This window comes from Bufo bufo, chromosome 2 (genome assembly GCF_905171765.1).
Source record: "Bufo bufo chromosome 2, aBufBuf1.1, whole genome shotgun sequence".
NCBI classification, from domain to species: Eukaryota; Metazoa; Chordata; class Amphibia; order Anura; family Bufonidae; genus Bufo; species Bufo bufo.
Window position 1 is genome coordinate 444,854,334 of NC_053390.1, and position 288,358 is coordinate 445,142,691.

Below are 288,358 nucleotides of genomic sequence, written 5' to 3' on the forward strand. Positions count from 1 at the left end.
TAATCGTTCCCTGCACTTGTAAATCACTTTCCTATCAATGTCCCCAGCGCCTTCTGACGTCTCTACCTGCACTAAGATGCTGTGAAATGATTCCTCCCTATCCTTTCCCTGCACTTATAAATCCTTTTTTTTTTTTTTTTTTTTTTTTTTAAACATAGAGGTTTTTCCAATTGCTGTCCCTAGCACCTTCACACGTTCCTGCACTCTGAACACTGGAAAATGGCAGAATCTAAAATGGCTGCCGTATTTATAGGGCTGTGACATCACAGGGCTGTCTGGCTGCTGATTGGCTGCATGCAGGCATGTCAATCTGGGTGATCCCACCTTCCCAGAGTTCCTTGCCCCATGTCCTCAGTCCTCACACGTGTAGCCGCCATTTTAGGAAAATTTGTGATTCGTTACCACGAAGCGCGAGCAAATTAGCATTCATTGCGAATCAAATTTGTCCTGAAATTCGGATCGAATTCCACTTCGTCAGCTTCGATTCACTCATTTCTATTCACAATCCATTCTAATTTCTGTAACGTGTCCACTATCATGTGGATGACGATCTGTGAGGCCAAGTAAGCAGGCTTGACCAATTACTCCCAAAAATAAATGCCAAAATGTACTGATCCCCTAGGGGACATATTTTTTAACAGGAAGAGCCTCTAGAACAAACAAACATAAGACAGCCCATTAGGGCCTAAACAAGACATACACAGTATGGTAACAAAAAAGAGATATAGCAAAACAGGAACGTTCTCACCCATGTATGCAGTAAACCTGGATGGTGGAGTCTCTTTCCTGTTGCAAATATCCAGCGGTAGACATTGTTGATGTGTCACCATACCGGATCAGTGCCAGCGTATAAACCACAGCATAGACAGGAATCGGGAGCAACAGGCCCTAGAACACCCTACTGGAGGGGCAGGGGCTATAACGCCCTACCTGTCTATACAAGGTACTTGTCCCGCAAGGAGCATCCCCGTCCGGATACCTATCCCTGTGTGGGGCGGAATCCCTAGTACACCCTATTCAGGTAACTCCCGACGTGTCACGTTTCATTCAGCGAACTCATCAGGGGAGATGTACATAAGCAATAACAAGGCTTGGATGGGGCTTGCATTACAAGACAAAAAAATAGTGAGGGGGGGATTATAAATACAAGCTAATGGTTAAGGATATTCAAGAAAAACACAGGGGGCTGGTCAGTAGAACTCAGACCACCTAGAATGACCAAAACAAACCAGTTAGCTTGAATACAGGCGCACCAGTGGGTGAAGCCTGCCAGAGTTCAGGTGTGACCCTAGGATAAGTGCTATCCAAATTGGCTGTCATGTGGACCTGGCTGGAAAGAGGAACAGGGTAAGATTGAATTACAGTATTAGAAGATCGTCTAGGTAAGGAACCAGCTTCACCCCTTCCAACCTTAGGTACACAGAAACTTCCACCATGATCCTTGTAAAGAGCCAAGGTGCTGAGAAGATCCCTAATGGTAGTCAAAAATTGGTAGTGGAGAATCTCCTGTCCGACTTTGATCGCAAAACAAAGGTATTTCCAGCAACTTTTATTCATGTGTACATGAAGGTATGCATCCTTCAAATCTATTGTGATCAACTCCGAATTTTTACCTATCAGGGGAATTGCTGTTTTCAAATAGTCCATTTTGAATTTTTTGTATACAATAAACTTGTTTAAATACTTCAGGTTTATAATTGTCCGAAAGGATCCGTTTGGCTTTCAGACAAGAAAAAGGGTTGATTAATGTCCAGAAAATTGTTCCTGAACCGGTTGAACTGCTCTCAACTGGAGAAGTTTCTGAACCCCCCTCTTCTGATTTTTTGTTCTGGAGGAAAGAGGAAGGCTTCGTTAATCTGAATATTTCTGAGGGAGAGGAAAAAAATAATATTTTCTACTATGTTTCTAATGTTTGAAGAATTCACTGATTGTGTGTAATTTTCTTCCAAGCTGGTACAAACTCCCTTAATCTTCCCCCTACACTGATGGCATCATTTGGAGGTGAATGGCTGAGAGGAGCCAAAAAGAGACGGTCTACTCTTACCACCTTTCCTGAAGTTCCATCTGCCTGTTTTACCTTTATCTGATCTATATTGAGGCTGAAATTTAAATCTCTTATTACGTTTATCTTTAAGACCCTTCTCTTCAGGAAATCCTCTTTTCTTATCGGAAGTCTTCTCTAGAATTTTATCTAGATCCCGTCCAAAAACATACTGACCATGGAAAGGGATAGTACTCTTCTTCAGTGGCGTGCCTAAGGAAGGGGGGGGGAGGTCTGCCCCGGGTGCCGGCTCTCAGGGGGGTGCCAGAAGCAATGAGCGCTTTCATCAATACAGATGGAAGCGCTCATTGCTGGAGCACTGAGGCCTATGCGGTAGTGAAATCCCGGTGCAGGCATGAGTAATGACGTCATAGCGCGTGCCTGTACCGGGACACAGCACAGTGAAGCGTGAGCGCCTGCCATCGTTCACCTGGACATAGGTGAGTATTTAGCTTTTAGTTTTTTCTTATTTTTTATTTTATGTGCCAAATTTGGGGGAACTGGGGGGGACACACAGGAGGACATGTGCATCGGGGGACATACAGAAGGACAGTACATCGGGGGGAAATTGCAGTATGGGGGCAAATTACTATGTGGGGAAAAAATATTATGGGAGGGATTACTATGTGGGGCAAATTACTATATGGGGTAATGTGGGGAAAACTACTGTGTGGCGGGGCAGCGTGGGGGAAACTACTGTGTGCGGGAAGTGTGGGGCAAATTACTATGTGGCCCACATCCACTCTCACCTCCTCCAGCTTCCCGGTGAGTGATGTTTGGCATGATGATATTGCCACTAGTAACTGCTCATAAGCTGCCTTGAGGGTAAGCTCCAGCTCAGCGCCTTCCTCTGCATCCGCCTGTTGGGCAGCCTGCCCGCGGGGAACAGCCGCACGTGTAGGAGTCGTGGCTCCACTTTGGGCCTCAGACCTGGCGAACTCTTTGAGCTTCTCCGCAGCCATTTGCGCTTTGCTGGGCCCCATAGTCGGTGTGCGGGGTCTCCTCCGTCTCCTACACACCGTCCACTCTGTGCCTGGAGTCGGCAGTTTGTCAGGATGGTGAAGGATTATCGAGGGTAAGTGGAGCTACTCACAGAAGCGTGCTCACATGCCGGCTGCTGGCCACGCCCCCCGGGGAGGGGTTTTTTAACCTCTCTGAGTGGTTTTCCTGTCCCTGGCAAGGTGGGGCCAAATATTTGGGCAGGTAAATGTCCCTGAACTGAACTGATCAAGGTGGTCTAAATTTCGCAGATATCCGAGGTTATAATTTAGCATGTTTGGGGAGACATGTCATTGATTGGGTACATTACTTGGAGTTTTATTGTAACACTTTTTTAGAATCGGAATTAGTAATCTTCCCTCCATTGTTTTATGGCACTGTTACAGCACTCTAATGCATCCTTACCAATGGTGGCCAAACAATCTATTTTAATTCATGACAAAGTTGTGGTGTGGCATAGCGAATTCCCAGCAGGGATGTCCAGTAAGATCTTCCTTCCATGGAAGCATAAAGGTATACTTACCCTTAAAGACATTTTACATGATATGGAGTCCCAACTTAAAACGCTGGAAGAACTGCATATCACGGTCGGCGTGACTATCACATACGTGACGCAGAGGGAGGGAACAAGGAAGGCCCTGCCCAAGTGAGAGGGAAGGTGGTGACCCCTGACTCACCTAGCGGCTAGCACCTGGCTGCCCTGACGTCCCTAGACGGGTTCCTCACCCGTACGCCGATCACGTGCCTAAAGCCCTGGCTTTCCCTAAGCTGGGCCCTAGATAGTGAACAGGGCGGTGGGAACACTAGTCCGCACCACTAGCTCTAAAGGAAAACACCAAGGGAAGGACAGACAATACAAACTCAACATATAATCCCAGGTGGGAGACAACAGGAGACAACAAGAAGCCCAACAGGGATCCGGAGGGTAGCACTCTGGAACGACAACCAGGATTCACAACTCCAGTGGGTCAGTATAGATGTCCAGGCAGGAAGCTCTATAACTGGCAACTAGAGAAGTGTGAGGGGAGAATATAAGGAGGTTGGGAGTGGCAGACAAGAAACAGCTGAGGAGGAGAAGCTACGGATCCCTGATTGAGACAAAAAGGATAGCAAGGCAAACACAGAAAACAATCACTAAGAAACAACGTAATCTTTAGATATAGAGCGCGCAGCCACCCGCTGCGACCTCCTGACCCCGGGTATAACGGAGTCAGACGTGGCTCTTGATACCCTCGTGACAGTACCCCCCCTTTCACGAAGGGCCTCCGGACACTCAGGACCAGGTCTCTCCGGATGAGAGGTATGGAAAGCCTGAATTAACCTGTTGGTGTTTACCTCTGACGCTGGAACCCACATTCTTTCCTCGGGACCGTAACCCCTCCAATGCACCAGATACTGAAGAGAGCGGCGGACCCGACGAGAATCAACAATTCTGGCTATTTGAAACTCCAGATTACCATCCACAATAACAGGAGGAGGTGGCAGTGGTGATGGTTTTAGAGGTGGAACATACTTCTTGAGTAACGATTTATGGAAGACGTTATGGATCTTAAAAGTCTGAGGTAGCTCCAGGCGAAAAGCCACAGGGTTAATGACGGCTACTATTTTATAAGGACCAATGAACCTAGGGCCCAGTTTCCAAGAGGGAACCATTCAACTTAATATTCCTAGTAGACAACCACACATAGTCATTCACTCCTAGGTCCGGACCTGGCGACCGTTTCTTATCGGCCATGCATTTATATTTACCACTCATCTTTTTCAAGTTAACTTGCACCTTCTGCCATACCGATAAAAGAGATGAAGCAAACCTTTCCTCTTCGGGAACCCCAGAAGACCCCCCCTCTTTGAAAGTACAAAATTGGGGATGAAAACCGTATGCACCAAGGAATGGTGACTTGCCAGTGGACTCCTGATAATGATTATTTATGGCAAACTCAGCTAACGGTAAATATGCTGACCACAACTCTTGGTTTTCAGACACAAAACACCTTAAATATGTTTCTAGGTTTTGGTTGGTACGCTCAGTCTGTCCATTCGACTGAGGATGGAAAGCTGAGGAAAAGGACAAGTGTACCCCCAAACGGGAACAAAAAGCTTTCCAAAACTTAGAAATAAACTGGGTTCCCCGATCTGAAACCACATCGGAAGGGACCCCGTGAAGCTTCACGATTTCACTGATAAACACCTGAGCAAGAGTTTTAGCATTAGGAAGTGCGGGTAGCGCAATAAAGTGTACCATTTTGCTAAACCTGTCTACTACTACCAAAATAACTGTTTTACCCGCAGACAACGGTAAGTCAGTGATGAAATCCATTGACAGATGTGTCCATGGCCTATTGGGGATAAAAAGTGGCAATAAAGACCCTGCTGGACGTGTATGAGAGACTTTCGCGTGTGCACAAGTAGAGCAAGTAGACACGAAATCCATTACATCCTGACGCAACCTTGGCCACCAAAAACGACGAGATAATAGCTCCAAGGTTGCTTTACTACCCGGGTGCCCAGCAAGTGCCGAATTATGATGTTCTTTTAATAATTCAAGACGCAGGTTTAACGGTACAAACAATTTCTCTGAGGGGCAAGAGGCCGGGGCGTCCCCCTGGGCCTCTAACACCTTTCCCTCTAGAACAGAGTGTACAGCAGAGACAACCACTCCGCTTTGTAAAATAGGTACCGGATTACTAACATTACCCCCTCCAGGGAAACTACGAGATAACGCGTCTGCCTTGGTATTTTTTGCCCCAGGACGATAGGTGATTACAAAGTTAAATCTGGTAAAGAATAGCGACCACCTAGCTTGTCTAGGGGTGAGACGCTTAGCCGATTCTAGGTACAGAAGGTTTTTGTGATCCGTAATCACCGTGACGGGGTGGATTGCTCCCTCTAAGAAGTGACGCCACTCTTCAAGCGCCAGTTTAATCGCCAACAGTTCCCTATTTCCAATATCATAGTTCTTCTCTGCAGAAGATAATTTTTTGGAAAAGAAAGCGCAAGGGCGCCATTTGCCAGGAGACGGACCCTGAGACAATACAGCCCCCACTCCCACCTCTGACGCATCTACCTCAACAATAAAAGGCTGGGAGACATCAGGTTGAATTAGAACAGGTGCCGAGGTAAACCTCTCTTTTAGAGAGGAAAATGCATTTTTAGCAGCGTCAGACCATTTGGAAAAATCAGTCCCCTTCCTAGTCATGTCGGTAAGGGGTTTAACGATCACTGAATAATTTTTAATGAACTTTCTATAGAAATTTGCGAAACCCAAAAACCGTTGTAGGGCTTTAAGGTTCTCAGGAAGATCCCAATCTAAAATTGCCTGGACCTTCCCAGGATCCATACGGAAACCTGAAGCAGATAATAGATATCCCAGGAACTGTATTTCCTGAACGGCGAAGACACATTTTTCAATTTTCGCATATAATTTATTCGTCCGTAGGACCTGCAGTACTTGCCTGACATGCACCTCATGTGTTTTCAGATCAGCCGAATAAATTAAGATATCATCTAGGTATATGACTACAAACCTGCCGATGAGATGACTAAAAATATCATTAACGAAATGTTGGAAGACAGCGGGGGCATTGGTCAGACCGAAAGGCATAACTAGATTTTCATAATGCCCCTCAGGGGTGTTAAAAGCTGTCTTCCACTCATCCCCTTCCCTGATACGAATCAGATTGTAGGCCCCCCTAAGATCAAGTTTGGAGAACCACCTAGCACCCGCAATCTGATTAAAAAGGTCAGGAATGAGAGGAAGAGGGTATGGGTCTCGGATGGTTATCTGGTTTAGCTCACGGAAATCTAGGCAAGGACGCAGGCCCCCATCTTTCTTTTTAACAAAGAAAAACCCTGCAGCCACGGGTGAAGAAGAGGGTCTGATGTGTCCCTTAGCCAGACTCTTGGAGATATAATCTTTCATGGCTTGTCTATCGGGACCCGAAAGATTATACAACCTGGACTTGGGTAATTTTGCACCGGGAATCAGGTTAACCGGGCAATCATAAGGACGATGAGGTGGTAGCTTCTGACAACCCTTTTCAGAAAAAACGTCCTCAAAGTCCGAAATAAATGTAGGTAGGGAAGCTATGGAGGCGATTAAGCAATTGTTATTTAAGCAATTCTCTCTGCAATGCTCACTCCACTCCAATATCTCCCTGGCCTGCCAATCCACCACTGGTTTGTGCGCTACCAACCAGGGAAGACCCAATACCACAGGAGAGGGAAGGCCCTCCAGAACGTAACATGAAAGACACTCATTATGGTGGTCCCCTACCCGAAGGTGTAAATTATGAACAATGTGGGTGAGGTTTCTCTGAGACAGAGGAGCCGAATCTATAGCGAATACGGGAATAGGTCTCTGCAGCGTGCAGAGAGACAAACCCATAGTGCGGCCAAAATGGGCATCTATCAAATTTACCCCTGCTCCACTGTCTAGAAAAAAAGAAATAGACTCCGTCTTAACACCAAAAACAATAACCGCTGGTAACACAAATTGAGATGTTCGTATGGAGGAAACGTATACCCCCCGGCTGACATCCTCCGCACAGCCTGGGGTTAGTAGTTTTCCGACGGTCTTTTGTTTTTGAGAAAGGAGGGACAGACATTAATGAAATGACCCTTCCCCCCACAGAAAAAACAAGCCCCCCCCCTGCGGCGAACCTCAAGAGGACGGACCTGACGAGAAGTTCCGCCTAGCTGCATAGGCTCATCTAAGTCAGTACAGACTAATTGTTGTTTGGGAGAGGTAACCAATTGCTCAGGAATTTTCAATCTCTCCCTAAGACGCCTATCTATTCTGATAGAGAGGGACATAACAGCATCAAGGGAAAGGGGGGTCTCATACAGCGCCAGTGCATCCTTAACCCTTTCAGATAACCCAGAGCAGAACTGACTCCTGAGAGCCGGGTCGTTCCACTGAGTATTCGTAGCCCACCTACGGAACTCTGAGCAATATTCCTCTGCTGACCGATCTCCCTGTAGGAGTCTCCGTAACTTCGACTCAGCCAGGGCGACTCGGTCAGGGTCATCATATATGAGACCCAAAGCCCCAAAAAATCCCTCCACTGACCGGAGAGCCTGGGAACCAGGGGGTAACGAGAACGCCCAGGATTGTGGGTCCCCCTGAAGCAGGGAAATGACAATCCCTACCCGCTGTTCTTCATTACCTGAGGAGTAAGGGCGCAACTTAAAGTATAATTTGCAGGCCTCACGGAACGTCGCAAATTTGTCCCTTCCCCCAGAAAATCTGTCAGGAAGAACAACCTTGGGTTCTGTAACAACCTGGTTACCCATAGCAACCGCTGGGGGTGCGGTCTGCTGCATTTGCTGCTGTTGTTGGAGGACAGACGACTTCAATCCTGCCACCTCCAAAGACAGGCCTTGAAGCTGTTTTGCCAAGGCAGCAATAGGATCCATATTGGATTCTAAGTAGAGAGAAAAAAAAAAATATATATATTTTTTTTTTTTTCTCAAAAAGTAAAGGCCAGTTATAATATCACGGTCGGCGTGACTATCACATACGTGACGCAGAGGGAGGGAACAAGGAAGGCCCTGCCAAAGTGAGAGGGAAGGTGGTGACCCCTGACTCACCTAGCGGCTGGCACCTGGCTGCCCTGACGTCCCTAGACGGGTTCCTCACCCGTACGCAGCTCACGTGCCTAAAGCCCTGGCTTTCCCTAAGCTGAGCCCTAGATAGTGAACAGGGCGGTGGGAACACTAGTCCGCACCACTAGCTCTAAAGGAAAACACCAAGGGAAGGACAGACAATACAAACTCAACATATAATCCCAGGTGGGAGACAACAGGAGACAACAAGAAGCCCAACAGGGATCCGGAGGGTAGCACTCTGGAACGACAACCAGGATTCACAACTCCAGTGGGTCAGTATAGATGTCCAGGCAGGAAGCTCTATAACTGGCAACTAGAGAAGTGTGAGGGGAGAATATAAGGAGGTTGGGAGTGGCAGACAAGAAACAGCTGAGGAGGAGAAGCTACGGATCCCTGATTGAGACAAAAAGGATAGCAAGGCAAACACAGAAAACAATCCCTAAGAAACAACGTGATCTTTAGATATAAAGCGCGCAGCCACCCGCTGCGACCTCCTGACCCCGGGTATAACGGAGTCAGACGTGGCTCTTGATACCCTCGTGACACTGCAACATGGTTTTATGAACTCCCAAGCTTGAATTACTTGCAGATATCCTATTTCTGCCATAGAAAGATACGTGATTATTAATCAGAGATCATCCAAAACCCTTTTGATAAACTAGTAGGCAGTACGCATGTTAGGAAAATGATCTAGGGATTGTATTAAAGACCTGAAAACTAGAGTTGTTAACTTGCTCAACCAATCAAATTTTCCTTTTCAGAACCGGCCTTAAGTATACTGATTATCTCAGCAGGACTACTAGAAGGGTGGCATTTAATACTCAAGCATATCGTTAATAAGGTATGAAGGGTGACCCAGTCCAGACTTATACACACAGCCATATATCCTTTTGACTTCTCCCTTTAGTCCTAACACTGATAGACTAAGAAAATGTGCCAATATAATAATGCAGATCTTTATCACTGTAATTAATCTTCATTAGATGTCTCTGGAACTAGCTGATCCAGTTGTCTCTTTTGCCCCTCATTTTCCATTCCATCCCACCAATTGAAGACACTGCAAGAGAATGGGCCAATTTCCTGACTCTGGTCTATATTATCCCCCAGCCACCACCCAAGCTCTGTTACAGCATTGCTTACCCCAAGAGTTCCTTGCATGCTTGAAGTTATCACACAATTAAAGCAATATATGTCCGTTGATAAATTGGAAACGGGACATGGAAAAATACAACGAAAAGTTTTTTTCTAAAAATGGTGCAAGTTTATTGTAGCTATTTTATCACAGGCTGAAATCAACACTTGTCTTTTGTTGTGCATACTACGTGGTATTATAATGATGATTTGAGAGGAACTTCAGAACTTCAGAACTTCAGGGCCTTTGCAACAATAAAATAATAGGGGGGGTTTGAATTAGTTCAAGGGAGGTAGGCATTGACGTTAGACATCTCTGTATACCTTATTTGACCTTGGTATCAATGGGATTTCTATTATATGTGGTTGCTTTTTCCTTACTTAGCAACTATGAGGGAGGAAATTGTCCTCCATTATTATTGCACTGAATTGTCTTCAAGCTGTATTACATTTCTCCTTGTATGACACACAATTTATGTGGATTTAACACAACTCTTGTGAGCATTACACATTTTGTTATATATCTATTTTGCATCAATAAAGGAAAATGTTAAAAAAATAAAAATCAATGGCAGACCTAGGGCAAGCTCAGTTCACAACGTTGGATTGTCATTTTAGTAGCCAGACAGCATTAACAACTTTGTTGCCATCATTACCATTAACTTTTCCTGCTCCTGCTTCATCATCAGTCACCCATAACAGAATGTGTTGCCATGAAGAAAAAATATGCGTCCACTGCACTACCATGTACTCAGCCTCAGTGAAGCATAGCTAGTCACCATATTTTCGCAAAGAAACTCAGTTATACTCTTGGAGTTGTTGGTTGCGGCAAGGTGCACACCACTACTGACACATGGAGCAGCAAGTATGGCCAGGGACAGGTGCTACTGACACCTTCACAGTTGTGCAGGTCTGGTTCCCACATCAGGCACTTATCCACCTCCTCCTCATCCTCCTCAATGGACATCTTACTGTCCCGAACAGGAACTAAAACAGGGCACAGCGTTGTTTACACTTCCCGTCGCTCCTTTCATTTGTGTAAACTGAAGCGTTGTTATGCTGTCTTGCAACTGATGACTTACAACTGGGCAAGAGAAGCCACACAGTTGCTATTGTGCATCAACCAGCAAATTTCCTATTGGATATCTCCCTGCCAACAACTGGGCAACATAGTCAGCAACAATGACAGGAACATTACGTTGCATTTGGGGAATATAACACATACTCTGTGTGTGGTGCATATCATAACTTGTGTGGTCTATTGTTTTTCAAAAACATATAAAGACTTTCAGAAAGGGCTGACCATATGCAGGAGAGACCATATGTGCGAATTTCTGCACTTCTGGACTTGGAGTGACAGAATGGTGTGTCTCTGCACCGCTTGATCTGCGACGTTCCAGTTTGCTGGAATTCCACATTGCATATGCTGTACCATCTGTATGAGCAGTGTAAAGCAGTCAATGAATACATCATGCACCAGATCACTACAGTAGGGAGCATGTGTATTTTGAGCTCAGGCAGAGGCAGCTCCTCAAGCACTTCAAAAAGGCCACCAGAATTTTGAGTAGGGACAACAGCAAATCCTCACAATGATACAAGGGATGGTGGAAGAAGAACAGTTGCTAAAGAACTGCACTGGCAAAAGGAAGTAGATGAGGGCGTGTTGGTGGTGGAGGGGGCCATGGAGTTTTCTTATGCACTGCTAGGGTACGAGGCTGAAACTGATTGTGGCAAATATGATGATGCCAACGACTCTGGCCACAAAGAAACATTGTGGTGCAGGAAAGAGAACAAAACAACTTGGTCCATGCTGGTGAGCATGGTAAGTTGCAGGCTTGGTTGCTTCCGCACTGATAAGCATATCATTAGCATCAAGCAAAAGGATGACTATTGGATTGCCATGCTTGCAGACCCTCACTGTAAAAGGAAAATGGGGGAATTTTTATCTGGTTGGACTATACTCTGTACCCAGCTTGCCGTAGCTTTTGCTGAGCAGAGGCCTGCTGGTCCCATCTCTGATCAGGAATCTCCTATCCACTTCCCACTAAGTTAAGGCTCCATCACCTCTGCCAGTGCTACCTCTACAACAAGTAGCAGAAACAGCACCAGCAAATACAGTTTGCTGAACATAATGGAACAGTTTTTTCAAATTCTGCTCCAACCTGATGAATATCAGCAGATGGATATGCACTGCCTGAACAACCAGGTTCAGTCATACCTGGACCGTGCCCTTTCTCTGGCAAATACCCTGATCCATGGACTTCTGGGTAAGCTGAACCAATTAGGGCAGAAACATGCCCAGTTTGTCATCAGTGTACCATCTTGTCCACCCTCCAGTGTACTGTCAGAGAGGGTATTCAGTGGAGCAAGTGGCATCATCAAACCAAAGCAGAAAAATTGTCCTCCACAAGTGTGAAAAACATTAAATTTGTGAAAATGAATCAAGCATATTACTATAAGAATTTTAAAACACCTTTTCCTGATGTCACTAAATAGTGAGGACTGGCTGTTTGTTAACGGCCCATCATATTCCATACTGTACTGCTGCTGCTGTCATTGCTGATACTACTACCCCTACAAAGTGGCATATTCTGTATCCTATCTCATCTATCATGTTTCATACTGTGCTGCCTCTAATACTACCCCTACACATTTACATATCTCCTGCCTTGTCCATAATGTTCCATACTGTGCTGCTGCCACAACTACTAGCACTGCACAGCCACATGTCTCCTGCCTTGTTCTATATTGTACAGCTGGATCAGACGCATAAAGTATGTAAGAAAACACTCAACTGTGTACCTCTTTAGAAACTTAACCATTATGCTTTTATAGTACCACCAGCAAGTAACAGTAATCACCAATATATCTGTGCCTTGTTGTGTGAAAAATAATTATTCATGTTTGCAACAAAAAATGTCTGCAACATTTAAGCGAAATGCAGTACACTTATGCATACCTATGTAGACCACCTGCCACTGACTCCAGATCAGTACTGTATTTTTCGCCCCATAAGACGCACCTAGGTTTAGAGGAGGAAAAATAAGAAAATAAATATTTTTTGCTAGATCTTAGATCAGACCACGAATCAGATCCCCAATGTTAATCAGACCTCAGCTCAGAGCCCCAATCAGACCTCCAATGTTAAAAAGATCCCCAATTAGATCTCAGCTCAGACCCCCCATGTTAATAAGACCCCCAATAAGACCTCAGCTCAGACCCCCAATGTTAATAAGACCTCATTCAGACCTCAGATCAGACCCCCAATGTTTATAAGACCCCCAATCGGACCTTAGATCAGACCCCATTCAGATCTCAGCTCAGACCCCCAATGTGAAAAAGATCCCCACTCAGAACTCAGATCAGACCCCAATGTGAATAAGACCCCATTCAGACTTGAGCTCAGACCGACAATGTAAATGACCCTAATAAGACCTCATATCAGAGTCCCAATGTAAATAAGATTCCCCATTCAGACCTCAGATCAAGCTCCCAATGTGAATAACCCCCATTCTGACCTCAGTTCAGACCTCCATGCTCAGAGCACACACACACAAAAATCGACTTACCTATCCTGCTCCGGATATCGCCGTTGATCCTAACATCCAGTGCTCTTCCTGGTCTTCCTGCCGCCCTGTGCTGTGACAGAACGTCACACAACGTGAGTTCATAGAGTGCACCATGTCCTCACGCTGTGTGCAGGTCACAGCAGTGCGTGAGGAGCCTGCAGGAGAAGAACAGGAAGCGATGAGTACAGGGCACACACAGGGAGTGTTGCATTCACCGCTCCCCAGTTCTCCTGTACTTATTAGCGCTTCCATAATGGTAGTATTTGACCCACAAGACACACTGGGGGTGCGTCTTATAGAGCAAAAAAATCAGGTAACTGTATGTGGATACTGACCCCCATTCTTCTGCTACAGTATGTCCCCACAAACTGGTCGTGGAGTGCATAGAGAGTCCTCTCCATTTTGTTTGCATGCACAGGAATCATCTCAGTGCATTCCATGGCTGGTTTGCAGGCGCACGGCGGGAGAATGGGGGTGCGTATCGACATACAGGTCCAATAAGGATGAAATTTTTTTCTCTTCTTTGGACTGTTAAGATATGGCCACATTGGTTAGAATTTCCACTGCAGATTTTGATAAGGATTTGACACAGATTTCATCCTCTGCAGCGCAAAGGATGATATCTATATTAGAAGGATGGATTTAAAATCTGCACCACAAATACATTTCCACTGCTGATTTATTAAATCTCATCCACTTGGCTGTTGCTGTAAAAGCTGTATATTTGCTGCACACAAAACCGCAAAATAAAATCCATAGCACATCTGTCCTGTATGAATGTACCCTTAGTGCTTCAAGAGATTTCTGAAGACATATCCTATTTGTTTATTATTCCTTCTAGGCAATATGAATTGCTAGCAGTTTGCAATTGCGTTAACCCAGTAGATCACTGCTAAAAGATAATTGTTGTCAAGAGTTAAATGTTGTGATTTAATGTTTAAAGCACATATTTCTTTATGCATTATGTATCCAAAATGGTTGTTTATGGACAACAAACAGTTAACAATGACAGTCTGCCTAGTTTCCAGGGTGATGGGCTGGTCCCGCCTCCTGATAAGTGTGAGTCTTAGTTGAGCAAAGAGAGAGACCAAATGAGTGAGTTCCGGGCAAGTGGGTCCAAAGAGAAACCCCATGCAGGAAACACCATTCCCCAGGCTGACAAGCTGCCAGAGAAATACATAACTGAGAGAGCACTTAAGAGGTCAAGAGAACAGACATTCATAGAAGGTCTAGAAAACCATCAAGGCCGTGGCGGATTCAGACAGTAAGGTACCGCAGATTTATGACTTTACTGTTTGTAGTATGGGTACTGTATATTGCTTCAGCGCCCACCACACTTTGAGACGGACAAGCCATCCAAATCTAAGATCTTCACTGTGCAACTGTCAGAAGACTTAATGAGAACAGAATTGTATGCCTCTGGTTATTTGGGACAATTGCAAAGTAAACTTAGAGTGAGGCTCATGGAGGATTACTTCAATCATTTCTACTGCCTATACAAAACTATTGGGAGAAGCCTACTCTGTAACATACTCCAGAACTGTGCCTATTGCTACTATGTGAACTACTACTCCCATTATCCATTCAGTAAAGAGAGACCAAACGGACCTGATCATTGACTCCATCAGCCTTCCCTAGGCCTGGCCACCTGCCCTCCTGCCTTGCAATTCATCACCACACACATTTACCATCAAGGGCACCCGAGCCACCATTAAGCAGAAGCCCCAATAGCAGGGTGTGCCCCGAGGGAAGAAAGTGTGCACCCTCCTTTCACTGCATGCGCTACAGGGAGAGGAGTTAGGCACAGAGAATGACTACACCCACCTTCATCCACCACCATTCACATCCTCTTCTTGCCTCCAGAAAGTCATGCAGCACTGATAAGGCTAGGGCTATATGGCAACATGTGTCGTGCGACAAAAAGGGTTCTACATTTATGTCGGAGCAATATCATGCAACATTTTTTGTAATGATAGTCAAATGTGTTGCACTGAGACATGCGACTATGTTGTGACAGTCGCATACAAATCCAACTTGGATGGATTTTTTGCAACTGTTGCGTCGCAGTTGTATGTGATGGTGATGTGGACAGTATAAGTGCTGGAAGGCGTGTATATCCCACCCAGATACCTCAGCTGGGTGAGATAAATAAAATCCAGAAAACTGCAGGGGTTTAAGCAAAGCGTAGGTTGCTGAGACAGTTTTGTTTACATTTTGTTCTGGGCTGGATTTCATGTGAACTATTGGGTAGGTTTGGTATTGGGATCTGCCAGTCTACAACCTTCCAGTACGGGTGTTGTCTTTTACCTGAGGTGGTCGCAGGTGAGGCCTGCTGTAATCAAGGAGGGATAAAAGCAACCCTCTGTGTGTCAGTCTGAGGAGAAAAAACTTGGAAACAGAGGCCTACAGAGGCTCTGTGTGGTCTCAGCCAGGAGGGCCGAGGGGCCACAAGGCTTTGTAAAGCCTGAAGTTTGAGGGGCCCAGCAACGCCTACGGAAAGAGGGTTGCACGGTCAGAATCGGGAGGACTTCTGGATAGGGATGAGCGAACCCGAACTGTATAGTTCGGGTTCGTACCGAATTTTGGGGTGTCCGTGACACGGACCCGAACCCGAACATTTTCGTAAAAGTCCGTGTTCGGGTTCGGTGTTCGGCGCTTTCTTGGCGCTTTTTGAAAGGCTGCAAAGCAGCCAATCAACAAGCGTCATACTACTTGCCCTAAGAGGCCATCACAGCCTTGCCTACTATTGGCATGGCTGTGATTGGCCAGTGCAGCATGTGACCCAGCCTCTATATAAGCTTGGGTCACGTTGCGCTGCACGTCACTCTGCTGATTCAAGCATAGGGAGAGGTTGCAGCTGCGACGTTAGGGCGAGATTAGGCAGTGATTAACTCCTCCAAAAGACTTCATTCTGTGATCGATCTGCAGCTGTGGATCATTGAAGTGCTAGTATTGACTTGCTCACTTTTTTGAGGTTGCCCAGAGCGTTTTTAGATCACTTTTTTTCTGGGGTGATCGGCGGCCATTTTGTGACTTGTGGTGCGCCAGCACAAGCTATCACCAAGTGTATTTAACCATCAATAGTGTGGTTATTTTGTGCTATATCCTACATCAGCTGCAGGCTGAGCCTGTGTCACCGAAGTGCATTTAACCATCAACAGTCTGGTTATTTTTTGGCCATATACTACATCAGCTGCAGGCTGAGCCTGTGTCACCGAAGTGCATTTAACCATCAATAGTCTGATTATTTTTTGCCCATATACTACATCTGGTGCAGGCTGAGCCTGTGTCACCCAAGTGCATTTAACCATCAACAGTGTGGTTATTTTTTGGCCATATACTACATCAGGGGCAAGTTGAGCCTGTCACCCAGCGCCTAAAAAATAGACCTGACATTTCTATTCAAGCAAATCTGTACTGTTTTAGCTGGTCAAGTTATTTGTAGTGACCGTAAAAGCACACTTTTTTTTCTGGGTTGAAAAACTATTCCCAAATTTGCCATTCTCCAAATAACTAGTTTCTGGTATTTGAGGCCTACTTGAAATCTATCCAAAAAGGATATCTTACATTGAAGGTACTGATAGTGTCATTCAGAAAAACCTAAGACACACGCTACCGTGAAGATAGAAGTCTGATTCTGAGATTAAACCTTAACCTGTCACACAGTGCAAAAAAAAACAGGTCTCACATTTCTATTCAAGCAAATCTGTACTGTTTTAGCTGCTCAAGTTATTTGTAGTGACCGTAAAAGCACACTTTTTTTTCTGGGTTGAAAAACTATTCCCAAATTTGCCATTCTCCAAATAACTAGTTTCTGGTATTTGAGGCCTACTTGAAATCTATCCCAAAAAGGATATCTTACATTGAAGGTACTGATAGTGTCATTCAGAAAAACCTAAGACACACGCTACCGTGCAGATAGAAGTCTGATTCTGAGATTAAACCTTAACCTGTCACACAGTGCAAAAAAAAACAGGTCTCACATTTCTATTCAAGCAAATCTGTACTGTTTTAGCTGCTCAAGTTATTTGTAGCGACCGTAAAAGCACACTTTTTTTTCTGGGTTGAAAAACTATTCCCAAATTTGCCATTCTCCAAATAACTAGTTTCTGGTATTTGAGGCCTACTTGAAATCTATCCCAAAAAGGATATCTTACATTGAAGGTACTGATAGTGTCATTCAGAAAAACCTAAGACACACGCTACCGTGCAGATAGAAGTCTGATTCTAAGATTAAACCTTAACCTGTCACACAGTGCAAAAAAAAACAGGTCTCACATTTCTATTCAAGCAAATCTGTACTGTTTTAGCTGGTCAAGTTATTTGTAGCGACCGTAAAAGCACACTTTTTTTTCTGGGTTGAAAAACTATTCCCAAATTTGCCATTTTCCAAATAACTAGTTTCTGGTATTTGAGGCCTACTTGAAATCTATCCCAAAAAGGATATCTTACATTGAAGGTACTGATAGTGTGATTCAGAAAAACCTAAGACACACGCTACCGTGCAGATAGAAGTCTGATTCTGAGATTAAACCTTAACCTGTCACACAGTGCAAAAAAAAACAGGTCTCACATTTCTATTCAAGCAAATCTGTACTGTTTTAGCTGCTCAAGTTATTTGTAGTGACCGTAAAAGCACACTTTTTTTTCTGGGTTGAAAAACTATTCCCAAATTTGCCATTCTCAAAATAACTAGTTTCTGGTATTTGAGGCCTACTTGAAATCTATCCCAAAAAGGATATCTTACATTGAAGGTACTGATAGTGTCATTCAGAAAAACCTAAGACACACGCTACCGTGCAGATAGAAGTCTGATTCTGAGATTAAACCTTAACCTGTCACACAGTGCAAAAAAAAACAGGTCTCACATTTCTATTCAAGCAAATCTGTACTGTTTTAGCTGCTCAAGTTATTTGTAGTGACCGTAAAAGCACACTTTTTTTTCTGGGTTGAAAAACTATTCCCAAATTTGCCATTCTCAAAATAACTAGTTTCTGGTATTTGAGGCCTACTTGAAATCTATCCCAAAAAGGATATCTTACATTGAAGGTACTGATAGTGTCATTCAGAAAAACCTAAGACACACGCTACCGTGCAGATAGAAGTCTGATTCTGAGATTAAACCTTAACCTGTCACACAGTGCAAAAAAAAACAGGTCTCACATTTCTATTCAAGCAAATCTGTACTGTTTTAGCTGCTCAAGTTATTTGTAGCGACCGTAAAAGCACACTTTTTTTTCTGGGTTAAAAAACTATTCCCAAATTTGCCATTTTCCAAATAACTAGTTTCTGGTATTTGAGGCCTACTTGAAATCTATCCCAAAAAGGATATCTTACATTGAAGGTACTGATAGTGTGATTCAGAAAAACCTAAGACACACGCTACCGTGCAGATAGAAGTCTGATTCTGAGATTAAACCTTAACCTGTCACACAGTGCAAAAAAAAACAGGTCTCACATTTCTATTCAAGCAAATCTGTACTGTTTTAGCTGCTCAAGTTATTTGTAGTGACCGTAAAAGCACACTTTTTTTTCTGGGTTGAAAAACTATTCCCAAATTTGCCATTCTCAAAATAACTAGTTTCTGGTATTTGAGGCCTACTTGAAATCTATCCCAAAAAGGATATCTTACATTGAAGGTACTGATAGTGTCATTCAGAAAAACCTAAGACACACGCTACCGTGCAGATAGAAGTCTGATTCTGAGATTAAACCTTAACCTGTCACACAGTGCAAAAAAAAAACTGGTCTCACATTTCTATTCAAGCAAATCTGTACTGTTTTAGCTGGTCAAGTTATTTGTAGCGACCGCAAAAGCACACTTTTTTTTCTGGGTTAAAAAACTATTCCCAAATTTGCCATTTTCCAAATAACTAGTTTCTGGTATTTGAGGCCTACTTGAAATCTATCCCAAAAAGGATATCTTACATTGAAGGTACTGATAGTGTGATTCAGAAAAACCTAAGACACACGCTACCGTGCAGATAGAAGTCTGATTCTGAGATTAAACCTTAACCTGTCACACAGTGCAAAAAAAAACAGGTCTCACATTTCTATTCAAGCAAATCTGTACTGTTTTAGCTGCTCAAGTTATTTGTAGTGACCGTAAAAGCACACTTTTTTTTCTGGGTTGAAAAACTATTCCCAAATTTGCCATTCTCAAAATAACTAGTTTCTGGTATTTGAGGCCTACTTGAAATCTATCCCAAAAAGGATATCTTACATTGAAGGTACTGATAGTGTCATTCAGAAAAACCTAAGACACACGCTACCGTGCAGATAGAAGTCTGATTCTGAGATTAAACCTTAACCTGTCACACAGTGCAAAAAAAAACAGGTCTTACATTTCTATTCAAGCAAATCTGTACTGTTTTAGCTGGTCAAGTTATTTGTAGCGACCGTAAAAGCACACTTTTTTTTCTGGGTTGAAAAACTATTCCCAAATTTGCCATTCTCCAAATAACTAGTTTCTGGTATTTGAGGCCTACTTGAAATCTATCCCAAAAAGGATATCTTACATTGAAGGTACTGATAGTGTCATTTAGAAAAACCTAAGACACACGCAACCGTGCAGATAGAAGTCTGATTCTGAGATTAAACCTTAACCTGTCACACAGTGCAAAAAAAAACAGGTCTCACATTTCTATTCAAGCAAATCTGTACTGTTTTAGCTGCTCAAGTTATTTGTAGTGACCGTAAAAGCACACTTTTTTTTCTGGGTTGAAAAACTATTCCCAAATTTGCCATTCTCAAAATAACTAGCTTCTGGTATTTGAGGCCTACTTGAAATCTATCCCAAAAAGGATATCTTACATTGAAGGTACTGATAGTGTCATTCAGAAAAACCTAAGACACACGCTACCGTGCAGATAGAAGTCTGATTCTGAGATTAAACCTTAACCTGTCACACAGTGCAAAAAAAAACAGGTCTCACATTTCTATTCAAGCAAATCTGTACTGTTTTAGCTGGTCAAGTTATTTGTAGCGACCGTAAAAGCACACTTTTTTTTCTGGGTTGAAAAACTATTCCCAAATTTGCCATTCTCCAAATAACTAGTTTCTGGTATTTGAGGCCTACTTGAAATCTATCCCAAAAAGGATATCTTACATTGAAGGTACTGATAGTGTCATTCAGAAAAACCTAAGACACACGCTACCGTGCAGATAGAAGTCTGATTCTGAGATTAAACCTTAACCTGTCACACAGTGCAAAAAAAAAAACAGGTCTCACATTTCTATTCAAGCAAATCTGTACTGTTTTAGCTGCTCAAGTTATTTGTAGCGACCGTAAAAGCACACTTTTTTTTCTGGGTTGAAAAACTATTCCCAAATTTGCCATTCTCAAAATAACTAGTTTCTGGTATTTGAGGCCTACTTGAAATCTATCCCAAAAAGGATATCTTACATTGAAGGTACTGATAGTGTCATTCAGAAAAACCTAAGACACACGCTACCGTGCAGATAGAAGTCTGATTCTGAGATTAAACCTTAACCTGTCACACAGTGCAAAAAAAAACAGGTCTCACATTTCTATTCAAGCAAAGCTGTACTGTTTTAGCTGGTCAAGTTATTTGTAGCGACCGTAAAAGCACACTTTTTTTTCTGGGTTGAAAAACTATTCCCAAATTTGCCATTCTCAAAATAACTAGTTTCTGGTATTTGAGGCCTACTTGAAATCTATCCCAAAAAGGATATCTTACATTGAAGGTACTGATAGTGTCATTCAGAAAAACCTAAGACACACGCTACCGTGCAGATAGAAGTCTGATTCTGAGATTAAACCTTAACCTGTCACACAGTGCAAAAAAAAAACAGGTCTCACATTTCTATTCAAGCAAATCTGTACTGTTTTAGCTGGTCAAGTTATTTGTAGCAACCGTAAAAGCACACTTTTTTTTCTGGGTTGAAAAACTATTCCCAAATTTGCCATTCTCAAAATAACTAGTTTCTGGTATTTGAGGCCTACTTGAAATCTATCCCAAAAAGGATATCTTACATTGAAGGTACTGATAGTGTCATTCAGAAAAACCTAAGACACACGCTACCGTGCAGATAGAAGTCTGATTCTGAGATTAAACCTTAACCTGTCACACAGTGCAAAAAAAAACAGGTCTCACATTTCTATTCAAGCAAATCTGTACTGTTTTAGCTGGTGAAGTTATTTGTAGCGACCGTAAAAGCACACTTTTTTTTCTGGGTTGAAAAACTATTCCCAAATTTGCCATTCTCCAAATAACTAGTTTCTGGTATTTGAGGCCTACTTGAAATCTATCCCAAAAAGGATATCTTACATTGAAGGTACTGATAGTGTCATTCAGAAAAACCTAAGACACACGCAACCGTGCAGATAGAAGTCTGATTCTGAGATTAAACCTTAACCTGTCACATAGTGCAAAAAAAAACAGGTCTCACATTTCTATTCAAGCAAATCTGTACTGTTTTAGCTGCTCAAGTTATTTGTAGTGACCGTAAAAGCACACTTTTTTTTCTGGGTTGAAAAACTATTCCCAAATTTGCCATTCTCAAAATAACTAGTTTCTGGTATTTGAGGCCTACTTGAAATCTATCCCAAAAAGGATATCTTACATTGAAGGTACTGATAGTGTCATTCAGAAAAACCTAAGACACACGCTACCGTGCAGATAGAAGTCTGATTCTGAGATTAAACCTTAACCTGTCACACAGTGCAAAAAAAAACAGGTCTCACATTTCTATTCAAGCAAATCTGTACTGTTTTAGCTGCTCAAGTTATTTGTAGCGACCGTAAAAGCACACTTTTTTTTCTGGGTTGAAAAACTATTCCCAAATTTGCCATTCTCAAAATTGTGGTGAACGGGAACAATGAGGAAAACATCTAATAAGGGACGCGGACGCGGACGTGGACATGGTCGTGGTGGTGTTAGTGGACCCTCTGGTGCTGGGAGAGGACGTGGCCGTTCTGCCACAGCCACACGTCCTAGTGTACCAACTACCTCAGGTCCCAGTAGCCGCCAGAATTTACAGGGATATTTGGTGGGGCCCAATGCCGTTCTAAGGATAGTAAGGCCTGAGCAGGTACAGGCATTAGTCAATTGGGTGGCCGACAGTGCATCCAGCACGTTCACATTATCTCCCACCCAGTCTTCTGCAGAAAGCGTACAGATGGCGCATGAAAACCAAGCCCATCAGTCTGTCACATTACCCCCATGCATATCAGGGAAACTGTCTGAGCCTCAAGTTATGCAGCAGTCTCTTATGCTGTTTGAAGACTCTGCTGCCAGGGTTTCCCAAGGGCATCCACCTAGCTCTTCACCAGGGGTGGAAGAGATAGAATGCACTAACGCACAACCACTTATGTTTCCTGATGATGAGGACATGGGAATACCACCTCAGCTCGTCTCTGATGATGACGAAACACAGGTGCCAACTGCTGCGTCTTTCTGCAGTGTGCAGACTGAACAGGAGGTCAGGGGTCAAGACTGGGTGGAAGACGATGCAGGGGACGATGAGGTCCTAGACCCCACATAGAATGAAGGTCGTGCCACTGATTTTCACAGTTCGGAGGAAGAGGCAGTGGTGAGACCGAGCCAACAGCGTAGCAAAAGAGGGAGCAGTGGGCAAAATCAGAACCCCCGCCGCCAAGAGACTCCGCCTGCTACTGACCGCCGCCATCTGGGACCGAGCACCCCAAAGGCAGCTTCAAGGAGTTCCCTGGCATGGCACTTCTTCAAACAATGTGCTGACGACAAGACCCGAGTGGTTTGCACGCAATGCCATCAGAGCCTGAAGCGAGGCATTAACGTTCTGAACCTTAGCACAACCTGCATGACCAGGCACCTGCATGCAAAGCATGAACTGCAGTGGAGTAAACACCTTAAAAACAAGGAAGTCACTCAGGCTCCCCCTGCTGCCTCTTCTGCTGCTGCCGCCTCGGCCTCTTCTGCTGCTGCCGCCGCCTCGGCCTCTTCTGCTGCTGCTGCCGCCGCCTCGGCCTCTTCCTCTGCCTCTGGAGGAACGTTGGCACCTGCCGCCCAGCAAACATGGGATGTACCACCAACACCACCACCTGCGTCACCAAGCATCTCAACCATGTCACACGGCAGCGTTCAGCTCTCCATCTCACAAACATTTGAGAGAAAGCGTAAATTCCCACCTAGCCACCCTCGATCCCTGGCCCTCAATGCCAGCATTTCTAAACTACTGGCCTATGAAATGCTGTCATTTAGGCTGGTGGACACACACAGCTTCAAACAGCTCATGTCACTTGCTGTCCCACAGTATGTTGTTCCCAGCCGCCACTACTTCTCCAAGAGAGCCGTGCCTTCCCTGCACAAACAAGTGTCCGATAAAATCAAGTGTGCACTGCGCAACGCCATCTGTGGCAAGGTCCACCTAACCACAGATACGTGGACCAGTAAGCACGGCCAGGGACGCTATATCTCCCTAACTGCACACTGGGTAAATGTAGTGGCGGCTGGGCCCCAGGCGGAGAGCTGTTTGGCGCACGTCCTTCCGCCGCCAAGGATCGCAGGGCAACATTCTTTGCCTCATGTCTCCTCCTCCTCCTACTCAGCTTCCTCCTCCTCTTCTTCCACCTGCTCATCCAGTCAGCCACACACCTTCACCACCAACTTCAGCACAGCACGGGGTAAACGTCAGCAGGCCATTCTGAAACTCATATGTTTGGGGGACAGGCCCCACACCGCACAGGAGTTGTGGCGGGGTATAGAACAACAGACCGACGAGTGGTTGCTGCCGGTGAGCCTCAAGCCCGGCCTGGTGGTGTGCGATAATGGGCGAAATCTCGTTGCAGCTCTGGGACTAGCCGGTTTGACGCACATCCCTTGCCTGGCGCATGTGCTGAATTTGGTGGTGCAGAAGTTCATTCGCAACTACCCCGACATGTCAGAGCTGCTGCATAAAGTGCGGGCCGTCTGTTCGCGCTTCCGGCGTTCACACCCTGCCGCTGCTCGCCTGTCTGCGCTACAGCATAACTTCCGCCTCCTCGCTCACCGCCTCATATGCGACGTACCCACCAGGTGGAACTCCACCTTGCATATGCTGGACAGACTGTGCGAGCAGCAGCAGGCCATAGTGGAGTTTCAGCTGCAGCACGCACGGGTCAGTCGCACTGTGGATCAGACATACTTCACCACCAATGACTGGGCCTCCATGCGAGACCTGTGTGCCCTGTTGCGCTGTTTCGAGTACTCCACCAACATGGCCAGTGGCGATGACGCCGTTATCAGCGTTACAATACCGCTTCTATGTCTCCTTGAGAAAACACTTAGGGCGATGATGGAAGAGGAGGTGGCCCAGGAGGAAGAGGTCATTTTTAGCACTTTCAGGCCAATCTCTTCGAAGTGACTCAGAGAGAGGTTTTTTGCAACACCAGAGGCCAGGTACAAATGTGGCCAGACAGGGCCCACTACTGGAGGACGAGGAGGACGAGGATGAGGAGGAGGTGGAGGAGGATGAGGATGAAGCATGTTCACAGCGGGGTGGCACCCAAAGCAGCTCGGGCCCATCACTGGTGCGTGGCTGGGGGGAAACACAGGACGATGACGATACGCCTCCCACAGAGGACAGCTTGTTCTTAACTCTGGGCAGCCTGGCACACATGAGCGACTACATGCTGCAGTGCCTGCGCAACGACAGCAGAGTTGCCCACATTTTAACGTGTGCGGACTACTGGGTTGCCACCCTGCTGGATCCCCGGTACAAAGACAATGTGCCCACCTTACTTCCTACACTGGAGCGTGATAGGAAGATGCGCGAGTACAAGCGCATGTTGGTAGACGCGCTACTGAGAGCATTCCCAAATGTCACAGGGGAACCAGTGGAAGCCCAAGGCGAAGGCAGAGGAGGAGCAAGAGGTCGCCAACACAGCTGTGTCACGCCCAGCTCCTCTGAGGGCAGGGTTAGCATGGCAGAGATGTGGAAAAGTTTTGTCAACACGCCACAGCTAAGTGCACCACCACCTGATACGGAACGTGTTAGCAGGAGGCAGCATTTCACTAACATGGTGGAACAGTACCTGTGCACACCCCTCCACGTACTGACTGATGGTTCGGCCCCATTCAACTTCTGGGTCTCCAAATTGCCCACGTGGCCAGAGCTAGCCTTTTATGCCTTGGAGGTGCTGGCCTGCCCGGCGGCCAGCGTTTTGTCTGAACGTGTATTCAGCACGGCAGGGGGCGTCATTACAGACAAACGCAGCTGCCTGTCTACAGCCAATGTGGACAAGCTGACGTTCATAAAAATGAACCAGGCATGGATCCCACAGGACCTGTCCATCCCTTGTGCAGATTAGATATTAACTACCTCCCCTTAACAATATATTATTCTACTCCAGGGCACTTCCTCATTCAACACTATTTTTAATTTCATTTTACCATTATATTGCGGGGCAACCCAAAGTTGAATGAACCTCTCCTCTGTCTGGGTGCCGGGGCCTAAATGTGTGACAGTGGCCTGTTCCAGTGGTGGGTGACGTGAAGCCTGATTCTCTGCTATGACATGAAGACTGATTCTGCGCTGACATAAGGCCAGATTCTCTGTTACGGGACCTCTCTCCTCTGCCTGGGTGCCTGGGCCTAAATGTGTGACAGTGGCCTGTTCCAGTGGTGGGTGACATGATGCCTGATTCTCTGCTATGACATGAAGACAGATTCTGTGCTGACATAAGGCCAGATTCTCTGTTACGGGACCTCTCTCCTCTGCCTGGGTGCCTGGGCCTAAATGTGTGACAGTGGCCTGTTCCAGTGGTTGGTGACGTGATGCCTGATTCTCTGCTATGACATGAAGACTGATTCTGCGCTGACATAAGGCCAGATTCTCTGTTACGGGACCTCTCTCCTCTGCCTGGGTGCCTGGGCCTAAATGTGTGACAGTGGCCTGTTCCAGTGGTGGGTGACGTGATGCCTGATTCTCTGCTATGACATGAAGACAGATTCTGTGCTGACATAAGGCCAGATTCTCTGTTACAGGACCTCTCTCCTCTGTCTGGGTGCCGGGGCCTAAATGTGTGACAGTGGCCTGTTCCAGTGGTGGGTGACGTGAAGCCTGATTCTCTGCTATGACATGAAGACAGATTCTGCGCTGACATAAGGCCAGATTCTCTGTTACGGGACCTCTCTCCTCTGCCTGGGTGCCTGGGCGTAAATGTGTGACAGTGGCCTGTTCCAGTGGTGGGTGACGTGATGCCTGATTCTCTGCTATGACATGAAGACAGATTCTGTGCTGACATAAGGCCAGATTCTCTGTTACAGGACCTCTCTCCTCTGTCTGGGTGCCGGGGCCTAAATGTGTGACAGTGGCCTGTTCCACTGGTGGGTGACGTGAAGCCTGATTCTCTGCTATGACATGAAGACTGATTCTGCGCTGACATAAGGCCAGATTCTCTGTTACGGGACCTCTCTCCTCTGCCTGGGCCTAAATGTGTGACAGTGGCCTGTTCCAGTGGTGGGTGACGTGAAGCCTGATTCTCTGCTATGACATGAAGACAGATTCTGTGCTGACATAAGGCCAGATTCTCTGTTACGGGACCTCTCTCCTCTGCCTGGGTGCCTGGGCCTAAATGTGTGACAGTGGCCTGTTCCAGTGGTGGGTGACGTGAAGCCTGATTCTCTGCTATGACATGAAGACTGATTCTGCGCTGACATAAGACCAGATTCTCTGTTACGGGACCTCTCTCCTCTGCCTGGGTGCCTGGGCCTAAATGTGTGACAGTGGCCTGTTCCAGTGGTGGGTGACGTGATGCCTGATTCTCTGCTATGACATGAAGACAGATTCTGTGCTGACATAAGGCCAGATTCTCTGTTACAGGACCTCTCTCCTCTGTCTGGGTGCCGGGGCCTAAATGTGTGACAGTGGCCTGTTCCAGTGGTGGGTGACGTGAAGCCTGATTCTCTGCTATGACATGAAGACTGATTCTGCGCTGACATAAGGCCAGATTCTCTGTTACGGGACCTTTCTCCTTTGCCTGGGTGCCTGGGCCTAAATGTGTGACAGTGGCCTGTTCCAGTGGTGGGTGACGTGAAGCCTGATTCTCTGCTATGACATGAAGACTTATTCTGTGCTGACATAAGGCCAGATTCTCTGTTACGGGACCTCTCTCCTCTGCCTGGGTGCCTGGGCCTAAATGTGTGACAGTGGCCTGTTCCAGTGGTGGGTGACGTGAAGCCTGATTCTCTGCTATGACATGAAGACTGATTCTGCGCTGACATAAGGCCAGATTCTCTGTTACGGGACCTCTCTCCTCTGCCTGGGTGCCTGGGCCTAAATGTGTGACAGTGGCCTGTTCCAGTGGTGGGTGACGTGAAGCCTGATTCTCTGCTATGACATGAAGACTTATTCTGTGCTGACATAAGGCCAGATTCTCTGTTACGGGACCTCTCTCCTCTGCCTGGGTGCCTGGGCCTAAATGTGTGACAGTGGCCTGTTCCAGTGGTGGGTGACGTGATGCCTGATCCTCTGCTATGACATGAAGACAGATTCTGTGCTGACATAAGGCCAGATTCTCTGTTACAGGACCTCTCTCCTCTGTCTGGGTGCCTGGGCCTAAATGTGTGACAGTGGCCTGTTCCAGTGGTGGGTGACGTGAAGCCTGATTCTCTGCTATGACATGAAGACTTATTCTGTGCTGACATAAGGCCAGATTCTCTGTTACGGGACCTCTCTCCTCTGCCTGGGTGCCTGGGCCTAAATGTGTGACAGTGGCCTGTTCCAGTGGTGGGTGACGTGAAGCCTGATTCTCTGCTATGACATGAAGACAGATTCTGCGCTGACATAAGGCCAGATTCTCTGTTACGGACCTCTCTCCTCTGCCTGGGTGCCTGGGCCTAAATGTGTGACAGTGGCCTGTTCCAGTGGTGGGTGACGTGAAGCCTGATTCTCTGCTATGACATGAAGACTGATTCTGCGCTGACATAAGGCCAGATTCTCTGTTACGGGACCTCTCTCCTCTGCCTGGGTGCCTGGGCCAAAATGTGTGACAGTGGCCTGTTCCAGTGGTGGGTGACGTGAAGCCTGATTCTCTGCTATGACATGAAGACAGATTCTGCGCTGACATAAGGCCAGATTCTCTGTTACGGGACCTCTCTCCTCTGCCTGGGTGCCTGGGCCTAAATGTGTGACAGTGGCCTGTTCCAGTGGTGGGTGACGTGAAGTCTGATTCTCTGCTATGACATGAAGACTGATTCTGTGCTGACATGAAGCCAGATTCTCTGCTATGGCATGAAGAGACTGATTCTGTGCTGACATAAGGCCAGATTCTTTGCTATGGCATGAAGAGACTGATTCTCTGCTGACGTGAAGCCAGATTCTCTGCTATGGGACCTCTGTCCAATTGATATTGGGTCATTTTTATTTTTTTTATTTTTATTTTAATTCATTTCCCTATCCACATTTGTTTGCAGGGGATTTACCTACACGTTGCTGCCTTTTGCAGCCCTCTAGCTCTTTCCTGGGCTGTTTTACAGCCTTTTTAGTGCCCAAAAGTTCGGGTCCCCATTGACTTCAATGGGGTTCGGGTTCGGGACGAAGTTCGGGCTTGGGATCGGTGTTCTGTAGATTGTATTATTTCCCCTTATAACATGGTTATAAGGGAAAATGATAGCATTCTGAATACAGAATGCATAGTAAAATAAGGCTGGAGGGGTTAAAAATAAATAAAAAATTATTTAACTCACCTTAATCCACTTGCTCGCGCAGCCCGGCATCTCTTCTGTCTTCATCTTAGCTGTGTGCAGGAAAAGGAACTGTGGTGACGTCACTCCGGTCATCACATGGTCCGTCACATGATCTTTTACCATGGTGATGGATTATGTGATGACTGGAGTGACGTCACCACAGGTACTTTTCCTGCACACAGCTAAGATGAAGACAGAAGACAGCGCTATTGTACTATGCATTCTGTATTCAGAATGCTATTATTTTCCCTTATAACCATGTTATAAGGGAAAATAATAATGATCAGGTCCCCATCCGAATCGTCTCCTAGCAACCGTGCGTGAAAATCGCACCGCGGATGCTTGCGATTTTCACGCAGCCCTATTCACTTCTATGGGGCCTGCGTTGCGTGAAAAACGCAGAATATAGAACATGCTGCGATTTTCACGCAACACACAAGTGATGCGTGAAAATCACTGCTCATGTGCACAGCCCCATAGAAATGAATGGGTCAGGATTCAGTGCGGGTGCAATGCGTTCAACTCACGCATCACATACGCGCGGAATACTCGCTCGTGTGAAAGGGGCCTTAGGGTGCTGGCACACAGCGCCATTGGGATGCAGTTGTGATTCAGTTACTGCATTCACAGTGCAGTTTTTGAATGTAGGCAGCTACAATTAATTAAACCATTTAGATGATTTCTTCAGTGAAGAACACCAGGATTTAATTAGATACTAAATTGTCTGAATTCTATAACTGCATTGTGAATGCATGTCTGATGATGCAGTCAACTGCATCACAACTGTGCTGTGTGCCAGCACCCTTAACCCCTTTAGGACACAGCCTTATTTCACCTTAAGGACCAGGCCATTTTTTGCAAATCTGACCAGTGTCACTTTAAGTAGTGATAACTTTAAAACTACACCCCTCAAGGTATTCAAAACTGATTTTACAAAACGTCGTTAACCCTTTAAAATTTCTGAATTTAGATTTAATCAATTTTTTCCAGTAACAAAGCAAGGGTTAACAGCCAAACAAAATGCTATATTTATTGCCCCGATTCTGTAGTTTGCAGAAACACCCCATATGTGGCCGTAAACTACTGTACGGGCACACAGTAGGGCGTAGAGGTAAAGGTGCGCCGTATGGTTTTTGGAAGGCAGATTTTGCTGGACTGGTTTATTTACACCATGTCCCATTTGAAGCCCCCCTGATGCACCCCTAGAGTAGAAACTCCATAAAAGTGACCCCATCAAAGAAACTACACCCCTCAAGGTATTCAAAATTGATTTTATAAACTTTGTTAACCCTTTAGGTGTTCCACAAGAATTAATGGAAAATAGAGATACAATTTAAAAATTTCACTTTTTTGGCAGATTTTCAATTTTAATAATTTTTTTCCAGTTGCAAAGCAAGGGTTAACAGCCAAACAAAACTCAATAGTTATGGCTCTGATTCTGTAGTTTACAGAAACACCCCATATGTGGTCATAAACTGCTGTACGTGCACACGGCAGGGCGCAGAAGGAAAGGAATGCCATACGGGTTTTGGAAGGCAGATTTTGCTGGATCGGTTTTATTACACCATGTCACATTTGAAGCCCCCCTGATGCACCCCTAGAGTAGAAACTCCCAAAAAGTTACCCCATTTTAGAAACTACGGGATAGGGTGGCAGTATTGTTGGTACTAGTTTAGGGTACATATGATTTTTGGTTGCTCTATATTACACTTTTTGTGAGGCAAGGTAACAAGAAATAGCTGTTTTGGCACCATTTTTATTTTTTGTTATTTACAACATTCATCTGACAGGTTAGATCATGTGGTATTTTTATAGAGCAGGTTGTCACGGACGCGGCGATACCTAATATGTATACTATTTTTTTATTTATGTAAGTTTTACACAATGATTTCATTTTTTAAACAAAAAAAATCATGTTTTAGTGTCTCCATAGTCTAAGAGCCAGGGTAGGGTATGATTTTTGCGGGATGAGATGACGGTTTGATTGGCACTATTTTGGGGTGCGCATGACTTTTTGTCGCTCGCTATTACACTTTTTGTGATGTAAGGTGACAAAAAATTTAATTTTTTACACCGTTTTTATTTTTTATTTTTTTTACGGTATTCACCTGAGGGGTTAGGTCATGTGATATTTTTATAGAGCAGGTTATTACCTAATATGTATACTTTTTTTTATTTATGTACGTTTTACACAATGATTTTTATTTTTGAAACAAAAAAAAAAATCATGTTTTAGTGTCTCCATATTCTGAGAGCCATAGGCAAAATTTCAATTTCATCATAGTTTTTATTTTTAGTTTTTTATGGCGTTCACCGTGTGGGTAAAGTAACATGACCGTTTTATAGATCAAGTCGTTACGGACGCGGTGATATCAAACATGTGTAGGGAATTTGATTTTTTTCATTTTTAATCAGTGATCAAGTGTTTTTTGATTTTTCCTTTTTTCTTGAAGATCCAGTGGGTCTGATGTCTGTATAATACAGTACAGTACACTATATAGTGTACTGTACTGTATTTTCACTTTACAAAGTCTGATTAGACTTCTGCCTTTAGCAGAAGTCTAATCAGCACCATGGACAGCCTCTGATCAGTACCATGGACAGCCGGACGCCTGGGAAGGCGTCCGGTTGCCATGGTAACCATCACTCGCTGCCACAGCAGAGCAGTGGGTGATGGGGAGGGAGGAAGGCCCCCTCCCTCTCCCATCGGGGGCTGAAAAGGCACAGCAGCCCCCGATGGGAGAGGGAGGGAGCTCCCTCCCTCTTAACCTCTTCCATACAGGGGTCCCTACGGACCACGGCATGGAAGGGGTTAAACGCCTGACATCTGTGCCAGCACAGATGTCAAGCGTTTCAAGCAGAGTGTCAGCAATGTGCTGACACTCTGCACACCGCTCGGCTGTCCTGAGAGAGGGGGCGGGAGGATGATTGCATACCTGCCCACCCCCAAGCACCGCCCGCTCCGCCTGCCCTCCCTGCCGCACTCTCTGCACCCCCCCTGCTGGGCTGCCCGCCGGCAGATAAAAAAGAGGGCAGCAAGGGGGGGTTAAACATTAAAATAAAGGTTATTTGAAGATCAGAAACCTCCGAAAGCGCTGCAAATTTGCTGTGATCGCCTACACGAGGGGTAACAGGACCCCCTGGCGCATTGTCCCCAGGTGCCTGCTCAATGATTTGAGCAGGCACCGGGTTCCGATCATCGCCTGCCGAGCGGCGGTGATCGGAAATTCATAGGACGTACCGGTACGTCCAGTGTCCTTAAGGATCGGGACATTAGGGCGTACCGGTACGCCCTATATGCTAAACGGGTTAAAGAGAACCTGTAACCTCTTCTGACTTATCTGTCTTAGTAACTACTCGCACACCCCATGTAATAATTCTGGAGCATCTATTACTAGAATTTGTCCCTACACAGTCCACCACTAGCAGCACTGACTGGATAGTGTCAGCCTGCCATGGCCTCCATGCTTCATTTAAATACACTGTACCTGCCTTCTGCTCTTGCACTGTTGGGAGTTTAGTGCAGGAGCAATGTGTTTGAATGCAGGAGACATCGCATGGAGGTGATTTCCCTGGTCAGATGACCCTCCATCAGCGTCCATCTTATAGACAGGAAGTCTATGTGGACTGTAACATTTGCCTAGGGGTATGGCTTATGAAAGTTGCCAACCCCTTGTATCTTCCTAAGATACCTTATGTTTCTGTGTTCCAAGGCTTGTTAAAAAGTTGAACATTGACTCATAGGGAGCTACTTCTCATAGGTGGCACAAGTGAGACATATCCTTTTCTCTGAGAGATACCTGTTTAGATATTATTTTTCCAAGTAGCAATGTCACTAAGTCTCCAAACACGCTGGGCTCCTGAAGAAGAGCCAGTACCTGGCGTAGGCTGCATCCAAGGCATCTCACTCACCCAACAAGAATCCCTTTCCACAATTAAAATGCCAACAGCTTTCCATTGACTTTATTTTTTTTCCACTAATTTGCAATCCATTACAGAAGTGGCATGTTAGTTTTTTTAAGCAGATTTTAGCTGTGTTCCTCATTTAAGTCAATAGCTATTGTTTTTGTGCATGTTTTTGGAAGTGTTTCCACCGCCAAAACACAATGCCTACTGATCTGCGCGTGTTTTATTTTTTTTACGTGACAAATTTTGGCAACGTAAACATACCCTTAGGGGCAAGTACTTTTTCACATAAGTTAGACTCTAATCATTGACCATTTACATGATTCAGATTTTATTTTAGTTATTTTAATTCTTATGTGCCAGTAAATAATAGGATCTTTGCAGGAGACATACACTATATGGAGAAAGTGTTAGGACACACCAATTAATCACTGAATTCAGGTGTTTAATTTAGTAACATTGCCACAGGTGTATAAAATCCAGCCCCTAGCCATGCATTTTGCCTTTACAAAAATTTGCAGAAGAATGGCTTGTTCTAAAGAGCTCACTAAATTCCCATGTGGTACTGTAATAGGAAGCCACTGTTGCAACCAGTCAGCACAAAACTTGGTCGCTGGGAACTTCATAGCATGAGTTTCTATGGAAACAGCTGCGTGCAAGCCTTACATCACCAAGCACAACGGCAAGAGTTGGATAGAGAGGTGTAAAGCACAATGCCACTGGACTCTGGAGCAGTGAAAATGTGTTCTGTGGAGTGAAGAATCATGCTTATCTATCTGGTAGCCTGATGCACAAGTCTGGATTTGGAGAATGCAAGGAGAACGTTACCTGCGCGACTGCATTGTGCCAACTGTAAAGTTTGGTGGAGGAGGGATAATGTAATGTGGTTGTATTTCTGGGGTTGTCCTAGGGACCTTAGTTCCCATGAAGGTAAATTTTAATTCTTTAGCATACCAAGACATTTTGGACAATTGCCTGCTTCCAACTTTTTGGGAACAGTTTGGGGAAGGCCCCCTTTCTATTCCAGCATTACTGTGCCCCATCTCTACAAAGCGGGGTCCATAAAGGCATGGTTGGATGAGTTTGGTGTGGAACAACTTGACTGGCCTGCGCATAGTGCTGACCTCAAGCCCATCAAACATTATTGGGATGAACAAGAATGGCATTTATGAGCCATACATCAGTGTTTGACCTCCCAAGTGCTCTTTTGAATGAATTAACAAAAATTCCCACAGACACACTCCAAAATATTGTAGAATGCTTTCCCACAAGAGTGGAAACTGTTTAGCTGCATAGGGTGGACCAACTCCATATTAACCCCTTCTGAACACAGCGATTTTTTTTTTTTTGTTTCTTCATTTTAATTTTTTACTTCATGTAAAAGACCTTTTTTTTTGCAGGAAAAGTTACAATTTCTAATGGCACCATTTAATATTGCATATAATGTAGTAGAAATCTGGAAAAACTTATAAATGGATCGAATTGGAAAAAAAACTCGACACATTTTTATAGTTTTAATACTTAAAATTTTTATTTTTATATGCATTACCATATTCTGCCAACCCACAACTTTTTTTTACACTTATGTCTATGGAGGTGTGTAATGACTTATTTTTTGCATAGCAATTTTTTATTTTTCAGTGATACCATTTTTGGGTGTGTATCACTTGGCTAAACAGGCCATTTAGATTTTTTTTTTCCTGCTATTCCGTACACAGTACGGCATAAATACTTTTATATTTTTAAAATACAGGTATTTTAGGATGAGGAGATACTAACTGATCTTTAGTTTTTTTATTGTTAAAGTGTAACTGCCATCCTATTTTTATTTGTGAAATGTATAGGGGCAGTGATACTGACCCTTTTTGTAATATACTTTCATTACTGAAATCGCACATTTCTATTAGAAAAATAGCTCTAAAGTGGCCCATTTTGAGCCTTAGCAACGCTCCTCTGTCTTCTGTTTACATAACAGTGGAGACTGTGTTATGTAAACAGAAGACAGAGGAGCATTTCTAAGGCTCAAAATGGGCCACTTTGGAGCTATTTTTCTAAGGCCCCATGCACACGGTCGGCCAATGCACGGGTAACATCCGTGTGGTGGCCGGGACTGATCGATACCCATTCAAATTGAATGGGTCCATGATCCGTCCACAACGTAAAAAAATAGAATAGGTCCGCATCCGTGATGCAACGGCCGTGTGCATGAGGCCTAATAGAAATGTGCGATTTCAGTAATTAAAGTATATTACAAAAATGGTCAGTATCACTGCCCCTATACATTTCACAAATAAAAAAAAGAATGACAGTTACACTTTAATTTATTTATATTTTTAAAATGGGGAAAGTGATTGGAATGTTCATACCTCTTGGGGTAGAATACTTTTATTCCTACTAGGGGACTTGAACATGCAATCATTTGTCCCATAGACTCAAATTATTTACCATTGCAGTCTATGGATGAATCAGTGTGTTCCCATCAAACCTTGGCCACAAGCAGGGCTTCAGGAACTTCACTATGGCAGGCTATAGGAGCTTTAAGAAGGTCGAAGGCTGCCGTAGCAACCAAACGGCTCATTCAATCTCGTCACGAGGGTTAAAAGTCTGTGGTCGACGTTACTGCGTTGTCTGCTGTGTAAAACAGCATGCACTTGGCAGCTATGGTGTCCAAGCTCGGACGCCATCTTTAAAGCAGATGTTGGAATGAGGTTAATTCTTATGGATTTGGGGTATGTTCTGTTTATGACCGTGGATGTACCCAATTTGGGTCTCTGTATATTTTGGCACATGAATCTTTGTCATCTTTGTTTCTGTATAAATGCTAAAGAAAATCAATAAAAAATGATTTGATTTAGAAAATTCCTATGGATTTTAAATCTGATGTCATAAGAGCTCTTGTTGGTGTAATGTGTAGGTATCCCACTTTCTAGATCTTAGAGGCCTGCTATCTCTAGCATACCAGAGATTTATTATACAGTACTTGTAAATTAACAGAAGTTACCATTTTTGTTTGTAAGTGATTTGGCAGAAACTACTCAATCTCATACTAAACAAACACCAGTTATATATTCTTAGAAATATCATTTATTGCACAGAAAAAAAATGCAAATTTTCATTATATATAAACATACAACACATTTTTGGGATATTCGTTTTTCTATGTTCTTGATTTCATTCAATATATATTTAATATACTGTATATTACATACAAACCCAAAGATTCTATGAAAGCTTAGAAAAAATGACAGTGACTTATTAGGAAGAAGATATACCCTCATCTGCTAGATGGATCCTGTATAAAGAGGTTAGAAACTACCTCTCTGGATACCCAAATAACACCAGGACAAAAGTGTCCGGTATTAATGAGGAGTCAATTAAGTGCATTAGTGAAAACATAGAGGGGCTGCTTTACCATCACAGAAAGTAGTTCAGCCATGTTCTCTATTGCTACGTCCTACGTCTTGCTGGGTTCAAAAGTATGAACAAAGGGGAAGATTTATCAAAAGTGATGTAAAGGAAACGGGTTTAGTGCAAATCGGATTCCACCATTCAATTTTCAGAGCTCCTTTGAAAATGAAAGGTGGAATTTGATTTGCTTTGGTCAGTTTTCCTTTAAACCAGTTTTGATAAATGTCCCCCAATGTCCCTTGTAAAGCCCTATTTAACTGGATAACGCAAACAGCATAAATGTGTCTTATGTTAAATTTCTAAGTAATTAAAGACCGATGCAAGAGCCGTAACAGAGCACCCATAGAGCTGCATGAGACCTTAGGGTACGACCACAGGATGCGGTTGTGAGGCGGCCATGATGCTGTCGAGTAACACTGCTGCCTGTAATTTAACTAATTAGACCTCACTGTTTAGTGGGTCTGCATTGTTAATGGCCACGTGGTACAGACCCACTGAACGGTACAGTCTCATTCGTTTATTTGGAGGAAGATGCAGCCCGTACGACCACAGAGGTACTTGACCACTGCCGTGTCACAACAGCGACACAACCGCGTCGTCTGGTTGTACCCTCACTATACCTCCACATGCCTCCGAGTTCAAATGTACACTTGCAGAGGGTTTCTTTTTAGGATTCTGTATGAAGTCTAGAGAAAAAACCATGGCACGCTTCATCTCTAGTGTTGAGTGAACTTGTGTTTTAAGTTCGGCGTCTAAAGTTCGGGTTATCGAAGAATCGCGTTATGGATTCTAAATTCTGTTATTGTCCGTGGTAGCGGAATCCATAACGCGATTCTTTGATAACCCGAACTTTAGACGCCGAACTTAAAACACAAGTTTGCTCAAAACTATTCATCTCCTGTCACATTACGGAGGTATTCTCCTCTAGAAGAATTTTTCTAGAGTAGTATATCTCTGACATACAGCCCTAGTAGTACAGAGCCATCTGGTAGTCTGTATGTCGCTATACCATGAGGACTTAGGGTATGCTCACGTGTGGCAGCTTTACTGTTGGAATTTATGTTTCTGCCCCATACATCTGAATGGAGTTTGTAATAATCTATACACCAGCTGCAGAAACAACTCCATTCACAAGCTTGGAAAGGATGTTCATCTGCAACAAATGTGCTGCGTGTGAATGTACCCTAATAAAAGACAATTAGGGAGATTTTAGAAAGCTAAAGAGGAGCAACTGGCCATGATGACCAATCAGATACTAGCTCTCATTTCCCAGTGGCCCTTTGGAAACTGAAATAAGAATCTGATTGGTTGCTAGGGGTGGCTATTCAAATTTTCTTTTGTAGTTGCTCTTCTAAAGAGCCCTGTATATTTACCTTTATAGAGCACCTATCAGCAGGATCAACCCTATTAAACCATACATCCTGACTGGTAGGGTTGAGCATAATGATTAAAATGATACCTGTCTTCTGAAAATCAGTTTCAGCATTTCCAAGAAAAAAGACACAGTTCAGGTGCACCAGAAGGATAAGATCCATTCTGTGGTGCACTAAAGCCCTAATTTGCATAAAGAATAATAGGGTTATTTTACTATGTCCCCTACTCCAGAAAGTGGCATAAAAAAGTCTCAAGTTTGCGACTTTTTAAACACCATTGCAATTCTTGTGCCATGGGGCACATTTATCATTATTTATTCCAGTTTTCTGGCATAAATGAAGACTGAAATCTAGGTGCATGAACTGCCGTAGGAGGCACTTAATTTATGACTAGATGCGTGCCTTGTCCGGTGGCACAGGGGATGTCAAGACCGGCATATCCTTTTTTCAAGAATGTCACAACAGGTTTTCACAAGGTAATATTTTAATCAGCAGGATAAACTCTAGCAGGCAATATGCCTGGTTAAATAGGGTTGATCCCTGCTGACAGGGGCTCTTAAAATGACAGCAAATATTGTCACTATGCTATAACACAAGTTTTTATGTTAGCTGGTAAATTCAATATACTGTACTTTAAACTATAAGGGTGCCTGCACACAGGTGCAGGGTAACTTGCAGAAAACCCGCACGAATTTCCGTGTGGATCTCTGTACATTTCCGCACACAAAAAAACACAATACATAATTGCGGCTTTTGGTGCGATTTTGATTCAGGTTTTTCACAGATCTCACCTTCCATTGAAAAGGGTGAAATCTGCACAAGAAAAACGTAACAACTGACACGCTGCAGATTGAAAAATTTTCCCCACCTAAAAAAAAGAAGAGGGTACACTTTGCTGGTACTGTACTACGCTGTGGTTTTCCACATGAAACTCCCTGCAGAAAAACCTCATGTAATCCGCATCATGTACAGGCACCCTGGGTATGGTCACACGTTCAAGTTCCCTGATACAGTTTTGGAGGCCAAAATTACTCCTGGTTTTGGCTTCCAAAACTGCCTCAGCAAAGAAAACAAGTGGCTGAGTAGATTTTCCTGCAGATTGTTCAACCAAGTCCAGAAATGAATTCAAAAGGAATCAGAAATATAAGAAAGCCTTCTCCTTCTCCATCCTGCTGATCTACTTCTGGCTTTGGCTGAAAAACCTTTTATCTGCCTAAAAATTGACTCCAAAAAACTCAGTGTGAACATACCCTAAAAGAGTAATATTTGAAAAAAAAAAGAGACAGAACCCCTGCCCAGAGCAGTTTGCCCCTTCAGCTTCCATCAGCTCTGCTTGACTTTTGGAGCACACAAGGAGAATACAAATCATTAGAAAATGCCCCTTCATTTTTTAAACAAAGGTTTAGTCTTGTTTCACATTTGCGTTAAAACAGATCCGTTAGGCTGTTCTGGCTGTGAACAGCCTGCCTTATTCCTGAATACCGGGCACTACCGTGAGCTGCCGAGGTTCCATCTGGACCCATTCACAATAAGGGGGAATGGCGGAGATCCGGCTGCAACTTGGCAAATATGCAGAGAGGCGGCCAGACAAAAACTGCTGCTTCATTATAGTGAATGAGGCTGGACAGAATCTTGGCAGCGCCCAGAATTCACGGATCCCACGGGCTGTTCCTGGCCGGAACAGCCTGCCAGATCTGTTTTAACGCAAATGTGAAACAAGCCTTAGTTATGTGTTATAAACTGAGATATGATATACAAAATCAGACAATTTCTTGGATAAGCACAGGCCTTTTTGTAGTTCATATGGTGACTCAGAGTCCAGGCCTGCACAGAATAGAGCAGGGATCAGCAACCTTCGGCACTCCAGCTGCTGTGAAACTACAGCTCCCAGCATACAAACATGCTTGGCTGTTCTTTGAACTCCCATGAAAGTGAATGAACCATTCTGGGAGTTGTAGTTTGTGAATAGCTGGAGTGCCGAAGGTTGCTGATCCCTGGAATAGAGGGTTTCAGAGTAGTTGAAGTTTGAATGTTTCATAGCCTTCTAATATCAGATTAATATACCAAGGTCTGGATCTCTGTAGGCGTTTCAGAAGATTATTCACTGCAATTACTTATTCCAAATGCTGTCCTGAATTAGGAATATTGCTATAAAAGTTTTACATAGTTTTTTATTAATGCAGGGTGTCTTTTTGACAGTAAGTGCAAATTTTAAGGTGACTTTGGTTCCAACACAGTCATACAGTCTGAAGTGTGGTTTCCAGAATTCTACTACAGTCATCTTTCTGTCAGCCACTAATCAGTGAAGGATTTATAAAGTCAAGATTATTACTGCTGGTTACTCCATTTATCTCAGTAGATAAAATAGAATATAAACTAGGATAACATACCCGTTCACATGAGATGGATATAAAGTTTTTAACTGTGTATGCTCATTTGATGAACCTTATAACTAGAAGGTACCATTACTATTTCAGGTTACAACAGGGATAATGCACATGCATGTATTACGGCTCCACATAACGTCCAATTTGTACGGGGCCACAATGGGACACTCAAAGAACAGTGGACAGCTGATCTGTGGAGGTGTGGGGCTTTGGACCCTCATCGATCAGATATTATTGACTTATCTTGAGGATAGGTCAGTATCAGTTGTCTGGAAAACCCTTTAATGGGTGAGATCACACAGTCTGGCTAGCTGTGACCAAGCAATGTCCACCCATAACGTTTTACCACAGAATTATGAGACCATTGGCTGCACCATGTGGTCTTACTCTAACCCTTCTTAATGAATGTGCCATTTTGATTTTCCTGCAAATTGTGTTCATTTTTTTTTTACTCCAATCAGTCCAATCAGAGTTAAGCGGGTGATATCACTTACGAGCCACAGTTGGTCATGCGTCGTATCTTTTAGCTTGGGTGAATCTACCTACCAAAATAAATTGACATCACATGTCTGGAACAGCAGGGACATGCACCACACTGTTCTGCAGGACAATGAAAGGAAGGATACATAATAAACACAAAAGTAATAGTTCTAGTAAATGGACTCATAAATCCAATAGGTTCATTTCCATAACACGTGTAACAGTATTTCACTAGATTTGCCATACAATTCATTATAAAGTTAACACAAAGCGCAGTGCACAGAAAATACTATAAAATGGTAGATTATAACAAAAAGTTGACATTGTATAACGACATGTAGCATCAGAAGAACGCAACCTCTCACTTTCCTCACTTCAGAAAACGATTAGCAGGATAACAACCTCATCCCTATATACAAATATGTCCAAGCCCCCACTCAAGGTCATGTTATGCTGTATAAATTAGGATTTATGTTGTGACTCTTGATATCTGCATAATCTGTACATAGTTGTATTTATATGCTGAGGACATTGAAATGGTTGCACTTTGTAAAGCTACGTTTCCACTAGAAAAGCAGTTATGTTTGCTAGATCCATAAACAGCATGTGCTGTTGTAATCAGCTGGAAAAAACACTCTCAATTTTGCCTCTACTGTTAATATTACATGTTTAGGCCGGGTTCACATAACCGTTTTGTTTTCCATTCTTCTAATCTGTCAGAAGAAAAGAAAAATAAATGTAAAAACCGGATTCTTTATTTTGAGCATTCTTTGCACTCATTTTGCTTTCGACTGCCTCCATTTTTGTCAGTTAGGTCAGAGATCATTATATTAGACGGCAGAAAAAGTCCTGCATGCCGGACTTTTTCTCCCGTCTTTCTGACCAAACTGAAAAAATGGATGCAACATGAGCACAACTGATGCTCAAAATAAAGGATCCGTTTTTTTTTTTTCTGTTCTTCTGAAGAATCAGAACTACAAAACGGTAACCTGGCCTTACTCGGTTGAAACTGATAAATCAGTAATATGCTTCCACTCATCTTTTTTCAAACATTACATAAGAAATATTTGTTTACAGCAAATCTTCATAAAGTTTAACGTTCACAGCTAACTGGTCATATCACACATAACTGTACATGCCTTACAGGCTAGGTCCACCTTGGCAACCATTTTTAGGTTGCTCCTGAGCATAAATTTAAAAAAATTTAAAAATTAGCAACTTTACAAATATTTTCAAACCAAAGTATCCTACGGTTTAGGCCTCTTTCACACTACAGTATGTCCATTTCAGTGTTTTGCGTTCCGTTTTTCACGGATCCGTTTTTCCGTTTTTTGTTTCCGTTGTGTTTCCGTTCCGTTTTTCCGTATGGCATATACAGTATACAGTAATTACATAGAGAAAATTGGGCTAAGCATAATATTTTCAATAGATGGTTCAGAAAAAAACGGAACGGAAACGGAAGACATACGGATGCATTTCCGTATGTGTTCCGTTTTTTTTTGCGGACCCATTGACTTTAATGGAGCCACGGAACGTGATTTGCGGCCAAATATAGGACATGTTCTATCTTTCAACGGAACGGAAAAACGGAAACGGAATGCATACGGAACACATTCCGTTTTTTTTGCGGAACCATTGAAATGAATGGTTCCGTATACGGACCGTATACGGAACGCAAGAAACGGACCGCAAAACGGAAAAAAAAAACGGTAGTGTGAAAGAGGCCTTAGTGTGTAAAGCTCCCGCTCTACATGGTTACAGACTACAAACAAACCCTGAGCAATCTTATCCTTCTATCCATCTGGCTCCCTACTACCTACTACCTACATAGGGACAAATGGAAGGATGTTTAACTACTTAATAAAATTTGATCTGCAAAGACACACAAAAATGTAGGAGATTTTTACGAAAGAATATTTGCAGAGTTGCTTCATTTTTTTTTTTTACTTTACACTTAAAGGAAATGTCCTCAAAATTCAATTTAAAGGGGTTATCCCAGGAAAGGTATTCCTATGCAATGCACAGGGCATTTCAAATTAAGCAAAATTACAATATACATGCAATAAAAATATTTTTCGTCTTCTTACATACATTTTCCCCTTTGATAGTGCCACCTGCAGTTTATCTTACTGGTCCACCTTCTCCACGGTGGACTGACATGTTCAGTAACTTCCTTGCTCTCTGTTAAGAGGCCTGTACACCTTTCACTGCTCCCTACTTCTAAATTCTTAGAAGAATATAGCCATATCTTTCTCTAGACTGTGGAGAAGGACATGACATTGCATAACATAGTGCTATTTATTGCTGGAACAAGTTTGTATGAAGGGAAGGAAGGGGTTAACAAGTTGACTACAATGCACTCGCATGTCGCAAGAGCTTGATTACTTGCTGCCCACCCGCAGAAAGGGAAGAGAAAAGTCCTCCAGATGATTTGAATAAAATTTAGAAAAAGCTGAAAATGACACTGAGGAATGGCATTTTTTGCATTGATACAGTTAAAGTAATGGTGTGCATTACTCGTTCATTTTTTATTTATGGGATAACCCCTTTAATAGCAAAAATAAAACAGGTTGTTCTGGAATTTTTTAAGCCCCCTTTAAGATGATATATGGATACTGCTATCTTGTATGTCTTCAAAACCCAGAACTGGATTATAGCTCAGAAGAGATAAAGCATTCCTTGTTATTTTAGTAGGGTATGTTTTAGGCCTTATTTTATCCACCATGATTTAAAGGCATATAGAGGAAAATGGATCAATATTGTATTGTACGTGCACTTGTGTTATATGTATGCTCCCACAGCAGTATATAAGTAACCCATTTATAGGACGATCATAGGCAAACATGAGTATCCACTATGAATAATAGTCTGTAATGAAATTAAGGGAAAGTAAATTTAGAAACATTCATGCAAACAGATATTTACAACCCCATTTATAGGTCTACATAATTGCATTAGATAGTGCTGCTAGGTTATCAGTGGGTACTCCCGCCAACTGCCAATAATAACTTCAACTTATAGATTAGATTGAAAGGGTGAAACTAACATACTCTACTGTCATTAAATAAAATGGGCTCCGAACTACTTTGGAGCATCAGAAACCATATTTGAACAGAAAAAAGGGAAGTACCCCTCCTCTGCATCCATAGATAATTATAGTGAGGTTTCTCCATGTAAAACCAACTTACAGATGGCACACTTAGATTGCACTTGAATTGACGTAATGCACCTGGCTTCAACTGATCGCATTCCAGATGTGACACCAGTTCCACCTTCATCTTACATCACCATAGGTGTCTACAGTATGGCACTTTAATTTGGTATCCAACACAAATTAATGAAATGTCCTAAAGACTCCCAACTATCAGTATGTACAGGGAGACAAAATCACCAAAGCACCCTTCATATATATTGAAATGTGAACAGAAAATAGGGGCTTAAACACCCCTATCTTCTGTACATACTTTAAGTTTGGTTCAGTAGTACTGCAGGAGGTTCAGGCAGAATAAAGACAGTTAAACATGGGTACAATAATGTCCCTCTAAAATGGGCCTAAAGCCACTTTCAAACTGTCTCTATTTGGTCAGTATACATCATCAGTATTTGTAAGCCAAAACCAGGATCGGGTCCAAAACATAGAAGTTTGCAAATATTTTCATACCTTTTCTCTGTAGGTTCCGGCGTACAAATACTGATAAAGAATATTCACGAAATACTATTAATGTCAAAGAGGCTTCACAGTGAGGTTCTTTAACCTACTTGAAGTTTTAATTGCACCCAACCACCATATAATTCAATTTGGTTACCACTGAGAACTATTAACTAGACTTTGCTCCTGGAATAAATGAACCACCACAAATTCCACTCTGCGTCAATTAACAATAATGTCTAATTACAGTGACTGAGCCTCTTGACATCCAGTCATTGGGTTTGAATGCGAAAAAATAAACATTGTGCCCTACAAGATTAGTTTATTTGGTCATTTTCACCTGTAAACTGGTCCCAGCTTAATATGTGCAATAATAACACTTTGGATACTGTGCGCTATGTACAAACTGGAAAAATGTAAAACTGCAGTCTTTTATATGACCAATGAACTATCTCTACTATGACATTTTACTCTACAATAGAGATACTAAACATCTACTAAGTCCCCACACAATAGATGCTAGCTATACTTACAATGGGTTATAGTTTACACTTACAGTCATACCTCAATAGGAAAGTGTATTTCTAAGGCAATGGTCACATCTGTAATGAAGGCTCCAATGTGAGCCACAGTCGCAGATTTTGTCACATATAACACAACAAATAGCATTGCACGCAGTTCTATTTCTTTCTACCATAACTATAGACACCATGACATAACCTGATGGACCCTATTGTAAGTCAGTTGGACCTCAATGAAATCTGTTACGTGAAATATCTGGTACTACATTGCGGATTGAGGTGAACACAGAAGTCAACAGAGCCTATGTGTAAATCAAACTCTAAAGTAATAAAGTTACTAATAAAAATCTAGGGCTGGTATACGGAATATTTCCAAGCCAACCATGATGGATTTGGTTGAAGATGAGTGAGTCAAATTTTAATTTTCTTCCCATGTCCCAATAACACCTTGAACTGTGAGCAACATATGCTGAAATGTGTGAGATAAGAAGTATATAATGCATGCATTTTAGTAGATCAAGATTGCTTTCATGATTATATTACAGTTCAGAAAGGGTTTAGTAAGGTGGTTGTGACAATTGTATAAAAGCAGCTATTGGCTCTCTGGAACTCCGCATGTACCTTTTCAGCTAGTGGCATCTATAAAGCTTTATTCACATTATCATAATGGGATCCATTGAGGTTTTTAGGCTTTCTGGTATTTTTTAAGGCAAGAGTAGTTCAGTCAGCAGTAGAATTCAACAGACCCCTAAAAAATCTATGAGGTCACAGGATTCACTGGAATCTTTTTGAAAACAGACTCAGCATTGCCCTCTTATATATGGAAGCCATGGTGACACTACTGTGAACAGAGCCTACAAAGTATTACTCCCAAGTGGCATCATAATGGTTCTGAAACTTGGCACTAGTGCCAAATCCATAACACTGAAAATTAACACTAGGGTAAGTCATACCTTTTAATATCCACTGTTTCAAGGTGGCTCGCAGTAAAGACAAGGTTGGGGACCTCTAGGCTCGCCGCTTTAGGCTCATGTGTGCTTAGGTGACTACTGTTTGAGCAGAAGCAATCCAAACAAATCCAAACCATTTTACAAAAATAACTGAAGATTATTCAAGCTTCAAGCTGGAAAAAAAAAAGCGCCTACGTATGCAGTTGTCTAAAGAACCTCAGAAAAAGGCACTAAAAGAGTATTCCAACTATATTCAGGTTTGGATTTCAGCATATGGCTGCTTGCATTTTGGTATGGACACTCAATGAGCATAGGGCACTTTCATGCAGACCATTCATTCCTGATCATTACCCCCTCAGTAATGAATGAATGAATGAATGAATGAATAAACAACCACTGATGCCCCTGAATAGAGACAGTATAATTTCTGGATGTTTAATATGTTTAGTCTATGCAAAATTTGTAGTAAGCCATCTGTTGGTCGGGACATTGAATAGCCTACATTACTCTGGATGGGAAATCTGGAATGATTTCAAGCAGTTTGCTCATCTGTATTTACTAGTCTGACTGATAGCAGCTGTCATCCACAAATACAGCTTTTTAGCCATAGTTCTTAGAAAGTATTTTACTGCAGACAACTGGGTTCATTGGAACTATCAATTACTAAAGGGAATGCAAAATATCAGATGTGACCAGCCTAACTCAAGATAATTGCAAGATATGCGAAACCTGTGCTCAATATATGACTTTCACAGATAAATCAAACAAGACAGCTACCCTTGAATTTTTGCATACTAACAATAATCATATTCACATATTATAGTAAAGTAGTTATAAAGGTTGAAAAAAGACACAGGTCTATCAAGCTCAGCCTTTTTCGGAGAATTATACAACATTAGGTTACTTAAAACCATCAAAGAAAAGCATCTCGTCCCGTAAAAGGTTAAATGCTGATATATCTGCCATTACTACCATGCACCACCAATGAGGCCAGGTGAGGCGATCGCCTTAGGCAGCACCAGGTAGGGGAAAGAGGGGGGGTAGCAGAGGGGGCATGGGCAATGAGTGCCTTCATTGTGGTGAAGAGGTTAGGTTAAGAAATTGGCATTGGGCGGGGCACCATATCAGTTTTTGCCTCAGGCAGCAGAAAGCCTAGGTGCAACCCCGCTACCATGGCAAGGCTACTCTAACTGTAAAGAATCCTTTCCTGTATTGATGTCTAATTCACCTTTTCTTCCCATGTAAAAAGAATGTCTGCTGGTCCTTTGTAATGTTACTGGAATGAATAAACATGGAAATGAGATGACCTCTAAGGTGTCTTTTCTCCAGAGTGAACAAGCATGATTTGTCTAGCCTCTTCTTATAAGAGAGACTTTCCATCTCATGTATTAATCTAGACATCCACCTTGGAACCCTCTCCAGCTCTCATATATCCCTTTTACAATGAAGAAAAAAAGTGTTTTACTCATGGCAATCCATCTTGCCATGAGTGAGACCACACACTGCAGTTGAAACATGTCGTCTCTGGAGTGTTAACAGTAGTATTATTGTAGCGGGACTTTAATACGTGGAAATAAAATATGTCGATTTTATTGAATGCTAAATTCAACACTTTTTTTTATAATGTTGAGCGCAAAACTGAATCCTATCCTTATGATGTGGCTTTACGAGGAATTAACAGAGAAGGTAGTAATATGCTTGTTTATCTCTCTTTTTATACACCATGGAATCTTATTTGCTTTTGCAGCTGCTGCCTGACATTGTGTGCAGCTGCTTAACCTACTTGTAAACAGAATGTCCAAGTTCTCCCAGGGTATCCCCAGTTTTAACCAATTTAACATATTTGAAGTAAAACTATTATTGGGGCCTAGGTGCACTACTTTACATTCATTAAAGGGCTTCTGTCACCCCATTAAACCGTTTTTTTTTTTTTCTTTACTAATAATCCCTACACTGCGATCTCATCATACATAGGCTAATTAATGATTTGAGTTCAGTAGAATTTGTTAAAAATCTATTTTTATAATATGTAAATTACCTTGCTACCAGCAAGTAGGGCGGCTACTTGCTGGTAGCAGCCGCATCCTCCGATGGTAATGACGCCCCCTCTGCTTGTTGATTGACAGGGCCAGGGAACGGAATCGTTCTGTGCTGGCCCTGCCTGTTTTGATTCAATATCTGGCGCCTGCGCCGCGGCCGTACCTCTCTTCAATCTGCGCAGGTGTAGCCACTCACTCGGCCGCTCGCTCCTCAATGCGCCTGCGCCGGGTGTAGATGTGACGTCATCTGCGCAGGCGCATTGAGGATGGATTGGCCGAGTGAGTGGCCGCCTCTCAGTGCGCCTGCGCAGATTGAAGAGAGGTACGGCCGCGGCGCAGGCGCCAGATATTGAATCAAAACAGGCAGGGCCAGCACAGAACGATTCCGTTCCCTGGCCCTGTCAATCAACAAGCAGAGGGGGCGTCATTACCATCGGAGGATGCGGCTGCTACCAGCAAGTAGCCGCCCTACTTGCTGGTAGCAAGGTAATTTACATATTATAAAAATAGATTTTTAACAAATTCTACTGAACGAAAATCATTAATTAGCTTATGTATGATGAGATCGCAGTGTAGGGATTATTAGTAAAGAAAAAAAAAAAAACGGTTTAATGGGGTGACAGAAGCCCTTTAACCTTAAAATTCATCTGCCACGTTCTTGCCCATGCTGCCAGCTAGGTCCTTCTGTAATATTTGACAATCAAGTTGAGGTTTAAGTATCCTACACAGTTATGTCATTGGCAAAAACTTACACTTAAAGGGGTATTACTATCTCAGACAATGGGGGAATATCGCTAGGATATGCCCCCATTGTGTGATAGGTGCGGGTCCCACCTCTGGGACCCACACATACATCGAGAACGGATCTCTGAAAGTTGTGGAGGGCGCACTGTGCATGTGCAGCCGCCCTCCACTCGTTTCTATAGGCCGCCAAAAATAGCCGAGCACTGGCTCGGCTATTTCCGTCGGCCCCATAGAAATGAATGGGAGCAGTGGCCGCGCAAGCACAGTGCGCTCCCATTCATTTCTATGGGGTGAGCACTTGGCGGTGGCCGGACCCCGGAAAACCCGAGATCCTCCAGCCACCACCTTTACCGCTCCATTCTCAGTGTAGGTGCGGGTCTCAGAGGTGGGACCCGCACCTATCAGACAATGGGGGCATATCCTAGCTATACGCACCCATTGTCTGAGATGGAAATACCCCTTTAAGGCTGGGTTCACATCACGCTTTTGCCTTAAGTTTAACATATACGTTGAAAAAAAAGTATACAAGAGCATAGCGTTTTTCTATCTTGCAGATTCCAGTAAAAAATATATAATTTAACATATACATTTAAAAAAATGTTTACACAGGAACTCTATGGTGAAGGATGCCACTGCATATCTTCTGTCAGAGGCATCCGTTTAATGTATACAATAAACATATGACAAAAACATGATGCCAACCCAGTCTTACTCTCAGTTCGATTCATAAGAACACTTATAAAGAGATTAAAGAGAATTGAGCCTAAGATAGATCCATGTGGTACACATTGCTGGCTTTAGGCCATTTTCAGTATGTACCATTTACGGCAATTTGTTATCTGTTTAGTAGAACATCTCAGGGGTTTGTAAATGACTAATTATTTATTACCGTCTATGATACAGATAAGGTAATATGTTCTATGACAATTGTTGCAACCATTTTAAAGGAGAGGTTTGAGTTTAATGTGCTTGTATAAAAAATCAGAAACCAGTAAAATACAGGGGGGGGGGGGAGAAGCAATTTATTTTCTATCAACAGTATCTTCCCCTCTACGACGCAGTGATGTTTTGTTGATACTGATATAATGTCACATGACTTTTTGATCCAATGATTACACTGTGGACAGAACATCACTGCATCCAAGTCATTAGTTCATCAGGAACCAACAGGGAATGATTCTCACATTAAGTCTAATTAAAAGGTTTTTACTATTTTCTACAATATCTGTTAAAACCAAGTCAACCCATTTGAGTCTGCCAACATTTTAAAGGTGACAAGCTATTTTAACATGTGATAGGCTTTGATCACATTATCATAATGGGCTCTGTTATACTGTTTTATGGTTGTCTATAAATTCACAGACAGTCCATATAAATAGGGCACTTTTGACCAGGGTCTGTAATAAAAAATAGATGCATCTGTGATTGTAGTTATTATCAATGGGGGTTGTCCAAGTGTTTAAAACTGATGACCTATCCTCAGGGTAGGTCATACAATATGTATCTGGTTGGTGGTGGTCCACCTCCCAGAACCCCTGTTGATCAACTGTTTGAAGAGGCTGCAGTGCTTTGGTGAGCACTGAGGCCTCTTCCTAGGACAGTGACGTCAAATTCATTGGTCACATGGCCTAGTCGAAGCTCCGTCCTATTCAAGTGAATGAAGCTGAGCTGTGATACAAAGCAGAGCCGCTATACATTGGACAGCGCTGTGCTTGGTAAGCTGAGAAGAGGCAGCAGGGCACACCGGAGCTAAGCAGCTTCTTCAAAAAGCTGATCAGCGGAGATCTCAGGTGTCAAAGCCCCGTAGATCAGATACTGAAGACCTATCCTGAGGAGACAGCAATAGTATTAAACACTTGGAAAACCCCTTTAAGTTACAGATGACACTAAGTACTATTCTAACCTAAAGAAATACATAATTCATTGTGTTACTAATTCATTATCTGCAACTGCCAAAAGCTAGGAAGGCTCAAGCAGGGGATCTGACAGTCACATGTTCCTCATGAGCCATAGGCTTGGGAACATTGAGCTAGATGATATTAGATAACATTCTGGACTGAAAATAGTCAACACACCAAAAATTAGCACCAAACACATGTATATATAAACATGAAAGAGTATTTAACATACATTAATTTAACATATATAAAAATATACTTTGTAAAAACAGCAGCAAGGAAGGGGGAAACCTTAAGTGAGGAAAAAACAACCCTAGAGGAGCAAATAACTACCCAAGAATGCGTGTGGAACCCGGAGGCGGCTGAGGGTTCCACACGCATTCTTAGGTAGTTATTTGCTTATCCTTTCCACACATAGGTATGTTTATGCCTTACTTAGGATTTTTATGTCTGATGGCTTCTATTGTCTTATTGGCCTGCTTGTGTGTGGCTTCTCTCTGCAATCTATATACCCTTGTGTGTTGACCCCTCAGCCTTCTCTAGGGTTGTTTTTTCCTCACTGAAGGTTTCCCCCTTCCTTGCTGCTGTTTTTACAAAGCATATTTTATATATGTTAAATTAATGTATGTTAGATAAAGACTCTTTCATGTTTATATATACATGTTTGGTGCTAATTTTTGGTGTGTTTAGTACATTGAATTGTTTGGGCTGCTCTCAGCACTATATATTCATTATAACCCGGTGATCAAATCGAGTGGGTACTGAAAATAGTCAGTTGAGTGGAAGCATGTTGGACATTTACTATTAGAATAATTTGGAGTCATTGAGAGAGCTCTTTTAAAAGCTGCAAAAATACATTTATTCACCAGAATAGATGTCAGGCCTCATACACGTTGCTGTATTGGGGATTTATAATACAACACAGATCCTGGCTATAGGGCTACATGAGTTCTGTTGGTCCCAACTGTACTCCCACTTGCCTTCAATTCAAGACATATGTTGTATTATGGTGGTATTCTCTCCTAGAAACACTGGGGAATAATGGTGCTTCATGGAGGCACCAGATGATGGCAAACAAAGGGGCTACCGGTCTGTGTTGTGGACCTATAGTGCAGTCTATCTACCATCATAGGGGTCTGTGCACACGGGAATAAGCTAATACAATATTTTTCTGCGGAACCTTGTTACTATAATAAGTAGCTTTCTGCTCTAATAACGAATAGAAATACACTTTCCCATTGAGAGAATGATAGTATTTAATTCCTTTGTGGTGAGAGGGAAAAAAAGACTATGGCAGAGTTATCAGAATTGGTGCAAAGTGAAACTGGCTTAGTTGTCCATTGCAACCAATCAAATTCCACCTTTTATTTTTCAGAGCTCTTTTGTAAAATGAAAGGATAACCAACTGGCTGCTAGGGGCGACTAAGTGAGTTTTCCTTTGCACCAGCTGTGACAAATCTTTCCCATGTGTTCAAACCAGAAGTTTGATAAATCAGTCAAATATCAACAAGGCTACTGCTGATTGCATACACCAGTGGTATAAAATAAATGATCTTACCCTACCAAAAAGTTATCAATTCTGGTACCTTTCATCTTTTATTCTTATTATTATTATAAGAGCATAAAAAGTGTTATACTTGCCCTAAGGGTGCTTTCACACATGTCGTTGTGATGCAGTTATGAAGCCAATATCACGAGTGAATCATAATGGGAGAAGAATGAAATAGAACAGATTCTACCTCTAGTATTAGCTTCAAAACCTGCACATGGGAGAGATGCATTTTTCCATGTTTGTACATGACCCCAGTAGAGGTAATTCTTCACTTCAGGGGACTTAGAACTTTAGTTTAATAAAAATAAGTTAAAGGCTGTGGTGCTGTATGTGTTAATATTCAGTCTTCACGAGTCTCATTTCGTATTCCTTTACCCATATGGGAATGTTTGACCTTTTCGAATCTACCATCTGCATGAGTGTGTATGCTGTAAATACTCACGCTGCATCTTCTTAAATTCTCGGTGTGAAAGAGAAACTACACGTTGGATCCAATATTTCTTGCTATGTGGGAGGGCCTGAAAAACAGCAGGATTTTCACAGGCAGGAGAATTGGTTAAAGGAAGAAAAGATTGCTGGGTCTTCATTCCATCCAGATGGTGAAAAGTACATTAGTCTGAGACACCTGGTGAATTTTTGGAAGCATCTAATATTTGTATGAGAAAATCATTATCCCATAATACTATATTCTGCATTACACATAGCAGAGAGCCAAGAATTGAGTCAGAGAACTGCCGTTCTATAGGTCCATAGTGAAAAGCTAAGAGAGAGATCCTGCCCTGTTGGATGCCACCTGATACAATGCCTGCTGCCTGCCAATGTCTGGTTAACTGATGATGCCTTGGTGTCTCTGCTACTGCATGTTAGTTACTGCTAAGATCCAAAATATAAAAATAACTAACATTATATAACCAGAGGCAAAGCTGCCAATTAATTCAGTTAAAGCCTGCTTCATATAAAGTACATGTAGTGTATGCCTACTGTTGCTATGCAAGCGCGCAGAATAATTGCGAACTCACGCAGCCATACAAGACATGGCTTTAATATGAGCACATATAGCGGCTATAACAAGAGGTTATATTTGCTATTCTCCTTTGTCTAAAAGATAATTGCCAGGTTTTATCCATGTGAACTTATTGTAAGTGTAAATTCTCTTTGCACAAGCTTAGATAATCTGAAGGCTCCTGATTTCTAGCAGTCAGGGCAATGTACAACGTTCTGTAGATACAATATTAATGTTTCTTCATTATCTGAGTTTACTTAGGTTAATTCTCTTTAGGCCTCTCTATGAAATGATGTTGATTTGTTAAAAGATGAAGATTAAAATTGCTGCTATAATGTACGGGGCTCTGCAGTTTCCTATTGCAGTGGAAGCTCAACACTCTTCCATTTTCTGATTGAAGGTGTGCAGGTTTTCTAGGTAGGAAGTACTACCCTCTGCATTCTAGCTGTCAAGTGCAACGCTTTGCAGTGCTTTGTGCGATCACGTGCAGGGTGTTATCTTGTTTGGTCGTTACTTTGTACGTAAATGCATTCACCACTGCAGAGCAAACAGCTCGCTCTCTCTCACACACCATGCACTCTATCATAGCTTCTTCGTTCTCAAAGAAAGGGCAAAAGTGAAGTCAGTGGAATCTCCTTCTCTCCAAGGAGAGTATCTCTTTTAAGGCTGCTTCCCTTGTTCAGCACCTTTAGTTTAAGTGACATCTTTTTAGCACTTCCAGCCACCAATCCATCAAAGAAAAAATCTTCATTAAACACTGGGTTTCGGCTGTTCTTGATAATAGTGCTTCTCTGACGGTGAACTTTACCAGGATTCAGATAGAGAACCACACAGCAGTTTACTCCTTTCAGATCACAAAGTTTGTCAAAGAGATGCTCTGCTGCTATTAACCTTACTCTTAGACGGGCATTAGATGGGTCATACTCTGCCGACAGTCTCATACTGCCTCCTTTACTGAGCACCACATTATGCTCCTTCTGTAGAAGGTCCAAAGGTAGCACACCTTGTTGTCCAGAACCTAAACCAGTTCCTTTAGCACCTCTTACTCTTCGTCTTGGCATGCTAGGACTAGTGTCAGCAGAACTGCACTCATCTGTGGACAGTGAACTGTTTCTAGCAACCGAGTGCTTGAGTTTGATGAATTTTGATTGTGTGTCTGGTGTGAATATTTTCAGCAGAGAAACTGAGCGAGAAAGTAATGGTGAACTGAATGGTGAGGACTCAGCTGAGGAGCAGGTATCACTTTCACCACCACTAAAATACCGGTATGGATTCATCAATGACATTCCAAAATCTGAAGTGTTTAACTGGGATCCTCCTTCTGTTCCACTTCTTCTCTGAGAACTAGGTGAACTAGATTGTGATGGACATGGGGAAAGAGACCCCTGGTCAGTGTGAAAGAGGGACTCTTTACGCCGAGTATGTGGACTTTCCATTAGGGTCACAAAACCATATGATGTCTGGGCCTTTGGGACATATGGAAGAGACATGGCAGATTGAGATTGTGGATCTGCATTGGTACCTAAGTCTTCCTCTGAAGCCCATTCATCTGCACTTTCAATCTGAATGATGTGGCGGTTTGCAGATTTCACAAGGTTTTTGCTCTCTGAAGTAGCTTTGGTTGGTAGACGAGGGCTGCGTAGTGGACGTCTGCCTGACAAGTTTTGCTCAGAAGCCGAAGTGCCTATATTAGGTTTGGACTGTACTCCCTCACCTGCTGTAGCACCTTCAGCTCCTCCTTCTGCTGGTACACTAGTAAGTTTTGGTGGGATAAAAAAGTCAGGAATCTTGTCTGGAGTCAACACATTACTGTATGATCCACCTTTTCCCTGTTTGTCACCAGATTCTCCTACTTGTCGACCACTGCTGTGATCCACTGTGCCTCGGATCCTCTCCAGCAGCCACATTCTGTGTCTTATATACGGTAGTGTGAAATTGTGTTGTCACTGGATATTGATTGAACTGCCTGCAAAAGAGAATAAATGAAATTTTTATTTTACAAAGTAGTTTACAGTCACACCACTATAATCCACTTCTGCTTAGTGATAATGATCTTATATCAAGTGAACCTAAAGGGGTTGTCCAAGTTAAATAAAAATATGGGCAATCCCTATACATGGCCTAAAACAACAAATGAATGTATACTCACCTGTTTTCTCTCCTGCTTCTTCCAGCACTGAGCTCCAGTCCTCCCGCTGCTGACGTCATCTTCCTGACTTAAGCAGTGATGTTCCGTGCACACAAGTCACCACTGCAGCCAATCTCTTGGCCTTAGCAGTGCACAGGACATCTCTGCTTAGGGAAATGACTGGCTGAAGCAGTGAATTGTGTTCAAAGAACATTAACGCTGCAGCCAGGAAAATAAAGAGCGCCAGCAAGGACCAGAACTCAGCACAGGAAGAAGCAGAGAAGAAAATTGCTGAGTATTCATTCATTTGTTATTTTAGGCAATTTACAGGGATTTGTCTGAGTTTTTAATATAACTTTTTATATAAATTGGAAGGTGACTCGTACCACTTCAGTTTCCTAATGACAGTATATTCTAGGCTACATTCACAATTTTTTCAGTACTAACCACTTTATTGAAGCATTTACAATTCAGTATGACACTTTGCTATGCTTACTGCTCCTTATATTATTTTAATACATTTTTTTGCATTTGTTATTGTGACGGTATCATCTGTGTCACCGTCTAGTATTCCCTTCTTCGCATGAAATCGCACAGCCAAATAATCAAGAGAGCAATAAATCGCTATTATCGCCAGTATCGCTGGTATCGCCAAATAAGTCCATACATGAGCCAAAGCTGAATGCTGGAACAAGACTTTACTGGAAGCAACAACGGGCCTTCAAAAATACACTCTCTTTTATCCCCTGCTCCCATGCCAGGGAGACACCCACAACAATTATACATTAACCAATAACACAAAGGTTACAACCCACATAAAATCCTCCCCTCTGCCTGTGATATAATTATGGTACACAATGGTTAACATAATTATCACAGGCAGGAGAAATACAGTTTTTACCCACATGCTGTAACTTTAAAAATATACATTCAATCTTTATACAAATACATATTCACAATCAATCCATTCAGGGGAACAACATATTAAAAAATGGCACGAATCAGACCAGGGGTTCAAAAGTTAGTAAAAGTCTCTTTGGCCTGGCTGTACTCATGGCTTTTCTGCCTAAAACCGGTTCTACACAGTCTTTTGTCCTGGAGACAATTGAGAAGTGATCCACTTATCTCCCAAGGACAGAGGCAAGACTCCATTAGCCACATGGTAGCAAAAGACAGCAAAATACATGAAACTATATAACTATGCAGCTATTGCATAAAACAGGTACATTCCACATATCCTCAGATAGCTTAGATCTGAGCGCACATTATTACTGAATGGCACTCAGATCACATACATACAGATTAACGGCAGGGGAAAAACAATTGTTTCAACATGGGACCATAATCACATGGTAAGAGGCTGGCAAGTAGTCCTCTCCAAGTACTCGTGGCAAACTCAAAAGAGGGGAGTTTGTCACAGTTATCTTTCTAAAAAATCCTTATTTTATTTAATGCAAACATACAATTACAGATATAAAACTTGTATAGATCAATCACATCCCTGACCCTCCACCCATTAGCTGCAGACACGACAGAGAGGAAAAGAAAAAAGAGGCAAAAAAAAACGTGAAAAAAAAATAGATGTAACCTTTAGGCCTCTTTCACACGGGCGTGTCCGGATTAGGTCCGGATGCGTCCCGATGCATTGCGGCAAACCCGCGCGAGTAGGAACGCAATTGCAGTCAGTTTTTTCTGCGATTGCGTTCCGATGTTCAGTTTTTATCGCGTGGGTGCAATGTGTTTTGCACGCACGTTATAAAAAACCGACTGTGGTACCCAGACCCGAACTTCTTCACAGAAGTTCAGGTTTGGGTTCAAGGTTGTATAGATTGTATTATTTCCCCTTATAACATGGTTATAAGGGAAAATAATAGCATTCTGAATACAGAATGCATAGTACAATAGGGCTGGAGGGGTTAATTTTTTTTTTTAAAAGAATTAACTCACCTTAATCCACTTGTTCGCGCAGCCGGCATCTCTTCTGTCTTTAACTGTGAGCAATAGGACCTTTGATGACATCATGTGATGAGCGTAGTGACATCATCAAAGGTCCTATTGCTCACAGTTAAAGACAGAAGAGATGCCGGCTGCGCAAACAAGTGGATTAAGGTGAGTTACATTTTTTTTTATTTTACTTAGCATTCTGTATTCTACATTAGCATGTAGACATGCTAATAATGATCGGGTCCCCATCCCGATAGTCTCCTAGCAACCGTGCGTGAAAATCACTTGCTTGCGGATGCTTGCGATTTTCACGCAACCCCATTCATTTCTATGGGGCCTGCGTTACGTGAAAAACGCACAAAGAGGAGCATGCTGCGATTTTCACGCAACGCACAAGTGATGCGTGAAAATCACCGCTTGTGTGCACAGCCCCATAGAAATGAATGGGTCAGGATTCAGTGCGGGTGCAATGCGTTCAACTCACGCATCGCATCCGCGCGGAATACTCGCCTGTGTGAAAGGGGCGTTAATCATCGATCCTAGACTTTATAAAATTATTGTGGTTATATTCACATGAGCAAAATCTACTGCTGATTCAGCAGTGGAAAACAGGCACATTCAAAATGCCATCAATAGCTTCCCAATGACTTCAAAGTAACAAACTCTATGCACATTTTTTCTGCAGCTGCTTTGAAAAATGGGACACTACTTTTTGAAGCAGATTTGATGGTGGTGTTCCATAGAAGTCAAAGGTAAGGGGGTAAATTACATTGATAGGTAGGAGATGTATCTAGACTGCATCTTGCGGTATTTCCACCATCAAAAGAGACATGTTTTGATTCTGTTATTGATATGCCAGTGATCTTTTTTGGCAAAAACAGAAACCTTTTTAAGAGAGATCTCATGTTCTACTTTTATGTTACGCATACAAGTATTGTCTAAAATTGACATTCCAGAGGAATGTATCTTGTATTGCTGTAAGAATTGCAGTCCAAAGCTTCTGGATTTCTACACAATCCAAATAATGTGCATGAAATTTGCATCCCACTGCCAACATCTAGGACAACACAAAACGGTACATACAGTGATTCACACTTTTATTGGAGCAAACCTTTCTGTCTTTTTCAATCAAATCAGGCAATAGATTCCAAACGTGGATCTCCCTAAAGTATTCCTTGGGAAATGTATTCCCTTATTATCTCTACTGAGATCCTTTTGTACTTTGGGTTAATGAAAAAGGAATTAGAAATTGATCTCTCCCTCCTAGTGTGAAAGTAGTCTTAAAGGGTTTTTCCATCTTCGGGGCATTTGAGGCAGACCCCCCACATGGCCGGCCTTGTGGAGGGAAGCTTACTTACCTACTCCCAACCGCTGAGTTCCAGCTCATTTGATTTCCCACTGGCTCTTTCTGGTTTCTGTGTATCAACATCCTGTTTGACATGGGTCATGTGGCAGCTGCATCCAATGGCTGGCCACAGGGATAACGTGTTCCCCATGCATCACGTGACCTAGTGACATGACACAAAGGGGACTTGTCAACTCTGTGGCCAGTATTTGGCTGCAGGGGACTGAAGCAAGGCAGCAACATTTGGGGAGCGAAGGAGCCAGAACCCAGAGGTGGTATGCTTCCCTCCGAAGGTTTGGCCACATGGAGGGTGAAAAGCCCCTTTAATAACAAATTCACTCTCCTGAAGTGGGAGAGGGGACTAAGACACCTCCGGCAGAAGCTTATCTCTCCTAACACCATGGGCATGTTGAAATCCAACAGTTTAATCTTTCTTTCCAACAACAACTGCTATCGGGGCAAAGCTATGAGGCCCCTATACACTTTAGATGGTCAGCCAATCTTGCTAGTCATTGGATGGTCATGACTCCTAATCCCACCTTTACTCCATAGACATTATAACATTTTTCCCATCCTTCCAATCTAGTCCATATCTGGAATCTTCCATAACTTTTCCTTGCTTCATTGGTGAAGTCTCCAGTATGACATACATGTGCCGTTTTAGGACTGTCTTGATGAGACAAAACCTTTAAGCCAACTCTTGTTTTATCACTTAAAAATAGGGTATACGCAGAAAAAACAGCACCTGTGCTCTAACTTTTTTTTTATTTGAAGATTGAAAATTGCTATTACTATTATATTATTACTATTGTCGTTACTATAATTTCAGTTCATTAAAGAAAATTGTTTCATTAGCTGTGTGGGAAAGGAACACAATGAAAGTCAAAAGATGTAAGTAGTATACATAAGCTAACATATAATCAGCGTGTCAAGTCGTTTGTAATTTCGTTGTTGTGTAAGGAGTTAAGAAGTGTACTGTTGTCAATTGGATTATTGAATGCCTTAGGTAATTTGGCACAAGCAGACCTCATACTGCTCCATTAGTCACATGCTTCCTGGCTTTTTATACAGTCTGTTAGACTGGCACACTCCTCCTTTCACCATATACATGGTTTATGTGCCTTTTAGCACCCAACAGCTCCAGATAGAAGGTGGCAAATTATTTTTATTATTTTTTATTGTTACTTATTAAGGCAATACAGAAAGTAAAAGCTTCTATATGTAGCAATAGCAAATCAACAAAACTTCCGCAGCAAGATCAATTTGTTAATTTTCATCCACATTTGGGGACTGCTTCTATGGCCAGAATGGGTCCTTCAAACAGAACGAAAAGCAAGCAGCGCTTGTGCGGCCATTCTCTGCTCACCGTTATGGGACTTCCGAAAATAGCTGAGCCAGCTGGCTTGGCTATTTTTGGAAGTCCCATAGCGGTGAATGGAAGGGTTTCTGCACTTGCGCAGCTTGCTCTCCATTCACTGGAGAAAGGATTGAGTCCCAATTTCCAAAGTTAGGACTCGTACCTATCTGACATTTATGGCATATCCTAAGGATATGCTATAAATGTCCCAGATGAAACAACCCCTCATTAATTAATGAAGGGATTGGGGCTTATGGCAGAAATTCATTGCAATGGACGATTTAAAATTCAAACCATAAAGGGGTTGTCCAGGATTATAAAAACATGGCTACTTTCTTCCCAAAAGAAAACAACACCACCACAACCACGCCTGTACAGAAGTGTGCTACAAAAGTGTTAAAAAACCATGGAGAAGATTTATCAAAACTGGTATAAAGGAAAACTGGCTTAGTTGCCCATAGCAACCAATCAGATTCCACCTTTCATTTTCCAGAGGAGCTCTGAAACATGAAAGGTGGAATCTGATTGGTTGCTATGGGCCAGCAAGACAACTTTTACACCAGGCTGCAGGGTTTTGAATGCTGCAAACTGTAGGGAATCAATTGCTCTCTCGCTAAACACTGAGGTACAGAAGGTGGTCAGAGGACATTTTTTACTTTCTATAAATGCTAAAGCAAATTGTAATATTGCTTTGAGTAAGGTAATGGGCTTGTTCTCTAGAGAACATACCAAGAACTGGAAAATGGCTATTTCGACATAGCTGAGTAATAGCTGGATATGCTGCAGCTTCCACAGGATGCTGGGAGGCTCTGAGTATGTTTTATACCCTCTTGCTCCAGGCTTATCAAGCACTAGATAGAAAGACTGATTGCATTTGAGATTGTTATGGCAGAACATTGAATGAGTTTCCTCTATGTTAGAAATTCTATCACAAAGAAGCGCCAGGTGATAAATATATGAGGGAACAGGTTAAGAGGCTTCCCTTTTAGTTCCAGTAATTTCTTGGAACCAGAGAATTACGTGGCATCCCATTGACGATGAGCACTATAGGACAAAAAGAACAGGATTCTGTGATGGCTAACCTTCGGCACTCCAGCTGTGGTGAAACTACGACTCCCAGCATTCTCCATTCATTTCTGTGGAGTTCTGAGAACAGCCAAGCAAGTGTGCATCTTGGGAGCTGTAGTTTTACCACAGTTGGAGTGCTGATGGTTAGCCATCACAGTAATGTCTTGGGTTGATGACATCTGTCACACAACACATTTAATTCCCAGCTCCTAAGGAACGGGAAGTGCAAGCAATGAGTTGGGACCACGCTAACATTTTCTGGCCTCTTATTGGAAATTTAGAGAACTCCTTAAAACGGTGTATCAAGTATAGCAAACCTTGAGATGGGGTCTCTCCCAATATTACCAGAATGCGACTTCAGGAGAATTAGGGTCATTATTGAGGTCACTCCACCTTTGGGCATTTTCAGTTCTGCTCTCTCCCAACAACAATAACCACAGCAATTCCTAGCCTGACCTCTGGGGTTCCATTAACGCTAGAAGCAGGCTTATTCTACTACTAAGCCTCAAAGTACCATCTACAGTATGCTCCTTACTTCAAAAGTTTTTTTTGTTTTTTTCGTACTCTGCAAAAGTTAAAAAAATCAGATTGCAAAAACCAAACAGCAAAAGATGTAACAAACATTTTATATATGCCGATCAAAAGCCTTATAGGCTGAGCTAGGCATCTCAGTTACTAGAATACCGTCATGAGAACATTATATCCCTTATGAATAATATGAGTTAAAAGAATTTCATGCCCAATCCTGCTGCGCTCCCACAGAAAAGCTCTGCAAACATGGCACAAAAATGGCTCTCATAATATTTTATTGTTATCTAGTTATAAACTGCTGACATTTTTCCATTGCAGTTTGCCAATGAACTGTATGTTTTATAGATTCGGTTCTCACCTCACAAGTAAATGACATCACTGACAGAGTTACTGTGCTTAATAAATACTCAATTTTGCACATAAAATGGTTTATAGGCATGTCATATACTATAAGTCAGACAGGTGGAGGTCCAGCAGAAGACTAAGGGTGCATTCACAAGACAGTGAAAAAAAAAGTCTGTTAAAAACAGATAAACTCACTTTTTCATAGCCATTTTGCATCCATTTCCTGGCCGTCTATCTGTTTTTAATGTCCATTTGCCACCCATTTTTTAATGGCTGTTAAAAACAGATAAATTTCATATATATATTTCACTGCTTGAAAAAGGTTCCAGTGTGCGAACCGAAACGTTGTATTTCTGGTTAATAAACACTTACGTTTTTACTGAAGGAAGTGCCGTGGATTTCCTGGGATTATTAGTTTTTGAAGCCTGGATTGCTTCATCAGACTAGTGTTGTGCTGTTCACAGTTGCTGAATACTTTCTATATATATATATATATATATATATATAATCCAGAAAAAGGACGGCACTCCAGTAAGATGAAAAAAATGATGATACCTTTATTCAACCATCCGGTGCAACGTTTCGGCCGGATGGTTGAATAAAGGTATCATCATTTTTTTCATCTTACTGGAGTGCCGTCCTTTTTCTGGATTCTATTTGTGGGGTGAGAAGTCTATTCCCTAGGATCGTGCACCCTATTTTTCACTTATTTATAGCCCGTGCCGCCATTTTTCCTTTGTATATATATATATATATATATATATATATATTAGGGTTGTTGCGGGTATCGAAATTTCAATACCCAATCAATACTTTTATCCCGGTATCGATACGATACCGGGATTTCCATTTTTTCGATACTGAGCTGCATTGCTGCGCAGTCTAGTATCACAGAACATGAGGGCGCTGCTGTCAGCGCGCTCATGTTCCCTGAGCAGCACAGAGGAGAAGGAGTCACTCTCTCCCTCCCCCCTGTGCCGCGCTGCCAATAAAGAGAGAGGGGCGGGCGCACTGCGCCACCAATGATAGGAAGACCTTTCATGGGTCCGGGCTTTGTTAAGCAGCAGACTACATAGAGCGGCGCCCAGGGATCTCCCTGCACTTACTATTAAATCCGTTCGCCCGCTCTGCCCCCGTTACCGTCTCCTTCTCTGTATGCTAATTACTACTATCGGAGCAATGGGGAGGAGACATCGGCTTCTCTCCTGGGCATTCTTTCTCCCTGGCTGTGACGTTCTGCACTGCGATTGGACAGCGCTACAGCAGGGAGAAGGAACGCCCAGGAGAGAAACTGATGTCTCCTCCCCATTGCTCCGATAATAGTAATTAGCATACGGAGCAGGAGACAGTAACTGGGCCACAGCGGGCGAACGGAGCGGCGCCCAGGAATAATAGTAAGCGCAGGGAGATCCCTGGGAGCCGCTCTATGTAGCCTGCTACTTAACAAAGTCCGAACCCATGAAAGGTCGTCTTTAACTTTTAATACAGGAGGCAGGTGTCGGCAGCAGAATCACATAGCTGGCACCCTGCCTCTGACAGGGAGCAGCGATCAGTGGCAGTTAACCCCTCAGGTGCGGCACCTGAGGGGTTAACTGCCGCTGATCTGCTACCGGCACCTGCCTCCTGTATTAAAGGTTAATTATCATTGGTGGCGCAGTGCGCCTGCCCCCCTCAACCCCCCCAGTATTAAAATCATTGGTGGCGCAGTGTGTCCTCCCCCTTCAACCCCCCCAGTATTAAAATCATTGGTGGCAGTGGCCACAGGGTCCCCTCCCCTTCTCATTGGTGGCAGTGGCAGCTTCTGATCGGAGCCCCAGCAGTGTAATCCTGGGGCTCTGATCGGTTACCATGGCAGCCAGGACGCTACTGAAGCCATGGCTGCCATGCTGCTGTTTGCACAAAGCACACGGCAGCAGGGACAGCGTAAAGTCTTATTCACCCTAATAGATCTCTATTAGGGTGAATAGGACAAGGGATTAAATGTTTCTAGCCCCTAAGGGAGAAAATAGTTATTAAATAAAAAATAATTATATAAAGTAAAAAAAAACACACCAAAATATTAAGTATAAATCACCCCCTTTCCCAATTTTACATTTAAAATATATAAACAATAAATAAACATATCACATATCGCCGAAAAGTCCAAACTATTAAAATATAAAAAAAATCTATGCAGTGAAAACTGGAACAGAAAATAAATAATAATAAAAACTGCGCGATTAGCCATTATTTAAAATGCGGAATGCACGTGGCTTTTTTGGTGTTTTATTTTTTTTCACATGGTATCGAATGGTATCGAGTATCACAATACTTTTTTATGGTATCGAAATCGAATCAAAAATTTGGTATCGCAAAAACTCTAATATATATATATACAAACCAGATTCCAAAAAAAGTTGGGACACTATACAAATTGTGAATAAAAACTGAATGCAATGATGTGGAGATGGCAAATGTCAATATTTTATTTGTAATAGAACATAGATGACAGATCAAACGTTTAATCCGAGTAAATGTATCATTTTAAAGGAAAAATACGTTGATTCCAATTTTCACGGTGTCACCAAATCCCCAAAAAGTTGGGACAAGTAGCAATAAGAGGCTGGAAAAAGTAAATTTGAGCATAACGAAGAGCTGGAAGACCAATTAACACTAATTAGGTCAATTGGCAACATGATTGGGTATAAAAAGAGCTTCTCAGAGTGGCAGTGTCTCTCAGAAGCCAAGATGGGTAGAGGATCACCAATTCCCACAATGTTGCGCAGAAAGTTAGTGGAGCAATATCAGAAAGGTGTTACCCAGCGAAAAATTGCAAAGACTTTGCATCTATCATCATCAACTGTGCATAACATCATCCGAAGATTCAGAGAATCTGGAACAATCTCTGTGCGTAAGGGTCAAGGCCGTAAAACCATACTGGATGCCTGTGATCTCCGGGCCCTTAAACGACACTGCACCACAAACAGGAATGCTACTGTAAAGGAAATCACAGAATGGGCTCAGGAATACTTCCAGAAACCATTGTCAGTGAACACAATCCACCGTGCCATCCGCCGTTGCCAGCTGAAACTCTACAGTGCAAAGAAGAAGCTATTTCTAAGCAAGATCCTCAAGCTCAGGCGTTTTCACTGGGCCAGGGATCATATAAAATGGAGTGTGGCAAAATGGAAGACTGTTCTGTGGTCAGACGAGTCACGATTCGAAGTTCTTTTTGGAAATCTGGGACGCCATGTCATCCGGACCAAAGAGGACAAGGACAACCCAAGTTGTTATCAACGCTCAGTTCAGAAGCCTGCATCTCTGATGGTATGGGGTTGCATGAGTGCGTGTGGCATGGGCAGCTTGCATGTCTGGAAAGGCACCATCAATGCAGAAAAATATATATTCAGGTTCTAGAACAACATATGCTCCCATCCAGACGTCATCTCTTTCAGGGAAGACCCTGCATTTTTCAACAAGATAATGCCAGACCACATTCTGCATCAATCACAACATCATGGCTGCGTAGGAGAAGGATCCGGGTACTGAAATGGCCAGTCTGCAGTCCAGATCTTTCACCTATAGAGAACATTTGGCGCATCATAAAGAGGAAGGTGCAACAAAGAAGGCCCAAGACGATTGAACAGTTAGAGGCCTGTATTAGACAAGAATGGGAGAGCATTCCTATTTCTAAACTTGAGAAACTGGTCTCCTCGGTCCCCAGACGTCTGTTGAGTGTTGTAAGAAGAAGGGGAGATGCCACACAGTGGTGAAAATGGCCTTGTCCCAACTTTTTGGGGATTTGTTGACACCATGAAATTCTGATTCAACATATTTTTCCCTTAAAATGGTACATTTTCTCAGTTTAAACTTTTGTTCCGTGATTTATGTTCTATTCTGAATAAAATATTAGAAGTTGGCACCTCCACATCATTGCATTCAGTTTTTATTCACGATTTGTATAGTGTCCCAACTTTTTTGGAATCCGGTTTGTGTATATATATATATATACAGTATATATATATATATATATCGCAAGAGAATTTAGACTAAAACCTTCAGGATCACAGGTGCATATCCATGAAGCAAACATAATTACAAAAAACAAAATGGCTGCACACTATTAAATATACAAACAATAGAGCTAAGAAATGGGGGTCATTCTAGATAAAAGTGGTACAATACCGACTATAAATGAGTATACATGAATAATGGAAGCTCTTAGCGCACATACGTGTTGGGCCCATCTACCAGGTGTCAAGGTGGTTTCTTGCAATTTATTGGGGATGGCACCCCTTTTAGACTGGACACACCCATCTACCTGGGACTTCTGAGCAGAGTATGTTTGTAGCTGGTTGCTACACTGCCCTGAATATTGTAGGCTTAAATAAGTGAGGCAGTTTCTTTAGTGATAGGGACCCATCTGCGGAAGCCACCTAAGTTTGTATATATAATGGTGTGCAGCCATTTTGTTTTCTGTAATTATATATATATATATATATACACTGCCTGTCCAAAAAAAAATTTGCCACTTTAACTAAGCAAATAGTTATGAACCTCCTAATGGATAATTACTGCATGGGCGATTATCTTTCAGCTGGCAACAAGTTATTTAATCCCAACTGGTGCAATGAGTTGCTTCTCATTTCTTAAACAACCATGTCGAAAGACACATCTCGTGGTCGTGGAAAAAATGTTAGTCTGTTTGAGAAGGGTCAAATCATTGGCATGCATCAAGCAGAGAAAACATCTAAGGAGATTGCAGAAACTACTAAAATTGGGTTAAGAACTGTCCAACGCATTATTAAAAACGGGAAAGATAGTGGGGACCCATCGTATTCGTGGAAGAAATGTGGCGGGAAAAAAATCCTAAATGATCGTGATCGGCGATCACTTAAACGTTTGGTGAAATCAAATCGAAGAAAAACAACAGTAGAACTCAGGGCTATGTTTAATAGTGAAAGTAAGAGCATTTCCACTCGCACAATTCGAAGGGAGCTCAAGGGATTGGGACTGAACAGCTGTGTAGCCGTAAGAAAACCACTAATCAGTAAGGCAAACCAGAAAAAAGGCTTCAATTTGCTAGGGAGCATAAAGATTGGACTCTAGAGCAATGGAAGAAGGTCATGTAGTCTGATGAGTCCAGATTTACCCTGTTCCAGAGTGATGGGCGCATTAGGGTAAGAAGAGAGGCAGATGAAGTGATGCACCCATCATGCCTAGTGCCTACTGTACAAGTCTGTGGGGGCAGTGCTATGATCTGGGGTTGCTGCAGTTGGTCAGGTCTAGGTTCAGCAACAGTATGTGCTCCAAGAATGAGGTCAGCTGACTACCTGAACATACTGAATGACCAGGTTATTCCATCAATGGATTTTTGATTCCCTGATGGCACGGGCATATTCCAAGATGACAATGCCAGGATTCATCGGGCTCAAATTGTGAAAGAGTGGTTCAGGGAGCATGATACATCATTTTCACACATGGATTGGCCACCACAGAGTCCAGACCTTAACCCCATTGAGAATCTTTGGGATGTGCTGGAGAAGGCTTTGTGCAGCAGTCAGACTCTACCATCATCAATGCAAGATCTTGGTGAAAAATTAATGCAACACTGGATGGAAATAAATCTTGTGACATTGCAGAAGGTTATCGAAACAATGCCACAGTGAATGCGTGCCGTAATCAAAGCAAAAGGCTTTTTTTTTGTGGCGACTTTTTTTTTGGGCCAGGCAGTGTATATAGATATATATACAGTACAGACCAAAAGTTTGGACACACCTTCTCATTCAAAGAGTTTTCTTTATTTTCATGACTATGAAAATTGTAGATTTACACTGAAGGCATCAAAACTATGAATTAACACATGTGGAATTATATACATAACAAACAAGTGTGAAACAACTGAAAATATGTCATATTCTAGGTTCTTCAAAGTAGCCACCTTTTGCTTTGATTACTGCTTTGCACACTCTTGGCATTCTCTTGATGAGCTTCAAGAGGTAGTCCCCTGAAATGGTTTTCACTTCACAGGTGTGCCCTGCCAGGTTTAATAAGTTGGATTTCTTGCCTTATAAATGGGGTTGGGACCATCAGTGGCGTTGAGGAGAAGTCAGGTGGATACACAGCTGATAGTCCTACTGAATAGACTGTTAGAATTTGTATTATGGCAAGAAAAAAGCAGCTAAGTAAAGAAAAACGAGTGGCCATCATTACTTTAAGAAATGAAGGTCAGTCAGTCAGCCGAAAAATTGGGAAAACTTTGAGAGTAAGGGCTATTTGACAATGAAGGAGAGTGATGGGGTGCTGCGCCAGATGACCTGGCCTCCACAGTCACCAGACCTGAACCCAATCGAGATGGTTTGGGGTGAGCTGGACCGCAGAGTGAAGGCAAAAGGGCCAACAAGTGCTAAGCATCTCTGGGAACTCCTTCAAGACTGTTGGAAGACCATTACAGGGGACTACCTCTTGAAGCTCATCAAGAGAACGCCAAGAGTGTGCAAAGCAGCAATCAAAGCAAAAGGTGGCTACTTTAAAGAACCTAGAATATGACATATTTTCAGTTGTTTAACACTTGTTTGTTACGTATATAATTCCACATGTGTTAATTCATAGTTTTGATGCCTTCATAGTCATGAAAATAAAGAAAACTCTTTGAATGAGAAGGTGTGTCCAAACTTTTGGTCTGTACTGTATATATATATATATATATATATATATATATATAAAATATATATATATATATATTATGCCCCCCACAGTTCCCCCAGATCCTATAAAGCCCTCTCTGTAGGGCTCCCAGTATAAATAATGCCCCCATAGTGCCCCTGTATAGAAAATAAGCCCCCTGTATAAAAATGCCCCCAGCTTATAAATGACCTTATGTATACCCCCAGTGTACAGTGTACAAACAAGTGTGAAACAACTGAAAATATATCATATTCTAGGTTCTTCAAAGTAGCCACCTTTTGCTTTGATTACTGCTTTGCACACTCTTGGCATTCTCTTGATGAGCTTCAAGAGGTAGTCCCCTGAAATGGTTTTCACTTCACAGGTGTGCCCTGTCAGGTTTAATAAGTGGGATTTCTTGCCTTATAAATGGGGTTGGGACCATCAGTTGCGTTGAGGAGAAGTCAGGTGGATACACAGCTGATAGTCCTACTGAATAGACTGTTAGAATTTGTATTATGGCAAGAAAAAAGCAGCTAAGTAAAGAAAAACGAGTGGCCATCATTACTTTAAGAAATGAAGGTCAGTCAGTCAGCCGAAAAATTGGGAAAACTTTGAAAGTAAGGGCTATTTGACCATGAAGGAGAGTGATGGGTGCTGCGCCAGATGACCTGGCCTGCACAGTCACCAGACCTGAACCCAATCGAGATGGTTTGGGGTGAGCTGGACCGCAGAGTGAAGGCAAAAGGGCCAACAAGTGCTAAGCATCTCTGGGAACTCCTTCAAGACTGTTGGAAGACCATTTCAGGGGACTACCTCTTGAAGCTCATCAAGAGAATGCCAAGAGTGTGCAAAGCAGTAATCAAAGCAAAAGGTGGCTACTTTGAAGAACCTAGAATATGACATATTTTCAGTTGTTTCACACTTGTTTGTTATGTATATAATTCCACATGTGTTAATTCATAGTTTTGATGCCTTCATAGTCATGAAAATAAAGAAAACTCTTTGAATGAGAAGGTGTGTCCAAACTTTTTGTCTGTACTGTATATATATATATAAAATGCCCCTCTCCTTCCACCCACGATAATGCCAAGAAATAAAATTTAAAAAAAACTCATCTCAACACAGGCACACACAGAAACACTCTCTCCACACTGGAAGCAGCAGGACCTGACCCTCCCCGGTTATCAGGTGTCAACCCAAAGCTGGGAGCATCAGGTCCTTCTGCCTCCAGTTCAGGTCAAGTGTTCCTGCGAGTGACTGTGGTGAGGTAAGTATCTTTTTTTGTACCCATAGACAGATTTTAATGGGGTGCATATGGCCATCAAAATGGCTAAAAACAGGGCACATTATTTTTTGTAACAGTGCCTACTCACTGGCTGTTAAAAAAAATGCATCGTGAATAGCCCAATAGACTGCAAAACAGTCAAAGCAAATATTGTATTTTTTGCCCTAAAAGATGCACTCCCCCCCCCCCAAAGTGGGAGGAAAGTGTCAGTGGATCTAAATACTAATGATCGCTTCCATTATGGAAATACTCTTTAGTACAGCCAGATCGGGAAGCGGTGAATACAGTGCTTCCTGTGCTGGCTCTGGGGGTCTGATCTGAGGTCTGATTGGGGGTCTTATTAACACAGTGGGCTGATCTGAGGTCTGATTGAGGGTCTGAGCTAGGGTCTAATTAACATTGGGGGTCTTATCTGAGGTCTGATTGGGGGTATTATTAACATTGGGGGTCTGATCTGAGGTCTGAGCTGGAGTCTAATTAAAATTTGGGGGTCTGATCTGAGGTCTGATTGGGGGTCTTATTAACATGGGGGTCTGATCTGAGGTCTGATTGGGCTCTTATTAACATTGGGGGTCTGAGCCAAGGTCTGATGAAAGATATATTTTTTTCTTATTTTCCTCCTCTAAAATCTAGGTGTGTCTTTATGATAAAAAATACAGTAAGTATTTCATTAATACATGTCATAATTGTGCATTTACCCGCGCCAACTGAGCAGGCACTGATTAGGAAGGAATCACTCCTTCCTGATAAATATCTGCTTGACAGAGGAGGTGAGAGCTTCATTGGCATGCAGCAATCACCTCCGACATTCAGCACTCAGTGGAACTGAAGACAGACTCTCCTTAGCAAGCAAAGAAACATGTTTCCCTAATAAAGTATATTACAAAAATGCTTAACATCCTCGTCCCTACATTATATAAACTGAAACGACAAGTACACCTTAAATGTGCAGTGATATAATTTATCTATGTAATAATGGTCTGCAGGTTGCAGCGAACAATGGATACAATGCAACACAGAAATCTGTCAAGTGTGAAGTCCTTGTATTATTGTGCTCACAAGTCTTTCTGTGTGAACCTGCAATATACTGCTGTACATAGTGCTTCCTATAAGAAGCAAATGATCTTGCGTCTCATTGTGCTCAGTAGCCTATACACAATGTTGAAAGAAGACCAAGTGTCAGTAACCTATACTCTGTAAATGCAATTTATAAGAGACACTGTTAATACCAGTCACACAAGTTACTGGAAGTTCTCACAACTGGAGATATGTGCGATCTTAAGGGCAGATATTTTTTTATGGGTTTGCTATTCTTTCCCATACAAGGCCCACGGATCGTTTTTTTTAGCTGATTGGATCTTTTATGCAGCATAAAAATGATCATAGAAGCATAGATCTTTGGTCAGAAACACATCCTCCTCTGTAAACAGGGAATGAAAACGAGCGATCCCATCAGACAATTAACTGCCCTTAAATGAGTGAATGGGCTTTCTATATTGTCGATTGGACCTCATTACTGGGCAGAAATCGGCCCCTGTAAAAGGACCCTTAAAGGGAAACTGTCGCCAGTGACTTCCCTATCCAGATGTTTCCATAGACACATAGCGGTGGTTCACCTGAATAAAACGCTGTTCTTGTTTTCTTGATCGGAGGCTCCATTCCCAAGTTATGTTACTTTTTCCAGATATGCAAATTAGGCCTTAGGTGTAATGCGGGTGTCACCATTGCTATTGTTGCACCCAAGCTCTGCTCCTTTCTGTGGCCAACCCCTCCCTGGGTGCTATCAATCAAAGCATAGAGGTGGGTTGGCCATAGAAAGAAGTAGCAATGGTGACATAACTCAGGAACAGAGTCTCCGATCAACAAAAGTAAAACAGTGTTTTAATCAGGTGAAGTACAGCTATGTGTCTATGTAAACAGCTGGATAGGGAGGTCACTGGTGACAGATTAACTTTAAGCTGGCCATACACATTTGATGAATGCCAGCTGAACCCACCTATTTCGTTGGGACCATCAGACCATCTAATGTGTATGAGGACCTCCCAACCATTGGACTTATTACCTGATCCCTTTGTCCTCAGGGAGATAACCACTGCCAAGAGGAGTCTGACAGCGGCCTTATCCTCTTTCCCACTCAGGAGATATGAAGGCTCAGCCAAACAGGCATGTGTTTAATGGACTGGGAAAGAGAGCTGTCAGCATGTGTATGACTTGGTCACTCTACTTTCGCAAAATCTTATAGAGAATGATGTAATTAGCAAATGTCTTAATCACTTCATTTAAAAAAAGTCATAATTGCCACTAGTGGTTTCACTTCCACTTTATTTGCAGTCCACTGTCTGTTGTCAGACAAGATCTGTCCCTAGTAACAGAGACTCCTGAGCCTGATAAAGGAGCTGCTTCAACACTGCTTCTGAAGAGCACAGAAGCTCCTGTGTGTCTGTAAGGGTTATCTCTTCCTTATTATAAGCTTTCTGAGCTCCATAGAAGAAAACAAACACAGTGGGAAGTAAGGGATGTGATTCACTGCATACAGCAGTGGCAGATTCCAAAGAAGGGAGACATTCACTGCTTGTGAGAGAACTGCATCTAGCTGAGCAGCCAAAACAGGGAATAATATGGCTGAGGAAAACATTAAGGAAGCCCAAAAAAGACTTGCCCTTCACAGTTATGATTCTACAATGAAGCACAGCCATTATGTAAGCTCCTTTAGTTTTTTTGAAAACTCAGATACGCTTTAAGGCCTACATACACATTAGGTAATTGTCGGCCAAACCTGCAATTTTCAGTGGGACCAACCAACAGGCTAATGTCTACAGGTGTCTCCAGACTCTCCCCGACTGATAATGTGGCGAAACAGAAGGATTGGGTGGGAGTTTTAACGTCCAATCCTTTTGTTCTCTGGCAGACAAGCCACCGCCAGAGGCATCTGGCAGCAGATTTCTCCTCTCTTCCCACTAAACACACATTACACGTTCAGCCAAAGTGAGGATGTATGTGTATAGAGAAGTCAGGAGAGATAGCCGTCAGCCAAATTAGCATATTTGTTTTTATTGTCTCCCCATGTATAATTAGGAGTCTGTAAACCACAAGTAGAAACAGATATGTCAACACAATGCTATAAAAACAATAATTTTCTATAGGTTTAGCAACCAACATGTAAGCTCAACTTTCTGCACGTTTTATATAAGTGACCTCATATGTTTGCTTCAAACCTAGTTTCGTGATACATTCAAAAAACCCTAGCCTAGAGAACAATATTCTGAAAAAGTAAAGAAGTCAATAGAGTTGGGAGGTCCATCTTCTACTCTCCCTTAGTTTCATAACTTGGAAGAGTAGCTAGTGTTGGCAGGTAAAGAGAGACTAGGTGATCATTTACAGCCTTGCCATACCCACCTTCACACCATCCCCGCAATCCGTCTTTTATAGAATTTTAGAAGCTGTTGAGGTACCTTAGCGTAAGGTTTGAAGGGTTATTTCAATTAACCCATGTCATGATGGGTTGCTTGTCTCTATATTTTTGTTCTTTCTTTTTCATTATTACATTATATGGAATGGTTTACTGTTATGTTGAAGTCACAGCTGGCATTCGTTGATACTAAAACGTGTAGTGGTAATTGAAGGTCCCTGTCGGGAGTCTGCTGCTGGCATGGCATGATGAGTTTTAAGAGAATTATATGCAGAAGAATATGTAGCCTCTTGGACAAGGCCCCAGGATTCTGGGTGGTGGCCTAGTCTACTTTACATCATCTCAAGTAGCTTGATAAACTATATAACACAAGCATGTAAACTGATGATGGGGGTTTAAAGGTGGCAGTTGCTCCCTGACCCTGTGCCTTAGGGTGCCTCTACCACAACAGAAAACACCCCTATTATAAATGGCTCATGAAGGTGGGGGCCCTCTCACAGATTTTACATTGGGTCCAAGGAGCTTCAAGTTAAGGTCTTTTTATATGGAGCAGGCAATTATCAGGAATGAACCATACGTTCCCAATAATTGCCTGTTCGTCACTGGAGTTGAGGGCTGCATTTACATGCAGCAATCACCTCCGCTGTATAGGGACAAGCAATCAATACAGTCACTGCTTGCCCCCATTGTGTTTTATACAGCACAACCTGGTGCAAAAAATGATATTTTTAGGTGCCAGGTGGAAGACATTCACCTGATGAGAGTTTCAGTGGGGGGATATGTACTAGATACAGTACAGATGGGATACCTTCTTGGCGCAACACGACTTCATTGGATGTTGTTTTAAACTCTTTTTTATTTTGTTATTAAAGCGAACCTTTCACCAGGATTTCACCTAATAAACTATTAACAGTACCTTATAGATTATGCTCATTCTGTTTAAATGCATTCTTGTCCCGCTTTCCTGGGATGTATATTGATGAAAAAAACGACTTATAAAGTCCTTGTCTCCAGCTCCTGCAGTCACGGTGGAATTCAAGGGGGTAGCCCTTCCCTCACTCCGGGCTGTACCTCCCCTGCCCTAACCCCTCCTCTAACTAGTGAAACTGACACCCGGCTCAGTCGCCGGGACCGTGCTTGTACTGGCGGCGCATGCGCCGTTGGTCTCAGTAGCAGCGCAATCTTGTCTAGGCGCGGACTGAAGCGCGATCCTGTGAGTGAATTGCGCATGCGCCGTCCGTCCCCGATGCCTCCCTGTCTTCTGTTCTTCAGGCGCGCGCCTGAATAGAAGACAGGGAGGCATCGGGGACGGACGGCGCATGCGCAATTCACTCACAGGATCGCGCTTCAGTCCGCGCCTAGACGGGATCGCGCTGCTACTGAGACCAACGGCGCATGCGCCGCCAGTACAAGCGCGGTCCCGGCGACTGAGCCGGGTGTCAGTTTCACTAGTTAGAGGAGGGGTTAGGGCAGGGGAGGTACAGCCCGGAGTGAGGGAAGGGCTACCCCCTTGACTTCCACCGTGACTGCAGGAGCTGGAGACAAGGACTTTATAAGTCGTTTTTTTCATCAATATACATCCCAGGAAAGCGGGACAAGAATGCATTTAAACAGAATGAGCATAATCTATAAGGTACTGTTAATAGTTTATTAGGTGAAATCCTGGTGAAAGGTTCGCTTTAAATAGTAAGCGACAACGCGTTTCGGAGTAATTATACCCCTTTCTCAAGTCTGTGGGGTCCGTGCCGATGCAGAGAAGGTAGTTTCTCACATATGGATGATCCAAACTTGTCACTTACTATTTAATAACAAAATAAAAAAGAGTTTAAGACAACATCCAATGAAGTCGTGTTGCGCCAAGAAGGTATTCCATCTGTACTGTATCTAGTACATATCCCCCCACTGAAACTCACACATCACTCCTCCGGAGAACCGGCCACTCCACTCACGAGGATTGAGAGGTACCAGCAGCACGGACCTATCGCCAACACGAGTATTGTTCCCTTTTGATGCACTACATCAAAAGGTGAGCACAATAATTGGCTACCACCCCCCTTTTTTATTTTGTTCTCTTTTATACCTTTTTAATTTCCTACTACTCTATGAGCGCCTCTCCCTTTCTCGCCACACGTACCATTCACCTGATGAATGAACGAATTTGATTGTTCATCGGGTGAAGCCAATTATCATGATATAAACGGTCATCTCTGATGATCAGGTAGACCTCTAATGATGGAGCAGTTCCCTATGTCCTCAAATGTTGTAACCTCACAGTCCTAGAGAAGCGTTAGCTCATATGTGCTTGTCCCATATTTCCAAGTGTTTACAGGTGTTTCCATGAAAGAAACCTATGATGTGCTATCGATAAGGATTCTTTCAAGTGTCAGCTGTAGGTCTTCAATGGTCTTCTATATCGTCTTCACATGATGCCATTTTATATAATACAGTGTGTTGTGGTGAGATAAAACACTACATACATATTCACAGGAAATCAGCTCTATCTAAAAACCTGTATGACATCTCATGTCCAAAATAGTAATACACAGAATATTTTGCTAGCTGTGGATGACGTAACTACTTATTGTTATTGCTTTTATTTATTTATTTTAACCACAACCTTTTCTTTTTACCCTTTGAATTTCAAAGCAATGATGCAAATAGTAGCCATTCCCAAACAATATAGATTTCTATAGAAAATGATAAAAAATATTTTACCCGCTAACCCCGGATTACTGACAGACAGGGAGTAGGACGGACCATAAATGCAGCAAATTATAAAAATGATAATTAAGACTTGTTAGATCGATGGTGACAAACTGATTGGATGCGCTCAGTATGTGGCAATGCAAACAAGTGATTATTACATGTAGTCCCTCTGGCAATGAATGGTACCATACTGAAAAATATCCGAATGCTGCCATAATAGGGAAAAATCATTCCATCTAGGAGCAGCGGTAAGAATAGGGCTTATATATAATACATATAATACAAATCCTGGTGAGAACAGATATGGAGCACAAGCTGGCACTGGTAAACAGGGTTATCTCTCCTCTCCCTCCACCTGCCCGCTATATCTGTCTTCTAGTTTGCCCACCTGCCACTCACAGGTCACAGGACCACAGTGGCACAGCCATTAGGGAGGGCTAATGATGGCGTGTCAAGGCAAGCTCACTGGAAAACTTTAATCAATGTTACTCCAGAATCTTCTTCTCGCCTGCTGTCAACGACAGCGTTATAGATCTGCTTTAACTCTTTCAGAAGGCACTCATAAAAGAGAATTACCCTGACGAAAAGAAGAATGAGCCGTGTGAACGAATCCATTTCGGCATACAAACTTATGCTTATGGCGGTACGTGTGAGGACCTTATAGGCAATCATAATGCCTACATGGGCTGCGGGGTAATGTGCTAGGTTTACCGGCAGCCCTATGTAAAAGCGCCAGTAACACATGACATCATGAGGAGTTGTGCCAAATGGTAAACTCAGCTCTGCTACTCTGACAACATGTTTGCAGCGTAATGCAAACAGTAAGTGGATCCGTAGAATGAGCAAACAATGGGCAAATGGGTGAGGGTGATAGGAGGTGACCGGTGGGTTAGTTATAAAGGGAGAAGCCCTGGCTGAATGGAAATGCACAATATGTGGAAGTCATGTAATATATAATGTATATAAATAATGGAATATATGTCATGTAATGTATATATAATGTAATATGTAATGTATATGTCATGTAATATATAATGTATATCAGTCATGTAATATATAATGTATATAAATCATGTAATATATAATTTATATAAGGCATGTAATATATAATGTATATCAGTCATGTAATATATCATGTATATAAGCCATGTAATATATAATGTATATCAGTCATATAATATATAATGTGTATAAGCCATGTAATATATAATGTACTGTATATATGTGATATATAATGTATATCAGTCATGTAATATATCATGTATATAAGTCATGTGATATATAATGTATATAAATCATGTAAGCCATTATACCAGGCACAGGACAGGGCTGTCTTTTGTGCTGGCAGTGCAGGGGTCTGTACCCACCCGTGGCTCCTGGCTGGCAGTGCAGGGGTCTGTACCCACCTTGGGGTCCTGGCTGGCAGTGCAGCGGTCTGTACCCACCTGGGGCTCCTGGCTGGCAGTGCAGGGGTCTGTACCCACCCGTGGGTCCCGTTTGGCAGTGCAGGGGTCTGTACCCACCCGTGGGTCCCGTTTGGCAGTGCAGGGGTCTGTACCTACCCGTGTCTCCTGGCTGGCAGTGCCGCTCTGCTGTATGCCGGGGATTCAGCCGCGTCGTGTAGCTGCTCCTGGTATGCTGCGGCTTTTCTACCTCCGAGTCCCGCCTGGCATCTGTGGTGAGCTGGCTGGCCGTCTGGTAGGTTGCCTGTATGTGGCTGTCTATGAAGTAGCCGGGACTCTGTGTGTTATATAGGCACAGCTCACAGCCCTGCCAGCCAACCATACATGTCCCTCCCAGCTCTGGGAGGCACCAGCCAGCCCTCACCTAGTCTCTCTGCTTGTGTCCTGGGAGCAACAAGTGTGCCAGGGATATGTGCCCACAGCCTCCTTCCTGCGTCAGTGTATATGGAGTACACTTCACAATGGGGAACTGCACACTCCTGTGTACAAAGTGCACACATCTATTCAGCTCATCAGCTGTGCTTTGTAGTCAGCCAGAATTTATTCTGTTCTTGATGTTATCACTTGTCGCTTTTTTATGTATTTGAGGAGATGTATATGGTCACTTGCTTACAACCCTCAGTGAACAGGTTCCCAATATCTTCTAGTTTGACTTATCTATTATTACATTTGCTATTTCATTTGTCATTGTAGTTCTATATTTCTGTCCATGAGTTTTCTGGCATTTTATTATTATTAAAGCATCATTAAAGGGGTTGTCTCACTTCAGCAAAAGGCATTTATCATGTAGATAAAGTTAATACAAGGCACTTACTAATGTATTGTGATTGTCCATATTGTCTCCTTTGCTGGCTTGGTGGATTTTTTCATCACATTATACACTGTTTGTTTCCATGGTTACGACCACCCTGCAGTCCAGCACCAGTGGTCATGCTTGCACACTATAGCAACAAGCACCAGCCTATGTGCACTCCCATGATCCCGGCCACCAGAGAGGCTGGCGCTTTTTATCATAGTGTGCAAGCACGGCCACCGCTGCTGGATTACAGGGTGGTCGTAACCATGGATACGAGCAGTGTATAATGTGATGAAAAAATGAATCAGGCCAGCAAAGGAGGCAATATGGACAATCACAATACATTAGTAACTGCCTTGTATTAACTTCCTCTACATAATAAATGCTATTTACTAAAGTGAAACAACCCCTTTAAGGGCATGTTCACATCTGTGTTGGAGATTCCGTTCGGGGCTTTCATGGCAGATTTCACCAAAAAGAGCAGGCAAAAAAGCAGATACCTGAACAGACCCCACTATAGTCAATGGGATCTGATCAGCTCTCTTGGTTTCAGTTACGTGCCTAATCGGCACTTCCGTTATTTTCATTGTTCTGCTCCTCTAACAGAGAAGAACAATGGAAATAACTAGCGCAGATGTGAAAGTGCCCTTAGTCCAGGGCATATGACAATGATGTACATACATAATACAAGAACAAGTACAATAAGCCAGAACAAGAGGAGTTACAGGAGACAAGAGTCTGCCCACGAGGGCTTAAAATCTGCAAGAGAATGGGGAAGAAGATAGTATGTGAGCAGGCTTACTCTAGTTTTCAGGTTACTTTCAGTTTTTTTTCTCTGAAGGTTTCCATAGAAGGTGAAAGTCTGATGTCTTGGGGGATACATGGGGAAAAAAGATAAGAGGAGGGTAAAGAAGTAGATCCTATGAGAATCAGAGATTCAGTGTTGGAGGGTACTAGGAGATCAGGTCACAGATGTATGGAGGGGACCAGTTTTAGACAACCATATGTGTCTAAAACCTGTTAATGTTTTGTAATGGATTCTCTGGGCAAAGGGTAGCCAGTGAAGGGATTGACAGAGAGAAGAGTCAGAGGAGTAACAGGGAGAAAGGTGAATTGCCAGGCAGCAAAGTTGAGAATGGATTGGAGGGACACCAGAATGTTAGATGGGAGACAACAGAGGAGAATGTAGTCTAGGAGGAAGATGACGAGGGCATGTACAAGCGTTTTTGTGGACTCATAGTTGAGGAGTATGTGGATCTATGAGATATTTTTTTAGCTCAAGGCGGCAGAAGGTGGAAAGGGCTTGAATGTGTGATTTGAAGGACAAGGCAGAGAACTTCTGGGACCAGGAAGAGTGTGAGACATTGATTGTGATAGATACCTCATTTGGGGGCTGAGTGAAATGGGGGAAAGAAAATATATTCTGTTTTCTCCAGGTTTTAGAAAGTAAGAGGAGAAGAAGGAGGATATAGCAGATAAACATTGTGGGATTGTGGATAGTTGGGAGGTGACATCTGGACAAGAGAGTTAAATTTGAGTGTCATGGCTGTCATCAGCTATGGAGCTCCATAAGCTGTCCCAGGCCAAAGGTGTAGATTGAGAAGAGTACGGGTCCTAGGACAGAGCCTTGAGTAACACAAACAGAGAGGAGGTGAGATGTGGAGGTGATGTGTGAGTGCGAGACAATAAATGTCTGATCTGTGAGGTGATCTGAATATAAGCACATAAAGCAGTATCAATAGGACGCTGCAGTTTTCAATTACTACACAAAATGGACAATTTGCAACATTACATTGGCAGGGCGGTGCAATGCATTTTGTTGGCGAGCCGTCAACTTCATCAGGCACATAAACAGGAGTTCTGACAAAAAAACGTTGTCTGCCCTACCAATGTAATGTTCTTAATTAGCCATTTTATGTAGTATTTTAAAATAAAGCCTTTTAATTGTAGCATCTTGTTGAACCTGCTTTTATCTCCTGATGTTCTACTGTCCCTGGGACTCCCAGTAACAGGAGGGTGCAGCTGCAGTTTCCAGAATCGGTATACCTAATCAGTATGCTCACATTATCCAGTAAGCAGCTTTTTATTGCACTTGTTACTTGAGTGTTTTTTTGGGATGCACACATGAGGCGCAGTCTGCGTTTTATTTTCACAGTATGAGGTGATCCAGGATAGTCCAAGTCCGTCATGCCAAGGGATGAGAGAGTTTGCAACAGAATAGAGAAGTCAACTGTGTGAAAGGCAGATAATAGGTTTAGGAGGAGGACAGCAGATCGGTGACTTTGGTTAGAGTGGTTTCAGTTGAATGGTGGGGTCTGAAGCCAAAGTATGGAAATAAAAAAGGGAGTAGGATGAGACATGGGAGGACAGTCAGAGATGGACGTGTTGTTTTTAAGAAATTATGAGGCAATCGGGAGTAGTGATATGGAGAAATAGCCGAACAAAGAGGACAGGTCAAGGGAAGGCTTTTTAAGGATGGGTGTGATAGTTGCATGTTTAAAACAGGAAAGGTAAACCAGTGGTAAGTGATAGGTTGAAGACATGGTTTAGGGTTCGGATACACAGTATGGTGAGGATGGTGATGAGGTGGGGAAAGTTTTCCACCTGTAATGGTGAAGAAGCAGGGGTGGGGGAAGAGGACTGAATTGTCTTTTATCATTGTATAATTTTTTTTTTTCTTGATCATTTCATTTTTATACTCATTCAATCAATTTACCAAGCAATAAACCCAAGTTTTATCTTATTTATATGGGAGGATTATTGCTTTATTGCTACAGATGCTCAATATTGTTCACATTGGACCAATAGTCGCCGTGTGTTATAAGACCTTAAGGGATCATTTGCACAGAAACAAGTGCTTCGTTCTTCCCTGTCATGAGATACAGTTTTAATTTTAGAGAAATGAAACACATGGGATCAGAGGCCATAAATACAGCCACAGAGAAATGTAGACTTACCTTTGCTGAGCAAAAACTTAACCTACTCTTGCTATCTATTAATAAAGCAGAGGAGATCAAATTCTTATTGGCTTTTCTGCAAACTGTCAGAAGACAGGCTGTTTTATGACAGTTTTACGCTACACCATCTGCTTTAAACAAAAAAAACTGATATTGTTACAATCTTGCACAAGAGAAGGGTCACAATCCACTTGCCTCTGGTTAAACTGCTATGTAAAGTCTAGCCTAATATATTAGTTGATGTTCAGGCAAGATGAACGTCAATCAATTATAAATGCGCCAATCGGCGCTCATTTGCATTGACATATTATACAGTTCGATGCAAAGTATATGGCAGAGGAAAGATTGGTACCGCAGTTGTTCTTTTCCCTTTCATTTCTTTTGATTATCGGCTGCACATCCCTGATTTATTCTGATGAAAGATACAAATCAGCTAACGTTTTTGGCCAATATATAAGGGCCAATTATCGGGAAAGACCATTCCTATAAATACATTTTCCCGAAAATTGGCCTGGAGATTGCTCAATGTAATAGGCCCTTAAAGAATTAGCACTGGATAGTGCTGATACAGAGGTAGCCTAGTCTGGGACAGAGGTAAGGATTATCACCAGGACAGCAGGCAGGATGTGAACAGCTTGTGGAAAAGATGAGAGCATAGTCAGGAACATAGCCAAGGGTTGTCACCAGAAGTCAGACAACAGGTGCAAGGTAGACAATTTAGACTTTTAGAGGATGGGGAAGGAAATACAGTAAGTCAGAAACAAGGCTGAGGCCAGGATCAGGAACAGATGCCAGGAACGGAAAACAGATACAGAATGGTAGGACAAGGCCCCCATAAATAGACCACCTGGCCTGATGTCAGCTTCTGCTGATACGTGATAGGGAGCACTGCAGCCCAAACCAGGAGGACCACAACTTAAGCCACAAACCAGGGCAGGAGGAGAAGAAGTATCTGATTGCCTAGCAACCGGACGTGATTATTGGGAACAGCGGCAGCTGCTTGAATACATGTGGCGTTGGAACCTGGGCCAGGTGAGTAACACACGTACATACATGTAGTAAATTCACTGTTGCTCCATACCTGTTGAGGTCTAATAATTAAAGAATGGAGAATAAGTAACTTTTTAAAGGGCTGAAGTCTGGTCTCTTATTCTCATCTCCAAGAGTACAATTCTTGTTCCCTGATGTTACCGGCCATCTCTGTGTCTGTGTCAGTGCCCTCCAATTGTCAAGCATCCCATTGCAGGAGCAAGGTCCAGGCAGGACAGAACTTTGGTATTACATAAACAAGCTCTCAGTTTGGAACGAAACCACTGAAAGGGATTGTCCAGAATCAATAACATATAGATTAGATAGATAGATAGATAGATAGATAGACATGAGCCTATAATATAAAATTGATAGATTTTTTACAGCAGGCATGGTATTTTGCTGTATACACAGTTTTTTATTGAATTATAATATCTAGACCAGAGCATAACATGTACCTCTGCATGACAATAATCATGCATTGTTCTGCTTGTTTGTGTAGGGCCTAATGTTGTGTGGCCACATCACTATATGCTCTGTGACACAAAGACAGCTATATCAATGTGGTTGTGCTGTATTATGCAGTATAATTGTATCTGTAGCTGTTATGTCCTCAGGGAATTCCTGCCTCGGAGTTGGAGCAGCAGCAGTTACCGTAGTCATCAGAGTAAAGGCAGCATTCTCTATTCTTCTACATGCTGCTTTATATCTGAATTCAGGAAGCCATGTTCAGCTAAGCCAGCATAGCAAGATTGCAGGGTTGAAGTGGAACAACCATACAGTTAACATGCAGTTCGCCTGTTATGTATGCTTTGATGACACGATTGACAAGGCTGTGTTCACATCACATTTTTGTCCCAAGTTTCAGCCTGTGTTCACATCATGATTATGTCCCACGTTTAACATACACTTTTCGGGAAAAGAACAGATGCAAAATTGTAGTGTACAAAATTTTGCCGTCCTGGAAAAAAAAAGGATACATGAAACAGATTTTTTAAAGTGGATGTATGGCATCCATCAAAGATTTTCATTTAATGGATATGTCATGTGTAAACATTAAACGTGGGACAAAAACCTAATGTGAACACAACCCCCGGGGAGATACAGGAGAGCCAGGAAGTCAGTGTTCACTATTGACAGTCAGTGTAATAGTAAAGGAGAGGCAGTTCTACAGTTTATAGGGACAGTGATGGACATGAGCGAACCTTTTGAGATTCGGTTTGTTTCAGGTTCGCCAGAGCCCAAAAAAAAGAAATTTAGGCAAAGGCGTGGAAGTGCACCACATCTGCAGACTGACGAGTCAAATTTTACATATAGCATCGGTAGCCTTGCTTGTCTGCCCAAGAGTTCCAGCATTTACCACAACTAAGTGGTAAGGCAGCAACTGAACTGCCAAAACATGATCATGTGGAAGTTCAGCATTCCATTATAGAAGTTTCACGATGGAGCTGAGGACAAGGAGGAGGATGAGCCTGAGCAGGAGAAGAAGCAGCTGATGATGATGAGAAGGACACTGTAATGCTTGGGGATGTGGGCTAGCTGCCACAAACAAGACCAGGAGACGGAGGACAGACTTGTTCTGATTGCTGGCCAGTTCTATTTTCCCACAGGATCTGGTGATACCGCATCATGTGCTACAATAGAGACCTGGTACCCTTATGTTTGTGTTTGATCGCCCACGGCTTATTTTAATCATGCAGATCTTGCAGACAGCTGTGGTTTTGTGTGCTGGCCTTGTGGAGAAAAAACGCCATGGTAGTTGATTGCACAGAGCTAAAGGCAACCAAGCTTGATCTAGGTCTGGCACGTTTTGTTACTTTTTAAAAACAAGATGGCCATACCCATGAATCTCAAGTTGATCAAAACAGATGATTTTAAACAAAACAAGTGTTCTGTTGAGTTAAAATTAACAGCAAATGATCATTTTAGCCGACCAATGACAGATCATTATCATTTGAAAACAAATCATCTGTTCTTAATACTTTCATACGATAGTCAGACAAAAGATCTTTCTTTGAAGGATTGTTCCACAAAAGATATTTCGTCCATCGAAATGTGTATGAGCAGTTTGAACAACTGAAACGGCCAATATGGACTAAAATGCATATGGCTACGTCTGTGAAATGAGCTTTCACCAGATGTTTGTTTGTTTGTTTGTTCAATTGCTGTTCACCCAACTTCTTTCTAATCTAATCTAACCTTTACTAAGATCATCCTGACAAAAATATGCTGTGAAAAGAACATTAGGAGAAACATACTTTTACATCCCACTGCCATTTTGACCTTGTAAAAAATGGAGACAGCAGCAGGCCTTTAAAGGGTTATTTGAGGATTCTTATATTGATGGCCTATCCTCAGGATAGGCCATCAGTATTTGATGGGCGACAGTCCAACACCCCACACCTCCACCAGTCAGCGTTCCTGAGCTCTGGTGCTGGTACTACACAGTTTCTTCCACTGTGTAGTGGATGCAGCTGGTTACTTCTCCCATTGAAGTAAATCAATGTCATTCATTTAAAATTAGAAACGTAGAAGATTGACGCAGAAAAAGACCACCTGGTCCATCCAGTCTGCCCTTATATTATTTCTTTTTTATTTTAGGATTTATGTGTTTATCCCAGGCATGTTTAAATTCACTTACTGTACAGGTAGATTTCTCATCCACCCACATCTGATGGAAGTTTGTTCCAAGCTTCAACTACTTTTTGGGTAAAATAATATTTCCTGACATTGCTCCTGATCTTACCCCCAGCTAATTTCAGATTGTGCCGCTGTGTTCTTGTGTTTAGCTTTAAATTGAGAACACTTCCCTCCCTTATTTAAACCTTTAATATATTTAAAGGTTTCGATAATGTCCCCCCTTACGCTTCTTTCCACAAGGCTATACAGAGTAAGTTCTTTAAGTCTATCGTGGTATGTTTTATGCTTAAGAACCTACACCATTTATTTTTGCAGTCCATCTCTGCACCCGTTCCATTTTATCGATGTCTTTTTGTAGGTGGGGTCTCCAGAACTGGACACAGTATTCCAAATGTGTTCTCACTAGCGCTTTATACAGCGGGATCACAATCTCTCTCTCCTACTAATTATACCTCTAGCTATACAGCCACGCATCGTTCTTGCTTTCCCTGCTGCCTCTTCACACTGTGCACTCATTTTGAAGCAGTATGACATAAGGACCCCTTCTCTTCTGTAGTCCTCGCTAACACAGAGTTACCAATACAATATTCAAACTGAGGGTTCCTTCTCCACAAGTGCATTTTACATTTGGAAACATCAAACTGCAGTTTCCATTCTTTGGACCTGGAATCCTGGAATACCCATTTAAAGCCTATTTATTAGTACAAAAAAAAGTCACATTGGCTTCTTAATAACATGTAGATAAAGTCCTGTCAGAAATGCTCATTCTATCTTGCGTGGTTTGGGATTTCTTTTTCTCCCTTGACGGATTGTATAAATGCATACTTGAAGAGTGGATGAGCTCTTCCTAGTGTGAAGCAAGAAATATGCTTTGTTCTTTGAGTCAATCATGTCTTCTACCTTCACATCTGCCTTTATCCCATAATAACTTTTTAGTGTAGCTTCATCTCCCTAATCTCCTCAAAATGATGTCACTTTCCAATAATAAGATATATTACTGCAGTGTCCCACTAGGCCACGGCTAGTGGTTAAAGCAGGGATATTCTACATCAATGTATGTGATAGGATATACTGTATACATGATGTTCTGCACTGTGTTGTAATGTTTTGGACCAGTTTATGCAATTTTCATAAAAATACTATAAGCTAAACATGGGTTAATCCAACCACTGAGTTGTTTTCAGATGGAACACAGTGCTTAAACGGGTTTTCCGAGATTTTTATACTGATGACCTATCCTTTGGATAGGTCATCAGTGTCTGATTGGTGGGGGTCTGACACCCGGGACCCCCACCGATCAGCTGTTTGAGAAGGCACCAGCACTCCTGTGAACGCCGTGGCCTTCTCTCAGCTTTTCCTAGGCCAGTGATGACACGTTCATCAGTCACGTGGCCTAGGAGCAGCTCAGCCCCATAGAAGTCAATGGGGCTGAGAGTGATACCAAGCACAGGAGCTATACAATGTATGGCGCTGCGCTTAGTGAGCTGCGAGTAGGAGAAGCAGTGGTGCCTTCTCAAAATAGCTGATCGGCAGGGGTCCCGGAGTCAGACCCCCACGATCAGTTACTAATGACCTTTCTTGAGGATAGGTCATCAGTATAAAACTCTCGAAAAACCTTTTTAAGCTCTTAGATTTGGCCTCTTCTTGGTTCAGTCAGTCAGAGTCCAGGAGAGTGTGATGAGTTAAGGTTGCTGAAGGAGATACTTCCAGTCCTGTCAATCAGTATCAGCCAGTTTAAACTTGGTAGACTCCAGATAACTCCTGAGATTGCCTGCAGCTTAAGAAACTCCTGAGATTGTTGAGCACCTGAAGAGGGAGTACAAGGTTTTCATTTGTGAAGGTAGCACATGTCTACGGCTAATAGACAATATACTGGATTTTATATCTTCTGCCTCCCATTTATATCCGTTTACAGTGCTACTTTGCGGAATCTACATTGCTGAAGGATGTGCAAAGAAATTTGGAAATTTATGTGCACTCGACAGCTGGCCCTGTATGTAAAGAAGTGCTATGTAAGGATTTGCATCTCAGATGGACCCTGGAGATATCCCATGGTTTAGCTAGAACTTGTTCAACTCCACTCTGGTGTCCTGCCAGTCATTCCGCACTTCCACATCAAGGGCACACTACTATCTATTGTTCAGGTGACTACACACAGGGTTTTCCCCCCCGGGGACACCACTACTACTCCTGTTATCTTGAAGACCCCTTCTTCACTGTGCCAGCCCTGGGACGGAGGGGAAAGGACTTAGCCACCGTGAGTACCATAACAAATACTACGACTGTACCATCACCACTACCACTCCACTCCTGCTGGGTTGCTGCATTACAAAGTTGTATGTGTTCATATTTACCACTGATATATGAAAAAAAGTCTAATAAAAACTATGCCTAAAAATGTTGTACTGTTTACACATAGGATTTAATTTACAAATATTTTAGAAATTCCCATTGTATTGTATGTTCATAATACGTTTACAGTATTCAGCTGTGTATAGACTTTTTTGGTTTCAACTCGCCCAGCTGTTCATGTTCTATGATTGTTTTCTCAGCTCTTGCTCTCTCTCACTCTCTCTCATTAGCTGAATTTTCCATGTCACAACCTATATTTAAAAAATAAAATAAAATCCTGCCGTTTTTGCACTGGCCACTAAGCCTAATAATAGGTGTCACTTCTTGGTCTGTATGGATCACAATACTGCAGTTATCTACTCGTCACAGGCAGGATTAAAATGACCAATAATATATATACAGTGGTGCTTGAAAGTTTGTGAACCCTTCAGAATGTTTTATATTTCTGCATAAAGTTAACCTAAAACTACATCTAAAAGTAGATAACGATGACCAAATCAAACAAATAAGTAAAAATATTAGACTTGGTCATTTATTTATTAAGGAAAATTATTCAATATCTGTGAGTGGTAAAACTACATCAGATTTTAACAAAAATCCTATAAATAGATAAAGATAATCAAATCAAACAAATGAGTCAAAAATATTAGACTTGCTAATTATTGAATGTTTGCTTTCTGTATCTGATGTGACCCATTTGTGTAGCAATAACTTCAACTGTTTCCAGTTGTTGTTGATTAGTCCTGTACATCAGCTTGGAGGAATTTTAGTCCATTACTCTGTACAAAACAGCTTCAAATGTGCTATCTTGGTAGGTTTCCTCCCATGAACTACTTGCTTCAGGTCCTCCCACAACATATTGAATTAAGGTCAGGACTATGACTTGGCCATTCCAAAATGTTTAGTTTATTCTTCTTTAACCATTCTTTGGTAGAACAACTTGTGTGCTTAACATTATCTTGCTGCCTAAACCCTGACATTTTCTTCAGGATTTACTGGTATAATTCAGAATTCAACTTCAATGATGGCAAGCTGTCCTGGCTCACATACAGCAAAACAGGGCCAAACCATAATACTAAAACCACCATGTTTTACAGATGGGATGAGAATTTTATTATGGATTGCAGTGTTTTCCTTTCTCCAATTATAATGCTTCTCACTTAAACCAAAAAGTTCTGGTTTTGGACTCATCCATCCACAAAACATTGTTCAGACAGCCTTCTGGCTTGTCCAGGTGATCTTTAGCAAACTGCAGATGGGCAGCAATGTTTGGAGAGGGACTTGCACCTTGCACTTTTGCCATGCATACAATTGTTGTTCGGTGTCCACCTCATGGTGGACTCAAGAAAATTAATATTAGCTAATGTGAAATGTGCCTGTAATTGCTTGGAGGTTACATTCGGTTCATTTGTGACTCATGGGCTACTACATGCCTTGATCTTGCTGTGATCTGTGTTGGTCGACCACTCCTAGGTCTTGAATTTCCTCAATTTTTCCAAAATCTGTGGATTGGTGGAGTCCAAACTCTTTAGAGATGGTTTTGTAGCCTTTTCCATCTTGATGAGAATCAACAACTCTTCTTCTGAGGTCCTCGGAAATCTCCTTGGTTCGTGCCATAATACAATTCCACAAACAAGCTGTGAAGATCAAATCCCTGTTCTTTAAATAAAAAAAGGTGGCCCACTCAAACCTGATTATCATTCCATTGACTGAAAACACCTGCATAATTTCACCTGCACATTATCGTTATCTATTTTTAGATGTAGTTTTAGGTCAAATGTATGCAGACATATAAAAAAAATTCTGAAGGGTTCACAAACTTTCAAGAACCACTGTATATAGATAGATAGTCACATAGATATCACATAATCCACAGTTCACAATAGATGATATCTCAACTTATCTCCTCCCTCCTGTCCTCTGCACACGTCACAGAGCATGTCTAGAAAACTCTATCGTGGAAATCAATGAGGACCCATCCTGTCCATTGTATCTAAGGTCCATGCTGACTGCTGTAAAGCAGCTCTCTAAATCATTAGAAATAAAACAAGTTTACTGGCGTTCTTACTTAAAAATGTTGTGAGTATTCTGCAAGAAAGGTCAGTGCCGCAACGACAATAAGCAGAAGTGAAAGAAGTATTCCTTAGTCTCTGACTGCACCTAAGTACTGGTGACTAGAAGCGGGGTTCTACCACGTCTGCTGTCCTCTAAGTTGTAATAAGTATCTTTATGTGACACCGTCACGCCTACCTGAACTTGTAGAAAGAGTCCATAATGTTAATATGTAGTGGTGAATACTTGATAGTTGTGACAAGTATTTTATTAAATTCACCTCCTTTCCTTCCAGTTTTTACCTTCTCCATGCCACATACTGATGACCCTTTCCACTTGCTGCTGTGTACCTCCAGGTAATGTCTGGATAGGGGATGACCCTCATATTTTCTCTCAATATTGTATATATTGTATATGTGTTCCCTTATACGTTCCTGTAGTGGTCTTTTTGTTCTGCCTATGTATATTTGTTCACATGGGCAAATTATTCTATATATCACACTTTTACTGTAGCATGTGATATGTTGTTTTATTGTGTGTGTAAAGGAACCTTCTTTGTCTTTTATTTCATAAACTGGTTTAGTGGTTGATAGTTTTCTGCAACTCATGCATCTTTTACATGGGAAGAACCCGTTTGGAATCCCTGTTATTTTCCCAACTTCAGTGCTTTTTGGTATCATATTTTTTATAGTGGGTGCTATCATGTTCCCAGTTCTAGCGGCCTTTTTAAAAATGAAATGGGTTTTTTCCGGGATATGTCTACCTATAGTTTTATCTTGTCGCAGGATATCCCAGTGTTTGTTAACTATACTTCTTAAAATGCTTGATTGGTTATTATATTCAGAAATAATTGGTGAAATGATTGTATCAGCATTATTTTGTTGTCTTTGTCCTCCAGTAGTAGCTGCCTATTTACCCTGCCTATTGTTTCCCTTTGTTCATTCAGGAGGGTACATGAGTATCCTTTAGTTTCAAATTTATTTTGCAGGTGTATGACTTCTTTATTATAGTCCTCTTTTTTACTGCAGGTGGCAACTATTCATGGCAATAAAGCTGTTAGTATCTGTTGGCATACTGTATGTTTTAGTGTGTAATTTACCGTCTTCTATAAAAATGGTTAGATCCAGGAAGTTCAACTCTGTTCTACTATATGTTGGTGTGAATTCCAAGAAAAAATCATTACTGTTTATTTCCTCCAGGAAGCTTTTCAGTCTAGTTTCCCCCCCCTCTTTCCATATAAAAATGACATTGTCAATAAAGCGCCTCCACAGGATGAGGTACGCACTAAGCCTGCTTTGGGAGAATACTGTTCATTCCTCTCATTTGGCGACATATAAATTAGCAAAACTCAGTGCGAATTTCGTCCCCATTGCTGTAAATAATATTCTCCTTCATATAAAAAGTAATTTTTATTAAGTATAAATAAAATACATTTCCCAATAAAATCAACTTGGTCTGTTGGATAAAAACCTGACCTTTGTAAAAAGACAAAGAAAGATGAACAAACTGATAGAAAAGGGTTAATTTCACAACGGCAACCCCCAAAAAAGGACCACGTAACAATTTTAACACAAAGAGAAAGAGCACCATGGATAACCAGATAGATACAGTTAAGAAAGATTTTTTCAAGCACGAGAAAAGCAGAAAAGGGGATGTAGAGGCAGACAGAACAAGAGAGGTGCATGAAATGCAACGAACAAAACACCTCCCCCTGAACAACATCAGCAAAAAATATTTAATCTGAGTAGTCACATTTTAACAGAGGGGGAATGTTCCCTTCTACAAAAGAGTCTAAAATTTGCCCCGGCAAGGTTTTAATGAATTCCAAAAAATGACATTCCAAGCATTTATTGGCATAAAAAAGTTTATGCGGAAACTAGCACTAAAGAAATATTATATAAAACAACAATATAAGGATAACAATCTCCCATAGAGTCCTCAGGAGGAAATAAATATAAACAAACAGATTTGCAAGCTCACCAACATATAGTAGAACAGAGGTGAACTTCCTGGATCTAACCATTTTTATAGAAGACGGTAAATTACACACTAAAACATACAGTAAACCAACAGATACTATCAGATTTATTGCCATGAATAGTTGCCACCTGCCCCAATGGCTATTAAATGTACCAAAAAGCCAATTCATGTGTTTATTTAGGAACTGCAGTAAAAAAAAGAGGACTATAATAAAGAAGCCATACAACTGCAAAATACATTTGAAACTAAAGGATACTCATGTACTCTCTAGATGAACAAAGGGAAACAATAGGCAGGTTAAATAGGCAGCTACTACTGGAGGACAAAGACAACAAAATAATGTTGATACAATAATTCCACCAATTATTACTGAATATAATAACCAACCAGGCATTTTAAGAAGTATAGTTAACAAACACTGTGATATCCTGCGACAAGATAAAACTATAGGTAGACATATCCCGGAAAAACCCCATTAAATTTTTTATAAGGCCGCTAGAACTGGGAACATGATAGCACCCACTATAAAAAATATGATACCAAAAAGCACTGAAGTTGGTAAAATAACAGGGATTCCAAACGGGTTCTTCCCATGTAAAAGATGCATGAGTTGCAGAAAACTATCAACCACTAAAGCAGTTTATGAAATAAAAGACAAAGAAGGTTCCTTTACATACACAATAAAACAACATATCACATGCTACAGTAAAAGTGTGATATATAGAATAATCTGCTCATAGGCAGAACAAAAAGACCACTACAGGGACGTATAAGGGAACACATATACAATATTGAGAGAAAATATGAGGGTCATCCCCTATCCAGATATTACCTGGAGGTACACAACAGCAAGTGGAAAGGGTCATCAGTATGTGGCATGGAGAAGGTAAAAACTGGAAGGAGAGGAGGTGATTTAATAAAATACTTGGCGCGCGCTGAGACAAGATGGATTTTCAATTTGAATAGCCTCGCCCCCACTGGACTAAATAGTGAAGTGGAGCTATTCACATTTGACAACTGAAATTGTGTTCTGTCTCCCTAACTTAAAGACTGCATTGCACTAACCTGATCTGAATATCCCTGCCCCAAAATGATTCATAAGGAGAAGCAAAGGCAAGAGGACTCTATCCCTGAGGAAGAAAGGCGATCCTTTCGAAACGCATTGGATTTTTGGTCCACAACAGCTCCTGTAGCTGTAAGCTAGCATGCTGTCACCGGCGCTCTGATTAGGAACGCAAGCTTTTTTGAATAGAAAACGTGCTGCCGGCCGGGGCACGTTTTCCAACTACACAGCCTGACTGCTTCTACCGGACTGGAGGATCGGGACAACTATCAAGTATTCACCACTACACATTAACATCATGGACTCTTCTCTACAAGTTCAGGTAGGCGTGACGGTGTCACATAAAGATACTTATTACAACTTAGAGGACAGCAGATGTGGTAGAACCCCGCTTCTAGTCACTGGTGCAGAGTAAGCGCAGGAATTCTTCTTTTAGTTCTCTAAATCATCTTAGTAACAGCTCAATCAAGATGGCTGCCCTTATTCTACAAGTGGAATATAAAACAGATTAGAAAAAAAAGATACATGTCGCTATCTACTTTAACTAGCAGAAAAAATTGTAGATGACACATTCAGAAAAAAATTGTAGATGACACACTCCCTTTGCGCTGCCATTCAGAGCTGAAGCCCAGGCTGTTCTTTTCCATCACTTACCATATGCCTGTGCTTCTCACTCTGCCGTTTGATGTAACGACAAATTTTAAAATCATCTGACTGTTAATGACTTATGTAGGGAACCTTCGTTGGCATTTAAAGGATATCTATGGGCAGTCAATGCCTTAGTGGTTTGCCTTACTGCCTTCCATCACCAGGCTCCTAGGCACATGTAACCAGGGGCAACATGTGCATGGAGTTTGTATGTTCTCTCCAGGCTTTGTGGGTTTCGAGCACGTTTCCATGTGTTCCTCCCACATGGGGAACGAATAGATCAGCTGGAATTCTAGGAAAGTGGACCCAATGTGTGTGTGGTCTAAAATAATATATACACACTGGTAGATTTCTTTTAGTGCACTGCCAATGTAGACCAATCAACACATGACGACTTGACATGCAATCTGCACATTGACACTAAAGAAAATAGTACACATGACTGCTTTTGTCCCAAGGACAGTTTTCTACATATTCTTTAATTCAAAGCAATAGGTAGAGTTTAAGTTAATGTAGATACCTTCTCTGAAGTGTCCAGTATCTCTCTTTACTGTTTGCTTGGACCCCAGGTCATTCATTGTACTATAGTATATTCAAAGATGGTGAATGGGTTAATACAAGACTTTCAGAATTGTATCTAACAGTGGACCATGTCACCTAATTCTAATGGATGATTGCCTAGGTGCTGATTGTTCGATTTCCCACTGACAACTTTAGGGAGTACAACTTTATACTTAGCAGATCATAGGCCTGCACTGAAGTCATCAGTTTACACACTAAATCTTGCAATCTCTGTACATCCTACTGCAATTGCTTTGTATCACTCCTCCATGACCTTACCATACTTAGTATTACATGAACATGCCATGGGATAGTGGCCCTCACCTAGGTCATGGAAAACAGGTGGTGGAGCAAATTGGTCCTTCTTGACGAACTCCAAGACAATAGGCATTGGCAGTTTAATAACTGTGAAATCATGTTTTCTGACCTTGCCTGTATAAGACAACATCCATTTCCTTGCTGACCGCCTACATAGCTCTAAGGAACAGATAATTAGATTATCTCTCGTTTTCCATTCTTTCAGTATAGAGGAGCAGCCCAGCCTAGAGGGTGTGAGGTGAAGCATTTCATGTACTAACATCAAAATACCCATAAACTATCCCCTGGTTTTCTTTATGCTCATACGATGTAAGGAATGTATGTACGTATATCACATTGATCATAGAAAGTGTGATATTATTTCCAGCATATATATTGTAGATCCAGATTTAAGCTGCAAGCATGTCAGCCGTGCTTGGAAGACATTACTACCTCGTAAATATATCAGTTAGGATGCAATATTTGCATAAGGAAGGTACTGCATATACAGATTGAACTATACTGGCTTGATTTTCAAATAGTTCAGGTTGTTCAATGCACATGTATAGTTAACATTGCTTCTCCTCAATGGGCTTACATAGTGTCCCACCTGCACTTGCCCGAGATGCTGGATATTTTCACTTAAAAAATGGCAACAGTTTTGTATTGTTGTAATAGTTGGCGTTATGAGTGTTCCTCTTCTTCAAGCTCGTTGGGCTCAGCTTCCCCCTCTGGTGGTGAAAAGTAAAATACTAGAGCTATACACAAATGCAAGATGCAGTCTCTGGCAGAAGAGTACTCCTTGGGTCACTTAATGATGTTTCTTATGGGTAACTCTTCCTTGCTTCCCTCCTGATAAATGTTCATCTCCAAACAGAGTTGAGCCTGAATAATATACAGCACACAAAGAGGTTATATGTTATAAAGACAGTTAGCAAGAATAAAGATTGGCATGGCTAGTCTACCATATATCACTTCATATTTTATGCAAATTAGGTATTTCAAAAAAGAAAAGAAAGCTGAGCCTCTAATGCCAACAGATGCCACGTAGATATCCTAAAAGTCAATGCTCAACATTTTTGAACAGGCCTTGAGATATTATTTAGGATTATAGCTAAGCAAGTACCTCATCTGCTGTTTCGGGGTAATTGCCCCCATCAGTGCAGAAAGAACTGGCTTAACTGTGTGAGAGGCCTTTGTTGGGATCCGGGGTGTACTAGTCTCTTTCTGGAGAGTGCCTAGTAGGCTTAAGGAGTCATATAGGCCAGTCAATGCTCCTATGGGAAAATGGTATGCAAATTAGCTCACTCTCCAAAAAGAAAAGAAAGCTGAGTCTTTAATGCCACCAGATGTAAGGTAGCTATCCTACAAGTCAATGTTTGGCCTTTTTCACAGGCTTTGAGATATAACAGGATTATAGCTAAGCCAGTACTTCATCTGCAGGTTGAACATTGACATAGGATAGCTACCTTACATCTGCTGGCATTAGAAGCACAGTTTTTTTTTCTTTTTTGAGCTTAGGCAGAATGCTGGTTCTACTTAAAGAGACCAGCTGTATATGGAGACTTATTGGCAATGCTCCATGGGGAATTTTTTTTTACAAAGAGGTATCTCCCAGGAAAAGAGAACAATCTCACTAGTGGCTCCCTATGAGTCAGAGTCCAACTTCTTAACATGCCTTGGGACATGGCAAGGGCCAAACCAAATATCCATCTGTAACATCCCAGAGTTATGTTACTAAACTCTTTTTCCCCGCTAGTATTTGTTGGGAACATGTGCCTTGTCATCTAATGTGATTTTATTTAATATTCCTCACAAATGTGCATATTCTAAGCCTGTTACATGTATTTGCTGTAATTTTCATGTACACCAGCAGGTGGCAGCAATGTGTCAGCAGGGCCTTAGTTCAGTTTAGCATATCTAGACTGGAATGGTTTATTTCAGTTTAGCTCCTCCCTCTTTGAGCAGAAGTGGGCTGGCCCATGTCCTGTCTCATGGGGAGGAAAGGAAGTTAAGTTGAGTGTGCCAGCCACCCCGGCCAGGGGAAGACTGTGCTGGTAGGAGCTCCCAGTTCTAGGGATCCCAACCCAGAATCTAGTCTCGGCTGAGACCAAAGATCTTCATCCCCAGCCTGAGCCTTCAGCCTCAGCTGGTTGACAAACAAGCAGAACCTCCAGATCTCCAGGACGAACCATTCCCTGTGAGCATAACTGTGAGTAACATCCAGAGACCAGGAGAAGCCAAATTCCTCCTCAGCTAGTCAGTCCCATGCACAGCAGAAGATAGACAGAGCAGAAGATATAGATTCCTGCCATATTCTCCAGGCATATGATAGAAGCAGAAGAGATAGTAATCCCTGCCATATATTGCCAATACCTGTTGGGACCCAAGACTATTGCTGTAACTCATGTGGATTAATGCTGCCTCCAGTAAAGACAAGTTGAATTACTTTTCAAGTCTGGATCTCATTCTACCAAGTTCCTCAATTACTCCTACTAGCAACATTCATTTATTGCAAGTGAGCCAGGATCCAGGAGTCCAGCCGTACCAAGGTAGGAGACACCGTTGACACTATACCTACTAGTACACAGAGACATTACCCCACTCTGGCATTCCTCACCTGGTACGTGAGTTGCAACACCTTAAGAGCCCTGAGACTGTACCCTGCGCACGCTGCAATTGGCGTCACAAACAAAAACAATAGACTTCTATATCCATATCCGGACCCACTGCATAATTTTGGCGTCCGCCTAACCGTACCACGGTCCTGCTCATTGCACATCCATAGATAGCTGTTTCAGGGTGCTTGTGTCAACAGTACAGAGTAGGATTCTGGCTGGCTGAGTGTGCTGCTTAGGCAAGGTGCTGGCTCCTGTTAAAGTTAAATGAGTTTTAGAGCGTCTCACAATTACCTTCTGCTTTTGCTGACAACACTGTGAGGATACATTCCAGCCTTCCCCAGTGCTCTGGTCTGCTTTTGTTGACTTTTAGTTTCCCATTGTGCTGCTCTTGCATCCAGCAGTTCTCCTCCAGCCTTTGGCATGTTTAAATACAGGCAGTCTGCCAGTACTATACTGCCATAGACTCTCTTTCCCATAATTTTAGGCTCACATAGAAAGGAATGGTCCAGGACTCAGAATACATATTATCATGACAGCACAGGGAGGGGAAAATTGCATGTCACAGAAGACAGTTTATGCTCACAGTATACAGAGGGGAAAGATCCAGAACATAAGAGAAACTTATTGATTACAGCATAGATGGGGTAAGGACTATGTAAACTGAGAGTCAGTCCAGTGAGGGATGCTGACTAATAAACAAGATAAAACCAACACATCCAGAGGCACTCAAGCACTTCATAGATTAATTCTATTATTACTGGAGTAAGAAATGCACTAAATAATGGGGGAAAGGGGGCGTGGCTTACCGCTGCATGGCTTGCTACGCACTTTGGAGCGCTCCTGATGGCATCCTGAAACATCCTGATGATCACAGATCTCTGGTGGAAGAGAAGAGCCTGGAAAGGAGCCTGGGAGAGGGGAGATTCACCTGCAAGGCACATATGTGTGCGCCAACATGCCGAAGAGGGAGAAGAACGCCGTGAGAACAGATAGAGCAGAGCTCAACCAACATGGAGCCGGCACGGAGGAAGAGGAAAGACATCAGGAGGTGGTGAGCCAGAGCGCGGCAGCGTGCTTAAGCAGGTTTGCAAAGGTGTCGGAGGGGGTGAGGGACTGGTCTCAAAATAAAGGGATTGCAATAATGTCCTCCTCTGACCAGGAGGAAAGATCCTCAGATGAAGAGGGGGAGGGAGAAAATGGCTGCCACGTCCCTGCTTCTAAAGAAGTCATACAGGGGAAAGACGCTCCCCATAAATCCCTTGAACAGGAACCCACCCTCAAAGACATCATGGTGGCAGTTGCAAGCTGTAACACTACCCTCAAAGGCTGATGATTTGGAAAATAGATCACGCCGTAATAATATCAGAATAGTGAGGGTCCCTGAAAAGACGGAAGGGGCAAACGCCACGGACTATATAGAAAAATGGATTCAGCAGAAATTTAAAGACAAAGAACTGTCTTCACTGTATGCTGTAGAAAGGGCTCATCGGGTGCCCACAAGACCGCTACCGCCTGGTAGACCGCTAAGACCAATACTTGCTAAAATATTGCATTTTTAAGATAGAGATACCATATTGCCGCAAGCACGTGATAATACAGATCTGGTCATAAATGGGACAAAAATTCAAATTCAATTTTTCCGGATTATTCTACAGAGGTCCAGAAGAGGAGGACACGCTTTCTAGATGTCAAGAGAAGACTCAGAAACTTGCAAGTCCAATACTCTATGCTTTTCCCAGCTAAACTAAGAGTGGTGGCTCTAGGATCTACCAGGTTCCTTGAAGATCCAGAAGAGGCGGCATAATGGTTGGATCATCATGAAAGTCAACTGAAGGAGTAGAATAAGGACACTTGAGAAGACAGCACCTAGGAAGAGATGCACGCACAATTGCATATGGATGGAGCTGTTGTTTTCCCTCCTATATCTTTTTTCTCCTTTTATTTCCATTTTCAATTTTTTTTTAGTATCATAGTGTGCAGGAGAACATCTCGTCATAGGACGGCTCCACAGATGGGACAATCTGATTAACACTTTATCACCAAACTCCTCTGATGCAGGAGCGTGAGTAGCACAGGAAGTGTTGTTCACAGTTTACAGGTTGTGTTTTGGGAGGTTGAGAGTTAAAGGGTTAAATATGCTGCATTCAATGGTGGGCAAGTTTGTTAGTGAGTGCCCCAGTTATGGGATGATTAGCAGTGTTTCATTTGGGATTAAATCCTTTATTTTGGTAACGGATAAGGGAGGGAGGGCACTCACTCCGGCTTAGGTACGGGGACAATACAAAGTTTGGAATTAATGCACCATAGGACCTTAATGAGTGGAGATCACTTTTCTGTTTCCATTTTTAATTATGACACGTATGATTAGAATACTCAGCTGGAATGTGAGGGCTGATACTGGAATGGAATGGCTGATACGACTAAACGACATAGTATTTTTAGCTACTTAATGCGGTTTCAGCCGGCTATATGTTGTTTACAAGAGATGCATTTGACTAAGAATACACTACAATGGCTAAAAAAGCCATGGGTGGGATATGCGTCTCATGCGGTCCTATCTTCACATTCCAGGGGAGTAAGTACACTGCTCAAAAAAATAAAGGGAACACAAAAATAACACATCCTAGATCTGAGTTAATTAAATATTCTTCTGAAATACTTTGTTCTTTGCATAGTTGAATGTGCTGACAACAAAATCACACAAAAATTAAAAAATGGAAATCAAATTTTTCAACCCATGGAGGTTTGGATTTGGAGTCACACTCAAAATTAAAGTGGAAAAACACACTACAGGCTGATCCAACTTTGATGTAATGTCCTTAAAACAAGTCAAAATGAGGCTCAGTAGTGTGTGTGGCCTCCACGTGCCTGTATGACCTGCCTACAACGCCTGTGCATGCTCCTGATGAGGTGGCGGACGGTCTCCTGAGGGATCTCCTCCCAGACCTGGACTAAAGCATCTGCCAACTCCTGGACAGTCTGTGGTGCAACGTGAGGTTGGTGGATAGAGCGAGACAGGATATCCCAGATGTGCTCAATTGGATTCAGGTCTGGGGAACGGGCGGGCCAGTCCATAGCATCAATGCCTTCGTCTTGCAGGAACTGCTGACACACTCCAGCCACATGAGGTCTAGCATTGTCTTGCATTAGGAGGAACCCAGGGCCAAAGGCACCAGCATATTGTCTCACGAGGGGTCTGAGGATCTCATCTCGGTACCTAATGGCAGTCAGGCTATCTCTGGCGAGCACATGGAGGGCTGTGCGGCCCTCCAAAGAAATGCCACCCCACACCATTACTGACCCAATGCCAAACCGGTCATGCTGGAGGATGTTGCAGGCAGCAGAACGTTCTCCACGGCGTGTCAAGACTCTGTCACCTCTGTTACATGTGCTCAGTGTGAACCTGCTTTCATCTGTGAAGAGCACAGGGCTCCAGTAGCGAATTTGCCAATCTTGGTGTTCTCTGGCAAATGCCAAACGTCCTGCACGGTGTTGGGCTGTAAGCACAACCCCCACCTGTGGACGTCGGGCCCTCATATCACCCTCATGGAGTCTGTTTCTGACCGTTTGAGCAGACACATGCACATTTGTGGCCTGCTGGAGGTCATTTTGCAGGGCTCTGGCAGTGCTCCTCCTGTTCCTCCTTGCACAAAGGCGGAGGTAGTGGTCCTGCTGCTGGGTTGTTGCCCTCCTACGGCCTCCTCCATGTCTCCTGATGTACTGGCCTGTCTCCTGGTAGCGCCTCCATGCTCTGGACACTACGCTGACAGACACAGCAAGCCTTCTTGCCACAGCTAGCATTGATGTGCCATCCTGGATAAGTTGCACTACCTGAGCCACTTGTGTGGGTTGTAGACTCCGTCTCATGCTACCACTAGAGTGAAAGCACCGCCAGCATTCAAAAGTGACCAAAACATCAGCCAGGAAGCATAGGAACTGAGAAGAGGTCTGTGGTCACCACCTGCAGAACCACTCCTTTATTGGGGGTGTCTTGCTAATTGCCTATAATTTCAACCTGTTGTCTATCCTATTTGCACAACAGCATGTGAAATGGATTGTCACTCAGTGTTGCTTCCTAAGTGGACAGTTTGATTTCACAGAAGTGTGATTGACTTGGAGTTAGATTGTGTTGTTTAAGTGTTCCCTTTATTTTTTTGAGCAGTGTATATTAGTGCATAAAAGTATTAGATTTGAGGGTATTAGGGAACTTTTAGATGTAGAGGGGAGGTTCGTCTGTGTATTATGTAACAAAGAAGGTACTCAAATGATACTGGTGGCGGTCTACATTCCCCCGCCGTTTGCGCCGACCACTTTAAGAATGATTTTAGATTTTTTAGCAGAGTACCCAGGGTCCCGTGGATGCTTATAGGGGACTATAACTGTACTTTGAATGATCAACTAGATAGATGTAGAATGAAGGGAGCTGGGAGATCTTCGGGTAGTCGGCGTTGACAAACATTATGAAAGAGGTGTGGCTAATAGACATATGGAGAGTAAGACATCCGCTAGAATGTAGATATTCTTGTAGCTCATCCACATACCAAACCCTATCCCGAATAGATCTGTCGCTGGTTAATGATGCAATGTTTCTGCTTGTCCACTCCACAGAATATCAACCTACATTATTATCGGAACACTCCTTGCTAAAGGTGGAGTTGAACCTCGGGGGGACTAGGCCGTGGCTGCACTTCTGCGCAGTCTAGTATCTCTGAACATGAGAGCGCTGTCCTCCCTCCCCCCTGTGCTGCCGCTGCCACAAAAGAACGGAGAGAGGGCGGAGGAGGGGCGGGCGCACTGCGCCACCAATGATACGACTTTTCCTACACAGAGCGGCGCCCAGAGATGTCCCAGCACTTACCATTAATCCTGGGCGCCGCTCCGTTCGCCCGCTTTGCCCCATTACTGTCTCCTCTCCTGCTCCATATGTCAATTACTATGGGAGAAATGGGGAGGAGACAGCAGCTTCTCTAGTGGGCGTTCCTTCTTCCTGCGCTGCGATTGGACAGCTCTACAGCCAGAGAGAAGGAACGCCCACTAGAGAAGCTGATGTCTCCTCCCCATTGCTCCGATAGTAATTGGCATATGGAGCAGGAGATGAGACAGTAATGGGGCACAGCGGGCGAACGGAGCGGCGCCCAGGAATAATAGTAAGTGCTGCGACATCTCTGGGCGCCGCTCTGTGTAGCCTAATACTGAAAGTCTGGACCCAGGAAAAGTAGACTTTAACACATAATACAGGAGGCGGGTACCGGCAGCAGAATCACATTGCCGGCACCCTGCCCCTGACAGGGAGCTGCGATCAGCAGCAGTTAACCCCTCAGGTGCGGCACCTGAGGGGTTAACTGCCGCTGATCTGCCAGTACCCGCCTCCTGTATTAAGGGCTAATTATCATTGGTGGCGCAGTGCGCCCTCCCCCCCCCTCAACCCCCCCTATTAAAATCATTAGTGGCACAGTGCACCGACCCCTCTCAACCCCCCCAGTATTAAAATCATTGGTGGCAGTGGCCACAGGGTCCTCTCCCCTCCCCCTCATTGGTGGCAGTGGCAGTGGCAGTGGCAGCTTCTGATCGGAGCCCCAGCAGTGTAATCCTGGGGCTCCGATCGGTTACCATGGCAGCCATATAAAATGTATAAATAATAAATAAACATATTACAGATCGCCACTTCAGAAAAGTCCAAACTATTAAAATATAAAAAAAAAATCTATGCGGTGAACGCCGGAACAGAAAAAATAAATAGAAACTGCGCGATTCGCCATTTTTTAAAATGCGGAATGCACGTGGCCTTTTTGGTTTATTTTTTTCGCGTGGTATCGAATGGTATCGAGTATCGCAATACTTTTTCATGGTCTCCCATGGACTCCATGAACACAATCCTGTGCTTTTTTTTGTTTAGTTTTTTAACACAGAGGGGGCACAATGGTCATTGCTAATGTGAAGGGGGCACAATGGGCATTTCTACTATAGAGGGGGCACAATGGACATTTATACTCTGGAGGGGGCACAATGGGCATTTCTTCTCTGGAGGGGGCACAATGGCATTGCTAATGTGAAGGGGGCACAATGGGCATTTCTACTATGGAGGGTGCACAATGGGCATTTCTACTCTGGAGGGGCACAGAGGGCATTGCTAATGTGAAGTGGGCACAATGGGCATTTCTATTCTGAAGGGAGCACAATGGGCATTTCTTCTCTGGTGGGGGCACAATGGCATTGCTAATGTGAAGGGAACACAATAGGCATTTCTTCTCTGGAGGGGGCACAATGACATTGCTAATGTGAAGGGGGCACAATGGGCATTTCTACTCTGGAGGGGGCACAGAGGGCATTGCTAATGTGAAGGGGGCACAATGGGCATATCTATTCAGAAGGGAGCACAATGGGCATTTCTTCTCTGGTGGGGGCACAATGGCATTGCTAATGTGAAGGGCACACAATGGTCATTTCTACTATGGAGGGGGCACAGTGCACAGAGGGAATTACTACTCTAAAGGGTGCACAGAGGGCATTACTACTATAAAGGAGGCACAGAGGGCATTATTACTGTGAAGGGGCACAATGGGCATTACTACTATTAAGGGGGCACAATGGGGATTTCTACAATGGAGGGGACACAGAGGGCATTATTACTGTGAAGGGGGCACAATAGGCATTATTACTTTGAAGGGGGCACAATGGGCATTATTACTGTGAAGGGGACACAGTGGGCATTATTACTATTAAGGGGGCACAATGGGCATTATTACTATTAAGGGGGCACAATGGGCATTATTACTATTAAGGGGACAATGGGCATTATTCCTGTGAAGGGGGAAAATGGGCATTATTACTATTAAGGGGCATTATTACTGTGAAGGAGGCACAATGGGGATTATTACTGTGAGGGGGGCACAAAGAGGGCATTACAACTGTGAAGGGGCACAATGTGGGCATAACGACTGTTAGGGGGCACAATGTAGGCATAACTATTGTTAGGGGGCACATATCTGTACAAAACTACTGTGAAGGTTGTACAATAAGGCCAATACTACTGTGAGGGGGTACGATTTTTGTAAAGAATTGGGGCCAGAGAAAGGACCCGCCCCGGGTGCCAAACAACCTAGGCACACCACTGCTTTTACTAAATAATAAATTTTATTCCCAACATACATATTATTTAGTCCCCCACATTCATCAGTGCAATGAGAGAAAAACTGAGAGAAAAACTGACCCTGTGTGTGTGTGTCTGTCCCTGTGTGTGTGTGTCTGTCCCTGTGTGCGTGTGTCTGTGTCTGTCCCTGTGTGTGTGTGTGTGTGTGTGTGTGTGTGTCTGTCCCTCCCTGTGTGTGTGTGTGTCTGTCCCTCCCTGTGTGTGTGTGTCTTTGTGTGTGTCTGTCCCTGTGTGTGTGTCTCTCCGTGTGTGTGTGTGTGTCTGTCCCTGTGTGTGTGTCTGTCCCTGTGTGTGTGTCTCTCGCTGTGTGTGTCTTTGTGTGTGTCTGTCCCTGTGTGTGTGTCTGTCCCTGTGTGTGTGTCTCTCCGTGTGTGTGTGTGTGTGTCTGTCCCTGTGTGTGTGTGTCTGTTCCTGTGTGTGTGTGTGTGTGTGTGTCTCTCACTGTGTGTGTGTGTGTGTCTCTCCCTGTGTGTGTGTGTGTCTGTCCCTGTGTGTGTGTCTGTTCCTGTGTGTGTGTGTGTCTCTCGCTGTGTGTGTGTCTTTGTGTGTGTCTGTCCCTGTGTGTGTGTCTGTCCCTGTGTGTGTGTCTCTCCCTGTGTGTGTGTCTCTCCCTGTGTGTGTGTCTCTCCCTGTGTGTGTGTCTCTCTCCCTGTGTGTGTCTCTCTCCCTTTGTGTGTGTGTGTGTCTCTCCCTTTGTGTGTGTGTCTCTCCCTGTGTGTGTGTGTCTGTCCCTGTGTGTGTGTGTCTGTCCCTGTGTATGTGTCTCTCCCTGTGTGTGTCACTATCACCATGCCCACAGTGTTCCTATGTCTTGACGCAGCTGCATCAGGACGTTCTGTGCGGGGCAAGAAGAAGAAGATGGAAGAGGAGGCAGCGCCGCCAGCATGGAGTCCATGGGAGACACAGGGAGGCACACTAAGGACGTAGGTAACACTACCACATTATCAGGACAGTGTTATCTGTGTTTTTACATAGGACTGCAGGTAACACTACTACATTTTCTGTACTCAGATTTATCACTGTATAGGGGGGCCCACTGAGACTTTATCACCCAAGGGCCCACATGAGCCTGAAGCGGGGGCGTGGTGCGATATGTGGGTGGGGCTGTGGCTTGAGGGTTGGCGGGGACACAAGGGCCCCATAATCTCCTATTGCCCGGGGGCCCCATGAGTTGTCAGTCCACCCCTGGTTCAGAGAGGGAGTATAAGAGGAGAGGACTAAAACTCTCAGCAAGAGATGATCAATGAAAAATGTGCATGTGAACAGACTTATTGAAATGAATGAGTCAGGATTCAGTCCTGGTGCTAAGCGTTCGCTCTTTCACACGAGCGAGTTTTCCATCTGGATGTGATGCGTGTTGTGAACGCATAGCATCCGGACAGAATCCTGACCCATTCATTTCAATAGGTCTCTGTCCATTTTTCACGCATTATCTCTGCATTCAGGAAAAATCGCAGCATGTTCTATATTGTGCATTTTTCATGCAGCTCTGCCTCCATAGAAGTGAATGGGGCTTGTGGGAAAAATGGCAGGAATCCAGATGCATGCATTTTTCACTGACGGTTGCTAGGAGATGTAGATAGTTATTTTTCACGCTTGAAAAACGCATCAAAACTGATTGCGTCCCCATGGACAAAATGCACACACTGAACACAATCGCAGACAAAACTGATTGAACTTGCATTGAAAACCATCTTTTTTTTTTTTTTTTTAACAGATCCTGACTGTATCGCTTGTATTAAAGAGCCTTGAATTCCCATAGTCACTGCACACCCTATATCCCCATACTCTCTGCACATCTCTATATTCCAAAATCATTGCACACCCCTATATTCCTATACCTTGTAAGTTGGGGTGGGTGGCCTATTGTATCATCAATAAAACTGACCATTATGGGAGATTGCCAGTCCATCTACTGAAGTATTCTCTGTGAATGAAATAGGAAATCACATGTCTCTGTCTTGATAGTTTGCGAGAATGTATCTGCCAGATGTTACAATAAAGTCTATAATAAAAAGTTGTAAAATCTAAATTCACATTAATTAGGTTTCTTTTGCATTTCTGTTGGCATTTTAGGTCAGTGAACTTTTTATCAAAACGCAGCATGTTGTAGGTATGGCATTTTTTTTAGGTTTTCTCCAAAGGCTTCACTATAGAACTTCAAAATCACCAGCAAAAAATACTTGCACAAAATGTCCTAAGTAAATAAATAAATGTCAATAAATAAAATTCTTAAAAAAAAAAAAATGCTTGACATTCATGGTGTGTTTTTTCACATGCATTTTCAACTACTGAAAAAAGTACAATGCATTAGGAAAGTCTTAAGACTCACTTTTTTCACATTTTGTGATCCTGCAGCCTTCTGGCAAAAAATAAATAAATAAATAGATAGTCAAGTTTTCCCTCATCATTGTGTACTCAATACTCCATAATGAGAATTGGCATTGACATAAGTATTACTTTATTCAGAACTTAATTGAAGTACCTTTAGCAACAATTACAGCCTCCAGTCTTTTCAAGTACAATGCCACAAGGTTTGCACTCCTCTCAAGCTCTGTCAGGTTGGATAGGGACCGTCACTGTACAGCCATTTTCAGGTCTCTCCAGAGATGTTTAATTAGGTTCAAGTCAGGGCTCTGGCTGGGCAATTCAAGGACATTCACAGAGTTGTCCCTAAGCCACTGCTGTGTCGTCTTGACTATGTGCTTACAGTTATTGTCTTTACTTTGTTCCATTCAGCTTTTCATCAACCCTGATCAGTCTCCCTGTCCCAGCTGCTGGAAAACAACCCCATAGCATGATGGTGCCACCACCATTCATTACTGTAGGGATGGTATTGGGCAGGTAATGAGCAGTGCCTGGTTTCCTCCAGATGTGATGCTTAGAATTGAGGCTAAAAAGTTTAATCTTGATTTCATCAGACTAGAGAATATTGTTTCTCACAGTTTGAGAGTCTTTTAGGTGATTTTTTGCAAATTTCAAGCAGCTTTAATGGGACTTTTACTGAGGAGATGCTTCTTTCTGGCCACTCTGTCATAAAGCCGAGATTGGTGGAGTGCTGCAGTGATGGTTGACTTTCTAGAAGTTTCTCCCATATGCACACAGGATCTTTAGAGCTCAAACCAGTGACCATTGGGCTCTTGGTCACCTCTCATAGGGACCCTTTCTCCCCCGATTACTTAGTTTGGTAGGGCAGCCAGCTGCAGAAGGAGTTCCGGTTGTTCTAAACTTCTTCCTGTCTCTGTGCTCTGTAGGCAGTGCTTTCCTCCTCAATTTCTTGGTTTTTGCTCTGATATGAACGGTCAGCTGTGAAACCTTATATAGACAAGGGTGTGTCTTTCCAAATCATGTCCAATCAAATGAATTTATCACAAGTGGACTCCAATCGAGGTATAGAAACATCTCAAAGATGATCATGAGAAATGGGAGGTCTCCAGAGCTAAATTTCAGGTGTCATAGCAAAGGGTCTTAATTACTGTTGAGCAAATCGAAGCATCTGAAGTGGAATTCGATTCGAAGTTTAGGAAAAATTTGATTTGCCACAAATCCAAATTTCCTCGCACTTTGTGGCTGCTGCACGTGTTACAAAGGGAAGGTAAGAAGCCTGGGAATGCGATATGACTCATAATGTCATGTAGCCAGCCAATCCGCAGGTAACCATCCCCTCTGATGTCACAGCCCTATAAACAATCATCCCCCGCAGTCTCCACTGGGAGCTGAGCTTAGGGAGAGACATGACAAGTGCTTATGCGCTAGGGACAGTGTTGCATAAAGCTACTAATGGATGAATATTGGATAGGGAGAGTGCATAGACAGTGTAGGGAGATCGCGGGAGAGTTTTTAGAGAATGTGGGGAGAGCATAGGGAGACAGCAGGGACAGTGCACATTGAGTGTAATAGCAATGTGCATCTTGTTGAACTGCTGCTACATTCCCAGTTAATTTGTTAGTTTAGACATAGAATTACTGTGCCTATGTATTTTAGGGCGGTCTAATACACTGCTCAAAAAAATAAAGGGAACACAAAAATAACACATCCTAGATCTGAGTTAATTAAATATTCTTCTGAAATACTTTGTTCTTTACATAGTTGAATGTGCTGACAACAAAATCACACAAAAAAAAAAAAATGGAAATCAAATTTTTCAACCCATGGAGGTCTGGATTTGGAGTCACACTCAAAATTAAAGTGGAAAAACACACTACAGGCTGATGCAACTTTGATGTAATGTCCTTAAAACAAGTCAAAATGAGGCTCAGTAGTGTGTGTGGCCTCCACGTGCCTGTATGACCTCCCTACAACGCCTGTGCATGCTCCTGATGAGGTGGCGGACGGTCTCCTGAGGGATCTCCTCCCAGACCTGGACTAAAGCATCTGCCAACTCCTGGACAGTCTGTGGTGCAACGTGACGTTGGTGGATAGAGCGAGACATGATGTCCCAGATGTGCTCAATTGGATTCAGGTCTGGGGAACGGGCGGGCCAGTCCATAGCATCAATGCCTTCGTCTTGCAGGAACTGCTGACACACTCCAGCCACATGAGGTCTAGCATTGTCTTGCATTAGGAGGAACCCAGGGCCAACCGCACCAGCATATGGTCTCACAAGGGGTCTGAGGATCTCATCTCGGTACCTAATGGCAGTCAGGCTACCTCTGGCGAGCACATGGAGGGCTGTGCGGCCCTCCAAAGAAATGCCACCCCACACCATTACTGACCCAATGCCAAACCGGTCATGCTGGAGGATGTTGCAGGCAGCAGAACGTTCTCCACGGCGTCTCCAGACTCTGTCACGTTTGTCATGTGCTCAGTGTTAACCTGCTTTCATCTGTGAAGAGCACAGGGCGCCAGTGGCGAATTTGCCAATCTTGCTGTTCTCTGGCAGATGCCAAACGTCCTGCACGGTGTTGGGCTGTAAGCACAACCCCCACCTGTGGACGTCGGGCCCTCATATCACCCTCATGGAGTCTGTTTCTGACCGTTTGAGCAGACACATGCACATTTGTGGCCTGCTGGAGGTCATTTTGCAGGGCCCTGGCAGTGCTCCTCCTGTTCCTCCTTGCACAAAGGCGGAGGTAGCGGTCCTGCTGCTGGGTTGTTGCCCTCCTACGGCCTCCTCCACGTCTCCTGATGTACTGGCCTGTCTCCTGGTAGCGCCTCCATGCTCTGGACACTACGCTGACAGACACAGCAAACCTTCTTGCCACAGCTCGCATTGATGTGCCATCCTGGATAAGCTGCACTACCTGAGCCACTTGTGTGGGTTGTAGACTCCGTGTCATGCTACCACTAGAGTGAAAGCACCGCCAGCATTCAAAAGTGACCAAAACATCAGCCAGGAAGCATAGGAACTGAGAAGTGGTCTGTAGTCACCACCTGCAGAACCATTCCTTTATTGGGGGTGTCTTGCTAATTGCCTATAATTTCCACCTGTTGTCTATCCCATTTGCACAACAGCATGTGAAATTGATTGTCACTCAGTGTTGCTTCCTAAGTGGACAGTTTGATTTCACAGAAGTGTGATTGACTTGGAGTTACATTGTGTTGTTTAAGTGTTCCCTTAATTTTTTTGAGCAGTGTATATCACTGTGTGCATCTTGTTGAACTGCTGCCACATCCCCATTAACCTGTTACTTTATATATATATATGTGTAGAATTACTGTCCCTCGGTCTAATATATTGCCGTGTGCATCTTGTTGAGCTGCTGCCATATTCCCAGTTAATTTGTTAGTTTATACATAGAATTACTGTGCCTCAGTATTTTAGGGCGGTCTAATATATCGCCGTGTGCCTCTTGTTGAACTGCTGCCACATTCCCAGTTAATCTGTTACCTTATACATACAGGTGAAACTCGTAAAATTTGAATATCGTACAAAAGTCCATTTATTTCAGTAATGCAAATTAAAAGCAATTGCAGTAATGCAGCTTAAAATTAGAATTTTGTGAAAAGGTTCAATATTCTAAGCTCAAAGTGTCACACTCTAGTCAGCTAATTACTCCATATCCCCTGAGCAAAGGGTACCTCAAAATTGTGACTTTGGGGTTTCATAAGCTGTAAGCCATAATCATCCAAATTATAATAAATAAAGGCTTGAAATATCTCGCCTTGCATGTAATGAATCTATCTCATATGTTAGTTTCACCTTTTAAGTTGGATTACTGAGATAAATGAACTTTGCACAATATTTTAATTTTTCGAGTTTAACCTGTATAATTATTGTGCCTCAGTATTAAAGGGCGGTCTAATATATCGCCATATTTATCTTGTTCAACTGCTGCCACATTCTTTGTTAATCCGTTACAATACTGATACTGTTACTGTACACCATGGCCAACAGACAGTTGTCTGGGTCCTCCAAAGGAACAGGCAGTGGCAAAAATGTTGCTGCAGCCAGCACAAGTAGAAGCAGAAGCAGCCGAAGCAACAGGCCAGAGCTGCTACTGTTATCCAGTGGTCGTGCCTATATGCCCTTACCTGTCCTGAACCTGCCTCTTGCTTTTGCTGCTCCTTCTGCTAGCCAAGTAATGATAGCCGCCAGAGCTGCTACTGTTATCCAGTGGTCGTGCCTATATGCCCTTACCTGTCCTGAACCTGCCTCTTGCTTTTGCTGCTCCTTCTGCTAGCCAAGTAATGATAGCCGCCGGCTCTTCTCTGCTTTTCAGCAAGGATGAGCTTTGTGAGGACAGTCAGCAGTTACAGGCCAGCACAGACTTGGAGGAGAAGTCTGATGCGGAATCCTCTAGGCATGCAACTACCGACGATGAGTCGGGTGGGTGCATATGTTATGAGAGGTCAGGGACGTGTGCAAGAGACAGGTTAGGGTGACACAAGTGACGACCAAACAGATGTTTATAATGATGTAGCCGCTTTCACGTGGGAGCCGGGTGAAAAGAGGGCATAGTCATCATCAGGGCGTGAGGGTGGCAGCGTGCCCGTGAGATAGCAGGGTGGAAGCAGTGGGAGATCTGCAGCCAAATGCAGGAGGGATATACCATCTGCTACTCGGGAGACTACCTGTGAGGAACACATTAGCAGTGCATGAGTTCATAAAAGCAGCAGCAGGCAGGCATCACACAGTGGTGGAGGGAAAATGACATACTCGCAAGTATGGGAATTTTTCCACCAATTCGCTGGGGGACGTTAGCGTGGTGGCATGCAGGATGTGTGGGAAGAAGGTAAAGCCGGGCCAGGGTGCTAATGTTGGCATAACGGCCCTGCGTCAACATTTGGAGTGTCACCATAAAGTGGCGTGGGAAAACAACGCAACAGCTGCATCTCCCACCAGCTGGCACCCCCTTTCCAGCAGTCTAGATAACATCAGCAAAAGGAAGCTTTTGTTTCTTCCCATCGACTTCAATCTCATCTATTGCTCCTGATGTTCCTGCTCCTCCTACTTCTTATCACTTATTTCGACAGCAATCAATTATCAAGGCGATTGCTAAAAGACAGCAGTATGTGTGCACTCTAGTGTTGAGCGCGAATATTCGAATTGCGAATTTTTTTCTCGAATATCGCAATTTCGAGATTTCGCGAATATTTAGAATATCGTTCTATATATTCGCGAAATAGAATATTCGTTTTTTTTATTTTTTTTTTTATTATATTTTTTTCTTTCCCACTTCCCTAAAGTTGTTCTTACCTGTCCTTTGGATTCCTGGCTTCCTGACTGCTCCAGTCAGTGGCGTTTTCAACTTACTGCTATATTCCATATTAGCTAAATTACAATCTAATCTATATGTGTATTTTACGAAATTTCGCAATAGTCGCAATTGCGATGCGAGTAATATAACACGAAATATTCGCATGAAGATTTCAATTTAGCACTGCTATACTCCATATTCTAGCCTAATATGGAATATAGCTGTGCTAAGTTAGCACTGCTATATTCCATATTAGGCTAGAATATGGAGTATAGCAGTGCTAAGTTGAAATCTTCATGCGAATATTTCGTGTTATATTAGTCGCATCGCAATTTCGACTTTTTCAAATGTTCTTAATATTGCTCTAACTTCGTCTTTTAGAAATTTCGTAATATTGCTCTAACTTCGTCTCTTAGAATATTACGAATATTCTAAAAAACGAAGTTAGAGCAATATTACGAAATTTCGTAAAATACACATATAGATTGTAATTTAGCTAATATAGTGCTATAATCCCTTTTTTTCCTGTAATTTTTTTTTGCCTCTTCTGAACTTAAGTTTTGTAAAATATGTACACTATTAAAAATTATTACTATAGCAGTATATTAGCTTAAATACAATCTATGTGTATTTTACGAAATTTCGTAATATTGCTCTAACTTCGTCTTTTAGAATATTACGAATATTCTAAAAGACGAAGTTAGAGCAATATTAAGAACATTTGCAAAAGTCGAAATTGCGATGCGAGTAATATAACACGAAATAGTCGCATGAAGATTTAAACTTAGCACAGCTATATTCCATATTCTAGCCTAATATGGAATATAGCAGTGCTAACTTAGCAGGGCTATATTCCATATTAGGCTAGAATATGGAATATAGCAGTGCTAAGTTTAAATCTTCATGCGACTATTTCGTGTTATATTACTCGCATCGCAATTTCGACTTTTGCAAATGTTCTTAATATTGCTCTAACTTCGTCTTTTAGAATATTCGTAATATTCTAAGAGACGAAGTTAGAGCAATATTACGAAATTTCGTAAAATACACATATTAGCCTAGCCATAGTCATTAGCATAGGAACGTTGCCTTATACTATCAAGATAAATTTTCGCAATATGCGAAAAAATATTTTCGCGATAATTGGAATAATTGCGAATATTCGATTTCGACGAATATAACACGAATATTCATGCGAATATTCGCGAAATATCGCGAAATCGAATATGGCACCTCCCGCTCATCACTAGTGCACTCATCCAACGGTGCAGAAGCTGAACAAGCACCTGGCCAAGTTCCTGGTACTACAGTCTCTCCCTTTCCATGTAGTTGACTCTGCACATTTCAGAGAACTGATGGCTTGTGCCCAGCCAAGGTGGAGAGTCCACGACATTACTTTTCCAAAAAACCTCTACCAGCCCTGCTCACACCAGCACTGACATATGGAGTTCACAGCCCAGTGGGTAAATATCATTCTGGACCACGCACATCATCAACTTGGCCTGGTGATGGTAATGCCGCTTCTCCATTGTAATGGGATTTCTGCACCAATGTCCTCCTCTGCCTCCTTACCATCCACCTTGTCCTCACCCTCCCCTATATGGTAGGTACAGTTCACAGTGGTCCTCCAGCATATCACCTATGCAAAGCTAGGCGTTGTCACATGGTTCTGCACCTGGTCAGCCTTGGTGAAAGGAGCCTTACTGGGGAGGAACTGCTCCGTGTCATCAATAAAGAAATCAAACACTGGGTGTCTCCTCGCCAACTGGAGATAGGGACCATGGTTACTGATAACGGGAAGAACATGTTGTCTGCACTGTGTCAGGGAGGGCTGACCCATGCCCCCTGCATCGTGCACGTCTTCAATCTTGCTGTCACCCTGTTCCTCAAATCTTCCACTGAACTGCAAGTGCTGTTAAAATGTCCAGGAAACTGCCAAGTTCAGATCCAAGTTTTAAAATGGTTTTCCAGTTTACAAATCAAATTCTGAAGTTATTCACCGAAGTCTCACGAGACTTCTGTAATGACTGACTTTGCCTTGTCGGAGGCCATACATTTTAATGCTGATGGATCTCCGTACAGCATTAAACTGAAGTTTTGAGGGAAGCGACTTCAGATCTAGGATTCGAAGCTCTCTTTGCTCATTCCTAATTCTGATGCTGCCACCTGCCCGCTCCCTCTACTGCCATTCCTACATTTTTAAAAGGATATGCATGCCACTGAGCCTGCTGTGGGGTTCTGCTACTACTGTGATCTGACACCATCTTGTGCTGTATTGCTGTTGCCCCCTTCTGTACTCTAATAGTGTTGTTGGGCTGTACTCTATGTCCGTTTGTGAGGAGGAAAGTGGAGTGGGTATGATCCCAAGTCCAATAATAAGAAAAATACCACTGCACACTCAAATTAGGATGCAAGTAAAATGTTTTTTTTATTGTTTACTAAATCCTCCAAATAAATTGACAAAAAAGGATCCCTAGGGTATATGTGACAAATGCGTCCCTGACGTTTCAGTCAATTCCACGACCTTGGTCACAGAGTCACATAGGAGAGGAGAAGGTTGAAGGAGTCCCTGTAGCTCAGAGCCTACATGCCATGTGCCTTCCCTGCAGACAGTGATTCCAGTCTGAGCCATGGGGACTTCTTCAACCTTCTCATCTCTTCCTATGTGACTCTGTGACCAAGGTAATGGAATTGACTGAAACATCAGAGACGTATTTGTCACATATACCCTAGGCATTCTTTTCTGGCAATTTATTTGGAGGATTTTGTAAACAATAAAAAAATATTTTACTTGCACCCCTCTGTACTCTGTCATAGGGCGACTATTGTAACTGTCAATACTACTGACCCCCTCCCCACTCTGTCATGGGGCCACTATTGGCCCTGTTACTGCCACTGCTGTTGGCCCCCATCCCTACTCTGTTATGGGGCCACTATTGTTCCTGTTTTCCATGCTGACATCACAGTTTATTTTTCCGATCTTCTTATCCGTCAGAAGAACACAAAATAAAAAACATCCTGTATTTTAAGCATCCGTAAGACCTCTTTCACACAGTCAGTATTTTGTTAGTATTTGATCAGTATTTGTAAGTCAAAAGCAGGAGTAGGTCCAAAACACAGAAGAGATGCTAATATTTCCATTACATTTTATCTCTGTTTTGGACCTACTCCTGATGCAAAATACTGACCAAATACTGACCATGTGAAACAGGCCATTAAAGTCCTGCATGCATTTCTGAAGTAAATGGTCAAAACGGATGCCAATTGAGCATAAGGCCTCTTTCATACAGTCAGTATTTTGCATCAGTATTTGTAAGCCAAAAGCAGGAGTGAGTCGAAGACACAGAAGAGATGCAAATATTTTTATTACATTATATCTCTGTTTTGGATGCACTCCTGGTTTTGGCTTATAAATACTGATCAAATACTGACCATCTGAAAGAGGCTTTATGAATGCTTTGTTTTTTTTTAGTTTTCAGTTTTTCTGATGGATCAGAAGAACGGAAAAATAAACAGTGATGTGAATACAGCCTTATTGCCACTGCTGCTGCCACCCTCCTCACTCTGTCATGGGACCGCTACTTGAATCTTGGGGCACTGCACAGTTAAGTCCACGGTGATAAATTAGACCTGACGTTAACAGTGAACTGTAATACTGATGCACAGTAAATCTACAGCTAACAGAGGGGATTAAAAAGCATGTGTTTTGACTGCCACAACATGCAATAAAAGAAAAAAAAAATTCTCAACTACTTTATTGCCACTGCTTCCATTTCTTTATTTTGTCCCACTAAGGGGACATTTGGACGCAGCTCCTGCAGGGGCGCGCACAGGTTTTTAGCTTTACTGAAGGATGCTGTATGCTTTTGTTTTTGTTTAACAGAAGAGATTAGCTATGAATCTTGGTGCACTGCACAGTGATGTAGATGGTGATAAATTGCACCTGTAATAGTGCAGTTTAAAGGGAACCTGTCATCAACTTTATGCTGACCTCACTGAAGGCAGCATAAAATACTGACAGAAATGCTGATTCCAGCGGTGTGTCACTCATGAGCTAAAGATCAGTGGTTGCTGAGAACCAGCATCATAAGCATTGCAGAACAGGCCTTGAAAAGAGTCAAATCTACTTGAGAAGAGTCATGGTTATACATAATCTCCTGCACTCTCACCCATCTGCTGATGATTGGCAGTTCTCTCCTAGAGAGAAAGGGAGAAAACTAGGTAGAAGTCTGTCAATCATCAGCAGGTGGGCAGGGAGAGCAGGAAGTCATGAATAACCAGGACTCTTCTCAGGTGGCCAGGACTCTTTTCCAGGCCCAGTCTGCAATGATTGTGATGTTGGTTCTCGGCAACCACTTACTTTTAACTTTAAATGACAGACCCCTGAAATGAACTCACCTGTCTCTAATTTAGGCTGCGGTAAATACGGGTAGCATAAAGTTCATGACAGGTTCCCTTTAACCACCTCCGGACCGCTGTACGCACAGACGCGTCCTGGAGGTGGTTGATTCATTCCTCCTGGACGCGCCGGCGCGTCCTCTCGCGAGACGCGAGATTTCCTGTGAACGCGCGCACACAGGCGCGCGCGCTCACAGGAACGGAAGGTAAGAGAGTTGATCTCCAGCCTGCCAGCGGCGATCGTTCGCTGGCAGGCTGGAGATGTGTTTTTTTTAACCCCTAACAGGTATATTAGACGCTGTTTTGATAACAGCGTCTAATATACCTGCTACCTGGTCCTCTGGTGGTCCCATTTGTTTGGATCGACCACCAGAGGACACAGGTAGCTCAGTAAAGTCCCACCAAGCACCACTACACTACACTACACCCCCCCCCCCCGTCACTTATTAACCCCTTATTAGCCCCTGATCACCCCTAATCACCCCTGATCACCCCATATAGACTCCCTGATCACCCCCCTGTCATTGATTACCCCCCTGTCATTGATCAACCCCCTGTAAAGCTCCATTCAGATGTCCGCATGATTTTTACGGATCCACTGATAGATGGATCGGATCCGCAAAACGCATCCGGACGTCTGAATGAAGCCTTACAGGGGCATGATCAATGACTGTGGTTATCACCCCATATAGACTCCCTGATCACCCCCCTGTCATTGATCACCCCCCTGTCATTGATTACCCCCCTGTAAAGCTCCATTCAGACGTCCGCATGATTTTACGGATCCACTGATAGATGGATCGGATCCGCAAAACGCATCCGGACGTCTGAATGAAGCCTTACAGGGGCATGATCAATGACTGTGGTGATCACCCCATATAGACTCCCTGATCACCCCCCTGTAAAGCTCCATTCAGATGTCCGCATGATTTTTACGGATCCACTGATAGATGGATCGGATCCGCAAAACGCATCCGGACGTCTGAATGAAGCCTTACAGGGGCATGATCAATGACTGTGGTTATCACCCCATATAGACTCCCTGATCACCCCCCTGTCATTGATCACCCCCCTGTCATTGATTACCCCCCTGTAAAGCTCCATTCAGACGTCCGCATGATTTTTACGGATCCACTGATAGATGGATCGGATCCGCAAAACGCATCCGGACGTCTGAATGAAGCCTTACAGGGGCATGATCAATGACTGTGGTGATCACCCCATATAGACTCCCTGATCACACCCCTGTCATTGATTACCCCCCTGTCATTGATCACCCCCCTGTAAAGCTCCATTCAGACGTCCGCATGATTTTTACGGATCCACTGATAGATGGATCGGATCCGCAAAACGCATCCGGACGTCTGAATGAAGCCTTACAGGGGCATGATCAATGACTGTGGTTATCACCCCATATAGACTCCCTGATCACCCCCCTGTCATTGATTACCCCCCTGTAAAGCTCCATTCAGACGTCCGCATGATTTTTACGGATCCACTGATAGATGGATCGGATCCGCAAAACGCATCCGGACGTCTGAATGAAGCCTTACAGGGGCATGATCAATGACTGTGGTGATCACCCCATATAGACTCCCTGATCACCCCCCTGTCATTGATTACCCCCCTGTCATTGATCACCCCCCTGTAAAGCTCCATTCAGACGTCCGCATGATTTTTACGGATCCACTGATGGATGGATCGGATCCGCAAAACGCATCCGGACGTCTGAATGAAGCCTTACACGGGCGTGATAAATGACTGTGGTTATCACCCCATATAGACTCCCTGATCACCCCCCTGTCATTGATCACCACCCCTGTCATTGATCACCACCCCTGTCATTGATCACCCCCCTGTCATTGATCACCCCCCTGTCATTGATCACCCCCCTGTTATTGATCAACCCCCTGTCATTGATCACCCCCCCTGTCATTGATCACCCCCCTGTCATTGATCACCCCCCTGTCATTGATCACCCCCCTGTCATTGATCACCCCCCTGTTATTGATCAACCCCCTGTCATTGATCAACCCCCCTGTCATTGATCACCCCCCTGTCATTGATCACCCCCCTGTAAGGCTCCATTCAGACATTTTTTTGGCCCAAGTTAGCGGAATTATTATTTTTTTTTCTTACAAAGTCTCATATTCCACTAACTTGTGACAAAAAATTAAATCTCACATGAACTCACCATACCCCTCACGGAATCCAAATGCGTAAAATTTTTTAGACATTTATATTCCAGACTTCTTCTCACGCTTTAGGGCCCCTAGAATGCCAGGGCAGTATAAATACCCCACATGTGACCCCATTTCGGAAAGAAGACACCCCCAGGTATTCCGTGAGGGGCATATTGAGTCCATGAAAGATTGAAATTTTTGTCCCAAGTTAGCGGAACGGGAGACTTTGTGAGAAAAAAATAAAAAATATCAATTTCCGCTAACTTGTGCCAAAAAAAAAAAATTTCTATGGACTCGCCATGCCCCTCATTGAATACCTTGGGGTGTCTTCTTTCCAAAATGGGGTCACATGTGGGGTATTTATACTGCCCTGGCATTCTAGGGGCCCCAAAGCGTGAGAAGAAGTCTGGTATCCAAATGTCTAAAAATGCCCTCCTAAAAGGAATTTGGGCCCCTTTGCGCATCTAGGCTGCAAAAAAGTGTCACACATCTGGTATCGCCGTACTCAGGAGAAGTTGGGGAATGTGTTTTGGGGTGTCTTTTTACATATACCCATGCTGGGTGAGATAAATATCTTGGTCAAATGCCAACTTTGTATAAAAAAATGGGAAAAGTTGTCTTTTGCCAAGATATTTCTCTCACCCAGCATGGGTATATGTAAAAAGACACCCCAAAACACACTCCCCAACTTCTCCCGAGTACGGAGATACCAGATGTGTGACACTTTTTTGCAGCCTAGGTGGGCAAAGGGGCCCATATTCCAAAGAGCACCTTTCGGATTTCACTGGTCATTTACCTACTTACCACACATTAGGGCCCCTGGAAAATGCCAGGGCAGTATAACTACCCCACAAGTGACCCCATTTTGGAAAGAAGACACCCCAAGGTATTCCGTGAGGGGCATGGCGAGTTCCTAGAATTTTTTATTTTTTGTCACAAGTTAGTGGAAAATGATGATTTTTTTTATTTATTTTTTTTCATACAAAGTCTCATATTCCACTAACTTGTGACAAAAAATAAAAACTTCCATGAACTCACTATGCCTATCAGCGAATACCTTGGGGTCTATTCTTTCCAAAATGGGGTCACTTGTGGGGTAGGTATAATGCCCTGGTATTTTAGGGGCCCAAATGTGTGGTAAGGAGTTTGAAATCAAATTCTGTAAAAAATGACCAGTGAAATCCGAAAGGTGCTCTTTGGAATATGGGCCCCTTTGCCCACCTAGGCTGCAAAAAAGTGTCACACATCTGGTATCTCCGTACTCAGGAGAAGGTGGGGAATGTGTTTTGGGGTGTCATTTTACATATACCCATGCTGGGTGAGATAAATATCTTGGTCAAATGCCAACTTTGTATAAAAAAATGGGAAAAGTTGTCTTTTGCCAAGATATTTCTCTCACCCAGCATGGGTATATGTAAAAAGACACCCCAAAACACATTCCCCAACTTCTCCTGAGTACGGAGATACCACATGTGTGGCACTTTTTTGCAGCCTAGGTGGGCAAAGGGGCCCATATTCCAAAGAGCACCTTTTGGATTTCACTGGTCATTTACCTACTTACCACACATTAGGGCCCCTGGAAAATGCCAGGGCAGTATAACTACCCCACAAGTGACCCCATTTTGGAAAGAAGACACCCCAAGGTATTCCGTGAGGGGCATGGCGAGTTCCTAGAATTTTTTATTTTTTGTCACAAGTTAGTGGAAAATGATGATTTTTTTTATATTTTTTTTCATACAAAGTCTCATATTCCACTAACTTGTGACAAAAAATAAAAACTTCCATGAACTCACTATGCCCATCAGCGAATACCTTGGGGTCTCTTCTTTCCAAAATGGGGTCACTTGTGGGGTAGTTATACTGCCCTGGCATTCTAGGGGCCCAAATGTGTGGTAAGGAGTTTGAAATCAAATTCTGTAAAAAATGACGAGTGAAATCCGAAAGGTGCTCTTTGGAATATGGGCCCCTTTGCCCACCTAGGCTGCAAAAAAGTGTCACACATCTGGTATCTCCGTATTCAGGAGAAGTTGGGGAATGTGTTTTGGGGTGTCTTTTTACATATACCCATGCTGGGTGAGAGAAATATCTTGGCAAAAGACAACTTTTCCCATTTTTTTTATACAAAGTTGGCATTTGACCAAGATATTTATCTCACCCAGCATGGGTATATGTAAAATGACACCGCAAAACACATTCCCCAACTTCTACTGAATACGGAGATACCAGATGTGTGACACTTTTTTGCAGCCTAGGTGGGCAAAGGGGCCCACATTCCAAAGAGCACCTTTCGGATTTCACTGGTCAGTTTTTACAGAATTTGATTTCAAACTCCTTACCACACATTTGGGCCCCTAGAATGCCAGGGCAGTATAACTACCCCACAAGTGACCCCATTTTGGAAAGAAGAGACCCCAAGGTATTTCGTGATGGGCATAGTGAGTTCATGGAAGTTTTTATTTTTTGTCACAAGTTAGTGGAATATGAGACTTTGTAAGAAAAAAAAAAAAAAAAAATCATCATTTTCCGCTAACTTGTGACAAAAAATAAAAAGTTCTATGAACTCACTATGCCCATCAGCGAATACCTTAGGGTGTGTACTTTCCGAAATGGGGTCATTTGTGGGGTGTTTGTACTGTCTGGGCATTGTAGAACCTCAGGAAACATGACAGGTGCTCAGAAAGTCAGAGCTGCTTCAAAAAGCGGAAATTCACATTTTTGTACCATAGTTTGTAAACGCTATAACTTTTACCCAAACCATTTTTTTTTTACCCAAACATTTTTTTTTTATCAAAGACATGTAGAACAATAAATTTAGAGCAAAATTTATATATGGATGTCATTTTTTTTGCAAAATTTTACAACTGAAAGTGAAAAATGTCATTTTTTTGCAAAAAAATCGTTAAATTTCGATTAATAACAAAAGTAAAAAAGTAAAAATGTCAGCAGCAATGAAATACCACCAAATGAAAGCTCTATTAGTGAGAAGAAAAGGAGGTAAAATTCATTTGGGTGGTAAGTTGCATGACCGAGCAATAAATGGTGAAAGTAGTGTAGGTCAGAAGTGTAAAAAGTGGCCTGGTCTTTCAGGGTGTTTAAGCACTGGGGGCTGAGGTGGTTAAGTTCCAAGCTTCACACTGAGATTGGGCCACCAATATGATTAGGCAGAGTGGCCTGGATATACCTGATTTATTGCCATTCGCGACTAATTAATTCGTAACTAATAGAATTTCTTGTCGAAGTTTGGCGAATCGGCCGAATAAAATTTTTCAAAACTTTGCTCATCTCTAGTCTGAATATGTCCATGCCAAATTTTCGTTTTTCTTTTTTAATAAATTTGCAAAAATTCTAAAATTCTGTTTTTACTTTTTCATTATGGGGTATTTAGTGCAGATTGATGGGGGAAACAGTGATTTAGCAAAAGGCCACAACATAAAAAAGTGAAAGGGTCTGAAGACTTTCCAAGCGCATTGTACATGTGAAGGAGGCTTTAGGTCTTTTCTCCGCTTCGGTGCTGTGCAGTGATTTTACTGCTGCAATTTTTTTAAATCAAATTCAGCGCTGGATGAAACAGACACTGATTCCAGATTTAGCAGAACAAATGCTGTATGTGTGTAATCAACATGCCATACAGCACCGAAAACACCATCTTCACCATATGTATTTATGTACTTTACAACTAAAGCTGGCCATAAACATTAGATGTCTTCCGAAACCGCCAATTTCAGTAGGACCAGCCAAATGTATGTATGGGATCCTCCTGACTCTTCTTCCGTGGCAACTGTTGGGGCAAAGAAGAGTCAGGTACTTTGGATTTAAACATGCCTTACCCTAGTTCTCAGAAATAAGCTGTCACCAGAGGTGTCTGTCAACAGCCTACTACCTATCGCTATTGGGTGAACCAACCATGTATGCCTGTCAGGAAAGATATCCGTCTGCTGAACATGTGTAATGTGTATGGCCAGCCAAAGCCTCATAGGCTTTTCTATGCACAACAACCGTAATCATCACTTCACATTTCAGGATTTGTCTAATTGTTTGAACATAATTTTTTCTTTTCCCAGGCACCAGTTGTCTTACCTAAGATGTTACTCTTCGTGCTATCACCTGCCTCAGGTGCAGTTCACTCTCTGCTGCCACAATTGGCTGTTGGTTATGTAGATGATAGGAGATCAGATGACTTATGCTCTCAAACAGCACATCTTTTGTTCTGACCTAAAGGAAATCAGAAAAAGACATTTATTTCCATGGCTCGTGTATTAGTAACGCTCTACTTGAGAAGAGCAGTAGGATTGTCAAAACCATCTCATCACATTATGTAAGGTTTAATTATATGTTATTTGTGGCAATAACAAAAACCTATAATTGGAAATGAATAGCAATTATACACAGGTGACTCCCCCCAATCAATATATTGGTTTACTTGTGGCAAAAAATGAAACATTTGAAAACATATTGCACTTTAAAATCCACATATATAATAAGCATTTAGTGAAAATAATAAATAGGGTGCTTGATTTAAACAAACTCGTGTTATATTTGCAAAAAAAGAGGTGGAATCTTGACAATCAATGAGGCTTTTTTTTTATTTCAATTTTTATTATTATTTTTTTTAACTTTTTTTATTTTTATGATTTTTTTTTTCAATTCCTACTTTGATCTTGAAGATCCAGTGGGGCTGATGGCTAGACTATACTCTGCTATACTCCTCATAGGCTGTCAGGCTTAGATATATGGCAAGCCTGGATGTCTTTGTAAGGCATCCGATTGCAATGGAACAATCCGGCTGCTGCCATCGCAGCAGGCAGGCCGATGGGGCAGCGAGGGAGCTCCCTCCGTCGGTTAACCCCATGGATGTCGAGGGTGGCTACAGACTGTAGCATCTAAGGGGTTACACCCCCAGGATTGGTGCCAGCACAGATTTTGATCGTTGCAGCAGAGTGTTAGCTGTATGTTACAGCTGACACTTGCTGCTGATGGTGGTGGCTCCATTCCTGGGCCGTTGTCTTTGCATACTGTAGGACTGAACGGGGGCATCAGGGGCACAGGTGGCATAAGGCAGCACAGGTGGCATCTAGGGCACAGAGGGAATAATACCTAATTTCAGGCTCTGATCTCCACAGTGGAGCTCAGAGCCTGAAACCGGCATTTTAACACAGCACACGCTCTGATTGGTTAGTCTGCACAGTTCAGTGGCGCCATACTTTGTACCACTCCATCCGACGCTTTGCATTGTGCTTGGTGATAAGGCTTGCATAAAGCTGATTGCCCGACGTACAGGTTTTCTGCTAATGTTAATGCCGGAGGAGGTTTGAGTTATTAAGTCTGCAGAAAATTGGTGACTTTTATGCATTATGCTCTTCTGCACTCTGTCACCCCACTCTGTAACGTTACGAGGTCTGTCACTTTGAGTTGCAGTGAATCCTTAACGCTTTCACTTTACAATAATAACACTCACAGTTGTTTGTGGAATATCTAGGAGGGAATAAAGTTCACGAACTGACTTATTACAATGGTGGCACCCTATAACAGTACCATGCTGGAATTCAGTGAGCTCTTTAGAATAATATATGCTTTCATAAATGGGACAGAATGAAACACCTGAAGTCAATGACTTAACCCCTTAAGGACCGGGCTCATTTTCACCTTAAGGACCAGGCCATTTTTTGCAAATCTGACCAGTGTCACTTTAAGTGCTCATAACTTTAAAACGCTTTGACTTATCCAGGCCATTCTGAGATTGTTTTTTCGTCACATATTGTACTTCATGACACTGGTAAAATGAAGTAAAAAAAATTATTTTTTTTGCACAAAAAAATACCTAATTTACCAAAAATTTGAAAAAAATTAGCAAATTTCAAAGTTTCAGTTTCTCTACTTCTGTAATACATAGTAATACCCCAAAAAATTGTGATGACTTTACATTCCCCATATGTCTACTTCATGTTTGAATTGTTTTGGGAATGATATTTTATTTTTTGGGGATGTTATAAGGCTTAGAAGTTTAGAAGCAAATCTTGAAATTTTTCAGAAATTTACAAAAACTCAATTTTTAGCGACCAGTTCAGGTCTGAAGTCACTTTGCGAGGCTTACATAATAGAAACCACCCAAAAATGACCCCATCTAAGAAACTACACCCCTCAAGGTATTCAAAACTGATTTTGCATACATTGTTAACCCTTTAGGTGTTGCACAAGAGTTATTGGCAAATGGGGAGGAAATTTGAGAATTTCATATTTTTGTCAAATTTTTCATTTTAACCCATTTTTTCCACTAACAAAGCAAGGGTTAACAGCCAAACAAGATTGTATCTTTATTGCCCTGACTCTGCCATTTACAGAAACACCCCATATGTGGCCGTAAACTACTGTACGGGCACACAGCGGGGCGTAGAGTGAAATGTGCGCCGTTTGGTTTTTGGAAGGCTGATTTTTATGGACTGGTTTTTTGACACCATGTCCCATTTGAAGCCCCCTGATGCACCTCTAGAGGAGAAACTCCCTAAAAGTGACCCCATCTAAGAAACTACACCCCTCAAGGTATTCAAAACTGATTTTACATACGTCGTTAACCCTTTAGGTGTTGCACAAGAGTTTTTGGCAAATGGGGATGAAATTTGAGAATTTCATTTTTTTGCCTAATTTTCAATTTTAACCCATTTTTTCCACTAACAAAGCAAGGGTTAACAGCCAAACAAGATTGTATCTTTATTGCCCTGACTCTGCCGTTTACAGAAACACCCCATATGTGGCCGTAAACTACTGTACGGGCACACAGTAGGGCGTAGAGTGAAAGGTGCGCGGTTTGGTTTTTGGAAGCCAGATTTTGCTGGACTGGTTTTTTGACACCATGTCCCATTTGAAGCCCCCCTGATGCACCCCTAGATTATAAATTCCATAAAAGTGACCCCATCTAAGAAACTACACCCCTCAAGCTATTCAAAACTGATTTTACAAACTTTGTTAACCCTTTAGGTGTTGCACAAGATTTAATGGAAAATAGAGACACAATTTCAAAATTTCACATTTTTGGCAGATTTTCCATTTTAATATTTTTTTACAGTTACAAAGCAAGGGTTAACAGCCAAACAAAACTCAATATTTATGGCCCTTATTCTGTAGTTTACAGAAACACCCCATATGTGGTTGTAAACCGCTGTACGGGCACACGGCAGAGCGCAGAAGGAAAGGAATTCCATACGGTTTTTGGAAGGCAGATTTTGCTGGACTGTTTTTTTTGACACCATGTCCCATTTGAAGCCCCCCTGATGCACCCCTAGAGTAGAAACTCCAAAAAAGTGACTCCATTTTAGAAACTACGGGATAGGGTGGCAGTTTTGTTGGTACTAGTTTAGGGTACATATGATTTTTGGTTGCTCTATATTACACTTTTTGTGCAGCAAGGTAACAAGAAATAGCTTTTTTGCCACGTTTTTTTTTTTGTTATTTACAACATTCATCTGACAGGTTTTATCATGTGGTAATTTTATAGAGCAGGTTGTCACGGACGCGGCGATACCTAATATGTATACAATTTTTTTTATTTATGTAAGTTTTATACAATAACTTCATTTTTAAAACCAAAAAAATGTTTTAGTGTCTCCATAGTCTAAGAGCCATAGTTTTTTCAGTTTTTGGGCGATTATCTTGAGTAGGGTCTCATTTTTTGTGGGAGGAGATGACGGTTTGATTGGAACTATTTTGGGGTGCATATAACTTTTTGATCGCTCGCTATTACACTTTTTGTGACGTAAGATGGCAAAAAATGGCTTTTTTTACACCGTTTTTGTTTTTATTTTTTTACGGTGGTCATCTGAGGGGTTAGGTCATGTGATATTTTTATAGAGCCGGTCGATACGGACGCGGCGATACCTAATATGTATACTTTTTATTTTATTTATGTAAGTTTTACACAATGATTTCATTTTTGAAACAAAAAAAATCATGTTTTAGTGTTTCCATAGTCTAAGAGCCATAGTTTTTTCAGTTTTTGGGTGATTATCTTGAGTAGGGTATGATTTTTTGCGGGATGAGATGACGGTTTGATTGGTACTATTTTGGCGCACATGCAACTTTTTTAAATCACTTTTATTACCTTTTTTGGGAAGTAAGGTGGGCAAAATTTCAATTTTCTCATAGTTTTTATTTTTTTATTTTTATGGCGTTCACCGTGCGGGGAAAGTAACATGACCGTTTTATAGATCAGGTCGTTACAGACGCGGCGATACCTAATATGTGTAGTGTATTTTATTTTTTTAATTTTTATTCAGTAATAAATGGTTTTTTTTTTTATCTTAACTTTTTTCACTTTTTTTTACATTTTTGTGACCCAGACCCACTTGGTTCTTGAAGATCCAGTGGGTCTGATGTCTGTATAATACAGTACAGTACAATATATATTGTTCTGTACTGTATTTTACTTACACTGAACAGATCTATGCTTTTAGCACAGATCTGTTCAGCACCATGGACAGCAGGACGCCTGAGCAGGCGTCCTGTTGCCATGGGAACCTTCCCCGTCTGCTCAGAACTTCGCAGACGGGGAAAGGTAAGCACGGGGCTGAGGGGGGCTCTCTGGGAGCTCTCTCCCTCTCCATCGGGGGGCTGCAAAGGCACAGCAGCCCCCCGATGGAGAGGGAGGGAGCTCCCTGACCGATGACAGTTAACTTTTTCCATACAGCGGTCCGTACGGACCGCGGTATGGAAAGGGTTAAACGGCTGACATCTTCACAGATGTCAGCCGTTTATACCAGGGTGCCAGCAATGTGCTGGCACCCTGGTATAACCACTAGAAGCCAACGATCATTCATGGGGAGGCGGGCGGGGGATCGCGATCCCGCCTGCCGCACCGCCCGCCTCCCGCAACGCCCCCACCGCATGCGACACCCCCCCCCCGCACCACCCTCCGGCATAAAATCGTGCAGGGGGGGTGAAAAATATTTATTTTAGCCACTCTAAAGTTTCTGATCCCCGCGGTCAGGGACCGCGGCGATCAGAAACTGCAAAAAGCGCAGCAAACCGCAGGTCTGAATTGACCTGCGGTTTGCTGCGATCGCCGATACGGGGGGGTCAAATGACCCCCCCCTGCATTGTTACGGGATGCCGGCTGAATGATTTCAGCCGAAATCCCGTTCCAATTAACCCCTGGGGCGCCGGAATACAGATTTTAAGTCAGGACGTACCGGTACGTCCTGGGTCCTTAAGGACTCGGGAAATAGGGCGTACCGGTACGTCCTGGGTCCTTAAGGGGTTAAGAGACGTGCTCCAAAATTTTTGTCCATATAGTGTACTTTTATAATATCCACAGGTTCTCTGCAGTCAAAAATTACATGTGTAACACATATATATACACTCACCTAAAGAATTATTAGGAACACCTGTTCTAGTTCTCATTAATGCAATTATCTATGCAACCAATCACATGGCAGTTGCTTCAATGCATTTAGGGGGGTGGTCCTGGTCAAGACAATCTCCTGAACTCCAAACTGAATGTCAGAATGGGAAAGAAAGGTGATTTAAGCAATTTTGAGCGTGTCATGGTTGTTGGTGCCAGACGGGCCGGTCTGAGTATTTCACAATCTGCTCAGTTACTGGGATTTTCACGCACAACCATTTCTAGGGTTTACAAAGAATGGTGTGAAAAGGGAAAAACATCCAATATGCGGCAGTCCTGTGGGCAAAAATGCCTTGTGGATGCTAGAGGTCAGAGGAGAATGGGCCGACTGATTCAAGCTGATAGAAGAGCGACGTTGACTGAAATAACCACTCGTTACAACCGAGGTATGCAGCAAAGCATTTGTGAAGCCACAACACGCACAACCTTGATGTGGATGGGCTACAACAGCAGAAGACCCCACCGGGTACCACTCATCTCCACTACAAATAGGAAAAAGAGGCTACAATTTGCACGAGCTCACCAAAATTGGGCTGTTGAAGACTGGAAAAATGTTGCCTGGTCTGATGAGTCTCGATTTCTTTTGAGACATTCAAATGGTAGAGTCTGAATTTGGCGTAAACAGAATGAGAACATGTATCCATCCTCTGATGGCTACTTCCAGCAGGATAATGCACCATGTCACAAAGCTCGAATCATTTCAAATTAGTTTCTTGAACATGACAATGAGTTCACTGTACTAAAATGGCCCCCACAGTCACCAGATCTCAACCCAATAGAGCATCTTTGGGATGTGGTGGAACGGGAGCTTCGTGCCCTGGATGTGCATCCCTCAAATCTCCATCAACTGCAAGATGCTATCCTATCAATATGGGCCAACATTTCTAAAGAATGCTATCAGCACCTTGTTGAATCAATGCCACGTAGAATTAAGGCAGTTCTTAAGGCAAAAGGGGGTCCAACACCGTATTAGTATGGTGTTCCTAATAATTCTTTAGGTGAGTGTGTATATATATATATATATATATATATATATATGTGTGTGTATGTGTATACCTAAAATATAGGCTTTTCTAAATCAGACTTTTGGATGGCTAGTAAGTTGTTGCTAGGAAAGTGTAAACATAAGGGGATCTGACCAATCAGGGTGCTAATTGTCCCAATCACATGTCAAGATCAGCTTTGTGACGTAAGTAGAGAGGCCCTATGAAACCAGTCAATCAGACTCATTGATTCCCGATCAAATGATCTACGGGCCAGAATATGATTGGCATGGAAGCAATACATGCAGTATTACAGACTATAATGAGAATGCTGACAAGCTGTGAGCAACAGCTGAGCTCCGGACAACCAAAGTGCACATTGCAATGGTTCTACAAGTTCCTGTCACTAAAAAAACTGACAGTTTAGTTTCTGCTCTAGGACTTGAGCTAGGTTTACTGGCATATCGCATTTTTTGAGCTTGGGGCAGATTAGGTTGAGAACGTGAATCATATTGTTTAAGGTCCTGCCTGTAGGAAACATTTTCCGCAGTATCTAGAGTGGAGATCTTGGTTAGTATTTTTTGCTATACTTGGAGATATAAGGTTGGGGACAGTTATGAATGGGTTTGGAAGTGAAAAATAGTCATATGAATTATACAGGGTGGGCCATTTATATGGATACACCTTAATAAAATGGGAATGGTTGGTGATATTAACTTCCTGTTTGTGGCACATTAGTATATGTGAGGGGGGAAACTTTTCAAGATGGGTGGTGACCATGGCGGCCATTTTGAAGTCGGCCATTTTGAATCCAACTTTTGTTTTTTCAATAGGAAGAGGGTCATTTGACACATCAAACTTATTAGGAATTTCACAAGAAAAACAATGGTGTGTTTGGTTGTAACGTAACTTTATTCTTTCATGAGTTATTTATAAGTTTCTGACCACTTACAAAATGTGTTCAATGTGTTGCCCATTGTGTTGGATTGTCAATGCAACCCTTTTCTCCCACTCTTCACACACTGATAGCAACACCGCAGGAGAAATGCTAGCACAGGCTTCCAGTATCCGTAGTTTCAGGTGCTGCACATCTCGTATCATTTGAAGGCAATCGTCTATGCTGTGAAGATACGAGATGTGCAGCACCTGAAACTACGGATACTGGAAGCCTGTGCTAGCATTTCTCCTGCGGTGTTGCTATCAGTGTGTGAAGAGTGGGAGAAGAGGGTTGCATTGACAATCCAACACAATGGGCAGCACATTGAACACATTTTATAAGTGGTCAGAAACTTGTAAATAACTCATGAAAGAATAAAGTTACATTAAAACCAAGCATACCATTGTTTTTCTTGTCAAATTCCCAATAAGTTTGATGTGTCACATGACCCTCTTCCTATTGAAAAAACAAAAGTTGGATTCAAAATGACCGACTTCAAAATGGCCGCCATGGTCACCACCCATCTTGAAAAGTTTCCCCCCTCACATATACTAATGTGCCACAAACAGGAAGTTAATATCACCAACCATTCCCATTTTATTAAGGTGTATCCATATAAATGGCCCATCCTGTAGAATGAAACTACTAGAAGCCAGTGAAGAGAGTAGCAGAGAGGGGTGGCAGGAGAAGAATGCTGGGAGTGACTGACAAGTCTAGCACCACTGAGGAGAGGTCTTGTTAGTAGGAGTCCAGAAAAATGTTGCATTAGTTGACTATATTCCTAAGTATTCTCTGCCGAAATGACCCGCACATTTACTGTGTAACATGCAGATACTGGTGTGCATTTGTGGACAGACTTCTCCCTTTGTCTTTGTATATTAATAAGTAAAATGTACATGTATTTATGAAGTATGTAAATGGAACTTTTCAAAACCCTATTCACATGCATTATACTGTACACGTGAACATAGCCTAACTGTTGTCTCAGTCTCTTAAAGGGGTTTTCCAGGATTTTACTAGGGTCCCGGTTGTCGGATTAGCTGTTTGAGAATCCACCGGCGCCGCAGCCTTCTCCGTACTAACCAAACACAGGGGCGTACATTACATAGTAACATAGTATATAAGGCCGAAAAAAGACATCTGTCCATCCAACTCCAATCAGAATAACTCCCTGGATCAACGACTCCTCTCTAGTAGCTATAGCCTGTAATATTATTAAACTCCAGAAATACATCCAGGACCCTCTTGAACTCTTTTAGTGAACTCACCATCACCACCTCCTAAGGCAGAGAGTTACATAGTCTCACTGCTCTTACCGTAAAGAATCCTCTTCTATGTTTGTGTAAAAACCTTCTTTCCTCCAGACGCAGAGGATGTCCCCTTGTTACAGTCCTGGGGATAAATAGATGATGGGAGAGATCTCTGTACTGACCCCTGATATATTTATACATAGTTATTAGATCTCCCCTAATTTTGATAATCTTTTAGGATACTGTAGTTGCCCCATTCCAGTTATTACTTTAGATGCCCTCCTCTGAACCCTCTCCAGCTCTGCTATGTCTGCCTTGTTCACAGGAGCCCAGAACTGTACACAGTACTCCATGTGTGGTCTGACTAGTGATTTGTAAAGTGGTAGGACTATGTTCTCATCACGGCATCTATGCCCCTTTTGATGCAATCCATTATCTTATTGGCCTTGGCAGCAGCTGTCTGGCACTGGTTTCTACAGCTTAGCTTGCTGTTCACTAACATTCCTAGGTCCTTTTCCATGTCAGTGTTACCCAGTGTTTTACCATTTAGTATGTACGGGTGACTTGCATTATTCCTTCCCATGTGCATAACCTTACATTTGTCAGTGTTAAACCTCATCTGCCACTTATCTGCCCAAGCCTCCAATCTATCCAGATCCCTCTGTAGCAGTATACTGTCCTCTTCCGTGTTAATTACTTTACACAGTTTAGTGTTATCTGCAAAAATAGATATTTTACTGTGCAAGCCTTCTACAAGATCATTAATAAATATATTGAAGAGAATAGGGCCCAATACTGACCCCTGAGGTACTCCACTAGTCACAGCAACCCAATTTGAGTGTCTACCATTAATAACCACCCTATGTTTTTTATCACTGAGCCAGTTACTTACCCACATACAGACATTTTTTCCTAGTCCAAGAATTCTCATTTTATATACTAACCTTTAATGTGGTACAGTGTCAAATGCTTTGGAGAAGTCCAGATATACGACATCCATTGATTCGCCGCTGTCAAGTCTAGAACTTACCTCCTCATAGAAACTGATTAAATTAGTTTGACATGACCGATGCCTCATGAAGCCATGCTGATATGGCGTTATTTGCATATTTTCATTGAGGTACTCCAAGATAGCATCTCTTAGAAAACCTTCAAACAGTTTACCCACAACAGATGTTAAACTTACCGGCCTATAGTTTCCAGGCTCTATTTTTTAACCCTTTTTGAATACTGGCACCACGTTTGCTATGCGCCAATCCTGTGGAACACTCCCTGTCAGTATAGAGTCCTTAAATATCAGAAATAAGGGTCTGGCTATGACATTACTTACGGGGGTGTATTCCCTCTGGTCCTGGCGATTTGTCTATTTTAATCATTTTAAGACGTCGCTGTACTTCTTACTGGGTCAGACAGGGCACTTTTAATAGGAAATTAACTTTTACGCCTGAGCATTTTCCTCAGTGAATACATTGGAGAAAAAAATATTTAATAGCTTTGCTTTCTCCTCATCGCTTTCTGCTACTCCCTCCTCATTACTGTGTAGAGGGCCGACACCTTCAGATTTATACTTTTTACTATTTATATAATTGAAGAATATTTTAGGATCAGTTTTGCTCTCTTTGGTAAATAATCTCTCGGTCTCTAGTTTGGCTGCTTTTATTTGTTTTTTACATATTCTATTTTTTTCCCTTATAGTTTTTCAGTGCTTCCTTGCTACCCTCTTGTTTAAATGCTTTCTTTCACTTCAATGGGGCTAAGCGCGATACCAAGCACAGCCGCTATACAATGTATGGCGCTGAGCTTGGTAAGCTGCGCGAAGGAGCGCCGATGCCTTCTCAAACAGCTAATCGGTGCGGGTCCCAGGTGTCAGACATCCACAATATCCAGATATCCTGAGGATAGGTCATCAGTATTAAAATCCAGGAAAACCGCTTTAAATACAGTAGATCTTAAATATATTCTCTGTTATGCTGTTCTCCATTTCCTAAAAAAAGAATTATCTGCAATAAATTATTTTATTTGGATTGTGTATGAGGCACAGTAATTCACCAATATTGAAGTATGCAAACATTATTTAGCCAATTATTTCCTATTACAGTATTCCACTATCCTTGAGTGGAAAAGTAATTCCAGTAATAGCTTACAGTGCATGTTATAAGAAGACTCTAAAGGATGGAAAAGTGATTATACCTAATGGGAATGACATATGGGCAAAAAGGATAAACACATTCTATGTTATCTATTATTTATGGCAAATAAATATCAGCGTTTGTAGATGAATGAATAGAGAGATAGATAGATAGATAGATAGATAGATAGATAGATAGATATTGCAGAGGTAGCAGTCCCACCCAGGCCCTGGAGGCATAGTGGTCCCCAAAGACAGATAAAACATTTCTTACCACTCCTTCTGGATCCACCAGTAGGAGATGTTTGGGTTGTCCTCTGTGCATGCCAGTCAGGACATACTGGCCTGGGTTAGTGATACTATCTCTCACCAAAAAGTCGCCATCTCTCTGTAGAAGCTTCTCTGCTTCCCTCCTACTCATTTTACCCTGGTACCACGGTTCTCCTTTGAGTTGTTCTTCTGTAGGGGCAACTGGTGCTCTCCTTGTTGGTGGACTTGGCCACTGATCTTCCAGTTTTTGGGATGCTGATAGATTTGATTCATGGAGTTTTAAAGCATCTTCAAATGGTCCTGTCATAAGAGTAAAGAGCAAGTTGAAGCAGACATAGCTGTAACTGTAACTCCTAAGGTGCAGGTTCTCAGCCTGCTTCTCACCTCCTTGCATGGACTATTCTTTAAACATGCAGTTTTACATGTAAACTGTATTTAGTATATAGAAGATTTGTCAAAACTCTCTAAAAGAAAAACAGTTTATTGCCCATAGCAACCAAATCACAGTTTTCTTTTGCCAGAGCAGATTAAGAAATAAAATCCAAGCTCTCATTTGCTACTATGAGCAACATAGTTTTTTGTGTGTGTTTTTTAGCCAGGAGTCTACTACTCAGTACCGCTCTTTCTCCTCTACTCCTCCACTACAGAAAGAGGTATATTGAGTAGTGGACTATGCTAATGTGGGTGTAGAGAAGTGTCACGGATGGTGTACAGGAAACAAGACAATGCAAAATAATCTATGACTCACTGGATCCACAACTAAGGAACAAAAGGGAGACCCCTGCATGAGACCTGGCACACTCTCCCTGACTGCTCAGCCTATGCGAACACCCCAAAGGTGGATGGTCGCATATCCACGTACCTCGATTATCTAACACCTGAAGACCCTACAATAGTGAGGGGACACGACCACCGGCTCCCTACACTAGACACGGAGGAAGTCAGGGTCTCCTGAGATCCAGCAAACAGAAAATCACAAATAAAAGAACAGCACTTATCTTGCAGAAGACTGGGAAATAGGAACAGCATGCACACACACTCCAGAAAGTGGTATAAGCCGCACACTACTGCATTATGGGGAGGAATTTAAAGGGATGCAATCAGTCCAACTGCATGACAGCTGAGAGAGGCTAACGAGATGAGGAACTGAAAACCAAAACAAAGAAAACTCAAGGAGGAGGTTCTGAAAGGCTTCTGTCAGAGCTTCTCAGCTGTCTGGTTGTGACAAGAAGATTACGTTGCAATACTAGAAGGATATTGAGTAGCTGCGGCAAGTGTGAGCATTTTTTCCACAATGGTCAAAGAAGAAGCAGATGACACAAAGGGAAGTATGGCATACAGGGGACAGTGATAGCATACAGGTGGCAGAGTGGTGAAAACACAGGGGATGGTAATGGCATTCAGGGAACAAAGTGGTGGCATATTTGGGGGAGAGTTTTTCTAGAGCCCATTGCTTTTTTTTTTAACATAACAGGTTTTATTGCTAGTAGAGATCTTATTACAATAATGATTAGTAAGCAAGTTATCATGAATAAAACATATATAAAAAAATGAATGTTCAAGTATTGACTGTAGGACCTAAAAGACATGCTACAGTATATGGCCAGTCACTTATTTTTTCGTAGTACGCATGCCAGTATATGCAGAGGTTATATAGAATTACATATGTTAGTAATTAGCTAATTAGAATTATGATTGGCACATTAACACCAAATTTGGCACTGATTTGTTTCATGTTTTTGTTTACTTCTTATGTATACCTTTTATGTTATGCCATCTACAATTTATGATATAGAAGAACACAAAACCATATGCACCATGTTAATTAACGATAATGTTTCATGTATAACATTTTCTATCCTAAATCATCTATTAATATGAGAATTCTGAAATATCAAGGTGATGTTCCCTTTAGCAATTTACAGTCAAGTCCATAAATATTGGGACATCTACACAATTCTAACATTTTTGGCTCTATACACCACCACAATGGATTTGAAATGAAACAAACAAGATATGCTTTAACTGCAGACTGTCCTACACCGTTTACCTGATTTGGATGTAAATACCCTTAAATTAAAGCTGACAGTCTGCAGTTAAAGCACATCTTGTTTGTTTCATTTCAAATCCATTGTGGTGGTGTATAGAGCCAAACATGTTAGAATTGTGTCGATGACCTGACTGTATTTACATTAGTATCTTGCAGTATCAATTTATTTCTACTTCCGCTGTTTATGAATGGAATTAAAGTTTTCCCCCCACATAGTGTACATCCAGCTCCAGCACATCCAGAGTAGTCTATACTGTGTATGCATGATCCATTCATTTCAAGTGGGGCAGAGTTGAAGGTCACTTGAATTACTAACGCTCTTTTCTTCCACCCTTCTTGTGCTTGATGAAAGAGCAGAGATAGAAAGGGAGAGAGAGTATACTTGCTAGATACTAGTCTTGTAATTACAGCAGCCTCTGCATTTAATCAAGCAGACAGTATGTGCTGTGGAATTGGGGTGTGATCACATCAATATAATATTAATAATAATAGTTGAGAAAGAGAGCAAATGATTGCCAAGACTAATGTGACCTAGCAGACTTATAGAAACGGCAACTAGTGAATAGATGGCAGCTTTGCTGTAATCTGCAACATGGCAGACAATGGTAAAAACTTCCTCTTTGTAAATTAGGAGGACAGAGAACACTGCAGCAGAAACCACAGAGGTTGGATGGGGAAGGTTCCATAAAGGTACTGTACATACACATTTAAGTTCAGTAAAAGTTCAATGACAAGCTGGAAACATTTTGTGCCATTTTCTATTGGAGCATTAATGACAACCATTTCGTAATGTCACTTTTGAAAAGTAGAGAGCTCAAAAGCAAATATAAATAAGAAATGGTCAATTGGAATTTTTAACAACTTCTCAGTAAATGGCAACTCAAGGAATTTAATATGTATTTTTTAATATGTATTTTCGATTTAGGTTAAAGTGTTCTTTAACTATATCAAACATTTCTTATCTAGCACTGATAATTTTGATATCCCTATCTTAGCTGGTACTTCAAGTAGTACTTCAACTGTTTGGTCAGTCCTGTCTCTTACTACACACATACAGTATGTACACTCTGCCTCCCTTCTGGAACATTCAGTGCGTATTGTTGCACATATCTCAGAGTCTTTCAGTTCCTTCTCAAAGGACAACACCCTCTATTTACATATACTGATGAATGCAGGCATTATTGAATGGCCATGGATAATTACACATTAACTGAAAAGGTAAATTTAACATAAAGTCTACTGGCTTTTATGAACGTTTCATATTTTAATAAGAAAGGTATGATAGATAGATAGATAGATAGATAGATAGATAGATAGATAGATAGATATGAGATACACAGATAGATATGAGATAGATAGATAGATAGATAGATAGATAGATAGATAGATAGATACACTGCTCAAAAAAATAAAGGGAACACTTAAACAACACAATGTAACTCCAAGTCAATCACACTTCTGTGAAATCAAACTGTCCACTTAGGAAGCAACACTGAGTGACAATCAATTTCACATGCTGTTGTGCAAATGGGTGGAAATTATAGGGAATTAGCAAGACACCCCCAATAAAGGAGTGGTTCTGCAGGTGGTGACCTGACCACTTCTCAGTTCCTATGCTTCCTGGCTGATGTTTTGGTCACTTTTGAATGCTGCAGGTGCTTTCACTCTAGTGGTAGCATGAGACGGAGTCTACAACCCACACAAGTGGCTCAGGTAGTGCAGCTTATCCAGGATGGCACATCAATGCGAACTGTGGCAAGAAGGTTTTCTGTGTCTGTCAGCGTAGTGTCCAGAGCATGGAGGCGCTACCAGGAGACAGGCCAGTACATCAGGAGACGTGGAGGAGGCCGTAGGAGGGCAACAACCCAGCAGCAGGACGCTACCTCCGCCTTTGTGCAAGGAGGAACAGGAGGAGCACTGCCAGAGCCCTGCAAAATGACCTCGAGCAGGCCACAAATGTGCATGTGTCTGCTCAAACGGTCAGAAACAGACTCCATGAGGGTGATATGAGGGCCCGACGTCCACAGGTGGGGGTTGTGCTTACAGCCCAACACCGTGCAGGACGTTTGGCATTTGCCAGAGAACACCAAGATTGGCAAATTCACTACTGGCGCCCTGTGCTCTTCACAGATGAAAGCAGGTTCACACTGAGCACATGTGACAGACGTGACAGAGTCTGGAGACGCCGTGGAGAACGTTCTGCTGCCTGCAACATCCTCCAGCATGACCGGTTTGCCATTGGGTCAGTAATGGTGTGGGGTGGCATTTCTTTGGAGGGCCGCACAGCCCTCCATGTGCTTGCCAGAGGTAGCCTGACTGCCATTAGGTACCGAGATGAGATCCTCAGACCCCTTGTGAGACCATATGCTGGTGCGGTTGGCTCTGGGTTTCTCCTAATGCAAGACAATGCTAGACCTCATGTGGCTGGAGTGTGTCAGCAGTTCCTGCAAGACGAAGGCATTGATGCTATGGACTGGCCCGCCCCTTTCCCCAGACCTGAATCCAATTGAGCACATCTGGGACATCATGTCTCGCTAAATCCACCAACGTCACGTTGCACCACAGACTGTCCAGGAGTTGGCAGATGCTTTAGTCCAGGTCTGGGAGGAGATCCCTCAGGAGACCGTCCGCCACCTCATCAGGAGCATGCACAGGCGTTGTAGGGAGGTCATACAGGCACGTGGAGGCCACACACACTACTGAGCATCATTTTGACTTGTTTTAAGGACATTACATCAAAGTTGGATCAGCCTGTAGTGTGTTTTTCCACTTTAGTTTTGAGTGTGACTCCAAATCCAGACCTCCATGGGTTGAAAAATTTGATTTCCATTTTATAATTTTTGTGTGATTTTGTTGTCAGCACATTCAACTATGTAAAGATCAAAGTATTTCAGAAGAATATTTAATTAACTCAGATCTAGGATGTGTTATTTTTGTGTTCCCTTTATTTTTTTGAGCAGTGTAGATAGATAGATAGATAGATAGATAGATAGATAGATAGATAGATACAAAAAAAATATATATATAACAGCAGCACAGTTAGAAAAAAAGTAAAAAGGGTGCAAATCCTCAGGAAAGGTAGGCGACCATTCCACTGTACAATATTTCCAAAAAATGAGGCAGCACTCCAGATAAAAGTGAAAGGTGATGACCCAATTTATTCCCAGGCAACGTTTCTGCCCACTCAATGAGGCCTTTGTCAAGCTTAATCAGTCCACGGTAAGAAAAATTGTCTATAAATGGAGAAAGTTCAGCACTGCTGCTACTCTCCCTAGGAGTGGCCGTCCTGTAAAAATGACTGCAAGAGCACAGCGCAGACTGCTCAATGAGGTAAAGAAGAATCCTAGAGTGTCAGCTAAAGACTTACAAAAGTCTCTGGCATATGCCAACATCCCTGTTAGCGAATCTACGATACGTAAAACACTAAACAAGAATGGATTTCATGGGAGGATACCACAGAGGAAGCCACTGCTGTCCAAAGAAAACATTGCTGCATGTTTACAGTTTGCACAAGGGCACCTGGATGTTCCACAGCAGTACTAGCAAAATATTCTGTGGACAGATGAAACCAAAGTTGAGTTGTTTGGAAGAAACACACAACACTATGTGTGGAGAAAAAGAGGCACAGCACACTAACATCAAAACCTCATCCCAACTGTGAAGTATGGTGGTGGGGGCATCATGGTTTGGGGCTGCTTTGCTGCGTCAGGGCCTGGACGGATTGCTATCATCAAAGGAAAAATTAATTCCCAAGTTTTCAGGAGAACTTAAGGCCATCTGTCCACCAGCTGAAGTTCAACAGAAGATGGGTGTTGCAACAGGACAACGACCCAAACCATAGAAGTAAAATCAACAACAGAATGGCTTAAACAGAAGAAAATACGCCTTCTGGAGTGGCCCAGTCAGAGTCCTGACCTCAACACGATTGAGATGCTGTGGCATGACCTCAAGAAAGCGATTCACACCAGACATCCCAAGAATATTGCTGAACTGAAACAGTTCTGTAAAGAGGAATGGTCAAGAATTACTCCTGATCGTTGTGCACGTCTGATCTGCAACTACAGGAAACGTTTGGTTGAAGTTATTGCTGCCAAAGGAGGTTCAACCAGTTATTAAATCCAAGAGTTCATATACTTTTTCCACCTGCACTGTGAATGTTTACATGGTGTGTTCAATAAAAACATGGTAACATTTAATTATTTGTGTGTTATTAGTTTAAGCAGACTGTGATTGTCTATTTTTGTGACTTAGATGAAGATCAGATCACATTTTATGACCAATTTGTGCAGAAATCCATATCATTCCAAAGGGTTCACATACTTTTTCTTGCAACTGTATATAGATAGATATGAGATAGATAGATAGATAGATAGATAGAATAGATAGATAGAATAGATATAATAGATAGATATCCCAATGACAGAATAGATACTACTCCTTCTAGATAGATCTAGATCGATAGAGTAAACCTATATATCCACTTACTCATATCAAAGATATCCTTCTTTGGACTATCCTCTGGGATCATATAGGGCTCTTTATCTGTATTTAATTCATCAAGGGTCTGTGTGTTGACATACATGTGCTCCTCATAGTCCCTTAGCCCTAAACCACGACAATTGCCTCCACGGTATATATCATTTGTTGGCCCTAAAAAAGCAACAAAAGAATAAGAATATTGATGTTTCACATTCACAGCCCAAACATGACCACAGCAATAACGATTATTATTAACAATTCAGACAATATTACAGTCGTTAATGATAGTGGATAAGGTATTAAGGTATATAAAAAAAAAACATGGCAATCTCCATTACCTAAACACTTGCTTCAAGATTTTTCACGTTTTATTTTTTGTCGACATATCCATGAGACTTTTTTGGCAAACATTTTGTGTTTTTTTTTTATGGCGCAAAATAATATTTCATATAATATATTGAGAAACTGTAAAAAAAAATTGTGAGGTGGAACTGAAAAAAAATACTAATTATTATATATTTTTTTGCATTTCGCATTTATGTGGTCTGGAAATGGGTAATTTTTTATATTTGTGTGGGAGGGGATAAATATTTTTGAAAACTTAATAAAACAATATTCAACAAGTCCTCCTAAGGCCTCTTTCACACGGGCGTTGCGGAAAAATGTGCGGGTGCGTTGCGGGAACACCCGCGATTTTTCCGCGCGAGTGCAAAACATTGTAATGCGTTTTGCACTCGCGTGAGAAAAATCGCGCGTGTTTGGTACCCAAACCCGAACTTCTTCACAGAAGTTCGGGCTTGGGATCGGTGTTCTGTAAATAGTATTATTTTCCCTTATAACATGGTTACAAGGGAAAATAATAGCATTCTGAATACAGAATGCTAAGTAAAACAGGGTTGGAGGGGGTTAAAAAAAATAAAAAATCATTTAACTCACCTTAATCCACTTGCTCGCGATGCCGTGAATCACCATGGTAAAAGATCATGTGACGTACCATGTGATGACCGGAGTGACGTCATCCCAGGTCCTTAAACTATAGTTAATGCTCTCCACAGGTCCTATGCAGTAAAAGAGTCAGACGGAGATGCCGGGCATCGCGAGCAAGTGGATTAAGGTGAGTTAAATGATTTTTTATTTTTTTTAACCCCCTCCAGCCCTGTTTTACTTAGCATTCTGTATTCAAAATGCTATTATTTTCCCTTATAACCATGTTATAAGGGAAAATAATAAGGTTCGGGTCTCCATCCCGATCGTCTCCTAGCAACCGTGCGTGAAAATCGCACCGCATCCGCACTTGCTTGCGGATGCTTGCGATTTTCACGCAACCCCATTCATTTCTATGGGGCCTGCGTTACGTGAAAAACGCACAAAGAGGAGCATGCTGCGATTTTCACGCAACGCAAAAGTGATGCGTGAAAATCACCGCTCGTGTGCACAGCCCCATAGAAATGAATGGGTCAGTATTCAGTGCGGGTGCAATGCGTTCACCTCCCGCATCGCATCCGCGCGGAATACTCGCTCGTGTGAAAGGGGCCTAAGGGTTGAATCACATCAGCATTTAACTGATCTAGCAGGCTTTTCCAGCAGAGGACCAGCCTGCCAAAGTTCACTTGATGTGGCACATTCGGACACAGCCGTGCACCACTGGACCCCATTGTCTATAATGGGATTTGGTGGTGAACCAGCCGCTTTCAGGCTTCGGCCAGACAAAAAATTCTGCATGCATGACCAGCACATTATTATGGGATCCAGAAGTGCACAGCCATGTCCAGCTATTGTGACAGGCTGTTCCTCTGCCGAAACAGCCAGATTATTTCAACGCAGATGTGAATCAGCCCTAAGGGAGCTGAACCTGTGATCAAGTTCCTTAGAAGGACTAAAAAAAAAAGTTAAAAAAAGCTCAATTAAGTTTTCTATATTGCAGTGCGTGGTAATGTTACTAATTTCTTATTACACCTAGTAATAGGAGTACTAGCATGGCAGGTCTTGAGGCTTTCACTAGGCCCCTGGCTACAATGACGACATCTTAGTACCCAGCATTTGCATCGCAGGGGGGAACTATCGGGGACAAATAACTGCTCAGATGCTGTAACTATTGACCACAGCATCTGAGGAGTTAAACGACTGGGATCACAGTTAGTGCTGATCCTGACCATGGCAGGTGGGCGTGAGTTATATAACACAGCCGACACCCGCAGTGTATAGAGAATGCTCAAATTATACAGTTTTAAACCTCTGTTAAGAAGTTGAATAATAGTGTTACCATGGTCTTCCAATTCCCACTGTGATCCAGAATGTGTTACTGGTGCTTTTCTGGCTGGAGATCCCATCTACAAAGAGATATGAGATGAAGAGTAAGAGTTTTAGAAATACAGATATATGCATAGGTATCATACAAAGTGATATATTTGCACAATTTTGTATTAAAGGCGATACATCTGCATGATTATGTCAGTAAAAAGTATTGTTTACGATACCTGTGTCCACTGCTCAGTATTTGCTATCTGTGTACTAGGCTGGTGCTGGGGTGTTGCACCTGGATCCCTAACTCTGCAATCTTGTACTCCCCCAAGCGGTGGTTCCTTGCCCGGTATGCTATTGTAATAGTTGTGTTCAGAATTCTGATCCTCCTCTGCTGCCCATGCCAGCTCTTCGCTCCCAACCACTACCCTTTGGAGACAACATGAAAGAAAGTGACCACGTATGTCCTCCTCAGGTCAATTAATTGTACAAGTTTAGAGAAAAGATGAGTTGTTTCTATAGAAACACAAGCTGTATACTTGTAGATGCAATTATCTATGTGGATTAAACTTGAAGAAACTGTGTTTCCATCGTACCTGTCTGGGGGTGCTGCCACTTTGGGGGGACTGTGCAGGAACTGTTTGAACCTCAACTCAAAGGCTTGTCCTACAGTGCTGATCACACTTTGAGCCAACCCATCACAGCACTCCAGAATATGACAGGCTGCGGATGATTTGGGGACACAAGGGGACAGATGGGAGGACAGGGATGGTATAAAGTAGGACAATGAGGGTAGTTCAAGAGACAAAAACACATATTAACACCAAGATGAAATAAACAGAAGGTCTGAGGTATGAAACAAGGAAAGAAAATTATGGACAGATGGTTATATGTTGTCCACCCACCTTATGGAAAAAATGATACTAGTAACATCATTCACCAGCTTTCTCTCCCTTTCACTTCTTTCACAGTTTTTGTAGTAATTTCTCAATTCACATACTTTTGCACCCTTCTGTCGCTTGCATATCACAAAAGCATCAGGTCCTGCTTGGCAACAGTGGGAAGATTTATCAAAACTGGAGCAAGGAAAACAGTACACAGTTCTCCGTAGTAACCCAAAAATCCAAGAACTAGAGCTCAGACCCAAAAGGCCTACTAAAAAGAGAGGTCAGATCCAGACCTTATGAAAAATAAGAGCTGGAATTTGATTTGACTGACAACTGCTCCATTACTTTTGTTAATTCTTGCACACTGTGTACCATGGCAGCTTCTATAAGCCACTAAAGTCTAATAACTCATCAACTGGATTTTCCAATATAAGGCTCTCCTGAAGCACCACAATTTTCCATGTCACATTTTATATTTCAACTAAAACCAAAAATGCTGCAGTTTTTGCACTGGCCACTACAGTATGTCTAATAATGGGCACCACTTCTTGGTTTGTACAGATCACTTTACTGCAGTTAACTCATTCTAATCCTGCCAGTAATGATATCATCTCTGTAAATAGATAAGACAGGATCAATTCACAATAGGTGATTGTCAAATCTTATCTGTTCTTTCCTTGTACAATGACTTCTGCACAGGTCACAGAGTATGCCTAGAAAACTCTCCCATGTAAGTCAATAGGGTCCCCTCCTGTCCAATGTGACGATGACCCCCATAATAATGTTCAGTAAATAAAATAAAAAAATCTACAATTAGAAAATAAAAACAGATTAGAAAAAAATTCTATCAGCAGACATTAAGCAGAGCAGAAGATGCTGTGGAAGGTGAAGGGAACTGCAGGCAGGAATAGGCCCTGGGCATGTAGCATGCAACAGACATGAGCCAACAACAGTTTTACTGTAGAGTGGGATGTTGATGTCTGTTGTATGCTGCGGCCCTGGCAAACAGGACATACAGCAATAATTAAGCTAATGCTTAGCAAATTCAATAACCAAGCATTTATCTAATAAAATAATTTTTGAATGGAGTGCAGAGGCTGGGCATAAGCCAAAAAATATGTTGGCAGTGCCAATCTAAATTCTTCTGCCAGTACAATCAGTAAATATGGGTTTAGTTGGCATAGCATATGGATCATGATATTAGATTAGAGTTCAAACTTCTATTATTCATATGCAATATTAAAACCAATAAAACTGAATATTATCACAATGTTGCAACCAACACTTTCCCAAGCAACAGCAATTATTGTTGATGTACCTCTCTGATTAATAGGGTCCTTGGCCACATATGCCACATAATCTGTTGTGTCCTGGCAGAGAAAAGAAAACAGTCAGTGTGTAAGTTTCTTTCTTTTACCTTGGAATTCAGTGGACTTATCCTTGAAAGAGTGCTTACCACATCCCCGCCTGATGCAAATGAGATTGCTTGCATGTGATGACTGGCAATAACCTGCAAAGAAATCACATCAGTTAGAACTCATTTTGTATGGATTCATAGCCTGCATTGTCAGAGAGATACAGTTGCAAGAAAAAGTATGTGAACCCTTTAGAATTATATGGATTTCTGCACATATTGGTCATAAAATGTGATCTGATATTCATCTAAGTCACAACAATAGACAATCACAGTCTGCTTAAACTAATAACACACAAAGAATTAAATGTTACCATGTTTTTATTGAACACACCATGTAAACATTTATAGTGCAGGAGGAAAAAGTATGTGAACCCCTAGACTAATGACATCTCGAAGAGCTAACTGGAGTAAGGTTTTAGCCAATTGGAGTCCAATCAATGAGATGAGATTGGAGGTGTTGGTTACAGCTGGCCTGCCCTATAAAAAACAAGAAGCATTGCCTGATGTGAATGATGCCTCGCACAAAAGAGCTCTCAGAAGACCTACGATTAAGAATTGTTGAGTTGCATAAAGCTGGAAAGGGTTATAAAAGTATCTCCAAAAGCCTTGCTGTTCATCAGTCCACGGTAAGACAAATTGTCTATAAATGGAGAAAGTTCAGCACTGCTGCAACTCTCCCTAGGAGTAGCCGTCCTGTAAAGATGACTGCAAGAGCACAGCGCAGACTGCTCAATGAGGTAAAGAAGAATCCTAGAGTGTCAGCTAAAGACTTACAAAAGTCTCTGGCATATGCTAACATCCCCGTTAACGAATCTACGATACGTAAAACACTAAACAAGAATGGATTTCATGGGAGTATACCACAGAGGAAGCCACCGCTGTCCAAAAAAAACATTTCTGCACATTTACAGTTTGCACAAGAGCACCTGGATGTTCCACAGCAGTACTGGCAAAATATTCTGTGGACAGATTAAATCAAAGTTGAGTTGTTTGGAAGAAACACACAACACTATGTGTGGAGAAAAAGAGGCACAGCACACCAACATCAAAACCTCATCCCAACTGTGAAGTATGGTGGTGGGGGCATCATGGTTTGGGGCTGCTTTGCTGCGTCAGGGCCTGGGCGGATTGCTATCATCGAAGGAAAAATGAATTCCCAAGACGTTTTGCAGGAGAACTTAAGGCCATCTGTCCACCAGCTGAAGCTCAACAGAAGATGGGTGTTGCAACAGGACAACGACCAAAAGCATAGAAGTAAATCAACAACAGAATGGCTTAAAGGGATTCTGTCAGCAAGATTTTCGATATGGAGCTGTTCATATCATCCTCTCCGTCTCCATTATCTAATTAAAAATATACTAGTTTTACCCCCACCTGACCTTTCATTTTGGATAAAAATCAGTTTTATTAATATGCTAATTACCTTACTAACGTGCCCAAGGGGCTGTCCCTCTGGCCGTTTGTGCCCAGCCGTGCCCCTTATCTCGTAGCCCAGCGCCGCCCCACTGCTAATTATGCACTACTCTCATCGCCGATGGTGCGCCGTAATCTCGCGCATTCGCCCTAAATCCACTGGTCAGCGCCCGCGCGGTGTCCTGGCAGCAGCCTCAGTGAAAGAAGCGCACCATCGGCGATGAGAGTAGTGCATAATTAGCAGTGGGGCGGCGCTGGGCTATGAGATAAGGGGCGCAGCTGGGCACAAATGGCCGGAGGGACAGCCCCTTCGGCACGTTAGTAAGGTAATTAGCATATTAATAAAACTGATTTTTAGCCAAAATGAAAGGGCAGGTAAGGGTAAAACTAGTATATTTTTAATTAGATAATGGAGACGGAGAGGATGATATGAACAGCTCCATATCGAAAATCTTGCTGACAGAATCCCTTGAAACAGATGAAAATACGCCTTCTGGAGTGGCCCAGTCAGAGTCCTGACCTCAACACGATTGAGATGCTGTGGCATGACCTCAAGAAAGCGATTCACACCAGACATCCCAAGAATATTGCTGAACTGAAACAGTTCTGTAAAGAGGAATGGTCAAGAATTACTCCTGACCGTTGAGCACATCTGATCTGCAACTACAGGAAATGTTTGGTTGAAGTTATTGCTGCCAAAGGAGGTTCAACAAGTTACTAAATTCAAGGGTTCACATACTTTTTCCACCTGCACTGTGAATGTTTACATGGTGTGTTCAATAAAAACATGGTAACATTTAATTCTTTGTGTATTATTAGATTAAGCAGACTGTGATTGTCTATTGTTGTGACTTAGATGAAGATCAGATCACATTTTATGACCAATTTGTGCAGAAATCCATATCATTCCAAAGGGTTCACATACTTTTTCTTGCAAATGTATATACACTAACCTGTCTCTGTGGAATGTAAGAGTTTTTACACTAAAGGCTCATTCAGACGGCCATAGTGTTTTGCGGTCCGCAAATTGCAGATCTGCAAAACACGGATACTGGCCGTGTCCGCACATGGCGATTGCGGACAAGAATAGGACTTACTCTATTTTTCTTGCAGGGCCGTGGAATGGAACTACAGATGTGGACAAAATTGCGGAATGGATGCGGACCCATTCATATGGTAGTCTGAATGAGCCCTAACTCAGTTGCATACAAAAATTTTGTACAAGTATTAAGGCTGAGGTCAGCCTGTATTTGTGGGCAGGGCGTCGGCACCCTATATATACCTGCCTCCCCTGTTCTCCAGTGGTGTGACTCACTTACCTCTCCCTCCCATCCCCTTTTCTCACACACTCCAACAGGGTATGCCCTCTCCAGGCCTACCCACGCCCGTGGCTCCAGGCACAACCCAGCCATATAGTTCAGGTTCGGCATGCCTTACCCACGACCAAGACGCGTTCAGCCCTGCCCATAATTCCATTATGGGAACCTGGTCATATGACCACAAGTCTGATTGCTTGCTCTAATGTGTACAGGAACTTGGTCTCTCCCATGTTGCAGTTCTCAGGTCCCTCCCCACTCTCCACCTTCCTTTGTATATCCCTGTATTCCTATGGAAAGGACCAGGATTAGATACAGTCTTGATCAAAAGTTTAAGACCACTTGAAATATGGCAAAAAATCATATTTTACATTGTTGGATCTTAACAAGGTTTCAAGTAGAGCTTCAACATGAAACAAGAAGAAATGGGAGTGAGACAAAACATTTTTTGAGCATTCAATTAATTGAAAATAACGATTAAACTGAAACAGGCTGTTTTTCAACTGATCCAAATTTTAGGACCACATGCCTTTAAAAGGCCAAATCTGTGCAAAGATGTGGATTCATTGTCATTTTCTGTCAGGTAGTCACACGTTGTGATGGCAAATGCAAAAAAACTCTCCCTTTTTGAACATGGTCGGGTTTTTGAACTGCATAAGCAGGGTCTCTCACAGCGCGCCATTGCTGCTGAGGTGGGACGCAGTAAGACAGTCATTTGGAATTTTTTAAATAATCCTGAGGGTTAAGGAACAAAAAAGTCAAGTGGAAGACCCAAATAAATTTCATCAGCACTGAGCCAGAGGATCCAATTGACTGTCCGTCAAAACACTGGACGATCCTCGACCCAAATTAAGGCCCTTACTGGTGCTGACTGCAGCCCCATAACCATCAGACGGCATCTGAGACTGAAGGGCTTCAAAAACAAAAAACTTCTTCAAAGACCTCGTCTCCTTGAACGCCACAGAACTACTTGTTTGGACTTTGCAAGAGAGCACCAAACATGGGACATTCAAAGGTGGAAGAAAGTTTTATTCTCTGATGAGAAAAAATTTAACCTTGATGGTCCTGATGGTTTCCAACGTTACTGGCATGACAAGCCGATCCCACCTGAGATGTTTTCTACGGGCCACAGTGGAGGGGGCGCCATAATAGTCTGGGGTGCTTTTTCCTTCAGTGGAACAATGGAGCTTGAGGAAGTGCAGGGGCGTCAAACGGCCGCTGGCTATGTCCAGATGTTGCAGAGAGCATTCCTCATGACTGAGGGCCCTCGTCTGTGTGGTAACGACTGGGTTTTTCAACAGGATAACGCTACAGTACACAATGCCCGCAGGACAAGGGACTTCTTCCAGGAGATTAACATCACTCTTTTGGCCCATCCTGCGTGTTCCCCTGATCTAAATCCAATTGAGAACCTTTGGGGATGGATGGCAAGGGAAGTTTACAAAAATAGACAACAGTTCCAGACAGTAGATGGCCTTCGTGCGGCCGTCTTCACCACTTGGAGAAATGTTCCCACTCACCTCATGGAAACGTTTGCATCTAGCATGCCGAAACAAATTTTTTAAGTGATAAACAATAACGGCGGAGCTACTCATTACTGAGTTCATGTTTGGAAGTTGGATTTCTGTTTTGGGGGGGGTTTAGTTTTTTTTTGGAGGTGTGGTCCTAAACTTTTGATCAGCTGAAAAACAGCCTGTTTCAGTTTATTTGTTGTTTTCATTAAATTGAATGCTCAAAAAATGTTTTGTCTCACTCCCATTTCTTCTTGTTGCATGTTGAAGCTCTACTTGGAACCTTGTTAAGATCCAGCCATGCTAAATATGATTTTTTGCCATTTTTCAAGTGGTCTTAAATTTTTGATCAGGACTGTATATAGTAGGTGAGTGTATACCAGGGGTGTTGCTAGGTTAAAACATTCAGGGCCTGGGCACCTGATGTTTTGTCCCAGACCCCGAATATCCTGCCTGCCAGCTAGATACCTCAGGACGGCAATACAATTGAATCGGTAATGGCTAAATACTATATTTGGTAAGGACCTGATGACGTCACAACATCACGTGGCACTCCTAGATCACGTGGATTGAAAACAGGAGAGCCGCGCTCTTTTTCACAGGGATAATGGAGCTTGCGAGTGAAGCAACGCGGGGAGTGAACTAAAAAACTCTTGCAGCGCAGTAGAAGTACATGGAACCCTACTAATTTAGTAACTTATTGTGTACTGAAACTGTTGGGAATGTGCTGTGACAGATTGTACACTGAGATGTGGGGGCTGCTGTGTGATGCTCATGGTTAGGAAAATGGCCCGCTGTGTTTTTTAGGGTCCATTCACACTTCCATATGTGTTTTGCAGATCCGCAAAACACGGACACCGGCATTTTGCGGGCCGCGCATTGCTGGCACTCTCATAGAAAATGCCTTATCTTGTCTGCAATTGCGGACAAGAATAGGACATGTTCTATTTTTTTGTGGGATGGAAGTGCGGATCCGGAAGTGCGGATCCGGAAGTGCGGATGCGGACAGCACATTCCGGCCCCATTGAAAATAAATGGGTTCGCACCTGTTCCGCAAAATTGCGGAATGGATGCGGACCCATTTTGCGGACCTGTGAATGGACCCTTAGTGTGATTTTCTACTGTGAATGTGCTAGGGATGTGCTGTGAGGGACTGTACACTGAGATGGGAGACAGCTGTGTGTATGCAGAGTGAAGGGGGTATCTGGTTGTATTTTTGGGGGGGCTGTGTAGTAGGGTGGTGTCTGTGGGTTGTATGTGAGGGATTGTACACTGAAATGGTGCGGGTTGGTTGTGGATGCTGAGGGAGGGGGTGTCTGTCTGTATTGCATGTTATGCTGAGACTGGGGGCCTGTGTTCTAGGTAGGTGTTTGGGTTGTATATGGGGGTCTGTGAGGGATTTTACACTGAGATGGGGGAGCAGCTGGTTGTATGAAGGGGGGGCTATGTTTGATTGTATGCCGAGATGGGAAGCTGTGTAGTAGGGTGGTGTATGTGAGAGGGACTATGTGGGATTGTACACTCAGATGGTAGGGGGGTGGTTGTGGATGCAGAGGGAGGGGGTATCTGGTCGTATGTGGGGGGTTCTGTGTCACATTGTATGCTCGGGGGTGGGCGCACGCTGTGTAGTAGGGATGGTGTCTTTGGGTTGTATGTTAGGGAGGGCTGTGAGGGATTGTACACTGATATGGTGTGGGGTGGTTATGGATACTGAAGGAGGGTGTATATGGTTGTATGGGGGGCTGTCTTCTAGAGCGGTGTCTTGGATGTATATGGGGGACTGTGAGGGAGTGTTCACTGGGATGGTGGGGGGCTGTGTAGATGCTGATAGAGGGGGTATCTGGTTGTATGGGGGGGGGCTATGTTTGATTATATGTTGTGGGGGGCTATGTTTGATTGTATGCTGAAATGGGAGGCTGTGTATTAGGGTGGTGTCTGGTTTGTATGTGAGGGGGACTGTGTGATGTTGCACACTGAGATGGTGGGGTGGTTATGGGTGAGGGAGGGGGTATCTGGTTGTATGGGGGGGGGCTGTGTTCTAAGGAGATGTCTGGGTTGTATATGGGGGCTGTGTTGCATTGTATGCTGAGGGGGGGGGGCTGTGTAGTAGGGTGATGTCTGTAGGTTGTATGTGAGGAGGCTGTGAGGGATTGTACACTGAGATGGTAGGGGGCTGGTTGTGGATGCTGACGAAAGGGAATCCGGTTGTATTGGGGGGCTGTATTGCATTTTATGCTTTGATGGAGGTGTCTTGGTTATATATAGGGGGGCTGTGTTGGAGGGAGGGGGCTGTGTTGGATTGTATGCTGAGACGAGGTTGTGTTAAAGGGTTCTGCCTGTGGGTTGCATGTGAAGGGGGCTATGTGATGGGGGCAGCTGTGTGTATGCTGCGGGGGGTGTCTTGTGTGGGATTGTATGTTGTTGGTAGTGTGTGTAAAGGCTGTATTACATAGGCATATTTTACAGGCAATAAGGAAGGAATCGCCTGCTCGCTTGCTGAGGAGACGGCTCCTATTACATGCAGAGATCTTGTCCACAGTATAGGGAGGAGCGATTGTTATACCGTCGCTTGTCTCCATGCTGTACAGTTATTTGCCAGCGGCAGATAGTAATTAGCACGATCTGCCGTTTGCTGTTCATTGGGTAATTACCGGCAGAATTGTTGGGATTACTTCAGACCAGAGGTCGCCATAACACCTGTACAAGCATCATAGATGCCTGTTCAGGCTGTTCTACTCTCTGAAAAAAGTTTAGAGTGTACCAATATGCCGTAGACTTTTCCATGCCATTCATCAGCGCAGGGCGCTCTGAACGGCATGGAAGTGCATCAATGCTGCCTATGCCTGAAATAAGGAGCTTTGTTATTGGTTAGTTTGGGTGGTACAGTGTCCTGCAGCAAAAGCTGTCGGGAGCTGTAAGGAGGAGGGGTGTGCTCCTGGGGTTGCTATAGTAAGGAGAGCCGGGCTTGCTTCCCAAGGACCCAGGCAAATATGGCAGCGGTGAAGCTGAAGACTACATCCCAGGCATCAAGATGGATGTGTAGAACAAGGTGTCAGCAGTGTGTAATCTATCAATGTATGTGGTGCAGTGTGTGATCATCACACACTGCACCACATGCCCCTCATACCTCACGCAGTGCACCACATGCCCCTCATACCTCACGCAGTGCACCACATTCCCCTCTTACCTCACGCAGTGCACCACGTGCCCCCTCATGCCGTCATCACGCAGCCCCTCGCGCACTGCAGCACAACGCGCCCCCTCACGCACTGCGGCACCACACGCCCCCTCACGCACTGCAGAACCACGTGCCCCCTCTCGCACTGCAGCACAACATGCCCTCTCACGCACTGCAGCACCACGCGCCCCCTCATGCACTGCAGCACAACCCGCCACCTCACACACTGCAGAAACACTTGCCCCCTCACGCACTGCAGCACCACACGGCCTCTCACGCACTGCAGAACCACGTGCCCCCTCACGCACTGCAGCACAGCGTGCCCCCTCATGCACTGCAGCACAGCGTGCCCCCTCACACACTGCAGCACCACGCGCCCCCTCACGCACTGCAGAACCACGCGCCTCCTCACGCACTGCAGCACCACACGACCCCTCACGCACTGCAGAACCACATGCCCCCTCACGCACTGCAGCACAGCGTGCCCCCTCACGCACTGCAGCACAGCGTGCCCCCTCACACACTGCAGCACCACGTGCCCCTTCATGCACTGCAGCACCACGTGCCCCCTCATGCACTGCAGCACCAAGCGCCCCTCACGCAGTGCAGCAACACATGCCACTCACACAGTGCAGCACCACGCGCCCCTCACGCAGAGCAGCACCACACACCCATTACCCAGTGCACCGCCCCACATGCTTCTCATACCTCACTCACTGCCCCACATGCTTCTCATACCTCACACACTGCACCACATACACCTCATACCTCACACACTGCACCACATACACCTCATACCTCACACTCTGTACCACACGCACCTCATACCTCACACACTGCACCACATGCACCTCATACCTCACACACTGCACCACACGCACCTCATACCTCACACACTGCACCACACGCACCTCATACCTCACACACTGCACCACATACAGTGCACCACATATCACATGCTGCACCACACGCACCTCGCACTGCCCCACACACACTGATGTGTGTGTGTGTGTGAGATGCATGTAGTGAATGCAGGCTATTAAAGCCAAGTGGTAAAGTACAGGGAGGATCCGCCATATTGGACCGGACTTTATCACTTCAGTATAATTACGTGTACCTCATGTTATTTTGACCAGTAACGGTTTTCTGATTGCTCCCACCACTGCTATTTATTTCTGTTCTGCTCCATTAGATGAGCAGAACAACAAAAGTAACAGAAGTTCTGGATGAGGCACATAAGGGGGGCACATTTTTGTCAACATACACAAAAAACATATATATTATCAGACACTTCAGACAGATGCCATACTGTGGCATCCGGCACCATGGAGTTCCATTTTTAAAAAAAAGTATAGTTGTTTTGTTTTTTTTGCAGGACTCTGCAGGATAGAAAAGCATAGTGTATCACTGTTGCAGTTTTCCATCCTGAAAAAAAAAAAATAAAGTATAGGATAACATACAGTTGCAAGAAAAAGTATGTGAACCCTTTAGAATGATATGGATTTCTGCACAAATTGGTCATAAAATGTGATCTGATCTTCCTCTAAGTCACAACAATAGACAATCACAGTCTGCTTAAACTAATAACACACAAAGAATTAAATGTTACCATGTTTTTATTGAACACACCATGTAAACATTCACAGTGCAGGGGGAAAAAGTATGTGAACCCTTGGATTTAATAACTGGTTGAACCTCCTTTGGCAGCAATAACTTCAACCAAACGTTTCCTGTAGTTGCAGATCAGATGTGCACAACGATCAGGAGTAATTCTTGACCATTCCTCTTTACAGAACTGTTTCAGTTCAGCAATATTCTTGGGATGTCTGGTGTGAATCGCTTTCTTGAGGTCATGCCACAGCATCTCAATCGTGTTGAGGTCAGGACTCTGACTGGGCCACTCCAGAAGGCGTATTTTCATCTGTTTCAAGGGATTCTGTCAGCAAGATTTTCGATATGGAGCTGTTCATATCATCCTCTCCGTCTCCATTATCTAATTAAAAATATACTAGTTTTACCCTTACCTGCCCTTTCATTTTGGCTAAAAATCAGTTTTATTAATATGCTAATTACCTTACTAACGTGCCGAAGGGGCTGTCCCTCCGGCCATTTGTGCCCAGCTGCGCCCCTTATCTCATAGCCCAGCGCCGCCCCACTGCTAATTATGCACTACTCTCATCGCCGATGGTGCGCTTCTTTCACTGAGGCTGCTGCCAGGACACCGCGCGGGCGCTGACCAGTGGATTTAGGGCGAATGCGCGAGATTACGGCGCACCATCTTCTATGAGAGTAGTGCATAATTAGCAGTGGGGCGGCGCTGGGCTACGAGATAAGGGGCACGGCTGGGCACAAACGGCCAGAGGGACAGCCCCTTGGGCACGTTAGTAAGGTAATTAGCATATTAATAAAACTGATTTTTATCCAAAATGAAAGGTCAGGTGGGGGTAAAACTAGTATATTTTTAATTAGATAATGGAGACGGAGAGGATGATATGAACAGCTCCATATCGAAAATCTTGCTGACAGAATCCCTTTAAGCCATTCTGTTGTTGATTTACTTCTATGCTTTTGGTCGTTGTCCTGTTGCAACACCCATCTTCTGTTGAGCTTCAGCTGGTGGACAGATGGCCTTAAGTTCTCCTGCAAAATGTCTTGATAAACTTTAAAAAATTAATTTTTCCTTTGATGATAGCAATCCGTCCAGGCCCTGACGCAGCAAAACAGCCCCAAACCATGATGCCCCCCTCCCCCCCCACCATACTTCACAGTTGGGATGAGGTTTTGATCTTGGTGTTCTGTGCCTCTTTTTCTCCACACATAGTGTTGTGTGTTTCTTCCAAACAACTCAACTTTGGTTTCATCTGTCCACAGAATATTTTGCCAGTACTGCTGTGGAACATCCAGGTGCTCTTGTGCAAACTGTAAACGTGCAGAAATGTTTTTTTTGGACAGCAGTGGCTTCCTCTGTGGTATCCTCCCATGAAATCCATTCTTGTTTAGTGTTTTTTGTATCGTAGATTCGCTAACAGGGATGTTAGGATATGCCAGAGACTTTTGTAAGTCTTTAGCTGACACTCTAGGATTCTTCTTCCCCTCATTGAGCAGTCTGCGCTGTGCTCTTGTAGTCATCTTTACAGGATGGCCACTCCTAGGGAGAGTAGCAGCAGTGCTGAACTTTCTCCATTTATAGACAATTTGTCTTACCGTGGACTGATGAACAGCAAGGCTTTTGGAGATACTTTTATAACCCTTTCCAGCTTTATGCAAGTCAACAATTCTTAATCGTAGGTCTTCTGAGAGCTCTTTTGTGCGAGGCATCATTCACATCAGGCACTGCTTCTTGTGAAAAGCAAACCCAGAACTGGTGTGTGTTTTTTATAGGGCAGGGCAGCTGTAACAAACACCTCCAATCTCATCTCATTGATTGGACTCCAGTTGGCTGACACCTCACTCCAATTAGCTCTTGGAGATGTCATTAGTCTCGGGGTTCACATACTTTTTTCACCTGTACTGTGAATGTTTACATGGTGTGTTCAATAAAAACATGGTAACATTTAATACTTTGTGTGTTATTAGTTTAAGCAGACTGTGATTGTCTATTGCTGTGACTTAGATAAAGATCAGATCACATTTTATGACCAATTTGTGCAGAAATCCATATCATTCCAAAGGGTTCACATACTTTTTCTTGCAACTGTATATATTTGTTTTACACTATGGTACTATATGGTGATGGATGCCACAGTATGGCATCTGTCTGAGGCACCTGTTAACATACTGTATATACATTTTTTGGCATACATTAAATGTATGACAAAAATGTGATGTGAACCTGGCCTAACTGACAGGGAAGAAGCTGAACAGACCCCGCCGAGTCCGTTCCATTTCTGTTCAGGATCTCTCTTTATACCAGACAAAAAAGTGCTGCATATAAGGCTTTTTGTCTAAGATGGAAAAATGAATCCAGCCAGCAGTGGAGGCAATATAGACAATCACCGTACATTAGTTAGAGGCTTGTATTAACTTTCTCTACATGATGAATGCTATGTGCTAAAGTGAAAGGCGGGCTAGGTCAGGATTTGGGGGGTACCATCTCTATTTATGGAGAGTACATTTTAGGCACATTTAAAATGGTGTACTACTGGTTAGGATTCTGTAGGTGCACTGGGGTGACATGGTTTAGCACTGGCACGGTGTGCTGGAGGTACATGCAGGATGATGGCATGCTTGAGATTATTTTTTTTGGCCCTTATGAAAGGTATATGTAAAGCTTGTGAGGTGCTTGTAACAGTTTGGGTATAGTCTGGAGGTACATGGGGGACCAGAAGTGTTGCCTATCCTCTGTAGCTGATTACAAATCACTGACATGGGCAAGATTACATTGTTAATTGCGGTCCCCAGTGCATGGAACGGGCGGCGCACATGTGCATGAGCCCTAAAAGTCAGAAATTCTCAATATGGGAACATCTAACCAGATAAAAAAGGGTACTGTTTGAAAGAGTGTGACGTGCCCTACAATGCTGTTTACTTTACTATTGTTAATTCTGTTGACAGACTCCCTTTAAAACATATTTTTTTATAGGGATAACCATAATTTGTGGTTAAATAAATGTTATGTTTTAGATCAGTAAAATGTGTAAATATTTCAAATAATTGTCTTCTTTTTGTTTGTAAATTATCCAGTTTTAGTTTGTTGTTGTTTTTTTTAATAACTATATATTTTGGAATACTGTAGCCGTGCATGTGTCTACAATGGCACACTATGGGGAAATTGATCATGAGGAGAATAATTGAAGTCAGTTTTGCTTGAGTCTGTGTTGGAGTACTTTATTCCACATTTATCAAATGTCACAGGTTGTTTGATAAATATGGCTTGTTCTTACACAGAACACTTCTGTCTAGTGACGCTCCACCAGTTTTCCTATTCTTCCCTCCTCCTGGAGTGAGATTGCGACTTTTTTAAAAAGTAGCAATGATAAATCTAGAGTGAAACTCATTAACATAGCTAACCACACCCACTTTTCTATCCATATTACAAAACTGGAGTGAATTGTGTAAAAATGCAAAAAGTCACAAAATTTGGCGCAATTAATGGCAAAAAAAAGTCACAAAAGATATATTTTGTGACTTTTTTAATGCCAGAATTCTGGAGTGAAGTTCTGGTAAGGGTCCATTTACACGTCCGCATGAATGGGTCCGGATCTGTTCCGCAATTATGTGGAACGGGTGCGGACCCATTAATTTTCAATTGGGCTGCAAAAGATGCGGACAGCACACTGTGTGCTGTCTGCATCCGCACTTCCGTTCCCGAAAAAATTGTGCCGTCGATGTGTGGAATGCAGAATTCACATTGCTGGTGTCCATATTTTGCGGATCTGCAATTTGTGGACCGCAAAACACATGCAGATGTGTGAATAGACCCCTAATCAGGGTCTATGTATGATGTAACAGACATACACTACTAGGGAGCAGCATCTACTGCTACAAGGGGACTCCCTGCATTGTATAATGCTTTAATCATGTGTCACAGAAAGGAAAATTTTGATGCTTACCTACCCTAACAATGTTCCTAACTGTTTGCACGATTCTTTCTAGTCCACAGTCACTCCTTAATGAAGTGCTATATGGGGAAGGTACAATGGGGTCAAAATGACTAGTGACAGATCGGCTAAAATCAAGTAAAAACAAAGAGGAAACCGACGAGCCAGGTCAAGCCAGGACAGAAACACATAGAATCAGCAGACACAAATCAATAACCAAATTCCACCAAAGTCAATACCAGGAGAGACACACAAGACATTTCCACTGGCACTCCTGCAGTTTCACTCCACAGTGTGCCAGGCAGGGTCACAGCACCCATTTACACAGGCTGTGTGTGTCATTGACTGGACCGCATCACATTCACAAATTCTCACACAATCTATCTGTGCAAAGGAAAACTGGCTTTTTTTTTCTTTAATTTGAGCAAAAACTGCATTTTATACAGCAGGTAATCATGATTACACACCATTTTGGTATGTACTTGAGAAAACTTACATTTCAATATTGCATTTTTATGTGTATATTTAAAATAAAAACGTACACTGGAATATTGCTTGTAGTACAGGAAATGGGTTTCTTGCATCATAGACTGAAATTTGGGGTTTACTAAGAAACAGAGGTACATTTGATTAGGAAATGTTTAGCAGCAGAAAATGACAAAAGACAGGATAAAGGAGGAAAAACCACGTCATCCCACAGTAATGTCAGCGGCCATAGCGGCGGCAGCACTGTCAGACTCGGCACCAGTCTGTATCAACCAGTGACTCCACCTTCTGTTGGCTGGCTGTCATTATAGAGGAAGGAGATAAAAATGTCTAAAGGATGACTGAGCCATCAACAACATTATCTGACAGCGACGTCACCCTCAGTTTTTGCCCCTTCCTATAAAGTTGGCTATTCTATTCTGCCTTTACTGACATCTTATTTCACTGCCGTATCCACCTGTAATGTGTCAGCTCCCATCCAGGATCTGCCCCTACTAAAGGAACAAAATTTTGAAGGCCATATAAAAGAAAAGTCGCTTCTTCATTTCTGAACCACAATCATGATCACCACCATAATATTTTTTAAATTTGTGTAACAACTTACTAGTACATAATAGATGGAAAAGGTCATTTTTAGGTACAAGAAATAATCACTTCAGTTTGAGTCGGCTAAATCCTATCCTTGAAAGGACCTCAGCAGTATGAATTATTCCTAGTACATAATAGATAGAAAAGGTCCTTTAGGGGTACAGGAAATAATCACTTCAGTGTGAGTCAGCTAAATCCTATCCTTGAAAAAGACCTCAGCAGTATGAATCCTCCATACTCATAATAGAAGGAAAAGGTCCTTTTGGATTACAGGAAAAAGCCACTGTGAGAGATAGGTTTTATTTCTCTATATATATATATGTACTGTAGTACACATTTTTGTCCACTAGATGGCCGGAAACCAGATGTGTGAGCCTCGTGTGCATTTCTTTGTCTTAAGGTCACTGGGGAAGGGTGAGTTAGGTTGCCATTTTTGAATGTGCCAATGAAACTCAGGGATAAAATTAGCAAACTACACCCATTTTGTCAAGTAGCCAATAGTCTTTTCTTAAGGAACACACCTTTTGTGATGTCATGTCTGCTATTTAAGTGAATGTATCTTGAATAAAGTTTGCTTCTTGGTCTTGCTCAGGGGGATGAGAAGATGCTTTCATGAAACCAACTTGTGTGTCTGGTCTCATTATGAAAGTAGTATGGTGCACTCATACTTATATTTCTAATTGATTTGGCACCACACAAAGAAGATGAGAATCGCATGAATTGCGATAACAATTTGGCGTCCCTGGGTGGGCAGACAGCTTGCGTAACTTCGGATTCAAACGCCACAAGAGGGACTTGCGCAAAACCATCAGACGAGGTCACATGCTGCAGCAAGGTAGGAAAGCTTTATTTTCTTACATACCTTCTCTGAGCCTTTTGCCCAAGTAGATTCTCAAGAGTTGAATTGGTGTTATCGCGATAGAAGGGTTCAAATTATAGCTGATCTGTCCTTTAGAACGAAATAAACCATTTGAATATTCCTTCTTTGTGTGGTAGGATGTGCTGGAACTAAGTGGGAGTTTACACTGCGTGCAGAATTATTAGGCAAATGAGTATTTTGACCACATCATCCTCTTTATGCATGTTGTCTTACTCCAAGCTGTATAGGCTCGAAAGCCTACTACCAATTAAGCATATTAGGTGATGTGCATCTCTGTAATGAGAAGGGGTGTGGTCTAATGACATCAACACCCTATATTAGGTGTGCATAATTATTAGGCAACTTCCTTTCCTTTGGCAAAATGGGTCAAAAGAAGGACTTGACAGGCTCAGAAAAGTCAAAAATAGTGAGATATCTTGCAGAGGGATGCAGCACTCTTAAAATTGCAAAGCTTCTGAAGCGTGATCATCGAACAATCAAGCGTTTCATTCAAAATAATCAACAGGGTCGCAAGAAGCGTGTGGAAAAACCAAGGCGCAAAATAACTGCCCATGAACTGAGAAAAGTCAAGCGTGCAGCTGCCAAGATGCCACTTGCCACCAGTTTGGCCGTATTTCAGAGCTGCAACATCACTGGAGTGCCCAAAAGCACAAGGTGTGCAATACTCAGAGACATGGCCAAGGTAAGAAAGGCTGAAAGACGACCACCACTGAACAAGACACACAAGCTGAAACGTCAAGTCTGGGCCAAGAAATATCTCAAGACTGATTTTTCTAAGGTTTTATGGACTGATGAAATGAGAGTGAGTCTTGATGGGCCAGATGGATGGGCCCGTGGCTGGATTGGTAAAGGGCAGAGAGCTCCAGTCCGACTCAGACGCCAGCAAGGTGGAGGTGGAGTACTGGTTTGGGCTGGTATCATCAAAGATGAGCTTGTGGGGCCTTTTTGGGTTGAGGATGGAGTCAAGCTCAACTCCCAGTCCTACTGCCAGTTTCTGGAAGACACCTTCTTCAAGCAGTGGTACAGGAAGAAGTCTGCATCCTTCAAGAAAAACATGATTTTCATGCAGGACAATGCTCCATCACACTTGTCCAAGTACTCCACAGCGTGGCTGGCAAGAAAGGGTATAAAAGAAGAAAATCTAATGACATGGCCTCCTTGTTCACCTGATCTGAACCCCATTGAGAACCTGTGGTCCATCATCAAATGTGAGATTTACAAGGAGGGAAAACAGTACACCTCTCTGAACAGTGTCTGGGAGGCTGTGGTTGCTGCTGCACGCAATGTTGATGGTGAACAGATCAAAACACTGACAGAATCCATGGATGGCAGGCTTTTGAGTGTCCTTGCAAAGAAAGGTGGCTATATTGGTCACTGATTTGTTTTTGTTTTGTTTTTGAATGTCAGAAATGTATATTTGTGAATGTTGAGATGTTATATTGGTTTCACTGGTAAAAAGAAATAATTGAAATGGGTAGATATTTGTTTTTTGTTAAGTTGCCTAATAATTATGCACAGTAATAGTTACCTGCACACACAGATATCCCCCTAAAATAGCTAAAACTAAAAACAAACTAAAAACTACTTCCAAAAATATTCAGCTTTGATATTAATGATTTTTTTGGGTTCATTGAGAACATGGTTGTTGTTCAATAATAAAATTAATCCTCAAAAATACAACTTGCCTAATAATTCTGCACTCCCTGTATAGAAAGCTGAGTCGGATATTGTGACATAGAATTGGACCTAAGCCAAGCTCAGACGAGAGTTTTGGGGATTCATGAGTAGTGACCAGGGGTCCTCATGATGGGAATTGAGTAGGATTAACACCAATTGCATAATAGAGTGTGTACCCTAATTAGGTTAGATAGCAGCTGAATATCTTTAAAACTGTGTTCCGTAGGATAAGATATCGCTTGGATATCTTTAAGACTATATGAGTCCCGAAGGGTTGATAACGGCTGCATATCTTCAGGACTGTGTGTCACTATTAGGAAGAATAATAAGCAATTGGCAGTTATTAAGATTGTGTATCCCTACAGAGGTGAATAGGACCAGGGGTCTTCACCAAAGGAATTGTGGGTTCGATAGTAATCAGATTATCGTTAAATCTTTGTGTAACTGCTCTAGCAGGTTTGATAGTAATCAGATACCGTTTGACCTGTGTGTAACCACAAAATGGGGCAATTCTAATGTTACAGGATATAATGAGGAGATGTTAACAGCGGCTCAGCTAATGCAAGAAAGAGAGGAAAAGTTACAGCTAGAAAGTTGAAAGCATTTTTTGTGATACTGTGTAGCAGAGATATCCGGTATTATCTGGAAATAGGTAGGAATGTGTAAGAGTTCCCCCTAGAGGCTGCATATGGAAACTACATAAGAAGGGAAAAGTTTCAGTTATTAAGTTAAAATCGTTCATGCGTGCAATTGGTATGCCAGAAATCGGTAGATTAAATGAAAGTTTGTGGATAAGTGTATTGAAGGAAAAGGAGCTGAGTTATGGTGAAAATTGTATATGAAAGTGATTGATAGAAGTTGAAGTTGGAGAAATGAAATTAGCAGTATTTCTATTGCAAGATGGAGGATTTAAATCCCATAGGGAACAAAGAAAAAACCATTTGGCATCCCATCCCCCTTTCTCAAAATCTGATGATCTTGTAGTTCCACAAAAACTCCTATTTTTCCTTCGGTCAGCCCCTCCTCTGCACTCTGCTTTGGAAGGTGCTCCTTTCCAACAGGAACACCTCCCACCGTGCTTTCTGCTCCTTCTATCCCTTCCTTTCCATCCCCCTATTGTGCTCTAGTAAAGTCCCCCCCTCAGGAATTCAACCCCCCTTATGGTGGAGGCTGGTAATTGGTAATGCATCTGCAGACTGTGAAGATACTAACGTGTGTTATTTATAGATTTTCCAGACATGGCTTTATTCATGTTATAGGCTCCATTATTGGATTAGATCCAATAATGTCTGAAAATAACCTTTACCAATTGTATGTTCCACTATTATAAAATGTGCCTGCAGAGATTATTCCTAGGATGCCAACTGGAAGTGTCCCTGACCAATCCAGTCAATGTAAGGTTGCACCCATCTAAGTCCTTATTCAGATATGAGTGGATTTTAATCACGGGAAAATGTGAGATTTCTAGCATGATTTAGGAAGTAGTAGTGCCTTCCCACCTCTAAAAAATAGAAATAAAAATTCTAATTCACATGACTGTCTCCAATTAATAACCACATTTTTGAGTTTCTGGTAGATAATTTCAGGTTCTTGGAAGATGGATCATCTCGGACAGGATATGCTGTTCCTACTTAATCTGATGTTGTCAAGAAAGAACCACTCCCTCCAGCAATGTTAGTGCAGGAGACAGAGCTGAAGACACTCGCTGAGGTTTGTAAGATGGCTGAGGGTAAGACTGCTAACATCAATATTAAATCCAGGTATGCTTTTGGTATCACTCATTATTATGGTCTAATCTGGTAAAGCAGAGATTTTGTTTGATCCATGGGCAAGCCCATCAATAATGAATGCTGAGTGTATGAAAGATGTTTGATGCCTGATGCTGCCTTAGAAGGTAAAGGCCAAACTATTACCTGAAGTCTACGCTAAGTGGAAGTCTGTGTGATACATGAGGGCTTAGGGCCAGCAGACTTCCAAAAAGTTTGTCTTTTTCAGATACAGGCTACTGAGGCTGAAAGGAAACATCAAAGGATAAAGGTAGAAGTGATGATTGAGAATGGACTTTGGAGGGTTGGTAAGAAACTCTTCCTTCAAAGGGCACTCTACCTAAAGAGGATGGATTTAGAACATGGGCAAATCAAGAGAGAGAAGGTGTGATTGGGTTCTGTGGTGGATGGCTCCTGGGTTCAACAATGCTGCCACTAGGTTAGTTGAAGGTGAATGCTGTAATAATGATAGGAGAACTATGGGAGTTCCAGGAAGGCATATGCCAAGGTCACCTTACCCATTTCAGAGACTGCGGATTGACTACATTCAGAGCAAAGGTGGAACAGTGTGAAAATGTCTGTGTCTGTATTGATCTCTTTCCAGGATATTCAGAGATTTGGCCTGTAGCAAAGTCTACAGCTAAAAGATACTGACTGAGGTAAGAGTACCTACGCCTGTGGCTTTTCTCCATCCGGTACACATCTAACCAGAAGATAGGCCTAAGTCCTTATGAAGTACTCTGGGAATGCCCCTGGATTAGGTCTCTTTTTCCCCAACAGCTCCAGATGCAGCATAGTAGTTTTCCAAATTATGTTGTCTGTTGCACAAATTGATTGTCTAATGTGTATTTCCATGTTTAGTTGTTTTCTAGAATCCAGACTGTATAGAAGCAATTTATTCTTTACATAGCAGAGCTGGAGAGGGTTCAGAGGAGGGCAACTAAAGTAATTACGGGAATGAGGGAACTACAGTACCCTGACAGATTATCAAAATTAGGATTATTCAATTTAGAAAAAAGACGACTGAGGGGAGATTTAATTACTATGTATAAATATATCAGTGGTCAGTACAGAGATCTCTCCCATCATCTATTTGTCCCCAGGACTGTGACTGTGACAAGGGGACATCCTCTGCGCCTCGAGGAAAGGTTTGTACACAAACATAGAAGAGGATTCTTTAAGGTAAGAGCAGTGAGACTATGGAACTCTCTGCCTGAGGAGGTGGTGATGGTAAGTTTACTAAAAGAGTTCAAGCTGGGATGCATTTATAGAGTGTAATAATATTACAGGCTATAGCTACTAGAGAGGGGTCGTTGATCCAGGGAGTTATCTGATTGCCTGAATGGAGTCGGGAAGGAATTTTTTTTCCCCGTAAGTGGGGAAAATTGGCTTCTACCTCACAGTTTTTTTTTTTTTGCCTTCCTCTGGATCAACTCGCAGGTTAACAGGCTGAACTGGATGGACAAATTTTTTTGGCCTTATATACTATGTTACTATGTTACATGGGACTGTATGTTGGAGGCGGCTGTGGGAGGGGATTATGTTATTTACATGGGACTGTATGTTGGAGGCGACTGTAGGAGGGACTGATGTTATTTACATGGGACGGCATGTCGGAGGGGGCTGGGCGAGGCAATGATGTTATTTACATGGGACTGTATGTTGATGGCGGCTGTGGGAGGGAGTGATGTTATTTTCATGAGACTAAATGTTGCAGGGGTCTGAGGGAGGGAGTGATGTTACTTGCATGGGACTGAATGTTAAGGGGGTAATGCTATTTACATGGGACTGTATGCTGAAGGTGGCCGGTGGAGGGGGTGATGTTATTTACATGGGACTGAATGTTGAGGGGGTGATATTTACATGGGATTGCATGTTGGAGGCGGCTAGTAAGGGGGTGATATTATTTACTTGGGACTGTATGTTGAAGGCGGCTGGGGAGGAGGTGATGTTATTTACATGTGACTGTATTTTGGAGGGGGCTGTAGATAGAGAGGGATATTATTTACACGGGACTGTATATTGGAGGGGGCTGGAGAGATGGTGTGATGTTATTTACATGGGACTCTATGGCTAGGGGAGGGAAATAAAGTTATTTACATGGGACTATATATTGGGGGGACTGAAGGGAGGGAAATAAAGTTATTTACATGGGACTATATATTGGGGGGACTGAAGGGAGGGGAGTAATGTTATTTACATAGGACTGCATTTTGGAGGGGGCAGAAGTGATGGTGTGATGTTATTTATATGGGACTGTATGGTGGAGGGAGGAATATAACTTCAGAGGGCACTGCTGGAGTCATTATAAATACTGGGGGCACTTCAGGGTGAGCATTATAACAGTAGGGGGCAGTATAAATACTGGGGGCACTGTAGGGGTATTATAAATCCAGGAGACATTATAGGCATTATTATTACTACTGGGGGCTCTATAGGAGGGACTTATAGATCCGCCTTATTTCTACTGAGAGCACTACGGGGGGCTTTATTACTACTGAGGGGTCTGTAGAGAGCTTTATCACCACTGGGGGAACAATAGGGGGCCTTATTTCGACTGGGGGCTCTGTGAAGGTATTATTAATACTGGGGGCTCTTCTACTAATTGGGAACTCTTGGGGAGCATTATCACTGTTGGGGGCACTGTAGGGGGCAGTATTACTAATGAGGGCATTCTAGAAGGGAATTACTATTGGTGGGACTAGGAGAAGCACTATTACTATGGGGGGCAGTATTATTTCTTAAGGATAGTATTTGGGGGTATTGGGGAGCACAGCAAGCAGCAGTATAACACTGTGGGGACTCCAGGTTGGGAGATGATGATAGAAAAGTGAGGAAGCTAAGATGTCTGTGTGTCACACTCTGCAGAGACGAGGCGGCTGAAAGAAGTTGTCCGGACCTAGTGGAGAAGATGATGAGAGAGAAGATCTACATCGGAGGAGACGTCACCTGGGAGGCACTGGATGTGAGAGGTATGTGCTGCTGTATAGCAAGCACAGCAAAATGCATTGTGTGAGGGGAGTGGGGGGGTGACTTAGAGAACTGGGCCATATTCATTGGAGTTTCGGCCCCAGATCTTTTGAGACCCTAGCAACACCCCTGGTATATACAGTGATTTATTATCTGCCGTTATATAAACCTCCTGAAAAACATTGCCTGCCTGTACTATCTGTGTGTGCTGACTATCCAGTGTAGGTCTATGAAATATAGCTTTACACTGGTCTCCTAGGAGCTAACAGGGAAGACAGCCTCAAGCTGCGTCGCCTAGGAGAACATGTAGACCCTGCAGTGTGAGGGGAAAGCAGCTCTGTGTCACTTATGACTGCCCTCAGACACAGAGCAGTGCAGTGTGGTGAGACTCCATCCCTTATCCCCCATCAATCACAAGAATGGGACTCCGTGTTTACTGTTTGAATGGAGCAGCAGACACCCACAATACGAGCACTTAGTTATCTCCAGCTGACTCATAGGTGGTCATTTATTAAATAGAAATACGCCTAAATTAGGCATATTTCTGGCACCACAGACGGCGGCGCAAAGGTCCTTTGTGCCGCAATCTGCAACTTCTCCCCACTCATGCCAGGTCTAAAAAAATTAAGCAAGAAAACCAGTGCAATAATATGAAATGGACTGACATAAACATACCAGATTACTATAAAATAGAGTACAGTGCCTTTAAAGAATAACTGTTGTTTCATTTTTCTCCATAAATGAATAGTACAGGCAAATATAAGAAAATTATCAGAAAAAGATGTTCCTTCTCCTCTAAACATGCTCCTTTCCTGCTCCCCCTGATCTTCACTAACTTTCAATTCACTGCTCAGATCCATCCATGGTGAAGATATGTCAGCACTGCCACGTAATACCCTCAGTTACGGTTGCTGCTTCTTAGGTCTACAGAGAGTTATGGAGCAGGAATCCCTGTTTCTCCATGTCCTGTGTATGGGTAGACATGATTTCAGCTAGTGTCCACCCACCAGCTCAGAAATAAACTGAGAATTACAGAAAGATTGCAGAAGGAAAAACTGCTAAAAATGCAAGAAATTAGTCGAAATATGGAAACAGCATTACAAACATCCTCATACACATACAACAGCTTAGTCTGAAAAATTACCTAAAACGATAGTTACACTTTTATCCTTTTTCTTGTTAAATGGGTTCATTCCCTCTACAGTGTCACCCATGAGCATACTGAGAAAGGCTGGATTAACACCTAGTTTTATCTTGCCATCTTTTGCTGTTTTTGTTGCATTTTTAAATATGCATTATTGTGTCCATGTGTCCGTGTTGTTTTCTTTTAATCACAGCTTGCTTTGGCTGTGTCATTTTTTTTCTAATTTCCTGGCATATTGCATTGATGCATTAAACACACAATTTGAAAAAAAGCTACAAAAGTTTAGCAGAAACACAAAAAAGTTGTAAAAAAAAAACATGTCAAATTGAAAAAGATTTGTGCACTGGAAAAAAAAACACCACACCAAGTTTATGTGTGGAGGAAGTCTCATGAAAAAAAAACACATTTACCAACCAAATAATAATGCAAAAATTTGATTTAAAGGAGTATTCCCATTGTGGCCTTTGATGGCTGAGAACATACAAAATCTATACAGATGTAGTCCTTGGTTGAATTTGAACCCAGGACCCCAGCGCTGTAAGGCACCAGAGCTAATCACTGAGCCACCATTGACCCATTCATTTCAATGGGGCTGCAAAAGATGCGGTGTGCAGTCCGCATCCGTATGTCTATTCTGCTGTGCCCTGGAAAAAAATAGAACATGTCCTATTATGGACAAGGATAGGACATTTCTATAGAGGGCAGGACCTTCCATTCCTCAAAATGTGGAACAGACGTGGCCGGTATCTGTCTCTTGCAAACCGGCAAAACGGCAATGGCCGTGTGCATGAGCCCTACGTAAGTGTCAACTGTTTCTGGTAACTCCCATTCACTGGGTAACATCCGAGCACAGCCCTCTGTAATTCATCCACATATTAAATGCCAACATGGTTTTCTTATTATAGGTGTCCTATCATGTAGACCAGGGATCAGCAACCTCCGGCACTCCAGATGTTCTGAAACTACAACTCCCAGAATGCTCTATTAACTTCTATGTGAGTTGTCAGAGCAGCCGACCATGTTTGCATGCTGGGAGTTGTAGTTTCACAGCAGCTGGAGTGCCGAAGGTTGCTGATCCCTGATGTAGAGTATACTGAAATGAAAAAATGGGTTTTACTGGTCTATACCTGACGAGTGGTTGGTATACTGAGATTCAGTCCCTCGACGGATATATTTACAGCAATGCTTATTCCTGCAAAACGAAGATTACTTCGACCCAAGATTGAAGCTAGAGATTTATTAGGCACCTTTGAAGAAAGAAAAAAAAAATTGAATAAGACATGTTAAATATTGCCAGCATTTCTCATCTAGATGATGTTCATCAAACCTTTAGTTGTGATCAATAGAAAGCAAAATATTAAACCCACCTTCTTCTTCCAGGTCCCTCGCACACCAGGAACAGCCTCATAAAGTCTGTTGATGGCTTCTCTGTGACATAAAAATAAGCACAAATTTTTAAATCTAATCCTATCAATAACAAAAAGTAAGTATAAAAAGAATCATAATGGTTTTTATTCAGCATAACGTTATTGTGCTGTAAATAATCAGGCATATGTTTACACACAGTGGTTATATAGCTTGTTTTTAAGGTTGCAGCATGGTGGTCATATGTGGTACTTTTTTTTTTGCTTTAAAATTCTGCAAAAGTCTGCATAAGGCCTCATGCACACGGTCATGGCGCCGCTGCACTACAGTAATACACTCGTATAGATCATACCAGTGTATTACTGTAGTGCAGCGGCGGCATGAAGCGCACGGCGTCATAGCAACCAATGACGCAGTGCGCTCCTGCTGTCAGCAGGAATTCCGGCCGGGTTACCACGGACCGCTCTCGGCCGTGGAACATGGCCATGTGCATGAGGCCTAATGCAAATAGTCTTAAAGGGATTCTGTGACCTGGATTTTAGTGACAGATCTTTTAACATCATCACATCAGTCTGCTCGTTTTGTATTAAAATATACTAGTATTACTACCCTAAGTGTTGTCATTTGTCTAGAAAATCGCTTTTACTAATATGTTAATTACCCGAGTAAGGAGCCCAAGGGGCTGTCCCTCCAGCCGTGGGTGCCCAGACACGCCCCTTCTCCTGGAACCCAGCACCGCCCCACTGCTAATTTATTCACTCCTCATCGCCGGACGTAATGCGTTTGCTGAGCCATAATCTCGCACATGCGCCATGGATACACATGTCAGCGCATGGAATCGGTCTCACAGGACGCACTGCACATGCGTCAGCCAGCAATGAGGAGTGAATAAATTAGCAGTGGGGCGGTGCTGGGCTCCAGGAGAAGGGGCACGGCTGGGCTCCAACGGCCAGAGGGACAGCCCCTTTGGCTCCTTACTCAGGTAATTACCATATTAATGACATAGTAATACTATTATATTTTAATACAAAACGAGAAGACTGATGTGATGATGTTAAAATCTCTATCACTAAAATCCAGGTGACAGAATCCCTTTAACCCCTTAAGGACCGGGCTCATTTTCACCTTAAGGCCATTGTTAGCAAATCTGACATGTGTCACTTTATGTGGTAATAACTTTAAAACGCTTTTATTTATCCAGGCCATACTGAAATTGTTTTCTCGTCACATATTGTACTTCATGACAGTGGTAAAATTGAGTCAAAAAATGTCACTTTTATTTATAAAAAAAATACCAAATTTACCAACAATTTAGAAAAATTTCCAAATTTCAATTTCTCTGCTTTTATAATAGATAGTAATAACTCCAAAAATAGTTATTACTTTACATTCCCCATATGTCTACTTCATGTTTGGATCATTTTGTGAATGCCATTTTATTTTTTGGGGATGTTAGAAGGCTTAGTTTTGAAGCAAATCTTGAAATTTTTCATAAAATTTCCAAAACCCACTTTTCAGGGACCAGTTCAGTTATGAAGTCATTTTGTGAGGCTTACATAATAGAAACTACACCCCTCAAGGTATTCAAAACAGATTTTACAAACTTTGTTAACTCTTTAGGTGTACACTAACAAAGCAAGAGTTAACAGCCAAACAAAACTCAATATTTATTGACCTGATTCTGTAGTTTACAGAAACACCCCATATGTGGTCGCAAACTGCTGTACGAGCACACGGCATTGTGCAGAAGGAAAGGAACGCCATATGGTTTTTGGAAAGCAGATTTCACTGGGATAATTTTAAGCTGCCATGTCACATTTGAAGACCCCCTGATGCATCCCTAGAGTGGAAACTAAAAAAAGTAACCCCATTTTAGAAACTATGGGATAAGGTGGCAGTTTTGTTGCTACTATTTTAGGGTACATATGATTTTTGGTTGCTCTATATTACACTTTTTAAATAGCTGTTTTGGCACTGTTTTTATTTTTTGTTATTTACAAAGCTCATCTGACAGGTTAGATCAAATGGTATTTTTATAGAGCAGGTTGTTATGGACGCGAAAATACCAAATATGACCAAATTTTTTAGTGTCTCCATATTCTGAAAGCCATATATTTTTATTTTTTTTGGGCGACTATCATATGTAAGGGCTCATTTTTTTGAGTATGAGATGACACTATTGATTGATACTATTTTAGGGTGCATATGACTTTTTGATCGCTTGCTATTACACTTTTTGTGATGTAAGGTGACAAAAAATTGCTTTTTTGACACACTTTTTAGATTATTTTTTTTACGGTGTTCACCTGAGGGGTTAGGTCATATGATATTTTTATACAGAAGGTTATTACAGATGCAGCGTTACCAAATATGTATACTTTTTTACATTTATTTAAGTTTTACACAATAACAGCATTTTTGAATTTAAAAAAAATCATGTTTTAATGTCTCCATACTCTGAGAGTCATATATTTTTTTTAGGTAGAGTCAAATTTTTTGCGAGATGAGATGATTGTTTGATTGGTATGATTTTGGGGTGTGTATGACTTTTTGATCGCTTGCTATTACACTTTTTGTGATGTAAGGTGACAAAAAATAGCTTTTTTTTTTACACCGTTTTTTTTTACGGTGTTCACCTGAGGGGTTAATTTATGTGATATTTTTATACAGCAGGGTCTTACGGATACGACGATACCTTATATGTATACTTTTTTCATTTATTTAAGTTTTACACAATAGCTTTTTTTATTTTAAAAAATCATGTTTTAGTGTCTCCATATTCTGAGAGCCATAGTTTTTTTTTTTTATATACGATTGTTTTAGGTATGGTCTCATTATTTGCAGGATGAGATGATGGTTTGATTGGTACGATTTTGTGGAGCGTATGACTTTTTAATCGCTTGCTATGACACTTTTTGTGATGTAAGGTGCCAAAAAATGGCCTTTACACCTTTTTTTTTTTTTATGGTGTTAACCTGAGGGTTTAGGTCATGTGATATTTTTATACAGAAGGTTCTTACGGACAGCGATACCTAATATATATACTTTCTTTTATTTAAGTTTTACACAATAATATAATTTTTGAAACAAAAAAAAAATCATGTTTTAGTGTCTCCATAGTCTAAGAGCCATAGTTTTTTTTATTTTTAGGGTGATTGTATTAGGTAGGGTATCATGAGATTTTTTATACGATTGTTTTAGGTATGGTCTCATTATTTGCAGGATGAGATGATGGTTTTATTGGCACTATTTTGGGGTACATACGCCTTTTTGATCGCTTGCTATTACACTTTTTGTGATGTAAGGTGACGAAAAATTGCTTTTTTGACACCGTTTATATTTTATCTTTTTTACGGTGTTCACCTGAGGGGTTAGGTCATGTGGTATTTTTATAGAGCAGGTTCTTACGGACGCGGCGATACCTAATATGTCTACTTTCTTTCTTTTTTTTTACATTTAACACAATAAAAGCATTTTTGAAACAAAAGTTTTAGTATCTCCATATTCTGAGCCATATTTTTTTTATTTTTTGGGCGATTGTCTTAGGTAGGGGCTCATTTTTTGCGGGATGAGGTGCCGGTTAGATTGGTATTATTTTGGGTGGCATACGCCTTTTTGATCGATTGGTGTTGCACTTTTAGTTGTAAGGTGACAAAAGAATGGATTTTTTAGCACAGTTTCTATTTTATTTTTTTGACGGTGTTCACCTGAGGGGTTAGGTCATGTGATATTTTTATAGAGCTGGTCGATACGGAAGCGGTGATACCTAATATGTCTACTTTTCTTTTTTTTCCCTATTTTTAAAAAATTTTTTACTTTATTTTGGGAAAATGCTGCTTTTTTTTTACTTGAAACTTTTTATTTTTTTATTATAAAAAAACACTTATTTCACTTTTTATTACTTTTTATATTTGTCCCACTGTGGGACTTCACCTTTTCAGGGTTTTATCCCTGTTTTAATTCAGTACAATACATTCTGTATTGTACTGAATTGAACTGTCAGCGTCTTACACAGTCTGATCCGTGCTGCTGATCGCATCACCGCACATGGGGGGAGAATTGCTCCTGGGGCGCAAAGTACCAGCCATTTAGGGCGAGCATTTCATCCTGGGTCCTTAAATATATTAAAACTTCATTTTTCACAGCAATGGGGGCACATATAAACATGGCACCAACACAGATGCTTTTATCTGTCAATCACACATGTAACAGATCAGCCAGTTTCATAGGTACAAACCTGCTGACAGATGTCCTTTAAAGCCCAATTATACAGACAGAGTAAGCAGTTCATTCATTCCTGAAAATTGCCTGTTCCTTCTCAATAATCACCCCAGTTTTCAACCTTAGGAGAGGGACCTTTACTCTCTCAGAAGTTCCCGATAACTGCCTGCTCCTTCCCAATAATCACCTCAGTTTTTAGCCCTTGTAGAGCCTTTACTCTCCCTGCAGTGGCCGGGTTTGAAAGTCAATGGGGGACGGATCAGTTTTCTATTGTGACAGATTGTGTCGTCAGAGAAAACGGATCCATCATGACCCACAGTGCAAGTCAATGGGGACGGATCAGTTTTGCTCCGCATCCCAGGATCGAAAGCATGCAGCGGTTTGCTCTCCAGTATGAGAAAGGAACGGAATACATTTTAGAGCATTCCGTTCTGTTCAGTTAAGTTTTGTCCCCAATGACAATGAATGGGGACAAAACGGTAGCGTTTTTTTTCCGGTATTGAGACCCTATGACGGATCTCAATACCAGAAAATATTAACACCAGTGTGAAAGTAGCCTTAGTAAAAACTGATACCTATCTGCAGACAACTAGGTGGTCTGACTGATCTACTTTTATAAAGTTTCTAACTGATCTAGAACTAAAAGTTTTTTAGTATGATTTGGCTGTGCATTAAGTCTTTCCAAAATTCTGTGCAAATACAGTGCAACAACAGTGGAAACAGGACATTTCATATACAATGCAATTCAAAATTATAAAACAGCACAAGTGCACACAACGACATAAATCACAGTGCAAGTTAACCCTTCAAAGTGCAGTAAAGTAGTGAATTGATGGCTTTGCATAGCAGCAATAGAGGCAAATGTCCAGACTCCAAAGTGCCCCTGCTCCTAGGTACCACATCCCCATCTCCCCCTCTTAAAATTGCTAAAACACTAGCAGAAAGTTAGCACATAAATGTAGAATCAGCCTACACAAAGGACTGTCATGGAGATACATGATGGTAGGATTTTTTTTAATGATGGCTAAGTGGCTTGTTTAAAAAAAAAAAAAAATTTATTAGAAGCATAATAAAAGCATCAAAACCAATAACATGTCAAAGCATATGGCAGGCAAGTACATGTTATTTTTATTACCAACCTTGTCACTTGGGTTCTTGTATTAAAATCCAGAGACCTCATGGAACGTAGAACTTCAATGCATCCCATGTACTAAAAGGTAACACATGAAACAACAGAACTTGAAGCCTTTTCAGATGGAAAGACACACTTTTTAATATCTTTCTTAAAGGATGGCGTATGATCGCTTAAAGCTATAGACCAAAGCTCATGACTTTGCGCTGCAATATCAGACACAGTATAGCAACTCAATTTCTGTAAACCTTAAGGGGTTTGTCTGACCCAAGCGCAATTTTAGATAAGGCCCTAAAAGTGATTAGCATAAAGAAAGAAAAGTCACTCAGCTATTCGAAGGTGTTCCATTCCAGCACCAATGGTCCTGTACCCTCTGCTTCTCCTATGGACCGGAAGTATTATGTCCCATCCCTCATTGCGTGCACTGCTGTAGTAATTCACTGGACTCAGTGGCCATATGCCGCTTGGGGACACCTCATGGAGGAGGGAATTGCTTCAACAGTGCAAATGATAATGGCCAGGAAATCACAATTGTGGTCCACAAGGGACCAGCAAGTAGTTTTTTTAAGCTAATAACTGTCAGGGCCATGAAAATGAGTGAGCATTGTGGTTCAATAGGTGGAGTGGCTTAAAGGGCTTGTGTTATCTCAAGCATTGGTGGCATATCGCTAGGAAATTCCACCAATGTCAGAAAGTTGCAGGTCCCACCCCTTGGACTCACTGAGGTTGTCGAAAATAACTGAGCGGCACTCTCAGCAATTTTCAGAAGTTTGAGAAATGAATTGAAAGTGTTCTGCGCAAGTGCGGCCACCGCTCTATTCACTTGTATGGGGCCGACAGAAATAGCTGAGTAAGCACTGTTTTCAGCAGTCCTATAAATTGAATAGAGGGTGGCCACCCATGCGCTGTCCGATCTCCTTCACTTTGCATGCGCTGTTCTAGAGATAGGTGCGGGTCCCGGAGGTGGGACCCATACCTATCAGACATTGGTGACATATCCTAGTGTACGAGGCGAAACATCCCCTTTAAGTTGTGATACTGTGCACCAGAATGCAACTATAAGGTGATATGAATTTAGACTAGACTGTCTAAAGATACACCAGACTTATCATCCAGCATTAGCCACTGTAATAAGTTAGGTGCTTCTTTATGCTCTCTAGTCTAAGTTTACCTTTCTTAGGTATTATTAAATTAGCACTAAGCAAATATGGAGTAAAATGCACAAGCACAAATTCAATGAGTGAGAATTAGGCTATGTTTACTGTATCCAGCGGAGCCACGCACTGCCAGATTCCCATTGACTATAATGGCATCCAAGGGTGATCCGGCATAAAGGATTAAAGTTATGCCCCCTGAGAGCCCCATTACAGTAAGAAAGATCACTTAGTGCTAATCTTAGAATAGTGCTGCCCTCTTAGTTGCCCCTCACAATAGTGCTGCCCTCTCTGTGTGTTCCCTTACAGTAGTGCTGCCTCGTTAGTGCCCCCACACAATAGTGCTGCCCACTCACTGCCCCTCTTACAGTAGTTCTGCCCTCTCAAAATATTGCTATTCCATAGTTCTCCCCTTACAGCAGTGCAGTCCCCGTAGGTTAAATAACATATAAAAGTAACACTTATCTAGCCTTGTTCCCCCAATGAAGCACAATGGAGCACAGCCTGTGCAGCCTCCTGCCCAGCAGGTGTGATGACATCACTAAATCTCGCCTACCTGCTGGGAAGGACACAGGCCACAGTGGTACGGCTCCCTGCTTCACTATTGTATTCAACTGTATCTGAACCTGAGGATGCAGATACTGTTGAAATTCCGCAGCCTTCCCGGGACCGCCAGACAGCCACCTGAAAACTGGGACTGTCCTGCTGGATCCGGGACAGTTTTAAAATACTGTATGATGTCAGACAATTTTCTTGTCAGTTGTCTCTGTGCACTAATAAACCTCATCTCATTAGACCCAATAAAATGTATCATCTGTTAATCTCTTTTGTTTGTATTTCACACTACACTCTAGTACTGTGTTGGCTGACCTCCGGCACTCCCGCTGTGGTAAAACTACAACTCCTAAGATGTACACTTGCTTGGCTGTTCTCAGAACTCCATAGAAATGAATGGAACATGCTGGGAGTTGTATTTTCACCACAGCTGGATTGCTGGAGGCTAGCCATCACTGCTCTGGTATGTACTTGATTCTCTTATTGTAACTGGGAGCAAGATGTTGGAGCCATTGTTAGCCATTCTGGCACTGTGACGCAATCAAGTCACTAAGGCCAGCCATACTGTTGGCCGAATAGCTATCTCTCCCATACAGATGCAGGCTCAGCTTGGCCAATCGTGCCTGTATAGTAAATGGAGAGAAAGCCACTGACAGGTCAACTGTCCGATTCCTTATCTACCTCAACATCTGCTGGCGGGGCAGTCGAGAGGCCCCATACACATTAGATGACCATTCTCGGCAGAATTATTGGGTTCGGCCGATACACATCTAATAAGCATGACCGGCTTAAAGCGGCTTTCTGGTTATATTGACTTTTCAGCAAGTGCCCGCAGCCTGCCTCCTGAAACAGAAGATTCATACTTACCTGCTCCACGCAGGTCTGGTCCTCCACGCTGCCGCTGTTGTCTCTATTTTCCAGTCCCTCCACTGTTTACATCCAGTAGTGCACGGGCATGGTCACATGCACCTCTCCAGCCAATCACTGGCTTCAGCGGTGATGTGTTGCTTGTGGCCACATCACCTCAGAAGCCAGTTACTTGCTGGAGCAGTGCATGTGACTATGCCCATGCACCAATCACTGCGCAAGGTGCACCACAATGATATGCAACTGACAACACTGGCTAATCCCTCAGCCTTATCATCTCTCCCACTACCTGAGTGATTTCACTATGGAGGTATGTAGGAGTTTGGCTGTAAGTTGGATCTTATCACCTTTCAGACCATGTTCACACACCGTAGGTAGTCTAGTGGTAGGAACCCATGCCACACTGAGATACCTTGACAGTGGTGCAAAAGGGCTCTGATGTGTTCCTGACAGGAATTCATTGGCTAAAGTCTCAGTTCTTAACATCAGCCTGAGGGATTAGCCAGTGTTGTCAGTTGCATATCATTGTGGTGCACCTTTCGCAGTGATTTATGTATTTTTATATTTGCATCCACACATTATCCCATCTTGTGTAGGATGCCTTTATGGTGCATGTGGTCCGCTGCCAACATCCTCCATTGTATGCATTCTTGCTGGGGATTGCCGTTAGCAATGGATCACATGCGGAGGAATTGCTCCCCCGATTATAAACACGCCACAGTGTTTGGGGTTTTTGAGCATTTCCTCCCATTTAGGCCACTTTATTTCAGTTATGCCCATTCACCTCAAAAAGAAAACCGTACGAGGACTGGAAGATGAAGGCAGTAGAGGCAGCAAGGGGGACCAGAGCGGCGTGGAGCAGGTAAGTACAGATCTTATGTTTCATCAGGTAGGCTGCGGGCACTTGCATAAAAATCATTATAACCGGAAAACTCCTTTTTGTCCTACAAGGATTGTGTATTTATGATGGGTGGGACAATTTTTTATACTGATATATTATCAGTCACAAAGCCAAAACAAATATATTAAGCTTTATTTCTGTAGACGCTGTGTTCACCTCATTCCACATTAAAGCAATTGGAAGAATAATCAGGATCCTTATTGTTGAAGGGATTGTGCAGGTTTAAAAAAACCATGGCTTAATCACCCTGAAACAGCTGTATGCAGATGAGATGCTGGCTTATTTAATATCCGAGTCATGTCTCAAGGCCTATTGAAAGGGTCGAACATTGACTTATAGGATAGCTGCCTTAAATCTGGTGGCATTAGAGGCAGAGCTTGTTAAAACCTCATTTGCAACCCTTTCTTGCTTCCAGAAACAGCACCACACCTGTCCGTCCATAAGTAACTTGGCTGACTAGTTGTGAGGTCACAACTGCTTATCTAAAGAAATCACAGCTTATTTAACTAAACCCCATTTGTGATGTCACACTAGCTTAGCTGACCGAAAAACTTGTGATGTCACAGCAGTTACCTGTAAAACTGACTTGATATGTCACTGTTTCTTAAGTGATACACACTTGTCTGAAAACCACTTGTGACATCACTGAGGTATACCTCACAAACAGTTGTGCTGTCACTGCAAATACCTTGCTAAAACCCACTTGTGATGTCACAAGAGCACACCTGACTGAAAGGGGTGATGTCACAGCGGTTTACCAGACAGAATCACAGTTGTGAAGACACAACTGTTTACCTGAAACTTACTTAGTGTAGGTTACCCAAAAGGAAGACACCAACAACAGGGTGCCCCTGTACAAGAACTGTTTAAGCTCTCTTTAATCTCCAACCGCCATTAGAATTCATGGCTCACTAAAATACTGTTACTTAAAGACCAATAATTGTGAAGCATGGATAGGATTCATTGGAGCTCCAAACATGTGATCTCGTAGAACTACTATTATTATTGTTAAAGCAGCAGTAGCACAAGTTGCATATACAATGCATTTGAAAATTCTTCTGACCCTTTCACTTTTTTCACATTTTGTTATGTTGCGGCATTGTATTAAAATAAAAAATAAAGTTTTCCCCCATCATTCTGCACTGAATTTAACCTTAATAAAAAAAAAATTTGAAAACAGAATTTTTGAAATGTTTGCAAATTTATTAAAAAGGAAAAATTTTGCATGGACAGAATTATTCAGACCCTTTGTTATGACACTTGAAATTTAGCTCTAGAGGCCTCCCATTTCACTTGAACATCTTGTTTCTACACCTTGATTGGAGTCCATCTGTGGTAAAGTTAGTTGATTGGACATGATTTGGAAAGACACACCACTGTATATATAAGATGTCACAGCTGACAATGCATATCAGAGGAGGAAAGAACTGGCTGTAGAGCTCAGAGACAGGATTGTGTGGAGGCACAGATCTGGAGAAGGGTATAAACAATTCTGCTGCACTGAAAGTTCCAAAGAGCACAGTGACCTCCATAATCCTGAAATGGAAGAAGTTTGGAACAACCAGAACTCTTCCTAGAGCTGGCTGCCTCACCAAACTAAGTAATCTGGGGAGAAGGGTCTTGGTAAGTAAGGTGACTAAGAACCCAATGGTCACTCTGGTTGAGCTGCAAAGATCCTATGTGCAATGGGAGAAACTTCCAGAAGGTAAACCATTATTGCAGATCTGGGCTTTATAGCAGAGTGGCCAGTAAAATGCCTCTTCTCATAAAAAAAAGCCCGTCTGGAGTTTGCAAAAAAGCATCTGAATGACCATCAGACTTCTCTGGTATGATGAAAACAAATTTGAACTTTTTGGCCTCAATTTTAATTCTAAGCATCATGTCTATAGGAAACCAGGCACTGCTCATCACCTGCCCAATACCATCCCTACAGTAATGAATGGTGGTGGCACCATCATGCAGTGGGTGTGTTTTTCAGAGGCTGGAACAGGGAGACTGGTCAGGGTTGAGGGAAAGCTGAATAGAGCAAAGTACAGAGATATTCTTAATGAAAACCTGATCCAGAGTGCTCTGAACCTCAGAGTTGGCCAAAGGTTCACCTCCCAACAAGAAAATGACTTAAGCACACAGCCAAGACAACATAGGTGTGGCTTAGGGACAACTCTGTGAGTGCCCTTGAATGGCCCAGCCAGAGCCCTGAATACAATAATACATCACTGGACACTCTATCCAGTCAGTGCTGGTACACGCCTACAACTGGTTAACACCCCTCTGTACCCTTACTGCAGGTAAGGGTACAGGTCATCTTTAAGGCTATAATCACTGCCAAAAGTGTTTAAAATAAGTCCTGAGTAAAGGGTCTGAATACTTATGTCAATGCAATATTTTAGTTTTCCTTTTCAGTAAATTAGCAAAGATTTCAAACATTCTGTGTTCACTTACTTATTATTATGTGTTGAGTGCAGAATAATGGAGAAGAACTTTTTTTTAGCAAGGCCGCAAAATCGTTTCTGAATGGTACATGAATCTCCATTCTTGTTGCTAATATGAAAAATCATAGTTCATATTTCAGTTTAGAAACTTTTATTATGCACCCAATTATAAGTTAGTGGGGTGTATTTCGTGCCCCTGGTTTCTATCAGCTGTCAGATATGGCACTGACACAGATTCCATTACGAATGAAATTCATGATGCAGATGTTACCAGGGGCTTTACTGTGATTTTCATGGGCCTCCATGATTAAGACTATCAAACTGACATTTCCATATCAACACTAACATCAACAAATTGTTGGGGTCTTCAGCACAATCTTCAGAAGGCATTAGGACAGAATCGAAAATTGTCTGTGGATTGCCAAAAACATACCTACCGTGGTCCTACTGTGGACCCACCAAGTGGCAGATTATCAACTAAATTACAATTATTCTTGTATGCTACTATTTTTGTTGTGTGACAGATTACTAGTGATTGGCCACTTTAACTTAATTTTTTTGCCAAATGTGGTGGCACATAAAGTCTCTTACTTAATATAGTTATAAGAAGATGTGCACCTATATCTTGATTTGTATAATGTTGCCCAATTGTTTAGTCCAATATTCATCACTGACTTTAGGGCACTCTGATCCCAACATGGCTATGCACAGTATTCTTCATTTGAGGCCACTGATGGACTGATCTGATCACATGCCCCTCCATTGTGGTCATTTTGGGATTAGAGCACTCCCACAGTCAGTGATGAACACGAGACTAAGCAAGGGGGTGGCGCTATACAAATCAAGACATCCATACAGATTGTCTGATTTATTAGTAAACGAGTGTGTGTTATGTGTTGGAAAAATAAAGATAATGTGGCCAACCGCTTTAAAGGGGTTGTGTGCTTTTTACTATTGATGACCTATCCTCAGGATAGGTCATCAATATCAGATTGGCAGGGGTCCAACTCCTAGCACCCCAACCAATCAGCTGTTTGAAGAGAAAGCAGCGCTGCCTTCTCTGCTCTGTTTTTTGTCATTAAAAGTATGGAGTCCTGAGGATAGGTCATCAATAGTAAAAAGCAGACGACCCCTTCAAGGTTCTAAACTAGAGGAATTTTTCTGTACCATGATCCCCCAGTAATTAATACAATCTTTTTACCCAAAAGCTGCATTTACATGCAGCAATCATCTCCTCTGTATGGGGATGAGTAGTCAACGTCCCATACAGATTCATTGTTTTTAGGCAGCAGATCCCAGTTTATCCCTAATGCCAGGGATTTTGGTGTCCACATCATCTATGCTTTCGCCTGAAGAACAATAGTTTCCTCATTCATCGGGTGATTGGAGGGACCTTTACATGCGGCAGTTATCAAAAAGAGCATTCTTATGAATGACCCTTCCTGATAATTACCCCAATTTTTGGCCAGTGTAAAGCAGCGTTTTCCGGAATTTGTGTAAAATTCTAAATGCACTCCGCCTAATGAACATGAAATAAGATTAAAGTTATTGATATAAAAAATACTAGAAATGCAGATGGAAAACATAATATGCATATTGATAAAGGCCTGCCCCACCATGGTCTCCTTGTCAGTGTATTCAATTAAAAAGCAACAGAATGAGTATTTCACTTCCTAATAGATGTATAGTTATGAGGTTTTTTTTTTGGAATTTTCTAGATCTCCATGCTTAGAAGGTAGCCTGACCTTCCCTCTTAAGGGCAATGATAGACATGTGTAAAACAGACGTGGATGACGGGGGAGGCCCCATGTGACTTCTAAGTGATGTGTGCATTTGTGTCTCCAGATGATCTCATCCTATTAGCTTGCCATATATGATGAGTACATAAAACATGTGATGACACATTGATTAGCTCATTATTAAATTGAAAAGAATAGTCCTTTATGAAAAGGACAGAGTAAGCAGATCCTATGACATACAATACATTAATGGTTAATGGAAATTTGCAAGTTAGTGCAAATATTATTTCTAATCCTGTTCTAAAATCAAAAAGATAACATTGCAGCTCATTTTATATTCCTCAGACCTCATCCTATTACATCATCTCTATGGTATCCATATTTCTGCATCTTGGTCTCGTCTTGTAATGAAATTGATCTAATTTAGCAGCAAATTTGAAAATCTCCAGAAGGTATGTCAGAAGGAGAACACCCTTCTGGTTTAGCTCATTAACAGACATAATGAGAAAAGTAACAAAGGGGATCCAATGAAAATGTCCACTTATGTTATCATGTACATGACATGAAGCTGCCAAGATCAGAAGAGATCTATTAGTACAGAACTGATAGGGAGCAAGTGAATTCTGTAAATGTATTGATGCCATCGGTCAACCTCTGCAAATATCCTGGAAATATCCTAAAATAATTCTGACATTGAGCAATCTTATAGATTATACTAAAGAATATATTAATAATAAGTAATACATAATTTTAAGGCCACACACTAAAATTGATATGGTGTTGTCAGTGGTATGGTTGGTGATGCTGGGAGGACTATGTAAAAATAAAAGCTGTTCTAGAATGTAATATGGTTTCACCAGCCCTTCCTTAGCTCCTTCAAAACAAAGAAGCCATCGTCCAATCGGCGCACAGCAAAACAAAGGCGAAAAACATTGCATCAGCACTTTTACAAATCAGCACTAAGGAAGCCAAGAACTATCCAATTAGGTAGCAGAACATAACACTGCGCAGTGCTCTCGCAGTGCTGAGCCATTAAAGGGAAATGCACAGATATGAATGTTGTGGGACATAGGGCGTATCATTTAAAGTGTTTAGGGCCTTCAGGATGGAATAAGTTAATGTGATATTGGCCATCGTAACGAAGTGCAATCTTTCTAGCTGTATATCACCACCTTTGTCTTAGGTTTTACTTACCTAATTTAGATGAATGGCCTTCAGTCTCAAGTTTATTGTTCCCTATACCTATTTTGTCACATTAATGCATCCGTTTTACTCTCAGAAAGCCCCACCCTATATGTTTATTCATGTTCCTTCTTTCTACTTATTTGAACCTTGGTTCATTGTATTACCACTTACCCTCACAATATAAGATACTCCAGGTCCTTGCAATCGATCATCAGGATGAAGCCATCCCTGAGCTGGTTTGCTGATCAAAGTCCCTTTACGAGTCCATTCTTCCCCTGGCAATTTATATGTTTCTGTCCGAGAAGCTTTTCTGCCTCCTCCTCCTGCTCCTCCTCGCAACCGGTTTATCACCTGCAGAGTACAAGGTGTCGAACAAACAGGATCACAGGCTCCAAATACTGATCCTAGGCCCCCAGAAGCTCCTGACTTTTCCAGGGACAGATCCTTGCTAGCACTAGATGGGGATCGGCTGAGGAAAGCTGCAGGACTTGAGAATTTCCATTGTCCCATCCTGGGTATCATCATGCAGAAGGTTGTAGCTACATCCTGCTCTTCTGGGCATTGAGGTTCTGAGAATGGTTGACCCAATGATGAAGATGTGCTTTGTGTACCAGGATCCACTTGTCCACTCATAGCTCCGGCTGGCAGAGTTGTCTGTTCCTCTGATGAAGTTACAGACTCATTGCGAAAGCGTCCATACTTGGAGTCAGCCAGCATGCCGTGTGCTGGGATCCATCCAGAGCTTTCAGAGTGATAGCTTCTCTCTCTCTCATTCCCTCCTCCTGTTCTTCTCTTCTCCCTCGGGAGGATCCACTCTCACAAGATGATGTCATTCTTATATTACTCATGTGCCCCCACCGCATGCAACATCCCAGCTCAGGTCAGCAGAACCTGCCATAGTATCAACACATCCCCCACCCTTTAAAACAAACCCATACATATCAGGATTGTTAATAAAAAAGAAACTTAAAAGATTTACATTATACAGATTATAATATAATGCCTTATGTCATGTACTATAGTAAAGTCTTTGTTTATCTTGTGAATGCCTTGCCCTTCTCTCCTGGAAGGTTTCTAAGCAACCAGAATCTCCAGAAAACAAGGTTTTACATATTCTGGGCTCCAAAAACTGCATACCAGGAAGGACTGGCAACTATGATGCTTCTGTAAATTATCTCATATTTTATAGTTCACGTTACATTGAATGTTCTGCTCTACAAATGTCTGGAGTATACAATAATCTCTGTGAAGTATGAGAAGGTGAATGTATTTCTCATTTTATGTGTTTTTACATGTATCAGGAGGCTATAAAATACATGTATCAGCAGGATATAGAATATGCAGGTATCTATATAAAATGGCCTGATAAAGTGGTACTTAAGAAATATATGTGAAGACCTGTCTATGTATAAATGTTACTTGAATAAATATTGTCACTTTGAAATTGAGTGCTGCCCCTCATTTTTTATATGTGGCATGACACATACTAATATACTCAAAAAGGCCTACTACAAAAAAAAAACATTCTGGCCAAAAATCAGGAGCGGATTTACTTAGGTATGTAGAACACACAAACTCAGAAGTAGATATGATGTTCACTGCAAAATACCTCTCAAGTTTCTCATTTCAGGAACCAGAATGTTATGCTTCTATCTCAAAAGTGTGAACCGCTACTGGCACTGGACCATCAAGGGGAGTCATCAACAGCAAAGTTGACTATGGCGAGGTTGGGGGAGCAATTAGTTTTATGAGCTTGCATGATGTGAATGTGTCACATGTATGCGTAAATGTCAAATGTGCACATGTGAAAAGCTTGGAACAGAAATCTGAAAAAATATAACATTGGGTGAACTTGATGACCTTTAGAAGGGCTTTACACTCATCGTATAGCTGTTAAAAGGTTTGTCTCACCGTAAAATCTATCTATATTCCTTATCAGGGCATATGGATATCATAGAACGGTGTCCCCATGATGAATTATCCTCTGGCCTTATGCACCACCAATACAGCATAATGCCCCCAACACAATCTGGTGTTCCTTTTGTGTCTCCAAAATAAATACTCATCAAGTCCACTTTCCTATGAGGAATGGCTTGTCTGGCAGCTAGTCACAGCAGGTACGATGACGACACTACATCACGCCTGCCAGCATCAAACTCTGCATACTTTTAACCACAAGTGTCCCCTCTTCTGTGTATCAAACACAGCAAACATCTGACCACCGCTAGTCTCTCTTCCTTGCACTCCACTAACCTTTGCGGTACAACTTCCGATAATAGAATTCCTTGAAGTGCTTCATATTCTGCATCATTACAGACTGTTATAGAGAATTGTGTCATTTACTTGGATTGCAGACCTGATCACCAACATTGTTACACAACCTCTCACCTGGATGAATAGAGCACTAGGTTGAGATAGGCTTTAAAGCCATAAACTTTAGATAGCCGTTGGCCTTACTCTCAATGCCACCCCTCCACATACACATGTATGTCATCCAGAGGTCAAGAACAAATTTTGCCACTATGGAAAATTGTTCTACGTTTTCAAAGTATGTTTTCTGCATTACCACAAACTTGATATTTTTTTGTTTTCATTTTTTAAACTCATGTAATAACTACGTAATATACATCTGTCTTAAACTTTGAGCTAGGAATAGTATGGGTACGACCATATGGTCAGGTTTCTGCATGCAGTTTCAGAAGCCAAAATCAGGAGTCAATAATAAAAGGATAGATACTACAAAAGACAGATACAACTTCTCCTCTTTGTTTAATTCACTACTGGTTTTGGCTTCCAAAACTGCATGCATAAACCTGAACATGTAGCCATACCCTATAGGAAATAAAACACACACACGCATGCCTTCCTGTTCTACACTGTTTACATATCAGATTATCCACTGAGTTATATGCTTGTACCTGAACTGATTGTTAAATAAACTGTTCCAGGATGCAGCAGTGGAGGTGTGTCTATATGGCGTGAAGAGTAAATAATGGTTATGGAATGGAGACATATATTGCTAAACATACACTGTCCATCATTATGAACTTATGTATCTTTATGCCCTAATGCTGTGCAAACCTGTAAGGTAGAGAGAATTGGTTATGTTTCCTATGCATTTCACATGCAAATTGATTTTCTGGATGTTCCAGGGACATCTGATACTATTGCTGCTGCTGTTACATTTTGCAATTATTGCATACATGGAGACTGAGGTTGAAGTCAGCTGTGGTTCTGCCTATTAGGTTAATTCCCACATTACTAACATTTGAAACTTTGCATTATGAGAAATTCTAAGAATAGAAGAAATGAGAATTACTAGGGGTCATGTTTAACCAGTGCTTGAAGTGGGCCGGAACGCGGCGGTACTCAGTACCGCCACTTCCAAAAATTGCCCTGGAGAGTACCAGCACCTCTCCGTGCGCCCAGTACGTGGGTTTCCGCTACCGGAGCGCAGCGGAGAGCTGGCAGTATCTCCTCCCTAATGTCGTTGGCTGGGCAGCTAGTGGAGGGGGGCGGGTCGTTGCAGAGTACGGCTCAGGCTGGCGCAGGTAGGTGACGTCAACTCCTTCCCGCGCGCCTGTGACTGAGGAGCGATCAGTGCGGCGACCAGTGACTGGTCCTCCTTGGAGTCAGGAGTCGGACGGTGCAGCAAAGAACATCGACTTTGCTTTGGAATCCAACTTCTGAAGAGTACTGGTGAGTGACAGGCACCCCCCCTCCCCCCACACACATTAGTTCCTCTCTGTACCAGTACCCCCCCCCCCCCCTGGCAGGGGGGTACTGGTACAGAGAGGAATTAATGTGTGTGATGAGGGGGGGGGGGGGGTCTGATGTGCAGGGGGGTACTGGTACAGAGAGGAACGAATGTGCGGTGGTGGGGGGGGGGGTACTGGTACATAGAGGAACTAATATATATGTGTCTGATGGGTGGGTCTGATGTGTAGGGGGCCCCTGCACATCAGACCCCCCCATCACACACATATATATTAGTTCCTCTATGTACCAGGACCCCCCCCCCACCACCGCACATTCGTTCCTCTCTGTACCAGTACCCCCCTGCACATCAGACCCCCCCCCCCTCATCACACACATTAGTTCCTCTCTTTACCAGTACCCCCCCCCCACCACCACCACCACACATTAGTGCCTCTCTGTACCAGTACCCCTCTGCACATCAGACCCCCCATCACACACATATATATTAGTTCCTCTATGTACCAGTACCCCCCCCCCCACCACCGCACATTCGTTCCTCTCTGAACCAGTACCCCCCTGCACATCAGACCCCCCCCTCATCACACACACACACACACATTAATTCCTCTCTGTACCAGTACCCCCCTGGCAGGGGGGTACTGGTACAGAGAGGAATTAATGTGTGTGTGTGTGATGAGTGGGGGGGGGGGTCTGATGTGCAGGGGGGTACTGGTACAGAGAGGAACGAATGTGCGGTGGTGGGGGGGGTACTGTACTGGTACATAGAGGAACTAATATATATGTGTGTGATGGGGGGGTCTGATGTGCAGGGGGGGGGGAGCACCGGCGCCTAATAGAGTACCGGCACCTCTTTTGGCCCACTTAAAGCACTGTGTTTAACCCATTCCAGACACAGACACTTTTCACCTCCCTGACAATGTTGTAAATCTGACATGTGTCACTTTGTGGTAATAACTTTGGAATGGTTTTACTTATCAAAGTGATTATCAGTTTGTTTTCTTATGACAGATCTTACTTCATGTAAGGCTATTTTCACACTAGCGGCAAGGAACTCCGGTAGTTTTATTTGGCCGCCTCTCGGCATGTTTGCCGTGCTGCCTCCAGAACTCCGGCCTGCCCCCATTATAGTCAATGGGGCCGGAGCGGTAGACCAGGGGCACGCATGCAATAGCGGCAGCACGTATCCAACAGCCCGCCGGAACAGCCTACCGGTGTTCCTTGCCGCTAGTGTGAAAGTAGCTCTAGTGGAAAAATTTGGGTTGATATATTTAATCCTTAATTGTAAAAAAAATAAATCCAAAATTAACCGAAATTTTGGAAAAATTAGCAATTTTCCAAATTTCAATTTCTCTGCTTTTAAGACAGATAGTGATACGTCACAAAATAGTTACTAATTAACATAGTCTTTTGCATATCCATATGTCTACTTTATGCTGGCAATTTTTTTTTTGTTTGTTAGGCCCCATTCACATCTGCGTTGGAAGTTCATCAAAAATAATGGAGAGATAAGTCTTGCATGCAGGACTTTTTTTCTCTGCAAAAAAAAAAAAATCTCCCGAATGGATCCCATTATAGTCAATGGGATCTTTTAGGCTCCATTCCTGTCAGTTACATTCCAAATGCGGCACTTCTGTTATTTTTGTTTTTCTGCTCCTATAACGGAGCAGAAGAACCGAAATAGATAGCGCTGATATGAAAGCAGCCTTGGGAGGATTTCGGAAGTTATTTATTTTCCAGAAATCTGCAACTTTTCCCCACTCATGCCAGGTCTAAAAAAGTGGGCATGGAGGGGAAGGGGAACCTTTAGGTGTTCCACATGAATTAAAGAAAAATGGATGTGAAATTAAAATATTTCATTTTTTTCAGATTTTCCATTTTAATCCATTTGTTTCTGTAAAACAGCAAGGGTTAACAGCAAAACATTTGGCTTTTGGAGGGCAGATTTTGCTGTAATGGTTTTCAGGTGCCATGTCACATTCAAAAAAGACTACTACAGTGGAAATCCACAGAAAGTTACCCCATTTTGGAAACTAAACCCATCAAGGAATTCATATAGGGGTATAGTATCTGGCTAAACCACACAGGCGTTTTGTCCTGTTCTCACAACATGTACCCCCGGGGTCTGTATGCAGTTGAACAGGCAGATATCACCATTCTACTAGTTAATAAGATGAGACTTGTTTCTGTAGTCTGTGGTTTTTATTAACCGGCAGTAGAGAAGGTAAACTATAGGAAAATGAACATACAAGAACTGAGTATACAGTACAGTGTACACAAAACTTACACAAAAACATTAATTAATCCCTTACCGACGATGCTTTAGTAAGAGACACACAGTGAGTAGCTGCTCCTTCCATGAGGTGAAGAGAAAAGGAAGCAGGAGCCTGTCTCTTTCCCAGAAAGCACTGTGAGCAGGAAGTCAGGTGACCTAATGAATATGCATAACTTAACAAGGCAAAAGATGCACTTACAGATAAAGGTCACTAGATGGTGCTGAAGGCACACAAATGAACAGACTATGCAATAGTGAAGACAGCACACTCCCCGCTTGACATCAGCCGATGTCACTATTAGAGTCCTCAACAGATAACAGTAGGATTAGTTCGGAAGTAGATCTGATAAACAGTTTGGTCTCATTTTGTTTGAAAATCTTGACCTCAACTTTACGGACATGTCCGTCTTCACTTGGAAACACTTTAGTAATGAGGCCCAAAGGCCAATGATTTCTTTGGGCCTGAGAGTCTTTAACAAGAACAATGTCATCAGGTTTTAGGTTGGGCTTAACTGTGTGCCATTTGGTTCTTGTCTGTAAGGTGGGAAGATATTGCTTCTTCCACCTATTCCAGAAAGTATCGGCAAGGCCTTGCACTTGTCTCCATTGGCGTTTGTAGAGATCTTTGGTGCCAAACTCTCCAGAAGGAGCATTCGCTATACCAGTCTTTGGGTAAGTAAAGAGGCAGGTGTAAGCAGTATTGGATCTCCTGGGTCATTTGATATCAGAGCCAGGGGTCTGGCATTGATAATGGCAGAGACTTCGGCCATAAAGGTTGTAAGGCATTCATGAGAGAGTCTAGCATTGCCCACTTGTAGGAAGATAGAGTTCAAGATTCTGCGGGTAATGGCAATCATTCTTTCCCAGGCTCCTCCATTGTGAGAAGAATGAGGGAAATTTAAAATCCAAGTGCATCCTTGCTCACTAAGGAATCTTTTTACACTGTTATTATCCAAGTTGGAGAGAATCTTTAGCTCATTAGCAGCTCCAACAAAGTTTGTGCCTCTGTCAGAGCGGATTTGTTTTACAGGACCTCTGATTGCTATAAAGCGCCTGAGGGCATTTATGAAGCTAGGAGTGTCCATAGACTCAATAACTTCAATGTGGACGGCTCGAATTGACATACAACTGAAAATGACTGCCCATCGCTTGGAGCTAGCATGGCTACTTCTTGTTTGGCGTGTGATAACGGACCAGGGACCAAACACGTCAAGGCCCACGTTAGTAAATGGAGGGTCCATGCTAACCCTGTCGGATGGGAGATTGGCCATTTTTTGCGTTTGTAAACCCCCGCGTAGCTTGCGGCAAGTGATACATTTGAATATACATTTGTTAATACACCTTTTTGCACCAACGACCCACAGCCCAGCAGCTCGTAATGCTCCTTCGGTAAACAGTCGGCCCTGGTGTTTTATCTTACTGTGGTAGTGCTCTACAAGCAAGGAAGCTAAATGATGATGACCAGGTATTATGATAGGATGTTTCTCATTAAACCCTAATTTGGCCTCTTTAAGCCGCCCTCCCACTCTTAGCAGACCATTCTCATCAAGGACTGGATCGAGCTTCACTAACACACTGTCTTTTGACACAGGTTTTTTGTTGTTGATGCAGTAGAGTTCCTTGGCGAATGTCTCTTGTTGCATGGAACAAATAATTTGATTTTTCGATTGTTCTAGCTCACTTACTGAGTATCCATTCTTACAATGGTGCCAACCTTTGCAGTTACATTCCATAACAAATGGGGCATGCTTGAAGGAACGGGCTATGTGTGCTAAACAGGTGATAGCTCGCACAAGTGACTTCCAGGTGGAAAACCTGATGAAACGGTGGCTACCGAGCTGATTGTACGAATTTACAGTAAGTAGCACAGATACCTGGGGGCGGATTTCTTTGTCAGAATCTGCATCTAACAACTCATATGAGTCACAGGCAGAAGAATGTTCTGAGTTGTATAGAAAAGCAGGACCCGTGAACCAAACTGTGTCCTTAAGGTGACTGGCAGCAACTGACCTGGTTGCTAAGTCTGCTGGGTTATGGTCAGTAGGTACAAAGTGCCATTGTTTTGGGAAAGTAGACCTCCTGATTCTTAACACTCGGTTGTTAATGTAAACATAGAAACGTCTAGTTTGGTTGTAAATGTAGCCCAGGACCACTTTACTGTCTGTATAAAACTCGGCGTCTCGAATCTCTAGGTTTATCTCTGACGTAATTAATTCAGCTAGTTCAACGGCTAGTACAGCGGCACAGAGTTCTAGCCTGGGTATTGTATGTTCGAGAAGTGGTGCGAGTTTTGCTTTGCCCATGACAAACCCTGTGTGGCACTGACCTTTGTTGTCTATAGTTTTAAGATAAGCTACAGCGGCAATTGCTTTGACGGACGCGTCAGAGAATACATAAAGTCTTTGTGTTTTTACTTCTGTGGATGGCACAGGAGCGTAAGAACGTGGAACATGCAGGTTAGATAAAGTCTTTAGGGAGTTTCTCCACTCTATCCATATGTTTCTTTTTTCAGGGGAAAGTGGGTGATCCCAATCCAATGTCTCCTGAGTTAAGTCTCTAAGTAGTGATTTGCCCTGGATTGTAACGGGGGCCGTGAATCCCAAGGGATCATAAAGACTGTTTATGGCAGACAGGACACCTCTACGGGTAAAGGGCTTCTCTTCCTGGCTGACTTGGAAGGTAAACGTGTCTGATTTTAGATCCCAGAGGAGACCAAGGCTACGTTGTATAGGAAGGGAGTCAGTCCCTAAGTCTAAGCTCTGTAGGTCGTTTGAGTGGTCTTGAGAGGGAAATGCTTCTATCAGCTGCTTACTATTGGAGGCTATTTTGTGCAGTCTCAGGTTTGAGCATGCGAGCATTTCTTGAGCTCTCTTAAGGAGACCTACTGCGCCCTCAACAGTTGGTAGTGATTTTAGACAGTCATCTACATAAAAGTCTCTTTCTACGAATTGTCTGACGTCTGACCCATATTCTAGTTCGCCTTCCTGAGCAGAGTGTCTGAGACCATAAGTTGCAACTGCAGGGGAGGGGCTGTTACCAAAGATATGTACCCGCATACGGTACTCCGCGATATCTTTTGTGGGGTCATTGTCAATAAACCAAAGAAATCTTAAGAAGTTTCTGTGTTCCTCTTTAACGAGAAAGCAATGAAACATCTGCTGAATCTCTGCCATGAAGGCAACAGAGTCTTTACGAAAACGAAGCAGTACTCCTAGGAGCTTGTTGTTAAGATCTGGACCTGAGAGCAGGACGTCGTTTAGGGAGACGCCTTCATATTTAGCACTAGAGTCAAACACTACTCTAATTTGACCTGGTTTCTTTGGGTGGTAAACCCCGAATATGGGTAAATACCAACATTCTTCTGAGTTTTTAAGGGTGGGAGCTACCTCAGCATGACCGTTCTCAAATATTTTCCTCATGAAAGTAAAGAAGTGATCTTTCATTTCTGGCTTCTTGTGGAAGCTACGTCTTAGAGAGACAAAACGTCTGTAGACTTGCTCTCTGTTGTTAGGCAAACGTTGTCTTTGAGGCCTGAAGGGAAGGGGTGCGACCCAACTATTTGTTTCATCCTTAGTGATTTCCTTTTGCATGGTTTCTAAAAACAATCTGTCTTCGTGGGACATTGCTACCTGATTGTCCTCCTTGGTCCTTTGGAACACTGAGCAACCTAAGTGGTCTTCGTCACTGTCACAAGCTATGTCGTGGTCTACAGAGTCTATGAAAGAACAAGGTAGTTGAGTACTATGTGGCAGTTCCTTTATGAGGAAGTTGTTTTTACATGGTTGGAAAATAGAGGGACGTCCATTATCTAATGTGCTTGTGAGCATGCTATTAATGGAGGTTGGTTTGTGTATGCTTCCTAAGCAGACATCTCCTACTATGACCCATCCTAGGTCATGCCTTTGGGCATAAGGAGCATGATGTGGGCCATTAATCTGTTCTCTAGTTTTATGAACTTGTAAGATATCTCTCCCTAGGAGTAGGATTATCTGAGCGTTAGGATCGAGTTTTGGTAAGAGATGGGCTATACGTTGTAAATGGGTGTGATGTATGGCTACCTCTGGTGTAGGGATCTCGTCTATTGTCAGGGATTTGGTTACATTCAGTAATAGTTGGTATGGAAAGACACGTTTTACCATCTATGTTTCTACAGTACCTGCACAAGTCTTTAGAGAATAAGGAGTGTTAGGCCCTTTGATGTTGAAAATATCAAAGAAAGTAGATTTGGCTAGGGACGCATTACTTTGGTCATCTAGGATAGCGTAAACATTGATGGCTTTGTCTCTGCAGCCCTTTGGGTATACTTTTGTAAGGCAGATTTTTGAGCAGGACCTGCCGCCTATGAGTCCTTTACAGACTTCAGTGCATTGTGAAGTAACTGCTGGTGGGTTAGCTCCAGAGGTACTTTCCTCCCCGCCATGCTCTCTGGCACTGTTACTCTGTGATGAGGTCCATGGGAAAGGCCCAGGATGTAGGGCCGTGTTGTGATCTGAGTTGTTGCATTCTGTGCATTTTACACTAACCTGACAGTCTTTGGCAATATGTGATGTTGATGAGCAGCACTTGTAGCAAATGCGGTTCTCCTTGAGGAAGGCTTTGCAATCTCCTATGGACATTTCTCTAAAGGCTCTGCACTTCAGAAGAGGGTGTGGCTTCTTGTGTAGAGGGCACTGCTTACCAGGATCTTTGACTGTTTCGTGGCTGGCGGAGCTGTAATGCCTGTAAGAATCTGCAGGTGAAATGTTAGTTTTGTGCACTGCCACTGATCCTTTGTGTGGTCTGTGGTCATAGGGAGTGGCACAAGACTGTGATAGATCAAAGCTAGGGTCATTACGAATATATTAGCTTCTAGCCTTACAAAATCAACAAACACACTGAAGGGAGGGAATGGCACATTGTGGATATGTTTGTACCTTGACCCATGGGAGACCCATTTCTCCTGCAGGTTGTGGGGAAGCTTTAATACAATAGGTTTGACACCTCTGGCAGTGTCGAGGAAAGCAAGCCCCGGTAAATCCCCTTCGGCTTTGGCAACCTGTAATTCCATCAGTAGATCACTTAAATCCCTAAGTTTCTGGAACCCTTTGCTAGATATTTTAGGGAATTCGTTAATTCTTTTAAACAACGCATCCTCTATGACCTCTGCAGAACCATAACATTCATCAAGTCTATCCCAGATCATTTTTAGGCCAATCTCTGGGTAGTTTATATTAATATCCCTGATTCTCTTGGCATGTTCTACAGAGTCTTTTCCAAGCCGATCTACAAGGGAGTCTATCTCCTCACTGTGTGACAGACCCAAGTCTTTTGTAATGTTATAAAAGGAGGCCCGCCATGCTCTATAGTTTTCAGGGCGATCACTGAACTTCGCCAGTCCCTTTGTAACTAGCTCACGTTTAGTAAAGAACCTGGCAAAGTCTATTGTGCTCTGGTTACTACTAAGGTTGGTTGGAGGTGGAAAGTCACAGTGAGAGTGTGGTGGGCGATCATACCTGTATGGAGTCTCTGACTTAGGCCAGCCCATATCATACCATCTTGCAGGATAAGGTGGCTCTGCAGGCTGGACTGGAAGCTGACTTCCTTTGTGTGCAGGGAAGTTAGCTGGAGTTTTGTCACGTGGCTCTGGGCTCTCTTGTTTGTAGGACTGGGTTCCGAGCGTGACTCTTTCTTTTGGACGGTATGATTCTTCTGTGGCATAGGTGACGTCTTCGGTTCCTGGGAATGGATCAGCATTGCTGTTTGGTCTAGAGTGTTGATGGACGTACTCTGAAGTGCGTTGTACAGGATCTTGCTGGCCGAGTTCTTGGCTAAGCACACTGCGGTGACTTCCGGTTTTCTTGTATTCCATTGCTTCCAAGAACTCTGCTTCAGCTATGGCGGGGTCTGTATGCAGTTGAACAGGCAGATATCACCATTCTACTAGTTAATAAGATGAGACTTGTTTCTGTAGTCTGTGGTTTTTATTAACCGGCAGTAGAGAAGGTAAACTATAGGAAAATGAACATACAAGAACTGAGTATACAGTACAGTGTACACAAAACTTACACAAAAACATTAATTAATCCCTTACCGACGATGCTTTAGTAAGAGACACACAGTGAGTAGCTGCTCCTTCCATGAGGTGAAGAGAAAAGGAAGCAGGAGCCTGTCTCTTTCCCAGAAAGCACTGTGAGCAGGAAGTCAGGTGACCTAATGAATATGCATAACTTAACAAGGCAAAAGATGCACTTACAGATAAAGGTCACTAGATGGTGCTGAAGGCACACAAATGAACAGACTATGCAATAGTGAAGACAGCACACGTTTCATAGAATTTTTTTTTAATTGGGACATTAAAACAAAAATGACATTGTATTTTAACTATATGTAGTTTTATTCGTTAATTTTCACAAGTGTTAATCGAGGGAAAGCAACCCAAATTTTGTTAGATAATATTTACAGAGTACAGAAATACCCCCTATTTGGTCATAAACTGCTGTTTGGGCACACTGCAGGGCTCAGAAGAGAAGGAGTACCATGTGGATTTGAGGCCTAGTTTGGTGATTTATACGCTACTGGCTGAAAACTGCAGGCTCTGAGGGTAAATGAAAAAAGAAAGCCCCAGAAATTGACCCCATTTTAGAAACAACTTACCTCACAGAATATACCAAGGGGTGTACCCTATAGGTGCATACAACAAGGCTCGGGGGTAAAAGAATACCATGAGTATTTGAGGCCCAATGTGGTGATTTACGCAGCTTGTAAAGGCTCTGGGGAGAAAATAATAAATGGAACCCCTGAAAGTGCCCACAGTTTTGTTGTGTCTGAGTCTGGCAAAAGCAAAAGAGGCTGTGGTTCCAATCGGAGACTTAACATCCAATACAACCATATGTACTCTACCAAATCTTTCCAGAAAACCGTAAGGCCCCTTTTACACAAGTGAGTTTTCCTCGTGGGTGCAATGCGTGAGGTGAACGCATTGCACCTGCACTGAATCCGGACTCATTCATTTCTATGGGGCTGTGCACATGAGCAGTGATTTTCACGCATCACTTGTGCATTGCATGAAAATCGCAGCATGCTCTTCTTTGTGCGTTTTTCACTTAACGCAGGCCCCATAGAAATGAATGGGGTTGCGTGAAAACCGCAAGCAAGTGTGGATGCGGTGCGATTTTCACGCACGGGTTGCTAGGTGACGATCAGGATGGAGACCCGATCACTATTATTTTCCCTTATAACATGGTTATAAGGGAAAATAATAGCATTCTGAATACAGAATGCATAGTACAATAGGGCTGGAGGGGTTAAAAAAAATAAAAAAATAATTTAACTCACCTTAATCCACTTGTTCGCGCAGCCGGCATCTCTTCTGTCTTCATCTGTGAGCAATAGGAACTTTGATGACGTCACTGCGTTCATCACATGGTCCGTCACATGATCCATCACCATAGTGATGGATCATGTGACGGACCATGTGATGAGCGTAGTGATGTCATCAAAGATCCTATTCCTCACAGAACAAGACAGAAGAGATGCCGGCTGCGCGAACAAGTGGATTAAGGTGAGTTAAATTATTATTTATTTATTTACCCCTCCAGCCCAATTGTACTATGCATTCTGTATTCAGAATGCTATTATTTTCCCTTATAACCATGTTATAAGGGGAAATAATACAATCTACACTACAACTAACCCAAACCTGAACTTCTGTGAAGAAGTTCAGGTCTGGGTACCACAGTTAGTTTTTTATCACGCGCGTGCAAAACACATTGCACCCGCGCGATAAAAACTGAACAACGGAACGCAATCGCAGTCAAAACTGACTGCAATTGCGTTCCTACTCGCGCGGGTTTGCCGCAATGCACCGGGACGCATCCGGACGCGCTCGTCTGCAAGGGGCCTAACTTTAGGGCAAATCCAGATCCCATGCCAAAAATCAGTAGCCGGCATTCCAGATTTGGGACAATGAGTAATACGAGTTGGAAAGAGGGGAGAAGCAGGTAAGTTAACAAGTTGGGGGGTGTCCCTGCACACTCTGCACATTGCAACACTGATTGGATAGAGTGAGTCTGTGAAGGTACACCCCCCAACTTGTTACCACCCCTCTGTACCCATACTGAAGGCTGATAGCAATTCATTCTTAACTTCTACTAGAAATAGAGGAATGGGACAACATACAGACATAAGAATAGATGCTCCAGAATTTCTATTACATGGGGAATGCAAGTAACTATTAAAACAGGCATGTCAGGAGTGGTGAAAGGTCCTCTTTAAAGTGTCTCACTAGGTTCAGCCTTAAGGGGAATTCTGTTTGGTTAAAGTTATTCACTAGACACAGGATAGGGGATATCTATCAGATTGGTGGGGATCCTAATGCTGGGACCTCCACTGATCGCGAAAATGGGGGCCCCATACCCCCTGCAGCTCTGCTGAAAAGAAAGAAGCGACCGCTCCATTTATTTCTATGGGAGTTTCGGAGATAGCCGAGCACTGTACCCGGCTATCTCTGGAACTCCCAGAGGAATGAATGGAGTGGCCGCATGCATGTGTATGTACACTTCTACAACTTCTTAGGTAGGTTGAGGTGGCAGGGCCTCACTATACTAAGCTGCAATCACGTCACACTGATTAGTTGTGCTGTCAGGCTGCTTAGCTCCAGTACCACCTACTGTAGAGCAGGAACTCTGCTCTATAATATAGAGTAATGATGCAATCCTCTGTTGTGGCTCAGCAGCCTGACAGGAATGGGGAGCATCTCATCCCTTCTCTTGTAAGGCTGCTCAGCCATTACAGCATATGTCACACAAGACCGCATGATCACTTTCTATTGTAGAAAAGAGTTCCTGCTCTACAATAGATAATAATGGATGGATTGTACTTAAAATATGCTGGCAGGCTTAGTAGCCTGACAGCACATCTCATCAGTGTTAAGTGACTGCATTGTCAGCAATGAAGCACAGTATAGTGAGGTTCTGACCCCCTCATGCGATAAGTGTAGAAGTGTAGACAACCAGTCCTAGTCAAATTCTAAGACAGATTGCTCAAGGCCAACTTGATAACATTCCTCGAGAAACCCTCTAGCTTTTACTTATAGTGCATGAAAAATCTGGCGCTACACTTTCCCTGCAGCATGGATGTGCTAGATTCACCAAAACGGTCCTATATTCTGGCTTATAAAGGATGGCCTGAAGCCAGTGACCCCCCCCCCCCCACCTCCTCATGACATCTACAGTATATGCCCTCATTTTAAAATGTTTTTCTCATATTTTGGGGAGTTTTTAAAGAGACATTACATAAATTCTGTAGTTTACACACATGGGTAAAAAAAATTGAAAACCAAAGTGGCTAAAAAGGGATTCAGTGAACATAATCCAAATAAGGCAAAAACAAAAAGTGTTTAAAACACTGAAGGCCATGGGTTCAGAAAAAGCATTCCACAATTAAAGAGAGCTCAACAGAAAATGTAAAAATGAAATAGTTGGCTAAATTAGCCACAGAAAAATACATTAAAATACATCTCAACAGCTTTTCTCAATACACATGCCAAAAAGAAAAAGTGTAATACTGACCCTCTAAAAGATAGCCATGGGAATATAATTATGGAGGACAAAGGGAAGGCAGATATATTAAATTCTTTAGGAGGGGGATTTATCATTGTAGGTTTCTTTGAGGTTAGTTTTATTAATGGATTTGCTATACACACGTGCGCCAAATTAATGAAAATTGCACACAACAATAATGAATTTGGTGCAAGTGCAATGTGCTTGCACCTATAATAAAAGTATGCCTGGGGAATGCCTGGCATGGATTTGCAGCTTTTAAAAAAAGTTGCACTTCATAAATGTCACAAAACTGAGTCGCAAAAACCTCTACTTGCAACTTTCTAAATCCAGAATGGCATGCAGGGCTTGATAAATCTCCCCTTACTTTTCATCTGTGTTCACCAGTTTGCTGAATGTGGGTCATGTGGCAAATTTATAAAAACATTTGATACTCTATTTCACAAGAGCCTTGGGCTGAAGCTAAAAATGCAGGAACTACAGGACAATATTTTCACATGGGTAAAGAATTTGTTACAGAACATAAAACAAATTCAGCAGCGGGGTACACACAAGAATCTGTGTTAGGCCCATTTCTGTTCATAGGTGATCTGTGGCTGCGATTGAGAATAAAGTATCAGTTTTTGCCAATGACAAAAACTGACATTTAAAACTGATATTTAAAACCCAACTTGATTGCCAATTATTACAGAAAGACCTAGATAAGCTCGCAGCATGGGCAAGAATGTGGCAGTTTAATTTTAATGTTGAGAAATGTAAAATAATTCACCTAGGGCAGGGATGGGCAATCTGCGGCTCTCCAGCTGTTGTAAAACTACAACTCCCAGTATGCCCAGTCTGCCTACAGCTATCAGCCTACAGCAGGGCATGATGGGATTTGTAGTTTTACAACAGCTGGAGAGCCGCAGTTTGCCCATCCCTGACCTAGGCCATAGTAATTATGTGGCTGCATACACATTAACTGCTTCCCGACCGCCTAATGCAGGATTGCAATCCGGCGGCGGTCGATTCATTCCTCCTGGAGGCGCCGGCGCGTCATCTCGCGAGACGTGAGATTTCCTGTGAACGCGCGCACACAGGTGCGCGCGTTCACAGGAACTGCAGGTAAGCAAGTGAATCTAGATGCGATTTTTTTAACCCCTAACAGGTATATTAGACGCTGTTTTGATAACAGCGTCTAATATACCTGCTACCTGGTCCTCTGGTGGTCCCCTTTGCTTGGATCGACCACCAGAGGACACAGGCAGCTCTGTAATAAGCAGCACCAAGCACCACACTACACTACACCCCCCCCCCGTCACTTATTAACCCCTTATTAACCCCTGATCACCCCATATAGACTCCCTGATCATCCCCCTGTCATTGATCACCCCCCTGTCATTGATCACACCCCTGTAAGGCTCCATTCAGACGTCCGTATGTGTTTTACGGATCCACGGATCCATGGATCGGATCCGCAAAACACATACGGACGTCTTAATGGAGCCTTACAGGGGGGTGATCAATGACAGGGGGGTGATCACCCCATATAGACTCCCTAATCACCCCCCTGTCATTGATCACCCCCCTGTCATTGATCACCCCCCTGTATGGCTCCATTCAGACGTCCATATGTGTTTTACGGATCCATGGATCGGATATGCAAAACACATACGGACGTCTGAATGGAGCCTTACAGGGGGGTGATCAATGACAGGGGGGTGATCACCCCATATAGACTCCCTGATCACCCCCCTGTCATTGATCACCCCCCTGTCATTGATCACCCCCCTGTAAGGCTCCATTCAGATGTCTGTATGTGTTTTACGGATCCGTACAGTATTAGAACGAAGTTTTATGCGAATCGACTTCGGATGTTTCATCCAAAGTCGATTCGCTCATCCCTAGTTATGTTGCATGCTATATCACCCTGCACACTTGCATCCATGTTTGATACTATACCTTTGAAAAAGGTGCCAAGTTATTAACATATCCACAATACAGAAGATTGGGAATGAGTATCTGAGCTCTAACCACTGGGAACCCTGCCGATCACGGGAATGAGTGTCCTGTGCCCCCCTATGAATACGCGCACTGACATGTCATTCATTCTCTATAGGAGTGCCAGAGATAGCCGAGTCCAGCACGTGGTTATTTGTGGCAGTTCCATAGCTAACGAATAGAGTGGCAGAGTGCATGCATGACCTGATACTCCACTAATTAGATACCCCTCTACTCGTGATCATGGGGGTCTCAGCAGTCAAAGCCTTACCAATCAGATGCTTATCCACTATCATGTGAATAGGGGCAGGGGCAGATTGGCCATAGACCTTACAAGGAAATTTCCCGGTGGGCCGATGTCCAGGGGGCTGTCTGGGCCCTCCTCATGGCCGGCCAGTGGAAGTTTTTGGGGATGGAATTTGTGCTGCTGGCAGTATTTTGTGATGGACTGTGGTATTTGGCTCTGTTGGGGTGGTATAATGTTCTACAATATGGTATTGATGGCCCTGCCTTCCATCAGTTTGGACCCAAATGCGGCCACTTTTAGTATTTTTTCCAGGGCCACTTTAAGTTCCCAGTCCACCCCAGGATAGGGGATACCTTTATAACTTTGCCCAATCCCTTTAAGCTGATGTGAGATGTCCTGTGTGCCCAGGTCCCTGGATATACACCGATATGAAAAGCCACAAGCTGTCTACAGCAGTATATCGTCACTCTGTAGGAGTCATATATTTTGGGCAGGGTGCAAAAATCCAGCTCACCTGCCTCTCTATCCTGGATTATTTCTCCCTTGTGCATGGAAACCACAGGTAAGACCCAGATTCTTATAGCAAAATAGAATTGAATCCAGCACCGGAGTATTTTTGAGTTGCTCGTTCCTTTATTTTCAGTGATAAAATACATGCAGCATCAATACCATCCTCTGGTGTCAACCAAAGTCTACGCGTTTCGAACTAGACAATTCTTACTCATGACTTACAAGAAATGCCCGGACAGCTGAATTTATGGAAATTGACTAAAACTCCTCCTTCAAATGAGGGAGGGGGAAAAAAAGGGTAGGGAGTCAGGTGTAGATCTTAATCAATTAAGCTACTCCGGGCGTTACCTGTAACGCTAGCCTACTTACAAACATGCATGAAGTGCAAAATAACATAAAACAAGACATAATTATGTGGATAAAATTGGGCAAAGGCCATGGGTATATATTTAGAGGAGAATTAGTGCCTAAACCCCAAATATAAACCAACCCTCAAAAACCGCACGGTCTGAACATTTCCATACACTTGACAATAGCTATATAAGCGCACTTTAGTCTGTGTGAAGAAATAAAAGCAACACATAATCCATAGCATATGTAGAATAACAAACACATGTAAAATAGCAAACAGAAAATGAGTTGTATATCATAAATGCAAATATAAACTATAACTTTTATAAAAATGCATCAACTCTTTTCTTAAATTTAGACCAACTGGAAATCTGGTTTTTAATCTGAAAATCCAGAAAGCTTCTCTCTGTAATATTAGTCTTTTGAGGTTACCTCCCCTAGAAGGAGAGAGAACTCGTTCAATGGCATAAGTACAAAAGGTCTGCAGAATTCTATTATGTTCAGTGATAAAGTGTTTCGCTGCATTGGAGACATTTACATATCGTATGATGTACTGGTAATATAGTTTTAGTGTTCCAGAATTCTAGTTTTTAGTTTCCTTGCTGTACTGCCCACATAAAGCAAATCGCACTGTGTGTATTTAATAATATAGATGACTCCTGCAGTGTTACAATTTATATAGGATTTAATAGGGAAATTAGTAGTGTAATCTGAGTCATGAAACATCTCAGTAGGTACTACAAAATTACATGTCCTGCAAGGGTGACTACTGCATCGTGTGAATCCAGTATATTTTAGCCACGTGCTATGTTTATTTCTTCTGGGCACAGAGAGGAATAAAGAGGGAGATAATGAGGCCGCTAGAGTGGGAGAACCTTTCGAAACCACCCTATATCCATCTCTAAGTAAATTATAGAGAATTTCATCCTCGTATGAAATGGATATGCATTTAGAAACAGCCTGCTGAATTTACCCAAATTGTCTGCTATATTTAAGCACCAGGGTAGGCAATTTCTTAAAATCCCTCCTTTTATCACGATTTTTTGTAATATCTCTGAAGAGTAGGTCCCTGCGATTTTTGTTTTGTGCTATTTTTTCTGCTCTTGAGATCATCCATTGAGGATAACCTCTAACTGACAGCCTTGTAGTAATTCTTTGGCATTCACTAAAAAACGAATCATCCTCGCTACAGTTTCTTCTAGCTCGAACAAATTCCCCCCATGGGGACGGCCTTTATAGTATGAATAGGATGGTGACTATTGGCCCTAAGAATGGTATTGCACGCAGTCAATTTGCGATATGTTTGTGATCGAACATTTTGATTCGCAACACCAGTTAGTGTCAAATCCAAGAAATTAATCGTAGTAGCATCATATGAGCAGACAAATCATCGATGGACCTGCCATACCACTCTATCGCCGTCATAAACGGATTATCATCAGCATATATATATCGCTCCTCTCAATACGACATGGAAAAATTAGTAAGTGATGGGGAAAATTTTGCCCCTATCGAAACTCCTTGTATTTGTAAAAAGTACATGTCATCAAAGAAGAAATAGTTATGCATCAAGAGTAAATTAGTGACCTCCAACACATAACTAATAAACTCCGGATTATGAGGACTGTACTTATGCAAATGAAACTCCGAAGCAAGCAATGCTACTTGATGGGGAATGGATGGATACAGAGACACTACATCAGTAGTCAGTCAAGTGAATTTTGATGACCATATTTTGTCATATAACCCTCTGAGTACGTCACCCATGTCTTTAATATACCTGGGGACAAGTTTAACCAATGGCTGTAGAATCGCATCAAGCCATTCTCCAAGTTTTTCAGTCATGGAGTCTATGCCAGATACGATAGGGCGCAGTGGTGGGGGATTTAATTATTTGTGTATTTTCGGTAGCGCATGTATGATGAGTGTAATGGGCGACTCCACGTTCAAATACGCATATTGTTTGTGATAAAAAAAAAAATTATCTCTGCCTTTCCACAAAAGTTCCAAGTATTGTTTTTAATATATCTCAATAGGGTTTTGATCCAATCTTTGATACGTGGAGGCATCCATAACAATATCCATCATCTGCTGTTGATAAGTTTGTTTATCTAACACCACGACCGCGCCCCCCTTGTCCGCCATTTTAATAATTATATCCTCCCTATTTTTCAACTCTTCAAGTGCATCTTTTTGTGATTTAGTAAAATTATGAAAATTATGGTCTGCAGTCTTTTGGTTATATATAGAAAGAAGCTCCTTCTCAATGACCTCCTGAAATACGTCCATTCCTGATGTACGTGACTTCAGGGGATAGAACTGCGAGTTTTCGGTTTTAAAATCCTGAACCACAAACTCCGCAGCTCCATCACCCGATTCAGACTGCAGTTCCATCAAACTCACCAATGATATCTGTTCTTTAAAAGACAGGTTGCTGAAATTATTAACAGACATATGAGAAGAGACCAAGGGCTTTGAGCTGTCCTCGGAACCATGAAAATGTCTTTTAACAGTCAGGTTTCTAATAAATGTATTAATCTCCATTAAGCTAGGGAAAAGTCATTGGTCATTGCAAAATTTAAACCCAACATTATTATTATTATTTATTATTAAAGCGCCATTCATTCCATAGCGCTGTACATATGATGAGCGGTGCACATACATAATACAGACAATTGCACTAATCATAAACAAGACAAGTTACAAACTGGTACAGAAGGAGAGAGGGCCCTGCCCGTGAGGGCTTACAATCTACATGGTATGGGTGAAGGACACAGTATGTGCAAGTTAAGTTGGTCATGGCGGTATAGAGGCAGCGGGGTCACTGGTTGTAGGCTTGTCTGAAGAGGTGGGTTTTCAGGTTTCTTTTGAAGGATTCCAATGTAGGTGAGAGTCTGATATGTTGGGGTAGTGAGTTCCAGAGTATGGGGGATGCACGGGAGAAATCTTGGAGTCGATTGTGGGAAGAGGCAATAAGAGGAGAGGAGAGAAGGGGGTCTTGTGAGGATCGAAGAGTGCGTGTGGGGATGTATCTGGAAAGTAGCTCAGAGATGTAGGGAGGGGACAGGTTATGGACGGCCTTGTATGTATTTGTTAGTACTTTAAAGTGAATTTGCTGGGCAATGGGGAGCCAGTGAAGGGATTGGCAGAGGGGAGAGGCAGAGGAGTAATAGGGTGAGAGGTGGATTAGTCGGGCAGTAGAGTTGAGGATAGATTGGAGGGGTGCGAGAGTGCTAGATGGAAGGCCACAGAGGAGAATGTTGCAGTAGTCTAGGCGAGAGATAATGAGGGCATGTACAAGAATTTTCACAGTTCTCAACATCAACAATTCTCTTTTGTTCTGTGTTAACGTTACATTAGATAGATTCACAAAATCAAGAGAGTCACTGGAACCTCCTATAGGGATTATTTATTCTGATGATGAGTAGCCATTGTGTACGGCTTTCTTATGTTTTTTGTTGCATTAACTCATATTCCGCAGATAGATCATATTGTTTAAGGTTTAGTTTGCACTGTTCTATTTCTGGCTGTAAGGTCACAAGTCTCTCTCCTTCTTGTTCAACAATCAATGTCATTAATCTAGTTGAACAATCTGAAAGGATTCTATTCCATTAGTCTACAAGATGCTCCGAAAACACTGTGGTACGGACCTTTTTAAGTTTTAGCCCCCTCAGGATCATGGCTTTTTCCAAGTATTTCGTTAGTTGTATGGTCCCACCAGAGTCTAGTTTCCTGTGACATAAGTGTTTTCAACTCTAGCATTTTATTTTTCATATCTAGAGTATCCTGCGATTGTTTGTGCTTTGGCCTTGCGGTCAGGTATAGATATGCCATGGGAGGCTAGTGGTTGAACGTATCCAGAGAAATGGATGAGGAAATCACAAGCTGCAGAAACACTGATGAAACCAACTCAGAGATTGGATAGGCAGGGAGGCACGGAAACACGTCGTGACTTGCAAACAGTAATGGAAAAATCCAGCTCACCTGCTTCTCTATCCTGGATTATTTCTCCCTTGTGCACGGAAACCACAGGTAAGACCCAGATTCTTATAGCAAAATAGAATAGAATCCAGCACCAGAGTATTTTTTAGTTGTTCGTTCCTTTATTTTCAGTGATAAAATACATGCAGCATCAATACCATCCTCTTGTGTCCACCAAAGGGTAGGGAGTCAGGTGTAGATCTTAATCAACCTTAAGGCATGTTTCCCGAGTCCTTAAGGACCCATGACGTACCGGTACTTCATAACTTTAAAACTAGATTGTGGCGCGGCGGGGGTTAATAGGAACAGGATGTCCGCTGAAATCATTCAGCGGGCATTCTGTCACAACGCCGGGGGGGTCTGCGATTTGCGGCTTTACCTGAGGTTTGGGGCGGCGATCGGCGGTGCCATCGGAACCCCATGCAGCTGTAGGGGGGACCCGATGGCATGGAAGGCAGCGCGATGCCTTCCTGAGGAATCGCCGCTGCCTTCCTGTGACGTGCCTGTGAGATTCAGCCCCCTGGATCTCACAGGCCGGAAGCTGTATGAGTAATACACACAGTATTACTCATACAGCCAATGCATTCCAATACAGAAGTATTGGAATGCATTGTAAAGGGGATTAGACCCCCAAAAGTTCAAGTCCCAAAGTGGGACAAAAAATAAAGTGAAAAAAAAGTTGAAAAAATAAAGTTTGCCCCCCAAAAAATGTAAAGTTTCAAGTAAAAATAAACAAAAACGTCATTTTCCCCAAGTAAAGTTAAAAAAAAATAGGTAAAAAATAGGGGTGGGGAAAAAAGTATACATATTAGGTATCGCCCGGCTCTATAAACTAATCACATGACCTAACCCCTCAGATGAACACCAAAAAAATAAATAAAAAAAACTGTGCTAAATAAACAATTTTTTTGTCACCTTACATCACAAAAAGTACAACAGCAAGCGATCAAAAAGGCGTTTGCCCACCAAAATAGTACCAATCTAACCGTCACCTCATCCCGCAAAAAATTAGCCCCTACCTGAGACAATCGCCCAAAAAATAAAAAACTATGGCTCAGAATATGGAGACACTAAAACATTATTTTTTTGTTTTAAAAAAGCTGTTATTGTGTAAAACTTACATAAATGAAAAAAAAGTATACATATTAGGTATCGCAGCGTCCGTAATAACTTGCTCTATAAAATATCACATGACCTAACCCCTCAGGTGAATACCGTAAAAAAATAAAAATAAAAAAACGGTGTAAAAAAAGCAGTTTTTTGTCACCTTACATCACAAAAAGTGTAATAGCAAGTGATCAAAAAGTCACACGCACCCCAAAATAGTGCCAATAAAACCATCATCTCATCCCGCAAAAATCATACCCTACCCAAGGTAATCGCCCAAAAACTGAAAAAATTATAGCTCTCAGACTATGGAAACACTAAAACATGATTTTTTTTGCTTCAAAAATGAAATCATTGTGTAAAACTTACATAAATTAAAAAAAAAGTAGACATATTAGGTATCGCAGCGTCCGTGACAACCTGGTCTATAAAAATATCACATGATGTAACCTGTCAGATGAATGTTGTAAATAACAAAAAATAAAAACGGTGCCAAAACAGCTATTTCTTGTTACCTTGCCTCACAAAAAGTGTAATATAGAGCAACCAAAAATCATATGTACCCTAAACTAGTACCAACAATACTGCCACCCTATCCCGTAGGTTCTAAAATGGGGTCACTTTTTTGGAGTTTCTACTCTAGTAGTGCATCAGGGGGGCTTCAAATGGGACATGGTGTCAAAAAAAACAGTCCAGCAAAACCTGCCTTCAAAAAACCGTATGGCATTCCTTTCCTTCTGTGCCCTGCCGTGTGCCTGTACAGCGGTTTACAACCACATATGGGGTGTTTCTGTAAACTACAGAATCAGGTCCATAAATATTGAGTTTTGTTTGGCTGTTAACCCTTGCTTTGTAACTGGAAAAAAATTATTAAAATGGAAAATCTGCCAAAAAAAGTGAAATTTTGAAATTGTATCTCTATTTTCCATTAATTCTTGTGGAACACCTAAAAGGTTAACGACGTTTGTAAAATCAGTTTTGAATACCTTGAGGGGTGTAGTTTCTTAGATGGGGTCACTTTTATGGAGTTTCTACTCTACGGGTGCATCAGGGGGCTTTAAATGGGACATGGTGTTAAAAAAAACAGTCCAGCAAAACCTGCCTTCCAAAAACCGTATGGCATTCGTTTCCTTCTGCGCCCTTTTGTAAAATCAGTTTTGAATACCTTGAGGGGTGTAGTTTATAGAATGGGGTCATTTTTGGGTGGTTTCTATTATGTAAGCCTCGCAAAGTGACTTCAGACCTGAACTGGTCCCTAAGAATTGGGTTTTTTAAAATTTCTGAAAAATTTCAAGATTTGCTTTTAAGCCTTGTAACATCCCCAAAAAAATAAAATATCATTCCCAAAATGATCCAAACATGAAGTAGACATATGGGAAATGTAAAGTAATAACTATTTTTGGAGGTATTACTATGTATTATAGAAGTAGAGAAATTGAAACTTTTTGGTAAATTTGGTATTTTTTTATAAATAAAAATATTTTTTTTTTACTTCATTTTACCAGTGTCATGAAGTACAATATGTGACGAAAAAACTATCTCAGAATGGCCTGGATAAGTCAAAGCGTTTTAAAGTTATCAGCACTTAAAGTGACACTGGTCAGATTTGCAAAAAATGGCCAAGTCCTTAAGGTGAAATAGGGCTGAGTCCTTAAGGGGTTAAGCTACTCCGGGAGTTACCTGTAATGCTAGCCTACTTACAAACATGCATGAAGTGCAAAATAACATAAAACAAGACATAATTATGTGGATAAAATAGGGCAAAGGCCATGGGTATATATTTAGAGGAGAATTAGTGCCTAAACCCCAAATATAAACCATCTGGGGGCAAGCACAAACAACACTCAAAAACTGCACGGTCTGAACATTGAGGTGGGACTGTACTGTGATATAAATGCAGGGCTGCCATCTGGGAAGTAAAGCCAATACCCCAGTAAGGGGCCCGAACCCCGGGGGGGCCCGGCCGGTCCCGAGCCTTTTTTTTTTTTTCGTGTCAGTCAGTGAGTGATAGGCTGCCTCGCTACAGGTAATCCGTATCCTGCTGCAGTAACTTTAAATCAGCGCTCATCTCTTTACTATCTTACACTGACTCCGGTAACAGGCAGTGCTGGCGGCGCTGACTCACTGACGTCACGCGCCTGCTCCTCCCACTAGGCGGCGCAGGCGCGTTACGTCAGTGAGTAAGCGCTGCCGCCCGCACTGCCTGTTACTGGAGGGAGCTGAATGTAAGGTAGTAAAGAGATGAATGCTGATTTAAAGTTAAAGTTACTGTCTGCAGGATACGGATTACAGTTTATAAATGTATACTCCTGTGAGCGGCGGGGAGGGGGATCTATGGATGGCGGCACTGTTATAGGGAGGGGGATCCGTGGATGACACTGTTATGGGGGATCTGTGGATGGCACTGTTATGGGGGGGGTCTGTGGATGACACTTATGGGGGGGGATCTGTGGATGACACTGTTATGGAGGGGGATCTGTGGATGACACATAGCATAAGATGCTATTTACGGTATGTGTCATCCACAGATCCCCCTCCATAACAGTGTCATCCACAGATCCCCCTCTAAAACATTGTCATCCACAGATCCCCCTCCATAACAGTGTCATCCACAGATTCCCCTCCATAATAGTGCCATCCACAGATCGCCCATAACAGTGCCATCCACAGATCCCCTCCATAACATCCACAGATCCCCCATAACAGTGTGTCATCCACAGATCCCCCATAACAGTGTGTCATCCACAGATCCCCCATAACAGCGTCATCCACAGATTCCCCCCCCCCCCCCCCCCTCCCCATAACAGTGACTGGAGCAGACCTGCTGATAAACACACCTAGGCCACCACCAGTCAAGGTAAAAACTTACAGTTGTCAATAATGTAATGTAGTGTAGGGGGCCATGTAATGTTTTGAGGCCAAAATGGCACAGATGACCACCAAGAATATCTACACTGCTCAAAAAAATAAAGGGAACACTTAAACAACACAATATAACTCCAAGACAATCACACTTCTGTGAAATTAAACTGTCCACTTAGGAAGAAACACTGAGTGACAATCAATTTCACATGCTGTTGTGCAAATGGGATAGACAACAGGTAGAAATTATAGGCAATTAGCAAGACACCCCCAATAAAGGAGTGGTTCTGCAGGTGGTGACAACAGACCACTTCTCAGTTCCTATGCTTCCTGGCTGATGTTTTGGTCACTTTTGAATGCTGGCGGTGCTTTCACTCTAGTGGTAGCATGAGACGGAGTCTACAACCCACACAAGTGGCTCAGGTAGTGCAGCTTATCCAGGATGGCACATCAATGTGAGCTGTGGCAAGAAGGTTTACTGTGTCTGTCAGCGTAGTGTCCAGAGCATGAGGAGGCCAGTACATCAGGAGACGTGGAGGAGGCCGTAGGAGGGCAACAATCCAGCAGCAGGACCGCTACCTCCGCCTTTGTGCAAGGAGGAACAGGAGGAGCACTGCCAGAGTCCTGCAAAATGACCTCCAGCAGGCCACAAATGTGCATGTGTCTGCTCAAACGGTCAGAAACAGACTCCATGAGGGTGATATGAGGGCCCGACGTCCACAGGTGGGGGTTGTGCTTACAGTCCAACACCGTGCAGGATGTTTGGCATTTGCCAGAGAACACCAAGATTGGCAAATTCGCCACTGGCGCCCTGTGCTCTTCACAGATGAAAGCAGGTTCACACTGAGCACATGTGACAGACGTGACAGAGTCTGGAGACGCCGTGGAGAACATTCTGCTGCCTGCAACATCCTCCAGCATGACCGGTTTGGCATTGGGTCAGTTCCTGCAAGACGAAGGCATTGATGCTATGGACTGGCCCGCCTGTTCCCCAGACCTGAATCCAATTGAGCACATCTGGGACATCATGTCTCGCTCTATCCACCACAGACTGTCCAGGAGTTGGCAGATGCTTTAGTCCAGGTCTGGGAGGAGATCCCTCAGGAGACCGTCCGCCACCTCATCAGGAGCATGCACAGGCGTTGTAGGGAGGTCATACAGGCACGTGGAGGCCACACACACTACTGAGTCTCATTTTGACTTGTTTTAAGGACATTACATCAAAGTTGGATTAGCCTGTAGTGTGTTTTTCCACATTAATTTTGAGTGTGACTCCAAATCCAGACCTCCATGGGTTGAAAAATTTGATTTACATTTTTTTATTTTTGTGTGATTTTGTTGTCAGCACATTCAACTATGTAAAGAACAAAGTATTTCAGAAGAATATTTAATTAATTCAGATCTAGGATGTGTTATTTTTGTGTTCCCTTTATTTTTTTGAGCAGTGTAGAATATCTAAAATTAGCTGGTCAAGTAAAATGTTGCATGAAACAATCATTAAATTAGTGGCCGACAAAAAGGGGCGGGTAAAAGGGTGTGGTCAATGGGCTGAGTCAAGGAGGGCGGCAAAATTAGCTTTCACCTAGGGGGGAGGTTGGGGGGCCCAGGTCTTGAGCTGTGTAAGGGGCCCCAAAATTTCTGATGGCAGCCCTGTTTAAATGTATCATATGATGTACTGTAATTATGTACATTGTAAATACCACTGTGGTTATGCTAACTGTGTTGTTGGATAATATGCCATTTGGAGCACAGGACCTTTAGATCACTTGGTCTAATTATGCAAGTTCTTGCTATAGTGAAAGTACATGTCGGCAAGATTATAAACAGCAGGGCCCTACAGACCTTGTGTCAGCAGTAAGCATGCAGAGATAAAGTTTAAGCTGTTAAAAAGCTGCTAGAGATAGATCCAGCTATCAGTGGCGTGCCCGGGGGGGGGGGGAGGCGCTGACACCCGTGACCTAGTCCCGCATACTGCGGCGGGGCAGAGAGTGGAGTGCATAGTTCCCTGTAGGCCTGAAGCCTATGAGGTAGTGAAATCCCGACGCAGGCGTGCGTGATGACGTCATCGCACGCGCCTGTGTCGGGACTCAGCAGCACAGTGCTGGGACTCTGCGAGCAAGCGCAGGTAAGTACTTAGCTTTTAGTTTTGTTTTTTTTCTTTTATGTGCCAACTTTGGGGGACATGAGGGGGCCGGGGTGCACAGAGGACGTGTGGGGGAAAAATATGATGGGATACTGTGTGGGGCAAATTTTTATTTTATTTTATAATGTGCCAACTTTGGGGGGCATGAGGGGGGTGCACACAGGAGGACGTGGGGGGGGGGAATATGGTGGGATACTATGTGGCACAGTGGGGGGCAAATTATTATGGGAGGGATGGCAATGTGGGGGACACTACTGTGTGGGGGGCAGTGTGGGGGACACTACTGTGTGGGGGCAGCGTGAGGGACACTACTGTGTGGGGGACACTACTGTGTGGGGGGCAGCGTGGGGACACTACTGTGTGGGGGGCAGCACAGGGAACACTACTGTGTGCGTGGCTGCGTGGGTGACACTACTGTGTGGGCGCAGCGTGGGGGACACTACTGTGTGGGGGGCAGTGTGTGTGACACCACTGTGTGGCGGCAGCATGGGGGACACTACTGTGTGGAAGGCAGCGTGGGGGACACTACTGTGTGGGGGGACTACTATGTGGGGGGCAGCGTGGGGGGCACTATTATGTGGGGGCAGTGTGGGGGACACTACTGTGTGGGGGAAATTACTGTGTGGGGGCAGTGTGGGGGAAATTACTGTGTGGGGGGCAGCATGGGGGCCTTTCTATTGGGGAGGCACAGTAGGGGCCAGTCTATTATTTCTGGGAACACTATACAGGGATTATTGCCTGGAGCACAATATAGGATGTTATTATTACTGGGGGCACTCTAGGGGACATTATAACTGCTGTGGACATTATAGGAACATTTGGGGTCATTTATCAAACTGTTGTAAGGTAGAACTGGCTTAGTTGCCCATAGCAGCCAATCAGATTCCACCTTTCATATTTGACAGCTCTTTTGGAAATCCAGTTCTACGTTACACCAGTTTGATAAAGGACCCCAATTATGTCTATTAGGGTCACTATTTTTTCAGCAGTATAGTACCTAGGGCATTGGGGGCACAATGGGCACAGGTATTGGGAGTGGCAGCAGGATGACACTGTGGGGACCACCAGGATGGGGAGGTTGATGGAAAAATTGAGAAATCTAATGTGTCTGTGTTACAAACTCTGTAGAGACGAGATGCGACTGAAAGAATTTCTCATGGCGGTCTAACGGAGGCGAAGAGGAAAGAGAAGGTCTACATGACAGGAGATATCCCTGGATGTAAGAGGTATGTAGTCAAGTATTGGGGGGGGTGCCAGAGAAATGACCCGCCCCGGGTGCCAAACACCCTGGACACGCCACTGCCAGCCATACTCTGATTTTGTCATCTGGCAAGTGGAGGTATGCGGTACTAGTCATTATGCTTTATTCACACCGTCAGTGTTCAGTCAGGGATTTCCATCAGTGATTTTAAGCCAAAACCAGGTACGGGTCTATACACAGAACAGGAGCAGATGTTTCCCTTCTACCTTATGTCTGTGGAGGCTCCAATCCTAATTTGGGCTCACAATCACTGATGGAAATCACTGATCAAAACACTGACGTGAGAATAAGGCCTAAGGGTGTACCACCTCAGGGCAAAGATTGGTCCACAGAGAAGCTGAGCATCACTGTGGAGAGGGAGACCCTGGAGCAGGTATGGCCAAATTGCAATTCCTATCTCCTGCAACCCTAAAGAAGCTAGAGTCTATGTGGTCCGACTCCTTTACAAATTCACACGTGCCAAATATCTTTTGCGATAATGTCCTTGACTTTGCCATACATCTGAATGAGGTAAGCAGAAATCAATACACATGCTGCAGAAACAACCTTGTCAGATGTATGAAACTCATATTCAGTCACAGAAATGTTTGCATCAAATCTGCCATGTATGAACATACCCTTGTTTCGCAAGCTTTTTGTGTAATGTACTTTGTACATTGGCTATGGATGTGTATTGATGTTTATGTATCAATAGCTCAGTTCTAAGAATACATTTATAGGGTCATCCTTCTGCTTTAAAAAACGGAGAGCTCCACAGTATATGAAAACCATTAGTTCATAAATAGTTAATAATGATGCAACTGTGCTCCATAAATTATGAATAACACATATTTCTAATTAACCCTTCTATTTCAGGCATAGATCTGTTATTGTCTCTTTTTGCCAAGGCTAATTAAGAAATTCAAGACCTAAAAAAAAAAATTTTTAAAAATAAAAAAGTTAAATAAGAATCAAGAAATTCATAGTAAAAACCAACAGCACAGGCATGGTGGTCATGGTTTGATTCAATGAATAACTTGAGTTAGTACTACTTTTCAAGTTCCAGTTGGACAAATCAAAATCAATTCTTGGATGAAGTGGGAAAGATATAAAAGTAAAAAGAAAACTAACATCCAGCAAACATGGTACTACAATATGCAATTCTACAACAATAGATGCCAAAACTGGGCAACAAAGAGTAACATCAACCAGGATTTATCATTGTAAAACAAACCAAACGTAGGTGACCACCACCACAGTCCAGCATGCCTTTTGTTGTCACCTATATTAAGGAGTGCTGAGATAGTGGGGGGATATTGGATGATATAGGATTACAGGGAATCTGTCATGTAATATGGTAGTGTGTGGGTAATCCACGTAATTTAACGCCAGAACATAAAGTTTGTTTGGTTATGCTAATGACCCTCAAAGTGCCCAGTGGGGTGTGATTAACTGTTCCAGGAGCCCAAGCCTACGTCTTTTGAGAGCCCAAGCCCACCTCTTCACTTGTGCCCAGTACCTTCCCTTGAGCCTTCCAGTCCGCCCCTCTCTTCTGAAACGTCACCATCTTTTTTAAACTCCACCCACCTGGTCACCTTGCCCCTTTGTGAAATCTCACACAAGCACAGAACAGACAAGGGTCTGGAATTGCGCAGTCACATCCCTGCACTGGGCTTCTGACAACATATGCGCCACACGCAGTAATGCCGACGCCGTTGCCCTTACAGGAGGCAGGCTTGGGCCCCTGGAACAGTTAATCATGCCCCACTGGGCACTTTGAGGTTCATTAGCATAACCTAACAAAATTTATTTTTGGCCGCTTAGGTGCCTGGATTACCCGCACAAAGATATAGCTGGAATGATGGCACATACTACTATATTAGATTGGCTTTAGTTATATACAACCAAAGGGGGTCATTTATGAAGCTGAAATACGCCTATATTAGGCATGTTTCAGGCGCAGATTGCAGCGCAACCAACGGTTAGTTACACCACAAACTGCGACTTTTCCCCGCTCATGCCAGGTCTAAAAAAGTGGGTGTGGCGGGGAAGGGGGCGGGCCAGTATGCCCGTCTCATTTACCATTTTCTCCACCTGTTTCAGTATTGCCTGTATGAGTCACCACCTAACCCACAGTAATGGATCAGCAACTGACCCAAATAAAATAATAAACAGGAGAAGAAGATGCAGCAGGCAAAAACCTGCTGGTTCATAACAGTCAGCAGTTTTGTATCAACATACCTGCTGATATATGCCCTTTAATTAAGAAATTCACCTGCAAAATACCAAGAATTCAGTAACTTCAGTAAGTTGGAATTGTAACTTTACAGTGAAGTTTTAACTGTTAGTGCCTCATCAGTGAAATATGATTTTTTTATGGTAACACACATGCGGTCATTTATCAAACTGGCGTAAAGTAAAACTGGCTTAGTTGCCCAGAGCAACCAATCAGATTCCTCCTTTTATTTTCCAAAGGAGGTGTCCAAAATGAAAGGTGGGATCTGATTGTTTGCTATGGGCAACTAAGCGAGTTCTACTTTATACCAGTTTGATAAATGACCCCCAGAGTCTCTATGCTACCGTATTACAGATCCATAGGCACTTAAGAGTGCTGACAAATGGTGTTTCCATAAGGGACAGTATTGCTTCTTGGAGGGAAAAACTTTGTACCACTGCAAGTAATGCTGCACACCACATTTCGTATTGACTCATAAGTCTTCAGTCCCTTTCACTTTTTTTCAGATTTTGTTATGTCCTTTTGCTAAAATAAAAAAAAATAATAATAATTTCCCTAACATTCTGCACTTAATACCCCATAATGACAAAGTGATAACAGAATGTTAGAAATCTTTGCTAATTTATTGAAAAGTTAAAACTGAAATACTGCGTTGTAACAGGGGTATAGCTAGAACTGACTGACAGCTAATTTTTGTATGGGCCCTCCACCCCCCTTCCCCATGACCATCCTGGCATTGCATGTTTTCATATGTAAGGATGGGTTCACATCACATTTTTGCCATATACATTGGAAAAAAGGGATACAAAAGTGCAGCACATCATGCTTTTGTATCCTGCAGACTCCGTTAAAAAAAACATATACATTTTCCTTACAATTGAACTGTAATGTAAGTCTAGTAGAGGCGGAAAGTCTTACAATGTATCTGTTTGTGCTGAGCTTCTCCACTCCACCCTTCCCACTAGAAGGTTCTAGTCTAGCTAAAACTGTATATAAGGAGAGCAGTCAGAGCCCCTAGTGTGCTGCAGTTAGGGAACAGTGCTTGAAAGAGGAGACTCTGTCAGACTACTGAGTGATCAGAAGAAGACGTTGAGAAGTGGATACTCTGCCACAGACCCTGGATCACCAGCCTTGGACCAGGGACAGCTACAGATGTAGTAGAGTTAACATACATGCTTTCTGAGATGTGTTATCTAAACTAAATGTGTTAAGCAAACACCTTCAATTGCTTTTCAATGGCTTTTGTTTCAAGATAACGCAATGAGTTAAGAAATTTGAGTTAAGAGTTTGTGTGCTAACCCTACTACATCTGTAGCTCAGGCCTTTCCTCAGCATCAAACCCTTCTTCTGCCAGGGAGGAGACTGGAGAAGCCAGCCCTATGCCTCCCCTGTATTGTTTTGCACTTGAATTCCTACAGTAAAGAAGCACCCTGGTTAACTGCAAACCCTGACTCTCTCTGGACTTATTTCACAATGGGGTGCACCACACCTTACCATCCCTTCCGGAGAGCAGCAACACATGGTGACACCTTGACGGTGTCCAGGGGACCCAGCACAGCGTTGGGGCCATCCCAAACCTGGCCACTGAACATACAGGGACTGAATACCCACCATACAATGACTGCATAACACCACCATCCAATGAGTGGATAACACCGCCATACAGTGACTGGATAATGCAGCAATACAGTGACTGAATAACTCCGCCATACAGTGACTGGGTAACGCCAGCATACAGTGAGGCACAGTATAGGGTATAAGGGGGCATAGTACAGGGCTATCCCCTTATACCCCTGTACTGTGCCTCCTACAGGGTATTATAATAGGACATAGTGCAGGGTATAAATGCACTGTGCCAACCAACCTGTTTGACTTTTGGCTAATCCTGAGGATGTTACCCTGGCGGTCCCCTAGTTTTCATCCTTTAACCCTTATATAGGGCAGCCACCAGACCGCTACATCTTGGAATAGTCCCAGTGTGGTTGGTTCCTGACCTACTGGTGTCCAAGACACCAGTGCCAAGCATCGAGGCAATACACAAAGACAAAAAACAGGCAGGGGAGGCAGCGTACATGCAAATCCATCAAACAATCCATAGGTCAGAGCAGGAGGGTCAGGACGGTGAACAAGCATGGGTCAGGTCAGGCGGCAAAGATATGTGCCCACTCACAGTATTTATGCCCAGATATGTGCCCCCTTCACAGTAGCTATGCCCAGACATGTGCCCCCTTCACAGTAGCTATGCCCAGACATGTGCCCCCTTCACAGTAGCTATGCCCAGATATGTGCTCCCTTCACAGTAGCTGTGCCTAGATATGTGCCCCCTTCACAGGAAGTAAAAACAAATAATACACACCTAGTTCCTCATGATGACAGTTCAGCCACCAGCGCTCCACAGCAGCAGTGTAGTGTCACACATTGCTCTGCTGATTGGTGTATAAGGAGCACAGCAGATTCCCGGCTGCATCACTCCTCCTCCTACACACACCTGCAGAGTGATGTGTGACACTACATCCTGCTGCTGCTTTGGAGCCAGGGCTGTATTTAGATTTTATGCTGCCCTAGGCATTTTAGTGCCGGCTTCCTCCCCCCACTGAAGGCCATATTTTTTAGATAGTGGACGGTAAAATGCTCCCTAGGACTTCAGCTATCCCTCAGGACTCCCTCATACGCTTGCACAATTAAAGAGCTGACCTGTTATATGTGCGCTTGGCAGCTGAAGGAATCTGTGTTGGTCCCATGTTCATATGTGAGAAAATATGATGTTTTATTATACACAAATGGGGGTGTTACCATTACGCCTAGAGGTTCCGCTCTCTCTGTAACTGCTGCGCCCTCTGCACTTTGACATGGTCAGTTGTGATGACATTTTCACTGCCAGTCCCTGTCAAAGTAGACAGGGAGCGGTAGTTGCAAAGAAACCTGAGCCTCTTGAAGTAAAGGCAACGCCCCCGTTGCTCCTAGAGCAGGGATGCTCAACCTGCGGCCCTCCAGCTGTTGTAAAACTACAAATCCCACCATGCCCTTCTGTAGGATGATAGCTGTAGGCTGTCAGAGAATAATGGGAGTTGTAGTTTTGCAACAGCTGGAGGGCCGCAGGTTGAGCATGCCTGTCCTAGAGTCTCATTTGCCTATATTAAAACATCATTTTTCTCAGCAATGTGGGCACATATGAACATGGGACCAACACAGATGCCTTCAGTTGCCAAGAGCCATGTAACAGGTCAGCCAGTGTCATAGCTACAAAACTGCTGACAGATGCCCTTTAAAGCTGTTGTCCAGGTTCAGAGCTGTACCCGGACATATCCCCTTTTCCCCCCACTCAGCCCCTCTGACATTTCATGCTCTGATGCTCTTCCTTGCCCTGCGCTGTAAAGGGCTTTTTTTTGTTTACATTTTTACAATGCTAGGCGGACACTTCAACGGCAATGATGGGTGGCTTTACAGGCTAGGGCAGCGTTAAAGCCCATCCATTAGAGCCGGTGACATCACCGGGCTCACTGGTAGGCGGAAGCCCACCCATAGTACCCCCAGTGGTAATATTGCTCCCTAAAGTGCCCTCGGTACTAATAAGGCCCCCTATAGGGCACCCCTAATAGATATTAAGACAATCTATAAGGCACACCTATGGAGTCCTCAGTAGTAGTAATGCCCCCACCACTGTCCACAGTATTTATAATGTTCCCTACAGTGCCCCCTGTAATTATAATGCCTCCTGCCATACCCTCTGGAGTTATAATCTTCTCTGTAGTGCCCCCATAAATTATAATGCTTGTTCTCTCCCTCCAGTCTTCTATACCCTGCAGTCCCATGTAAATAACATCACTACTCTCCCTCCAGTCTTCTATACCATGTAGTCCCATGTAAATAACACCAGTCCTCTCCCACCAGTCTTCTATATGATACAGTCCCATGTAAATAACAATAATCCTCTCCCACCAGTCTTCTATATGATACAGGCCCATGTAAATAACACCAATTCTCTCCCACCAGTCTTCTATATGCTAGAGTCCCATGTAAATAACCTCTCTTACTTAGTCTTCTATAACATACAGTCCCATGTAAATAACTTCACTCCTCTGCCTCCAGTCTTCTATACCATGCAGTCCCATGTAAATAACACCAGTCCTCTCCCTCCAGTCCCATGTAAATAACATATCTTCCTTACAGTCTTCTATAACATGTAAATAACTTAAATTCCCTCCTTCAGCCCCCTCCAACACATAGTCCCATGTAAATAACTTAACTCCTTACCCTCCAGTCTTCTATAATATCCAGTCCCATGTAAATAACACCAGTCATCTCCCCCAATCTTCTATAATATACGGTCCCATGTAACTAACAGCCCTCCCCTCCCTTCTAACATACAGTCCCAGTTAAATAACATATTTCTCTCCCACTAAGCAGGGAGGAGGTATAATGGGGAGAACCACATCTCCCAGTATTTTTCTGGCACTCACATTCATTCCATGGCATCATAGGCCTCTTCGACTTCTCTCCACTGCACTGGTCACATGATGGTGACCTTATTACAGGTCCTACCAGCAGTGTTGAAAAGATCACATGACTATGATGTAATCGCAGGTCCTTCAGCTATAGAGTTTAAAGGAGTTTTCTGGGAATTAAGAAAATGAAAATAATTAAATATTACTTCATTATAAATAAATTCCCAAATACCTTTCATTAGTTATAATGGCTCGTTTTGTCTGGGGAGCAATCATTAGGAAAAACAAAATGGCCGCTGTCCTATTAGTACACACAAAACCTGTCCTAATCACACAGGAGGACAAGTTACTTCACAACGCTGAGCTAAAGGCACAATATTGGTAGGATAAACAGATTTTCTGATAACTTCTTGCTCAAGGTTTTCTCGAACAAGGTTTTCATCCTTCTTCCAGACAAGGTCATCGTTACAGAAGGCATATGCAGAAGGCAGATCTTGCAGATGTTGGGATACAGGTGGATTCTGGAAAGGCCGCACAGTAGTCAAGAACAGGCAGAACCCCAAGAAAAATCTGCCCAGAGTTAAAATAGACTAAAGAATCAGGCTGTCTAGATTGAACCAAGGCAGTCCCAGCAGAAATGAACAGGTAGACACAGGCAGAACATACAGGGGAATTTTCTCTGAATGGAACATGCCCACTTGAAGCTCCAAGGGCTCAAAGACGTACTGAATGGCCTCAGAGACCACCAAGGGCTTCTCCAGGCACTGGATAGGTACATGGTACTGCTTCACCAAGGCCTGATGTAGGAAGTTTCCTTTCATGCCTGAGTCTAGGAAGGAACTGTAAACTGTATCAACTGTAAACTGCATATCACCATAAGACAAGATACAGGTAAAGTCAACTTTGGAGAATTGGTCTTCTCCGACAGCTTTAGTCTATATACTTGCATGGGTCCTGGTGCAAATGAAGAAGAAGGAATCAGGGATCTCTGTAAAGAAGCCATCAACTGTGGAGGTCTTCCCTCACAGACTGCTTCCTTGGCATATTCCTGGAACATGTCAGGAGAGGTTACAGGTCCTCTTTAAAAGGAACCTGGCACATTATACATGCAGTTCTACCTGGAGGCAGCATGGTATAGACCCAGAGGAGCTGAGCTGATTGATATACAGTGCTGTATGAAAAGATTCAGTATAACTAGTAATTTATTCATTAAAATCTCTGCTCGTTTTATGTTTATGATCAATGCAGGTAGCAAGAAAGACAAAACCCTCCAGAGTAGCCAGGACTTTATAGACCGCTAGTTCATTCTTAATATGAGCTGACAGGCCCTCCCAGTATGCTGCCACTAAAGCTTCATTGTTCCAGGTCAACTCAGAGGACAGGGTGCAGAATTGCATGGCGTATTGCCAGCCAGACAGGTTACCCTGCTGAAGTTGCAAAAGGGAGAAGGTGGCAGAACAGGTACATCTGGATTCTTCAAAGACTCTGTGAAAGGTGGCTAGGAACTCATTCAGATTACTTGTCACAGGGTCGCCTCTCTCCTATAACAGATTAGCCCAGGTGAGGGCCTTCCCTGACAGGAGCAAAATCACAAAGGCCACCTTGCCCTGGTTAGATGAAAACACATGTGGATGCTGTTCAAAATGAATAGTGCACAGCTTGTGATCTGGATAATAGCATGGGGGTAGCAACAGGCATAACTTGGAACTTCCAGCAGGCAAGACTTGAGGTGGAGGTGTGGCTTGATTCAGCTTGTGTCTGTGTCAGCTCTCTGAGCACTCGTACATCCAAATCAATTGGAACCCCACAATCATATAGGTAGGGGGTTTTGCCCCAACACAGGCATGGTGTCAAGGCAAGTGGGGATAAGAGGAACACCAAGTAAACAAACAGCAATAGGTAAACAGACTAGGCCCAAAAGCTAGGGAGGAGGGAATGGTAACCTCCTAACAATCCCTGAGCCTCTCCCTGACTGCTGACAGTATGAGCAAGTCCTGATGGTGAACGAACTCATACGCTGGAACCTAAGCCCTGTTTACACTGTAGAAAACCCTAACTTAGGGAGCAGGGAATGAGACAGCCGGTACCTTCCACAGTGAAGGGACCAGCGTCTCCCCGAGACCTAGAAGCAACACACGCACAAAGGAGAAAACAGGAGGACTTAGCTTGATACGAGCGGGAAGTAGAGGATCCACAAACAACCTGTATAGAACTCCAGAAGGAAAATATCAACTGCAAAGTCAGCAGTAAGAGGCGGACTTAAATAGAGCCTCTTAAACAGCTAACAAGCAGAACCTGTGGAGAGGTGGGATCCTGCCCACAACAACAAACAGAAATGAAACACATAAAGACCTGTCAGATAGACTCAAGTGCTGCAAGTCTATCCGATCTTCTCAGATCTCTCACAGGGCAGGCAGTGACACATGGGTCAGGTCAGGCGGCAGAGAGTCAGGATCCAGGAAACAGGCAGAAGTCAGTACTCAGACAAACAGATTATAGCTCTTTTGCAGGGTACAGCAAGCAAGTTTAACCATAAAGAAACTATTGCTCAGGCTACGATGTATAGAAGAGCTGATGAGCTCATTAGTCAAACAGCTGAACACAGAGCAAAAAGGGGAGTTCAATGAACAAACACTAATACACACAAAAAGAGACCTAGCAGCCAGTCTGCAACATGGGACACTGGAGTCAGGTGGTTGGCCCCATACAAAAGCTAGGTGAGTGATGTAGAACGAATGCCCACCCCGGATAGCAGGATGGCACCAGGCACAGGGCAACGCTATGACACCTTCTAGCAGTTATGACTGAATTGCTATGGCCCCTTGCAGACGAGCGTTCCTCCAGCAGCGAGTCTGCAACGCAGCTCCCGGCCTGACCTCCCATTGCTGCTGGGGGTCACATAGCATTATATTGATTTATGATGCAATGTAACCCTTACAGTTCTGGAATGTATTGGATAACACTGGCATAATGCTGTCAGTGTTATCCAATACATTCCTGAACTCTAAGGGTTACATAGCATCATAAATAAATATAATGCCATGTGACTCCCCTGGCAGCACTGGGAGGTCAGGCCGGGTGCTGCGATGCGGACTCGCCGCGGGAGGAACGCTCGTCTGCAAGGGGCCTAAGAGTTTGCAATGAAGGTCCATTTTTGTGTTATTAGCAGTGGGTGTGTCCTTGCACTCATTATCCAATTAGTGCTGCCTTTGGCAGACTGTGACCCCTGACTAATAACACCCAGTTGGACCTTTATTGCAAACTGCAAGCAATTAATTCATAACTTCTAAAAGGAATAATAATAATAATAATAATAATAATAATAATAATAAATGAATGGTATAACACAGAGTCATAAGAATAGATGCTCCAGAATAGTTATTACATAGGGAATGCCAGACATTGCTAAAAAAAAAAAAAAAAGACATGTCATTACAGGTCCTCTTTAAAAGGAACATGTCACATTATACATGCAGTTTTACCTGGAGGCAGCATGGTATAGACCCAGAGAAGCTGAGCAGATTGATATACAGTGCTGTATGAAAAGATTCAGTATAGTAATTTATTCATTAAAATCTCTGCTCTTTTTATGTTTAGGATTAGCTATCTCTGTATGCAGGGGAGACTATTAATCCATGAATAAAATCACCTACTGGACTAATGCCAGAATCATTAGAGATTTAAATGTTAAGAAATACTGAAGTTATACTGAATCTATCCCCACAATACTATATATCAATCTGCTCAGCTCCTCCTGCTCTATAGCATGGAGATCAGACACCATGTTCAATGTGACAGGTTCCCTTTAACCTCAGAAAATGCAACCAATAACATGGGACTGAATATACATCTATCTGACATTAAAACCGCGTGCCTAATATTGGGAAATTTCCCCTTGTGCTGCCAGCCCAGCTCTCACCTATTATGCAATGGACTTTACAAGTGGTATCTAGCACCAAGACATCAGCAGCAGATGCTTTAAGTTCTGTGTATACAGATGTACCCAAATCTTGTGTGTTTGTCTCCATTCATCACTCCTGCACCTCTCAGTTTATTTCTCTCACACGGCTCCGTATAATCTGATTCCTGAGAGACACTTGTCTGCATAAAACTCAACTACATTCTGCATAATTAATTTTCCTTATGTAAGTGGGTAAAGGCCTGTGTGTGATGCCGATGTTGGGAGACGAGAAATAGCTGTCTGTGAATAGATTGCTATACAGCTATCAGGGGAAAATCAGCTATAAGTAGGTTTGTAAACTGACTAAAACAGTAGAGCCATATAGTGGGCTATACTAGTGATTAAGTGGTGGCAGTAAAGCAAGCAGTGCTGTATGCTGACATGGACATGCAATGCCAAATAAATCCAGCATCAATCTAGTACTGCTGGTTACATACTTCAAGAAATATGTACAATAATTTAACTAATCTGATTATATATTCTATAATTATTTTTAACATAGCGTGCCTTAACCCCTTAAGGACACATGACGTACCGGTACGGCATGTTTCCCGAGTCCTTAAGGACACATGATGTACCGATACATCATGTGTTGTTGCGATCACTGCCGCCCAGCTCGGCTAAATGCGCGGGGGGGTCCCGTGACCCCCCCATGTCCGCGATCGCAACAAACTGCAGGTCAATTCAGACCTGCGGTTTGTTGCGATTTCTGCAGTTTCTGATCCCCGCGGTCCCTGACCGCGGCGATCAGAAACTTTAGTGTGGCGAAAATATATATTTATCACCCCCCCCTGCACCTCTGAATGATTTTAGCCCGGTGGGAGGTGCAGGGGGGGGTTGCGGGCGGTGCGGGAGGCGGGCGGTGCGGCAGGCGGGATCACGATCCTCCGCCCGCCTCCCATTGATAATCGTTGGTGTACAGTGGGTATACCAGGGTGCCAGCACATTGCTGACACCCTGGTATAAACGGCTGACATCGGTGATGCGATGTCAGCCGTTTAACCCTTTCCATACCGCGGGCCGTACGGACCGCTGTATGGAAAAGGTTAACAGCTCAGGGAGCTCCCTCCCTCTCCGATCGGGGGGCTGCTGTGCCTTTGCAGCCCCCCGATGGAGAGGGAGAGAGCTCCCAGACAGCCCCCCGCCAGCCCCGTCCTCACCCTTCCCCGTCTGCGAAGTTGTGGCAGACGGGGAAGGATCCCATGGCAACAGGACGCCTTCTCACGCTTCCTGCTGTCCATGGTGCTGAACAGATATGTGCTGAAGGCATAGATCTGTTCAGTGTAAGTAAAATACAGTGCAGTACCCTATATAGAGTACTGTACTGTATTATACAGACATCTGACCCACTGGATCTTCAAGAACCAAGTGGGTCTGGGTAAAAAAAAAGGGAAAAAAAAGTAAAAATCAAAAAACACATTTATCACTGATTAAAAATGAAAAAAATAAAATTCCCTACACATGTTTGGTATCGCCGTGTCCGTAACGACCTGGTCTATAAAACGGTCATGTTACTTTACCCGAACGGTGAACGCCATAAAAATAAAAAATAAAAAATAAAAAACTATGAATTTTGCCCACCTTACTTCCCAAAAAAAGGTAATAAAAGTGATCAAGAAAGTCGCATGTACGCCAAAATTGTAACAATCAAACCGTCATCTCATCCCGCAAAAAATGAGACCCTACTTAAGATAATCGCCCAAAAACTGAAAAAACTATGGCTCTTAGACTATGGAAACACTAAAACATCATTTTTTTTGTTTCAAAAATGAAATCATTGTGTAAAACTTACATAAATTAAAAAAAAGTATACATATTAGGTATCGCCGCGTCCGTATCGACCGACTTTATAAAAATATCACATGACCTAACCCCTCAGATGACCACCGTAAAAAAATAAAAATAAAAACGGTGTAAAAAAAGCCATTTTTTGTCATCTTATGTCACAAAAAGTATAATAGCAAGCGATCAAAAAGTCATATGCACCCCAAAATAGTGCAAATCAAACCATCATCTCATCCCGCAAAAAATGAGACCCTACTTAAGATAATCGCCCAAAAACTGAAAAAACTATGGCTCTTAGACTATGGAGACACTAAAACTTTTTTTTTGTTTTAAAAATGAAATCATTGGGTAAAACTTACAGAAATTAAAAGAATTGTATACATATTAGGTATCGCCGTGTCCGTGACAACCTGCTCTATGAAATTACCACATGATCTAACCTGTCAGATGAATGTTGTAAATAACAAAAAAAAAAAAACGGTGCCAAAAAAGCTATTTCTTGTTACCTTGCCGCACAAAAAGTGTAATATAGAGCAACCAAAAATCATATGTACCCTAAACTAGTACCAACAAAACTGCCAACCTATCCCGTAGTTTCTAAAATGGGGTCACTTTTCTGGAGTTTCTACTCTAGGGGTGCATCAGGGAGGCTTCAAATGGGACATGGTGTCAAAAAAACCAGTCCAGCAAAACCTGCCTTCCAAAAACCGTATGGCATTCCTTTCCTTCTGCGCCCCGCTGTGTGCCCGTACAGTAGTTTACGGCCACATATGGGGTGTTTCTGTAAATGGCAGAGTAAGGGCAATAAAGATACAGTCTTTTTTGGCTGTTAACCCTTGCTTTGTTAGTGGAAAAAATGGGTTAAAATGGAAAAATTATGCAAAAAAATGAAATTCTCAAATTTCATCCCCATTTGCCAATAACTCTTGTGCAACACCTAAAGGGTTAACGAAGTTTGTAAAATCAGTTTTGAATACCTTGAGGGGTGTAGTTTATAGAATGGGGTCATTTTTAGGCGGTTTCTATTATGTAAGCCTCGCAAAGTGACTTCAGACCTGTACTGGTCCCTAAAAATTGGGTTTTTGTAAATTTCTGAAAAATTTCAAGATTTGCTTCTAAACTTCTAAGCTTTGTAACATCCCCAAAAAATAAAATATCATTCCCAAAATGCTACAAACATGAAGTAGACATATGGGGAATCTAAAGTCATCACAATTTCTGGGGGTATTACTATGTATTACAGAAGTAGAGAAACTGAAACTTTGAAATTTGCAAATTAACTTTTTTGACCCAATTTTAGCAGTGCCATGAAGTAAAATATGTGACGAAAAAACTATCTCAGAACGGCCTGGATAAGTCAAAGCGTTTTAAAGTTATCAGCACTTAAAGTGACACTGGTCAGATTTGCAAAAAATGGCCAAGTCCTTAAGGTGAAATAGGGCCTTAAGGGGTTAAAAAAATATTCATATCCCTTGAACATTTCCACTTTTTTTCCTGTAAGATTCACAAACTTAAAAAGAGTAACAAAACTTTTAATGAAGTTTTTTTTTGAATGTCCCCAAAAAAAATTTTATTAATGTACTTTATTCATTGATTTTGCACTTTTATTATAGATATTCCCCCCTAAAGCCCTGATTTTCCTGTGCACTTTAAATTCACTATTCTCCACATCGCTGACTTCTCGGCGGTGTACGGAGTACGGACTGTGCACTCAATCAATGAGGTTGCAGAGAACGGAGTACGGGCAGGAGCACACATTGCTCCTGCCTGTGCCTGCTTCACTAAGCAAAAAACTTACATGCAGGACTTTTAGCTTAGTGAAGCAGGCACAGGCAGGAGTGTGCTCCACTCAGCTAATCCTGGCATGATACATGGTTACAGGGTACATACAGTGGATATAAAAAGTCTAATGTCAGGTTTTTGTGCTGTAAAAAAAATGAGAAAGATAAATCATTTCAGAACTTTTTCCATCTTTAATGTGACCTATAAACTGTACAACTCAATAGAAAAACAAACTGAAATCTTTTAGGTAGAGGGAAGAAAAAATCTAAAAATAAAATATGGTTGCATAAGTGTGCACACCCTTAAACTAATACTTTGTTGAAGCACCTTTTGATTTTATTACAGCACTCAGTCTTTTTGGGTATGAGTCTATCAGCATGGGACATTTTGACTTCGCAAGATTTGCCCACTCTTCTTTGCAAAAACACTCCAAATCTGTCAGATTTCGAGGGCATCTCCTGTGCACAGCCCTCTTCAGATCACCCCACAGATTTTCAATCGGATTCAAGTCTGGGCTCTGGCTGGGCTATTCCAAAACTTTAATCTTCTTCCGGTGAAGCTATTCCTTAGTTGATTTGGATGTATGCTTGGGTCGTTGTCATGCTGAAAGATGAAGTTCCTCTTCATGTACAGCTTTCTAGCAGAAGCCTGAAGGTTTTGTGCCAATATTGACTGGTATTTGGAACTGTTCATAATTCCCTCTAGCTTAACTAAGGCCCCAGTTCCAGCTGAAGAAAAACAGCCCCAAAGCATGATGCTGCCACCACCATGATTCACTGTGGGTATGGTGTTCTTTTGGTGATGTGCAGTGTTGTTTTTGCGGCAAACATATCTTTTGGAATTATGGCCAAAATGTTCAACCTTGGTTTCATCAGACCATAACACCTTTTCCCACATGCTTTTGGGAGACTTCAGATGTGTTTTTGCAAAATGTAGCCTGGCGATGGATGTTTTTCTTCGTAAGAAAAGGCTTTCATCTTGCCACTCTATCCCATAGCCCAGACATATGAAGAATACGGGAGATTGTTGTCACATGTACCACACAGCCAGTACTTGCCAGATATTCCTGCAGCTCCTTTAATGTTGCTGTAGGCCTCTTGGTAGCCTCCCAGACCAGTTTTCTTCTCGTCTTTTCATCAATTTTGGAGGGACGTCCAGTTCTTGGTAATGTCACTGTTGTGCCATATTTTCTCCACTTGATGATGACTGTCTTCACTGTGTTCTATGGTATATCTAATGCCTTGGAAATTCTTTTGTACCCTTCTCCTGACTGATACCTTTTAACAATGAGATCCCTCTGATGCTTTGGAAGCTCTCTATGGACCATGGCTTTTGCTGTGGGATGCGACTAAGAAAAACTAGAGCAGCTGAACTTTATTTGGGGTTAATCAGAGGCACTTTAAATGATGGCAGGTGTATGCTGACTCCTATTTAACATGATTTTGAATGCGATTGCTTAATTCTAAACACAGCTACATCCCCAGTTATAATAGGGTGTGCACACTTATGCAACCACATTATTTTAGTTTTTTTAGTTTTCTTCCCTCCATCTAAAATATTTCAGTTTGTTTTTCAATTGAGTGGTACAGTTTATAGGTCACATTAAAGGTGGAGAAATGATTTATCTTTGTCTCATTTTTTTACAGCACAGAAACCTGACATTTTAACAGGGGGGTGTAGACTTTTTATATCCACTGTACATACAACACACTCATTAGATACATTTTACACATACGTAGAATAGTACAGATGAAACTCGAAAAATTTGAGTTAAAAAAAAGTTTATTTATTTCAGTAATGCAACTTAAAAGGTGAAACTAATATATGAGATAGACTCATTTACATGCAAAGCGAGATATTTCAAGCCTTTATTTGTTATAATTTGGATGATTTTGGCTTACAGCTTATGAAAACCCCAAATTCACAATCTCAGAAAATTTGAATTTTACATGAAATCAATAAAAAAAAAGGAGCTAAATAGAAAAATGTAGGACCTCTGAAAAGTATAATTATGCACATGTACTCAGCATTTGGTTTGGGCCCCTTTTCCATCAATTACTGCCTCAATGCGGCGTGGCATAGATGCTATCAGCCTATGGCACTGCTGAGGTGTTATGGAAGACCAGAATGCTTCAATAGCAGCCTTCAGCTCTTCTGCATTGTTCGGTCTCATGTCTCTCATCTTCCTCTTGGCAATGCCCCATAGATTCTCTATGGGGTTCAGGTCAGGCGAGTTTGCTGGCCAATCAAGTAATCACAGTAATCCCATGGTCATTGAACCGTTTTTTGGTACTTTTGGCAGTGTGGGCAGGTGCCAAGTCCTTCTGGAAAATGAAGTCACCATCTCCATAAAGCTAGTCTGCGGAAGGAAGCATGAAGTGCCAATCTCCTGGTAGACGGCTGTGTTGACTCTGGACTTAATGAAGCACAGTGGACCAACACCAGCAGATGACATGGCTCCCCAAATAAACAGACTGTGGAAACTTCACACTGGACTTTAAGCTTCTTGCATTGTGTGCCTCTCAATTCTTCCTCCAGACTCTGGGTCCTTGGTTTCCAAATGAGAGCATTTGGTTTGGGCCCCTTTTCCATCAATTACTGCCTCAATGCGGCGTGGCATAGATGCTATCAGCCTATGGCACTGCTGAGGTGTTATGGAAGACCAGAATACTTCAATAGCAGCCTTCAGCTCTTCTGCATTGTTCGGTCTCATGTCTCTCATCTTCCTCTTGGCAATGCCCCATAGATTCTCTATGGGGTTCAGGTCAAGCGAGTTTGCTGGCCAATCAAGTAATCACAGTAATCCCATGGTCATTGAACCATTTTTTGGTACTTTTGGCAGTGTGGGCAGGTGCCAAGTCCTTCTGGAAAATAAAGTCACCATCTCTATAAAGCTAGTCTGCGGAAGGAAGCATGAAGTGCCAATCTCCTGGTAGACGGCTGTGTTGACTCTGGACTTAATGAAGCACAGTGGACCAACACTAGCAGATGACATGGCTCCCCAAATAAACAGACTGTGGAAACTTCACACTGGACTTCAAGCTTCTTGCATTGTGTGCCTCTCAATTCTTCCTCCAGACTCTGGGTCCTTGGTTTCCAAATGAGATGCAAAAGTTGCTCTCATCAGAAAAGACCACTTTGGACCACTGAGCAACAGACCAGTTCTTTTTTTCTTTAGCACAGGTTAGACGCTTCTGACGTTGTTTCTTGTTCAGGAGAGGCTTGACAAGAGGAATACGACATTTGAAGCCCATGTCCAGGATCCGTCTGTGTGTGGTGGCTCTTGATGCACTAACTCCAGCTTCAGTCCACTCCTTGTGAAAGTCCCCAACACTTTTGAATGGCCTTTTCCTGACAATCCTCTCTAGGCTGCGGTCATCCCTGCTGCTTGTGCACCTTTTTCTTCCACACTTGTCCCTTCCACATAACTTTCTATTTATGTGCTTTGATACAGCACTTTGGGAACATCCAACTTCTTTTGCAATTACCTTTTGAGGCTTTCCATCCTTATGGAGGGTGTCAATGATGGTTTTCTGCACAACTGTCAGGTCAGCAGTCTTTCCCATGATTGTGATTCCTACTGAACCAGACTGAGAGACAATTTAAAGGCTTAGGAACCCTTTGCAGATGTTATGGATTGATTAATTAGCTGACTACAGTGTGACACTTTGAGCCTAGAATATTGAACCTTTTCACAATATTCTAATTTTCTTAGATTGTGAATTTGGGGTTTTCATAAGCTGTAAGCCATAATCATCCAAATTATAACAAATAAGCGCTTGAAATATCTCGCTTTGCATGTAGTTTCACATTTTAAAGGGAATCTGTCTCCTGGTTTGAGCATATTGAGGTGTTACTACTGCCATGTACAATAAAATACCTTATTTCTTGCTGTAGTCTTCATTTTTTGTTTCATGGTTTCATTAGCGATAAAATCCACTTTTGATGTTATGCAAATGAGTGTCCAAGGTGCCCAGAGGGGCGTTATTATCCTTCTCTGGAGCCCAGTAACTCCCCCGTACAGTGCCCAGCCCGCCTTCCTTTAGAGCCCAAGCACGCCTCTTGCAGCATAAGTAACTGCCCACACCCGAACTCTTTGCCACCGCCCCCTACGCTATGTGAAATCTCACGCAGGCGCAGTACCGTGGACTGCCTGCGCGATGTAGAAGCTCCTGAGGGCAACAGCTTCAAATGTGTCACTGGGCATGCGCCGAGCCCAGTGACAAATTTAAAGCTATGGCCTTCAGGAGCTTCTACATCGCGCAGGCAGTCCGCGGTACTGCGCCTGCGCAAGATTTCACATAGCGAAGGGGGCGGCAGCAAAGAGTTCGGGTGTGGGCAGTTACTTATGCTGGAAGAGGCGTGCTTGGGCTCTAAAGGAAGGCGGGCTGGGCACTGTACGGGGGAGTTCCTGGGCTCCAGATTAGGATAATAACGCCCCTCTGGGCACCTTGGACACTCATTTGCATAACATAAAAAGTGGATTTTATCGCTAATGAAACCATGAAACAAAAAATGAAGACTAAACCGTGGGTATATATTTTGGTGGCTCCACAAGATAAGTGATATGGATGGGTGCTACTATCAAATGATCCCCCCTATCAACAAAGGTATAGATTTTGAAAATGGAGATAGGCACAACCAAATATTTGGGTCATTTGGAAATACAATAGTTTATTAAAATCCAGTACACAATAAAATATAAAAAATGATAATAAAAATAAAATTAAAACCTGTTGGTATTCACCTCTGGGCGATAAAACAAGGAGATATTGAACAATAAAATCACCATATAATAATATAATATACAATGGCAAACAATGGACGCCTATAAACCTATATACTCCAATATATAGATGACAGATATATAATGGATCTTGTGTAGTTGTCTCTCCAAAGAAATTACAGCAGATTGGTCATATGCTGTGCGTCCTGACACTGACACCGTTCAGTGTATTCCCCAAGGTTTCATGAGTGGGGATATTGTATACGATGTTACTCGTCCACTCTGAATTAGCCCCAGATCTAGGCAAATTGTTCTTTCAAAATATCGGCATAACAGGGTACTCACGGTTGTTGTAACCAAACTGCGAATGAAGTTGCAGGCTGTGTGGCGTCCCACCTGTGTTCAGCGTGACCGTTGTTGTTAGTGCAGTAAGTCTCGTGAGTTTTCACGGGAATTTGGAGTGTTCACCCTGTTAAACTTGCCGGCTTTCAATCCCGGGGTATGTGGATCCGTAGACAGCTGTTCCTTATACCTAATCAAGCTTGTGAGCAAGATTTTGTAGGTAAAGTTCTTATATTATTTCAATTGCGCATAGCTGTAGTTTTTCTTCAGAAAAATCTTGGGTACTTCATAGATAATTCATAAAAACAAACGCGTTTCGGAGTGTATGTAATTTCTCACTCCTTCTTCAGTGGTAACTGAACTATGAATAAATATACCCTTATATACTATATCTTTAATTGAGGTTGAGGTCATCCTAAATATATGGAACTGGATTATGGTATCCGACGAACGCAGCATGCCAACACTTCATTTACTTCACATAAAATACCATATATTAAAGTGCATGTCTAATCCTACACAATCTTAGATTTCTGTAACATAATAAATATCTAGAACGACTAGACGCATATTTGGGGACATTTTCGCACAAAAAATGCATGTAGCCTGCATTGCGGTTTTGGTGCGTCTTCAATGCGTTTTTTGGTCCCACGTGCGTTTTTTGTGTATTTGTTTCCGGAGACATAAATACCATCAATCTTATGTTTCTAATACATATATTTTCATTGCTGCTAACAGATATTCGGTAAAATATAATTTTCTATTTTAAAACATCCAAGTCTGGAGGCAGACATCTATATTTGGTATAGAGCCTAACCCACAATGTTATGTCTAATGCTATGTATACAGCCATTACGTTTCCATCTTGTTTGCATTGTACAGGGAGTGCAGAATTATTAGGCAAGTCGTATTTTTGAGGATTAATTTTATTATTGAACAACAACCATGTTCTCAATGAACCCAAAAAACTCATTAATATCAAAGCTGAATATTTTTGGAAGTAGTTTTTAGTTTGTTTTTAGTTTTAGCTATTTTAGGGGGATATCTGTGTGTGCAGGTGACTATTACTGTGCATAATTATTAGGCAACTTAACAAAAAACAAATATATATCCATTTCAATTATTTATTTTTACCAGTGAAACCAATATAACATCTCAACATTCACAAATATACATTTCTGACATTCAAAAACAAAACAAAAACAAATCAGTGACCAATATAGCCACCTTTCTTTGCAAGGACACTCAAAAGCCTGCCATCCATGGATTCTGTCAGTGTTTTGATCTGTTCACCATCAACATTGCGTGCAGCAGCAACCACAGCCTCCCAGACACTGTTCAGAGAGGTGTACTGTTTTCCCTCCTTGTAAATCTCACATTTGATGATGGACCACAGGTTCTCAATGGGGTTCAGATCAGGTGAACAAGGAGGCCATGTCATTAGATTTTCTTCTTTTATACCCTTTCTTGCCAGCCACGCTGTGGAGTACTTGGACGCGTGTGATGGAGCATTGTCCTGCATGAAAATCATGTTTTTCTTGAAGGATGCAGACTTCTTCCTGTACCACTGCTTGAAGAAGGTGTCTTCCAGAAACTGGCAGTAGGACTGGGAGTTGAGCTTGACTCCATCCTCAACCCGAAAAGGCCCCACAAGCTCATCTTTGATGATACCAGCCCAAACCAGTACTCCACCTCCACCTTGCTGGCGTCTGAGTCGGACTGGAGCTCTCTGCCCTTTACCAATCCAGCCACGGGCCCATCCATCTGGCCCATCAAGACTCACTCTCATTTCATCAGTCCATAAAACCTTAGAAAAATCAGTCTTGAGATATTTCTTGGCCCAGTCTTGACGTTTCAGCTTGTGTGTCTTGTTCAGTGGTGGTCGTCTTTCAGCCTTTCTTACCTTGGCCATGTCTCTGAGTATTGCACACCTTGTGCTTTTGGGCACTCCAGTGATGTTGCAGCTCTGAAATATGGCCAAACTGGTGGCAAGTGGCATCTTGGCAGCTGCACGCTTGACTTTTCTCAGTTCATGGGCAGTTATTTTGCGCCTTGGTTTTTCCACACGCTTCTTGTGACCCTGTTGACTTTTTTGAATGAAACGCTTGATTGTTCGATGATCACGCTTCAGAAGCTTTGCAATTTTAAGAGTGCTGCATCCCTCTGCAAGATATCTCACTATTTTTGACTTTTCAGAGCCTGTCAAGTCCTTCTTTTGACCCATTTTGCCAAAGGAAAGGAAGTTGCCTAATAATTATGCACACCTAATATAGGGTGTTGATGTCATTAGACCACACCCCTTCTCATTACAGAGATGCACATCACCTAATATGCTTAATTGGTAGTAGGCTTTCGAGCCTATACAGCTTGGAGTAAGACAACATGCATAAAGAGGATGATGTGGTCAAAATACTCATTTGCCTAATAATTCTGCACTCCCTGTATGTTGCCTCCAGTACAGAATATGTGAAGTGTGTCTAGAAAAGTCACATTTCCCGTAGTGGACATAATGCATATAATGTAGAATAATGTAGAAATGTGTGGTTTATGAGGTGGTGCATTGCCGGTAAGGAAGATCCAGGCTTTATAAAATCCTCCGCGGTAACTCGTCACTGAGAGTGCATCTCCTCCTTCACAAAAAGTCAAACAGTTCTATTTCAGCGTTTAAGCCCTGTGGTATAAGTGTGTTAAGTTCAAAAATTCGTCTAGATTCTAGGCGTGACATACGACACACATGATTTCCCCCTCTCCAATGTACAAACCGGATTCCAAAAAAGTTGGGACACTAAACAAATTGTGAATAAAAACTGAATGCAATGATGTGGAGATGGCAAATGTCAATATTTTATTTGTAATAGAACGTAGATGACAGATCAAACGTTTAATCCGAGTAAATGTATAATTTTAAAGGAAAAATAAGTTGATTCCAATTTTCACGGTGTCAACAAATCCCAAAAAAGTTGGGACAAGTAGCAATAAGAGGCTGGAAAAAGTAAATTTGAGCATAACGAAGAGCTGGAAGACCAATTAACACTAATTAGGTCAATTAGCAACATGATTGGGTATAAAAAGAGCTTCTCAGAGTGGCAGTGTCTCTCAGAAGCCAAGATGGGTAGAGGATCCCCAATTCCCACAATGTTGCGCAGAAAGATAGTGGAGCAATATCAGAAAGGTGTTACCCAGCGAAAAACTGCAAAGACTTTGCATCTATCATCATCAACTGTGCATAACATCATCCGAAGATTCAGAGAATCTGGAACAATCCCTGTGCGTAAGGGTCAAGGCCGTAAAACCATACTGGATGCCTGTGATCTCCGGGCACCACAAACAGGAATGCTAAGGAAATCACAGAATGGGCTCAGGAATACTTCCAGAAACCATTGTCCGTGAACACAATCCACCGTGCCATCCACCGTTGCCAGCTGAAACTCTACAGTGCAAAGAAGAAGCCATTTCTAAGCAAGATCCACAAGCTCAGGCGTTTTCACTGGGCCAGGGATCATTTAAAATGGAGTGTGGCAAAATGGAAGACTGTTCTGTGGTCAGACGAGTCACGATTCGAAGTTCTTTTTGGAAATCTGGGACGCCATGTCATCCGGACCAAAGAGGACAAGGACAACCCAAGTTGTTATCAACGCTCAGTTCAGAAGCCTGCATCTCTGATGGTATGGGGTTGCATGAGTGCGTGTGGCATGGGCAGCTTGCATCTCTGGAAAGGCACCATTAATGCAGAAAAATATATTCAGGTTCTAGAACAACATATGCTCCCATCCAGACGTCATCTCTTTCAGGGAAGACCCTGCATTTTTCAACAAGATAATGCCAGACCACATTCTGCATCAATCACAACATCATGGCTGCGTAGGAGAAGGATCCGGGTACTGAAATGGCCAGTCTGCAGTCCAGATCTTTCACCTATAGAGAACATTTGGCGCATCATAAAGAGGAAGGTGCAACAAAGAAGGCCCAAGACGATTGAACAGTTAGAGGCCTGTATTAGACAAGAATGAGAGAGCATTCCTATTTCTAAATTTGAGAAACTGGTCTCCTCAGTCCCCAGACGTCTGTTGAGTGTTGTAAGAAGATGGGGAGATGCCACACAGTGGTAAAAATGGCCTTGTCCCAACTTTTTGGGGATTTGTTGACACCATAAAATTCTGATTCAACATATTTTTCCCTTAAAATGGTACATTTTCTCAGTTTAAACTTTTGTTCCGTGATTTATGTTCTATTCTGAATAAAATATTAGAAGTTGGCACCTCCACATCATTGCATTCAGTTTTTATTCACAATTTGTATAGTGTCCCAACTTTTTTGGAATCCGGTTTGTAAATCAACTTTATCAATGGCTGCATACGTAAGTCCTGTGGGATTTTGGTCATGATATTCCTTAAAGTGTTTTGACAATGTATGATTTTCATACCCCTTTTTGATGTTAGCAAGGTGTTCCGAAATTCGTTTATTCATAGCTCTTTTAGTTCTTCCCACATATTGTTTATTACAAGGGCACGTGATGATATATATTACATTAGTCGAACTGCATGTCAGGCACTCTCTGATTTTGTGGATATAGGCATTACTAGTTGAGATGATCTCTGTGTTTTTTTTAGGAAATGTAGTGGTTGAGCAGTTGCTACATACCCCACATCGATAAAAACCCTTTAATCCTATCCACTCTTGGACTGAGGGCCTCACTTTTCATTTATTTGGTATAGATGGTGCTACCTTTATGCCCATATTTGGGGCCTTAGTAAATGTTACTCTAGGATTTGCTGGCACCAAATGTCCTATCCATTTGTCTCTTTGTATAAAATGCCAGTGTTTCTTCAAGATGTGTTGAATTCTCTTATATTGTGGATTAAATGGTATAATTAATCTACAGTCCATCTCTCTTTGAGTTTCCATTTCTTTCTCTTTTTGTTTGAAAAAAATGCTATCCATTTTTTGGACTTTACTCAATGCAGTATCAACCACTATTTCTGGATATTCTATTTGAGTTAGTTGTTCCTTCAGTTTGCCCGCCTCTTCCTCAAATTGATTATTTTTAGTGCAATTTCTCTTTAATCTTCTAAATTGTCTCAATGGTACATTTATCAGCCATCTTGGTCCATGACAACTGGTGTATCTAATGTAGCTGTTTTTAGAGACAGGTTTATGAAAAGTATTGCATACTAGACTATCATTCTCTACTGTGATTTGCAAGTCTAGATACTCTATGCTTGTTTTAGATAAGGTTGATGTGAATCTTAAATTCAAATCATTAAGGTTTATCTCTTACAAAAAACTATCCAGAGTTGGTCTGTCTTTTTTCCAGATAAATATCACGTCGTCAATATAGCGTTTCCAGAGCACCAGGTCTGACCCCAGCCTTGGCACAATCAATTGTCTTTCCCAATCTGCCTTAAACAGATGGGCATAGCTGGGGGCAAACCTGATGCCCATGGCAGTCCCTTGCACTTGCAGGTAAAAATCTCCTTCAAAATAAAAATAATTATGTGTCAAAATAAAATTGACACTCGCTTCTAAAAAGTCAATTTGTTTTTCAGGGATATTGCCGTCATTTAATAATTGTGCTTTCATATCTGCTATAACTTGTTGGTGGTTGATAATTGTGTACAAGGACTGTACATCGAGCGTTCCAATGATCCAGTTGGAGTCATACTTGACATTTTCCAATACACTAATAATCTGAGTTGTGTCTCTGATATAGGAATTAGTTTCTTGCACTATAGCAAGTAATAAGGTATTTTAGTGTACATGGCAGTAGTAACACCTTAATATGCTCAAACCAGGTGACAGATTCCCTTTAAGTTGCATTACTGAAATAAATGAAATTTTGCACAATATTCAAATTTTTCGAGTTTCACCAGTATGTACAAGGATGCTAAGTACTTCAGGTGCGAGATGTAATGAAGGCAAACTTCCTCTCTCCCCCAGACCATTAGGTGCCCCAGCCATGAGCAGAAGCCCATATTGCTACTGTTATAATCAGTCCTGTATAAAAGCCTTTTTAACCACCTCAGCCCCCCTAGCTTAAACATCCTTAATGACCAGGCCACTTTTTACACTTCTGCACTACACTACTTTCACCGTTTATTGCTCGGTCATGCAACTTACCACCCAAATGAATTTTACCTCCTTTTCTTCTCACTAATAGAGCTTTCATTTGGTGGTATTTCATTGCTGCTGACATTTTTACTTTTTTTGTTATTAGACCGAAATTTAACAAAAAATTTTTAAAAAAATGACATTTTTCACTTTCAGTTGTAAAATTTTTCAAAAAAAACGACATCCATATATATATTTTTCTCTAAATTTATTGTTCTACATGCCTTTGATAAAAAAAAAATGTTTGGGTAGAAAAAAAATGGTTTGGGTAAAAGTTATAGTGTTTACAAACTATGGTACAAAAATGTGAACTTCCGCTTTTTGAAGCAGCTCTGACTTTCTGAGCACCTCGTGGGTGGGGATACCCTCCAAATCTCGCCTCTTATTTATATAAACCCTTGTGAGCGCCAATAGAGGATTAGTGTTGGGCTGCTGGAGTGTGTGATAGCTTGTTGTTGGGGTTATGTTATATTAATATGTAGAGGGATATCAATTGTGTAGGAAAAAATTGTACAGGAAAAAAGTTGTACATACATGTATGTAAAAAAAAATTTTTTTAGAACAAGCGAAATAAAACAAAATCTGCATACAAAGAGCGAGTGAAAAGTATACACGTATAAAATCTGCTGAGAGAATAAAAGGATAAAAAATAAAAAATAGATTGTACGTAAAAGTGGGATCACTGCATACAGCCTCTATTGCCTAAGAGGCCGTGTTCTGCAGCGTCGTACACAATAGATGTGGTACAGTAGGATAGAGCAATGGATAAAAGGTTTTTTTGTTTAAAAATACCGACATATATATTATAATATTGTGGTATCATAAGTAAGTTTACTCACTTCACGGGGGGGGCGGTTTACCAGGATAAGCATAATACACCTGTAAACCGAGTACCCCCCCAGCCTGGATCGCTTCTAGAGTTATAACGGATGAAGGCAGCCAAACAACACGGGTGCTTCTCTTCAAAGGTCTTTATTTGCAAGTAAAAAAATCCGGCTCAACGCGTTTCGGGACAGGCACTTGCTCCTGATGAAGGGACGTGCCTGTCCCGAAACGCGTTGAGCCGGATTTTTTTACTTGCAAATAAAGACCTTTGAAGAGAAGCACCCGTGTTGTTTGGCTGCCTTCATCCGTTATAACTCTAGAAGCGATCCAGGCTGGGGGGGTACTCGGTTTACAGGTGTATTATGCTTATCCTGGTAAACCGCCCCCCCCCCCGTGAAGTGAGTAAACTTACTTATGATACCACAATATTATAATATATATGTCGGTATTTTTAAACAAAAAAACCTTTTATCCATTGCTCTATCCTACTGTACCACATCTATTGTGTACGACGCTGCAGAACACGGCCTCTTAGGCAATAGAGGCTGTATGCAGTGATCCCACTTTTACGTACAATCTATTTTTTTTTTTTTATCCTTTTATTCTCTCAGCAGATTTTATACGTGTATACTTTTCACTCGCTCTTTGTATGCAGATTTTGTTTTATTTCGCTTGTTCTAAAAAAAAATTTTTTACATACATGTATGTACAACTTTTTTCCTGTACAATTTTTTCCTACACAATTGATATCCCTCTACATATTAATATAACATAACCCCAACAACAAGCTATCACACACTCCAGCAGCCCAACACTAATCCTCTATTGGCGCTCACAAGGGTTTATATAAATAAGAGGCGAGATTTGGAGGGTATCCCCACCCACCAGTCCCCCTTTTTTTGGCTCACTACCTCACCCTATACAGGCAGACTTCCTTGTCGACCTGACCAAACCCGGAGCAGCCTCTAGCATCTATCACCCTACTTTCTCTCCACCCCGCTCCTATCCACCCGAGGCGCCTCAAGTCTTTCAGATCTAGTGGAAAGCCATTCCAAGAGATCCGTTTGACCCTCACACTTTCTCTCTCTCTCTCTTATATTTCTGAGCACCTGTCATGTTTCCTGAGGTTCTACAATGGCCAGACAATAGAAAAACCCCACAAATGACCCCATTTCGGAAAGTAGACACCCTAAGGTATTTGCTGATGGGCATAGTGAGTTCATAGAACTTTTTATTTTTTGTCACAAGTTAGCGGAAAATGATGATTTTTTATTTTGTTTCCTTACAAAGTCTCATATTCCACTAACTTGTGACAAAAAATAAAAACTTACATGAACTCACTATGACCATCACGAAATACCTTGGGGTGTCTTCTTTCCAAAATGGGGTCACTTGTGGGATAGTTATACTGCCCTGGCATTCTAGGGGCCCTAATGTGTGGTAAGTAGTTTGAAATCAAAATGTGTAAAGAATGACCTGTGAAATCCGAAAGGTGCTCTTTGGAATGTGGGCCCCTTTGCCCACCTAGGCTGCAAAAAAGTGTCACACATCTGGTATCGCTGTACTCAGGAGAAGTTGGGCAATGTGGTGTGGGGTGTCATTTTACATATACCCATGCTGGGTGAGAGAAATATCTCGGCAAAAGACAACTTTTCCCATTTTTTTTATACAAAGTTGGCATTTGACCAAGATATTTATCTCACCCAGCATGGGTATATGTAAAATGACACCCCAAAACACATTCCCCAACTTCTCCTGAGTACGGCGATACCACATGTGTGACACTTTTTTGCAGCCTAGATGCGCAAAGGGGCCCAAATTCCTTTTAGGAGGGCATTTTTAGACATTTGGATCCCAGACTTCTTCTCACGCTTTAGGGCCCCTAAAATGCCAGGGCAGTATAAATACCCCACATGTGACCCCATTTTGGAAAGAAGACACCCCAAGGTATTCAATGAGGGGCATGGCGAGTTCATAGAAATTTTTTTTTTTTGGCACAAGTTAGCGGAAATTATTATTATTTTTTTTTTTTTTCTCACAAAGTCTCCCTTTCCGCTAACTTGGGACAAAAATTTCAATCTTTCATGGACTGAATATGCCCCTCACGGAATACCTTGGGGTGTCTTCTTTCCGAAATGGGGTCACATGTGGGGTATTTATACTGCCCTGGCATTTTAGCGGCCCTAAAGCGTGAGAAGGAGTCTGGAATATAAATGTCTAAAAATTTTTGCGCATTTGGATTCCGTGAGGGGTATGGTGAGTTCAGGTGAGATTTTATTTTTTGTCACAAGTTAGTGGAATATGAGACTTTGTAAGAAAAAAAATAATAATAATAATTTCCGCTAACTTGGGCCAAAAAAAGTCTGAATGGAGCCTTACAGGGGGGTGATCAATGACAGGGGGGTGATCAGGGAGTGTATATGGGGTTATCACCCCCCTGGAAGGCTCCATTCAGACGTCCGTATGTGTTTTGCGGATCCGCGGTGTCCGTGTTTTGCGGATCCACGGATCCACAAAACACATACGGACGTCTGAATGGAGCCTTACAGGGGGGTGATCAATGACAGGGGGGTGATCAGGGAGTCTATATGGGGTGATCACCCCCCTGTCATTGGTCACCCCCCTGTAAGGCTCCATTCAGATGTCCGTATGTGTTTTGCAGATCCGATCCATGTATCTGTGGATCTGTAAAAAACATACGGACGTCTGAATGGAGCCTTACAGGTGGGTGATCAATGACAGGGGGGTGATCAGGGAGTCTATATGGGGTGATGGAAAACCTGTGCTTTCCCTTAGTGCTGGATGCAGTGTTTTTTTACAAAAATAATAACTACTGATGTCCAGAGGACTAATATACACTTATTAATCCAGCACCTATTCCAAGTTACCTAATACTTAACTTTTATTTGTATATTAGTAAAACGAATTGCTACCTTAACTATATCTTAAAATTGCAGTGCGTTACAGTCCTCACTTGTCTATTAGAGTGCTATAGTGTTGTGCAGCATCCCCTTAGTGTGGGATACAGGACACTCCTAATCACCACTGATGCTGCTGGCTGCGCGCTGCCAGCATGCTCAACATTCAGTGTGCGATTCCCCTTATGCTGTTTGGGGCTGTAAACTGCACTGTATTAAAACTAGAGCCTCACGCTGCCCCCCGACATGTTTCGCCGTTACCGGCGTCTTCAGGGGTTAGGGCAGAGTGTGCGCGTGTCTCCTCCCGGATGGTTTATAAGACCTTTGTTGATGATGTCATCAATGTGTGTTTCACTTGTGGGCGTGATTGAAACCTCTGATGCGGCTCTGTTAGGTGTATTGCCGGACCTACTTCCTTCCGGTGACTCCTCCCATCCACATTTGACCCGTGATTCGCATGTCATCATCTCAACGCGCCGCGTCTGTGCTAGGGGCCAGGGTTTCCCACTGCGCATGCCCGTGGACTTAGTTCGCGGCATCTAAGGTACAGCATGGCGCATGCTCAAGAACATAGAAAGTTAGTGGAGCCTGTTTAACTGCGCATGTCCGTCGGTTTCATACATCGGCGCTCCGCTTCCGCCTACTATACTTGCCACGGCGCATGCTCAGGGACTTAGAATTATGTTGAGTCCACCCTATTGTTTTGGTTATGGTTGCGCTTGTCCCGGTGGATGCTTGGGGACTTAGTCATCGGCGTTATGGATCCTGCTTTGCTCATCTATCCTGGCCAATCTACTATGTAAGTCAAGACCCCTGTCGTTTTTCCTGCTATGGCCCTATATATTACCTTATATTCACACTCTCCTGATGCTGATCCAATTCCCTTCTATGTTTTTTAGCCCATCCTACGTTGGCACTTCTCACCATACTCATCCCGATACTTTAACCTTCAGGATGGTGATATTGTGGTTCATGTCCCAGTCATCAATGACATTCATCTATTATTTTATATTTTATTTATTTAGTATATGCTCATTGAGAAGTTCTGCCCGGTAGTAGTGGGTTCGCGTTTAATTGTATAGTTTGCCAATCGCAGTCATTATTCTACGGTCTGGTGGGTGGACGTTTATACTGGTGAGCTATGTGTTTCCCAGCCTCCATTGGGTTCGTCCCTCTACCCATACTCACCTCCTAACTTGTACGCTAGATACATAGTGTTGGTGGCCAATCACTATTTGGCCTCTCTCAAAGTCATGTTATAGCCCATCAGTTGCTCTAGGTTTTTGCCTCCCTAGAGGCCCCCTTATTTTTGTTTAATACTATTATTTAATGATTTCTAGGAGACACGCGCACACTCTGCCCTAACCCCTGAAGACGCCGGTAACGGCGAAACATGTCGGCGGGCAGCGTGAGGCTCTAGTTTTAATACAGTGCAGTTTACAGCCCCAAACAGCATAAGGGGAATCGCACACTGAATGTTGAGCATGCTGGCAGCGCGCAGCCAGCAGCATCAGTGGTGATTAGGAGTGTCCTGTATCCCACACTAAGGGGATGCTGCACAACACTATAGCACTCTAATAGACAAGTGAGGACTGTAACGCACTGCAATTTTAAGATATAGTTAAGGTAGCAATTCGTTTTACTAATATACAAATAAAAGTTAAGTATTAGGTAACTTGGAATAGGTGCTGGATTAATAAGTGTATATTAGTCCTCTGGACATCAGTAGTTATTATATGGGGTGATCACCCCCCTGTCATTGATCACCCCCCTGTAAGGCTCCATTCAGACGTCCGTATATGTTTTGCGGATCCGATCCATGTATCCGTAAAAAACATACAGACGTCTGAATGGAGCCTTACAAGGGGGTGATCAATGACAGGGGGGTGATCAGGGAGTCTATATGGGGTGATCACCCCCCTGTAAGGCTCCATTCAGACGTCTGTATGTGTTTTGCGGATCCGATCCATGTATCCGTGGATCCGTAAAAAACATACGGACGTCTGAATGGAGCCTTACAGGGGGGTGATCAATGACAGGGGGGTGATCAATGACAGGGGGCGATCAGGGAGTCTATATGGGGTGATCACCCCCCTGTCATTGATCACCCCCCTGTAAGGCTCCATTCAGACGTCCGTATGTGTTTTGCAGTCCGATCCATGTCTCCGTGGATCCGTAAAAAACATATGGACGTCTGAATGGAGCCTTACAGGGGGGTGATCAATGACAGGGGCGTGATCAGGGAGTCTATATGGGGTGATCACCCCCCTGTAAGGCTCCATTCAGACGTCTGTATGTGTTTTGCAGATCCGATCCATGTATCCATGGATCCGTAAAAAACATACGGACGTCTGAATGGAGCCTTACAGGGGAGTGATCAATGACAGGGGGGTGATCAATGACAGGGGGTGATCAGGGAGTCTATATGGGGTGATCACCCCCCTGTCATTGATCACCCCCCTGTAAGGCTCCATTCAGACGTCCGTATGTGTTTTGCGGATCCGATCCATGTATCCGTGGATCCGTAAAAAACATACAGACGTCTGAATGGAGCCTTACAAGGGGGTGATCAATGACAGGGGGGTGATCAATGACAGGGGTGATCAGGGAGTCTATATAGGGTGATCAGGGGTTAATAAGTGACAGGGGGGGGTGTAGTGTAGTGGTGTTTGGTGCTACTTATTACTGAGCTGCCTGTGTCCTCTGGTGGTCGATCCAAGCAAAAGGGACCACCAGAGGACCAGGTAGCAGGTATATTAGACGCTGTTATCAAAACAGCGTCTAATATACCTGTTAGGGGTTAAAAAAAATCGCATCTCCAGCCTGCCAGCGAACGATCGCCGCTGGCAGGCTGGAGATCCACTCGCTTACCTTCCGATCCTGTGAACGCGCGCGCCTGTGTGCGCGCGTTCACAGGAAATCTCGCGTCTCGCGAGATGACGCATATATGCGTGACTGGGCCTGGAGCTGCCGCCTCCGGAACGCGATCCTGCGTTAGGCGGTCCGGAGGCGGTTAAAGGGGTTTTCTTTAAAGGGGCAGAATAGGTCCAAATAAAATAAAACAAACATAACTAACCTAACCAATCCCCATACTGCTGTTCTGACATTTACCAGGTCCCTGCTGGTTTCCGCTTCCTGGTCCTAGCTCCTGTTCAGCCAATCACCGACTGAGGCTGACTTGTTTTTTTAGTAAACATTTATTAGTTGCAAGGTCACTCTCAACGTTATGTTCACTTTTGAGTTTATATGGAATTAGGCAACATAAAATATTGTATCAACAAAGAGAATCGGTACAACGTGTTACCTAATAAAGTTAAAAAAATTTTGTGACATAAAACAACATACAAACATACATGTAGAGACCATACAGCGTGCCTCCAGAGGCAGTTCACAATGCATCCACTTCTGGCAGATCTAAGTTATTTCAATTATTGCATTCACATGGAGGGTGTTGTGAGTGCAGGGTCTCGATCAGCATATATTATCCAAAGCTGTTCTAGCCCTGTGGTCACTCCTCTCTCCAATGTGAAACAAGTTATAGGCATAAATATAAGGCGGGCAGAGGTTGCATTTATATACTCAGATCATATCCATCCAAATCATAAGTTAATCATCAAAAATCAAGTTGTATGTATTGGACCCATCTGAGTCCTTCACCTACCCGATATCCAGTGGCGTGCGTGTGGGCTGTCTCTGTTTGGCATACTGCAGGAGTACGCCAAACAGAGACAGCCCACACGCACGCCACTGGATATCGGGTAGGTGAAGGACTCAGATCGGTCCAATACATACAACTTGATTTTTGATGATTAACTTATGATTTGGATGGATATGATCTGAGTATATAAATGCAACCTCTGCCCGCCTTATATTTATGCCTATAACTTGTTTCACATTGGAGAGAGGAGTGACCACAGGGCTAGATACAACTTTGGATAATATATGCTGATCGAGACCCTGCACTCACAACACCCTCCATGTGAATGCAATAATTGAAATAACTTAGATCTGCCAGAAGTGGATGCATTGTGAACTGCCTCTGGAGGCACGCTATATGGTCTCTACATGTATGTTTGTATGTTGTTTTATGTCACAATAAAATTTAACTTTATTAGGTAACACGTTGTACCGATTCTCTTTGTTGATACATATTAAGGAGGTACACCATTGTTAATGCAAGGCTGTTTCGATCCAGTTGAAGAACATAAAATATTGAGTTACTTTATAAATATATTCCAATCTCTATCTTAGGCTAAATGTGCTAATGCACAGCTGCATTCTCAATTTTGCAGGCTTCTTACCTTAAAGCACACTTGTAATTTCACATAGCTATACAGAATGAGCTGTTGTATATGTGTATGAGGAATATGCACTATTTCTGTCCATTATATGACTTGTATATGGAATCTTTAGCAGTTTTTCCCTCTGTAGGCTGCATATCTAATTCTCAGTTGTCCCTAAGCTGGTGGATGGAGACTAGCTGTATTTATGTCTGCCCATACACTGCACACAAAGAAAAGGAGATCCTGCTCTCCCAGAATTTTCTCTGATAAGATATACTACAAAGTTTCTTATATCCACTTGTACTATTGATTTAAGCACAATTTGCTGAAAGTACAGTAATCCTTTAAATTTCCCATAATTGTTTGTTGACAAAGTCTGGACAGGATGTCCTGCGTTTTTCTATAATTTTCATAATGGGAAGAATCAGTGAAACTTTTTCGAAAGTCCACCTCTTTGTGAAGACCCTCCCTTTTTTATACCAGATTTCCAGTTTTATCATATATGATGTATACTGGCCTACTCTTGAAGACCATTTATCAATTAAAATTTTGGTGGTCATCACAAAGAAGTTTGACTGTGTAGTCTTTATACAAGGCAGTGTACAATAAAATGATATATCAGTCCAACTAAACGGTTAGGAACCTGTCAACAAGTTGATGTTATATATGTGTGTGTGTGTGTGTATATATATATATATATATATATATATATACACACACATACACACACACACACACAAACACACAGTGTATATTACAGGCTGTAACTAAGGATTAGCAAGTAAAGGTACTGCTAAGGTAAACAATGCTAAGTGCAGTAGTTACAAAGATCCTTAACTTTCTTATGTTGATATTAACTATTAGGTTGCTAAAATGTTAATGTATAGTATAAAGATAGAAAATGTTTAATGTGATTTATCTTGATTTCAGTTTTATATCCGCTCTATGGTAAAAGTCAGTTTGGTACTTCTATTATAAGAGGAGTGATATATTCAGAGTGTCGAATACCCATTGAGTATGCAGGTGCTTTGTTATTGTGATTTGCTACTTTCTCTGGACTATGAGCTCCAGGACCTGGGGCCACAGATTCTGCTTTTGAAATGTGATGCCTCCCAAGCATGGAGTATGCAGGACTTCTTCTCATATAGAGGTTATTATTTGTTTGTTTATAATGAGCTGGACCAGGTGTATGAGCCAAATCTTCAGAATGCCCTCCACGATGTATTCTGCCAGAGAGGCTGAAAGCAGGTGCAGATGCCTTCAACGGAACACGGGGACCCACTACTGGAGGCAGGGAATATGTGTTTGGAGCTGGTATCTGATCTATGGTTCTGTATCTCGTTCTAGAGCCCATGGAGTATGATGGTGGCTTCCGATATGTTGGAATAATGCATTTCTCAGGTCTATAAATTCCAGGACCTGGAACTGTCTCTTTATTATCTATGAAACATACATCAAAGATCACAGAATTAGTGTTAAAAAAGTCAAGGTTTACAACTGTAAGCAAAAGATATGTCAGAAAACTAAGATATTGATATAAATGTGCATGCTTGGATGAGTGTGCATTTTAATTTCAATAAAAAGATGGAGGTAAATATCATTGATGTTGTGTGTTTTAAGGTGGTGGGAAAGCACACTCACCTTAAAGAACCTTCATTAGGAATCCTAGCAGCACAGCAACTCCAGCACCGCATGACCAGAAGGAAGAGGCGCCATCCCTGCTCATTATAAGGTATACGACCTGCAATGGCACCTTCCATCCACTAGTAAGTGCTATTGGACCACAAATGAAGATACTGCAGTGCTCTAAAAAGAGAGAGTGCAGTGCAGAGGAGGAAACCAGCCCCTTTAAGTGAAGCAGGGAGTCAGAGAGTAAGAGGAACCCTAACATAAGGACCAACTGATGCCTTGAGAGTCAGTATACTACTTGAAGTGCTCTCATCCCCCTTCTGCTGGGAAGTACTGAAGTGACAGAGCAAACTACCCCACAGTGGAGTCTGCCTTAGCATGGACAAGATTGTTAGGAATTCTGCAGTGTATCAAGTGCGGTGTGAGGGGCTGGGTCTAGTAGGGTACCGCCAGTCTGCCTGTCTACTATCTGTAGTATTACATGAGTAGCAGAGTCCAGATCTCTGCTTTTTTTTATTTTCCTACTGCCCCCATTCCCCCGCTGTCAGCTAACATAATGGACAGGACTCATTAGTTTCAACAGCAGTCCTGACAATATACTTTAAAGGGAACCTGTCACCAGGATTTTGTGCATAGAGCTGGGGACATGGGCTGCTAGATTGCCACTAGCTCATCTGCAATACCCAGTCCCCACAGCTCTCTGCGCTTTTATTGTGTTAAAAAAACGTTTTGATCCATATGCAAATGACCTGATATGAGTCCTGTATCCGGAGATGAGTCCAGCGCATGCGCAGTGTCGGCATCATGTTCATTCCCTGTGCTGCCATCAGCACAGGGAACGAACTACGCATGCGCTAGCTCGCGCATCGCGAGATTTCGGCGCTACAGCTCTGTGACGTCAGCCAGCAAGGAGGAGATTCGGAGGACGCAGGGCGGTGCTGGGCTCCTTTCCGCTTGACTTATCTCCGGATACAGGACTCATATCAGGTCATTTGCATAATAGTCCAAGATCATGGTGACAAATTCAATTTAATACATTCCCCCCTCAGTCTTTCCATTATATGTGTCCTCCACTTATGATCAGTTCCTGGCTTTAAAAAATGCGTTATAACATACAAGTTGCAATGGGTGACCTTGAATACTTAACTTTTAATATAAAATGCAGATAAAATAGTAGCCCATAATCAATTAAAAAAGTACAAAAAGTGACGCACACTTGTGCAATGATTCACGGTGCAAAAAATAAAGAACGGTCTTACCACATGGTCATTTCGTGGTGCCTAGATGGGGTCTCTTTGATCCAGGTGCTGGGTCTCTGATCCTGGACGTCGCTGCTTGACATGAGCTACTCTTTTTGCTCAGGGAGCAGTCCTTTCACCCTAACAAGGACGACCCCACTGAGCCATTACTAAAATAACTAGGTATCCCTGCTTATCCCTATAGAGCTTTGTGACTGCCCAGCTTCGTCAGGGAAACAGCAGGGAGACCCCAGAGAAAAGGTAACAAATGTTCCAACGCGTTTCTTTGGCAACAAGCTAAATCATCATGTATAGAAAGGGGCTCAGCAATGGTCATTAGCTGAGGCCAAAAGTACAAAAAGAGCCCTATACCCATATAAATGTCCACATGGTGTAGGCTCCAGTGTGCTGCGTATGGCAACTAGGATGGTGATTCCGGAAATTGGGCTCTAAAGAAGGTGATAAGAGTGATTATTATAAGTTGAGATAAATCTCATTGCCTCATCTTCTCTCAGCCTACTATCCGGTTAACAAATTGATAAGGACAAATAAAGAAATGAAAGCCCAATTCCTAAGAGGTATATGTGAAAAACATTATGCAAAAATCGAACAAGGAGAGAGAAGGCAGGAGGAGAGAAGGGAGAGGCAAGGAGGCATGGTGGAAGGAGTTGTACAGTGGAAAAAATGTAACAGCCATACACTAGCTGCTCATTTAGACCCTTTGGTTGTACCGTTTTTAGTTCAAAGATCCACTATGTCTCTCTTTGTAGCACCCTCTTGTCCTAATCTCCTCCCCTCATGGAAATGGGGACAACCTCAATTCCCATGAAACTAATTCCAGATGAGTCTCCCCCATGACTTAAAAAAAAAATATGGACATTGAGGCGGTGGTGTGTTTTAGATGAAGAAAAAAAATGGAAAAATTGCATATAGTGTTTCAATGTGTTCAGCATCACCACAATGTGTGGCAGTGTGACGATACGTTCACAATGACTATTTTTCTGTGCTGAAAAAAAAAACGATGCAGAATCCCTATCAGATTTTTGTATGCGTTTTTTTTCCTGTTTTTTCCTGGATTTTCCTATTTTCGATTTCGATTCCGCACCATGAACGAAAAGGAGTGTGCTGTCCATTCTTGACGTGATTTTTAAAACCGCAAGTGAAAAATTCCCCATTAAAATGCATGGGTTTTTGGTGCAGAGTCCATGTCAAAATCGATGAAAAAAATCGGTATGTTCGGATGGAGGATTTTGGGTGCAGTTTTCAGCTTCAAAACCACCTCCCAAGACCATGCCAAGGTATATTCTTGGTTCAGTTACCGCATGGACCCCCCACAGAAAGCTGCAGTGGGAGCCTGCTCAGGGTTTAACTCCATTCAATGGAGCTAAACCTACAGCGGGTCTGCATGACAACTCACGGCATAACCAGCAGCACTGCGCAGCGGCTTCTGCCGTGGGATACACAGCCAATTTTGTCATGGTCAAAATCCTCTGTGTGAACCTACCCTAACAGCTCCTTGATTTAGTAACCCAGTATAAGGCCTCATGTACACGACCGTGTCCAGTCTGGCATTTTGCCAAATGGAATGTCCTCAATAAAGCAGTCCTATCCTTGTCTGTGATACGGACAAGAATAGGATATGTGGGGCTGCGGAACGAACGTGTGCAAGCATACAAGTACACGGAGTGCTGTCCGCATGTTTTGCGAGCACATTGAAGTGAATGGGTCCACATCCAACCTACAAAAACTGCAGCTCGGATGCAGACCCAAACCACGGTCGTGTGCATGAGGGCTATTCAGGAAATTACTTAATAAGCAAAGCACTTGACTTTAAAATCCTGCAATCCTCACTGCAGCTGTAATGTCGCTGTTGGAATAAACCACAAGATGGTTAGGGGAAGGCCACATGGAGGAGCTCTGCTCCAATTGATGAGGTGGCTGCATTATTTTACTAGCAAAATGATGCAGCCTAACAACCAATATGAAAAGGATGCTGCAGTTGTTGTTGCCTTTGTGTGGCCTTACCTTTATGTTCACTCGACGGCTTTTGAAAATGTGTTTTTCATGCAGTTTTTGATGCGCTTCTGAAACAGGTTTTTGTTTAATTCAATGCAAAACTGCATTTTCAACTTGTGGTTATTAGCATCGAAAACGTGGACATATATGGAACGATTTTCTTACACTTCCCTTTCATTTCAATAGGAGATTCAGAGTGGATTCTGCCCCAAGCCAGGACACTCTGCTTCTTTTTTCCACATGGAAAAAAATAAATCAAGTGTCGCTTCCCACTGTAATGAATGGGAGGCTGTTTTGAGGCATTTTTTTTAGCTGATTCTGAGGCGGAAACAAGCCAAAGAACTCTGTGTGAACTGGCCCTTAGGGTATGGCCAAACGTAGTGTAAATGCTGTTTGGGAAGTCCCTCCCTGGCTTCTTTAAATGACAGGGCCAGGCAGTGGCAAAGCAGTGACGGAGCGGTTGGCCTGTTTTAGTGGAATATAATTATTTACTAAAACAGACATGTCAGGAGAGGCTACGGGTCCTCTTAAATTTCTTGGAACAAAGGAGACCCTGATCTTAAATATTAATCTTTTACACGTCTAAGTACATGGGCCTGCCGAGTATTAGTAGTCAAGATACAATACTAAGCTTGGAGGACATGCAAAAGAGACAATATCGGTGAGTTGTATACCATGTGTAATTAATATTAACATAATATGTATATACATTAGCTCTCTCCATTAAATAATGCTCCACAAATTTACAAGAGGAATGGTATAAGTGACTAAATCAGGCAATATGACTGTTTCAATAGAAAGCAAATAAGCCTGCAGTCGTAGCTGAGGATCAATGTCTCCCTCTAGTGGATATGCAAAGAGATATCTCCTAAGAAAGAGAACAAAGCTCTCTCTAGTGGAAAAGAGGTTATACAATATTGGAAAAAAAAATTGCAATGTTTTTGAGTGGAAAAAATTCTTAACTTAACACAGGTCGCTTTCACACAGTCAGTGTTTGATCAGTCATTTCCATCAATGATTGTGATCCCAAGCCAGTAGCAGAGCCCATAACATATAATAAAAGATTTATTCCTGTTCTAATGGAAATCAAACAGTGATGTGTGAACTAGGCCTAAGGGCTCATGCACACGAACAATTTTTTTTCCATTTTCGTCCCTTTTTTTTTTACAGGTCCGTATGAGGAACCATTCACTTCAATGAGTCTGCAAAAAAACGGAAATGACTCAGTGTGCATTCCGTTTCCGTATGTGCTTTCCGCAAAAAAAATAGAAATGTCCTATTCTTGTCCGTTTTGAAGACGAGGACAGGCTTTGTTACAATAGATCTGCAAAAAAACGGATGCGATACGGATGTCATCTGTTTAGTTTTTTTGCGGATCCGTGTTTTGTGCACCGCAAAATACATACGGTCGTGTGCATAAGCCCTAATACCGTATATTATGTCTCATTCATTGCTGAGAATGAAATACAAGTCATATGCAAAGTGAAGAGGTGGCTTTATGTAGCTCCCATTCACTTCTATGGAATGTATGGAAACAGCCCTAACACAGCCCACTTGGCCCTTTCCATAACCTCAGCCACCTTGTGCCGTGGCTTAGAATGAATATTCCAGTCTCATCCAGTCTGACCCAGACTTAAAAAATATTGTCAGGTTTAAAGAATCTAAACCATATGAACACATTGATCTATGTGGCCTTGTGTCAATGGCTCAGAGCAGTGGTGGTGTACTGGTGTTAAAAAAGTTTCTTTGGGAATACCGTTTGTGCATCATTTAAAGGCCACCGCCTCAGTAATGTGGCAGACCATGTACTGACTACCTATCTTCTAATGGCACATCATGTCACAAAGCACGTCATCTTCAGCTGGTTACTTCAATATGACAATGACTGCACACTTAACAGCCCAGATTTAATATTAGTTAAACAGGGTAAACTTGGACAAGGGAGTCTTAAGGGGAACCTTTCATCTCCAAAACACCCCTCCCCCCCCAAACTAGCGTAAGCATTTTATAGTGTAAATCAGGGATGCTCAACCTGCAGCCCTCCAGCTGTTGCAAAACTACAACTCCCAGCATGCCCGGAAAGCCTACAGCTATCAGCCTACAGCCGAGCATGATGGGAGTTGTAGTTTTACCACAACTGGAGGGCCGCAGGTTGGGCATCCCTGGTGTAAATGGTGCCGAGTGCGGTTATGTCATTTTTATCTTCATATTGACTTGCATTCTGAAAATGTTCTCCCACAAACCTGCAGTATACATTGAGAGGACTCCTGTACTGACACACATAATGGAGAGGACTCGAAGAGGAGTCCTCTCAATGTATTTTACTGCTGGTTTGTAGAAGAACAGCGTTAGAACACAAGTGAATATGAAGATAAAAATGACATCACTCAGCCGCAGTGTACAGCTTACAGATTCCCTTTAAAATTAGCCAGATTTGTCACAGGGGCTCAGGTTGTATTATAAATGTGCACACATTTAGACTGACTGTCTAACTTTAAACCATCTACTGGTTGTAATTCACACTGTCATTGATCCCAAAACCTAACCAGAATCACATTTTATTGAACACAATTAAAAAATATTAAATTATTACAATAGGGATACAAATAAATGGCGTCATCTCTCATATATGATGGTCAATAAATATTAATTAAAATGATCCTACAATACTAAGGAAAATGTAAATGATACCTAGTTTTATTAATGTATTTCTATTCTATATGGGGTTAAACCACCATTATGTGATCCCAAAGTGCGGTTCCTTATTCACTGAATACAATGTGGGAAGCAGTAATAACTGTGTATCGGCTGTGAAATGTCGCCTGAAGGAACTAGCCTCCCACACCTATATTATATACCCAACGCGCAAAACGCGCGTTGAGGGGACGCCTTCAGTCTCAATTTTTACAGCGCAGGTATGCCATCTTACAACTGATCAGTATAATAAGGTATTGGTTCCTATTTATTCCACTACATAATTTCCATGCATATGGGTATATAATAAAGGTGTCTATTTTTTTTTTAAACAGAATTTTGGCTCACTTCGGCACATTGCAGGTAACGCCCCTTTTGCTGTGTCACCACACCCCTTGCTGCTAAGCCCCACCCTATTTTTAAGCAAATCAAAAAAAATCTACTAAATCTAGTGTCTTCACCAGTTCTTCATCCAAAAGAGCACCTTCCACTTTGTGCTCAAGTGTCTCAAGATGTCACTCAAAGCTGTTATTTTAGGCACTTTCAAAATGTGACATCTCAGAATAAAAAACATATATGGGAATAGCCTGGTTTTATGTACCAAAATTATAAGGTTTTTTATAATAATGTTAAAAGTGCACACCGTATTTTACTGCTAGTGATGCCATCCATCCCCCATAATAGACAGTGGTAGAAATCCAGGATATGCTTATATACATAAAACATTAACCATCTGGGACACGTCTTAAAGTTTTAATTACATGTGCACCCTACCCTAATGTTGTTAGTACCTACCTGCTGATTTGCCACGTGCCAGCATGGAGTAAGCAGGACCAGCACTCCGGCCAAAACGCGTTAGGCTTGGCTCCACATAATACTGAGGTCCTGGACTACAATCGCTGAGATGAGCTACAGAAGAAAGACAAAAAAGGAGACCAGACAGAAGAAAAATGGAGGGAAATAAAGAGAAAGAATTAACAGATTGTCAGATGATAACATCTGAAAGCACAGAATGTAACATGATAAGGTAATAAAGATCAAATATTTAAGAGGTACATAGGATCCTGTGTCAAAGTTAGTAATCTTGCTTACCAGAGTGACTTGTGCGTCCATGGAAAGAATATGCTGGACTGGAGTATTTAGTATAGTCGTGGCCAACAAACCCTACTGTAGGGGGCAGGTTGTACCGTCCAGGACCGGGACCTAAGGGTGTGAAGGTGGAAGAGTCAGTTATTGTGGATATAACCTTTATTTCCCTAAACATTCAGTGTAGTATGCGTGTAGACGGTGTTCAGTCAAAAAACAAAGTGCAAAGAGATGAGGTATTTATGGGGTTGTCTGGTTTAGACCAAGCATTTTCATAAATGTATTTCAAAATGTAAAAAAAAAAAAAAAAACATAAAACAAGGTCCCAGCACTTCCCTCCTTTATCTTCTCCTTTTCTATTATTCTATTATACAATTTCATCTCATATTCCAATTATATAAATAAATAATATTCCAAAAATGTATAAATAAATCTGTATGTCCCAGGAGATCCACGTCCACCTCCTCCCCTCACTGTCTGTGACAAACAGTAAGACAGCTGGCTGGAGCAGGAGCCTCCTTGTTGGCCATGTCTGCCATATTATAAAAGAAGCATTCAGCCCCACCCCCTCCATCAGTCCAGCCAAAGATGGAACTTATCAGCAGAAAATTAAATGGGTTTGCCAGGATTTTTATACTGAAAACCTATCCTCAGGAAAGGTCATCAATATCTGATCGGTGGGGTCCAACACCCGGGACCCGAAAGGATCAGCTGTTTTGAGAAGGCAGTGGCACTCCTGTGAGCGCCGCTGCCTTCTCACAGCACCATACATTGTATAGTGGCTGTACTTAGTATCGCAGCTCAGCCCCTTTCACTTAAATGGTGCTGAGCTGCTCCTAGGTCACGTGAACGATGAACGTGATGTCTCTGGCCTAGAAAAAGCAGAAAGAAGGCACAGAAGCGCCGCTGCCTTTCTTAAACTGGTGATCGGCAGGGTCCCTGGTGTAGGACTCCCACAGATCAGATACTGATGACCTATCCTGAGGATAGGTCATCAGTATCAAAATCTCAGGGGTTGGGCCATCTCATACTTTGGTGGCATATTGCTGGGATACGCCACCAATGTCTGATAGGTGCAGTTTCCAGAGGTAGAATTTGCACCTGTCTCTAAGAATGGGACTCCCAAAGTGCGGCCACCCTCCATTCACTTCTATGGGAGTCATAAAAATAGCTGGGGCCCAGTTCTAGAGATAGTTGCAGTTCCCAGAGGTAGGACCTGCACCTATCGGACATTGGTGGCATATCCTAACGATATGCCACCAAAGTGCAAGATGGGCCAACCCCTCTAACGCCTGTGTTCTCTGAAGAATTTCTACAAACTGTTTATGTCAGGATCATATAAAAAAAAATTAAATTATCTCTCTGTTTACTTTTATCATTTATTTTCAGGTTTGAACTTGATCGACGTTTGTCTTTTTTCAACTGTATTAACTATGTAACTAATGTTCCTTTAATGGGGCATGATCTGTTAGCCAGAACAGGGGCAGCTACAAAGTGCAAAACTCCCTCTGGAGGACCCATCCATGCATTACACAGACAGAACACTGATCTCAGTGAAATTGTGTAATGCTCCTGTGGTTCCATGCAACAGCCACCTTGTTATAAGATTATCATAGGGGGACCCTGCTGTAAAATAGTAGACAATTTAGCAGACATTTAATTTCTTATTCTATGGTTACCTCTTTTAGGTATGATCAGTTGTGGCTCTGATTACACTTACCTACTCTGATGACACATACATGTATATACCTATACTGAAGTAAAATAAAAAACTTTTGCTAAAGCAACATATCAAAGGTTTTGATCGGTGGGGGTCTGATTGCTGGGACCCCCACCGATTGCTAAAATGAGAAGTTGGAAACATTCAAAGTGCTGTTTCTTGTAGATGATTGAGATGGACTGGAGGTGAGCTCATAACATTTCTACTGAGCCCATGTTCAGTAGCGGGGAGACTAATGGGATCTCAGCACTTGGAAGGCTACCAATCAATGTAGTTATGACACTTTAAAGGTTATTCTTTCCAAGTCTAATATTAGAATAACCCTCGTAAGCAACGACCAAAGTTATGGACACATCTGAGAAAGCTGTGCTCTGGCCGTTTCTGTAACTCCCATACATAGCAGTGAATGAACGGCACGCAAACAGCGTAACACAGCGAGTTACATCATCTCTGTCATTCAGAATGACATATGTCTCATTACAACCTCAACATTTCCACTAATTAATGCAGCATCACATAAACCAGTATCATCTATTAGGGTACGTTCACACCAGCAACTAACGGTAATGAGAAATCCACACTGTAGTCAGCCTCAGACTTCTGCCACAGACTTCACTGTGGATTTTTCAGATGGAACGATTCAGTGTGAACGTACCCTTGAGTCTAAAGAAAACATAGATCTGCTTGTTTCTTACAGTTTAATGCACCATGCATTGCAGCTTTAGTTACAGATCACTCCATGGTAAATAGAAGATGCATCTACGGAAGAGCTGAGAGCAATAAAAGACAAGATTACACAGACTGGACGAGAAGATACCGTAAATGGGATGGAACGCGTTATCACAAAATTTTAAAGTGAAAATGATGAAAGGGTAACAGGACATGCACAACAGATATAGAGAGCCACAGGTTGGGGTTACAGCAGGAGATGCTAATGGTGAGGTAGTAAATAGTAATACCAGTACTTCTTACCAGTCTCCTTCGCTGCAATCATTGGAGTTTTCCTTTCTCTATGCTCTCCCATCTTTTGCTCCTCACTCCGTTAGATCCGTAAAAAATGTATACTATAAATAATATATGTTACAAAACTGATGGAATCAATGAGATTAAAGGATGTCACCTCAATATTAATCACATACAGTACCCCAACACTAGTTTTGAATCAGCAAAGATGTCTTGTCATGGATGTCCCTGGGCTACACTGCAGGTCACAGCATGGTAATGTGACCTGAGGATGTTCTAATAAGTGTAAGCTTATCCCATTGCTGTCTCATCTCCCCCTCCCAAATTACCCATCAGCCCCACTCACTCAGGTTCCAAGTCACTGGTGCAAGACCGGCTCCATTATGACTCTTGCTCATGCTTATTTAACTACTTATGTACTTAATCACTTACCTGTAACATTGTGCATTGCTCTCTAACCCTTTCAGCCCTAGAGGATTTTCCAATTTTGCGTTTCTGTTTTTTACTCCCTACCTTCCTGGATCCATGACGGCTTGTTTTTTGGAATACAAGTTGTACTTTCTAATGTCAGCATTTAAAGGGAACCAGTCAGCGGCAAAAGCCATCCCAAACCGCCAGCATACCTTCAAGTAGCCGGCAGTGAGTTTCTAATGATGATTTTCTTACTGCATTAAGATGAGGCAGAAGTATGAAAAACGTTCTTTCATCCTCCATCCGCGCTATTTTCCAGTCAGGCTTAAAGTCAAGCGGGCAGCGGCCTCCTTGCTTCAAGTCAAGGTAACCGCGCCCCATTCCCTGCCCCTTCGCTGTGACTGAACGCGCCTATGCCTGACAGCCGGCTGGCTTTCCTGAACAGCCGGCCATCAGTCACAGGAGAAGGGACAGGGGAGGGGGCGCGATTACCGTGACTTGAAGCAAGGAGGCGGCTGCCCCCTTGACTTCAAGCCTGACTGGAAAATAGTGCGGAGGGAGGATAAAAGAACGTTTTTCATACTTCTGCCTCATCTGAATGTAGTAAGAAAATCATCATTAGAAACTCACTGCCGGCTACTTGAAGGTACTGCTGGCGGTTTGGGATGGCTTTGGCCGCTGACAGGTTCCCTTTAATATTGCATACAATGTAGTGAGAAGCTGGAAAAAAAATCCAAATGGGGTGGAATTAGAACAAAGCCACAGTTTTATGGTCTTTGTTTTTAAGGCGTTCCCTATGTGGTAAATCTGACCTGTTTCGTTCATTATTCAGGTCAGTACGGTTACAGCGATACCACCTTTGTATAGTTTTTCTTGTGCTTTAATACTTAAAAATAAAAACTTTGAAAAAGGTTAATCTTTTTTTTTCATTGCCACATTCTGACCCCCATAATTTTATAGTTACTTCAACAAAGCTGTATGGGGGCTAATTTTTTGCAGGGCTATCTGTGTATTATATTTTAGTGTTAGTTTATTGTAATTTCGTTTTTATACTATTTTGGAGTACATATGACTTTCATTTTATTAAATATTTTGGGGAGGTGAAGTGATAAAAAATTGTGAATTGGCCATTATGATTTAGATTTTTTTTCCATTACAGCTTTCACCATACAGGATAAATACGCTTATATTTTTATAGTTTGGGCATTTTGGGATACGGCAATGCATATTAGGTTTATTTTTTATTGTTTATTTTTATTTCAATTTTGAGGAAAGGGGGTGATTTATATTTTTCTATTTTTCTATGTTTTTGAAAAAAATAATTATGTCACCCTAGGTGACTTCAAAGAAGAAATTATATTCTCCTATATATTGTAATAAATTGCTATTGCAGTTCATTTCAGATTCGCTATGTTCTTATGGAGCCCTGCCATCTGCAGGGCTTCATAGGAATTACAGAAGCAAAAGCCTTCGTGCTGCGCCTTTTCGATGATCAGAGACTTTAGCCCTGGATGTGTGCTGTTTTAAACAGCAGAAACCTGGCGGGTATGGCAAGAGGGTACCATCTTTAAAGACCCGACTTCCACTGTACATGTATGGTGGTAGTGGAGAAGGAGTTAAAGTGATCCCTTTTTTAATAGTTTTTACACTAATTTATAAATGCAGGTTTACTTTTTTTCGTCTTGTAGAGCAGTAGATACTAGATAGTAGATCTAGATTTAGACAGTAGATACAGATATACTAAAGCTGGCCATACACATTCAATAGCTGTTGGACAATCATTCAGCTGACATCTCTCTCTCTCTGGATTTCCACATACACATTTAGTGTATGTGTTGTCAATTGGAAGCGAAGAGAAAGCCACTGCCAGAATCCTCTGACAGCTTAACTTCTAAAGGAACAAAGTATCGGGCGAATATTCAGTTCACCGATCCTTCTCTCCTCTGATATCATTTGTTGGGGTAGAGTCAGGAGCCTCCCATACACATTAGACTGTTGGCTGAGCCCAGGATTATCAGCAATTTCAGCCCATAATACACTAATGTGTATGGGGGCTTTTATATTACATTATAGTGGACATTTTTCAAAACCAACAGCAGGAAGTAGGAAAATAAATAAGCAGGCACACTCTAATTTGGGTCAAAATATAAATTTATTTATATATATGGTCGATGTAGGGTCCTCTAGGTGGGAGATACAAGGTAAACAAGTGGATACTGCGCCTTATGACTCCTTATGTGGTTCCCGCTGCCAGATGGAGAATACGTGATATGTCTTTTTGATATATATAGGTAGGTTATATATCAAAGGACCGCAGGCATATACATTAAAGGGTTTCTATCACTTGGTATGACATAATTAGCTGTCAGACACTAGCGATCTGCTAGTGTCTGCTCTGGCCAACCATCCTACTATAATCACTTGTGGGGCAGCGGTTTTGCTAAAAAACTAACTTTTATAAATATGCTAATGAGCCTCTAGGTGCTATGTGGGCGTCATTAGCACCTAGAGGCTCCGTCTACCTTCATACACAGCCGCCGCCCAGCGCGTCCCTCCAGCCCGCCCATGTCCTCCTCCGTGTGACGCAGCGGACGAGTTCTCGCGCATGCGCTGCGCGCGGCTGTATTCGGCGCATTTGAGATCTTAGCTCGAGCGGTCAGACATTCAATGCGCATGCGCGGCTGTATTCGGCGCATGCGCATTGAATGTCTGACCGCTCCGAGCTGAGATCTCAAATGCGCCGAATACAGCCGCGCACGGCGCATGCGCGAGAACTCGTCCGCTGCGTCACACGGAGGAGGACATGGGCGGGTTGGAGGGACGCGCTGGGCGGCGGCTGTGTATGAAGGTAGACGGAGCCTCTAGGTGCTAATGACGCCCACATAGCACCTAGAGGCTCATTAGCATATTTATAAAAGTTAGTTTTTTAGCAAAACCGCTGCACCACAAGTGATTATAGTAGGATGGTTGACCAGAGCAGACACTAGCAGATCGCTAGTGTCTGACAGCTAATTATGTGATACAAAGTGATAGAAACCCTTTAATAGAGTGCAGTGGTCAGTAAACAGCAGGCATATATATTGATAGAGTCAGTGAATCTTTATGCTTGTAAGCTGATGCTGTGGGAGGAAGGGGCGCTCTGTGCCTGAGTGCGGCGTCCCGCACTGTCTCTGGCTACAGAGATCACTTACCCTTCACCCGGCGCTGCTGTCTTCGGTCCTCTGGCGTTGATCAGTTCTCCCTGGGCGGCTCTAAGCAAAAAGATTCACTGACTCTATCAATATATATGCCTGCTGTTTACTGACCACTGCACTCTATTAATGTATATGCCTGCGGTCCTTTGATATATAACCTACCTATATATATCAAAAAGACATATCACGTATTCTCCATCTGGCAGCGGGAACCACATAAGGAGTCATAAGGCGCAGTATCCACTTGTTTACCTTGTATCTCCCACCTAGAGGACATCACCACAAAAGTATACCACTATTATTATTTTTTCCTACATAGGAATACAAAAGCATCATTCTAGAGACTATTCCTTTACAACAGGACAACTTTTTTTAGCGCATTATCCAGCGCACTTTTTTATACATTTTTACTGTTCTTTTATTTTTTTTATTTTTTTTTTTCCTAATACCAGCTGGTTATCATTGTATGACATCAAATATTCTCTACCTATCTAAAAGGACATTTAGCTGTATCCTATTCACTCCACCTTTGACTGATTTTATCTACCAATTTTATATACCCGACACCAACCATAATTTTTATATACCCTACATCGACCATATATATAAATAAATTTATATTTTGACCCAAATTAGAGTGTGCCTGCTTATTTATTTTCCTACTATCTATTCACTCCTGACTGGGTGAGTCAGTTTTAGCAGCCTTGCACCTCAATCATTAGCCTGAGCAGTAGAGCCGTCTATTTCCCCTTTCTCAACAGCAGGAAGTGCAGCCGTATTGACCTTATTAACCTAATTACTTATAGAATTATAGAACAATGGTTGTGGAACCACATGAGCCAACTAACCAATTTGGCAAAGGCATAACCTTAAAGCTTATTTCACACAAGCTATCAGTGTTAGGCTACTTTCACACTTGCGTTCGGAGCGGATCCGTCTGGTGTCTGCATAATATAATGCAAACGATGGGATCCGTTCAGAATGATCCGTCTGCATTATATTTCAGAAAAAAATCTAAGTCTAAAAGTTAGTCAGACGGATCCCTCCTGACTTTGCATTGAAAGTCAATGGGGGACGGATCCGTTTGAGATTGCACCATATTGTGTCAACTTCAAACGGATCCGTCCCCATTGACTTGCATTGTAAGTCTGGACGGATTCGTTTGGCTCCGCACGGCCAGGCGGACACCCGAACGCTGCAAGCTGCGTTCGGGTGTCCGCCTGCTGAGCGGAACGGAGCCAGACTGATGCATTCTGAGCGGATCTGCATCCACTCAGAATGCATTGGGGCAGTACGGATCCGTTCGGGGCAGCTTGTGAGAGACTTCAAACGGAACTCACAAGCGTAACCCCGAACGCAAGTGTGAAAGTAGCCTTACTCAATACATTCCAGAACTGCAAGGGTTACATACATCATAAATAAATATAATGCTATGTTACCCAGTCAGTGCTGGGGGGTCAGGACTGGTTCTGTCGCTGACACGCTGCGAGTCCAATGCATGGAACTCACTTGTGTAAAAGGGGCCAGAGGGTGTTATTCTAGCTGCTCCCTGGTAGCACTGACAACATGAAAAGCCATGGCCAAAATTCAAACCCAAAAGCAGTCGACGCCAGCATGCACGGAACAATGGTGACAAGTGAAATGCCATAGTAACAATTACTAAATGTAAATCCCCGGAAAGTGAACCTTAAGAGCTCATGCACACGACCGTATGTATTTTGTGGTCCTCAAAAAATGGATCCACAAAAAATACAGATGACATCCATGTTCATTCTGTATTTTGCAGAACGGAACAGCCGGCCTTCCATAGAACTGTACTTTCCTTGTCCGTAATGCGGACAATATTAGGACATGTTCTATTTTTTTGCAGAACGGAAATACGGACATACGGAAAGGGAATGCACACGGAGTAACTTCCGTTTTTTTTGTGGAACCATTGAAGTACAGTCCGCAAAAAAAACGGAACGGACACGGAAAGAAAATACGTTCATGTGCATGAGCCCTAACACAAAGTGGTATATGGAGCCTGCATGGCACAGACTCGGCAGCTGAGCCCAAGCCATCTGCAGATGGTGTCAGTTCCAATTCTGGCCATTTAACCCCTTAAATGTTAGTCAATAGAAACCAAAGTATCTTAGTGGTTATACTGAGGAAGAAGGCTTCCCTCTGTCACCCCATAAGCACTTCTGCAACAAGATCTTCGGATGACTATGGCAACTGAGGCCTAACAAAGGTCTGCTATCTAAACACTGCTATCAGGAAAAAGGAATACAAAAAAAAAATTATAATTTTTTTTTTTTTACATTTTTATAATGTAATAATACATTTTCATTGCTAAAAATGAAAAGAACAAATATTCCAGAATGACCAGAAAAATAAAACTGAACTCATAATTGTAGTTATACTGGAAAGACCAACAGCCTGAAATTCTAATCAGAAATCCTGAATGCTCCTGTCTGACATGGCCCCATGGTATTATAATGATTTATAACGCCTCATGCACACGACCGTTCAGTTTTTTGCGGTCCGCATACCGCAGATCCGCAAAAAACGGAAGCAGCCCGTGTGCCTTGTGTTCAACAAGTAGCTGCCTGCAGGTAAAGCAGACAATTCTCGTAATAGTGTTAGACGGGTTCAGAAACATCAAAGCCAAACCAGTATCCAATAGCAATGTCAGAAATAACCCAGGTCGAAACCAAGAGAGACAAAAGATACAGAGACACAAAGGCAGAAGAAGAATAGTCACTAGACAGTCTGAGGTCAAACACGGTAGTAGACAAAGAGAAGGCAAAGAAAAGTCAGGTAAACAAACTGGGTCAAAAACCCAAGAAAAATCACTATAAGCAGAAAACTAACAAATACACAGGAACCAGGTAGCATGTGCAATAACTGGCAAAAAGCAGTTCCAGGGCAGGATTTAAATAAAGCACCCGATCTAACTGACCGAGGGCTCATGCCCTTGGCTATCTGCCAGTTTCTTTTTCACTTCAATAGAAATGTCCTATCCTTGTTTGCAAGGACATGTTCTATGTTTTTTGTAGTACCACGGAACGTACATATGGGTGTGGACAGTACACCATGTGCTGTCCAGATCTTTTGTGGTCCCACTGAAATGAAAAGGTGCACATCAGATCCGCCAAAAATTTAGATAGGATGTGGACCAATCATACGGTTGTGTGCAAAAGCCCTGACTGTCAAGCCAAGCCGTTCTTTCTGCTCCAAAACTGGTGAACTTGTCGAGCTACACCCGTCCTTCACTGTTCAATTGAGCAGACGATTGTTGGGAAGAAATCGTTCCCTTTCTGTCAATTGCCTGCTCGTCAGTGAAGGAGACCGTCTATTTACATGCAGTGACCTCCTCCACAGTTTGGCAGAGGAGCAATCTCTAATGCCATCACTCATCCCCATACAGAATCATTGTTTGCCGGCTGAAGCTGTTTAGACGGCATGGTCTGCTGCCGGCAGAAGAGGACTTTGGTGTATCCTGCAGAGTACGGTAAAAAAATGTATACATTAACATAATGTTTTTCTTTTACAATGGAACTATATGGTGAACGGATGACACTGTATGGTATCAGTCTGAGGCATCCGTTAATCATTTTTGAATACGTAAAAACGGATGGTAAAAATGTGACGTGAACCCAGCCTTATTACCAAATGAACGAAATCTGCGGCAGATTATCGCTAACTCCTTGAGATAGGACTGTTACAGCAGCATGATATAGAGCAGGGCGGACTGAGCAGATTGATACATAGTATTATGGGATAATATTCTGTATAACTTGTAATTTATTCATTTAAACATTTTCACTTCTATGCTTCGAAGTCATGTGGGCGGTCCTATCAGTGAATGACAACTACAGTATCTCTGTATGCTTAATCAGTAGAACCGCCTATATGATGTCTAAGCAGAAAAAGATCAGAGGTTTAAAGAGCACCTCTCAACATTATCAATCCTATTAAACCAGACATACTGCCTGGTAATTAAAATGATAGGGGAGATTTATCAAAACTGGTGTAAAGGAAAACTGGCTTAATTGCTCATAGCAACCAATCAGATTCCACCTTTTTTTTTTCTTCAAAGAAGCGATAAAAAATGAAAGGTGGAATCTGATTGGTTGCTATGAGCAAAAAAGGGTGCCTTCACATGTTGCAGATTTTGTTGAAGGACTTTCCTCGACTAAAAATCAGTTCCATCCAACTAAGGGCTCTTTCACACTTGCGTTATTGTCTTCCGGCATAGAGTTCCGTCGTCGGGACTCTATGCCGGAAGAATACTGATCAGGATTATCCTAATGCATTCTGAATGGAGAGTAATCCGTTCAGGATGCATCAGGATGTCTTCAGTTCCGGTACGGAACGTTTTTTGGCCGGAGAAAATACCGCAGCATGCTGCGCTTTTTGCTCCGGCCAAAAATCCTGAAGACTTGCCGCAAGGCCGGATCCGGGATCAATGCCCATTGAAAGGCATTGATCCGGATCCGGCCTTAAGCTAAACGTCGTTTCGGCGCATTGCCGGACCCGACGTTTAGCTTTTTCTGAATAGTTACCATGGCTACCGGGACGCTAAAGTCCTGACAGCCATGGTAAGTGTAGCGGGGAGCAGGGGAGCAGCATACTTACCGTCCGTGCGGCTCCCCGGGCGCTCCAGAGTGACGTCAGGGCGCCCCAAGCGCATGGATCACGTGATCACATGGATCACGTCATCCATGCGCATGGGGCGCTCTGACGTCATTCTGGAGCGCCCGGGGAGCCGCACGGACGGTAAGTATACTGCTCCCCCGCTCCCCGCTCCTACTATGGCAACCAGGACTTTAATAGCGTCCTGGGTGCCATAGTAACACTGAAAGCATTTGGAAGACGGTTCCGTCTTCAAATGCTTTCAGTACACTTGCGTTGTTACGGATCCGGCAGGCACCTCCGGCAACGGAAGTGCATGCCGGATCCCAACAACGCAAGTGTGAAAGAGGCCTAAATGGTGTGTCTGCATATTGAATATCCAACATCATCTGTTAGAATAGAGTTTGCATGGCCATGCTTAAGGTGCGGAGGTGCTGTTTCAACAGGTGTGCGGCCCAGACGCGTTTCGGGAACCCTTTTCCCTTCGCCACTGACGAAGGTGATGTTGGATATTCAATACGCAGAACATAGAATCTACTAACTTCTGCTCTCCGACGCCCGGACACAGATCACGTTCGAGACACCGCGAGATTTGGGACTAACGAACGACAGGAACCACAAGCGAGAGTCTGAGAACGCTCCATGCCGCCCATCTACCTTGCACATCTATAGAGGTATTTCCGAGATACATCGATGGGAAGGTAGGAAGACTCAGGTCGAGATTTCTCATGTGACGGGCTATTTATTTGAACAAGTGTATATATCCACTGTACAAACCTGTACTTTAGGATACGAACTGTTACGCAATCAGTAGTTTGTTTGACTTCACCGCCAACTACTAGTGCGCAGGAGCGTACAATTCCATTGTCTATGCACATTGAACTTGGGAGTGTATTAATAGCGCGCTAATATTTGCTATTTCCAGCAACCTAAGTGTGTGCACTGGACCTTAGTGCAGCCATCTGAGATTTACAACCTCACTGCTATATCCATATACGCATCGGACTTGGAAATACACTAACAGTGCGTTACAATTTGTTACTTCCAGCAGCCCCAGGTTGCATATCGGACCTTAGCAGTGGTTCAGATATATGTACACTAGCGATATTGGATACTAAGGGACCCCTATTACTACTTACCTTTATTTATGGCATCCAGCATTTTATGTATACGGATTTTATAGATTATTGTAGATTTTATTCAATACATACACGTTGTATAATTGTATAATTGTGATTTAATGAAATTTTATGTACTATGATATTGTGGTCCAATTGTTGAGTGCTCGCCCTTAATTTTGAATTTTGCTACATTTTTTACTGTCCCTTTAAGCAAAAGCCAGAATATAATAAAAGACAAAAACAGACATTAAACTACATTTATAATACAAACCGGATTCCAAAAAAGTTGGGACACTAAACAAATTGTGAATAAAAACTGAATGCAATGATGTGGAGATGGCAAATGGCAATATTTTATTTGTAATAGAATGTAGATGACAGATCAAACGCTTAATCCGAGTAAATGTATCATTTTAAAGGAAAAATACGTTGATTCCAATTTTCACGGTGTCAACAAATCCCCAAAAAGTTGGGACAAGTAGCAATAAGAGGCTGGAAAAAGTAAATTTGAGCATAACAAAGAGCTGGAAGACCAATTAACACTAATTAGATCAATTGGCAACATGATTGGGTATAAAAAGAGCTTCTCAGAGTGGCAGTGTCTCTCAGAAGCCAAGATGGGTAGAGGATCACCAATTCCCACAATGTTGCGCAGAAAGATAGTGGAGCAATATCAGAAAGGTGTTACCCAGCAAAAAATTGCAAAGACTTTGCATCTATCATCATCAACTGTGCATAACATCATCCGAAGATTCAGAGAATCTGGAACAATCTCTGTGCGTAAGGGTCAAGGCCGTAAAACCATACTGGATGCCCGTGATCTCCGGGCCCTTAAACGACACTGCACCACAAACAGGAATGCTACTGTAAAGGAAATAACAGAATGGGCTCAGGAATACTTCCAGAAACCATTATCAGTGAACACAATCCACCGTGCCATCTGCCGTTGCCAGCTGAAACTCTACAGTGCAAAGAAGAAGCCATTTCTAAGCAAGATCCACAAGCTCAGGCGTTTTCACTGGGCCAGGGATCATTTAAAATGGAGTGTGGCAAAATAGAACACTGTTCTGTGGTCAGACGAGTCACAATTCGAAGTTCTTTTTGGAAATCTGGGACGCCATGTCATCCGGACCAAAGAGGACAAGGACAACCCAAGTTGATATCAACACTCAGTTCAGAATCCTACATCTCTGATGGTATGGGGTTGCATGAGTGCGTGTGGCATGGGCAGCTTGCATGTCTGGAAAGGCACCATCAATGCAGAAAAATATATTCAGGTTCTAGAACAACATATGCTCCCATCCAGACGTCATCTCTTTCAGGGAAGACCCTGCATTTTTCAACAAGATAATGCCAGACCACATTCTGCATCAATCACAACATCATGGCTGCGTAGGAGAAGGATCCGGGTACTGAAATGGCCAGTCTGCAGTCTTTCACCTATAGAGAACATTTGGCGCATCATAAAGAGGAAGGTGCAACAAAGAAGGCCCAAGACGATTGAACAGTTAGAGGCCTGTATTAGACAAGAATGGGAGAGCATTCCTATTTCTAAACTTGAGAAACTGGTCTCCTCGGTCCCCAGACGTCTGTTGAGTGTTGTAAGAAGAAGGGGAGATGCCACACAGTGGTGAAAATGGCCTTGTCCCAACTTTTTGGGGATTTGTTGACACCATGAAATTCTGATTCAACATATTTTTCCCTTAAAATGGTACATTTTCTCAGTTTAAACTTTTGTTCCGTGATTTATGTTCTATTCTGAATAAAATATTAAAAGTTGGCACCTCGACATCCTTGCATTTAGTTTTTATTCACGATTTGTATAGTGTCCCAACTTTTTTGGAATCCGGTTTGTAAAACAATTTACTTACAAAACAAGCTATTCAGTCGTCTGCTGTGCCATCCTTTGCTTGCTTACGCAGATTCTTTCCCCTCCTTTCTGTCTCTCCTCAGTGCGCAGCCGCACTGCTATGGGGATCTGTGGATGACACAGTTATGGGGGATCTGTGGCTGACACAATGTTATGGGGGATCTGTGGCTGACACACTGTTATGGGGGGGATCTGTGGATGACACACTGTTATGGGGGATCTGTGGATGACACACTGTTATGGGGGATCTGTGGATGACACACTGTTATGGGGGATCTGTGGATGACACACTGTTATGGGGGATCTGTGAATGACACACTGTTATGGGGGATCTGTGGATGACACACTGTTATGGGGGATCTGTGGATGACACACTGTTATGGGGGATCTGTGGATGACACACTGTTATGGGGGATCTGTGGATGACACTGTTATGGGGGCATCTGTGGATGACACTGTTATGGGGGATCTGTGGATGACACTGTTATGGAGGGGATCTGTGGATGACACATAGCATCTTATGCTATATACTGTATGTACAAATGAAAAAAAATAAGAAAAGGTTAAGGTAGGCAGCTATAGAAGGGTGTTTGATGTAATCAAACACCTAAGACAAAAGTGCTTAAAGACATATGGCATCGGTCATCGTGTGGTGAGGAGTCTAATCCACACCGGCGGCGGAGATCCATAAAGTGGTAAAAAGTGCTAAGCGCCACTCTCTAAAACCATAGGTAAATACGAGATAATAAATGGTAGAGATGAAGTAGATAAACAATGGGTGGATCAGGGGGGCGGGCACATGTGAAGATATCACAGACGCCCAGTGCAATATATGATCTTAGTGCCAAGGAAATAGCATATGATTAAAATGCATATGAGGTATTAAAAGCATGCAGACAATAAACATAAAAATAGTGAGCACTCACTTCGCTGGGGGGTAGTCACCAGGATAAACTCATGACACCTGTGACTTTAAACCCCCCGCCCGGCCAGGATCGCATGTAGAGTAGGCAGAGATTGATGGCAGCATAAACAGGCAGGCTTCTGATCAATCGCTTTATTCCAATAGTATCAAGGCTCAACGCGTTTCGGGGAACAATCCTCCCCTTCTTCAGGAGCAGGTGCGGATATAAAAATACATACAGAAATACATAGAGCAACATACCACTTATATACAGAGAGATGCCATCTGTAACTTGGTTTGGAGCGCGCGCCTACGCACAGGAACCGGAAGTGACAAACCGCACGTGCGATGCGTGTCACCCTGGAATGCATGAAGGTGCACGAATCGCCGCCGGAAGTGTCCCCCGCGCCGAAGCGCATAGAGCAGGATATGCGCTCCAGGCTGGAACGCAACAGGGGTAGGGGCAACATTTGGAGAGAGTGGACAAAGGAAAATCGAATGACCAGTTGGAGAGGTGGCTACGGAAAGTATGCCATAAATCGACCTATAGGGACTTAATGGTTTATATGGGAACATCGCTTTTCATGCGGATAGCGGCTGAAATTTGCCATAATGCTTTGGAAAATGAAATGAGGAATCTGATTGGTTGCTATGGGCAACTAAGCCAGTTCTACTTTACACCAGTTTGATAAATGACCCCCTTAATTCTTCTCTGTACCAATCCTGATTCCTATTCGTTTTGAATGTGTACTCTTTGTGGAAGCTTCCATGCTGATTTTTTTAGATGAGGTATTGGTCATTTCAAAGACAATGTATAAGAAACTGGTTATACTAAAATCTTGTTAATGTGATAGTTTGGTCGATCGCTACTTATTGGCACCAAAAGAAAAGTCCACTGGAATCTGTGTAAATTCAGATGTAGCAAATGGACTTGAGGGCATGGGTGTGCATATTACACCTCAAATCTGTCATTAGACTCCCTAACTTACTATTGGTAGGGCAGCTTTTAAATGCCATAGTGATTAGGGGCCTTTCTAGTGACAAGTATATTGTAGAGTCTCCAGTCAGTCAAGAAAGGGTTAATACTTGGGACCACAGTGCATGAGGTAGGTATCAATAATAAGCCCCTGTAGTAACTATGGCAACTGTGCTGCTGATGTCATAGATGCATAGGTCTATGACATAAAGAACCCACAGATAAAGGTCCCATAACAGAAGGACAAACGGCCATTTGCAGAGCAATGCTTGATGTGTCTGGAGACCTGGAGCTTCACCATCTGTAGAGGGAGGAAGGGGACGCCCCCCTAGCCAGACAGATCAGCCCTATCGCCTAACCAGCCAGATCAAGTCCAAAAAGTTGAGAGGTATGCTGACATGTGAATTAGGCTTAAAGGGGTTGTCTCACTTCAGCAAGTGGCATTTCTTATGTAGAGAAAGTAAATACAAGGCACTTACTAATGTAGTGTGATTCACCATATTGCCTCCTTTGCTGGCTAGATTCATTTTTCCATTACATTATACACTGCTAGTTTCCATGGTTACGTCCACCCTACAATCCATCAGTGGTGGTGGTCGTGCTCGCACACTATAGGAAAAAGCACTAGCCTATGTTAGGTCTTACGTTACCAACCACCAAATATGTAGGTCAGCACTTTTTCCTATAGTGTGCAAGCACGGCCACCACTGATGGATTTCAGGGTGGTCATAACCATGGAAAAGAGCAGTGTATAATGTGAAATGTGGAAAAATGAGTCCAGCCAAACGAAGCAATATGGATAATGACAATAAATTAGTAAGTGGTTTGTACTAACTTCCTCTACATAATAAATGCTATTTGCTGAAGTGAGACAACCCCTTTAACCACCTCAGCCCCCAGTGCTTAAACACCCTGAAAGACCAGGCCACTTTTTACACTTCTGACCTACACTACTTTCACCGTTTATTGCTCGGTCATGCAACTTACCACCCAAATGAATTTTACCTCCTTTTCTTCTCACTAATAGAGCTTTCATTTGGTGGTATTTCATTGCTGCTGACATTTTTACTTTTTTTGTTATTAATCGAAATTTAACGATTTTTTTGCAAAAAAATGACATTTTTCACTTTCAGTTGTAAAATTTTGCAAAAAAAACGAGATCCATATAGAAATTTTGCTCTAAATTTATAGTTCTACATGTCTTTGATAAAAAAAAAATGTTTGGGTAAAAAAAAAAATGGTTTGGGTAAAAGTTATAGCGTTTACAAACTATGGTACAAAAATGTGAATTTCCGCTTTTTGAAGCAGCTCTGACTTTCTGAGCACCTGTCATGTTTCCTGAGGTTCTACAATGCCCAGACAGTACAAACACCCCACAAATGACCCCATTTCGGAAAGTACACACCCTAAGGTATTCGCTGATGGGCATAGTGAGTTCATAGAACTTTTTATTTTTTGTCACAAGTTAGCGGAAAATGATGATTTTTATTTTTTTTTTTTTCTTACAAAGTCTCATATTCCACTAACTTGTGACAAAAAATAAAAACTTCTATGAACTCACTATGCCCATCACGAAATACCTTGGGGTCTCTTCTTTCCAAAATGGGGTCACTTGTGGGGTAGTTATACTGCCCTGGCATTCTAGGGGCCCAAATGTGTGGTAAGGAGTTTGAAATCAAATTCTGTAAAAAATGACGAGTGAAATCCGAAAGGTGCTCTTTGGAATATGGGCCCCTTTGCCCACCTAGGCTGCAAAAAAGTGTCACACATCTGGTATCTCCGTACTCAGGAGAAGGTGGGGAATGTGTTTTGGGGTGTCATTTTACATATACCCATGCTGGGTGAGAGAAATATCTTGGCAAAAGACAACTTTGTCCATTTTTTTATGACAAAGTTGTCTTTTGACCAAGATATTTATCTCACCCAGCATGGGTATATGTAAAAAGACACCCCAAAACACATTCCTCAACTTCTCCTGAGTACGGAGATACCAGATGTGTGACACTTTTTTGCAGCCTAGGTGGGCAAAGGGGCCCATATTCCAAAGAGCACCTTTCGGATTTCACTGGTCATTTTTTACAGAATTTGATTTCAAACTCCTTACCACACATTTGGGCCCCTAGAATGCCAGGGCAGTATAACTACCCCACAAGTGACCCCATTTTGGAAAGAAGACACCCCAAGGTATTCCGTGAGGGGCATGGCGAGTTCCTAGAATTTTTTATTTTTTGTCGCAAGTTAGTGGAAAATGCTGATTTTTTTTTTTATTTTTTTTTTTCATACAAAGTCTCATTTTCCACTAACTTGTGACAAAAAATAAAAACTTCCATGAACTCACTATGTCCATCAGCGAATACCTTGGGGTCTCTTCTTTCCAAAATGGGGTCACTTGTGGGGTAGTTATACTGCCCTGGCATTCTAGGGGCCCAAATGTGTGGTAAGGAGTTTGAAATCAAATTCTGTAAAAAATGACGAGTGAAATCCGAAAGGTGCTCTTTGGAATATGGGCCCCTTTGCCCACCTAGGCTGCAAAAATGTGTCACACATCTGGTATCTCCGTATTCAGTAGAAGTTGGGGAATGTGTTTTGGGGTGTCATTTTACATATACCCATGCTGGGTGAGATAAATATCTTGGTCAAATGCCAACTTTGTATAAAAAAATGGGAAAATTTGTCTTTTGCCAAGATATTTCTCTCACCCAGCATGGGTATATGTAAAATGACACCCCAAAACACATTCCCCAACTTCTCCTGAGTACGGAGATACCAGATGTGTGACACTTTTTTGCAGCCTAGGTGGGCAAAGGGGCCCATATTCCAAAGAGCACCTTTCGGATTTCACTCGTCATTTTTTACAGAATTTGATTTCAAAATCCTTACCACACATTTGGGCCCCTAGAATGCCAGGGCAGTATAACTACCCCACAAGTGACCCCATTTTGGAAAGAAGAGACCCCAAGGTATTCGCTGATGGGCATAGTGAGTTCATGAAGTTTTTATTTTTTGTCACAAGTTAGTGGAATATGAGACTTTGTATGAAAAAAAAAAAAAAATCATCATTTTCCACTAACTTGTGACAAAAAATAAAAAATTCTAGGAACTCGCCATGCCCCTCACGGAATACCTTGGGGTGTCTTCTTTCCAAAATGGGGTCACTTGTGGGGTAGTTATACTGCCCTGGCATTTTCCAGGGGCCCTAATGTGTGGTAAGTAGGTAAATGACCAGTGAAATCCGAAAGGTGCTCTTTGGAATGTGGGCCCCTTTGCCCACCTAGGCTGCAAATAAGTGTCACACATGTGGTATCGCCGTATTCAGGAGAAGTTGGGGAATGTGTTTTGGGGTGTCTTTTTACATATACCCATGCTGGGTGAGAGAAATATCTTGGCAAAAGACAACTTTTCCCATTTTTTTATACAAAGTTGGCATTTGACCAAGATATTTATCTCACCCAGCATGGGTATATGTAAAATGACACCCCAAAACATATTCCCCAACTTCTGCTGAATACGGAGATACCAGATGTGTGACACTTTTTTGCAGCCTAGGTGCGCAAAGGGGCCCAAATTCCTTTTAGGAGGGCATTTTTAGACATTTGGATACCAGACTTCTTCTCACGCTTTGGGGCCCCTAGAATGCCAGGGCAGTATAAATACCCCACATGTGACCCCATTTTGGAAAGAAGACACCCCAAGGTATTCAATGAGGGGCATGGCGAGTTCATAGAAATTTTTTTTTTTGGCACAAGTTAGCGGAAATTGATATTTTTTATTTTTTTCTCACAAAGTCTCCCGTTCCGCTAACTTGGGACAAAAATTTCAATCTTTCATGGACTCAATATGCCCCTCACGGAATACCTGGGGGTGTCTTCTTTCCGAAATGGGGTCACATGTGGGGTATTTATACTGCCCTGGCATTCTAGGGGCCCTAAAGCGTGAGAAGAAGTCTGGAATATAAATGTCTAAAAATTTTTACGCATTTGGATTCCGTGAGAGGTAGGGTGAGTTCATGTGAGATTTTATTTTTTGTCACAAGTTAGTGGAATATGAGACTTTGTAAGAAAAAAAAATAATAATTCCGCTAACTTGGGCCAAAAAAATGTCTGAATGGAGCCTTACAGAGGGTGATCAATGACAGGGGGGGTGATCAATGACAGGGGGGGTGATCAATGACAGGGGGGGTGATCAATGACAGGGGGGTGATCAATGACAGGGGGGTGATCAGGGAGTCTATATGGGGTGATAACCACAGTCATTGATCACGCCCGTGTAAGGCTTCATTCAGACGTCCGTATGCGTTTTGCGGATCCGATCCATCTATCAGTGGATCCGTAAAAATCATGCGGACATCTGAATGGAGCTTTACAGGGGGTTGATCAATGACAGGGGGGTAATCAATGACAGGGGGGTGATCAGGGAGTCTATATGGGGTGATCACCACAGTCATTGATCATGCCCCTGTAAGGCTTCATTCAGACGTCCGGATGCGTTTTGCGGCTCCGATCCATCTATCAGTGGATCCGTAAAATCATGCGGACGTCTGAATGGAGCTTTACAGGGGGGTGATCAATGACAGGGGGGTAATCAATGACAGGGGGGTGATCAGGGAGTCTATATGGGGTGATCACCACAGTCATTGATCATGCCCCTGTAAGGCTTCATTCAGACGTCCGGATGCGTTTTGCGGATCCGATCCATCTATCAGTGGATCCGTAAAAATCATGCGGACGTCTGAATGGAGCTTTACAGGGGGGTGATCAATGACAGGGGGGTAATCAATGACAGGGGGGTGATCAGGGAGTCTATATGGGGTGATCACCACAGTCATTGATCATGCCCCTGTAAGGCTTCATTCAGACGTCCGGATGCGTTTTGCGGATCCGATCCATCTATCAGTGCATCCGTAAAAATCATGCGGACATCTGAATGGAGCTTTACAGGGGGTGATCAGGGAGTCTATATGGGGTGATCACCACAGTCATTGATCATGCCCCTGTAAGGCTTCATTCAGACGTCCGGATGCGTTTTGCGGATCCGATCCATCTATCAGTGGATCCGTAAAAATCATGCGGACGTCTGAATGGAGCTTTACAGGGGGTTGATCAATGACAGGGGGGTGATCAATGACAGGGGGGTGATCAGGGAGTCTATATGGGGTGATCACCACAGTCATTGATCACGCCCCTGTAAGGCTTCATTCAGACGTCCGGATGCGTTTTGCGGATCCGATCCATCTATCAGTGCATCCGTAAAAATCATGCGGACGTCTGAATGGAGCTTTACAGGGGGTTGATCAATGACCGGGGGGTAATCAATGACAGGGGGGGTAATCAATGAAAGGGGGGTGATCAGGGAGTCTATATGGGGTGATCAGGGGTGATCAGGGGCTAATAAGGGGTTAATAAGTGACGGGGGGGGGGTGTAGTGTAGTGTAGTGGTGCTTGGTGCTACTTTACTGAGCTACCTGTGTCCTCTGGTGGTCGATCCAAACAAAGGGGACCACCAGAGGACCAGGTAGCAGGTATATTAGACGCTGTTATCAAAACAGCGTCTAATATACCTGTTAGGGGTTAAAAAAAACACATCTCCAGCCTGCCAGCGAACGATCGCCGCTGGCAGGCTGGAGATCCACTCTCTTACCTTCCGTTCCTGTGAGCGCGCGCGCCTGTGTGCGCGCGTTCACAGGAAATCCCGGCTCACGCGAGATGACGCGTATATGCGTCGCTGAGCGCAGGGCTGCCACCTCCGGAACGCGAATCTGCGTACAGCGGTCCGGAGGTGGTTAAGATGACCGTGGTCAGGCCGGGAAATACAAAGAAAAAAGTATACTATTAGACTCTGCCATAGGTGCTATTACACTTCTGCACATGTCTGACCTGGAGGCCTTTGTTAATGGCACTACACAATTTTGTTGCAACGTGCTGACATAGGAAGCCCCTTTCGTCTCTTAAACTCCTTAGATGCTACGGTTGCTATTGTTTGCAGCATCCAAGGCATTAAACAGCCAGGCCTGGAGCCTGGTTTTCAGTCAAAACTGGCCTCCCACAGCGACCACACAGGAACAACTTCTGCTATTATGTCAATTGGCTGGAACTACATAGTTCCCATGATGTATTAAAATGTCACAGGGTGAGAAGGGGTTAACAAGTTATGGTAAGGTCTAGTTCACACGAACGTTTTTTTTTGCGAGTGTACGGGCCGTTTTTTTGTGTTCCGTATACGGAACCATTCATTTCAATGGTTCCGCATTAAAAACGGAATGTGTTCTGTAAGCATTCGGTTTCCGTATTTCCGTTCCTTTCAAAGATAGAACATGTCCTATATTTGGCCACAAATCACGTTCCGTGGCTACATTCAAGTCAATGGGTCCGCAAAAACAACAGAACACATTCGGAAATGCATCCGTATGTCTTCCGTATCCGTTCCGTTTTTGCTGAACCATCTATTGAAAATGTTATGCCCAGCCCAATTTTTTCTATGTAATTACTGTATACTGTACATGGCATACGGAAAAACGGAACGTAAAAACGGAAAGGAAACGGAAACACAACGGAACTCAAAAACGGAACAACGGATCCGTGAAAAACGGACCGCAAAAAACTATAAAAGCCATACGTTCGTGTGAACTAGGCCTAAGGCTGTATTCACACCTGTGTTGTGTTTTCTGTCATATGAAAAGGTAACCAGTACATTGCTGCCACCTAGTGGAGGTGTGAAATACATTTTAGTTACAAAGGAAAAAACTGCCCCATTTCCACACTGGAGAAATGCATCTACTGTAGCTACTAATTAGTGGAAATTACACAAGGCCATTGAGCCTTTCAGTGCAATCTTTTCAGGGAGCTGATCCCTAACATGCTGAACCGACATGTCTGAATTCTGTTACCGTACAATCCTAAACGCTCTAAGCTCTATAAAACCTCATTCACACCTCAGTGTTCCACCTATGTGCGCTGTACATGTTCTCCACGGACAGCTCACGTCCTCAATCATTTTAATGTGTGCATTCACACATCAGAGTTTTAGCACGGTCCGTGGGTCTGTGTTTTCAGCACGGATAAATGCTCTACTTTGTCCGTCCATCCATCATGCCCATTATAGTCTATGTATCCGTGAAAACCACGAATGCGACATGGATCCAACAGGGTTTCAGGGATCATTAGGAAGAGATGCTTTGAAAATTATTTTTCAGCTGTGCAGTGTCAGTGAAACACGGATGACACACGGACAGCAAAATATGCACACACGGACCACACATGGATCCTTCACAGATATCTTCATGGAGGCATCACTGACCTCCTTTTCACAGATTTAAGAACGGATGTGTAAATGAGGCTTAAGGCACACTGTCAGTTTTTCGTGGCCATTTTCCAACCATTTGTGCATCCATTTTTTGTCTGTCTGTCCGTTTTTAATGCCCGTTTTGCATCTGTTATTCACGGCTGTTAAAAATGGCTTTTTTCTTTTAAACAAAGATCCCAACCCCTGAAGTGCCCTCAGTGTACATAATACCCCCCAGCAGTAATAATGTCCCCCATAGTGGCCCCCAGCATTAATAATATCCCCCATAGTGCCCCCCGGCAGAAATAATGTCTCCAATAGTGGCCATTAGCAGTACTATTGTTCCCCATGGTGGCTTATGATGTTTGCCATAGTGACCCCTGCAGTAATAATGCCCCATAGTGGCTCCCTGCTGTAATGTTTCATTTCAGCAAAAAAAAGAAGAAAAAATATATATACTAACCTCATCCTCTTGCTCCTCTATTGAATGAAAAGGACCTGTCGAAGGACCGGCGCTCAGCGTGATGAGGAGGAGCTACTGTCTCTTTGTGTGCAAGTGGATGAGGTGAGTATCACAATATATGCAATGGGCGGCCGCGCCACAGGGCCCTCTATGTCGCGTCCCAGGTGTAGGAACGGCCGAGTGGTATAGGGTGGCCTAAAATGTCCCTTTATATGAGGTGTGAGTGTCACGGTGCTCCTACCTGGATACGGCTGGACCAAAGGCGTTGGCTCCGAAGCAAACAAATAGGGGGAATAGTTGAGAGATAAAAGAATAACTTGAGTCCAGATCTTGAGATGCAGTCCCAACTTTGCCTTGGTCCCAGCAGGCTTTAGCATTAAGACTCTGGCAGGCAAACTCATCACTGCTACATTTGTTGCTCTCTGGCTCTGCTGTACTATCAGGCTGGCTGTATAACTTTGCTTCTTCTTTATGCTGCACAACACTTAGTAGTCTGACTCTATGTTTGGCAAGGAAATACTCCTCCTGGCTCCTGAGGCTTCAAGCTTTGGCCTCCATGTCCAGCAGAGCTAAGGGTGCTCTGGATGGCTTGGCTTGGGCATGTTCAGAAGAGACGTGCCCAGCACACCCTCCCTTGGCAGGGGGTAAGCTGGAACTGACTCTCAATAATATCCACCCTTCCTGCAGGAAGTGGGACTGGCCCACTCCTCCACCGAGGGGGTATAGAATGGAATGGAAATCTCCATTCTACCTAACTATAGCTCTGCCGTATTTGCTGCCACCTGCTGGTAAACCAGGCAAATTGCATTTAAACACAACAGTTGCAAACATTAAAAATGCACAGTGTAGTGGACCTGAAATAAATACACAAAATTACATGATATTAGCACATTAGAGATAGTAGCGGCGTGAAGAAGTGGTAATGCTACTCTGGGGCGTTACATATACACTGCTCGTTACCATGGTTACCACCCTGTAATCCTCTCTGGTGACCAGGACTGTGGAAACTCCCATAGGCTGGTGCTTTCTCCTATAGTGTGCAAGCAGGGCCACCACTGATGGTTTACAGGGTGGTCGTAACCATGGGAAAAAGCAGTGTATAATGTGATGGAAAAATGAATCCAGACAGCAAAGGAATTGAAGTTGAATAGGTCTCGATTCGTCATGGCCACCGCACGGACATTGCCCGTGCATTGGGGACCGCAAATTGCAGTCCCCAATGCACGGAACGACCGCACAACGGCCGTGTGCATGAGGCCTAAGGCTGAGTTCACATGTATTTTAAGCATCTGTTATGCACATGTTGCCTTCGTTTAGCCATTTCTGTCTACGATCCGTTATTTTAGACTTCAAAAAATATAGGAATTTTTTCCCTCTAAAATAACGGATCCCAGACGGAAATAGCTAAAAAGGATGCAACACCTGCATAACTGACCATAACGGATGCTTAAAATACAGAAGAACGGAAAGCTAAACGGTGATGTGAACCTGGCCTGACAGGCACTCCAGCACTAAGATCCCGTTGGAGATTGCCACTACTTAAAAAAAAAATCTGGATTATTGGATTTCATTCACACTTGACATAAGTGCAGGAATTCATCAAGATTAGTATGTGAAAAGAAAAAGTGATCAGGAAGGTAATGTCCCCTTTAACTCTGATGTTGATATCACCATGGCAACTGCAGTAAACAAAAAGCTGTTGGTCGGCTTGAATCTAAAAATCATCAGTTGGCTCCTTGGGAGATGAAACTGATTTTATGGTTAGTGATGAATTTCGGAGACACCCGGAAGAGCTGCTTTTACGCCCACTGCTCACGGTGGGATTTCTGGGGTAAGATACTGAGATATATCTAACTGTTATATTCAGGTGCGGGATATCTCTGTATAAAACTGGTGTGTTTTTAGTAAGCTACAATAAATACAATAAAACAGGGAAAGATGTTTAGCGTTTTCCCTAAATTTGAACGGTTTATTATGTGTCTAGGGAAAATAGGACTTTTGGTCAGGTCTACAACACTTGTGGTGAAGTTACCTAAAGAACGGTGAAGTATAAAGAATGGCAGACACTGCAGATGATTGCATTAGGGCCTTATTGGCACAGTCAGTGTTTGGTCAGGGATTTCCATCAGTGATTTTGAGCCAAAACAAAGTGCTGGTCCAAAACACAGAACAGGCGCAGATCTTTCCCTTCTACCTTATGTCTGTGTAGGATCCACTCCTGGTTTTGGCTCACAATCACTGATGGAAATCACTGATCAAACACTGACTGTGTGAATGAAGACTTAAAATGTGAAAATTCTTGGCGTCTTTAAACTCATCTCATGTAGTTGCCTGTAAGTTAGGTTCTTCATATGCATTGCGGCTTTAGGCCTCATGGACACGACCTTTGTTATAGGCATTTATATTGCCGGCGCCCGTTCCGGAAGGCAACATGGGCGGCTTCTGTTTTTTGCGGATCCGCGATTTGAGGACCGCAAAAACGGCACGGTCGTGTGCATGAGGCCTTAGTTTGTGAAACCAGCTTTTTTGGATTGAACCCTTAAATGCAAATCTTGCTCTATTACTACAGGCACAGTCATATAAATATCGGAAAAACCCTCCCAAAAAGGGTAAATTTTTTTTCAGATAGTTGGTTGGGCTGGTATGAGTTAATTTGCATTCTCCCCTCCAAGCCTTAGGGTGCCTGTACACAGGTGTAGGGTAAGGTGCAGAAAATCAGCACAAATTTCTGTACGGATTTCTGTGCGCTTCTGCAACAAAAACCGCATGATCAGAGCGGGCGCGATATCCGCCAGGTGCCTTCTGTTTTAAACTGCAGGCACCTGGGACTAATGTAATCGTAATGACCAAGAATAAAAATAATAGGTCAGTTTTAAATGCATAGGAAACGGTGTTAAAAAAAAAATATATAAATGTTGAAGAATTCCACCCCATTTGAAATTTGTTTCCGCATCCCATTCACATTGTATGCAACTATAAATGGCGCCATTAGAAAGTACATCTTGTACTGCAAAAGACAAGCCCTGATACGGCTATGTGAATAAAAAATATAAATATGCTTGATACTTTTATTACCCAAATTGCTGTTGCAGAGATATCTTAATGAATATGTTAATTAGGGTCTCGGTGCATGATTTGGGAATACTTTTTATACTTCTTTTTGCAACCCTTTAAGAATCTCCATTGGGCTGAGACTACATGTACATTTTTTATGTGACGACATCAACAAACTCACAGAAAATGACAGAATGTTGGAAATGAGTGAGTATCAGAAGTTGCAGTTGTCCAGTTCACTTTGCAAATGAAAGGTGAGGTGTGACAAGTTAAAATGGACACCGGGGTCACTCGTTGTTTGATACAAGATTGAGACACAGGGTCCATCCTGATAGACAGTATGTGTTAAAGAGTCCAACAACTGCTCCAATATTTATGTCATGTTTTCTTTTTAATTCAGACACAATCTTCAGTCTCCGCAGTCTTCACAGAGAACCTTCTCACGGACCACAGGATAGGATAAGTGTTGCCTTTATGTTGTGTATATAGGACAGGTATAATCTTTATAGTTAGTCTGTATATAGGGTAAGTGTATATAGCGTATGAATAAGGTGTAGTGTAATAGTGTGTATATAGGATAACCCTATTGTATATAGCGCATGTGTGTAGGATAAGTTTAATCTATATAGTGTCTGTATATAGTGTAAGTGTAGTGTATATAGTGTATGTATAGGGTATGTGTAGTTAATATAGTGTGTACACACGGTAAGTGTAGTGAATAGAGTGTATTTGTAATGTAAGTGTAGTCTACATACTGTGTACATAGGATAGGTGTAATCTATATAGTGTGCTTATAGGATAAGCGTAATATATTTAATGTCTGCATATAAGGTAAGTGTAGTATATTTAGCGTTTATATAGAATAAGCAATCTATATAGTGTCTGCATATAGGATAAATGTAGTGTGTATAGTTTATATATAGGGTAAGTGTACTGTATATAGCATATATATAGTGTAGTCTATGTAGTGTATATATAGGATAACTGTAGTCTTTAAGTTTTATATATCAGATAAGTGTAATCTTTATAGTTAGTCTGTATATTGGGTATGTGTAGAGTATATAGTGTATGTATAGTATATATAGTGTTTTTATAGGCTAAGTGTTGTGTAATTTATACAGTGCCTGTATATTGGCTAAGTGTAATATATATATTGTATGTATATTGTATATATAGTCTATATGGTGTGTACATACGGTAAGTGTAGTGCATATAGTGTGCATATATGATAGTTATTCTATATAGTGTCTGTATATAGGGTAAGTGTAGTGTATATATGTTATATATGTAGGGTAAATGTAATGTATATATTGTATGTATAGAATAAGTGTAATTTATATAGGTTATGTATATTGGGTAAGTTTAGTGTATGCATATGATATGTCTCATCAATGCAGTGTGTATATACGGTAAGTGTAGTGCATTTAGTGTGTATATATAGGATAAGTAATCTATATATTGCCTGTATATAGGGGAAGTGTAGTATATATAGTGTATGTATAGTGTATATAGTGTGTGTTTAGGGTAAGTGTAGTGTATATAGTGAATGTGTAAGGTAAGTGTACTCTACATAGTGTGTACATAGGATAGGTATATTCTATATAGTGTGCTTATAGGATAAGCGTAATCTATTTAGTATCTGTATATAAGGTAAGTGTAGTATATATAGTGTTTATATAGGATAAACAATTTATATAGTGTCTGCATATAGGATAAACATAGTGTATATAGTTTATGTATAGGGTAAGTGTATTGTATATAGTATATCTGCATAGTGTAGTCTATGTAGTATGTATGTAGTATTTATGTTTTGTATATATGATAAGTGTAATCTTTATAACTAGTCTGTATATTAGGTATGTGTAGAGTATATAGTAAATGTATAGTGTATATAGTGTTTGTACAGGGTAAGTGTTGTTTAATTTATATATTATCTGTATATAGGGTATGTGTAGTATATATATATATATATATATATATATTAAATGTGGGGTAAGTGCAATGTATATATTGTATGTATAGGATATGTGCAATTTATATAGTTTCTGTATATGGGGTAAGTTTAGTGTATATAGTGTATGTATATAATGTGTAGTCATTATAGCATTACATATGGTAAGTGTAGTGTATATAGTGTGTATATAGGATAATTCATCTATAAAGTGCCTGTATATAGGGTAAGTGTAGTATATATAGTGTTTGTATAGTCTATATAGTGTGTGTATAGGGTAAGTGTAGTGTATATAGTGAATGTGTAAGGTAAGTGTAGTCTAAATAGTGTGTACATAGGATAGGTATATTCTATATAGTGTGCTTATAGGATAAGCGTAATCTATTTAGTATCTGTATATAAGGTAAGTGTAGTATATATAGTGTTTATATAGGATAAACAATTTATATAGTGTCTGCATATAGGATAAACATAGTGTATATAGTTTATGTATAGGGTAAGTGTATTGTATATAGTATATCTGCATAGTGTAGTCTATGTAGTATTTATGTAGTATTTATGTTTTGTATATATGATAAGTGTAATCTTTATAACTAGTCTGTATATTAGGTATGTGTAGAGTATATAGTAAATGTATAGTGTATATAGTGTTTGTACAGGGTAAGTGTTGTTTAATTTATATATTATCTGTATATAGGGTATGTGTAGTATATATATATATATATATATATATTAAATGTGGGGTAAGTGCAATGTATATATTGTATGTATAGGATATGTGCAATTTATATAGTTTCTGTATATGGGGTAAGTTTAGTGTATATAGTGTATGTATATAATGTGTAGTCATTATAGCATTACATATGGTAAGTGTAGTGTATATAGTGTGTATATAGGATAATTCATCTATAAAGTGCCTGTATATAGGGTAAGTATAGTATATATAGTGTTTGTATAGTCTATATAGTGTGTGTATAGGGTAAGTGTAGTGTATATAGTGAATGTGTAAGGTAAGTGTAGTCTAAATAGTGTGTACATAGGATAGGTATATTCTATATAGTGTGCTTATAGGATAAGCGTAATCTATTTAGTATCTGTATATAAGGTAAGTGTAGTATATATAGTGTTTATATAGGATAAACAATTTATATAGTGTCTGCATATAGGATAAACATAGTGTATATAGTTTATGTATAGGGTAAGTGTATTGTATATAGTATATCTGCATAGTGTAGTCTATGTAGTATGTATGTAGTATTTATGTTTGTATATATGATAAGTGTAATCTTTATAACTAGTCTGTATATTAGGTATGTGTAGAGTATATAGTAAATGTATAGTGTATATAGTGTTTGTACAGGGTAAGTGTTGTTTAATTTATATATTATCTGTATATAGGGTATGTGTAGTATATATATATATATTAAATGTGGGGTAAGTGCAATGTATATATTGTATGTATAGGATATGTGCAATTTATATAGTTTCTGTATATGGGGTAAGTTTAGTGTATATAGTGTATGTATATAATGTGTAGTCATTATAGCATTACATATGGTAAGTGTAGTGTATATAGTGTGTATATAGGATAATTCATCTATAAAGTGCCTGTATATAGGGTAAGTGTAGTATATATAGTGTTTGTATAGTCTATATAGTGTGTGTATAGGGTAAGTGTAGTGTATATAGTGAATGTGTAAGGTAAGTGTAGTCTAAATAGTGTGTACATAGGATAGGTGTAATCTATATAGTGTGCTTATAGGATAAGCGTAATATATTTAATGTCTGTAAAAAAGGTAAGTGTAGTGTATATAGCGTGTATATAGGATAAGCAATCTATATAGTGTCAGCATATAGGATTCATGTACTGTATATAGCATATGTATAGTGTAGTCTTTGTAGTGTGTATACAAGTGTAATCTTTATAGTTAGTCTGTATATTGAGTATGTGTAGAGTATATAGTGTATATATAGTGTATGTAGTGCTTGTATAGGGTAAGTGCTGTCAATATTGTGTGTATAGGGTTTGTGTACAGTATATAGTGTATGTATAAGGAAAGTATAATGTATATAGTGTACATTTAGGGTACATGTACTCTATGTAATGTATATATAGAGTAATAATAGTCTAGTGTATATTTACGGTAAGTGTAATCTATATAGTATATATATCAGGTAAGTGTAATGTAATATATATATATATATATACTGTGCATACACAGGATAAGTGTAGTCTATATAGTGTATGTGTATGTATAGGATAAGTGTAATTTTTATAGTGTCTGTATATGCGGTAAGTGTAGTGTGTATAGTGTATGTATATGATATGTGTAGTTAATATAATGTGAGCATACGGTAAGTGTAGTGCATAAAATGTGTATATATGATAATTAATCTACATAGTGTATGTGTAGAGTATATTGTAAATTTATAGTGTTTGCACAGGGTAAGTGTTGTTTAATTTATATATTATCTGTATATAGGGTATGTGTAGTGTGTGTGTGTGTATATATATATATATATTTATTATGTGGGGTAAGTGTAATGTATATATTGTATGTATGGGAGAAGTGTAATTTATATAGTTTCTGTATATGGGGTAAAATTAGTGTATATAGTGTATGTATATAACATGTGTAGTCATTATAGTAATACATACAGTATGTGTAGTTTATATAGTGTGTGTATATATAGGATAATTAATCTATAAAGTGCCTGTATATAGGGTAAGTGTAGTATATTAAGTGTATATATAGTGTATATAGTGTGTGTATAGGGTAAGTGTAGTATATACAGTTTATGTGTAAAGTAAGTGTAGTCTACATAGTGTGTACATAGGATAGGTGTAATCTATATAGTGTGCTTATAGGATAAGTGTAATCTATTTAATGTCTGTAAAAAAGGTAAGTGTAGTGTATATAGTGTGTATATAGGATAAGTAATCTATATAGTGTCAGCATATAGGATTAATGTACTGTATATAGTATATGTATAGTGTAGTCTCTATAGTGTGTATATAGGTGTAATCTTTATACTTAGTCTGTATATTGAGTATGTGTAGATTATATAGTGTATATATTGTGTATATAGTGCTTGTATAGGGTGAGTGTCGTCAATATTGTGTGTATAGGGTATGTGTACAGTATATAGTGTATGTATAAGGCAAGTATATTGTATATAGTGTATATTTAGGGTACATGTACTCTATGTAATGTATATATAGAGTAATAATAGTCTAGTGTATATTTACGGTCAGTGTAGTCTATATAGTATGTATATCAGGTAAGTGTAATGTAGTATATATATACTGTGCATACACAGGGTAAGTGTGGTGTATATAGTGTATGTGAAAGGTAAGTGTAGTATATGTATAGGGTAAATGTATGCAGTGTGTATATAGGATCTGTGTAATTTATATAGTGTCTGTATATAGGTTAAGTGTTGTGTATATAGTGTATGATATCACTTCCTGAGTGATATCCATAAAATGTTGCACAGTAATAGGAGAAAAGTTCTGTTCTAAATTTTACATTTTAGAAAAATCAAAGCTTGGCCTCCACCACATAATGCACCAAAAACAAAAAAGCTTTTCTTCTGCAGTGACTGACTATACAAACATTGCATGGTGTACCAGTTGCAATCAATATTGTTATAACATTACATGGGTTGAATTCTATTTCATTTATTAAATTCACATCTGTTTGTTAGCCCTTTTGCAGTGCTTAATCCCTCCTTCTTTAGGTGGGTCCCTACACTAACACGTTATACATATAACAGGATATATTGAGTGTAACTGGTGTTATCACTTGCAGTGTGCTTTTACATTAATTTATATACAGTAGTCAGTTGTTATAGAGAAAGACCAATATACTGCTTATCAGTTTGGCTTTTCAAATTAATAGTGTAAATCATGTCTTAGTGTAGGGACCTATCTGAATGAGGTCGCCTTGACGTGGCAGATGGGCTCACACAATGTCATCAGATTGTGTGCTAAGAACCTCATATTTTTAAAAGTGTGGGTGACAAGATTCTTCTGAGAGTTTTTGAGCTTCCATATCTTAAGGAACACCATGAGTGAGCAGCACGGTGGCTCACTGGTTGGCACTGGTGCCTTGCAGTGCTGGGGTCCTAGGTTCGAATCTGACCAATAACAACATCTGCATGGAGTTTGTATGTTCTCCCTGTGCTTGTGTGGGTTTCCTCCAGTTGCCTCCTACACTCCAAAGACATACTGATAGGGAACTTAGATTGTGAGCCCCATTAAGGACAGTTGGATGCTAATGTCTGTAAAGAGCTGCGGTATATAGCAGAGCTATATAAATGCATAAAATAAATAAATAAATTTGGTCTGGACACCTTGGGAGACTTTTTGAAGAGTATGGGTTTCTACTGTAAAATACCAGAAATGCATTTTCATTCAGACATAAGGTGCAGCAAATAATGACTGTTGGGCTCCACGTTTACCCCTATCTTATATACAGGGTGGCCCACGAAAAAGTAGCCCACCTCCAGCAATAGTATGACAAGATGAATGAGCAAGTGGATTGTTATTTTTTTAATTACCCACAAGTCACAAAAGATACTGAAAGTGGTCCCTGTTCCGGTCTATGCATCTTTGGGCACATGGGATTATGTTGGCCGATACTGCTTGCAGCTCCATAGCAGTGATGCTGCAGAAACAAAAATGTCCTGCTCTTTCCAACAAGATGGGACAACATGCCACACCTCACTGGCACAGATTCATTAACTGTTAATGTAGGAGCAAACTGTGAGCAAGGGGTTATGGCCACCACGTTCCTCAGACTTGTCCTCATGCAATTTTTATCTGTTGGGAAATTCAAAACAGAAAATGTCCGCTAACAATCCACATCCCTGAATGAACTGAAGGAAAATATCACAAACACTATCCGCAACATTACAAGTAGTATAAGCCAACATAATCCGACGTGCCCAAAAATGCATAGATATGAATGGGGACCACTTTCTGCATCGTGTGGCATGTGGGTTATTAAAAAAACAATCCACTTGCTCATTCATTTTGTCCTACTATTGCTGGAGACTGTCTACTTTTTCGTGGGCCACCCTGTATTGCCCCTTCTCAACATAGACAAGGGATACATGATGACCTTTCTATGTGTGTCATTCCTTTGCAATGACCTATTTGCATATATTCTCCTACTATTGACATCACTGTGTGCATTATTGCTATTTTGTGACATAACTATGTAAATTATCTACAATATGTACAATAAAGTCACTTCAACTTTTACATTATCCTTGTGCATCAGGGAGACCATAATAATCATAAAATTCATGTACTGGAATTGCTGCAGAAGGTGGTCATGATAGAGTGGGGCCCAAGTCAATTTTGCTATGAAGCCCCACAGTTACTTGCTATGCCCCTGGAATGTACATTACATATAAAGATTCTGCAAGCAGCTACATTCGGTCAGGGAGCTGTCAGAATGGCTAGAGCTGCTGCACAGATTTAGGGGGTCATTTACTATACTGAAATACTCCTAAATTAGGCTTATTTCAGGCGCAGATGGCGGGTCAATGCTTAGTTGCTGTTTTAGGCGTAGAAAGTGGATGCGCTGAAGTTATGCAGAGGCATGCGCCTCTTCATAACTTCGGCGGATACCCCGCTAGCTACAGGCTTTTATTATGACCGGCGTCTAAAACGCCGGTCCTAATAAATGTGCCCCTTAATTTCAACAGAACTTAAAGAGAACCTGTCACCTCACCACCTGGTGGCCAGGACTGTGGGAGTGCACATAGGCCAGTGCCTTTTCCTATATTGTGTAAGCACGACCACCGCTGCTGGATTACAGGGTGGTCGTAACCATGGAAATGAGCAGTGTACAATGTGACTGAAAAATGAATCAAGACAGCAAAGGAGGCAATATGGACAATAACAATACATTAGTAATTGGCTTGTATTAAATTTCTCTTCATGATAAATGCCATTTGCTGAAGTGAGACAAGTGTTTTTGCCCAAAGAAAATTTTGTCCTCTTTTTTTTTTTTTTTTTCGTTTTGTTTGGATGAATCAATATAAAAGCGTATTTGTGCTTCAGGGTATTAAACATTGATATTTTTAATTTAACATATATATTGCTATATCACATTTTAAATAAGAGGAATTAATGAAATTGCTGGACCAATTGATGGGAGGATCATGAAACCAGCTATGGAATGCCCAGTGTATAGAAGTTGAAGACACTCCTTTGT

At 42.4% G+C, this 288,358-nt stretch overlaps 3 protein-coding genes across 3 annotated transcripts; all 3 read right to left on the reverse strand.

Annotated features, from left to right (window-relative positions):
• Positions 1–51,374: 51,374 nt before the first annotated feature.
• On the reverse strand, positions 51,375–77,504 carry C2CD4C (C2 calcium dependent domain containing 4C). The gene is made up of 2 exons (XM_040417508.1): positions 77,271–77,504; positions 51,375–54,894 (listed from the first exon to the last, which is right to left on the reverse strand). Exon 2 carries the CDS (start codon positions 54,833–54,835, stop codon positions 53,528–53,530), a length of 1,308 nt encoding a protein of 435 aa, XP_040273442.1. The 5' UTR covers positions 54,836–54,894; positions 77,271–77,504; the 3' UTR covers positions 51,375–53,527.
• A 16,896-nt stretch (positions 77,505–94,400) lies between these two features.
• On the reverse strand, positions 94,401–182,294 carry SHC2 (SHC adaptor protein 2). Its single transcript, XM_040420397.1, has 13 exons — positions 181,749–182,294; positions 172,752–172,822; positions 167,394–167,454; positions 167,154–167,273; positions 143,597–143,650; positions 143,459–143,510; positions 141,850–141,976; positions 141,490–141,682; positions 141,276–141,342; positions 139,019–139,183; positions 132,488–132,783; positions 121,602–121,736; positions 94,401–94,417 (listed from the first exon to the last, which is right to left on the reverse strand). The coding sequence occupies exons 1-12, from the start codon at positions 182,292–182,294 to the stop codon at positions 121,602–121,604; spliced, it is 1,887 nt and encodes a 628-aa protein (XP_040276331.1). The 3' UTR covers positions 94,401–94,417.
• A 63,590-nt stretch (positions 182,295–245,884) lies between these two features.
• Positions 245,885–256,464, reverse strand: ODF3L2 (outer dense fiber of sperm tails 3 like 2). Its single transcript, XM_040420398.1, has 5 exons — positions 256,296–256,464; positions 256,019–256,093; positions 253,610–253,720; positions 253,313–253,426; positions 245,885–246,380 (listed from the first exon to the last, which is right to left on the reverse strand). The coding sequence occupies exons 2-5, from the start codon at positions 256,035–256,037 to the stop codon at positions 245,896–245,898; spliced, it is 729 nt and encodes a 242-aa protein (XP_040276332.1). The 5' UTR covers positions 256,038–256,093; positions 256,296–256,464; the 3' UTR covers positions 245,885–245,895.
• Between the last annotated feature and the right edge of the window lie 31,894 nt (positions 256,465–288,358).

Bases quoted from the DNA above. Each gene is read 5' to 3' on its own strand.
- ODF3L2 (XM_040420398.1), bottom strand. The intron at 253,427-253,609 runs GTAAGCAAGATT...TTTCTTCTGTAG, and splicing joins TGGACGCACAAGTCACTCTG to CTCATCTCAGCGATTGTAGT. The intron at 246,381-253,312 runs GTAGGTACTAAC...TATGTTTCATAG, and splicing joins GGCACGTGGCAAATCAGCAG to ATAATAAAGAGACAGTTCCA.
- C2CD4C (XM_040417508.1), bottom strand. From the start codon at position 54,835: ATGTGGCTGCTGGAGAGGATCCGAGGCACAGTGGATCACAGCAGTGGT.
- SHC2 (XM_040420397.1), bottom strand. From the start codon at position 182,294: ATGCTGGCTGACTCCAAGTATGGACGCTTTCGCAATGAGTCTGTAACT. The intron at 143,511-143,596 runs GTAAGCACTCTT...TTTCTCTGCCAG, and splicing joins TTGCATCAGGCGGGGATGTG to GACACAACAGATTATGTGGC. The intron at 139,184-141,275 runs GTAACACTATTA...TTGCTTTTTTAG, and splicing joins GTGGGAATTGGAAGACCATG to GGCCAACAAATGATATATAC.